The 288,358-nt window shown below is 38.5% G+C and overlaps 2 protein-coding genes across 8 annotated transcripts in view; one reads left to right on the top strand and one right to left on the bottom strand.

The window, feature by feature from the left end:
• SORCS2 (sortilin related VPS10 domain containing receptor 2) overlaps nucleotides 1–151,026 on the top strand; it is a 571,991-nt gene extending 420,965 nt beyond the window's left edge. The window contains exons 4-28 of one of the 5 annotated variants that reach the window (XM_074904464.1): nucleotides 40,935–41,099; nucleotides 46,274–46,347; nucleotides 57,812–57,876; nucleotides 60,039–60,157; nucleotides 64,314–64,403; nucleotides 75,914–76,093; nucleotides 79,409–79,555; nucleotides 80,944–81,046; nucleotides 91,822–91,898; nucleotides 98,033–98,124; nucleotides 99,602–99,709; nucleotides 112,862–112,982; nucleotides 114,335–114,468; nucleotides 115,051–115,179; nucleotides 116,570–116,741; nucleotides 120,149–120,335; nucleotides 124,195–124,328; nucleotides 125,666–125,789; nucleotides 127,598–127,710; nucleotides 129,340–129,465; nucleotides 134,187–134,286; nucleotides 135,759–135,861; nucleotides 145,045–145,202; nucleotides 147,379–147,458; nucleotides 147,798–151,026. In XM_074904464.1, the coding sequence (XP_074760565.1) occupies nucleotides 40,935–41,099; nucleotides 46,274–46,347; nucleotides 57,812–57,876; nucleotides 60,039–60,157; nucleotides 64,314–64,403; nucleotides 75,914–76,093; nucleotides 79,409–79,555; nucleotides 80,944–81,046; nucleotides 91,822–91,898; nucleotides 98,033–98,124; nucleotides 99,602–99,709; nucleotides 112,862–112,982; nucleotides 114,335–114,468; nucleotides 115,051–115,179; nucleotides 116,570–116,741; nucleotides 120,149–120,335; nucleotides 124,195–124,328; nucleotides 125,666–125,789; nucleotides 127,598–127,710; nucleotides 129,340–129,465; nucleotides 134,187–134,286; nucleotides 135,759–135,861; nucleotides 145,045–145,202; nucleotides 147,379–147,458; nucleotides 147,798–147,821 (2,925 nt within the window). In that variant the 3' untranslated portion in view covers nucleotides 147,822–151,026. The remainder of the gene's footprint in view (nucleotides 1–40,934; nucleotides 41,100–46,273; nucleotides 46,348–57,811; nucleotides 57,877–60,038; nucleotides 60,158–64,313; nucleotides 64,404–75,913; nucleotides 76,094–79,408; nucleotides 79,556–80,943; nucleotides 81,047–91,821; nucleotides 91,899–98,032; nucleotides 98,125–99,601; nucleotides 99,710–112,861; nucleotides 112,983–114,334; nucleotides 114,469–115,050; nucleotides 115,180–116,569; nucleotides 116,742–120,148; nucleotides 120,336–124,194; nucleotides 124,329–125,665; nucleotides 125,790–127,597; nucleotides 127,711–129,339; nucleotides 129,466–134,186; nucleotides 134,287–135,758; nucleotides 135,862–145,044; nucleotides 145,203–147,378; nucleotides 147,459–147,797) is intronic. The other 4 variants (XM_074904468.1, XM_074904465.1, XM_074904467.1 and 1 more) reach the window with 4 other exon arrangements.
• Nucleotides 151,027–163,795: 12,769 nt separating this feature from the next.
• Nucleotides 163,796–287,642, bottom strand: AFAP1 (actin filament associated protein 1). 3 transcript variants are annotated; one of them, XM_074904459.1, is made up of 18 exons: nucleotides 287,534–287,642; nucleotides 233,786–233,914; nucleotides 228,143–228,240; nucleotides 214,800–214,908; nucleotides 210,906–211,117; nucleotides 207,703–207,882; nucleotides 195,295–195,387; nucleotides 193,654–193,738; nucleotides 190,379–190,528; nucleotides 186,878–187,089; nucleotides 185,273–185,418; nucleotides 181,646–181,763; nucleotides 179,881–180,138; nucleotides 177,997–178,111; nucleotides 173,721–173,885; nucleotides 172,945–173,135; nucleotides 172,051–172,212; nucleotides 163,796–167,301 (listed from the first exon to the last, which is right to left on the bottom strand). In XM_074904459.1, the coding sequence occupies exons 2-18, from the start codon at nucleotides 233,910–233,912 to the stop codon at nucleotides 167,275–167,277; spliced, it is 2,448 nt and encodes an 815-aa protein (XP_074760560.1). In that variant the 5' UTR covers nucleotides 233,913–233,914; nucleotides 287,534–287,642; the 3' UTR covers nucleotides 163,796–167,274. The 3 variants fall into 3 exon arrangements, with proteins under 3 accessions (XP_074760560.1, XP_074760561.1, XP_074760562.1); XM_074904460.1 differs by lacking the exon at nucleotides 179,881–180,138; XM_074904461.1 differs by lacking the exons at nucleotides 163,796–167,301; nucleotides 172,051–172,212 and having other exon boundaries at nucleotides 173,003–173,131.
• Between the last annotated feature and the right edge of the window lie 716 nt (nucleotides 287,643–288,358).

Here is a 288,358-nt window from a genome sequence, read left to right as displayed (position 1 = left end):
CAAAAAAGCTCTCTGCAAAGCTTTTGGCCTGAACCAGGCAGCCATTGAGCAGACTTCAAAAAGCCTAGAGAGGAATTGATTGTTGCTGATTTGCTTCTCATGAGTCCATAAACCAGATTATCAGACAGTAAATTCTGCAGATGAACAATGTTGTTATCAATTTCTTCATTTGAAGAGTAATACCATGGTTTGGGGTGTATGTAATATTTGTGAAGTAATGAAGGCAATAGCATATATTTCCTTTCAATTTTATTTTGGCACAGAGAGCAACTTTAACTCTTTGTTGTGGCTGTTTTTTCATTGTACTGGGAGATGGGGTGGGGGAGGCCTGATCCCACCATTGTTGAGGTTAATAGCAAATAGTGTGCTTGAAGAAACTGTTGTCACTATGGGGCTTCCTATTGACCTCTGTGAATTTTGGACCAACCTCTTGAGAATGGGAGCAGGTCCCTAGCAGGAGAAAAAAAAAAAAAAAATAGAGAGCAGGAAACCAATTTTCATCTTGACTGAAACAAGTTTGAATAAAGACCTTAAAGTCTTGAATCCCCTAAAGTACAATGAGGCATCCTCACCTTTATTCCTTCAAAGCATATTGTATCGCCCAGCAGGTCTGCAGATGACCTGGAAGAGGACTTGTAACATGACTGAACATCATCACAGTCATTTTTTGAATAACCAGCTCCAGGAACAGGGCCCACAAGGCCACCTTCCAGCACCTGCTCTTTATAAAGCACATGGAGACTGTCAGGTGTCCAAGCACATGAGCTGTGCAGGACTGTCTAAGTGAGCTCAAAGCTGTGGCCAGTTGCCTGGGGCAGCAGGAGGTGATGCTAATATGTCTCAGCAGCAACTGCAGGCTGTCAGCTGTATCATGAAGTGAGGGAAGAGAGTGAGATCCCAGAAGGGACATGGTTTGGGGGAAGAGAAAGAAAGAGATCTGCACCTATTTGCAGCTTGAATAACTGTGATCCCTGGTCCCTCAAATGCAGTTCCTCCAAACTGGTCAGATCCCAGTACTACTGCCATCAGCCTTTCCCACACAAGCCCCACCAGCCTCTCTAGCCCTTGAAATGCTGCTTCTGCCTTTTCTGTGGTTTGTTTGTGTTGCCACTGCAAAATTGAATTGCTAACAATACTGAAGCCTGGAATCACCTGTGAGTCATTTGACCGAGAAAGGTGAACAAAGATCTGGTATAAAAATGTGTCTGTGGCCTGACTAGACTGTTTCTGGGGTAGGTATTCACTGTTTCAAATTTCAGGAATTTAATAATGTTTATAACTTTTTTCTTAATTTGTTGGGATAGAAAGAAAGAGGATTGTGCCATTTGTGCAATGGCCTCGTGACTGTATGCCCTCCCCGCCAGCAGGCAGCTGGTTCAGTTGGATCCTCTGTCTCGACAGCGCAGCCCTGCCTCCCTGCCAAAGCTAGGCCGGCTGGCAGGAGAGAGGGTAGTGAAGAAATCGGGCTGCAGCTTCTGTCTGACTGTGCTTTATGCATTTTATATTTTTACTCTTTGATGAAAAATGAATAAGTAGTTTTCAGGTGAAGATCTGCCAGGTCTCGTATTTCCTGGGCAGGAGCCTCAGCCACTGCACGCTCTTAGGGAAATGTGAGCACTGCTGCTCTCTCTGCTCCTTGTTTTCCTCCTTTTTGTGCTCGGTGCTGTCCATGCTTAGGTGCACGTGCAAAGTACATCTTCCAGATTAGTAGACAGAAATGTTAGACTCATGGGTGAGTTTATGAGTCTGAATTTATGAATCTGAGCTGGAGTTAGCATGAGTTTATGTACACAGCTGAGGAAAGATGGCAAATGCACAACAGCAAACTCATAGCACCCCGGTATCTTTTCTGGGGAAAACAGAAGTTCTCAGGGATCTTTAGGTGTGGAAGGTGTTACAATGATAACTTTTTTGTAGTTCTCACATATAGACTCTGCTTAAATTTTGCCTGGTTTGAATTTTGGATGTCCATGAGGTTTTTTTTAACTCCTAAATATGGACAGATAAAGTATGCCTTGGGGAAAATTAAGGCACACAAATAGTACATTTATATTGCTATAGAAAGTTTTATGTTAAAAAATAGTTCTCAAATCTACAGATGGAATTTTTTTTACCTTCCTTTTCATTAGAAGTGTATTGGGATCCAATAGGAGCTAATGGTCTAAAGATGTAATAGGCACTGAATTTTGCAAATTAGTGCATATACAAATTCTTTTTTTTTTTTAAAGAAAGAAAAGGTAATGCAACTCAAAATGTATTTTAGTTCTTTATTTGACAAAAGTAGACGAATATGGAATTAAAGGCTTCCTAGAATACTAATAACTATTATTTCATAAATTTCAGTAAATCTTGATATGTAACATACAGTAAATTGCAAATCTCATTGTCAATCTTTAGAAATCCTTTCTGAGAAGAAAGCAGACAGTGATTATAATGAAAATTGTGGAGTGCAAACTAAATATTAGCTAGTAAGGTGCTATTCTGTTTAGATTTTATGATTCTTATTTTCTCAGATAGATAAACCTACTTCATTCATTTTAAAAATAAATAGTGTTATGGAGTCTTTGTGCCTATTGTACATTAGGTTAAAGTGCTAATTCTTTTTTTTTTTTAATTTGTGAGGTTGTTTAGTATGATTCCATTTATATGTAGAGATACAGAAGAGAGCTCTCCTTTGCTCTGCTCTGAAATTTTTATTTTTTGCAGTGATTGCTTACTCTGGAGAAGTGGAAAAAACGATGATTTGAACTGTTGTGACATGGCTTTCTGGGTTCCCTGGCACCTCTTGTGGCCTTAATTTCTCTAGATTGATCGTGACTTTCCTATTGAGCTGTCAACGCATCTCTCCACGAAGTGATGATGCTCACAACTGCTTTGACACCCTTTCGTGATGATACTGTTGTCAGAAGCATAACTTTTCCTCACCGTATGCAGTACATAATGAAACTCTCTTTATGTCCAGGGTGGATTCCCATGGCAACAGCAATGTGTTCGTTGAAAGGTTAATTACAGTCACGTTGGCAAATGAAGAGCTCCAGGAGCTACATGGTGACTAATTGCATCTACCTGTGTCTGCCCCTGAGGTGACTCTTGGTTTATGCGTTATCTCTTCCTCCTGTTTGACCCCATCCCCAAGAGTCTGTTAAGGAACTGCTACACAGAGTGTAAGGTTTCAGACCAAATCCTTCCAGACTTACTAGAATCTTTTTTATTGGTATCTGACAACAGATATGAGAAAGTGTAATCTCTGCATTAGCCCTATAAAGGTATCAATGTGTGATGAATATATTGAGAGAAAACTTCTCTGAAACATCATGAAGGGAAATCTACAGCTGTCATCTTTAAGCTGTAACTAAACTTTTCAAGGAGAAAAGAGATTGACTCGTCAGGTGAAGTTTAATAACTACATCTTATATTTGAGGTAGTTACTTTTTCCATTTTCACATGTTGAGTATCATAATGTACTGGTTTGGGCTGGGATGGAGTTAATTTTCTTCATAGTAGCTAGTATGGAGCTATGGTTTGGATTTGTGCTGGAAACAGTGTTGATAACACAGGGATGATTCAGTTACTGCTGAGCAGTGCTGACACAGTGTCAAGGCCTTTTCTGCTCCTCACCCCACCCCACCAGCAAGTAGCCGGGGGGTGCACAAGAAGCTGGAGGGTGACACAGCCAGGACAGCTGAACCCAGCTGACTGAAGGATTATTCCATACCATATGATGTCATGCTCTGCATATAAACCTGGGGGAGGAAAGAAGAAGGGGGTATATTTGGAGTTATGACATTTGTCTTCCCAAGTAGCTGTTATGTGTGATGGAGCCCTGCTTTTCTGGAGATGGCTGAGCATCTGCCTGCCAGTGGGAAGTGGTGAATGAATTCCTTATTTTGCTTTGCTTGTGTGCGTGACTTTTGCTTAACCTATTAAACTGTATTTATCTCAACCTACGAGTTTCCTTGCTTTTACCCTTCTGTTTCTTTCCCTTCCCACCAGGGGGAGTGAGCAAGTGGTTGTGTGGAACTTAGTTGCTGGCTGGGGTTAAGCCATGACACATATAATCACAAAATATCTTGAGTTGAAAGAGACCCGTAAGGATTATCAAGTCCAACTCCCTGCTCTTCACAGGACTAACTGTATCCTTGATACTAACTGTATCCAAATATACCAGGTATCTTTGTTACACTGGTCGCCATACTGAATTTCTACATTTCCTTTTGAAAGCAAAGACTGATTCAGTGATTTTTTTACTATGATAGTGTAAAATGTAGGTAAAATATTACTAATGTAACTTGAGCAAAACACAGGGTTGGGTTTTTTTTTTGTCATAATAGACAGTCTGGAAATGTACTATTCTACATTCTAACATTTAGTCCCAGCATGGATGATACCAGAGAGGAGTGTATATTGCAGGATTAATACACATTGCTGCTTACTTTTTAACATGCAATGACTTACCTATGAAGAAATGTGTGCAGATGTGGAAGGAAAAGCAAATATAGTTGAGCCAACAAAATATGTATGAGCTTAACCACGCTTTTATCAGTTCTCTTTTTCTTTCTTTACCTAGTTTGATTTTATGCCCTTCAGAATACTGTCTAGCTGTCTGTAGGAAGTACATTACTGTTTCTTTCTGACATTGCGCATGTGATAAATACTAACAAAATTTCACCTGATCTGCTGTAAGAAGTCAGGGACACTTGGTCAGAGAAATTTACTTAGTAGAGTAGGAAAAAAATAATATAAACCAATTGAAATTTTAGACTTTGGAAGACTGTAATTGCAATTTATAAATGCATTTGCAAATTTCCTTGTGGAAATAATTAAGAAGATGCAGAATGTTTAAATTGGATGCACAGAAATGATTGAGGCTTTGTTCTTTGTTTTTTTGTAAGAGGAAATCTGTTTTGTAGAGGTCAGTCTTTTAAATATATCTACTATAAAATGAGATGGCTTGATGCTTATTTCTTAGTGTAAGCTTAGATCATTCCAGAGATGGATGCAGAATAGTTAGATATCCTGTTTCTAGTGGGATTGAAGCCTTATGAGATGTGATAGCTGCTCATCATCAGTGACAACTAGCAGTATGAAGGGCGTGACGGTGGTGACTTTTTAAAAATCTAAGTTGTGTCAATGTTTTTCTATAGACATTTAGTTTACACTGCAGCATTTGAGTCTGTTTAGTCTTGAAAAAAGAAATAAAGGCAGAGAATTAATAAGAGGTAGATGAGGGGATTTTCTGTAAATTCCCCCCACCCCCCCACCTGCCCCCTCCAATACCTTGACCCTTTGCACAGAACAGAGTAAGCCAAGTACAAGACCACAGAAATATGCAGGAGCTGGATGGACAGATGCTATTACAAATAATTGTTACTGAAATAATCAACAATAACCATATTGCAGGTAACCATCCTGTCAGGGTGCTCTCACCCCTTGAGAATGGAGTCAGTCTGAGCTTTGTGGGGACAAGGAGGTGAATAGTAATAAATATGGCATCTGCACATGAAAAAATGTGTGAACGAAATAATGCCATTCCCCGGTTTTAGTGTGGTATCTGGAAAACAAATGTGTAAGCTATGTTGAAACAACGTGTGGAAGGCATGCCATGGGTTACTGCTTTGTGTGGATAATGTAGATGCAGTGTTGAAGTAATGCTTTTGGACAGCTAAACCAGTATGTAAAAATTGGTGTATGGTCTGTCTAACAGTAATTTTACTTCCAAAAACTTTCAAAGTTTCCTTGGGGGGACAGGATATGTCAAGCAGGAAAAAAAAGCATTATAGCTGTGTGCTGTTATGGTGATAGGGAGTGACTTCAAAGGCAATGGGTTTTGACCCAAAGCTCCACTTGCCCTTAGTAAGGTTTAGTCTCCAAACTTGTATATAAAGGCTAGAAAAGCACATATGCGTACTCAAAACACATGAACATTGGCTGCTGAGTAAGTGGCTGGCCTGCTGCCATCTTTGAGTAATCTACCACAATAGCATATGTTGGCTAGAAAACATGTTTATGTAAATGACCAATTTGTAGGCAAGGAATGCTGAGTGGGATTTGTCTCGTCTGAGCATGCCTGATGTTAGAAGACTGGAAGATTAGCCTCATCAACAGTAAATACTCCTTCTTCTAGCAGCCCTTGCAGGGGAAGAATGACACCCCAAGCACTTCATTGCTCACTACCTGCTGCCGTGTGATAATTGCTTTGGCTCAATCAAACCTTAATTAAAATGTTATTGATAATTTGTCTGCAAAGAAACACTTGTTCACATTTCTTAATGGGAGGTCAAATCATGTCATCACTTACCTTAATCAGCTAAAACTTTAACAGAAAATAGCTAAAATTTACCTTGGTCTTTTTGCTTTACTGTGGAAGTGTTGGTCAGTAAGTTTTCACCCTGATGATTTTTCTATGCAGAACTAACTGGTGAAAGCAAAGAGTATAGGGTAATATGCAGGGACATCCAGGGGTGGCATGCAAAAAAGATGTACATTTAGAGATAACACTTTACAAGTAAGATAAGATATCAATTGCTTAGCAGCTATAGCTGAGTAAATCTCAGTGATTTTATTTCTTCTGCATCTGAGACTTTATCCTGATTTTTGGATCTGAAGTGTAATAATAAACAATTTTCTCTTAACGTTCCAGTAAGGAAAAAAAACATAGATCCTTATAGTAAAATTCAAAACTGCTCAACTTACCTCAGTTAGCATCAAAATAAATAGCTAAAGTGATTTTAAATAAAAATCACTCAGGTTGTTTCCACGCAGGTTACTTCAGGAACAAAGATCTTCTAATTCTTAGCATGTTTGTAGCACATTTGGAATTTATAATGTGTAGGGGTAATTGAATAATGTGTTTCAGGTTCATTTGATTTGCTCAAAGTAATAGATAAATTCTGTGTTTACAAATCAGGTAAATTTTATATGATTTCAAATTTGGTTGCCATGTTAGACACTGACACAATCATTTGCATGTTTTTAAATCAGTAGTAGATGTATGTAGATGTCATAGATGCAAGTAGTAGTAGCAGATAAATTAGTAGATGCAAGCAAGTGCCTTAAAATCATCTAGGTGTATGTAATGCATCAACTTTTATGCACCAGACATGAATTTACAATGCTGCTGTTTTCATTAAGTTGCCTAGCTAGCACTGATGTTGGCAGCATCAATATCAGTAAATACTATTGACCTATTGTGTGTGTGTCTATGTATATGGGTAGGTATATATCCACACATATAAATATATATATGATCCCAATACAATTTTGAGATTCATATATAAGAGAAGAAATCCGTTAATCTCTGAAAGTGATCAGATGTTTGGCCAAGAAATCCTGTAGCTTTGGTCTCTGACAACTCTTGCGTTCCCCTTCAGGAACATTGCCATTAGGTAAGTACCTGAAGGCAATATACCTTGGCAAAAAGATTAGTGCGTGGAATGGTGCCAGAACAGAACAAGGTTTATAAATAAGCTATTATTATTGTATAAACTTGTTTTGATTTCTGATTGGAAAAATTTTTCTGAGAAAACCTGTCATATAGCCAGTCTGCCTTTGGCTTAATCTCTCAACAAATGTGTGATAAACCATCTTTGCTGGATATACCGTCCTCCAAGTGTATAGGAAGTTTTCTCCACTTTCTTTTTCAGTGTTTTTTAGTGTTGCATTGTAGTTACTTTGTGAATTTCTGTAGTTTGGTATTTTTGTTCTGAGGCTAAGAAGCAATGTATGCTTTTAAACAACCAGATAAGAGCAGTACCTTGTTTATGAGCTTGATAGAACTAGTGAGCTTGATTCTGTAGAAAATGGTTAAGTAAAATCTGACTAGGAAAGGTATTGATGCTGCAAGAGAGTATTTTATCACACACTCTTAAATTTGTTCCAATACATGCACATGAAAGAGTGATTCACTTAATCAGTTGTCAACACACAACCTTATGTGTGTAAGTTTTTTTGGAGGAAAAAAGGACAAACTATTGTATTAACTTCAAACAAAATTTATTCAGAGCATATAAGCACTTTCAAAAACAAAGCAGTTGTGCTCGAGAAAAGTGTTGGCTGGCTTGTGGTCTGGGACATCAACACTGACCATTCACACTGTGTGGATTATAGAAATTTTTCTAACTGCTATTTTAGAAGGCACAGTTTTTAATTTGTAGAGTGATTTTCCTCATTGGCCGCCTTCTTCACATCAAAGTCTAAACATTCTGATTGCTTTCATGATTGAGGCAAATCTCTGTGGGAGGAGATTTATTCCAGTATACATCTAGCAGATAGGGTGGGGATTTTCTTTGCTCTCCTAAGTAGATTATGTAAAAGCAGGCATAAATTGAGTCTCATTAGTGCTGGATATAGGAAGGCCAGTTTCTTCATTCTCTCTCCACGAATAATTAGCATAAAATGTTACTCCATGCTCCAATATGCCTTTGTGATTTCTTTTTCATAGCTGACATAACTCAAATACGCTTTCTGCTCCACGTTATCAGTGATGTACAAATCATTAACAGTTTCCCTTTGCCATTTCCCTTTCAGTTTTGTGATGAGAAAGGTATTATCATCATCATCATCTTTACAGAAAAGTCTAACAGACGGGAAAGTGAAGAGGCTTCTTCCTCATGATTCACTGGCAGAGAGTCAGCCCCAGATAATGACAATGCCCAGAGTAGAGCAGGTGGTCACTAGTGTGCAGTTCTGACTACTGAACTGTGCTTCCTTGCTGGGAGGAGAGTTAAGAAAGGATTTAATAAGAACTGCTAGCTAGCCAGAGGCAGCTACATTAGGAAATGAGGCAGTATTTATTGCAAGATGCATATAGCTGCTGTATTTCTTTGCCAGGGAAGTGAAAGCATAATTATTCAGCCAGATTTCTAATTATTTCTAGACAGTTAAGGGTGCAGTGCAATCTGTTTGGAGCTAAATCCCTGTGAATATAATGGCCATTTTTAGTTCCAAGAAACTATTGTTTTCTTCTGCGAGGCATGCGTCAAGCATAGCCATCACATCTCTGTAATTCCTCTTGCACTAGTCCTGTTTCTCTGCGTTGAATCCATCCAGTAGGTGACGAGTTTCGAGTTAGATTTTTCAGAAGTGGTTTTGTTTCAGCTTTAGTGAGACTCACTTTTTAAGTAAGAAATCTGACTGGACTTCAAACGTATTTTGTGACTCCAACGAAATCCTGCTTAAGGAGATTTCTTCCAATTCACACTAGCCTTCAGTCTGTTGTTGTGTTACAGTGAATATTTTTGTCACTGACATGTGAAGAAATAAGTAACTAAAGACTACTGATACATGGAAATCAAACACTTGAACTTGGGTTGAAAAGTAAACATTTGTTTGGTCTCTTCTTGTCTTCTGCATTTTGGGTATGGCACATTTTGGTTTTCTTCTGTTTATGTAAGAGAAGAAGTGAAAACAAGTGTGACTTTGGGATTCTACAGTTGTGAATTTTGGACTACAGAAGTATGAAATTCCTTTACTGAAGACATGGGTCATGAAACCTACTTATTTCCCTTTACTGTCTACAGATATCCTTCTATTTAAATCTTTGCTAAGTTTTCTCTGAAGAATTTGGTTTACCTCATACCAACTATAGAAATTAGTATTTTTTATTGTCTCACTAATTTAAAACAATTACTTTTCTCTGAAAGTAGCAATATTCCATCTTCTCCTTCATTCTTCTGAAGACTGTAGCCTTAGTATTATAGCTCATGTTCATTTACTGTCTTGTTTGCTTACAGACTCAAGCCCACCTAAGCCCCCCTATCCAGTTTGACCAACATGACTTAAAAGTACTAGCAAATTAGCTGCATAATATACCTTTCTCTAAAAGATAAGTCTGTCAAGCATGTACCATATTAAAAGAGAAAAGCTGAAGGTGAATATAAAGTTGTGTGTGGTGTTTTGGATTCCTGTAGATGAGAAGTCCTAAGGACTTTGTATAGTGAAATTTTATCATCAGAAAAATTACCCAGCTGCAATTCTTCCCCAAGCCCCATTGTAGCTGTAGTTGTCAGATAATAGAGCATCCAACTACTTAAGTCTTTGACAAGCTTGGGTGTGAGTGTAAAAGTCGAGTGATGAAATAAAGTAGAACCTCCTACCCTAGGATGCTAGTTTGAACTTCATAGTTCTGCAGTTTGAGGTCAAAACAGAGTTGCCTAAAATCGTGACCCTGGGTTTGTGCCAGGATAGCATCTCATACTGTGGGTCAAGTTCATCCAATCTGCCAAATTTCTGATATACTCTAATGAATAATTTGTTTTATCACGATTGTGAGAAAATCTTAAACCAGGAGCTTCAGGAGGGCATCAGTATACTTGTTGAAGTACTGATCACACTTGTTTTTACCAGCTGCTCAGGGTTGGAACTTGATTTTACCTATGTTTGTCATTCAGTGTTTAACTTGCAGATGATATATAGAAGTTTTTCAATAACTCCTCTTATATTATACTTTACATTGAGCCTCGTGTTCTTGTTCTAATAGGCACATTCTTTGCCAATGAATCAGAAATACAGATCTTCCAGCAGAAGGAATTTTACAGCAGTGTTTTCCTGACTGAGCCACTTATCTACTGTACAACTGTCTACTGAAGAAATTTCAGATTTTCCCAAAATAATCATCACTGAAAGAGAAGGGAATGAATAATTATTGCAGTAGTATAGAGTAGTGGTAAGAGCATGGAGAAGCAGATGAGATTTCCTTTTGCTCTTCTTGCAAACGTGTTTTATTTTTCTCTAAGTGTTTGTTTCCTTTTCAAATCTGACCTCTAGTTGAAAGTTTGCTTTACATAATTGATTTTTTGGCAGGGAAACCTTAGATGACATGTCTAATGTATACTGCAGGCATCTGTTCTCCTCTGATAGTAAGTCCTGCTAGAACATTTTAAAGCCTTTCAACTACCAGATGGCTGTTTGAGTTTTCAAGAGAACTTTTTCATTCTGAACCTGGGTTCAGGTTATCTCAGTCCTGTCATTTTGGTCTGTGAGTTCTGAACAAAGCATTGGGGAAATACATGAGTACAATGCCACTTAGTTTAATGGTATATAATCATTATGTAGTTTTCCTTGTTCTATGTACTAACATTTAAAGGGAAGAGTCACAGTGGCCCATTTCATGATGGGCTGTTTCCTTAGTATTACCTAATTTGGGGAGTTTGTGACAGTTGTTTGGTCATTTGGGAAAGAAATGCTGGATTTTCTTATTGAACCTGAAGAATTTAACTGTTTGGCACAAAGTGATATGCCTTACCAAGCAGAATCATTGTGTCTCTTTGTGCCTTTTAAGGTAATATCGTGGTTTAACATTTTTATTTAGTGACATGATTCAGTTTAAGAATTCCTACCATCGATTGCAAAAAAACCCCAAATCCTAAACAAAGGAAAAAATGAGAAAAGGCCTTTACATTAGGACTTAATTACTTTAAATATTAGGTTCATTTTAAGTTTTAAAAATGTCATTAAATAATCACAGTAGATTTACTCACCCTGTTTGATTTTTCTATTGCTCATCTTAATTAACCATAACAAGAAGAATTTTTTAAAGTGACTAAACTACTTTATAAATGCATAGGACAATATGTGCTACAGTCAAATCAAGCACACTGATGCCTTCAGTAATGATTTTGATAAAATCTGCATTTTCAGAGCATAAGCACTGCTTTAAATATATTAAAAATGGTTAATGAAACCACAAGCCTTGAACATTTTGTCATCTCTGTGAGATTTCTTGTAGCACTCTGTGTCAGTTGAAGTAACAGGAATGTTTTGAACAGCCAGAGGAGTTGGAACATCCATAAATAATTGAGACAATGGAAGTGACCTTGAATGAAGTTTGGGTTGCTATATGGTCTTAAGCTAAACAGAATCTTATGTTTTGCTTTACTTATCTGTTATATGAGAGCCTCATTTGAAGCTGAATCTTCCTATATCCTCCACTGGGTTTTGCATAGGTTTCAGATGAATCTCCCATGACTAATATGAAGGTTAATAAGCTAATGTTTGTGCCGCCCACAGAAAATGTAAAATAATCCCTACCCAGTGAATATGCTGAATTTAGAAGCGCCTGTAGTCCATAGATGGACTACAGGGAGGGTAAAGGGTTGAGGTAAGCTACATATCTACACAGCTGTGACCATGTCACACGATTCAGGAATATATATGCCACTGTGTTTAGTTATAATTGAGGAGCTATAGCCTCTTTAATCTTCCTTATCCAATAAATCTATCCTATCTGAAATAAGCCTTCCAGAAAATTTAATGAGTGGCAGCCTCTGAGAAGACAGAGCTCCTTGTACCCTATGACTTTGGTTTTACTGGTCTTTAATAAGAATGAACTGCTGCTTTGGGGAAAAAATTATGCTCATTGAGCTAATGTATAGATAAAATATTGTTGGACTATGCTAAATACTAGGGATTCAAGGTGAGTGCTTCTCTTTTGGGGCTTTGTTATCTGGATTTAGGCTAACTAGTGATGCTAGTATATGAATTTTTGTCTTACCTAAGCTATTCTAGATAGACAAAAGATTTATTTGCAAGCATGTCTAAAGACCAGCTGTAAGAGTAAGGTGACACCATGGAGTGAGATACTTTCAGGTTAGCTCTTGTAAAAGACAGTTTATTCCATAAATAAAATAAATACAGCCCCCTTGCATTTGGGTTTCCACTCATTATATGCCATCTTTGAACCTGAAGGATTCCCTTTGTGGGAGAAAGCCAGAAAGAGAGGATGATGAAGACAGGATAGGACTGGACTTGGAGACTATTCAGAGTAAACCTGTGCTTTTACATGGTGATGATGTGTTTGGAATAGTGAAACCAGTTAGCAGTATTCTGGCTTGTACAGCAGTCCCTATGGGCATGTTAAGAAAGGAAAAAAGTGATGCATTAATTTTCACTTACTTGTGAGTACCTTCAAAGATGCCTGGCTTCCTGCTCTCTCTGCCCCTTCCATGTAGAGAATACCTTAAGAGCCTGTAACATCAGAAAAATTGTTTAAACAAAATTTAATATGCTTTTGCTTGGAAGCAGAGATACTCTTAAACTCTGCACTAAGCCATGAAATCCTTCCTTTTTGTTGTAGTTTTATTTAAACAGAAAATTGTTGCCAAAAGGTTGTTCCCTTTTTTTATTACCTGATGTTTCTTTGCCTCACTTTTTCAGTAAAGTACAATTGAGATCAAGGAGGATAGTGAACTTCTGAGGTAAAAATCAGGGACAGCTGCAAGGTATGTTTTAAAGCCAAAGAGGATCACTTATCATCTGTGCTACTAAGAGTCATGGGGTAGCTTCTGTCTCTGTACACGTCTTTGCAGAAAAATTTAAAGATAACCAAAGATGCTGAGAAGCATTCTTTTAATCCTGCCTCTTACACCAGCAATGCCTGAGAATTGAACAGAAGAGCTTAGAGAACATACTGAAGTACTGCAATAAATAAACATATTTGGCTGTGGATTAAGTCAGTTGGACACATCTCCCTCCAGAGATGAATAATACAGTCCTGTGTGGCAGCCAGAGGGGCCAGTTAAGAGTGATCTGAGCTGCTTGCAGCCCCCAGAAGATATTAACAACTGCATTTAATGCTTATGTATTGCATTTAATGCTTATGTAGCACTTTCCCAATGTTTAACTGGATTACTGGAGGCTGGTAACTTAAAGGCTTCTGATGACTTAAAACAGAAGAATAGCTGGAATCCATTAAAATGAAAAAGCCCCCAAAAAGCATGGTGTTCCCTGCCTAAACCTCCAGCTCTACAAGAATACGATAAAGAACAAACACAGCTAGAGGGCAGATACATCCTTCTCCCTATGGACATGCTCTAGGACAGGAGCACTCAAATGGAAGAACAAAAGAAGACATGAGTCTTCTCAAACCTGAGCTTCGCCAAATGTAGCTTGTTATATACAGAGTATGCACCAGGTTATATACTCAGCAATAAAACAGAAACTGGAAATGGTGTCATATTGTCAGCAATAGTAGATAAAGGGTTTTTTTCAGCATGATAGCCATAAATTAGACTCAAATTCTTGCTGGCCAAAATGTGGTCTGGCCCTAACATGTCCATAAAAGGGCCAGTAAGGAAGACCTAAAATAATCCTGAAACAAAGCCAGTCCGTGTGAAAGGCGAAACATATCACAGGCTATAAAGTTGCAAAAAGCAGCAAAACATTTATTTTTACCTTAAGTGGAAGTGAAGAAGCTGGTAAAGGATTTTGGTGGTGCAAAGTAAGAGTCCTTTCCCTGGGTTCCCTGCAAGGTGATGGAGCTGAGAACTGGCTCATGTACAAAACACCAAGCAGCAGCATCCTAAACAAACCTCCTGCTAATATCATGTACAGACTAGATAGCAAGAGTTTGAAGTAAATCATACCAGACATCTTTCCTAACCCATTAATGGCAATGCATTATTGCCAGCAGATACCATGCAATTAGAAAATAAAATGTATGGATACCAAAACCATGGGATCATGCTGTGTGTGTTGTCAAAGGGATGATCAAAGTATTTGTGGCTGTCATTAAAGTTGCCTAGTAATTCCTACTATAGGACTTACTTTTCAGTTACTTATAATTTTGCCTGGCTTTAGCTGGGTAAAATTTAGACTGAGTTTTTTTGTTATGTATCTGTTTTGTCATTGTTTTAATTAACTGTGAAAGTTCTAACATTTTTTTGTAATAATAGGCAGTAAATGGCCTTTGAAGATTATGTATACATCTTTTGCCAGTGAATGAAGGAGATATGTGGAACTATGTGCAAAAAGGAAAGGAACGTATGCTCAGGCTCATTTATAATACATACTTAAGAAGATGAGCCAAAGTTGCACAAGCAATGTCAGTATAAGTTTTGGCAATTACAGTTCCAGAATTTCTGGTCAGTATCTCAGGGACAGGAGTGCTGGAATATTAAGGGCTGAGTAAACACATCTGTGGGGGGCCATGTGAATTCAACTCTGAATCAGTTATTTGTGTGCTTGTTCACCAAGCAAGTAAATCCTGGAGGCCTCAATCAGCTCAAGTGTCACACTGTGCCTGAGATAACCAAGAGGCATTCCCTGTTCCTTGGCGTGCCAGGGAAGGTAGTGAGAAATTCTGTGTATCAATCTTTATGTGCTGTATGTGCTTCACCCTCCTGTGCATGTGTGGCGATAGAAGTATTACTTGGTTTTCCTCCTCCTTCTTCCCACTTCCAAAATCAGAGACTTTTCTCTAAGTCTGTTTTCTGAAGAATATGTCCCTTGTTTGCGGGAGAGCTGAGCACACACACAACCAACGTGATCAAGCAATGCCCGTTTATTACAACTAAGTAAGCCCTTTTATAATGTTCTCCCGCACACGTGAGTAACATGCAGTACAAGTCCTCAAGATTGGACAGTTAACTTAGCCCGCGCTTTAAACCTTCTTATAATTGGATAAAAAGTGCCACATCAGCCTTGCCAGGCTTCCTGCCTTGGGTAACTTCCTCTTCTGTCCCAACCCCTTCCGGGGGTTGTTTGTCTCATCGAGTTTCTCCCCCCTCATTCAGGGTCACATCCTTATCGCATTCTTGCTCAGGCTGAGGCTCTTATCAGTCTTGTTCTCATGCAGGATTGCTCACGTGTCCGTTCTCTCGCACAAAGTCCTCTAGAATCCCAACACTTGTTGATCGATTTACCCTTTTGACACATGAGGACAGTTATGTGGTAGACATGTTACCTCTTTAATCTTTCCCATGAAGTAGAAGTGAAAACAAGTGTGGTTTTATTGTCAACAAATAACATGTTGGAGCCCAATTTCAGTGACTTTACTTATCATGTACATTAGCATGTAGCTGCAGAAGTGGCCCTACTGGATTCATTGGATCTGTTCATAGACCAAGAGGTCTCTCACCATAAGTAAATGCAGAGAAGTGGTTATCTAACATTGGACCGGAGAGAAGATCTGGCAAGAAAAAAAAAAAAGACCTTCATTATTTCTTTGTAATTTTGACATCTAACAGGTTCTGATAAAGCTAGCAAGAATTCGTAGGAACATGGAAGGAATGAATACAGAGATAGCATATCAAGATCTGGCTTCTCTTGGTTAAGGTAAAAAAGAGATATTCTGATACTAATAGCTCAGCACACTGCAAATATAGCAAAGCACAAGCCACATAAAAAGTTATGGGCATGGGTGACCAAACAAATATAATGGTGCTCAGTCAATCTGATGCAGTGGTGACACGTAAGGTGTTCCTTTCCAGCAAAACATGATGTGTGGTTTCATCATGCCATATTGCATGGGCCAGTAATCAACCTAGAAATGCTTTTGGTAGAGGAAATTGAGTGGTTCTGTGGTAAAATACTAAAGAAAATATACTGTAGCTATATTTCTGCTTGATGTTTGTGCATCCATTTTTCTGTCAAGTCAAACATGTTTCATTTTATAAACCTCAAAACACTATCCAATCGATTATGCATTGTCATTTAATCTTAGCGTATGAAACCGGAAGACTATATTTTGTTTTCAGTAGCAGTCTTCAGTGAGTTTATTCGTATTTTTGGAACATGAATTTATAATATAGATGTCTGTGAGCACAAAGCTCTAACCCATGTTCACAGTGATGATGAAAATTCAGTAGTCGCTCCCATAAACATCCAGTTACATATCTGTATCTACTTGCATGCATAATTATGCATGCAACTTTTTAAAAATTAAGTCATTCATATTTATGGTTACTGTGCCACTCACAAAATGATCATTTATCTTAATATTTCAAGAGCATGCTTGACAATATGTCCATTTATGTAATATAGTTAGCAAGTTTTTGATTAGAAAAGCACTTCAGTCCCCAGATAACCGGGAAAGCTGATATATGTAGATAGTGCCGGCAGCACTTTGGAAGCATGAGAATCTAAGTCCTTCTGTACTGAACTCAGCTGTTGGAATCATATGTGTTCTTTGGGGACCAGTTCTTTGAAGAACCACCATTTACTTGTTTTTGATTTTGGCTGGTGTTTTGTTTTGGGTTTTTTTTTATGAAAAAGGTGCAGAAAAGTAACATTTCCATGCCATAGTCCATAGCCAAGCTGAAAAAAAAGAAGGCTAGAATCTGCTCATGTTTTCTTTATAACTAGAGGAATTTTGTTAACAGGCTTAAAATAACCAGTTTTTCCAAGGATCTTTCTTACTGAAAAACTTTAGTCTGCAGCAAATCAACAAGCTCCAAGACTTGCATTTTGTTTAATTTTCTAAACTAAGTAATTTGGCTCAAACATCACACAAAGATATTTTCAAAATGCTAAGAGAAGCTCATAACATAGTTTTGAAGATTTGAGTCATACTCTACCTTCAAGACACTAACATTCTTATACTCGGACTGTTTCTCTTGTATATAGGGTACAGAGTTCAGTTCCTCATATTGAAAACGTTCTTAACTGTTACTGCGATTGAGTTGCATCCCATCAGATATCTTAGTTGACTCTCCATACTGCTGCTGTAGATCAGGATAATAGATTGCAGATTTATTTTTCCTTCAGTAATTTTCCAGTCTGTTTATGAATATGCTGAAGCATTTTACACAGTCTGATTCCTTACTTCTGAGCTAATTATTATACGTATCAAACATGAAGTTTACTATCTGCAAGGTTTTTGAATTGGTGTTATTTCTCAACTTATTTGATGCCATATATTTTACCCAGTTATTAATGAGTGTGGTCTTTGCAGGAAATTCTTTTTACAACAGAATTATAAATTAAAGTGCAACAAAAATGATACTAAGGCCCAATAACTTGGTGGAGTGTGTGCCAAAGTTTTACTTTTTGTGTTTTCTAGAAAGTGTTTCTACTCAAGGGTGAATTCTTATAGCAGAGCTGACTGTGAAGATCTTGGTGTCTTAATTTTTATTATTTGTTCAAGTCCTTCATATCCTGCTGTGAGTCTGAGGGGACATTGTGCCCACTGCCAAATTTTTTTCCCTTTCTATTCTAAAATGATGTTAAAGTTAAGGATGTACTCAGTGGATTGCTGGTTGATTTCAGGCCCTGTGTGTAACTTCTATATATCAAATGAATCTTTCTCTGGACTTTTTTTTTTGGAAAATTAGATTAGATTCCAAAAGCATACTTCAGCCAAAATTTACACTTCTCTTCCATCCTCCTTTTATGAGTACCTGCTGAGATGGAATTTTATTTTTATTCCTTCAATGCTTTTCCTGACACCCTGATTAAAAATGTGAAATGGCAATGAATTCTTCTCTCAGAATGTATCTGCACAATATTTGGTAGTAATCATGTAATCTGTCTGATTACATAGGCTGATTACAAAAACAGGTGTTCAGATTGATTACATAAAACAGCTTCCCTTTTGCAAATAACTGTCATTAAGGGGTGAATTGTGCTCTTATGCTAGTTTAATTCCAAAGTCACTACATTAAAATTAATGGAAAGTCTTTGGATTTCAACCAAGATAAGGTGTTTAGTGAACAGTTCAGATGGCAAACAATCATATGTGTCTGGCATCTCACTGTATACATTTTTTTTTTTTCCCCCCCCTCAGATGTTCTAAAGCCAGAGAGAATGTTTTTGGGTGATTGTGTAGAGGTCCTTGTCTGAGATACAGATTAAAAAAAGGAGCTATGATGTAAAGTGAAATTTTTGTTTGTTTTAAAGTGTGAATTTCAGGTCTGATATAAACAAAGTATTTCATTTTTTTGGTGTCATTAATGGCACTGAAAAATTGCTTGAAAATAGACCACAGGCAAAAAAACCAGCATACTTCAGGAGCACCATTTATTTGCCACAGCTACCTTTGCAATTCCTAACGTGGGTAATGCTCTTCCTTGACAGCTGCAGACCTTTCCTCAGCTGAAATATGATTCCATTAATATCGAGATGCATTGGGGTTACTGGGATACTAATATTGTCCTGATACCTCCTGATAAGACCTGATATATTCCTACATCCCCCCACAGGGGATTAATTTGCTATGATGTTGAGTAGGATGGTGTTAGTATCACTCCCACCAGCCCCTCTTGATCTTTGGATGGTTCTGCTTCATGAGATAAACTTCATTTTACAGCAAAGCAGAACTCATGCAGTGAACCCTAATCTAGGAAATAGAGTTGCACCATTTTGTAGTTTTACTCTACAGTGCAGTGTTTTTATGTAATAGGTATAAGCAGCATAATATTAAAGAGATATTTAGTAGTGATCTGGGGAAAATCCAGCAAGCCAGCAAAACTATGCCAGTGTAAAAGTCATGTTAGAAATCTACAATACTACTATGCACAGTTTCAGCAGTGTTGCACTCCTAAGAAACTGTTGTAGTGGCCTCTTTTAGCCTTAGAAGGTATGAATCTGTGAGATTTTTTTAAAGTTAGGGAAAACATAGCAATTGCTCTGTATTTTATGGTGAATAAGTACTTCTAAAAATTGTTTGGTGTCAGTAATTTAATGCATAACTGACTCAGCTGTTTACATACGGGTTGCAGTCTGCCTTTTAGATCAATTCCTCCAACAAATAGAAGACTAGTAATAGGTATATTTGCACACTGGTGCTCAGAGTTTGTGCACAACACACAGCAAAACATTTTATTATTTTTGTACAGGGCTTCATTGTCTTTTTTTTATATCACAGAAGGAGAGATGAAGGGTTCTGTCTTTCATGTTTTTCTTTCTCAAACATGGCCTGCATTTGAAGAGGAACACTGCTTAATGCTATCATACTGCAATCCAGGCTCATTGCACGAAAACCAACACTGTCATGATTTGAGCACAGCTGAGCTGATTCTGTTGTCTAATCTGTAAATTCACAACCTGCTGTACAAGCGATAGCTTATCAAAACTTGATTAAGAGGTAGAAACTGGGGAGACAGGATAGAAATCTCAAATGTTACACCTTTTGAACTCTCACATGAAAAATGCTAGTGGCAAATAGCTGATGGCAGTAGGTTGCTATTGCAAAGGCTTGAATGGTTCCAGTAAAGGGCAGTGGTGCACATCTGTGTCAGCTGTGTATCAGTGATACCTGCCTCTCAATTACGCTTATCCCTAAAGTTTCATGGGTACATACCACCTGCATAAAACATGCTAAACAAGGATAAGGATATTCCATGTACAGAGCTCAGTAAAAAGTTGACTGTCTTGTATGATACTGAGTTGGAAAGTTACTGATGGAGGATCTGTAAAGGGGGGTAAAATTCAGAAGAGAAAAACACTTTCATTAGATTCAAGAGTTAGGATTTATTAATGTTGATTGACTGTGTAACTTTTAGGTTGGTTTGAGTTGGAATAAATGTCAAATATAATTCAGTTCACACAGCAGTGTGAAAATAACTGTTACTTCCCTTGGAGAAAACCTGACAGCCCAACTTTCTTAAAGGGCTTTTCTGTCTTGCTCGTTCATTCTCCCTTTTTAATGAAGCCTTTCACAATTGACACTTACCTAACGAAAGGTAACACAGGTCATTCTATTAAACAGAGTATTCTTCCACCAGCGACATCACAGCTGTAATCTGAGATCAGAAACTATTATTTCTCTTTCATCTGATGGGAAGGATGAGTTCTTACTCATAAGAACAGTGTGGTGTTCTGAAGTGATGTCTCCAGACTGCAGGTGCTTGGTATTAGTAGTAAATGTTGAGAACAGATATTTAACTGCCATAAATATTGAAATATATATATATATGAAACTAAGAAATATGTCATACAAAATTCATGACTGAAACAGAAAATGTACTGCATTAATACCCAGCTCTGCAACTGAATTCACATTTACAGAATCCTTTTGGGAGCAGATTTGGGAGATGGTGGGAGAGGAGAGAAAGGATCAGAATTGTTTATGATGAAGATCAGATTTTCAAGAGCTCAGAGTACTGAGTTTTGACATAATTGGAAAATGTACTCATGGGGTCACAGCAGGAGCTGTTGTATGCTCAGCATTTTTGAAAACCATGTCTTTATTTATATGCTTCAATAGAAGGTAAGGTTTTTTGAAAGCTGGTCTTTGTTTTTCTCCATCAGTTCACAACATGGAGAGTGATGGTAATATTCTTCCCTTGGACTTCAGTCTGTTTTTCTTTTTTACATTGCAAATGATGGTCTGAATCTATTTCCTCTCCTCGGTCACATTTCTGATCTGCTGTGGTCGGTACAGTCATAGAAGTATTCAGAGGTCCTTCAGATCAGTCTGTTGTATTTTAGCCTTCTGGGACAGGATTACACTGCTTTTAATTGTTGGGGATTTCTGAGAAGATGGCCAGTATGTGTGATAGTCAAAGTCAGGAGGAGTGGGAGTCTTAGATTTGCTTCTAACAGGGTCATGACCAAGCCAGGGTGGGTTTAAAAAGGAAGATTTTCCCTCCAAGGGCGATCAAGAAAGGTGCAAGAGCAGGGAGAGAAAGGAGGAGAAGGAGCAGGAAGTTGTAGGAGCTGGAGATTGCTTTTGACAAGTCATTTAGGAAGCAACTGTCATGTCAATAATTCAGCCATGTTGAACCAAGCCACCTACAGTGCTGTTCCTTGTTGAATGTTGGCATGTGTGTTCATTCAGCATTGTAAAGAAAATAAAGAAATAAATGTGTGTGAATAGCAGGGAGCTGGGTTGAACTACTAAAAGCCTCTATTGAAATATAAAAAAAGTTTGACCCTCTAAAATATAGGAAGTTCTGTTCTGGATGTAATTAAATAAGCAAGACTGGCAGATAGTAAAGAGCAAATGAAGGAGGAAAAAAAGCACCTGTATTATTTTCAGGTAAGACTGAGATTCAGTTTGTATCTGTATTTGTTACAGAAAACAAGGCAAATAAACATCCATTTTGGTGCAAATTGAATTATTTATGTATAGAGTAGGAAATGAGAAAAATATTTTTTTTTCTATTACTGGCAATGGGGATTTTTTATACTTCTCTTGAGGTGGTTAAGAAAATCATTTTGGTAGTCCAGTCTGAAGATAAATTTTGACACTTTCCAATCATTCCTTAATTACAGTTGTTTATGACTTGGGAGAAGCTGGCTGTGTGATGTGACTAATCATCATATCCCCTGTGATTACTCAGAAGGCAGCAGGACTTGTAAGGTTTCCTGCAATTTTTGTCTGCACAAATTATACAAAAGCCACTCTGGGATATAATATTTCTCAAGAAGCCAAACACTGTTCTTCAAAGGTTCTTAAAATTACTCTAGTAAATACATTTTCTATGTAGATAAAAACAAAATAACTTAAATCTTAGAATGCTTTGTACTGCTGTATTTCTCTGCCATATTTTGCTGCCATGGTATATATTCCCACTTGCATTCCAATGCAAATACAACTACTACTGCTTTGAAGTAAGAATCATATGTGATTTTCCTTCATTTTAGCCTTTTTTTTTTTTTTTTTTTTTAATAACATGACCATTTCTAGGTGGAAGGCACATGTTAAGTACACAGTTAATGCTTTCCAAACTGCTATTCAGAATCGAATAGTTTGAATTCAGGAGAAATGTTGGAGTGAGGGAGACAAATATTCTGATAATTCAGCAGTATCTGCAAATCGTGTATTTATTTATTTTCAGTGTGTCTCCATGGGTATTGAAGTACTGCTTTATCATATTACTCCCTAGCCCAGTGGGGAAGCTTGTCTTTGCAGAAGACAAAGCTTTCTTGGGATTTGGTCTGAGGGAATCCTAAGAACCACCAGTAACTTCTGTGTCTTCTCTCTGTCTGCAAAGGGAACTCTTGATTTGGTATTCTCCAGAGTACAGAAGTGCGTATATTCTAATAAACCTTCAGATCAAGTCTGTGCACAAATGCATCCTTGAAAAATATTTTTAAGGATCTCTCTATGATCAGACTGTATCATTCCATTTGTTCAAATAGACTGATACAAAACTCAACATCCAGAAACAGCAGTAACTCGCAATGCTGATGGGGTCTTCTGAGGCAAAGACTGGTTTATACTGACTTGTGGTCAGCATGATTTGGCATGACTTTTGATACTTTCACTGAGTAAGTCAAGTACGTTCATTCAGAATTTGTGATATGGTGAATGCTGTGATTCTACTTTTTCTTTAGAGTGGTAAGACTGCTAGTGGTAATTACTAAATCTAAAATTAGATATATTAGCTAACCTTCTGATCAGATATAAGGGGGGGAAAATGGAGTGCTAATACAAGTGTTAACTTTTCATGCCGAATTGAGGACCTCTTGATGATATGAAAATCGTGGAATACTGGTATGCTATAGAGGATAAAACAGTTCCAAGGCCTGAACTCTTAAACCTCTGAAAACCAAGGCAGACATCACAAAGTTGAAGTTTACTTCAACAGATGGTCACAGCAAACCTGATTCTGCAGCCTCCTCTTACATGAGAAAGGATTACTTATTTCACTAAAACACCTCATATATTAAAGTGAAGAAGGACTGTACAGACTCCTACCTCCAGCTCTCTATTGTTTGGAAAGGTCAAAATAGATATGGACTTCATAGGTTTAGCCACAATTTTTACACTGACAGATGTGATTGAACCAGTTTTTACAGCAAAGGATTTTATTTCTCAGGGTAAAGATTCATATCTCCTAGATTGATCTTCAGCAGATTTAATGGTCTTTGGCTTTGTCATTTCTAGAGGGACCTGTGAAGTTGAATGGGTGGAGGTTACACTTACTTTATGGAATATCTGCTTTTGAGACTTCTTTTGACAGCACAGATGAGGTTTATTTTTCTTCACCATAGTGTTTGTTTCCTTGTTCAGTGGCTACTGTTTTGATCTACATTATGCCCATTACCACATTAAATGGTTTTACATTATATGGTCAAAATGCCAGCATGTAAAATAAACATGAAACCTGTGTACTTTTTTGAGAAGTGTAAATAGGTATATTCTGAAATACTTAGAGCAGAGGACAGTTTAATGTTAAACCATACTTTAATTCGATCATCTTAGAACTTCAATGCAAATAAGTATTATCTCCATTGTGTTGATGGGTACTGTAAAGCACAGAGAGGTGAGGTAAACAGTCCCCCAAGTGTTATAGTGAATTGCTGAGAAAATCTCAAATACACCTTGGGATCCTGACTCTCTAATGCCTGGTTTTGCTGCCTGCCTATCACAGCCACATCCTTGTTGAGATCTAAGAGTCATCTTCTGGTGCATCTTATTTAACTATCAATGTCATGGTTTCTTGTAGTATACTCGTCTATGATCAGAGCAGGCATTTTTATCATTCCTTTTCTAGAACATAACCTCTGGCAGAGAGGTTGCAGACATCCATCTCAAAATACAGCAGAGTTGGAATAGCTTTAGGGTCTTGAGTTGAGGGAAGGTCTTTGTGAGCATGTAGTTTTATTACAAATTTTCTATTAAGAAAAGGCTGTGTGGTTTTTGCAGCTCTGATCTATGTTTGCAGAGTGTGATATGCTTTTGGAAACATTTACTGTAACTTGTCAGCTTGCATTATGTTCCAGCATTCACAGCAAATTGTTTTGTTACCATCACTCTATTGCAAGAAGTACTCTTCCGCAAATTAAACTTTTGAAGGTGTTTTTTCCCCCTTATATTTAACAAAGGGCTTATGTATTAATAAAGCCACAGCTGATTATTTTGCCTAAAAATACAACAGCCGAATTTGGGAATAGATACAAAAAAATACAATGTTCCTAAGTTCTGAAGACAAGTGTAGACAGAATGCTGATATAAAATAATTTTTAATTATATGAGAATTTGGAGTATCACAGGATCAGCCATTGCTATTGTGCTGCGTAAAGGGAACTACAGACCATCAAATGCTTTCCTGGGGGCGCCCAGAGCTGATAAAGATACAGAGCAGCACAAATCACTTTAACTGCAACTTTTCATGGAGATGCTTATATGAATGTTTGCATTACCTATAACCTACCCTGCTTGTTCTCCTTCTTCAGTGATAGTTCATCAACTTGCAGTTTCATTTAAACATGAATAATGGAGAGAAGTCAAGAGATATACCTGGGGCTTGGGGAAACAAAATACATAAATTCCCAGCCTGACCATGGTAAATCTTGGATGCTTATGACAATACAAACTCAAAATGCATATTATAACATGATCTGCATGCCATTAATATTTCCAAAGCCTTGCAGACATATGAAGACTTTGTCCATTTTCATTTTACTGGTGAAAACTAGAGATAACCTCTGGTAATAGATCATGATGTGAACATGTGGGTAGGCTGCAAAATATAGCTGTTTCATGTCTTTCTGAGAAATGTCCCAATAAGAGACATATTTTTCAGTGGGATTGTTTGATTATAGAACTGGTTTTAGTTAGAACCAAGTTATGGTTGAGCCATATGTCCCCAATTCACTGAATTGCTCTGTAGAGGATGTATGTTCCATACTCCATAAGCATCTGTGGCCTAAATCTGAATTCACAAATTCTGTCATCAAACCAGAGGCTAAACATGCTAACTGTAAATTTGAATGTGGATGTCAGCAATTGTTTTGTATTGGAAAAATATTGACATTATGCTGTAGCTGCCCTACCTGGTTGGATTTCTGTGAAAACTTGTAGTGATGATATGCCTCTTCAACAGAGGGACCTGAGAGTCCCCCAGTGTCACCAAGAAACAGATGGGAATCAGATGAGCAGGTCTTACCTGAGACTCGACAGGTTGGGTATGTTGTTGTTGAGGATTTGCAGGGATTTACCAATCCCCAGAACTGATTTTGTCCATTCCAAAAATATAGCTTGTTTCATCCTGTTTCAACTAGTTGTTGGCAATATGACATTCTGTAGTTAGAGCTTGTTTTCCAGGTGAACAGTTCAGTTTCTGAATGGCTTACAGTGATTCCTGTCAGCATGGTACAACAACAGGTTGTTCGGTCATGAACCTGCATTGTCCCCTTTTCCTCTTTGGCTGCAGTGATTATAAAAGCCTGAATCACATGTAACCTTTCATTAATAACCCACTGTCATGACTGGTTGCAAAATGACATTCATAGCTCCAGGATACTGAAAAATAAAAGTGATAAACCTTGGAATGGATGCTTGGAAGAGGAGGCTAAGCAGACTCTGGCTTCTCTGTAGGCATAGATGTAAAATCTTTGAAAACTGTTGAAAGCTTGAAAGAAGACAATGCAAATGGGAATTTCTGATGCTGAGCAGTTTGAAAATCACACCACCAGTGTATCAGCAGCAGTATGGTGAATGAAATTAATGGAGCTGCTTTCTGTATACGATGGTGGAAATGAGGGCAGTGTTGTAGCTCATTTGAATTAATTTGCCATAAAGATTTGATATCTCTAAAAATCATCAAGTTCTCATTTAGGGGTTAAAAAAATAGAACTTAGTTCAAAAAAACACTCAACAGCTCTCAGCACTCTGTGTGAGCAGTCCGATTTTTGCAGCTGTGTTTACTTTTGCCGTGGTTGCACCTACAGGCAAAGGTATGATTGAGCTTGGCACTGTCCAGATGTAAAGCAGAGACACAGTCCTCCCCTGGGCAAATTGTGATCAGGCTGACAGATAAATGAATGTGCTGAAGCCCTTTGAAAACATAGATAGGACTATAGGCACGCTGGCTGCCTTTTAGATGGTGGGATCTTCTTGCTGCTTTGTTTATGAATTCTAACCAGTATTATTTCTGCATCCCAAATCACCACTTTGATTTATACAGATAAACTCACAGAAATTTTAGTTTTTACTTTCTGAAGTAATTTCAGATTGATTTAGTAACCTTTGGTTTGATTTAAACATGCGATGTTGTTTAGTTATCAAAGACAAATTATTTCACAGACCACAGGCATCTGTTTGGAGGCAATTTGGGAAGACTAGCCATCCACCTGGGCAATCTTCTTAAATGAGGCTTATTTTTTTTTCTCTTGTTTTTTTTTGGGGGGGGTTGGGTTGGTGGTTTGTTTGTTTTGTTTTGTTTTGTTTTCTAAATGTGGCATCTTTTATGTCTTTTTAAGTCCCATAGACTGTTTTGTTTTCAGTAACAATAAATGAGTTATAGCCTATTTCATGACAAACTTTTTCTTGTCTGCTTATTAATTGTCTCAAAGAAGTTCCTAGGAGCAAGCTGATGAAGCGAGGTAGATTTGACTGTGAGACACTGTCAGGCAAGAGAGTAAATAAACCTCTTTTTTTTTTTTTTTTTTTTTTTTACCCCTGCCTGTCACTGACTCTTTAAATTGCAATAAATTATCAAGAACTGTTAGTAAATTAGTATGCCACTTGGGTTGGGCTGTTGATTATTGTGTGATTCCTATTTACTGTTCTGGAATGGGCTGCAGTTTCTGATGAGTGCTTCTTTCGTGAAACTCACTTGTAAAAATTACAAAAGGCCATTTTTTCTGGATATAGATTATACTGAGATTTTAATTAACTTTTAATTGTGTGAAAGAGGCTCTTCATATCTCCTAGTGTTTCTTTTTTTATGTCTCATCCTTTATGGCTAACTCACACCATCCAGCTTCCACCCTATAAGTTGTGTGGTATTACAGTGAATTTGCTGGTGCTTCCAACTTTTTAGGAGCATTACCTCAAATATAATTTATATAAAAGACTATAAATCTTACACTTGTTATCAGTGGCTAACTATGGTCCAGGGCTGCAATGGATTAAAACATAAGAGGTGAAGGACAAGGCATCCTGGAAAGTTATACTGGAAAGTATTTTATAAATTTAAAAAAGTACACTATGTTGTTTGCAGGGATAATACCAACAGGGAAAAGAAAAAAAAAAATTAAAACAAATCTGAGGACCAGAAAAGGTCATTTGAATATATTGTAGAACCGAGATGAGCAAGTCAACGTTCCTCATTATAACTGAGGCTAGAAAATCAAGGGTGGAATCCCATCCTTCTAATTTAGGAATCTGAGATCCTACCTTATCAGAGTGTTAGGGGCTTGGACTACTTGGGGCAATTGACCCATCTTTACCTAAGAATCTGGCTTTCTCCAACAAGATAGTTAGAAACCTCTGAAAAATCCACAGAGCTATCTAGTCTTCCCAGCTTCAGTGCTTACCTTTTGCTATGGGTTGTACAGGGAGCAGCATTTGTGGGGGACAAGGTGGTCAATGTTGAGGCAACAGCAATTATCAGGTGCCTCCATGTACACGCTTTTTTTTTCTGGGTGGTACTTTCAGAGTCATGTTCACTATGCAGGTTGGAGAAATCTGCTGGGAGGAAACATGTGAAGTTCAACAAAGGCAAATACCAAAAAAAAATCCTTTATCTGGGATGGAGTAACTCCAACAACTGTACGAATGGGACTGACTGGCTAGAAAGCAGCTTTGCAGGAGAGATCTGGGGTTCCTCACTGAACTCCCAAGTGCAGAGCAGTGTGCCTTGCATCAAAGAAACCCAACTGCATACCCTGGAAAGAGTGTAGCCAGCAGACCCGGGGAGATGATCCATCCCCTCTATTTGGGAGTTTTGAGACTGCATCTGGAATAGACACTTCAGTTTTTGGCTCCTTGGGACAAGAAAGGCATTGACATACCATAGGGAGCCCAGTGGAGGGGCAGCTAGATACTGAGCTGTGGCACAAGAGACACAAAGAGAGGCTGAGAGAGCTGGGCTGGTTCAGCCTTAACAAGGCTCAGGGGAGATCGCATTGCTGCCTAAAACTGGCATGAAGCTGGAGACAGACTCTCCTCAGCAGTATGGTCTGGACCAACATCACCAGCTGGAATACAGAAAACTCCAGTGACTTACAAGGAAACAAATTTTTATGATGAGGGTAATTGAACACTGAAACAGGCCATCCAGATTGGGATCTCTATCCTTAGAGATATTTGGGACTGGAAGGGGCATGATTCTGAACTACATATGCTGCCTGTCCTTGCTTGAAGGAGGAGGTTGGATTAGATCACTCCCGTTAAGTCCCTGCCTACCTATATGTTTGTACTATTTCTTTCTCTTCAGCTTTCTCGGAGTTACACTGGACAAATAACTCCCAGTAGCCACATTAGCCTGTCTCTTAGCACAACAGATGATCTGAGGAGCAAAGTTAGAGGGGAAAAACGGTGAGATGAGCCAAAGTTCTTACCTAGGAATAAGAACATGTTCATTTGAAGAAAAGGCTGTAAAAAGATGCAACTTCCAACCCAGTTGCATTCTAATGCAACACCTGGGCAGTATCCAGTTGGGTCTATTGAACACTAGAACTGTGTCTCACAATGATACCTAATTACTGACTGAGATGAATTGCTTTTATTCTTTCTGTCTAACCCAGTTTATTTATGACTGCCTGTTCAAATCCAAAGACATACAGGTCCGTGTTCTGTTTGTTGTGTATGTGCATGCCAAGTGACCAGTAGATTTAATCAAAAACATACACATCTGCACAGTTGAGATTAGAAATTGGCTCTGGAGCAGTAAGGCATTCTTCCCTCATGAAAGTTAACTCTAAGATACTGATACACACCTGTATAGTGTGGTCATAACATGCAGTAAAGGGATGAAATTTATTATTCAGTCGTTGGAAGTGGATGGTACCTTAAACTGAAAGTCTGAAGTTACACTGCAATCAGTTTGGGACTTTTTTCTTTTTTTTTTTTTCATAAGAACAACTCCTGGTATTAATATGAACAGTTTTTCATTATTAATATTTATTTAATTGACAGCATTGGGGCAGGGGATGGTGTATAAGAGGGAGAACTGGCTTTTTTATTTAGTCCTAAAATTCATTTTGTAATATGGGGCTGCTTCCAATAGCCCCATATTTACTTCCAATATCCTTGAGACAATTCAGTGACTTGTAAGGTATCTGGTAAATTCTGATAATGAAATCAAAATATGAACAATACAGAGATTTGGGGAATAGCGGAGAGGTTTTTTTCATCCTTTCTTTGTTGAAATGCAATTGTTCTTGCCAATATATCTTCTTCGGTATTTTGTTCCCATTCCTGTATTTCTCTGGTTTTGTACTTCCTCCATTTCCATTTTAACACCACCTGTAAGCACATACATATTTTTATTCCTGTCTTGTAGGTACTGATGTGAAATGTAGAGAACTGTGATATATGTAAAGTCTCATAAGACATTTGTCTACAGCCTCAAGAACTACTGTAAAATCTAAGTGCCAACATAGTAGTAAGACTAATGTTTTGTTTGGATTCTGCTTCAGATGGTGACAGTCCCAGGGTCGGCAAAATGGTCAGTTTGCAAAGTTCCTGCTGACTGAAAACAGAATTGGTACCCCAAGACTAACTTCAGTCTCATAGTTTTGGAACTCTGTGTAGCTGTCTGTATTAGAAGGAAAAAATAACAAAATCACTTGGATTTTGTTTTTTAGTATCAGTCATAATTCATAGCTGAATCTCTAGCAATATTCTTGCCAAGAGAGAAAGCTCCTGAATCTTCCTAGATGCCTTCTGTGTCTGTAAATACACTGCCAGGATCTGAGCTATCCAACTTCTCATTTTCAGTAAAATATTATGCTTGGAAAAAAAAAAAAAAAAAATCCCTCCAAACTTTTCATGAGGATTAAATGTTAGTAGAAGTGAGAGAAAGAGGATTATTAGAAATGTTTGTGCACTTATTTAATTTTCTTTCCTATTCATTTTTAAGCTTTGTCATTAAAATGTACTGAAAACGAGCCAAAGTAACATACTTGGGAACACACAGTAACCGTTGTCCCTCTAAATATTATCCGTCAAACAAAGGAGCAAAAGAACATTATTTCTATTTCTGTCTTGGTTTTGATGACACATAGCCTTTTGTGTGTCATATATATGAAAATATGTATAGGATTGCCTGAAGTTTAGTAATCACAGCATTCAACTGGAAAGATACCAAGACTTGTTCCTGCAACAACACATGAGAGTGCTCTAAGAGCTGATCCACAAAGTCAGTGTCTCTGTCCCAACAAATATTTTCTACCTATGTGCATAAGATGGAACAGCCCCAGAAGGAATACTCTCCCCCTAATTCCCCCATGAACCTTAGGAATCATGCTGGTATATCTTCTGATGTAAGTTTTTCAGCAATACATTTCAGTTATGGCAAAACAATGTTTTTTAATAGAAAAAATGTTTTATACATCATCTTTCAAAAGCTCCAATCAACATCCATCCCAAGTACACCTGGAGAAAACTAGTGCAATGAGTGCCAGGCATGTGCATTTACTAAAACCCTACCTCAATATAAAATGGGTACTTTGCAACTGCAAAAATCTAAGCCCTGATGGAGAAAGGTTTATTATCTACAGTGCTGCTAGAATCAGGCACAGCAGTATGGTATGCTTCTGAATATAAAAGCTCTATTCTTCAGTGAAGTCCTTTTTCTATTAATGAGATTCACCCTAATGGGACCAAAAATTACTTTAAAAGACATTTCCTTTCTGCTTTTCAAGGGCTTTTTTCCAGTCCATTTGGACTGGATATCAAAGATAAGGGGAAATATTTCAATAGCAAGAGCTTTTATAATTAAGCTTTGTAGCCTACATAATGGAGATATGGCCAAATTCAAGTGAAAAATAATTACTGTTTTTCCAGCGCTTGCTACTGCTGCTCTGCCTCCCTTTCTTCGCACCCTTCCATTTTCCCCTTCAAAACCACATAATCGGTTGTGCCTTATGTATGAAAGACTTGCTCAACGCCGCTCTTTCCACCAGGTTTGGGTTTTCCCCTGAGGTCTAGGAGAGAACAGCTGTTCAATCTTTAGCTATACCCAGACCTCTATTAAGGAGAGTGCCCACAGGTCTCAAAAGGAAGCAGGTGCTTCCTGAAGGGTAAGGACATTAACAACTCGCTTCATAGTGCCAGCTACCCCTTTAGATATGGGAATAGACAAATTCAAAATACAGTGTGAGACACATCTCAGAGACTTTGTAGATGATGCTAAGATAGGCATGCTCTTTTTTGTTTTCCAGTCTTCAGGAACACTCTCCCATTCACTGAAGCCGTTCAAAGCTCTCTGTGGTTTAAGCCAGTTGCTCCAGCAACTCTGGGGACGTAGCCCATCTGGTTTCATGAACCTGTGTGTATTTGCAGATGTGTATGCACACACACACATATATATATGCGCACACACGTCTTCAAGTTTTGAAAATGCTACTTATTCTCCATGATTAACAGAGTCGATAAGTACAATGATCTCCATAAAAACTGCTCTATGGAATTAGGAGAGAGAGGAGCAGTGGTGCTTGAAGTTGATACCTCAACTGATGGTAGGGGTGTATTGGGAATGTTATGAGAACAACTTTGGCTGTGAGAACACCAGGAACCTGTTGAGTATTTGCAACTGGAGGGGACAATTTGTGCAAAGTGAGATTCCCCAAAGTAATGCTTTGAGAGCTTCCTTTTCCAGTTTTCTCGGAAAATTATTATGCAGACTTATAATAGAACTGAGTTTCATAAAAAAGACCAAAAGGCATGCCCATAATATTTTTAAGGCAGACAAGTGTTTACCTATTACACAAGACAGTGAGGTCCTGATAAATCCCATATGACTGGTATTTTTAATCACCACAACTGCATTTATTTCCTTCGTATTTTTTTCCCCATCCACTAATTACCACTCATCTGATTTTTTCTTTGAGCTTAGTGCAGTTTTTGCTGCTGACAAATTAATGGCTGGCAACTAGGAACTGTTTGACCTGTTTCTTCATTAAATTAGATCAACACACATATGCAGTCATTTATTGTGCATTATCCTGTTTGGGAAACATTGTTTAATATTTTTGCTCTGTGATGTGTTCAAGCAGAAAAAATTTGCAGGTTTATTGGAGGTCTGCAAAATAACTTCTTGAATTAGATTAGTCTGTAAATGCCCAAGCTAAAAAGATCACTGTGTAAATGTTCTGTCTGGGAAGTAGTAATGTTTGTGGAGATGTTGGTGAGAAAGAGTGAAACTTGTCCATTTCTGCTGTACAATCCAACTTCCTTATTTCTTCCTCCAAGACACACAGTATGTCCTTATTTTATGGGCAATATAAAACCTGGTTAGGGAACATTCCCCTGCTGTGACAAGAATTGGTGCAATGCCTCCCCTAGAGCTGTTCACCATTCAAACTGCTGATTGAGACCATACTGGGAAAGACTGTCTGATTTATTTCCTGGTATACTGGTGTGCATAGTTTTAAATTAAACCGTTTGAATATGTAAAGATATAAATATGATGATCATCCCACAAATCTCGGCATTAAGTTTTGATCTTTTTAGATGTAGGAACAAAGAGTATATTAAATAATCACTTTTGCTGAAGAATTAGCAACAGCCAGGCTAACATTGGACCTTGCAAGAAGACCAAAGAACTCTTCCATTTTCACTTTAAGCAGAGACAAAAAAGTAGTATCTGTAGCTCATAGTATTAGGTTCCTTTATGTCAACTTTAGGTACCTAGTAAAGCTTCTGTTCTTGTCAGTGCGAGTTCAACCTGCACCAAGAGATCCATTGGATATATTAAAGTTATTCCTTATTAATTAACTACTTGCTCATAACAGTACCACTGTATTTTGCAGAAAATGAATAATGTATGTGTATCTTAGCTCTGCAAGATTGGTGAAAATAACACTAGAAAAAGTAGCTATTAAAAAAAGGACTGTCTATGAAGATGTTGAAGTACTGTTTCTCCTCTCCCTCTGCTGTGACCTTTGACATATTCACACCTCTCTCAGTATACTGCAGGAATACCAAATCTGCTTAACATGTGTCAAGTTTTTTAGAATTCTTGGGCTGGTGGCATGAGTTACTGCTCTGAAATGGTTTCGAACAGAGCATTCCTGTGTTGAGTTTGTGTATGTAGTGGGGTTTTGGTAGCAGGGAAGGGGGCTATGGTGGTGGCCCTGTGAGAAGCTTCAAGAATCTCCCACAGCTCCAAGTTGGACCCACCAAGGCTGAGCCAATTTGTGGTCGTGGCTCCATCTCTGTGGTAACATATTTAAAAAGGGGAACTTGGGAAGAGGAGTTAGAGTTGTGAGGAGGACACCTATGCAAATACTGAGGAGAGTGGAAGAAAGGAGGAGGAGGGTGGGGCAGAGACCCCCTGCAGACCGTGGTGAGAGGACGGGCTGTGCCCCTGCAGCCCATGGAGATCCACATGGAGCAGATACCCACCTGCAGCCCGTGGAGGACTCTATGCCAGAGCAGGTGGCTGCACCGAAAGAAGGCCAAGACTCTGTAGAAAGCCCATGCTGAAGCAGTTTATCACTGAGAGGATTGCACTGTGTGGAAGGGACCCACACTGGAGCAGTTTGTGAAGAGCTACAGCCTGTGGGAAGGTCTCATGTCGGAGAGAGTTCATGGAGTACTGTCCCCCGTGAGAGGGACCCCACGCTGGAGCAGGGGAAGAGTGCAAGGAGTCCTCCCCCTGAGGAGGAAGGAGTGGCAGGAACAATGACCACAGACCCCATCCCCTGCCTCCTGTGTTGCTGGGTGGGAGGAGGAAGAGAAACTGGGAGAAAAGCTGAGCTGGAGAAGAAGGGAGGGGTTGGGGGGAAGGTGTTTTTAAGATGTAGTTGTATTTCTCACTCTCCTACTCTGTTAAGTGGTGGTTAAATTTATGTTCTTTTTTTTCCCCCTAACAAGTCTGGTTTTTGCCTGTGACCATAATGGCTGAGTCATCTCTGTCCTTAACTTGATTCTCAAGCCTTTTGTTGTATTTTCTCCTTCCCCTTCCTAGGAGGGAAGGATTGAGCGAGCGAGCGGCTGCGTGCTACTCAGTTGCCCTCTGAGCTCAAACCATGACAATTCCTCATGAAAATTTGGCCCACCGTTCTAGTCAAGTGGCAATAATTTTTTGGTTCCAGCAGATTATAGATGGATAAGATTTGTTCCTGTTCAAGAAGAGCTAATGATCAGCTTGCTTATCCTACCTGACACTTCTCTAAATAAGACTAAAGAACTGAGCTGTAATTGGTATCCCCTAGGGAGCTGACGTACACAGAACCTTTGAGGTGTTCACTTAAACAGATCTGGCAGATTTAGATATATACAGGTTGCCAACAAGTGCAATAGGGCAGGATTTTCAGGATGGTCATCAAAATCAGTCAGAACTTTTGTAGCTGTTTCTCTGTGGGCATCATTATTATGATATGTAACCACCCTTAAACTTGCTTCCCCTTATATTGAATGCCCTAGAGAAAGCCAACTATTTCAAAACTATTTCCTTTTACTATCAGATTATATCATTTCAGACTTGCCTAGGTGCAGTGTGAGCCAGTTGTTCTCCATCCAGTTCCTCTGAACACATTTTTCTGTTAAAGTATTAACTCTGATGTTCATTGCCTCTTCAGCATGTCTTACGTTATCAGGTGCCCCAGTTGGTAACTGGCTCATTTTAAGATCCTAACCTCTTAATATTCACTCCACATCCTAGAGTGCCTAATATTGCTGGTACTAGATAAATACAGCTTCATTTGTGATATTCCACATGATTGATGAGCTGACCACAACACAGGGGAGATGAAACTGTAATGCATGCTTTCTGTTAGCCCTACCAGGATAGCTTCAGATGGCCTTTGCTTGTCTCCCGAGATAATGTGATCAGCGTAGCAGATATTTCTTGGGAACCATCCTTACCATTCCCACCTTCACTTCCCTTATGGCAGTACTCATAGAGCTGCTGTTTTGAAATGCATCTATGTGACAGCTTGAAAGGGGCTCTTCAAGAGAAAGTAAATACAAATTCTAGAGGAAGTGAATGCTTACTGTGAAAAGTAATACACTGTCTGGGATGTGTGTACATTCATGTACATATGTGTTCCATCGATGTTTATTTACACAAATCAGTTGTACACAGAAGCTGATTTTCTAACTCTCGTTAATTTTCAGTGATTCTTTAGAGATTAGATTCACTAATAACTAATATTTGTGAGGACCGATTTTTGGGTGCAACTTCCAGGAAAAATCTACAAGATTCAACTGCTATCTGGAAGGCATTTTATTTTACAGTCTGCTTGCAATTACCCTGGGTTGATTCTTTAGGTATTGTTTTTACCACTATGAGAGTAAAGGGACTATATTTCACTCTGTAGCTTTGCCGCTCTTGAGTTATCAGGTCTTTCATACCATCCAAGATAAAAATCATAACCCTTGGCAACCCACTTTGTGTATTTTATGAATGCTGCCTGAGAAGCAACATTGCATTTACAATTGGGATGAGGAGATAGAGTAATTTCTGCATCAGCCAAGCATATCTAATAACACATAAATAATGTAAATTGTGAAACCAAGAAAAATAGTTGAGTTAGTTACTTAATCTGAAAAATGTTGAGGGTCTGAGTGCAATGCTGTGAAGCTCTATGAATACTGCCCTGAGACTGGCAGTACTGCCACAAAGAATATTTATCTTCAAAACACATGTAGGCATGCAGGTTTATGTGATGGTATCACTAGGAGTTTGGTGCTCCCCTGTGCCCAGCATCCTTGTCTTCAGTTTAGCTAAGAACCTTCATCTAAGCATTAACATTACATGTTCTTAATGGAAATTACTTGACTTTAATGGGAATGGCTCATAAGTTTGCATCTTTAAAGTTTTTGCTAGATTGAGTCCAGCACTCTTTAGTTTTGAATCCCCATAGCAAAATCCTCTATGTCCAGTGGGAGTTCAGTCTACTGGAGGTGACTGAAGAGGTGTAGGTGCTTTCTGGGCATGCTTGGCTTCTCAGTGCATGACTCCTGTCTGCTAAAATGAAGAGTTTTGATTTATTTCTCAGCCCAAACAAGGTTTCTTTCTTTAAGGTCAGTTTAGAGTGCTGAGGAATATGAGGTGTCTTGATTTCTGACTGTATGCAGGATTATAGAATTAAAAAAATGTGTCTCCTCTCTCACCACTTAATGCAGAAATTTCCTGTGGCAGGTCAGATGCTGTGAGTCTAGAAATTTCTTTGTGATGGACTTTTTGATTTTTTTATTTTCCTTTTTTAATAATAGAGAAACAGAAAGGAAAATAAAAGCTAGAATTAAGATCAGTTGCTGTAGCTGAAAGAGATGGCACAATTGTAATGTGTTAGAAGATTGCCTTGTTTTAAAGAAAGTGCTGATTAAGATCAAATTTATCTTGAGTTTACATTTTGATTGGACCTAAACTGAGGGGAGGGTGGTTATATTTCAGACACAGTGCAAATGATGCATGTTAATATCCTGTGTTTATTGCCACTTGAAATTACAGCATTGCTTTGAATTGCTGCCAAATCTACAGTTAAGACTCCCTAGTAATCACTATGATTATTCCAAGTCTTCATGGTAATAGCAGAAGAAGTATGATATGCAAGCTACTGTAGCCCAAGCTGTCAGAGTCTTTTTATCCTTTGGGGCTCATATTGTCATTCTACCTAGTAGAGGGAGTGGTTAGACATGCCCATTGGTCAATCAGTCCTGAAAGAGAGATTAAATAAATGGGCTTAATTATGTTTTTCATTTGTTGTTTTCAGACTTATTTGGCTTTAATATTACCTCCTGCCTCACTAACTTTTCCTGAAATGAGCAAAAACATAGCTTTTTTTTTTTATTATTATTATTATTTTTTGGAACGCTTTAATTCATATGTTGACATGGTGTAGTATTTTTCATTTTTATGAGAAATCTTTTTTGCTTTCCTCCCTGTTGATCTATAACATACTCTATTTTCACTCATTTTCTTTACAATCCATGGGATAGATTATCTCCTTGAAATAATTTTTTTACCTCTGCTTAAATATTGGTATTTGCAGATTTACATCTGATCTGAATGTACACATGTGTGTCATTGTGGTGGATTTAGCTGATGGGAGATTAAGTAGTGAGGTCAGGGTTAAACAGCATAATATAAAGTTGCAATTTACTAAAAAAATATTAGAAGAGTCTCACAGGAGGGAGAAATGCTCTGTAAAAAAGTTGTTTAAAAAAAGCTTAAGTGAAATTTAGATGTGATTAGAATCTGTTCTGGTTTCTGGATACAAAATTATTCAAGCAAGTAGTTGTTTATTTTGAGTTAAAACCCTCAGCCATCACTGTTAGTCGTCTCTCCAGATAGTATGTCCCAGTTGCACCCCTTCATCAGTTGCTAGCAGGAAGATTTTGCTATTTGTTCCACTTACAAAGTAAATAAAACTTGCTATGGAAAGCATTTAACGTGGGTATAATATTTACTCTGGAATATTTTCCTCAATAATAATTGTTAGCCAGCAGGCAAGTCTGAGCACCCAGTGTGTTAGCTGTGGGAAGCAAATCTGTATGCCTGGCACATAGTGATCAGTTTAAACTATTAAAATATAAATCAGGACACTGATTGAAATTCAGAATAGTTCATTAAATGAATTATGATGTTTGTGTGAATAAAAGTATAGTTAGGGTCTCTGCCATATATGCTTAGATGTCTACAGTCTTTAGGCTATTTTTTTTTTTTATCTGAGGGATTTAACTCCAAACGATACATAATATTTTTGAAGGACAGCATTAGCAAATATCACCCTGTGTTTGCATTTCATTATAGCTAGCATTTTTTTTTTTTATGACTTCTATTTCTAGAATTATATTCTCTGAAAGTTGTTCTTGGGTCTTCATTATGAAACTTAGACGTGCCTATACTCAAGGCTCATTAACAGTGAAAATTACTCCCAAATTTGCAAACCTCATTCCTTTATTATTTTGAAGCCAATATTTTAGTATTTTTGGAAGTGTAAGATTTACTGGGAAAAAAAAAAGAAAGCAATACAATAGTGCTGTAGTCCAGAGATTACCGTGCTGTACACTGCAGTTCATGCCTTTTCTGGAGTATATGCTATACTGATTTGTTGTCTCAGTTGTATACATTTTTAAAAACATTAACAGGAAATAATTAAGGTATGATACTTACAGAAAGTTTTATTTGGACTAGAAGACTGTATCCAAAGATATTAAGCTTTCTGTATGGAATTACTACTGTACTGCTTCTAGCGATACATCATGGAAGGATTCATACACACAGCAAGCTAAGCATGGGTCTTGGAACCAGCCTTGTGCATGTGTTGAAATGTGAGGACATGCCTGGACCTAAGCTTCATCGGGATTTGTGGAGCCTACATGGCAAGCCTCGCTTGTGGAGTTTACTTCAGCAGAGGAGTGGGTCCTTCTTTCTGTGATCTGATCACAAATCAACAGGAAGGAGCACTGTATAGTTCACTCAGCATGCAGACAGTTTGAATTCATTTATTTCCAAGAAAAACTAGGTATTGAGCCTGAGTTGCAGATGATAATGTGTCAAGAATGTACAAGTCTCTGTGCTGGGCATAAACACTTCTTCACTCCTTTTTGTAGTGTAAGCAAGCGGATAGGGCAGCACACGACAGCCATACCCTCTGCAGAAAACCTGCCAAATAAGTGTGTTACGAGAATATTTGAATGTTCTATCTAGGCCACCAGCAGCATACTTGGAGTGTATATAGTAATAAATTAAACAGACACTGTTTGAAAGAGTTTACCAAGAGTCAGGAAGCTATTGGATGCAGTAGGAATAAGAGATGGATGGCATTTGTGAAGGTGTCATTTATAGAGGCTTTCTGATAAAATGACACAGTTTCCTATTCTTGGGTAAAGCATATCATTAAAAGAATACAAGATTGTAGCAAGGTTATGGGCTATTATCTTTCTGCTCTTACTTAGTCACACAGCTAATAGAAGTAGATTTGGCCTAATATATGCTTTAGTGTGGGGTTTCAGCAGTGGACCATGGGCCCTGAAGTATGTGTAATTCTCTCTCTTGTTCAGCAATATACTTCAATATGTGCCCCATTTTAGGTATATGAAAACCATGCAGAAATTAGTGCAACTGTGTATGAGCTTCAGGTACAAGTGCACATGCTTGAGTAACCTGTCAAATCAGAGCATCGACAAATGTATTTATAGCTTTTTCCCCCAGACCAGTTGCAGTTAAAGATCAGTCTAGCCATCATATCTGTGTAACTCATTAGAAATTTAACATTTTTAACTTCAGATTTACTCTAAAAAAGTGAATACCTAAAAATTGTACTGTTTTATCTAATATATTTCCTTCTCTATTTTCATATCATAGTAATTGTTTGCATAACTTGTTGACATTTATCTCTGTAAGAAATTTGCAGTCACTGTATCACAGTGATCAGCATTTAGTGTTGTCTTCTGCATCATTTACTGAATATTCTAAATATATTTTGAATTCAGGATTATTTTTTTAGGTTTTTTTGAAGTGTAAGCCAAAAAGACCCCAGCTGGGTTTTGAAAATCCATGTTTTCTTTATAGGCTATCAGTTGATAAAGGCACCTTTTTGAATGCAAACTGGGCCTGTTTGATCTGGAAAGACAATAAAAATGCATGCTCATATTGGGGTTTTTAGAACCATGCTATAACACTAGCTAACGGCAAAAGGTGAAGAGGTTGAAAAAAGTGAAATTCTGATTAAATATGTGGGGAGAATTTTTTTGTTGCTGAAAGCCTGACATGAAGCTCACACAAGGAGATAGCTCAAGCTATTACTATATTTGAGTCAAGGTATTCTTTGGACCTGAGAATGAAATGCAAATAATTGATTGGCATATTTTTCTGCATCAAAGTGAATGACTTTGTATCCAAAAATGTGTCAGGAGATGAATGGTGAAGCAATAGAGAGATGTTATAAACTAGTTCTGTCTCCTCGGTCATTCTTCTGATACAGCTATAGCAGTGATTATTTTAACATTTAGTATTTATAAAGGCAGCCCCACTAGATAAAGTGATGTATTTATATGGACATGTTAGAATGAGTCATTACTAGTATTAATACTTTTTTGGCTAGTCTGGAGATTTTCTCATGTGGCCTCATGAACCTTGCACAAGGACCAAAATCTAAGGAATTTTGAGTAGAGATGAGGAGCATGATCAATTTGGTGTGATTTGCAAAAGAAGTTACAGAATTTAACATTCACAGATTTGTTCAGGAAAGATTGACAGGATCCTGCAGTCTTTATCTCTTGGATGCTTTTGAGTTTCTTGTCCACAGAATTTTAATAGATAAGGTATGTACTAAATCGGACACACAAGAAAAATAAGCCTGTATTATCTGTTATAGGGAAAATAGTCTACTGAATATATGTTGTCACTTTTGTCTTTTAGATAATTCTTGTAAGTTCTTCCCATAATGACCGTGACCAAAGCCTTTTCATAAGCATGGATGAAGGAGCCACTTTCCAGAAACAACCCATTACTTTCTGTGTGGAAACTCTCCTCTTTCACCCAAAAGAAGAAGATAAAGTACTTGCTTACACCAAGGAAGGAAAGGTAAAGTTTTAATCTACTGCATTTATTTGAAATTTAGGAATGACTTTGCTAGGGAGATACAAACCAGTTCTGATATGTGCTGATTAGTGTTGGGTTTTATGAAATATCAGTTGCCCAGAAGAGAATCATATTATGATTTTGAGGTTTATTTAAATATTTATTGTCTTTGTGTCCAAATCTTTGTTTTTACAGTAAATTCAATCCTGGCATTTTCAGTTGATATGGATATTGGTAATATTTATCCTCCTGCATAATATAGTTAAATAGTACCTCTGAATTGCGCTTCTCCCTAGAAACCGACCATAAGCAACTGCTCTGTAATTTATAGTGTAGTAGAAAGTTAATGAAGCTGAAATAGTGCCTCCAAAGGCCATTCATTGGATGTAAAATAAAGTAATATAAAATAAATTACATAGTTGTAGAGCAGAAGAGGATTGGGAGAATCAGTGAATATACAGTGAATCTGTAGAAATGTAGAATAATTCTCTCTTACAATGTATTTATACCACTTTCAGATTCAGTTATATCATTTTTGTAAATACTGACTGTCTTTCAGATTTCTTCTGGTTAAATTAGAAAGTCATTTTTCTGGATGGGTTAGGCCAAGGACTGATGAGTGTGCACACAGTCTGTAAGTGTGTAGTTCATCTCTTTTTCATGGTGACAAAACTGCAGCTGTAAAGTCACTGTGATTCTGGTCTTGGTAGTGGTCTTGGCTCCCATCGTTTCTCCTGTTTTAAACTGAAATTAGTAAACTCTAATCCATTTTAATCCTTGTCAGACTTTGCATAAAGTGTATATTTAGGTGGTGAGATTAGTCAGAGAAAGTTGCTCATGCTGAAGCCAAATACTGCACTGATTTAAGTGATGTTATATCAAGTCTCATTGGGATATTTTGTGGGATATATAAGTTAATAGCTGATCCCAATACAATTGATGTTTACAGGCATTTGCAAATAAGGATAGAACTAGAACAAAAAAACATAGCAAACCAGACTCGGTCACAAATTACATTAAATATTTTATTTAGCAGCTTCAATTTGAAATTCTAACACAATTACAAACATGTTGAATGCATGTAATGTAAACAAAATACTTCAGGGAAGCCTGAAGTTATGAAAAGCCTGTTATGAAAACTTCTTTTTTCAGTTTGACTTTTATTTATGATGATAGATATAATTCCTGAATTCTGTATAATTACGGAATGGCAGAACCTTTAAGAGTCTAAAGAAATGTATTGAAGAAGTTGACCAGCCCATAACAAGTAGGTAGAAATATTTGCTAGGGGAGGTAAGGAGGTAGAAGCACAAAGTGAAGCATTTGCTTTGTGTTTTGATGAAATATGCATGATAGGGAGGTTTAGGGCATTTTATACTTGGATAATCTTCCAAAAAGGAGTGATACTATTATTTGCTGCGCTTCAAATGTGACTGGACAAAAAAAAAAACCAACACCAAAATATCCAGTAAAGAATAACTGCAGGAGTAGCAGGAAGGGTTAGGTAATCTGATGGATTTTTCTCAGGCTTTTAATATGACAGTAAAAGGAATCAACCATAAAGACTAAGAGGACAAGTCCTACATCTTTACCTGAGATGTGTAGGAACGAAGGCTGCTTTTGACTATAACTGGGTCAGTAACATGCTTACATTTTATATAAGATCTGATATATTTGGCATAGGGCGGAGAGGAAGATGAAGTAATGTTGACAAAGGAGGAGTTGAAAACCAAAATTGCAACCTGACATAAGAAAAGGTTGCTGGACTAAAATCACCAGTCTTGAGAGATAGTGTTGATCTGAATTTGGCCTGGGGAGATGATATACTCTAGATTTTTGAGTTAATTAACTTTACCTTCACTGAAATAAAGTAGTATCAGGATGTAACATAATCTGAAACTCAGGAGAAGCCATTACCTTCTGTTACTCAAATGATTTCTTACAAAGGCACTTTTGAGAATACAAGGAATATGGGACCATGTCTATCATAAATAGCTAGCAACAAGACTTCACTGTCTACTGGAGCTTCACAGCCTTTCTCACTTCTAATTTGATTTAGGGCTTATTTTATATTGCAAAATATGCATTGTTCTTTCATTCAGAAGCCAATAATTTGTTTAAATAAAACTCCAGCCTCTAGTTGACACTATAAATGAATGCAAAGACAGTCGTCTGGCTTAATCCATTTACTGCATCAAATCTACACTCTCTTTTTCTGACTACCTCAATTATAAGGAATACAATCAGCTGTTCACTGAGTACATAAATGCTTCTAGATTTTTTAAAAACTCAACAGCGATGCAGTAGATTTTAATTGTTCATTGGAATCTGAAAGGATGAAAAAATGGCAAAACTGAGAAAAGCATTTTTAATTTTTTAGAGAAGTGATTCCACACGTTTATAAAATGAGTGGTAATAAACAGAATTGTAAATTCTATTAGATGTGTTTGCTGAAGCCAGAGATTTTAGCCATCCACTAATGTAACTGTTTTCACCTCATACCTAATCTCATTTAGTAGTTTTATCATATGTACCCGTTAACCAAAACACACATGGATCATATTTTAATTAAAGGAAATTGAATGTGTAGGTTAGTTACACATTTTTTATTTCACAGAATTACAGAATCATCTAGGTTGGAAAAGACCTTGAAGATCATCCAGTCCTACCATTAACCTAACACTCTCCATTCTCAATTACACCATATCCCTCAGCACTATGTTGACCCAACTCTTAAACCCCTCCGGGGATGGGGACTCCACCACCTCCCTGGGCAGCCCATTCCAACACCCAACAACCCCTTCTGGAAAGAAATGCTTCCTAATATCCAGTCTAAACCTTCCCTGTTGCAGCTTGAGGCCATTCACTCTTGTCCTGTTGCTTGTTACTTGGTTAAAGAGACTCATCCCCAGCTCTCTGCACCCTCCTTTCAGGTAGCTATAGAGGGCGATGAGGTGTCCCCTCAGCCTCCTCTTCTCCAGACTAAACACCCCCAGTTCCCTCAGCCGCTCCTTGTACAACCTGTGCTCCAGAGCCTTCACCAGCTCCGTTGCCCTTCTCTGGACATGATCGAGTCATTCAATGTCCTTTTTGTAGTGAAGAGTGATTTGAAACTATTTGTTTCAAATACTTCAGCAGTTAAAAATTCCTATTAGTTTGAATATGTCTTATTAATCCTTCCTCACTCTGCCTTACAGTAAGATTGCAAGGGCTTCCCCAAGCCAAACTGTTCATTCATAAGCTCCCAGACTTAAGTCTTAAATCTGTGTGAGGGGAGGTAGTTTGGGTTTGGTTTGGTCTGTTTTGGCCCCTACTGCCCAGGCATCACTGTTCTAATGACTGGATCTTCTCTGATTTTCTTCTGAAATTCCTCCATGACAAAACTATATACCTTTGCTCATGTGCCTTACTCTAAATAGCTCTTTCCCCTCTTGCCAGGAACCTCTGAATTCTTGGCTTTCTTTGCAGCTTGGACACCAGGGTTAGGGCAGCACATTAAACAATCATCTCTTTCACATTTATAGCAGTCTGCTGAGGCAGGTATCTAGCTGAGCAGGGTCCACCCTTTTAGAAAGATGGTCAAACCAATGGTTATTTTTTATGCAATGCCTGTGGTGACAAATGTTTGAAGTAAGAAGCTCAGGTTCTCTGTCCTGCATTGAAAGCCCATTCATAGCCCAATCAAAGGCACATCCCTCCCTCCCAGGAGGTTGCTCTAAGCTGTATGCTTATAAAATACACTGGTTGCAGAAAACCCTAACCCACTTAATAAAACTAAGATCAGAAAGTTAGCAGGCAAATCAGGAGCTTGACTCTGCAGCCCTGTCATCAACACATTTAGATCTGAGGGCAAAGAATTTCTGCTCCCTGATAATTTCTGTCTCTGCATTGACTGGGTGAATGCTAAAGTACACAAACCAAGTCCTGATTGTAGTTTCTTACCCAAACTGTGGTCTACCTGTGTTAACTGTGTGCACAGTGGAACAAAGCCCAGTCATTGTGAAGTGCAGAATGAGAAATACTGTTTTATCTTTAATTCAAATTTTAGCAAACTTTTCCATAGAGTTTATGCTGATATGTTACCTCAGCCTTTATCTTTACATATTAATATTTCCTGTTTTCTGTAGTAAAACATAATACATAATCAGGTTTGGGTTGGGTTTTTTTCGTTTGTTATTGAACTTATTTTTAAAAAAATATTCCTTACTAGTCCTCATAAGACACTTTCTTCCAGAGCTATCAGTGACTGATGACTTATTCCCACATCAGAGAACAATTTTGCTTCCTTTTTTTTTTTTTTTTCTTTGCTATTGGAGGTATTAAGAGAAAACTCATCATATGTAAATTGGAACAAATAAGAAATGGATGCAAACAGCAGGGGGCTTTACATTTGTCTTTTCAGAAGTCTGATAGGTATTTCCTATTTTAACTAGAGGAAACACATAATGAAGGCAAATGCTGAAGGGGGGAGATTTTTGAATAAGTATTTTATATCCCACTTTATTCCGGGGGAAAACAGTTTTCATCTGCACTCTTGATATCCATCCATATCATTAACATTTGGCTTCTTTACTACAGTAAACTGTTCGGAGGGCAGCTGGATCTGGAGTCCTCCTCCTCCAGGCCATCTTCTGATTCTGTGCTGAGTGACCATTTCTCATGGGTGACAGATTGGTATTCATGCCCTTAAGGGCACCTCTCCTCATCAAATCTCTTAAACATTTCTCTACTATGAGTCCTATTTTAGCAGATTTTTAAATCCACTGACTTAAGTATTTTGGTGGAATTAAGGCTTGAAGCATAAAGGGTACGTTTGTGTGTGTTTGGTCAATGAATGCGAAGAAGGAGAAGTAAAGTGTCCTTTTACCATCCCTCTTGTGTAACGCTGCTGCAAAAAAGTAAATAAGAATCTGACCCAAAATGAAGTGTGAATTGTTTTCATGTTAAACAAGAAGACATTGTCACTGAGTTTTGTTCATTTTATATTATATTTTAAAATATTTTCTCTGGGACGGGTTATTACTCTGAAAAACATTGTAGAGAGTTCCTGGTAATTATTTTAATTTTTTTAAATTGGTGTGCAATCTGTCATTTTAATAGTGACATAGGATCTGTCTTTGAAGGTGTACAACATTAACAGTTTCCTATCATCTAATTTTTCCTTTTTTCCTTTGTAGGTTTATGTATCCATTGACTTGGGTAAAAAATGGATCCTTCTGCAGGAAAGAGTTTCAAAAGATCATATTTTTTGGTAAGAAGTCTGCTATTTTCCAAATAAAAAATGAACAGCAGAAGTATTCCATTCTGATCAAGAAAGATGTTTCCAGAGGTATTGATGGGGGCAGTATGAACCTTGGCATCTTTTACAGATTGAGTCTGTCAGCGTTGCTGCATCCACTATTACAAATTCATACTCATGCTGGTGATCATATTGATTGTCAGCACGTATGAAGGTTATAGGTCTGAATCTATGGAGCCCAAGATTTAAAGAGAGCTGTAATGTCCAATGAAATTGCTCTTCGTTTTACTGGTGAAATTGATCTTTAGAAAGGAGAGCAGTTTCAGAGAAAAATCTATAACATTTTTTTAAGAGAGGTTGAATCAGACCTATTAACTGGAGTCATATATAAACTTACACTATTAAAGAAACTGGTGAAAAATATGGCTTTATCGAATACACATACATCAAATGATTTCATTTTCAGCTCAAATATTTTGCACTCAAAATGTTGAAGTGATTTAAGCAGGTTGACAGAGTGTCTGAAGAATAAGTCAGTGCCTGCTTTTTATACAAATTAAATTAATTTGAAAAGTGTGTAACTACTTCTACACCAAAATTAACCATTTGATAATGTTTTAATGAATTTTATATTTTAAAATTATTGGGGTTTTTTATATATTATTTTGAAATATTTTTCTGATTTCCATTGAAAAAGCCAGAGAATTCCCTCTTTCACATTTTACTTCTATGTGTAAGTATGGACTGTGCATATCTGTATCATTTCCAATAATCGGTATTTTTTATTACAGGATTAGTCATAATATGCTAGACACTTCCGTTCCCTAAGTGACTTTTGATTTTAGTTCTAGAAGAACTGTGATCAATGTCATTTGTGTAAAGTGTAATTATCCGTATGTCTATGGAACAATATCTAGCTTCCAGCAATATTTTATGGTTTGCTAGTGGTGTTGCCAGTACTGAAATGAATATACCTGATCTTGGTTGCAAGACTTGCCAATGTGTTTGGCCTTCATGCTGTGATTCTCCTTCTTCATGTAGTTGCTTTTCTCTTAAGCTGAAATAGATACTCATCCAGGCCCTACTCTGGCAAAAACAAACCCAACAAAATCCCAACCTGCTTAAACTGCTGGTGTAGAGGTTAAAGCATGCAGAGCTGTTAGACTACCTACAGATACATTGGCCTCTGGCTGAAAATGTAACTCGGCGAGTCCAAAGGTGTGCTGGCAAGTGTGCTGCTGCTGAAGCTGGGCAGGGGGGAGGTTGTGACCCAGGTTAGGGATATGTGGACAGGTTAAATCCTTCTTAAAAGAGCTGGGTGCACAAGATCTAACTTGTCCTCCTGCTTTGTTGGTGTAATTATCCCTGGACATATCAAGGGAGGTTTTTCACACTTCCAAGTCAACCTCTTTTTCAATCTGCAACCTACTTTTAGAAAACCAGCCTGCGGTTTGTTTGTAGTAACACCCATCTGATTTACTCCAGTTTGTCTCAATCTTTTCTGCTTAAATACTCGAGTCAGCCTGACATTTTCTGCTTACTTGCTCCTGCAAGATATAGCCTTATTGATGAACTTATTTCTACACAGCAGCTGGAGTTTCACAGGCAGTACACTTTACAGGTGTCTTAACTACTACCATGTGAAAGGATATAATCATGTAGAAATAACACAGTGAGTCAGAAATGTCCGCCTTATAACTGATTTTTCCTTGCAAGATTATGTAGGGTGTAAATCAGGAGGGCATGTGGTGCTCTGTCTTTAACCAAAAAAATTTTTTTAATGTATTAGTTCTGAAAAACATCAAAGTCACTGACATGCAAGAAAGAACAGTGGAAGCCTCTCTTGCAGACTTCTTTAATGATGGTTTTCTTATCTGAGCCTACGTATATTTAGCACACAAATTATGAAAAACATAGCATACCACTGAAATAATGTCAGTTTTACTCTGACTCGATCAATCTGCCAGTGTTTGTTGTATGTAAGAATTAAAGCCAGCAAGTGCATGTTTAATATTAAGTCTGTATTTTGCTGTGTTTCAAGATCCTTATGTTGCCTTATATCATTCAGACACAATCAGGGAAGTGTCCTGGATCTTTGATAGAAGTAACTCCCATGTAGTACTTCAAAGTAATGGTTGTTCATAAATGTCACATTCCTCTCAGATAAAAATAATAAATTCTAAGAGTCTGTACATTTACAACTGGTAGAAATATTTTCTAGGTTTTTGTTTTCTCCTTTTCTATGTATAGACCATTCTGATTTCTCTCAAGGAGTATTTCAGCCAGCAACAGCAAGGATTTAGGAACACAGGTTTAGTGCCTAATCAGTACCAAGTGACCTTTCTCTTAAACTTCCATAGAAATAAAAAAATATAAATATATTTTACTTCCAATATCATATGGGACACTGCAATATATAAAGAATCTGCTGCAGGTGGGGAGTTGTATGTGATGGCCTTCCAGTGGGAGTTTGTCATCATATGCAACTTTCCACTACTTCATGGCCTTCATCACCGAAGTTATCTGAGTGATAGATAGAAATAGTAGATAGAAACGTAGTTTTCAACAGATGTGAGAATGTGGACTTTGTCATACCTTGGCTATTAGCACACTAAGTCCAGTATTGATTTCTTGGCAATATATAAAATCTGATAGGTGAAATTAATTCAAATTAATTATACATCTAACCATAAGTGAAGGCATAGGTCTTGCTGGTACTGACTGCTTGTGCCAAGAACATTTCACTGAGCAGATCTTTAGCAGATGTTTCTTCTTTGATTCCAGTCAAGCTTTGTCACTGAGGCTTATAAAACAGTCCAGGATTTTTATTTCAGCCTGGTAACTACAAATATCAGTCATAATATTTTCCTATTCTTTGTAAAAAACCAATTTTTTCCTGTGCCTTCACCATCAGCCAGATCTTCATACATTTCCTGCAGAAGCATTTTTTTTTTTACTCCAGGAAAATCTGACTGGAATGCCTTATGTATTTATATTAAGGAAAGGTCAGTAGTGACTGAGTATTTTAAACTATTTATATTCAGATCTTACAGTGTAGGTTTATGAGCAATACATTAAAATAATCTTCTAGGATTTATTTGCTTTTCAAGTGTACTGGACCATCCCTTAAGTATCTTTGCAGATTTAATGTATGGAATTTGGTCCTTCATGATAGTGGAACTAATGCAGAGATTATTGGTATCAGTGGATAGTGTATACTACCATCTCTATTTTAGGAGCACGGAATATTTTCTTCCCATCTGTGATATAGTGTGGCATTTTCTTATCCCCTCCCACCTGTTTTCCCAAGTTGTTTTATTTATTCATTCAGAAAGGGAGGTTTACTGATCCTTCATAGCAGTTTCTCTTCTGTTAGCATCTTAGGAGGTAAAACAGGCTTCCTAGAGAGGTGGTCAATGCCCCAACCCTGTCAGTGCTTGAAGCGTTTGGACAATGCCCTTAATACCATGCTTTAAATTTTGCTTAGCCCTGAAGTGGTCAGTCAGTTGGACTACATGATCATTGTAGGTTTCTTCCAACTGAAAATATTCTATTCTGTTCTAAAAGCAAAAGAGCTGTAAGGCTGCAAATAGAGGTAAAGGTGGTAGCGAAACAGATGCATTCTAGAAATTTATTTTTCTTTGTTTGTTTTCACATTCAAGTTGAAATCATAAAATCAAACTATAGAAAAAACACCTGTTCAGAAAATATGGAAATACTGAAAATAAATGCTCTAACATTGTTCATTGACAAACTTTTCTTAGTTTTTCAAAGCAGAATCATGAAATATGGATTTGCAATTAATTTAGTAAAATGAAATATTGTCACACTGTAATTCCATAGAAAAAATTTCATTTTTTATCAACATTTAGAAAAATGAATGTTTTATTTGTGTATAAATACTAGCTAGGGATTCAAATCCCCCCACCTTTTTTTTTTTTAATGTGAAAGGTTTTAATCTTCAGCAAATTCTTGTGCTTTAAAATTAAGAAACTGATTACTGTGACAAGATTTGCTGCTGCATGTAAACTGCAACTGGACATGCAGTATTGCCCCAATATGATGGTTTCTGTTTAAGAGATGTTATAGTACCCATCTTTTATAAGTACTTTTTCTAGTTCCTGGTGTATTTGTAGGAGGGAATGCAAAGAGATATGACCTATCCCAGCCAAACATTAAACACCCACACATCACATGGTATATAACTGGTTTTATACATCAAGCCCGTTTAAAAAAAAAAAATAAATGGTGTATTATGTAATAATCCTTGAGAAGAAGAAAGAGCAGTGCAGTTTGGGATTCCTCTGGCTCTGCTGCTATTCTTCTTAGTCCCCAAGGCTTATGCGCCAGTTAAGTTCCTTTTGATTTCTCAAAATAGAGCTTAGTAATACATAAGCAAAGAACAGATTGTGAATCAGCTGTCTACACCAGCAAAAATGTACCCCAGGACAGTAAGTCATGAATTGGTAATTATCAGAGAATTAGGCCCAGCACATTTCCTATGTGAATCTGTCTAGAGCCTTAGAAATGCTTTATGCTCTACTCAGTAGGAAATGTGGATCCTATGCTATGGGTATCTGTTAGTCTTATTTTTAGCTACAGGTTCTCCATTTTCATGAGAGATGAGAACATAAAAATAAAAAATGACGAGTTTATTTGGGTAGAGCAGTTGTTCTCAGGGGACCAAAGTGCAGTTCTCATTGTGAAATCCCATACGGGTAATCAATCACTACTGTACCCATTAACGTCAAGTGTAGTGGGTTCTGGCTATTCAAGTGTCAGGTGAAAGGGGGAATTTCAGCAATGTTATGCCCTGAAGGAGAAAGAAATGCAAAGAGGATTTCATTGAGCCTTCAACATTGAATTTTGTGTGAAAGGCACTTGTGTGCAAAGCCAAGAATCTGTGTGGGTAGTCATTCTTATGTTTGACTTAATCACTTGGGGTGGTATTTGTTTCTGTTTCTATCTGTGTGGTGAAGTGTATGACTGTACTGGGTTTATATGGCAAGGTTTGGTAGCAGAGGCAGTCGGGGCTTCTGTGAGGAAGCTGCCCCCTCTCAGACAGAGCCAGTTCCAGCGGGCTCCAAGGCAGACCCACTGCTGACCAAAGCTGAGCCCAGCACTGACACCGGTGGCACATCAGTGATGATGTATTTAAGAAACGATAAAAAAAGAGCACAGCAGCATCAGGGAGGGAGGAGTGAGAAAAATGTGAGAAACAGCCCTGCAGACCCCAAGGTCAGTGAAGGAGGAGGGGGGAGGAGGTGGTTCAGGTGTCAGAGCAGAAATTCCCCGGCAGCCCATGGTGAGGCAGCTGTGCCCTGCACCCAGGGAGGGTAATGGGGGAGCAGAGACCCACCTGCAGCCTTGGGAGGACCCCGAGCCAGGGAAGGTGGGTGCCCAAAGAAGGCTGTGAGCCTGGGAAGAGCACAGGCAGGAGCAGGCTCCTGGCAGGATCTGTGACCGCATGGAGAGGAGCCCATTCTGGAGCAGGTTCTCTGACAGGACCTGTGGCCCCATGGGGGATCCACACTGGAGCTATCTGATCCTTGAAGGATTACACCCCATAGAAAGGACCCATGCTGGAGCAGTTTGTGAAGAACTGCAGCCCATGGGAAGGACTCATGTCAGAGATGTTCATGGACTGTCTCCCATGGGAGGCAGCCCACACTGGAGCAGGGGAAGAGTGTGAGGAGGAAGGAGCGGCAGAGACAATGGGTGATGAACTGACTGCAGCCACCATTCCCTGCCCCCCTGAATGGCTGTGGGGGTGGAGGTAGAGCAATGGGGAACAAAGCTGAGCCTGGGAAGAAGGGAGGAGTGGGGGGAAGGTGGGTTTTTAGTTTGTTTTTTTGTTTCTCACATCCTACTCTGTTATTAATTGTCAATAATTAAATTAATCTTTCCCAAGTCAAATCTGTTTCACCAGTGACAGTAACTGGTGAGCAATCTCCCTGTCCTTATCTTGCCCATGAGCATTTCATCTTTTTTTTCTTCCCCTGTCCTCTCCTGTTAAAAGGGCGATTGACAGAGTGTCTTGCTGGGTACCTAGTAGCCAGCCAGGGTCAAGCCATGGCAATGATAAACCACTCCAGCTCTGCTGGGTGGATAAAGGTGGCAGGAAAAATGATTTTATTTAAAAGCATTTAAGCGTAGGAAGTAAATAAGTAGCAGCACACATTGGCTGTGTAGGGCATCAACTGAATCACTGAAGGTCTGTCTTTCAAAGCAGATACAAAGGCAGCAAGGCCCGAAAGACAAATCAGTCATAATCAAATGTATTTTTAGCCTGTATTAATCAAATCATAGTTTTGTGTCCCTGAGTAAACAGGTTGCCAAGAGTCAATACCATTTTAAGCTACTCAGTGAAAACACTTGCATGCTTTTGACTTGCTTTCTAAGGAAGGCAGTGCTCTTAAAGCCAATCGCTAGAAATCAGTCAGTATAAACTGGGAACTTGTTTCTTTTTGGATAAACTTCATATTCAGAGACTATGACAGGAGCAGATTGAGGAGACTGGCAACTTTTCAGGTGACCTTTGATGGAGGCTCCTGCACATCAGCAAGCAGGTTTGTTTTGATTTGGTTTTGGTTTCAGATGTCCAGTTTGAAGATGTGTCGTCTTTAATATGCACCCAAGTTAACTGCATCAAATATTTAACAATGAAGGGATCCATTGGAGGTAGAGAAGTTAGATGTCCATAGCAGATTCTACTTAATTAGTGTTTGCAGGCAACTACTCCCCTACAAAACAAGCCTGGACTACTGTAAACAATTAAGTGTTTCCTGCTTGAAGTAAAATATGAATCATAATTATCATGTCAGGGACTGATGCTTACAATTCACATTTTGAGATACATAGTGTTACATGTCAGTTGTAATTTTTGGTCATGTATATTACATAAATATCAAATTTCAGGTGAGTATTCGTGTTTTTATAACACTGCATGCAACTACAGTAAGAAAATACTTGGGCATTTTGTGAAGAAGAGAGATAGCTAAATAAAAGAAAAATAATTATTAAAATAATGGCAAAGGTCTCATAACTGGAATTCTTAACAGAAAATTTGAAACTCTTAGAATTTTAGCATAGTTATTTAAAAATATAAAATACCTAATGGTTGTATCATGGAGTATACATTTATACACAGAACAAGGCAGATGCAGATGTCTATTTAGTCCCTTCCGTTGCACTATTTTCATGCCAATATAATGCTGTTAAGATCAGTGGAATTATATGGTGGAGCACTAATGCAGATATTTGAAGAATTAGGTCATAAAATGCTACACTTTCAGGAGAACTTTCTTAAAGTCTAAAAAAACATATGCATAAGAAAGGGATCTACTGTCCCTCGGGAGACCAAATTCAGGCCTGAATGGAAACAAAGGTGCCCTGATTTCCCTCTGCTTCTCATCATGTTTTATTAGATGCAGCTTTACATTAGCAATGTTAGACATGCACAAAGGCTGAACCCAGGCTGAGGCAGTTTTACCTCTGCACCATCGAAAGGGGCTATGTTTCTCCTTTTCTTCTGCAGGATTGGTGCTTAACTTCTGGCATGATCAGGTAATTTAGGAAACAGAAAACTAATCCCTGCAGGACTAGTTTTCCAAAGAGGCTCAACATGGTGTCAGACAAGCACAAAGGAGATAATGGGAACTTATGTTCACAGGAAAGGGAAGGCTGCATATATTTACACCACCCTACAGTCAAGTTAGGCTATTTTAGTTCTGAAGTGTCGTAACCATGCTGTTACACGATCTGAAGTGCTGGTGTGTTGCACTTGTTTTATCCAGCATGGTATGCTTGGTCAAGAGATAGTTCTTTTCTTAGAGGAAGACTTGTCTGATCAAAAATTAAAGTTGCCTGAATTTCACTGGAGATTTCAATGGTTGCGTATAAAATGCTATAACAACCCAAACCAGAAAACTCTAGATTTAGTGGCAAGCTCTCCTTTAACCAAGTAAAACAAATAAACTAAGAAATGGTCCTAGACTGATTCAGATATGAACATTTTCATTGCAAACTACTGTGAGAAGAAAAGTGGGGGAATTCAAACCAAACCAAAAACCCTGCTAAAATTGAGAAAAACAGATAGTTTCTGAGAAAGCTCTTGTGCTGTTGGAGGAAAAAAGTTTAAAATTGTTCTGAAATGTCAACTAAAAAGGAAGCTGTTGATTACCAGGGTCCATTGTGTCTCTGCTTTATAAGACAGGAGAGTTCCTATCCTAAAGCCAGCTAAGGAACAGCAAATTGTCCTTGTGAGATGCATGCACACAATCCTCACACTGGTACAATTCATTTATGTTATGGCAGCAGTAAGTTTGTAAATGAAAATGCAAAACCAAATTTTCTTTCATTTCTCCCTCAATATGAAAAAACATATAACTGAACCTTTCTTTTAAGTGGATCATTTACTGTATGTGTTCCTGTATGGACATTGTTTGCCCATCATTTCAAGAAAGCTGTGTTGCATGGGCAGAGGGACCTAGAATGTGTTTAGCCTACATAGTGTCATACAACTTTTCCTTTTCTTCATGATGTAAGCACAAGTGAAATAACAGTATTGCTTTTTAAAGTACTATTGGCAGAAGAGTCAACTGAAACGAGTAGATTAGTTTACTCTTCGGGGATACAGCTTCATGTTCCCTGCATTACTTATACTCTGTTCTGAAGATTTTCTTAACAACCATGATAGACGGCATCTTTTTTTCAATAAAAGAAGAATGAACTGTTCCTAGGTGTTTGCAAGGCTGGATGAAGGGACTTCAGAGTTCAGAAATTCTGCTCTATAACTGACACTCAAAAGTAGACTTTGAGGGCGTAACATCTCGGTGAGTAAACTGAGTTTCTGCTGTTAACAGCTCATCTGTACAATTTAAGTACTGAAAAATTCAAAACAATTCTGAAATATTCTGCTTACTTAATTTATGCCTATCAGAAGGGATAAACTCTGCACTTAAGGGCTGCATCTCACCTGTTAGACTTGTCTAAAGTTAGAGATCTACAGGTATAGTTTAATGACAATTTCTTTTGGCAGCCTTGGGACTTACATCTTTTAAGTATCACCTTTAAATTAGACAAGTTCCAGTGCTGGGACCTGGCAAGTCCAATGGGACACCTGAGGTAGTGAAGGAGAGGCAAGATTAGGGACACAGAATGGTGTGGCTTAATCTGTTAAAGGAATGAGAAGAAATGCTTGTCAAACTGCAGCATGGAGCTGTCATCCTAAACCTTCTTTATAGTGAATGGACACCATGGGAGGTGTTCCAGATGGTTTAGGAGTAGAGGACTTACATTTTGGAAGTAACTGTTTTCCCGGTTAATGACGGGTAGTTTTAAAAGGAGGGTTAAGGGGAAATGTCTGAACTTTAGGGGGAAAGAGGTATTACTTTCTCCTGGCTGCATTTAAAAAAACCACTTCTCTGTGACTTATTAACATGTACTCAAATAAAGGTCTAAAGGAGAAAAGTAGTCTGGGTTGGAAACTTTCATTTTCTGTGTCCATGCAGTGCTCATGAAAACAGATCAGTTACAACCTCTTGCACTAAAAGATTACACTGGAAACAAGATTAGAGGCTACTTGTGCCAGCTGCCACTGTTAGAAGGAACATGGTAGATGTGAGATCATTGTCACTTCTGAGCTGTCGAAACAAGTATGAGAAGGTAACGATATTGACAAATATATCAAACTGTGCTTACAAAATCATGTGTGATAAATTATAGATGCAAGATGTTGTTTCAAAAGTACCCCAAAACTATCTTTGCATTATTGATGTTGTCAGGCTGAGCCTCAGAAAATTTCAGCCCTAAAGTTTCTGTTAGCTTGTGGTTCAGCTGCATGAGGTCCAGTGCAAGAAGTAAAATATTCAACAAACATGATTTTCTTCTCTCAAAATGCTGACTGCAGAGTTGATAGTGGGTTTGATTTGGTGTTGTGAATATCTAGAAAAATAGATACAGCTCACACAGCAAAAAAGTTCAGAGATCCCTTCCCTCTGCTCATATATATTCTTATCAGACTGCAGTAAATATAACATCTTCTCTGACTAAATGCGTTGCCTCTGAAATGCTAGAATAGCTTGTGTTTCAAGACCTATTTCTTAGTAAATACAAGATTTTTCCATGCATTTACTAAAAAAATTCCCACTAGAAGTTTCCTTAGCATCTAATGGCTTGGATTCAAGCCTCATCCCTCCCCCTCCTCTTCCTCCTTTAGACTGATCATTTATCTTATTAGGGAAAAACAGCATATGTGATTATTTCTGGTTGTTATGCAGTTGTGGAAATCATCCAGTCTCTTCCCCCTGGCCCTGTGTTCCCAAGGAGCCACCAATTAGCAAGTCTGAGTTTTAACCGCTCCTCATAAATCAATGCTATTATAATCATTAAACAATGATGTAATTTCAATCCAAAGTATAGCTTTATTGTGTTTGATTATTAATAATTGTATCAAAATGATAATTTTCTCTTAAGTATTTTAATGGGTTTTTTTAATACATGCATGCAGCTGCACTTTATCACTCAATGTATCTCCTCTGCGTGTCTTCAACTCACAACTGCTGACTTGATGGACTCTTACCGTGCCAGTGAAGAGCTTTGTGAAGAGCTCTGGGAGTGGGACCGGATTCTGCTTTGCTTAGTGACAGCACAACTGTCAGCTCAAAACTTTCTCTGCAGAATCTGCCTGACTAATGACAATGGAAGGGCCAGAAAAAAAGTGCAGCTGGGGTTGCTGTTCCCAGGTTGGGATGGAAGCCCTGGGGGTAAAAAACTCATCTAAAAAGATGAGTAAAAACTTAGTGTATTTGACATGGGAGATATAAAGTGAAAATCAGCCTGTATTCCCATTACACCTTTTCAAAGTTAAACTGCACCCTGATCAATTCTGACTGAATTACCTTCTCAGGATGTTCTTCTCAAAATTATTCTTCACTTTTCCTTTGTTAGAGTGGAATATACTCTTCTCTTGAATATACTAACCAAAGATATATCAATTTGCTATGGAAGCCATGTGTCAAGTTCAAGATATTTCTAATAAGGATGGAATCTAAGTATTTTTTAGCACTAAATCTGCCTTGTAGTCTCAAATGTCAAATGTAATTGCAAAAAGATGCTGTAGTGCTTGCCAGTGCATTTGTGTGTGTGCATATCTCTGTGTGTGTATATCTATCAATATATGATTATGAAGTTTTGTTTCCAATTTCATACCTATTTTTTTTTCTCTAGTTGGTCCTATTTGTATGCATATTTTAGTAAAAGAGATTCTAAAGAAATTTAAGGAAAAGCATAATGTCTAGTACAGAAAAAATAGTTTCCATCTAGACATTAGTAACAGGACATAATAAATGGGGTTATTTTAATTTCCCAGCTAGAATGTTAAAGCTGGTTAGTATGAAATCCTCTCTTTTCTTCCATCCACATAATTACTATTCTGTAGCTGGCTCTGCATAACTTGATTATATTATGTTCTCAGGGCCGTTGCTGGAGTTGACGGAGACTCTGATTTAGTTCATATGGAAATCCAGGACCCCAGTGGAGGTATGCAAATGAAAATGTTATCAGTTGATACCCTCGTGTATACTAATTTCTCTTTGTTTTAGAGAGTACTTTTTGGATTGTTTTTAAAAATAGGCAGAAGAGAAAATATGCAAGTCATATTTTTTCTCTGTTTATCTGTAGTCAGCAAAGCTGTCCTTTTGTATAAAAATATAGTGTATTTTTAAATTTACTTGTTTTCCACTCCAAGATGGATTGACGTCAAGATACTATGCTCCATTGAAAATGTCCATTAATAGTGCAATTTATTCTGGCAGTTAAACATTGAACATTTTTTCCTGATTTGCAAATAAAACTGGCAATACTGTGTTAGTGCTGGGTAAGTGTCTGTTGAAGTGAATCGTTGCATATGTCAGCCTTACTGCACTAACCACCATCTACCAGAATTTCCTCATGTTATAGTACCCACTCTACTTTGAGACTTCAAAAGGAAAAGAAATGAAAACGCAGATTAGCAGTCAGAATGTGCTGTACTAAACAGTCTCCATGATGCCAAAGGCTTGAATAGTTTCTTGTTACCAACTGTACTCTTGAAAGACAATTTAATTCCTTGAATCAGATCATCTAAGCTCCTGTGCTGTCTTAAAAATGAGTTGTAAAGACTATACAGTCTGATTCCCCTGATCCAGTAGCTTTTCCTCATTTCAACCCTATTAAAGAATCAGTCACCATGTTAAAATCTGGATGATGAAGTTTCTAAATCTTAGTGGTGAGATTTCTGAGATGTGGTGACCCCTATGCAGCCCCACCAGCTGCTCTGTTTAGAGACGGCATAAGAAGATTCTTCAGGAGCTGGATGGAGATTTTTTTTTTAATTATTTAACAGAAACAGCAGAAAAAAAGAAAAACTCTCATGAATTATCTCCTGGCTGGGTTCTCAACAAACTGACTTATAGTCAATACAAGCATTGTCATTGGTTTTAGTGGAAACAGCATCTTTGTACTACCTATCTGATGAAGAGCTATAATGCTTGTCATGTGAATTATGAGTAACTGCAAGACTTTGATGCCCCATGGCTGTGCTTGCTAAAATATCCTTGTGGTGATGATTTGGACATAAGCAGGAAAATTTTAATTGACTCTAGCTACCTCTTAAACAGATCTAGATTTTAAAACAAATATTTGTATCTAGTATACTGGTTTGGACCTTTCTAATTTAAAGTCATAAAGGTTGGAATACATTTACTATCACACTGCAAAAGTGATGAAGACCATGGGGGTGCATTATTTGCTCTTTTACACTGTATCTGGAGTGTGGGGAGAATTAGTGATCTGTACATAGGATTGTGTATATAACATTTTTCTCGCTACGCTTGGGAAAATCACCCAAGTACTTTGTGCTCAGAAGCTTGTGACAAAGGGTGAGCTGCACAGGGTTTGAATCTAGGAGAAGGTCTTTGGGCCATACCTGGTGTAAGATACGATTATTGGCTCTGCTCTCTCTGATAAGAGCAGATTGCATCAAAGATGAGGTGATCCTGTTCTAACAGCCCAGGCAGAGTGGGTATTCCTTGTCCATTGATAACTGGAGAGAAAGGGAGAGGCCATAGTCTCCACTGATGTAAATTAGTACAGGCGTTTTCAGCAAGGTTTTAGCTCTGAATATAGAAGTCCTGACCCAACAGAGCAGTTCCAATAGCATGTTAATAATGTGTCTTAACTCACCTACAGAGCTTTGAAAATAGCCTTTAAAATTCTGCACTGTCTGTTAAATGGAGTCTGATTCTCTTCTCACTTATCACAATTTTATACTGGGGTCGATCTATTGATTTTGGTTATGTTGTGTCAGGCTGCCATTTCTCCAAGTGAATAATTTGTCTCTGTGCATAGGTTAAGTGAGAAAAGAGGCTCCTTCTATTATCCCCACCCATGAATGTCTCATTCATCTAACCCCTAATCTCTCTGGACCAGCAGAATTTGGATAATAACAGGCTGCCTCCTGGGAATGATCTGAACTCTAAGCAGTTAATATATTCTCAGTACATTGGAGATTGAAAAACTCTTGTATGAGGGTTTAATATAATAATTTTACAACTAACTCACCTGGCAAAGGCAGCACTTTCCCTACATGAATAACATTTTATACTGCTTGCTGCTTCTTCCCTTGATAGCCCTGTCATATGTTCCTGTCTCTCTTCCCTCAGGTTATCGCTACATCACTTGCCAGATTCAAAATTGCTCTGATAAGACAATGACAGTCCAGTTTGCTGGTGGCACTGATCGGGATTCCCTGACTGTGCAGGATGACTACATATTTCTTCAGGTACTGCCACTTTCTGGATAGACGGCCCATTTTCAAATTCAAAACCAAAATTTTAAACAGTGCGGCAACACTGTAATATAGGAGCATGGAGAAACCTGTTCCAGAGTATGAATGCTGATTTATGAATTTTTACATGGAAAAAGCATTCCTTTATCAGTCAAAAAAACCAATGCATCTTTAATTTGTGTGACCAGTTCCCTATTCATACGGTTGATTTTAATTTCTCACTGACCCAGCTTTAACTATATTCATTTTTCCAGTGGATTGTGTAGTTCAAAGTTACTTTTTATAAATACTGTTTTGTGTTAGGCAAAATGCGACCCTTTTGTTTTTATGCTTACAACCTCTTCTGGGTCCTTTCCAGTACCACCATAACCCAAAAAGGCTCCCTAAGAAGAGTATCCAAGGGAAGCCACTGACAGAGTAGTGGCTCAGCTTCTTCATGTGGATTCTTCTCTGAAGAGGTTTTGCTGGGGAAGAACTAACCTGGCTGTGTGTAGGAAACAAAAGGGTAAAATGACCATAGCTGGGGATCTTGAAGCAACTTAGAATAGAATCATAAAATCATTTAGGTTGGAAAAGACTCTTAAGGTCATTGAGTCCAGCCATAAACCAAACACTGCCAAGTCCACCACTAAACCATGTCCCTAAATGCAAAGTCTACAACTTGTGATGGTCTGAATTACGTTGGGGTTATTTCATTCCCAAACTACAAGACCTGCGTTCAGAAACCTGGGCTCAAATTCTGTCAGCCTTATGGCACCAGTACAACTCAGGCACACTTGAAATTTTCATTTTATGTGCTTGGGAGTGCTTGTGATCTGAATCTGTCGGAGCTGCAAATTTTTCAAAGAATGATTAGGTCTTCCCTGTTTTTTAAGATTTTACTTGGGCAGTTGCTTGTACTTTCCTCAATGGTTGGTACAATTTTTCCATACTTTGATATGATTTTCTTGTTTCAAGGCTTGTCTATTTATTGACTTTTTTCAGGAAAGCAATATCATGGCAATGGATAGGTCTTCCCACCATTGCCTTGTTGCACATCAGATTGTTTTCTTTGCAGCTTTCCCCCACTTGTAGCTGTTTCTTCCAAAAGTATCTCTAAATTAATGGAGACACCAAAGATCTGTCCTCCTCTTGTTTGTCACAGCAGTTTCAAGGGTCCATATGGCTTAGAATATTTAGCACCACAAAGGAACAGCAAAATGGATTTGGGAAAGAGCTTTTGAATTAAAGTAGGCATTTTCCTGCTCAGGTCTAGCACTCATGGCACTCTTTTTGCTCAAAGGTATCATTATCTGTGCCTTCTCCCAGGCACACTCTAAAATCCATTTCACGGTGTGTAGAGAGTGAGAAGTGCTTCTCACCATGTGAACTTCCAGACTGCTGTGCTCAGCAAAACACCGGCTGCTTCCTCTTCAAGCATTTTGTTTTGCCAGACGTCTTGTATAATTGCAACTCGAGCTGTTGTTATTCAGTCTCATGCCAGGCATGGGCAGACCTAAAATGGAAGTGCAATCTGGAAACATGCTCATAAAGTAATAGACAGTTGTTACTAGGAAAATTATGCCATTGGTAATGTAGTCTCTGTAGATTTGAGACCTGTCAATGCCAGTAGATGAGATGTGCATTTATACCATGTAAAGGGGAAACATTGCTAGTCTTCTCCTTTCCATCTTATCAGCAGTAAATCACAGTATGTAACATAAATCTATCTTATTACTAAATTGGTTTACAGTTAGCCATTTCTGTATTACTGGAGGATAGAAGATAACTGGGATCCTGGAGTCACATCGGAAGCGCAGCTGCCCCTGAGGTTTGATGCAGGTCACTACTTACCTGCTCCAGTGAAAGCACACAGAGCTGCGCATCTGAGAAACAGCATGCTTTCAAAACCATGTGAAAATTCTTTTATCACTACACTAAGATATTGCCATATGAGTTAGAATCAGACCAGGGACTTCTCTTAAAATCACAGCAATATCTGTCAGAAAGAAGATGTGCAAAAAGAGAGGAGAGTTTGAGACTGTGTTATTGCCTCTAGCATGTCTCACATCCCCTGAGCTGTGCAGCTGTGAATCAAATGCAGGTCTGTGCTGCTAATCCTGGCCCAGCTCTCAAACTTTTAACATCTTAGAGGAAGATTTCAACCCCATTTCTTTAGTATGTCTCTAACCCGAAGAACAGGAACTTTCTAATACTCATTTCTTTTCCAGTTTGTACTGACAGTCAGTTTCAGAGGTGATTTTAGTAGGAGGATTAAAGTTTCAATACTGTTTTTAAGCACAGCCCAGCCTTTAATGTCACTGAGGCTTGACGCTAGTTACTTCGATTCTTTGCTGCCTTTCATCATCTTCAGTCATTTAAAATGAGTGACATAAAAAAAAAAAAAAAGCATAATGAACAAGATGTCTATGAAAAGATGGAAAATACTGCTATTTAACACTAATTAAATAGATGGTGAAGGTTTTGGTTTAATCCATTTTAACAAATCAGATTCCTAAAGGGCATCACCTTCTTTCTACCACAAAAAAAAAGGATATTAGTTTAAAGAAGGAGTGCAAATGATTACAATATTCAATAGTTTGATATCTTTAAAATATTCAGGCAGTTGGACTTGCTGTAATGCAATAACTTTATTTTTACCAAGCCAAGTTGAGTTTGCATGCTGCAGGGTAGCCTTTCTTTCAAATCAGCTTCCCTTTTTAAACACAAAAGTTGAGGAGAAAAGCAGTGAGATTGGGGTAGGATTTTAAATGGATTTCCTAAATCAACAAAAGAAGATGAGTCTGTTTGTGCTTCTGTTCAACCATCTGATTTGTCATGGACAACCAGAGAAAAATATTGGAAATGTCATTTCACTTCTTACTTTTTTTTTTTTTTTTTGACCAGTCCATTCCTGCAAAGAAGCCACCCTTTATAAACTTAGGGAAAATGACTGGCTAGCCATTACCTAGCTGTTCAACTGGGGAAAAATAATGTGAAAAAAATATGAAATATTATTTATCAAAGGCTAAAACCTTTGCTAATTTAATCTGATGGTTCTCAGGAGGCTTAGTTGGAAATGTGTCTATTTATATACCAGCAAAGATTTTGGCATTACATTTCTGACTATAAAAAACGAGGGAGGCTGTTAGTTGAGTATTTTCGTTGACATCTATTTAGAATTTTCCTTTTGGTACTTTGCAATAATATTTGTGAGGGTTTTTGTTTGGGATTTTTTGTTGTTGGGGGTTTTTTTGTTGGGTTGTTTTTTGGGTTTTTTTGGTGAATCAGGGAAAAGTCTTAAAATGACCACTGTAGCTGCCATTACAGAGGAGAAAGAGGCTAACGGGTAATAGTCATACAACAGTGTTTCTTTCAATGTACATTTCTGTTGGCTTTCTTTAGTGAAAATCTCCACAAATCCCCAAGTATTTTAACTAAAACCTAATCTGTCTTCAGTTCCACACATGCAAGCAATTGAAATTTGTGTTTTACCTCTCTATTTAAGCATACACCTGTGTCTTCAGGACATATCACTGACTTTTAAACTGGCTAACCAATGGATTCAAAATTGCAGCATTATCTTCCATGTGGCATGTCAGCATCTTGCACTGGGAAGTTTTATCCTCTGTAGAAAATATTAGTCAAATATAGTGAATGCTTTACATGCATGAGCATGATTTATTCAGGTTTTTGAGCTCTGCTTTGAGTTGTGCTGTTGGTACCACTTGCCTTTAATGTACCTGGTGTTCATAGGCAGTGTACCTCTTCCCTACCTCTTACCTGGAGGGTTCTGCTGCCTGGACTTCTATGAAAAGGCAAAAATGTGGGAGGCCAGTGTATATCAGAGATATTCGTAAGGATTGGGGACAAATAGATGCTGAAATCTCAGTTACCACCCAAGACAGCTGAAATGGCAAAAGAGGGAAGTAAATCACTTTTTTCTTCCTAAAGAGGAGGAGAGAAGAAGAGCTTGAGTCTACTTGAAGACTATTTTGTCACAATTTTTTGATTTATTCTTTTGGGAGTACACTGTGCAAATTAATTACATGCAGTAAAAGTATTAGCTAGGTATTTCAGTTGCAGGTTAAAAAGAAAAAAAAATCTTCCATCTCAGACTCTTTAGATTTAACATAAACTGTTCACAGGGTTCTGTTTTTCCTTTGTACAGACAACATCAGCAAATCGGACCAAATATTATGTGTCTTACCGTCGAAATGGCTTTGTACAGATGAAGTTGCCAAAATATGCACTGCCAAAAGTAAGTATACACGTTTTTCTTTCTATTTATATATTTTAGTCATCTTCTCTTTCTGCCTAAACTAGTTTTGTTCTCTTATTTTTTAAACCTCATTATTCTGAGATGACAATTTCTCCTTGCAAAGATTTCTGAATCCCATTTGTGGTATATTCTTACCTTACTGTTTTTATTCTAGGAATGTAGTATCTCATAAACCATAAAGGGCAAGAATTTATGATAGCTTATTTGTTAGTTTTTGAGCTTTCCTTCCATGAAGCAGTGCATCACACCCAATGGCAACGTAATGATACCGATCAAATGTTCTTTCAAGAATCAATTACAGTTTCATCCCACATGGTGCTTTCTGGTATAAGCATGAATCATAATATATGAGAATTTTACCAGCTGATGGTGCTTTATTTCATTAAAGAATCCCAATATGAACTTTGATTACTTAACAAAATCGCAAGGCTTGTTGAGAGGTTCCTTCAGTCTAGCATATTTTTATATTGACAGGGTTTCTATATTTGCATAATAAATCAGCAATAAAGCACAGACAGATATTTACATGTTGTCTAACTGATGCAATTAAATTTTTGGGCTGCATACAGTGTGTTTCCTAACTTTATAGTTACAAGGCTTCTGCAGTCCTGAAGAAAAATTACTTAGAAGTTTTAAAGACCCAGCTGGATAAAGCTATCAATAACGTGGTCTAGCCTCACAGCTCATCCTGCTCCCAGCAGCAGGTCGGTGTGGAGACCTGTTGAGGTTCCTGCCTTTTCATGTGATTCTGTCACTTAATTAGCAGAGAACTGAGACATGTTACCTTTGCATGTGTTGAATTGCACAGGTTTAATTCGTTGCTCATCTAGTGAAGGTTGGAAAAGACCTTGAAGATCATCCAGTTCAACCATTAACCCAACATTAACAGTTCCAAACTACCCCAGATCCCTCAGCACTATGTCGACCCGACTCTTAAACCCCTCCAGGGATGGGGACTCCACCACCTCCCTGGGCAGCCCATTCCAACATCCAACAACCCCTTCTGGAAAGAAATGCTTCCTAATATCTAGTCTAAACCTTCCCTGGCACAACTTGAGGCTGTTACCTCTTGTTCTACCACTTATTACTTGGTTAAAGAGACTCATCCCCAGTTCTCTGCAACCTCCTTTCAGGTAACTGTAGAGGGCAATTTGCCTTTGATTTTATTTTAATTATTTTCTTTTTAGTCTAAGTGGTGGTATGAAGTCTTCTGTTTTTAAATGTACAACATATTAACAAAATCCTCAAATCAAATCCTCAGATAACAGTTGAACAAGAATCTAAAACTTAGATATGCTCCTACTAGCACTATAGAAATAGCTATGTATTTATCTATCAATCTATTTTGACAAAAAATGTATAGCCAAGGACAGATAAACATATCAACACTTCCACAGAATTATTTCAGGTTTTTTAAGGCCTTCAAAGTAGCCTTTATGATTTCCTGGGGGCATTTGTAATTAGGAAAACAGCAGAAGAATAGTCAGTTTTAAATGTTAAAACATGCCAAATGTGGACATCCCAAGGCACTGCAGGCCATGGATGGCCCACACCAGGCAGAAGAAAACAAGGGGCAAGGGAAGAAACAAAGAATAAGCAGGGATCAAGAAAGAAACACTTCCACAGATGACCCCAACATCCTGCACAGCCGCCTGCCTCACTGAAGGAGTTGAGAGGAAACAGATTAACACAAGCTGGAAACAAGGCAGTTGAGAGTAGGATGGGTGGAGAAGAGGTGTTTGATTAAGCTGAGCCTAGAGAATGGGGAGGAAGGATGTTTCCCTAAGTGTTTGTTTATACAGGGTTTTTTTTCTCAATACTCATATCAGTAATTGGAAGTGTGTGTTAGCTGACAATAAATTAAATCAGGTAACAGTCCCCAAGTTTTGCCCATGACAAATTTCCTGAAGTCAGCACATTAGTGCAAGTGTTGACTATGCTAACTTGTGTGGGAAAATGTTGTGTCTTGGGAAACAGAAGGGCAGAAATCTTGTAAGGGAGACTAGGGCATTTCTTTCTTCAGCTTCTGGATAGCTTGTGCAGGAAGAATCTGTACCTTTCCATTGCAGTTTTCTTCTCACACCCAGTAATCTGCTGCATTTGACCAAGTCAGCGCTGTTTGTCCTTCTTGATACTGCCATAATGTAGAAGATGACATATTAATTCAAGTTTTTAAGAGTTGTACAGAGTGTTATGTTTATAGATGGCAGTTAATATTTGATGTGTGGGTGATTGCTTCAAGCATTCAGGAAAGTTAATTATTTTTAACAAGTTGGATGTGTACTGTACCTCCTTAACACATGCCTCTAATTTAAATATCAATATCACAGTACCCTGATTAATAAAGGGCATATTATCTGGGTTCAGATATAGCTGTCTGACAGATCTGAATAAATCAGTGGAGGCTGTCAGAACTCGAGAACTATATGAGACTGTTGTCTTGTAGGCATCCATGTTTGTAACAGGTGAGCTTGCATCAGTTGTGAAGAAGAGCAGCAAATGTTATGGGAGGGCTAGAGATAACAGCACACACTGGGTAACCTAGATTTCTGTCCCATGGAGCTTTGCTTGGCAGCAAAATCAGTTCAAGAAGTTCTCCACAGTCATGTATTTCTACTGCTCTTCAGCACTCCACGATGATATGATCTCTGCTGTGTTTGAGAAAACATACTGTAAACAATCAGTGTAGTGATTTCAGTGAAAAATAACCCTGAGAAAAGTATAATTTGTTTTTCAAAAAGCAGATCAAGAGGCAACTTGATAGTAGTGAAGAAGCCTCCTTGTGAGGAGAAAATATTGAGTCTTAAAAGTACTTTAGTGGAGAAAGACCCACTATAGATGGGAGCTGATTCCAAATTCAAAACTGAGCTCAACTTCTTAATGATGTCGGTGATTATGTATTTGAAAAAGTGCTGAGGCAAGTGACAGATATTCTAAGTTTTGAAGTTTTCATATAATAACTGAGTGCCTTTCTGGGAGGTTTGCTCTAACCATATAGATGTATCCCAATCCAATGTCGGGGGAGGTTTCGATACGAAGTGAATCTTATGCAGAAATAATTGTTGGAAGTTCTGTGGTTGGAAATATTGGAGAGAGCAATTACAGGATCTAATCGTCACTTCTAGCCTTAAAATGCATTAATCTGCAAAGGGTGCTTAGTTTACTGGGTATATGCTCTTACTGAGTGTGTTTCTGATATATTCAAAAAGTGTCAGGCATAACTCCCTAGTATGTCTATCGTATCTAGTCTGGATTGTTTGAAATGGTGCTGCATGCTGAATTCTTTGTTTTGGAAAATATGTTTTTTGTCTATTTATCCTCCTTTTTTTTTTTTTTTTTTTAATTGCTAAGCAGATTAACTCCAGGCTTGACTGCATAAATAAATTAGAAGTTAATGGTTTCATTTTGGATAGAGTCAATAGCTAGCTAGGAACAGGATGACTGTGTTTTTGTGTTTTTCCGAGTTCAGGCAGTTACCTGATGAGTGGAACGAAATAAAATGTATCTCTTTAACATTTTGATAGTGCCTCCAAGAGAAGTTTCTTTGGTATCTGCACACAACAGAGATGAAAATTTCACTTAGAGGCCTGGAAGCCAGGCATCCATTAGAACACTGGGGAATGTGAGAGATTTTAACTTCTTTAAAAGATACACTTTTTTTAAAAGTGATTTGGTACCTTTACATTACAGCAGAAATTTTAGATACTGAGGTAAATAAGATCACAGCTCTGAAGTTTTTCATTAGTCTGTATTTCAGTAAGAATCATCCGAGTGTAGTAGAAGTGTATCTTCCAGTACAATTTGAACAGAAGGGAAATTATTCGTATGAGCAAATTACTGATGAAATTTTGCAAAGAAGCAGGATATCAGCAAAGACGCTGGCACATTAAGAGTACATCTAGAACATGTGACTGTGGAGTTGGTGCTTTTATGGTGGTAGGAGATAAACAGAATGAAAGCATTTACAAAGATTTTTTTTTTAAAAGATTGATTAAAAACTAGCTTTTGAAAAATTGAGTTTCCGGGGGGTTAGGTATTAGATTTCTCCTAACCAGGAGCTTAAAGTGGGTCTGAAATAGCTATATTTCATTTTTCTCAAAAAAAATGAACGAGGCTTCAAAAAAAATCTCCTTCCAAGTGCTTTATGTCACTGGCCAGAGTTTTTGAGTAGTGATTGTCTACAGGGAAGGAAACCTCTAGCCAAGTCAGAAGATACTACAGGCTGGTCAAGGATGTGTCTAACAATATTAGGGGATCTGTGATGGAACAGGAGGCTCTAGCCCAAGGGAACAGAGCTGACCTCTTCAGATAATATTCTTTTGCTGCACAAATGCATTTCATGATGATTTTATATACAGAGATAGAATGAACATTTTCAGACTGACTAATTAGAAAATGTTATTGATGTCTTGTTTTCCTTTCGATATGAAGAGGTTGAAAATCTGCAAAAGAAGATTATTCAATTATTTTTATATTGTATGTATTTACATTTGTGTTTGTATTTGTCCAAATGTACCACCAAGGAGGAACCTAGAAAAGGATAAATGTTTGTCTTGGACATATCTCAAGTCCTCCTTACCTGTGAATCAAAAGCTGCTAAAAGAAGCTTCCAACTGAGCTTTACACGCTAAGTTTCTAGGCTCCAGCTCCACAGTGCCACTTAGGTCACCTTTAGCACCATAGCTCCACATATGTACAGAGAGAAGAGCTGTTGGGGGATATCTAATAAACAGAATTCAGATTTCTTTTTTCAGCTTTTTCCATGCTGTTGAGGTTTTTTTGGTTTTTTTTTTTTTTTTTTTCTTTTTAATTTAATAGTGTGTTTGATACTGACACTGCATTTGAATTGCATAGCTCTCTCCTGCATTTGACAGTAGTCAAGTACTGGCTGCTGCCAAGCAGGGTGTTAGCAAAGGTTGGTGAGACCATATTAAAGGCTGCTTATAAGCTTCCCAAAACCGAAGAGGAAAGTTTGAGCTGTTGTTTTAAAAATAAGTGGGTTTTAATACTACATTCCATTTTACCAAGATTGCTTGTTCTCTGCTGCTAAAACTAGATCCGAAGTTAATAACCTGTAGAAAGGGAATACCAAAACCAAGCCAAGAGAAGCAGGACTGCATTTGTGCATCAAGATGGCTGGCTAGGCATGCAGGAGTGTTCCAGGGAGATCTAGCAATCCCCCTGGGGCTGTTTTCAGCCTAGAGCAAGGGTTCAGGTGCCATTGCTGGGAGAGCAGGTCTGCCAAGGGGCACAGGCTGCAGCCCCATCTGGAGAGTCATCACACTTGTATTGCACAAAAGTTTTTGCAGTTCCGATTGCCCTTGCCTAGAGAAGTGTGGTGTGGAGAAGGATTACATTGGGTTCTGGTCCTTATTCAGGATTTTGAGTCATTCTTTAATGTGACTAACAAAAAAACTTGGAACTAGTTCAGTCAGAGTTTAAGCAAAGTATTTGTTAACAAAATTGCTGACCAAACCAAGGATCTGCTACAAATCATGGTAGTTTTACTGTTGCAATTTGGGAGAATTTAATTATTCTGAGTCCCCTTCCCACCTCTGGTAAAGTAAACTCCATTGTTAAGGATCTCCTTTTATGAACTGATACAAGACATCCATTGATTCTGGATTTGTTCATGCTGGCTACAAAATCTCAATGCAAGAGATCTGTTGTCTGTTATATCCTACTGCAATTCATAAAGTTTAGTTCTGAAAAGATACGGTGTGGTAAAAGCTCTTTTGTCTTTTTTTATCTCTGCTTTTTTTTTTTTCCCCAGTCTTGTGAAATAGGCAATAACATACAATTTTTCAGGTAACTAAGATAAAAGAGAGTACAGGGGAAAAATAAAAATAAAATAAGAAAAAGATCCTATGGACTTAGAAATAAGTTGGTCTTTAATGTATTAATGGTAATACCAATCTTCTATACATGCCTTTAATAAACTCCATATATTCTTTTTATTTGATTATCACCTAGTGCCTTTCTGAGAGGCTTGAAACAGGCCCACCTCTTCCATGCCTCAGTCTGAGATATACATTGCTGTTTTAACCATAGGTTTTCTCCCAAACTTGTATCACTCAAAAATAGATATAACACTATCAGGAGTAAATTATTTTGAGCAGTTTTACTTTTTCTCCCTAAATAGCCATCAGTCTTTTGAAGCATGTATTTCTTTCTCTGTCGAGCTCCTTCTTACCATAACTTTTTCAAGGGTTTCTTAAATGGGCCCATTCATTAACAGCAGAAATGTTAGGAGAGATTCCTGCAGCCCTTTTGTCCTCAAAATTCTCTTGGGGATCTGGCTGCGTGAAGGTTGGATTATGAAATACTGAGGCTATGAGAGCTCATTTAGCAAGGCTCTTAGTCTCCCAAGAATTGTTTCTCCATTTGGGTAGCTCCTTCACCACCTCTGCTTTGCCTGCGGTTGTTCCTCTGTGCCAGGCAGAAGAGCCATTTGCAGCTGCAGCAGGAGTACTTTCCTATTCTGAAAGTCCATTGGAATGGGTGCTAAACAAAGAATAAAGGGGAACAAAATAGAAATACAGTTACCAGTTGCATTTGATGCAGAAGTTATTCCTTTTCCAGGAGGTGTCACGGCAGTAGCCAGTGAAACCTGAGCTGTAGCAGGTGTCTGGCTCCCTGGTTGTACAAATCCATCTGAGGTGGATTCAAAGGAACTGTTCTTTTCTTCAGAGTGTGATTTTTATTGATTTCTCTCATTGCCCTGTTTTACTTGGCCAGGCAAGGAAGATTAGAAAGATTATCTTTATGTGCCACGTAGTTACCTTGATTGTGTTTAAGAGATTACAGGGGTATAAATGTGGTGCATCTGGAGGTCATGGCTGAGACTACACAGCCTTGAATGCTTCTATCTGTTACGCTTCTGAAACATTTATTTCTCATGATTCTCTGTTTAATTTATCACTTGCTTCAGGTTAACCTGTTGCCCAACCACAGTATTAAAAGATTGCAAAGTTGAAATATTTATTTGTCTGGAAATTGTTTACTTTCTTTAGCATAGTTAAGAAACTTGAATTGAAAAAAAAAAACACCCACAAACAAACAACAACAAAACAACCAAAAAAACCCCAAAACAAACAGAAAAAACCCAAATCCTGTCTTTTTAATAATATTTTTAATTGTATCTGTAACATTTCAAGTAATCTCAGTAATGTGTGTTTTTATTTTCCTCTGTTTTCACAGTATCGTAGACAGTAGACATGGAAAGGATCCTGAGAGGTCCTTTTCCAAAGTATGGTCATCTGCCTTAGACCAGTTCTGACAGATATTTGTCTAATCTACTCTTAACAGAACCCAGGGATGAAGATTACTTTACCTCCCTAAGCATGTATCCTCAGTGTGTATGACCAGGCCCTACTATAGAAGGATATTCTGATGTCTAACCTGAATCTCCTTAGCTGTGATTTATACCCAGTATTTAACTCCGAGTAGACTTAGAAGACAGTTTCTTCCATTTCCCTTGGGGTGACTGTTTACATCATTTGAAGGCTGTTTTCTGTCTACTTTCATCCTCCCATAGGAAAATGACTCTGTGGATGTGATTGCATAGTGGATTTTACAGCACTTTCAGGCTACTTTGGCTATCTATGGCCCTGGGTTTGTCCATTGTCTTGGATCTATGAGTTGTTAGATTAGTTGTCACAGATTTTTAGTGATGAACTTAGACATCCATGCTTAGTGAGGTATAACATTACCCAGTAAAAAGGAGAATGAAGGAAACATTGTGAGAAAGGAATTTGTAGAATATAGTGCACAAGAAGTACCTTATCAAACAGAACACAGAGATCTCATGGAGTTTTGGACAATACAGCTAGTAGCATCACAGAACTGCAGAAGCTTACAACCTAAGATGATGAGATAAAATAAATGGAGAACACTGGTACTTGGGAATCACATTCTATCACTGATATGAATTACCATTGGTGATCTTTGGAAAAAAAAAAAAAAAAAGAAAAGAGAGAGAGAAGTGAGAATAGTGAGCGTGGATGCTTGGATCAGCAAGACATGGAACAAAGCAGATATGTCAGACTGTGCAGAGCAAAAGTAAAGTAGTAGAGAGAACGGATATCCATGGAGGAATGGGCATGCCATAAAGGAAATGACGTGGTTTCTATGGCAAATCTGGGAGAAGATTCTGCCTTAGGACACCTGAAAGTACACAGACTCTATCATTTGAGCATGGAAATGAAGGGAAAGCACAAGAGCTCAAATATGGAACATATACAAAAAAACCAGCCTGGAGATAAACAAAAATCTGAGTAGTGACAATAAGATATGTTCCAAATCTTAAAGATCTCTAACATCAGTAAAGATGATCTTTATAAATTAATTTGAAGAAATCATGTGTAAATAGCATAATTACAGAAAAATTAGATGATCAGCAGGACTTCGAGTAGCCTGCACAATGGGGAGGGAGAAAGCAGGAGGTCCAGCAAGAAGGCAATTGCAGTAGTTCAAGCATGAAATCATCAAAGAATAAATGCTTTCCTTATAGGATCTGCTGAGATTACAGCCTAAACTAGTATCTGTGGCCATGAATTAAATAAAGCAATGAAAACTTGCATTCCCTCCATCAAGATATTTCTTCTTTCTCAGATGTCTTTACTAGTTAATTCTTCAGTGACAGTAAGTTCTGACTGGCAATATTTGCTGACATCCCATCTTTATGTGCTCTCATCTGTTGAACAGTGAGTAGCTGAGGTGAAGGATTGGAATTAGCACACTGAAGACACAGCCTCTGTGTTTGTCAATCAATTTCTTCTTCCTCTGTTTAAATTCACCTTTCCAGAATAGGAATAGTGTAAGAGTGACATGAAAGTTTAGCTTTGTTTTAGCTAGATTTCCAGCAGTCTGTGTCATCCAGGATTTTAAAAGATAAATTTAAGAATAGGGCATGAAATTTGCAGTTTTCCTTACTTTGTCTATTAATTTTTCTGGAGGATTATATAATATCTAGAAAGAAAATGTTGTTCAGGATTAATGCAAGGTAGTAGAACTGAAGGACTGATTTGCTTCTTGAGGGCAAAGAAATCACTGTGAAAAGAAAATAGGAATAACACTGAATTGGAAATCTGAAAGTGTAAATTCTGAAAGGAAGGAACAATGTCCAAGGCATGTAAAACCAGAATCTATTAAGTTCTTGCCTCAGAAAATAATTGGCATCTAGCAGTCTGAGTGTATAAACCTCTTCCTTGGTAACAGTTGCTGCCAAGATAAAAGTAAACTCTCATTTACTTCAGTAAACTTCTGCATTCCAGTCCCTCTCTCTTTCACCTGATCCCTCCAATCTGCCCCAAATTAATTTTTCTGTCTTTCTACACCACACCTTTTGGCTCTTTGTGTATTGCTGCTTCTCACCCAGCAGCTCCTAGCCCACCCTGAGATACAAGAACCACAATTGTGCCCGTCCTCCCAGCTCTCACCCCTGCCACACGGGCCACCCATGCAGCCACTGCCACCCCGCCAGCGCTTGGGGCAAGGACAGCACCTTACCTACACTCACTGGAGATTTGCATTTGTTTATGGCACTGTATAAATGTTTCATTATATTTTTAAATAAATATGTATATGTATTATATATCACCTAGTATATATAATAAATTATTTTATATGTTATATTTGCATAATATATATAATTATATATAAATGTAGGTGAATTTTACTGATAGTTCCTGGCATTGCAGGAGAGTAAGGGTTTTCTAGAGGCTTTCACATAAAATGGAGAACTGTTTCTTTATTCCTTCTTTTGACTTTCTGCTTCACTTCCATCCTTACTTATCAGATAATCAGGGGAGCTTTTCTCACACTGCAAAAGAAGTGAATTCAGTATTAGATGTGGTGTAATGTGGGCTACCCAGCCTCACATGGCCATGGCTGAAGGCAGGAGATGAAGCATTCTGTACACTTCAAAGGCTTTTTAAAGAACCTGTTGGGATCAGTTGCTGTGTTTTGCTGGTATTTCTGCCAGACTCCCTGCTTCTGAGTAATTTGTGAGTATAAGGAAAAAGAGAACTATTCACGGGATGCTAAACAAAAATCTACTTTAGTACATAGTTCAACTTGAAAGTCTTTGAAAACAGCATTGAGCTGTCATTGACAGGAAACTTCACTTAGGCTCTTTTGTATTGAGATGTGTCATATATGTAAAAATAATTTAGCTAAATTATTATTTATTTAATAACCATATTTGTTCGTAATAAAAATCTTTCTCTTGTATTATTTCTATTCTTGTCTTTTTTAATCTAAGTGCCTCAATCACATCATGCATGTTGCCTAAAGCATGACTGACATGCTTTACCAAGTATTCAGTGTTGCTCTGTTACTCACATTTTCTTCAATCTTAACTGGATTCTTACAAAACTTGTTTTATTTCTCTCTTAGAGTTCTACAAAGTTGTTTTCCTGATTTTTTTTTTTTTTAAACTAAATTTTACTCCAATTCACGTTATTTTGACATTTTGGTAGCTTTATTTAATATTCACTCCATTGCCTTAGTTATTTTTACAGTAATCATGTGACCAGAACTAGATACAGTATTCCAGTTAAGTACCAAGGTCATAAAGAGTTTACAAGCTTACAGTCTCCATGACTAGATGTCATTTCATGTGTAGTCCCAACATCTGCCTTTATGCTGCCATATCCTATTGCAAACTCTTGTCCTTTTTTTCTGTTTGCTAAGCTTAGTTCAGTGTTGCTAGTTGCTGATTTATTTCTTCTGTTTAATATTAGTGTTAAATTATTTTCCCCAGCTGTGCTTTGTTTGTCTGAGAAGTTTGGAGTGAAGAAGCTGGAAAAACTGAAAGCAAGCTCTTCCAGTATCCAAGCCTGAAATTCTTGACAAATAAATGCAGAATGTTGACTCTCATGTTGTTACTGTTGAATATTTAAGTGGATCTGTCTACAGAGATAGATAAATTAGCATTATGTACTATAATATACATGAACTGCGTGCATGATACGTACTATTTTTGTGTGTAACTGCTGTAAATTACATCTGATCCTCTTTGTGCTATGTTATGCTTTACCCTGGACAAAATATTTCTTAATTCTCTAGGTACCTGAGGATTATTTTTTAGACTAGCTTTGTTTATATTGTTTCAGTCTTTCATTGACTGTCGTCCAGATTTTGGAATATTTACTGCTTTTTTTCTTTTCCTTTTTTTTTTTTTTTTTTTTCTTCAAGAAGTCTTTTCCCACAAGAGTCAAAAGAGATCACAGCTGTTGCACATTCATGAGTTTGGTCTCCACTAAGCTATTTGCACTCTAATAACCTGTAGCCAAAAGGCAGTGACTGACCACCTCAGAGTGGTGGGATGCAGCATGTTGCATCGGTACGAGATTACTGTTACTGAACTTTCAGATACATTTCTTCCCCCCCTACCCTGCCTGTGGTATTAAACTGTCCAAGCCAACTTGTTTGTAAAATAAAAATGATGGAAAAAATTAGTCAATTTGTACCTTATTTTTCTACAGGATTTACAGATAATCAGTACAGATGAAAACCAGGTGTTTGTGGCTGTTCAGGAATGGTACCAGACAGACACGTACAATCTCTACCAGTCTGACCCACAAGGTGTTTACTACTCTATCCTGCTGGAGAATGTCCGGAGCACAAAGCAGCCAGAAGAGAATGTCCTGATAGATATTCTGGAGGTAGGTTTTTATCTCTTCCAAGGTGTATAGTCTGTGTAGAGTTTTAATTTTGATTATGAGTATAATTAATTTTACAGTTATATATTTTCACAGTTATTTTTACTACTATCTTTACTAGTATCTATTGTTACTACTTACATTTTTCCCTCTTGCCCTGCTAACATGCTGTGTGCTTTAAGAACTAGATTCTTGGTATGGGGTTCCATGGATGTACAAAACCAGAATTGGCTGAGGGTTGTTTTTCAGGTTTTTTTAAAAGATATCGGAAAGTGAAGTTGGCAGCAAAATTTATTATTGAAGTAAGAAGTTAGGCAGCTGCCTACATACAGCTTTTTCTTTTAGGTGACTCTGATACACTTCCTGACTTAGAGCAGAACATCTTTTAGCCAGTAGGGTCTTAAATAGTAATCCTGTGAGCCTTGTGCTAAGTTGTGTCAGCTCTGACAAGCAAAGAATCAACAAAATTAGATATTGGACAGCAAATCCACTTGCTTTCAGTAAGTGTCTGGTGCCAGTAGCATTTGCTATGAGACAAATTCTCCTGTAAACAGATCTATCTTGGATTTTAACATGAATGCACTTGGCAAAATAAAAGACTGAAGAATATAGTGTTTTGGAAGAGTAGCACAAACTGTTATCAATTCTGTTCCTGTGGACAGCAACGTTTAAATGTAATAAGGTGTACATTTGCTCTGATTCTGTTCTTTCGTGTAGAACATAGGACTGGCCATTATCAAGATATTAAACTAATGGACCTTAGGTTTGACCCAGTTTGGCCACTGTTACACTCTAATCTGACTGGTGTTAGTTGTTTTGGTTTTTTTTAAAAATAAATCTTTATACGTGTACCAGACTTCTTTGGAAAAGGTTTGTAGTAATTCTGAAGTCATGCACTTACAGAGATGTTAAATGACTCTTTTTGGTGGGGGAAAACAATAGTAGTTTTTTCCTCCTTATCTCCTCCATCTTTGTTTAGCTTTTTCTTTCCAAATGGCTATAGTACAACAAAAAGGTCTATCATTACCAATGATTAAATGTCTGAACTCTACCTTTTTAGAAATGTAACACATATTGCAGTCCTTGAGAACGGGATTTTTTTGGTCTAGTCTGGGATTTCTCTCTGGGCATTTTAATGCAAGCATCTCATCTTGGGAAGAGGAATTTTCAGTGCAACATAGAGACAGTCCAATCTAATTTCTCGTTCCACCACCAAGTAATTCTCCTTAAAATTTGCACTGTTCATTGTCATTATCATCTGCTAACCTCACTTCATCTTTTACTTGTACATTTGCTATAAAATCTTTTATAGGTTTCTACCTATCTGCATTCATTTTCTTTTATATAATTTTTTTTTTTTGGTACCATATTTCTTTTCACGCTGCATGTGTGAAAGGGGAATAATTCCCAAATAATTGTTCAAAGAAGGAAAGAAAATGAAAGGTAAAGTATTAAGTGACTGTCCAAAAGGAACACGCCCTTGAAATTTGTGACTGTACAAAAGGAATATGTCCTGAAATTGTATTGAGTGCTGCCGGTGTGAAACACTCACAAAGTTGACATAGACATGTTTGAAAAATGAGCATACTATTGTAATACTTCTAGATTGGATCTTGCTGTGACTCCTCATATAGATAAGAGCTACACAAGTTGCAGTACACATTCTTCGTGTTTTGTTTTTTGTTTTTTTTTTTTTCCAAACAACAAATTGTATTTATTTAAATGCTAATCACAGTCTTTTATTATATAGCAATATTTTGGGATTTCAGTAACTGCTTCTAATAAATACTGTAGGACCATCTGAACTGTGCTTCTTGCTACCAACTAGTATAGAATATTGTTTAGCTGTAAGATCAGTAATGTAACAATGCAGCAATTAATGTGTCGCAGAATACATAGTCATAGCAGAAAACCCATTTAGAAAATAGGTTTATAAGGTACAAAGTGTTTTTCTAAGAGTACTGGGGAACAACTAACCCCTGAACTGTTTTGGTAAATAGGTGCTCTGAGAACTAATCCAAAAGTCCAAAGAAAATCAAACTAAAGGTACTTTTGAATTTGTTTGTGTTCATCTGGCTTTGGGTAGCTACTGGACTGTTCATCAGAGTAACTGAACACTCCACAATATGGAAATGTTTTCTTTTCCATAGTACCTTATTATTAATGTGAGGCTTTTCCCTTCTTGGTATAAAGATACTAATCTCCCAATTTTAGATTAGGGAACTGAGTCAAAGAGTAGAAAATAGAGAAGAATTTGGGTGTCTCGCATCACAGTTGAATCTGGAAGGTAGATTAGAGAGCTGTCCTATGGTAGAAATGGTGTATGAGTTGATATACATTGCCAAGAATTTTTCAGAAATTCAAGGAGCCTCATAAATAATCTCAAGGAAAACAATAGCACTCTTAAGGAAACCTTCAAATAGAATACAAGATTTTATCTCATGCCATTGGTGAAATATGAACACGTAACAAATGTTAGGGCTAGAACTAAACATATTAAGGTGCGATTACCATCAGGTTGCTCCTAAAAATTATCCTCATTAACTTTGTCACTCTGAGTTGTAATCATTTTCTAATACAGATTGTTTTGAAATAAAATGTTTGCCCAAGAGAAGGGAGAGCCTGTAAACTTCCCCCCACCTCAAGGTTTAACAGGTGAAGGGAGGCTAAATGTGTGGAGGTGGACTGGGTGTGGAAGCGTTTCAGTGCTTGAGAGGTTGATTCAGCCCTCACTGTTTCTTCCCTGGATGATCTGTCTTCATTTCTTTCTTACAAAAGGCAATTGTGCTTCCTAATTCAGTGTTATTTTAAAGGATATTATATTGTATTTTGTTACTGTAACCTATTTGTGTGCTATTTATATGATGTGGGTCACATGACTTCAGTATAAAAGTCAAGATGCTGTTCTAAATTGCTTACATCATTTGTAGAATAACATTTTAGAGATGTCCATGTTTTAAAAAAAATGCAGAGCTGTAATTTAAACAGTAATATGCAGTAAGACCATGCTATTGTAATTTTTTTATTTTGCTGTATAAACTACATGTAATTTGATTAGCTTTCTGACACTGAGAGAACTGTATATCCTTTTTAAATATGTTTAGAAATATAAATCAGTTAGTAATTATCCTCCCCTTTCTCACTTTCCTCTTATACTTTTGCTTTCCTTATTTTTTTTAAGGTATCATCACTTTCCTAGTGGAAAAAGTACCTGAGGTACACAGTTCTGAGCCACAAAAGAGCAGTTAATCAGGGATAATCCTTATTGAAAAAAATGTGTAAGTGCTGGTCATTAACCCTCTCTCCTGTGTGCTTCAGGTCAGAGGTGTAAAAGGAGTCTTTTTGGCCAACCAGAAAATTGATGGGAAAGTTACAACTCTGATAACCTACAACAAAGGCCGTGACTGGGATTTTCTGAACCCTCCAGACATTGATATGAATGGCAAACCAACAAACTGCAAACCTGTAAGTGGCTTTTTTTAGCATATCTTTTCTCTAAAGTGCACGAGAATTATTTGTATGGTAGGATTTGCAGTAGTTCCAACAGCCCAAGAGCTTTGTACTGAGTTTACCAGCCAAACGAGTAGGCAAATCTATTTGCATCACATGTGTAGTGGTTTCACAAGCTGGTAATCCAGTCATTTTATATAGAGTGACTAGTCTGGACTCTCTGTTGCACTGCGTTTCATATTTTAGATCACTTTGACACAAAGAGGACATTTTTTCTTGTGTGTCACCCACAAAACCCAGTTCAGAATAATCATGACAACAGTAATTTGTGTCTGGATATAACAGGCACATTATCAGTCAAAAAGAGCTGATCAATACCTTTTCTCTTTCCATCCTCTGTACTTTTGTTTCATCTTAAACTAAGGTAACCCTTGGCAGTTGCTTGGAAATAAATGCCACAGTTAACTGCATCCAAAAAATCCTTTCCTTTTCTAAGATGATATTTCAGTTTGTTTAGAAATAAATCAGTTTATCCCAGCTACCCATCATATTTTGTTATTTGTAAACCTGTACTGAAAACCTTGTATTTTTCTCACTGACGCTCTGTTCCTTGGGACTTCAAGCTCTGCATTGCCAGGTGAAGTAAATGCTGTTAGTCCTGCCACTGACAGAGTGGCACTGACAGATTACTGACAGATCCCTCTCCAGAAGTGGAGGGCTGGAGCTGCTGGCTCCCTTTTGAAGAGTTCAGGACTCTGCTACTTCTATGTTCAAGCCTGCAGGGCCTGATCCAGAGCTTTCTGAGGGGAGCAGAGGGATCACTGTGGCAGCAGCTCCCAGATGGTGCTGGCAGCCTGCTCCTGGTAAAGCTCGTGGTCAGGCTGCTGCAAGCAATGTGAACTCTGAGTGACGGTGAGCAAAAAGCAAAAAGCAGTGAGTTGTTTAGTGAGGAGAGATGAGGGGTGTGTCCAAAAGTCATTATGCTATATTTCATAGCACTTTTTTTCTCAAAAAGAAATTTCAGTACAAACAGTTGGTTTTAATCATCATTTTACCAGTTACCTGGGACCTAAAACCATGCAATACTTGTTGCTGTTAGTTATCATTTTTAAGCAACTGTTTTGTCAGAAGGGTTTTTTGTATGATCACTTTATCCTGACTTTTTTGAGTTTGGATATCTTATTGCTGAGACAGTGGCAGACTACACAGACATCACCAGAGATTCTTATTAGTTAGATACCTAATATTAACTGGATATTTCAGACTGGACTTGGGAAACAGCCATTCTCTATGAAGACATACATTGCTGAAGCTGCTCTCTGACTGTGCTTTCAATGTTGTAGGACCATAACTGTTACCTCTTGGGGTTTTTTTTAAACCTGTTGTCTTCTTCCCCCCACAAGCCTGATTGCTACCTTCACCTCCATCTCCGCTGGGCAGACAATCCCTATGTGTCAGGAACAGTCCATACGAAGGACACTGCACCAGGGCTCATCATGGGGGCAGGTAAATGCATAACATAATTTTTTGAGGTCTGAATTGTGGCAGCATTCTTTGTAGATCAAGTATTCTGGTTTATAACAATCCTATGATAGAAATACTGCCAGTATAAGGCTTTCCCTGCAGAATAAGCCTTTATGGGATCTCTTGATCATACAATTTAATAAAAAATTGACATCCCAGAGTTGTGTCTTCTAGGATAGATAGATAACAGGATACATTATGCTTCCTTGTGCTGTGTAGTATCTCCTTCCCCATCAGTGTGGTGTGGAGGAGTGATGGTGGCTGAAGGACTTGTCCTACATTCTTTTCCTCTGGAAGTGAGGTGTAGGGCCTCCAGCACCATGATTAGCCCAGAAAATCCAATAAACTGATATAAACAGTGGCCAGGCCTTTGCTTTTTATGCTCAGATACAGATAATTTGTCTTGAAGTTTTTATTAGTTCCCTTTTTGCCTAAAGAGAACTGAAATGAAAACAGTAAAGGCATCTCTGTGATGGGATCAATGCTGGTGGTGAATTCTCCATTATAGCATACATATGGAGCCATGGTACTGTGAAGTGGCATTTAATAAAAGGAATTCCATTGCAATGTTCACTGCTCATCCAGAAAAATATTCTCATACCTCTGTTTTACTTTGTATTCTTGTGATTCATCTATTAATTTTCAGTTTCTTTGTTTCAAAATTATTGAAATGTTAACTGTTCTGAGGTTTTTTTTAAATTGAATTATTATATTCTTATGGATTATGTTTAGGTGAAATACACACATGTAACTGCTTCTCTTTTCCTAAAAGTATATCTGTTTGTAATCAGCAGTGCTTTCTGCCTTAGCTTATACTAGTCCCTGATAAACAGCTTACGAAACTGAAAATTTTCTGAGAATATCATGATGAGCATATTTGGTGCTGAAAGAGACTGACAGCTGCCATTATGTCGATATAACTGAAGATCTGAAATTTCCCCTAGTGTAAATGAGTTTATTTTACTGGAGGCAGGCCTACCTGGTGAAATGCTGCTCTTTTTATTGATGCTGATGAGACTAAGAATTTATGCAGTGCCCTTGTAGATACATATCTCTTAGGTGTTTAATTCACGTTTTATGAATTCCAATATTTAAAAAAATAACTTCCATCTCGTGGATTTTCTTTCTGCATTTTAATGTAGGTTCTTAATTTTAGCCTCACCGTATTGTACCTGGAATGCCTTCTAGTAGCAAATTAAGCAGTGAGGTTTAATCAATTAGTCCATTACTTCTATTTCATTTTTCTTTGTCCTTGCATTATAATCTGATGTGGGGAACTGATATTCTTTGAGATATTGGGTTGATTTCATTTGTTTGGGGTTTTTTTGGAGTTTAAGTGCACTATTTTCTGAGAGGTTATCAGGGATGGCAGGTTGAAGAAGAGTATTTTGCCCTTAATTCCTTCCCAGAGTCAGGCGAGATTTTGTCACTATTACATTGTTTCACTGAAGCGGTAGGTAAATTCATCAACAGCTTTCCTCAATTTGGATATGAGAGCGATGACATCCGGATATCATTAAGAACTGAACTGATGTTAAATTTGACTTGATTGTGGAGAAACCTATTAATGTAATGGAGGTGGTATAGAGGCACCCTCCCTCATAGCAGCTGGCTAAAAACCTGGGAGGGATGCTGTAGAACTAGGAAAAATTTGCCCGAGAGGAGTGCAGTACATCCTTTCTCAGGCAGAAGGTCATGTAGCTGCAAAGAGAGCCAAAGGACTTATTTTAGAGTCTTAAAAATCTTAAAGAGCAACTGCATCCCCTTGCCAACAGACAACCTGAATCAACTCTGATTTTGACTTGCATTTACATTTCTGGATTCAGTGCACATGTTCAGTCTTATCTGGCAAACCTGATATCCTTGTAAACTTACACTTCCTCTCAGAAATAATTTACATACAATGAGCTTGAATTTCTTCTGGCTTGATTCTTGAAATTGATAATCCTATGCAAATCAACAGAAGTACTAGGTTCTTAGCCCATACAGAAATCCATTTATTTGGGCCACATCACACACTATTGGAGTTCTAGTGTTAGATTTAGGTAGAGCACATCTTCTGGAAATGACTGAAGATGATAAAGATCTGTGGAATGTCAGTTGATCACAATGTGTCTAGGAAACATCATTGCCTTTTGCTATGAAAAAGGGAAATGTATTCTGAGGGTGAAGTGGGTAAATAATTGCCAGTGGAGAGAGTGAAATATTAATACTCTGGCAAAATACTGTACAGTGACCATATTAATAAAAATGTGTACAATTTTGATCATCAATTTTCAGGACCAGTGAGCAGGTGCTGAGGACTACATGGCAGTTGATGGAAATAGAGAGTATTTACAAGAAGAAACTCATTAGCTGAGAAAAATAAAGGACAATAAAGAATGTGATTTTTTTTTCATGAAAGTGTAACCATGGACTAGAAACAAGTGATGTAAACAAGTGGATAAGAACTAGAAATTAGAAAACAGTTTATAACCATAAGCACCATGAATTTCATTCTCTCAATAAGAGCAGTGTGACTATCAATCAAAAAAGAAAAAAAAATTAAAAATCCCTTTAACAAGGAGTTTGTCTACTTTATAGGAAGCTTATACAACACAGCTGCTTGTGGTAATAGAAAACCTAACCTGTGATTTAAGGATAGTTTTGATACTGTGCTTGAATATCAGAGCAAAGAAACTACTGAATATTGTTTTAATTTAACAGATAATTAAATGCTGAACAGCATTAATGCTTAGAGCATTTTGGAAAAATGCAATAATAGGATGTTAAAATTGCATCTTTTTAAACTCATATTTACAAATAAAAATTCTACTCTGTTAAAGATGCATAAATAGTTCTGAGGAATGCATATATTTGGCTTGTGTATATATAAATTGTACAGACAGAATACTACATTTTATAGCTGCATATTAAAGTGTTATTTTAAATAACTGCTTTGCTCCCTTTAAGAAATGTAATAGGATTTTGCATTTACATTTGATTTTCATGCATTTTAATCTTGGCAACAGCTTCTATTTCTCACAGCATCAGCTATGAAATGTGTGTCAATTGATGTGTAAATTTTTACTATAAAATTGCAAAGGAGTTTTCTATGAAAAATGTTTAGAGCAGTGTAGATTTTTCAGGTGCTAGTTTACAGTAATTGTCTGCTTAGCTTCCAATCCAGATGGCAAATCAAGCAAGCAGTAAATTCTGCACATTCACAGGAACTGAGGAAGTGCTGGAAAAGTTCAGTTTACTCTTTGTCATGTCAGGCCCAAATACATTGCATACATTGTGATAAATTTCTGTCATTTTTCGCACAAGCAGCATACCAGGACATCACTATAAAAAGGATGAGGGAACAGGGAGATTATTGAGCATTTCCCAGGGCATTTTGGAGTGAAGATCCTGCAGTTCCCTTGGATTTTTGTCGTGTCAACATGTTCCCCCATTCTGATGGTGTGAATTGCTCCCTCAGCTGAACACTTCTTCAGATTGCCAGGCCAAAAATGTCTATCTGGGACATTTAAACACAAATTGGTAGTATGTTTGTTCTACACTGTGACTACAAGTTTACAAACCATGAAATTTTAGTTTATTGTGTATTGACTGAAGGGATATTACGACTGTATTAATTACCAGTAATCTAGACAAGGCACATCTCTTTTTGGAGTAGGTGTCTGGCTATATGCTAAATTTAAGTAGCTGGAAAAGATTTTCCATATTAGAAAGGCTATCAAAGTGTTGCATATGGGGATTATTTCTTCTCACAGTAAGGATGTCTAAAATCACATATAAAAATATGGGTAAATGCAATGAAAAATGCACTTAAAACATGTGCATTAATAGTAAATTGTAAATTAAAGTAATCTCCCATATTTATGTGACCCAGGAGGAACCTGCCAAAATGCCTGAGCGAAGACATACTTTTAATTACTCTCCTGAGATCTATATGTGTTTTTCACAGCTATAGCACCTTTCCACAGAGCTTGGTTGGCCACCAGTCATCACTAAAATACATTGCTTTCTTTCACATCCCTGTGCTACCAACTGCTAAACTGGCATCTGTGAAGTGACAAATAGCTTGAAGAACAATCCTGAATGGTAGTTAGTACCCCTGTATTCTAGTTTTAGGGACTGCCATCTTCACAGGATGGTGATTTGCGGAAACAGACTCTACAACTCAGAGTTATAAAGCAGGTATGTTTACTCCGGCACTGGGGTTCAAGGGGATTTCTCCATAAAGCTTGCATACCCACAGCACATTTTACCAAAAACTTACAGTGTGGTTATACATATTCATTGGATTACACCATACAAATATCCATATGCGTGAGTGAGGCCGGGTTGGTTCTAGAGGCTGGTGTCAGCAGCTGATGTTCTCTTTGCCCCTGCGTGTTGCCTCCTGGGGGACGTCTCGGGGGCTTTTTGGGAGGAAGGCTCACAGTCTCTCTCACCTGGTACTTTTCCCCAGAGCATGCCCAGATTCTCTTGGCCAATTTCTTGAATAACAAGAGGGTTTTCAGCCCGTTTACTCATTCTATCTTATCTAAAAGTACCAGTGTATTCATTTCTACTGTCCATATATGGCTATTTTATTCATTACCAAGACTAAACAGACTAAACTAGTTAAGCACATCTACTTTCCAAGGTCAAGAAGCATTTTTGCTGAACATAGTAATTCTTGGTAAGTTTCCACAGAAAACTGCTTTGTTTTGGTGAACACAGTAGCAGTAGCCCTTGGTAAGCTTCCACAGAACAGTCAGGGCAAGCAGGATTATTAAGCAATATTCAGAAATCGTTATAAGTTGCTATAAGTAAATAAGTTGCAAAGCAGGTGATCATTTCCTTGTATCAATGGAATGTCTGATTTTACCCAGTTACTTTAAAATTACCCTTTACTCAGGACAAGTAGAAAAGCAAAAGAGCGTTTCCTGTATCCCAAAGCACAGTCCGAAGAAGTTTATAAGAATTCAAGTAAGAGGAATGAAAATTGACTGTGCTGAATCAAAAAATCCAAAATACAGAGTTAAATGTTTCCTTTTGTTTCCTAAATTGAAGAAACAAGGTGCCAGAACATAACAGCAGGGAAGTCATATAGAGTCAGGCCAAGAGTCCCTCTAGCACAGCATGCTGGCTCTGTTGGTGACAAAAGCCTTCGGGGAAGTGCTTAAGAACAATTCACGTATATGTGGTCTCCCAGGCCATGTTCTGGGAGAAGACACACACATGAGACTTGTTTCTTGATAAGTGCAAGACAATAAGGTCAAGACAGACTCAAGGTTTACCTCTCCTAACCTACACAGCTCACGAAAACTATCATACCTTGGCCTTCTACCCTCAGACACATCCCTCATGACAAGGGGCATGCCACACACATCCTTAGTTTCATCACATGAAATTTTTGAAAACAAAATTTCATGGCCTATAACTCCCATGGTATTTCAGGTAATTTGAACTGGGTGGGGCAGGGGAAACCTCACAAAAATACATCTTTTGGCCATGGGAGCACCACCTGGGGAGAGCCAGGGCTGAGCACTATGTGGTGTGAACATGGTCAGGTCATGCCAACTGGCCTTAGCTTCAGGACAGTCTTCCCTTACTTCATGTATACGTGGTGTTTGCAACAATGCCATATCTCTTTATTGGGGACAGAGTATGAACCGCTAACAATGCCTTTAACAACAACATATTTAAATTGGATGAGAAACATAGAAGGCAAAGTTAAAGCAAACAGTAATTGAAGGGTCTTCTTTCCTGTTCCTATCATTTAACTACAAAAAGAACATAAAACAAACTTGAGAAGCTTCTGTATTACAAACAAAAATTCTTGAAATTAGATGGCAAAACAATCTGTGTCATGTCAGAGGAATTTTCAGGCCACTTAGTTCAAAAAGTGATGTTAAAATGATAACATTTTTAGCTCTGGCTAAAAGAGCCTTGTCATGGTTTAACCCCAGCTGGCCACTAAGTGCTACACAGCTGCTCGCTTGCTCCCCCACCCCCCCCCAGCAGGATGGATGGAAGAGAATTGCAAGGGTAGAAGTGAGAAAACTCATGGGTTGAGGTAAGAACAGTTCAATAATTCCATGCACGCACCCACCCCACCTGCCCACCTCCCCACTAGGTTTATTGCTGAGCACAGCATCACGTGGTATGAAATATCCCTTTGGCCAGTTGGGGTCAGCTATCTTGTCTGGGTCCCCTCCCAGCTTCTTGTGCACCCCCTTCCTACTCCATGCCGGGGTGGTGTGAGGAGCAGAAAAGGCCTTGACACTGTGTCAGCACTGCTCAGCAGTAACTGAAACATCCCTGTGTTATCAACACCGTTTCCAGCGCAAATCCAAAACATAGCCCCATTCTAGCTGCTATGAGGAAAATTAACTCAACCCCAGCCAAAACCAGGACAAGCCTGCAGCTGATTACCCATTCCAGCTGAAGTAACTTTTTCAGTATGGACCTGAATTGCCTTCAGTGTATTAGATTACCTTTACTTGTTACCACAGATGGATTTTGAGATCTAACACAGACCCACTAAAATGATAGAAAAGTTTCCATGTTGTAATGGTACACCTGGAGTTACTGCAGATATTTACAGCTGTAGTAAGGAACACAGGTTTTGGCGTGATTTGCCAGACAAACAGCACACTGATGTTTGTGGGTGTGAGGTATAGTCCAAATGCTTCAGGATGTGGTGGGAATGGTACTTACACACTGGAAATGTTGGCTTCCAGTCAGGGCTGAGCATAATTTGCCTGTTTCTCACATTCTGTATCACTTGATTGAGATGTCAGTTGTGCATGTGTGTTATTGGCTGCCGCACTTACCAAAATACAGTTCATAATTCTCAGATACGGCACGGAAAATTTCAGATGTCTCAGTTCTACTTTGAGTGGTCCTGTGACTTCGCAGTTGTTTGTTTGTAATGTTATTAAGGTCAGGATTTTTTTCATTTCATTTGATGTGAATTGGATGTAAAGAGGTTTACAGGGTGCTATTACATGTGCTTTGTTTAGTTAGCTGGCTTAATCCAGTAATGTGACAAACTGATCTAGCTGGAGGCTAAAATCATGTGCTTTATTTTAAATCTCAAGAACAGAATGTCCTAAACCTTTGAAGTTATTTTTTATTAGATCATAAAAAATAAAGATAAAACAATATATATAACTCTTTAAATAGAGAAAACTCGTAACTCTTGTGTGACATGTTAAATAGAAAGGTTTGTACATAAAACTGTAGTGAGTCTGGTAAGTTCTTTGAAGGACTTAGCTTTATTCTGGTTTAATTTTTTTAGGCTAAGAGCTTTCAAAGATATACTTGGTTTAACAAACTCATCATACACCCCTATGTTTTCTTATGGAAATTTACTTCTGCCTGTCACCTCTGAGGTTTGGCTGCAAGGTTGCTTCCCGCTTCAAACAACCCCGTGTGCTTTTCAGGAGCCTCCCTGTCTCCATTGGTCATGCATGTTTCCTACTTGCTGTCTCACCCGCTTTTTCCTTCTGACTCCACTGATGCTGTTTTTCAACAAGACGTTGTCTACAGTAGCCACATAGCAAACTGCAACTAAATTGACAAGTTTTATCTTCCCTTACAGAAAGGATTCTATTACGTTCTTGAAGACTTGACTTTATAAAATTTGCAAAATTATGGAATATAATTGCATCTCCTAATAAATCTGGAACTAGTGGAAATTACGGCATTCAGTAATGTGCAGAACATTATGTCAGCAATCAGAAGTTCCTGCCTGCACCACTTCTAGGTTTTCACCCTTTGCTTGGAGATGGACAACTTTCAAAGGTCAAAGAGCAGTGAAGTCCTTTTTCCCAAAGCAGTACACCAGCCTTTATTCCAAGTCTGTCATCATTTGTGGTTTTTGACAGAATAGCATTTCTCTGTAATTATAACTGAGTCCACAAACTCCTTTTGCTCATTTACCAAGAAAAATCAATAAAGGTAAAACCAAAACTAGGAGATGTCATGCCTGTCTTGTTGCGGAGCTGCAATTACAAAGCTGTTGCTAATATCTTTCAGTCATTACCATATCAGCTGGATATAAAAGGCTTTCTAATGAAGCACAAGTTGATGCTGCTTAGTTCACAGACTAATTCTCCATTAGCTAAGGCAATTTACCACTGCAATTTTTAAAGTGCAGATCCATAGTAATTCTCAAAGTAAAGACCTACTCATGCAAGTAGATTTCAGTAAGTGGTGTAAAGAGGTAGAATAAACAGGAACAAAACTAACAATGCATTCATTAAAGGTATCCGAGCAAAGAAGGGTGCAGACTGACAGCAATGCTTTAGATTCTAGCAAGCAAATAAATACTTCTATCCTTAGCTATCCCGCAAAAAGAGACCTGCGAGTAATTGCAGAAGCACGAGAACATACCTGTTCACAGAAATATATACCAGTGAAAACTATACAGAGAAAAGTAAGAATTGTGAAAGAAATATGTTTTTTATAAACAACAGATCAAACCTCCCTTCCATTCTTTCAATCCTGAGAAGGTAATTTCTCATCCATACCTTCTTCTAGTTAAGATAATTTTTCCTGATCTTTGCTCACATGGGTTTTTAGGATTCAAAGAGAGAGTAAGTTCAAAACGGCCATTAACCAAATGTTTTTAAATAAACCTGTATTTGGGGAGAAAATACAACTGAATTCAAGTGTGACGCTTCCATTTCAAACTGTCTCGTTAGGTAATGTTCACATTTAATTGTTGGGGTTTTTTCTCTTATTATTGGACTATCTGCCTAAATGAATGCAACGTGACTGTAACCAAAATGTGTAATTTTCCAAGGACTACTGGACAGAATAAAACCTAAATTAAATCTGTTCTTAAACATAAATTGAAACTTTTGTTAGGCCTATGGTCCTTTGTCCTTAATTCCAATGGTATAGTTGTGACTTTCTGTCAATTTCTGTCACAGAGGTTTCGTTTTGATTGCTGGTATCACTAGAGCCTTTGTTTCTTAAAGCTAGACAGACGTGTGAAAATGATAACCCTTTTGTGAAGCCATATGATGGCCCTGGCTACCCCAGCTGCAGCACCCGACTGAGCAGGCAGAGCAGTGGGAAAGTGAGACCCCATGTCTGCCAGGCAAGCACCCCACAGCGTGCGTGCTGACTTAGGGGTGGGCTGCTTTTCAAAGATGAAGATGTTTCAAGGAAAGAATAGGGGCTGTTCACTCCACAGTTACCTGTTTCTCTTTCCTTCTCACTTGGCACAACTGCTGTCACATCCAGTAGTAGTCATGAGGGTCATCCCTGCACTTTAAGGCTAAGCTGGTTTTGGCACATTTCTAATCTTGCAGGTCATACATCTACTTCATCCATACAAGCCAGGTTCTTAAGTAGGTGTTAGTCCACATCACCTTTATCCATACTGTACTGACCTTATTAAATCTCCTCATTGCCTACCGGAATAGGGTCTTATTTTCAAAATTACATGACTGTGCTGAATTATTTGATAAATGAGAGCATGTGAAATGAGTTGGAAAGATGAAAACCCAAGAGGGGGCAGTGGCATCTTCTGAAATGTTAGAGGAAGTTGAAAGAAATGAACCAACTCCTATAAATTCCCTGATTCAACATAAATTTCCTAATCCTGTCTAGACTGTGTTTAGGGTTAAGTAATGTAGAGTTATACCATTAAACAGTGGAGAATGTACAATCTTGATGGTCCAGACAGAGCATGTATTTTGAGCAGTGGGTGCTGTCATTCCTCTCAGGATCCTTTCAGCACTAGTGAGCATGTTCTGCATAAACAGATCTGGTTTGATGTTTAAAAACTGCTATTTATATAACACAAGTGAAATTTCATACTGCTATCCTAATCTCAAGTGTTTTCTTTCCTCTTCTCTTCTGCTTGAGAGGATCTGCTAACTTTTATTTCTACTGTAAAAACATGCAAACCATATATTTAAGTCAAAATTCCCTGGAGGACATAATTTAGAAGGAATATTGTGCTATGATTGCTTCTCCCCTAGAACACTGCAAACTGCCTAGTAGTATAATAGTTTGCTGTTTGAAATACTACATTTCAAAAGATGGAGATTACAGTATTTGGGATTGCATCTGCCAAGATCATCTTCCACAAGTTTGTTTTAACACTTCTGTTTGCTTTGCAGCATGCTGAATGCTAGCTACTGCTCCTCAGTGCTTTTTGTCAAAATATTCAGTAGCTTCCTTGTCAATATTTAGGTAAATCAAATAATTCTGCTTTAGATTCTTCTGTATTTACACCCTTTTTCAAACCCCCTGACCCATCTTTTCAGTGTTACATATTTCTCTGGATCCTAGATTTTGCTGCCACTTCATAAACTCTTACAGATAAAACATTTTTTACTTCGACAATTTAAGTTCGAGATGAATAATTTTATAGAATGTGATTAAGGTTAAGGTATGGCTTCTGAGTTTATCAGTGTTTCAGACTTACATCTTAAATATGTGACCTTTTATAATACTTTTTCATCATGCAGCAACAAAACTAAAATGTTGGTTTGGCATCTGCATTTCAGTATTAGAATTAAGAATTATTGCTCCCACCTATGGATAATTAGCAATGTAAAGGAAGCAGTTTAAAGTGTACGTAGATGTTTTTTACAGTTTTTATGTAGTGCTACCAGACATGAAGTAAGCCTTCTGATCATCTGAGTTTAGTTCTTGCTCTGACCTGGAAACTTTCCCACTCTGACTGATGTAAGGACTAGATCCAACCTCTCTTGCTCATGTGGGTGCAACTCTTGTTTCCTCCTGTTTTGTGACAGGTAACCTGGGGTCTCAGCTGGTTGAGTATAAAGAAGAGATGTACATAACATCTGACTGTGGGAACACGTGGCGTCAGGTAGGACACAAAAATCATCAAAGGTATCTGGAAATTTTAAAGTACCCAAAGAGATTAATCTTATAATGCTTAATTTGTCTTTATATACCCACTCTTTTGAGGGAGGTGGCTGTTATTATCCCCATTTCGCTTGGAATCTGGGAGAGATTAAGAAGATGATTTGCAAAGACTCATATTGATTTTGCTATCAGGTTCAGCTAAAACTTGAATATTTTTGTCTCTTTAAAGATATTATAAGTATCTTGCATAAAATAATAGAGTCTGTTTAGGTTTTTACTAATTTAAGTAATCTTCCTATCCTAATGATGAAGTGGACTTGGGCTAGACCTTGCAGTACAAATATTTCAAGTTAAAAGACATGGCTTAGGTACAAAGGCAGAAAGTCTTTTGCTTCATAGTCTAAAAACTGGTACCGAAGCTTAAACTTTGTTCTTCACTGAAACTGAGAAAGTGAAAAGATATTTTTTAAAAAAACAATAAACCTTTGAATGTCTTTTAATATGATTTAATCAATTCTGTGACTACAAGCACCAAAGAATTAAAAAAAGAACAGTTATGTAGTAATGTCATTTGAATTCTGGATGTCTTTTGCTTCCAATGCCTAGTGTAAATTTAAGCATTGCACCTTTATTATGTATTTCTTCCTAAATTGCTCTGTCTCAGCAATGCTTAATCACAGGGATATTTTCTTTCTGTGTGTATATAGCAACAACAGACAGTGTGATCTGGAATCCACTTATAATGTATATCCAGGAGAAAAAAAAAACACCCTCAAAGGGCCAAAGTGTGTCAAAAAGACAATTAATTTCAGTTAAAATATTGTTTTGGTGTTCAGCTGAAATAAAATTAAGCTGTGTTATTTTCTGAGAGCAAGTAAGTGTGAAAATATTCTCACCAGTGCTACCAAGCTTGGAGAGTTTGAGATTAAAAGAGGAAAATACAGTTTATTATATTGCTATTGTAGGGTGCTATTTGTACTCCGCAGAAAGACTTTTTAAAAGAAATACATTATTTTTGTCATGATAATGTCCTTTGAGGTTTAAAAGATAAAATGTTATGCCAAATTCTTTCTTGAAATCTAGCATATGATAAATAGGTTTTTAAATGCAAAAGCCTTCCAGGATTTATAGTGGGTACTGTGTTGTCTGATACTTCACAGAGGACTCATAATTTATTGTCACAATTTGCCAAAGTTCTATAGTTTTTCTGGGGTGAAAAATAAGAAGAAAAGACTTAAGGGAATCAAATTCACATTTTTGCTGCTTTTTGTTTGAGACACACTCAGGCAAATGATATGTGATGAAACTTCACCTTAAGATGACTATTCCTGCTGTAAAACCAACCACAAACTGATCCCTCATTATGACAGTCAAAATGAAAAACACCATTGCTAGCTTTATTTTAATTAAAACTGCTGCGAGGCATTTGAAGGAGCTTACTCAATATGTGTTATCAGAGTGAAAATGTAGATTGTTGTATGTATTTCATGGCCTCACTGTTTATGATCAAACATAATCTTTCAATGGACAGCAGCACTTTTCCTCTCTCTGTCGGAGTTCACGCAACAAAAGACAAGTCTTCAGTCTGAGATGGGAGTTATTTAGACAGTATATTACAGGTCTTGTGAGCTGGTAAAAGCAGAACAAAGCTCATGTTTTGGCACAACCCTTCAGGTGGGTTTAAGTCACTGACTTGGAAACTTTGTGGTTGTCATGAGTGAATGCCTGTAACCTTTCTCACATGCCACACATCATGTTGCTGGGCTGTCTACAGACGAAGAGAAGCAGTCTGTGCTTACATAGAGTGACAGCAACGCAGAAGAGAAATATAAAAGACTTAAAAGGAAAGGTAGTTCAAGGAATTAATTAAAAGCTTTACTGAAATAATAGCAGTATTGATTCATAGGAATGTAGGCCTGGGAGGAAGGTCCAAGATCATGTAATTCAACAATTTGCTCTGAGACAACATCAAACATACTAGAAACATCTCTAACAGAGGTTTGCCAGGCTTATTTGTTAGCCCTTCACTGTAGGAGATTCTTCAGTCTGACTGTGGCGTGTCACCACTCTTCATAGATTTTTTTGAATATTTAACTTAAGCAGACTATGCTTTTTGCTGTTGTTCTTGCAGTTTCACAAGTTCTGCAAGATAAGTTGATTTCTCCTTGTCTCTGGAGAGTAGTAGTTTCCTGTCACCTTTGAATAACTTTTCAGATGTTGAAAGGTGATTACCATTTCTACCCAGAGTATAGGGTTTTCCCACTTGGAAAACAGCTAACTCAAATCCATTTATTTTCCTAATGGATCAGATTTCTAAAGCACTTTTACTTTTTGTTGCTCGTTAATTGGACTGTGTAATATGACATCCTTCTCCTGAAGCATGTAAAACTGAATGCAAAATTACAAATTTTATCAGTACTAAACAGAATGAAATGATTGCCCTTGATGTCTTGACATTACTGGCATCTCATTTTGGTAGATTTCTCTTCTTTGCACCACCATCACATTGTTGACTCAGATTCAGTTTGTGATTCTAACTGGGACCAGTCCTTGAGTTCCTGAATTTGTAATACATTCTCAATTTAACAGTGACCTAGTGATCATTTTCCTTCCATAATTTCTTAACCAGCTGTATACACTTAAAGATTTCAATGGAACCCATATTTTCATAGCTTGCATACAGTAAGGTCATATGAGAGTTCATATCCTACTATGGTAGGATATACAGCCAGTGTTTATAGGTAGAAATAAAAATTACCGAATGAGAATTTTGTGAAATTAAGTAAACACTAGTGATAAATGGAAAAGTAAAAACAAGGATTGTGATTACAAGTAGCCAGAATATCACTTGGGCTGGCACCAGTTGTTGTTCTGGCTTTCTGTTGCACGATGCCTGAGCTGCTTGTTGGTATCTCCTGAAGCCATCACTCCACTGTGTACCATTTTAAGGCAAACTGAAATTTGTGACTGTGTATTGTACAACATTGCACTGTAAATAGCAGTAGTTTAGGAGCTGATTGACAAGTATCTTAAATGTCCATGCAGCAGCCATAATCTGGCCTGTAAGGGAAGTGAATCTCACCTTGATGTTATCATGAACTATGTGGGCTTAGATCATCTTAAGTGACCCACGAAGATGTAGCCTAAGGTGAACTCCTGGGACATATATGTCTATTTGCAAGGTTTCTCTATTACGCCAGGCAAACAATATCATAAAATTCATTAATAAACATGATACTGAGTCAGACAGATAAATAAATCTTGCATCTTGGGAGAAATGGGCTACCTTTGAACACAATTTCAGACCATACAGGTTTTAAACTACTTTTTCCCCTGTGGGGCCTGTTTCTTCAGTCATGGTTTTTAAAATATTAGGATACTCTGTCAAATGCTAAGTATGACCTTGCGTATACATATGAGTTTATTTTATTTATTTATTTTTTAAATTATTTATGTTCACAGTTATGGTTGCCATTGCTATTTCAACAGCATCTGTTAAAGCACTGTACTTGAAATAGGGCAAGCAGACTAAGAGAAAGGTCTGGCTTTCAAAATAAATGGCTTAAATAAACAGAAAAAGTCAGCAACAAAAAGCCTTTCATATTTGCTCTGCTACCAAAGTAACTAGTGTATCAACAAAACGCTCAATTAAGCTAATAAGGTTACACAGAAAGTCTGTTGTATATCTAGGAACTGAATCTAGACCTCTGGAGCTTTAGTCCAGTGCTTTGTTGAAATATTATTTCTCTATGTCAAATCCTTTTGTATCAAAGCAATTTGGGAAACCTTTGTTTAAATGAGAATACTTGTTTTTCTGTAGACATCTTAAGAGGTAACACCTTTTAAGCACAACAGGAAAGGCTGCGATCCCAGCCTCTCACCCCTGGGAAGCTCCAACTGTCATTCTGTGTAGGAAGACTTGTGTTTCTACATTTGAATTTAGAAATGGATGTCACTTGGTGAGAGAAGCAAGTGACTTTGGGTATTTTTGGTTACTTTTGAAACTTCCGTATCTCAGAGTAAAACTGTGTGGAGTAAATTACTCTTAAGATCATTTAAACATGTTTTCTTTGATTTAATGGAGCTCTGCTAATTGCTCCTAACAGATATTCTGTCCTGAAATAGCTGCTGAAGTTGTTAGGACAGACACAAGAAAAACATTTAGAGCAGAGGGAAGAAAGGGACAGAAAAGAAGTGGACATTATGATTATAAAGCTCATAATGTGCTCGAAAAATTACAGAATAAGGAAAAAATAGAAATAGGTTATAAAAATCTAGTTCTGTAATGGCTGGCTACAAGCAAGGATCATAATAAATTTATTACCTGGCTTTAGCTAGTGGAGAGACATACATCAGAATTTGTGGCTGACTGAACACATGTCTCTTGTTCCTGGGTTTGAACTTCAGTTCTGACACTGGGACCACCTTTATCTGGATTTTTTGCGAACTGTCTTGGGTTTGTTTCCAGAAAGTAGAGATGTTTGGTATTGTGCTGCACTCCACAAGCATGAAATCATTAATTCTTTTCGATGTACTATAGATTAAGATATTTCATAAGGAATTTAATAAATTTTGGTTATAAAATGTTTGAAATGTGTGCAAGAAGAGCATGATATAAAGATAGCATTAATATGCCTGTAATGTGTTGGCTGTGCCTTATGGTGTGCTGAAGCTGGGGTACTAAAATGCTGCATGAGGAACTGCCATGGTGCTTTTCTGGGAAAACATAGTTTGGATCAAGTGATGCAGATATCAGCTTCCTTTATCATCAGTATGATGATGAAGCTTTTGGAGACTTCCTGTCCCAACATATACTGTTTCATTTTTATTTGAAAAAAAGTTCAAAGTTTAGAGGAGGATCAAAACTCTGCTTGCTTATCTAACTCCAGCTGATCTCATCCTTTTGAAATGCATCTAAAATTAATATCTGTCCTTTACTGAATTGTCTTCTAAAATATGCAGCTGTGTGGAACAAGTAGATAGGACTGTAAAATGCCTCATATCAGGGGTTTGCCTGTAAATTGGCAACACTGAAAAACTGATCAGACACTTGAAGCCCTAGGATTCCCATAAAATATGTTCTTACTAGATGAGAGGAAGACTGAATTCTCAACCCAAATTACATGCCTACTATTTTTGAAGTAGTTGTGAATGTGCTGTATGATACTTTTTCTCCACTCCAATTCAGTCTTGCTGATAATTACTCTAAATATAGTATTTAGTATTGCCAAAAAAAAAGGCTTTTAGTACTGTCCGTAGGTTTTCATTCACAAGGCAAAGTAAAACTAACCTTTATGTTTTTCACCTTTGCTCTGTAAAGCATGTAGGAGGCTTCATGTTTGTCCATTAACTGCTAAGTGTGTGTAGTAACTCTCACTTTATCACCTGTGCTTATGTTAAATGAACTTTCACAGGTTAATAACATGAGTAAACCCTGTCATAAAACAGATTTCAGATGCAAAAAATGGAAGATTTCTCCTGTTTGTTTATTTTAGTACTGCTGCTGAACTCTATAAAATGAATGAAAATAATTCGGGAAATTTTGAATCCTTTACATCATTAAATCAATATTACATGTATTTTTGGTTCAGAACTCAGAACAGCCTCTGTGGAATCACATGAAGTTTGAATTTAAATAAATCATTGACACTGGAAATGCAGAAGACATGCTTGCACCAATTATTTCCAGTTTTGCAGAATCTGGAGAACATGTGAGAAAGTCACAGACAGCAGTACTTTTCCTATTTTTCTTAGAATTAGTCTACAAAGCATTTTATTCTGCAAGATACACAGAATATGGCAAATACCAAAGTAAGGTGATAGGTCACTTGGTGATATATAATAGGAAGGAATGCAGAATGCATACTGTGAGAAATATAAGGTTGGGCTAAAATCACTTTAGACAGTTTAATCTGACTGTGATTTGAACCTGAACGTTTTCTGATTCACCTGCTTAACTTTCTTTTCTTCTACAGCTGAGAGAAATATAAGAGTTAAACTGACTTTTATGTCCTTTTCAATTTGAAGTGTGGACATTATAAAACATAAAGTCTTTTAATCCTGGTTTGCTTGTACATTTTATTTCAGCTGGTTTTACATTTGCTTAGCTGGTATTTCTTTTTGTCTGCCTTGTAGGTCTTTGAAGAAGAGCACCATATCTTGTACCTGGACCATGGTGGAGTTATTGTGGCCATCAAAGACACATCTATCCCTCTGAAAATACTCAAGTAATCCTACAGTCGATTTGAGTAGAACTATTGTGTATTTGAGAGCTCAGGCAAAGTTCAGAGATTAAGATGAGCATTTCAATGTGATTATGTATGAAATGCAGGTGGAGTCAGCTTAATTTAACATTCATTAAGTCAACAAAGTCGAGGTGGATGTTTTCTTAAAGACTGCTTCATGGTGCTTAAGGTACCATGGCATAATGCATTAATCATAATGAAATTTCCTTGCATCAGTGTGTAGGTGGTTTTGCTTAAAAGTCTGTCCTGAAACTCTACAGTACAAGACATGTTCAGCATGATTGTTATCTGCTACTGGTTTGCACCAGCAGTATATGGCAATGATGATCAACCAATCACGCATATGTGGCTTAGATATCCAGTCATGATACTTCATTCATACTGTAGTAAAACTCTGTCCCTTCCGAGGGGCACAGTGAATGAAGACACTGGAGAATAGCTTTAAGTTGCTCTGGCAAGAGCAATATCATTTGGACTTTGGAGCCAATGGGGAAAGGACTTAAGAGTGCTTATGTACTGTGTAACACAGTATACAAGAAGCCCAGTTCATCTGAGATACTCATGCACGAATTAACTGAAGTATGCGTAGATCCTGTCATATAGCGACAATGTAGTAAATGGTCTTTTCAGCTTGTTTGGCAGGAAAGGTTTGCTGCAAAACATTTTGTTATAAAATACTGCATGGTTATAAAAAACCTGCATGATAGTGAAGCAAAGTTTGGTAACCTTATGTAATGGCATACAAAACTATCATCTTCAGCATGAAAAATGTAAGAGATCTTTAACAGTTGTGACTAGGTTTGTTTTTACATAATACTCTGTGCACTAATAGGAACTAGGCTCTGTACTTGCTTAGCTAGAATGAAAGTCATCATTAACCTACTATCCAAAAGACCTGGAGGAAATGTGCAGAAGGAAAGAGGCTTTGGTTCATAAATTTTGGGTGCACGGAGTATGTGGAGTATGTTTTTCTGATTCATCAGCATCTTTTGCGAATTTTTTAAATGGATGGTATGAGTTGTGAAGGGCCATCATCTTGGTGCCTGCAGTTACTGCACCTCCCACATGTTGTAGCAATTGGGCTGGTTTGCCTCTCATGTTTCAACTCTGCTTAACAGGTCTGTAATTCAGAGACTACTAGAAAGAATAAAGTGTAAATTCACTTACTCTTGAACCTAGAAGGTAGCAAGATAGTTTGTTGACAGACCTTAGTTTTTATCTGCATGAGAATTTCTATTGTTGTGGCAAATTTATTATACACCTTCTAATAAAGACCTGAGCTCCTGGATACATTGCTGAGAAAAAAAAATCACATTAATACGATACATTGTCCTGGCATATTGTATTTTCGTGATCGCAAATCCTGGGCTTTAGTAGTGAGTGGATGTTTTTTTGAATAAATTAATTCTGTTTTGTATAATAATATTTGTAAATGAAAACCATTTCTGCTTTTTTACAGGTTCAGCATAGATGAGGGCCAGACTTGGAGTACACATAATTTTACCAGCACTTCAGTCTTTGTAGATGGATTACTTAGTGAACCTGGAGACGAGACACTGGTCATGACGTAAGTTCCTGGTTTCATCTCTATTTTTCAGGGCTCTCTCTGCACTTGAGCATGTTTTTAGTTGTGGATGTTTGTGAGATCGTCCTCGAGTCAATGTCTTTTGCTTTTTGCAGTCACATAGAATCTTACACTGATTTCCAAACAGCCCTAGTATGCAACCTGTCTTTGAAATTAATTGAGTGCAGTATTTCACATTGTAAAGATGAACTCTTATGTTGATATGAAATTTTTCAAAGTTACCACCAGGAAGAGTGGAATAATAGGACTGCAAATACAAATCCGAGAAACATAGGTTAAAAAATAACTATTTCCTACATTTTTTCTGTTTTCTAGAGATTCTTAGGCAGACTTCAAAAATGTTGAATAGCTATCCTTTCTTCTTGTGAAAATTGTCTTCACAGTGTAAACAACTATATTGTTGTCCTAGTAACTAGCATTACAGTACTTTGTGTAACCAAACATAGCTCCAACAAATGCACGTTTTTATTCTGTGCAGTGATTGAGGCAGATACAGTGAATAGAGTTAAAAATGACCAAATTCTGCAATGCAGTCCCCCGGGTTTTTTTGTTTGTTTGTTTGTGTTTTTTTGTTGTTTTGTTGTTTTGTTGTTTTCCCGAAGGATCAGGGACATCTGGATCTGAGCTGCAGGTTTTGCTCTGTCTCTAGGATAAATGCTATTATTTTAAAACTGACTGTAAAAAACACCTGTCCAATTAGGGAGAAAGACACATGCTGACTTCAGCAGGAAAGGGGAATGCACTCAGAGATGTGCAGGTTGTTACATGTGCTCCTATCAGAACAGCTTGTGTGATCCTTTGTATTGGAGCTCAGTGTGTTCATGACAAGGTTTTTCTCCTAAGAGCCTTTGATGTGTACCGGTAGCATTTTCCCCAGGAAAGAACTAAATAGCCCAGTGTGGAGTTGTGTAAAGGTTCCTCAGCAAAACAGAAATCCCACCCAATGTACTTAAAAGCATTGTGCCAAGTTCATAATGCTATACTGTGTAGGGGTGATTTTGGTCTGTTAGTTCTTTCACTGTCCCATTTATCCTCTCTTATATGTATAAGACCTGAGAAGAACAGTATTACTCCACCATCTTCCCCTTCTGTCATGCATAGGATTTTTTTATGGTATAATATATGCCACACAGAGATACTTATGCCTCTGAATGAAGGATTTCCATTGATTCAGTGGAAGTAGAGGGATCAAAAGCTTATCCTAAACTGTACTTACTGTCAGATAAAAAGGTGTGTGATGACTATATGCTCTGTGGATATTTCTACTATTAAGTATCATTAAAAACAGTGATTTTGTGAAGATGTATTTAAATATCTGGCTGAATAGGCTAAAGAGCTCATGTAAAATTATACCTTTTTGAAGTCATCCATCTGAAATATATAAAACTGTAGCTAGATTTGGTACTTGAGGCCAGATTGACAAAAAGCATCATGTGATTTGCATGTTTCTAAGGGCAGAACAAGAGTCTGACTCCAGCATCTCAATGCCAGGCTTGTAGGACCTTACTTTGCAGCTAGTTCTACTGAACATAGAGGATATCAACCACTTACTGTCACAGACTGGCTCTGAGAAGACTTTCAGCCTTCCTACCAGACTCTAAAGATAATGGGAAGAATTAATTTACAGTATGTGTTTCCTTTTTGCCATTGTATCAGCTTCCTACTGCTTTGGATTGGGTTTTACCTTCAGGGTGACATTGTCTGCCCAGTGGTGCTGTCTGACTTTACATCGAGACCTTTTGTTATTCTGTCTGGCTTAGTTTTTTTTCTCCCAAACCTCCACACTTGTGTTAAGTTTCTGTGCATGACTTAATCTACAGTGATTTGCTTCTTTTGAGAACTGTCATCCACTGATATGCACTCCCCACCCCCCCCCAAAAAAAAAAATCAATTATGCCATTTTTGCATTTTATTAGATAAAAGGTGTTTTTGTTTTCTGGGTAGAACATGGCAAGGTGAACATGTGTATAGTAATGGGAATAAACTAACTGTCTTTCACCCTGAAGAATCCCCAGATCCGTTACTAAAGACCTAGTCTGACATTTTTTACTTCTACAGGAATTTAATTTTCTCCCTTTGGTAGAGAGTTTGTTTGAGTAAGGACTTTGCAGATTTTGACATTGGACTCTTTACCAAAAATTAGTAGAGATAACTTAGTTCTGAGGCAGGAAGGTATTAGCTGAAAAAGCATACAACAAAATTATGGAGCAGAGAGTGTTAGGGATTTCCCTCAAGGTTTTTAATTTTTATTTTAAAAAAATCCACATAAAAGATTATTTGGGAAAGACATGTAAGGGACCTAGTAACACTGTGTGTAAGAGAGACTTCTCATTCTCTAGCATGGTTACTGGGATGTTAACATGACTCATCGGGGACTTCCATTTGAATTCCTGTTCTGTCCTAACATCCAAAATGAAGTGGTCTGGAAAGCTTTGCTGAAAAAATGGGGGAATGTGAAACTGGTAGCCTTCTTCATTTCAGAAAGTTTTGTGTTTTCTCCAAAACAGAGAAAAAACAAATGTTGACGTGTCAAAAGTTTTCATAAAACTGACTTCTTATCTGCCAGTTAACATTAATCTAAATCATTCATCCAAATCCCCTGCAGTATTCAAAATATGTACACTCAAATGCCAAGGAAAATTTATTTTATTCCATTGTTCTCTGCAATAGACCTAGTTAAGATTTTTAGGAGTTTTAAGTGGTAAAGTATTAAAAACTTTAGGAAACTGATTTTATGTAATAATCAGTTTCCGAATAGACCTAGTTAAGAGTTTTAGGGAAGATAAGCAATAAAGTATTCATAAAGTTTAGGAAGCTTGATCTGTGTGAAAATCAATTTCTGACTGACAGCTTAAATCCGCCATTTATTGCTAAATGTATAAGTAAGGTTTGCTAAGAAATTTTCTCAACTAATTGATATATATTCATCAAAATAGTGCATGGTCTAGTAGGCTTTATTTTGTTCTAAATCTTTAAGAATGAAAGCTACTGCAAGCCAGTGTTATACTTAACAATAGATTATATGTAGGAAAAATGACTTAATAACGCTGGATTGAGTAATGGCCTAACTCAGTGGAAAAAGGAAGAATTTTTGTGTGACTGAAATATTGATGTTCCTCTTCAGAGGAAGTAGTTCATATAATGAAAGTTTCAAACCTGTTAAAATTACTTCTCAATCACAGTTCAGCTTCTGAGAGTGTTTCACAAACCAGGTTATTTAGATCGCAGTGTAAACCCAGTAGGCACAATAACCATGGCTATCGTGATACTGCAGACCTTGACGCCTTTTAACAGGCCAATAAGAGGTTACATAAAAGGTCTGCTTTTCTTTATGTCAGGTAGAATCAAAATCCTCCTTTACGGTAATTGTATTTTTTTGAAGAGGTTGTGGTTTTTTTCCCTAAGGTCTCATAGAGTAACAACTTAAGATGTTGCTGGGAACATTATTACGTCTCTGAACTGCAGGACACCTGCATGTGTGTTTTGCTGTCTTGAAAGTCCATTGTTGCATCCCTGTTGAGTTCCTAGGTGATAATGAACGGCAAGAAAATAGTCTAGTTTAAACTTATTCGAAACAAGGTGGATATGGTATTAACAGGTGTTAGATATTACAGAAAACCATCTGGATTTTTGCAACTGTCAATTCTGTTAGGAATGTCAACCTCATCTTTAAAAATATCACTGTCAACACTATGTGTAATTTGTGGGGCATATTGCTGTGCCACACGTGGCAGCATGCTACCTTTCCTCTTGTCTTTGAGTAAGGACTTTGAGTAAAGAGTCCAATGTCAAAATCTGCATCAGTTAGTAAAGATAACATCTTACAAGGTGGAGATACTTCTCTGAGTTGTGAATTCTTCACTACTGACTTTCTCATATTTCAGCCCCTAAAAAAGGTAGATAAAGCTTCATTATGTAAGAGAATAGCTAATTTCCCAAGGCAAATTCTAGGTTTTATTTGCAGCTAGTTAATCTCTTGTTTGAGAAGCATTGCTCAGTTATGAAATGGTTGTTCTGCTCTCTGCATAATGAGGAACATATATGTCTGCCAATTGATGGAGGAAACACACAGGAAGATGGGAAGAGAATGGTGAAAAAAGCATTGAAAAAGCAAACTGGTTACTCTGTTTCAGTTTAATCTAGATTGTCTAATCCAGATGTACAGATGCCTGTTTAATGGCAAGTTAATGCTTTTGCTGGCATCTCTGTGGACACAGATGTTAGCAGAGCAAGTCAGTGTATTGTAGTGTCACTGCCAACCTGTGGTCTTGGAGCCAAAACCATGGGACTGCTCCTGTCTCTTCCTCTGTTCAGAAGTTGTTCAGTGGGTAAAGCTTCACTTTTTGCTGTTCTTTCTGTAAAGTTTTTATAATATATTCAGAAGCATGGGAACATGATATTTTCAGTGACTTGCTAAAGCCCATATTTAGTACATTTTGAGGGCAGACCTGGAAATATATTTGAATAAGAGGAGCTGAAATGTTAGGAATCCATGTTCTGTAAGTATCTTTTATCATCTTGTCCCTATTTAAAGGACAAGAGAGGGCCAGAAAAAGGGTGACACATGACTTGGTCATTCAAATAGAGTCTCTGTGTCATTTTGAGCCTCTGTTACTGACCCAGTGCCTGGTGCTGTGGTGCTCTAGCTTCTTTTTCAGGGAGACAGTTCCATTTTAGTTTCTAGTTCTAATAAATGATGGTGAGGTAAACATTAGAAACAGGCCAGCAATAAAATTGTTCAACATTTTACTTAATTTTGTGGGAGGTCTTGAATTCCATGTTGTTATATTTTGGTCTCAAAATGAAGGAGCCATAGTACAGGTGACCATAGGTTATTCACTCTGGGTCTGTCAGGTCAAGTCTGAATGAAGAATTTCCTACGTGTGACAAAAGAGACCAGATTTTAAAATGTGTGAGTAGAGAAAAGAATTTTTAGCTAAAGAATTAATCATACAATTTTGTAAGTAATGCAAATGAATTTGATTTTTAAGTAAGATGACACAAGAGAGCTGAATGATGCAAAGCTATCCTCTAGAATGTCATGTTTCTCTTTAAATTAATCCATTTTGTTCACTGTCCACCTTGTATATATTTCTGTATAAGGCAACAGGCTAGGCATTAAATCTGCAATTTTTTCCAAACAGCTTACATGTTAAAAGATTGTTCTTGGACAGGAATTTACCAAATAGATGGAAAAAATGTTGGAGGTAATTCACAAACATCATGGAGCCACTGAGCTTCTGGATAAATGGGAACATGCTCATCCTGCTCCTCCCCAGTACTTCTCAGAATCTAAGCATTCATTTCCTTTCTTTTTCCCCAGAAGAGCTGAAATCAAGGTTTTTGGCATAAAAGAATGAATGGCAATTATTATTTTTTGGGAGAAGGAAACAATGAAAAAACATATTTTGGTTCAATTTTAACTAAATTGCTTCCTCCCTTCATTTTTCACTTTGGCAGTTAAACAAAAAAACAAAACAAAACAAAACAAAACAAACCCAAACCAAACCCAAACCACCAACCCAAAACTACTGTTCTCTTTAGTGCATTAAGTATATGCATGTGTTTGTAGTTTAAGGCACTTAAATCATAAGTGTCTCAGTATATTTGCACGTGATCTGTTGTGTACACAAACACTCTTTATGTGCAGTTGCTTTATGTAGACAGGTGTCTACTTTTGCACATGGAAGCATTCATCATTTCTGTAGTTGCAATTTGGGAAGAAAATGTGACCTCTGTTGAATTCTTTTGGAGAATTAGAAAAATATGCTGAATTATAATCTTGATGTGTAACAGATTGCAGCTTGAATCTTACATTACTTTCATCCATTTTACTGTTATGAACCCTTTGACTTACCTAGTTTTTGTTGATTTTACAATGGTGTAAAGGAAGCAAAGACAACTGTTAGGAGGAAGGCATGTCTATAAAGATTCTTCTATCATTTTCTTTTTCAAAATGGTAGGCTTTAAATAGCACTGTAGGACACAGTCATGAGCAACCCACTCTTCCAACCCATGTATCCCCTGGAAAATCTTTCATTAGTAATGAAAGTCGCCGCTCTGTGACTTAAGAACACTACCTGTTGGCAGTGGTTACACTAGAGATGAAGCGCATCTTTCCATGCCACAACCTTATCACTTTACTCCCTCAACTGGGTAATTTCTTTACAGATTTTGGCATGGGGAGGTTGTGTCTTGCTGTATATTCAGAGGCACTGTAATACTATGAACTACATTAGGCCAAACAAAAAGAAGATTGTCATATTTGCTTTTTCATTTATATTGCCATCTTTTGTGGTAAAGGCCTAAGAGAAGCAAAGGTCTCAGGTCTTTGATCTCACTGTAAATTGACGAGAAACTTCTAACATGCTACTCGTTTATGTAAAACTGAGAAAGGTGCTGCTGTTTTAATGTAAATGGCCTCTGATATCTCATGAACTGTAAGGGGGATTAAGTATTCAGTCAGAAATTGACACAGCAATTGTGTTATAAAAATAATCAGGGAGGTGTGACAGTTAAAAAAATATTTTAACAGTACAGTAAGTTCATTGACAATTGTATTTCCTACTAATATGATTTACTACAGGAAAGGAAGGCTTGTATGTGGAACAAGATCTAGGTACCACTTTCTAGCATAGCTCTGTAATAGCTTCCATTTAAATGAATACTTTCCAAGAGACAGACTGAGAGTTGTTAAAATAATTAATTAGCATCTCTGAGAGTCTAGTTTCCTTTAGCAGCTCGGTCACATACTCACTCTTGGATATTGAGGTTTAGATCCATAGAGAATTTCAGTACCTGCCTTTTAGCACATGTTTGGACATCTTTCCTTAGGTGCTACCCAGAGGAATTTAGACATGTTATCCAGGATAGAGCCACTGAGACTGCTCATATCACCCGTATGTGGGATCCTCAGTTGATGCTGATTCAAATCCTAGGTTTTATTGTCAGTAGTTTTATACATTTGAAGACTCTCCCAAAAAAATACAGGTCCTGTTCCATCCCCAAATGGCATGTCATCTTATTAGAATATGTGAACAAGGCAGTACAGCACTGTGCAGACAAATTCTGCTACCTTGGCTGTATGCTGTTTCAAACATTACGGTTGATGACAAAGTCATATAGAAGAGAGCAAAAGCCAACACAGCACTTGGGAGATTAAAGCAGCATGTCTAGAATGAAAGAGGCATCTGATTTCAAACAAAAGTAGCTGTGCATCATGCAGTTATCATCACTGGTCTTCAGTATGACTGTAAAATTTGAAGAATTTAAGTTGCTACGTTAAATATCTGAATAAATTCCATATGTGCTGTCTTTATAACCTTGGTGGGGTAGTACAGCAGGATCACTGCCGCCACTCTGACATCTTTGAGCTTTCTCAGACATCCATCAATAAAGCAAAACTGTTGCACGTTCAGCTGTGCTGCTCTAACGATCCAGACATCAGGCTCCTCAAAGCCATTTTCTTTGGAGACGATATGCAAAACGGTTCAAAGGTAAACTAGCATAATACTACAAAAAGTTGCTCAAGGTGTCTTAATGTATATGGCATGAGATCCATGGTATGGAACACTAGCTAAAAATCTACCTACTCTGGCAAATAATGTTTTGATGCTGTGACAGCCTATGAACAAAATCCTGAAAAACAGCAGAAAAGCTAAAGAGGAAGGCAAGTGTGGTGGTTATAAAAAGCTATGTCTGCGACATCTGAGATGAGCACTGTGTTGTCAAAATCAGCCTCATTCCTCCTAAATTAAGTCATGGAAGCTGAACGTTTACCTGATGAGTCTCTGGGAGTCTCCAGCATCAGCACCATCATAGCTGCAGTCAGGTGGTTTGCATAGCCGACGGCTATGACTGCTCACCTGAAATAGGAACATCTATTGAATAGATGCTCTTTTCTTTTGAATAGAATCATGAATTTCCTGGAAAAGATTATCATTGCATATAATTTCTATTAAATTAACTCCCCCTGATTATGAGCTTTATCAGGAACAGAAATAACCAGCAATCCTCCAGCAAATAGTTTAAATGAGTTAGCTTAGAAACTGCATTAAACTGTCTTATCTATCAAATGATGCAATCAAATTAAAAAATGATGTGCTCATAAATGAACTAGGAACAAATGTACAAAGTTGTTATGGCAACGGAAACACTGAAGTAAAAATTATGGATCCCAAATTCTTACAAATAAAAGTAAATTAATTTCCAAGGTAATTGGAATTTCTTTCAAAAATTATTTATCACAGCATCATCTTTCATAGTTCCAACAGAATTGATTTGATGGCGTTCTAATGAAATTTAATTAATCAAGAGGAAGGTTTTAGTAGCTTATGAATTACTATCATCTTGATATTTAACTTCTAATCATCAGTTACACTTGCTGCAGCATTCCAGTTTTTTCCATTCGTATGCTTTTATTGGGCATACATGTTTTGCACCTGAGCAATTAGATTGTGATTACTCTAATGTATTGCTTTATTGTAGCTCACGCTTTCATCTAATCCATTGAATCCTACTTAATACATGCCTGCCTTTCTTACTTGGGAAAAATATTTCTTTTTTATTCTAGTGATATTTGGCAATACTTTTAAATGGGGTCTTCTGATGTGTCTTGAAAACCGTGTCCTCAATAGGGCAACAAGCATTACTGCAGTAACAGCATTAATAATCATTGTGGTTTTTTCAAACAGTTTGCTAAACTGGGTGCACGTAAAGTACTGGATTACTTAGGAAATTTACCCCAGGAATTACAAAGCTCTATGCCTGCATTTTTCATGGGAATTGTGACTGTGCTGGGACACTTTCTTGAATCTCAGGAATTTTACTGAAGCCAGAGAATGGTGAAATCAGTGGTGCAGTTATTGTGCTCTGTCAGAACATGGGTTTCATTCTGTAGAATCAGAATAGCCATGATGGAAATGAGTATTTTTTTGCAAGAGACTGGACCAACAGGCAGAAAAGTTATTTCTGTCTTTTCCTAAAAATCCACAGAGAGTCTTATAGTTCACCAACTGAAGCAGTGCCTTTGCTGAGTACGTATAGAGTTTGTGCATAGCTCCCATACTACTCTAGTAGAATTTGCATAATTTCTAGAGTAATTTCTATAATTTTTATAACATTATAGGATTTGGGACTGGGCAATATCTCAAGAGTTTATGTAATCTCTAGCTCTAATCCTGATGTTTCACTAATTTCTTGCTCTACTGAGGGAGAGTAAACAACCTCGATATCTTGTAGCATTACCACCACAGAATCACAAAATGGTTGAGGTTGGAAAGGACCTCTAGAGGTCATTTTGTCTGAGCCCCCTACTCAGGCAGAGCCACCAAGAGCTAGTCAACCAGGATCATTTCCAGACAGCTTTTGAATATCTCGAAGGATGGAGTCTCCACAACCTCTCTGGGCAACCTGTGCCAGTGCTTGGTCACTCTCACAGTAAAAAAATGTTTCCTGAAGTTCAGAGGGAACCTCCTCTGTTTCAGTTTATGACCTTTGGCTCTGGTCCTGTCACTGGGCACCACTGAAAACAACCTGGCTTAATCTTTTTTGCACACTCCCTTCAGGTATTTATATGCATTGGTAAGATCCCTCCAAGCCTTCACTTCTCCAGGCTTGAACAGCGCCAGCTCCTTCAGCCTTTCCCCATAGGAGAGATGCTCTCATCCCTTCCTTACCTTCATGGCCCTTTGCTGGATTCTTTCCAGTTTGTCCATGTCTCTCTCATGCTGAGGAGCCCAGAACTGGACACAATACTCCGGGTGTGACCTCACCAGTGCTGAAGAGAAGGAATTAGAGAATTGCGCAGCTGTGTCTTTTAAGTTTATTGATCTCTTTGAAGATAAAAACCTTTTGTTGTACTTTTCAGCTTTATTTTTTTCCAGAGAAAAGCCCAATTCTTTCAGTCTTTCTTTACTGGTTACATTTTCAAAGCAGCTTATGAGTCATCCTTGCCCTTTTTCAAATTCATTTTTAGTGCGTGTGTAAATATGCATATAACATCCAAAATTAGACACCATATTCTACCAGAGGCTCCACCAGTGTCAGGTTCATCAAAATAATTACCTTCATGTCTTCTATTTTCCAGTTCTGAATACAGCCTAGAATTAGTTTTTTTTCTTTCGCAGCAATACTGCATTCTTGTTTTAATTGCCCAGAATTTCCCAAGCCTTTTCTTCAATATTTGAAAGTTATTCTCCATTGTGTTGTTGCACCTTTGTTGGGTTTTTTTGTTTTGCTGTTGTTTGGTGTGGTGTTTTTTTTTTTTCTCTAGGAGTACTTTCTGCGGTTGGTCATGGGTATTTCATCATGTTGATTTCTGAACATTGCTTCCATCAGTCAGTATCCTCACCCTTCCTTCTGTGTTATCTGCAAAATTTTATGTGTTTGTTATTTGACCACATAGGTGTTAATGAAAATATTTAATGGGGACCCATCATATCTTTGTGATACATATTTAAAAATATTTACTTGTTTGATAATTATTTTTGAAAATGGATTCTTCTAATTGGGTATGTGCTCCCATTCCTCACTACAATGATTTTATCTGCAGTTTTCTTTTTTACATTGAGACAATGTCAGCTAGAACTGTGTAACAGTCAACAAAGGTCAAAACATGCTACACTTTCTCCTTTCTTTATCCACTAAACCAGTTACCCTATAAAAGAAGTAAATTACATTAGTTTGACATGATTTGGTTTTGTCAAATCCATAGTGGCTGTTTGCTATCATTTTCATTATCTCCAAGGTGCTTATAACGGGATAGCTTAATTGTTTGTTATCTTTGTGGTTATGAAAATCAATTCTGTAACTCCCTGGGCTCTATTTTGCTGGTTTATATATGTGGTTATATATATACACACATATATATGTGTGTATATAGATATGTGTGTGTATATATATATATATAAAAATATATTCAAAATGTTTCCTTTTCCATAGTCATCTGGAATCACCCTCATCCTCTGTGAGGTCTAAAAGATGATGATTAATAGTTCAGAGATTTCGTTTTATACTTACAAGAGAATTTCATTATTCTGTTCTGCACTGAACTCAAACAACCATCTCCTTTCTTCTCCTTTCCTGTCTCTTCTGCCTGATAGGTAACATGAATGAAGAAAATTTCATTTCTTCTGTAGCAAATACTTCTCTTGAGGCAGGAGTGAATCTTCGACAGGACTTTGCTCCTTAGACTTAAACATATTTGTTGATAAATGAGTTAATAAAAGAAATGTGACCATTTTGTAAAGTTTTGTGGTGTCTAAAGAAGCATTCACAGAGGTAGATAGCTGCATAAGCCCATGGTGAAGTCTGCCTTATGTTAGTACCTTGTATGGAGAAAAAAAGATTTTAAATAAAAAAGTGCAAGTATTTAGCATGCAAAAGACACTTCATGCCTGTCAGCAAAGCCAGTGATATTGAAGCAAGCATTGTGGAAAAAGCATGAGACCACCTAAGTAGTTGCTTTCCTGAGTATGTAACTACAAGTGAATAAGATTACATGGTGACAGCAGCTTTCAGGATCCAGCTGAACCAGAAAAAGGAATCAAACCTGTTGGTCTCAAGGGGAGAAGTGGGACCACACACCTATGTGCACATACAGCCAGTGGACTCAGCCACATTTTTTCGTTTTTGTGTATTGTCTCTACTTCTGAGCTATGGATACATTTAGAAGGAAAGAAAGTAGATGATCCAAGTCCTTTAATCTCAGAGCATTACAAGAAAAGTGTAAAACAACAAACTAAATGTCCATGTTTCTGTTTAATTAAGTGCACTTCTGATGGTGAAGTTTCCTGTGACCACAGATTGCTCAGTTATTATAATACATATTGCATGGTCAATATCTAGAGATGTCTACATCTCTGTGCTATGGCTGAGAAGCAAAGACACAAGAAAGGAAAGAAGGAAATCACTGTACACCTTTAGTCTCTGCAACTGGTTTTCAGCCTCTTTGGTAGACTTTAGAGCTCTACATCCATCTACCAGAGAAGGTGCCTTAGTGTGATGATTTCTCTGTGCTGCAGACAATCCAACATTTCCTCACTTCTGGTCTACCCTAGTTCCACTTTGAACCTGGTATTAAGGACAAGAGAAATGACTGTGCACAGCAGAATGCTTTTAACAAAACTGTACCATTCCTGCTGTGTCTGGATTTGGACAAAACTGAGTGCAAAACAAAAGGAATGAATTAGTTTGGAGAATGCTACTAAATCTTGGAAAATGAACTCTGTGCAGTATAAACTGCACAGAGATTGTTGGCTTCAGAATCAACCTTAAATTCTTTGGCAAGTAAGCCACGCAAGCCTGATACAAACCACAAATATATTTGACTTTTGCCCAAACAGAGTCCTTATCCTTTCTAATTTGTTGCTGGATGTCATACTTACCCATTTTGTTTTGGAAATAAATATTCTGACTGAAAATGTTGGTTGCTTTGAAAGTGTAGCTTGGTTTTTAAAGCAATGAAATTTCCTTTTTTTTTTTTTTTTAAAAAAAAAAGGTAATTTACTTAGTGGCTGGTTTTTGTTATACATTGGACTATCTGAAATGGAGACTCAGAGTTCTTCAGCATAATGTGCAGATGCAGTGTATTCCTTAGAAATGAATACATTTTCATTATACTACTGTGAGTTTAAACAATAGGAAATTGCCATCTGAAATCTGTAGAAGTTAAGAAAACCACAAACAAACAAACAAACAACAAAAACAACTGAAGAAGTTGCACTAGAGTTATAAGAAATGAGTGACAGATTTGGAAACTGAATCTGGTGATCCTGGGTTCTGCTCCTGGATCTGAGCTCCCCATCAAAATCTGAGAGCTCTGTATGTTTTATATAACAAGATAATAGACAAAAATGTTGGGTTTAAAAGCATTTCCCATTAAATTTCTGGATAGTTTGCTGGGGAAAAAAAAAAAAAAGCTCTAATCTATGAACTATATTTTTATTTTGTAAAGTTTCATAGACAATTATGAACTAGACACATTTATATGAAGAAGAATAAAAGAAAAATTAACCAGGAACCTTTTAGTAGGGAGCCATGAATGTGAAAAGGAAAAGATAGAACTTAAAATTTGAATGTAAGTTGTATGATATTTCTTTGCAGTAAGGTTTTCCTTTTGATCCTTTTGTTCAGAGTCTTTGGACATATTAGTTACCGTTCGGACTGGGAACTGGTGAAGGTGGACTTCAGACCATCCTTCCCCAGGGAGTGCACGGATGATGACTATGAGTCTTGGGAGCTCACAAATCTACAGGTATGCGTGGTCTTATGTTAAGTGCCACAACTTTTCTGTAGCTTTCAGATTCATGTAAAACTGTGTGCTAGGAAAATGTTTTCAAACAGAGTTTGGATGCTGCGTCCCCAGTTTTGATCTCCTTAGGTTAGTGTTTGCTGATTTTACAATAGTTTTAAAATGGGAGAGGATTCTGTGTTACTTCTGGTTGTGTGATCTATGTCCTGCGAAAGGCAAAAGTACATCTGGTGGTCTGCTACAATAATAGGTGGTCCTGCTGGATTGTGAAGCATATACCATAAACTAAAATGTGTAATATTGATTGAAGCAATTTCAACATGCACTTTATGTGTTCTGCCAACTTCCTGACCACATACTGTACTCATATATAAATTGTCATAAGTAAAGCCCATTCCAGAAGTAATTTAGGATCTCAGTGGACCAATCACGTAATGGAGTCCAGTTGTTTTGGGCAATACCATTTCTGCAGTAATGCATTAAGGCTGTGCTAATCCTGGTGCTCTGGCCAAATCCAGTTTTGGGAAGCTACATTCTCTATACAATGTATTGATTAAAGAGACCAATGTGAGGGGGTTTTTTTACATTAAAGGAAATATGTCATATTTATTCATAATTATTCTGATTATTAGGTTTTACTTCTTCCAGTTCATTTGTTCCCTCACTCTCTGCAGGGTTGGTGGTTTTTTTTGCATACTACTCTATGTTACTTCAGCTCTCCAGCTCTCATTTGCTAGTTCTCATGCCTAATTTTACATTGCTTGTTTGGGAATGCTGTGTATTTGCAAAGAATGTTATGCAGATCTGAGCCTAAAGAATAACAGTCTCTTTGGATATTGGCATTGAAATGCCTTTCAGAAATTAGAAACTACAAAAATGACTTTGACAGAGTACTTGCAGCTGCCCAATTACCAGTGGAGTGTGTTCAGACAGTCTTTGTTCTACTTGTGTCTGCATGGTTGGTGCTTTGTGTTGACTGCTGACAAGAGACATGGTGATTCAGATAGAACTTCAGCCATCTGCATCCACGCAGAAGTTTTAAATGGCCAGTTGTAGGGTTGTACCTGGATTGTGCACAGATGAAACATGGGTTAAATTGCACTTGAATTTTCATGTACATCTTTGGATTTATGCCCTGAAATACAGCCTATGCTGCAACTGTGTAAGAGTCCATTAATGGACAGCAGTGGATGTGAGAGTTTTCTATGCCTATGCCTTTGGGTATGAGAGAGTTCATACAAGTTTACAGTCTTGTAAGTTTTGGCAGCAAGATCATCCTTTCTCAGTACAACGTAAGGTCACGTCTGTGTGGTGTAGGTTATGGTGAGCATTAAGTCTGGTGCTTTGATGTTCAGGGTGATCGTTGCATCATGGGCCAGCAGAGGAGCTTTCGAAAGAGGAAGATTTCATCATGGTGCATTAAAGGGAGAAGTTTCACATCAGCTCTCACATCCAAAGTTTGTGAATGTGTGAACTCTGATTTCTTATGGTGAGTCTGTCTGTGGACCTTTTGATTTATTGCTAGTAACTGGTTACTTAGAATTTCAGATTGATTTATTCTCCTCCTTTTGCCCATCTCCTCAGGTAGCTGTGTATAAGCAAATAGGCAGGTTGCTTTGCATTTGCCTTTGTGTAAAAACATTGCCATGTTTTAAGTATTTGTTTCCCCGACTGAACAAATCTTGATGTTTTTCTGTGTTGATCAAGACTTAAAAAATGACCATTGGATTGATGCGTAAGGCAAGCAAACCCTTTCTATTTGCAAATGAAGCAAAAAAACCCAGAAGAAATGTGTTGGTCTGAGTAACAAGATAAACGTTTTTAAAATCTAAGCTATCAAGAGAGTTAATTTGCAGAACTGACAAAGTAATTACAACCAGTTTTTCCCAAGAGTACACAACTCCCATTGAAATTAGACTTAGAACAGAACTGGCTTTGTCAACTTGTATGTTCAACTGGTAGAATAATACTAAAAAATCTTTTTACTCTTAAAAACATCATCTCATCCACCCCAAATTAGACTGCTGAATGAAGTGGGGATAGTAACATGCTTGGTGTTGATATTTTTCAGTGATTATGGGTTTGAGCGCTCTGTACCTCTGAAGTCGGAGTCTAGCAAATGCTTTGCTGACTTTTGGTTTAACCCAGAAGCACCTCCTGAGGACTGCGTGCTGGGGCAGGCATACACCAGCAGCACTGGGTAAGCTGATTTTGCTTTCAGCTGGCTTGCAAAGGCTTCCAGAGAGGAGGAGAACATTCTGACCAAGGGCCACAAAAGTGGTTTGAAGGAGCTGTAGGCAAACTGTAAAAACTGGGAAATGTAAAAGTTCTGACTCTGACTTAGAGCACGTGCAGAAGCTTCCTACTGACTAATGACAGAGAAATTGTAACTTTGCGTGTTCACAGGAGGTCAAAAACGAATCCGTTTGAGAAGAGGGGGAGCTGTCTTGTTATTTTTTTTGGTAATGTTTTGTAGCCATTGTTACACTTCTTGTAGGAAATTCCATTCAGAGCTTTTTCTTTTAGCCCATTGCTTGGAGTCAGACCCAATTTTCAGATTGAATCCAATGAATTACTCTGAGGAGCCAGTAACATCCCACGGAACTTCCCAGCCTTTCACTTCCATAGGAGTAAGGAGTTCTGTGGAGAATAGATTCTTTTCCTGACCATATGGGACACTCAGAATCAAAGGAAAGCACTAGTAACTGTAAACAATACCGCATAGAATATACATTACAATATAGTCTGACGTCTGTGCTGAGAATAACTTGCAGCTGGCATCTATTCTGGCTTATCATAACATCATCTCTGTCGGCTGTGGAGATGAGAACCAAATGATGAAATGTCAAATCTGGCACTAGAATCATGGTCTCTGTGTATATTTGCCTTACCGAGGAAAATGATGCCTTTTGGACTGCGGCTGACAGCTGTGATATACAGAATAGGAATTCAAAAGGGTGAAATCTGACTCTGATTTTAAAGAGTGTTTAGACACAACATACCTGAGTGAAACTGATCTGTAAATAAATCTGTACACATCCAAGTATTTCATTATTAGTTCTTTAAAAGTGTTAGGCCTTTCAATCTTTTATACTGTTACGTTAAATAAATACTTTCAGTGTTTTAATAAATACATGGATTTGAGAGCAGCAGTTAAGCAATTGGTTCTGGGTCAATGCAGAAGCTGCTTGATCTAATTTCTTCCTGATCTTTGGGGTTTGAACCAAGACCTCTAGAACACTGAAGACTGTTGAATACTAGGAAGGGGTATGGCAGAGAGGACAGGAGAGTGTCTAGCTCCTGGAGGGCTGGTCAGGAATGTTTCTAAATTTGAAAAGGCAGACTCTTGCAGTGCATGCAAGTGAAATTCTTCTCATGCTTCACATCCTTTCTTCAACAGGTTTTACTCAGTAAAGGCAATGTCCCTCCTTAAAGTTTTTGCATCATGCAAATGGTTTTGAGCATCTGCGATCTTGTCTGTGAACCAAAGGAATGTTTATTAGCTACCATCACACTTGCATTTGGTGCCCCTGATGACATTCTTCTGCTCACCTCCGATTCACTGTGCTCACTGCTTACTGTTTTTGCAGATACAGGAAAGTTGTTTCTAACGTGTGTGAAGGTGGCGTAGACCTGCAGCAGAACTTAGCACAGCATATGTGTCCATTGATTGCTCCCAAGGGACTTCAGATCAGCATCAAAGAGGAAAGCCTGGCTGTTAAGCCTGGGGAAGACATCACCTTCATTGTCAGACAAGAGCAGGTAGTAATGAACATTGGCTTTACGAAGCTTTCCTTTCTATTTTTAGTGTTCATTTCACTCCTACCTGCTTTGCTGCTGACTGAAGATTAATTTGTGCTTGAGACAAAGATGAATTACTCTCTAAATATTGAAAATTCTGGTTTCAAGTGAATTGGACAATCTAGTAAGCTCAGTGAACCACCAAGTTCTGCCCAGAGAATGGAATTTGTCTTCTCAGCAGTTTAGCCAGTCATTATTTCTTAAAGGCAATGGCTTCTTGGAAAATCAAAGGAACTAAATTACGAAGGTCTGCTTGGACTGAAAATTTCAGGTGCTGTATCAGAGAAGAACAGAAATGCAGAGAACATTTAATATTCTGGTTTAAGTGGTTTTGAGAATCTGCCTTTCATACAGGAATGAGGCAAACCTTTATAAAAATCAGCAAATAGCACAGCATAATAACATTTATTATATATTAGTTGTATCACCAAAGGTATATTTTCTTCTGTTTATTGAGAAAGACCATGCCCTAAGGCCCTGACCAACAGCAGGGAGTAACTTTTGGATGAATTGTTTGCCATGCGTATGTTTCCTAATGCTTGTTTTTTAGCATTAGGCTACAACTGCTGTGTTCAGGTTACTGGAGTACTGTACTTCCTGGCTAACCCCACTGATTTGCAAGAACTTGAAGAAAGTTCACACATTTTGGCAAACCTGTGCAATATAAATCAGATGCTTGGGATTTATTTCTGTAATGGAATCAAGAAGGTTATGTGCAGAACACTGGGCTGCTTAACGCTTCACAGACTCTGCACCCCGATGCTTGCAGTGCCCCAGCAGTTTATGTGGCAAGTTACGCTGCCTTCTCTTTTTATAATTTGTTTAGAAATGTTTATTGTAAGACTAGAGCATTTGGTTGCAATTTGAACTCTAATGATTTTCATTGGCAGTTTTACTTTTCTTTCCTACTGAAGCTTTCATGAATATCTGTGGCAATACGTAAAACATTTAAAACGATTCAAAAATCTTCAGAAGTGAAGGGTCTTGAAGGGAATCCCGTGCTGTGTTTTCTGATGAAGTCTTTGCTCGGTACATTGAAGTGGAAGGCAGATTTAGAAGTGTAGCAGTTTGCTGCCCCCTATGGCTAAGAAGAATATTTATACTCAAATGTCCTGAGCGTTGTTTAGGACTTAAGCTATACAACAAGGTCTAATAAGAATTCATAACAATTACTGTGTTTAAGAAACAGCTCTACTAGGATAAACCAAAACATGCCAATTTCTCTGCTGAACAAAATTAATTTACAAGTTTATGTGAACGCATGTTACTAGGTGCAGGAATGCCAGACATGAGGGAGTAAAGAAAGCAGGCTTCGGATATGTTTGGGCAGTTTGTAAGTGACCTTAAAATATATATATATATATATATTGCAAATGTAGTTGTAATTATTTTTTCCCAAATTCTGTTGGCTGAATGTATGAATAAATGATATCATGACAGTCATTTGTTTTTCATGGAAGTGGAAGCCTCAATTCCGTTTAAATTTAGCTGCCTTTTCCCGAATATGACTTTTGTTATATGTCCACTGCTCTCTGTCTTTCCTGGTCAGAGAAACAGAAGTGCCTTAGTGTTTTGAAGACAGCACTCTCATCTTTACACTAGGGAAGCTATTAAAATAAAACATTAAGAGAAGCTTGCATCTACTGGCTTTCAACACTGATTTCTGTCTCACCTAAAAAGAAAAAAAATGCATGTATACTTGTTAACATAAGGAAGAGTGAACAAGAACTGTTTGCAAGCTAATGTCATCTAAAGAGATTCCACTTACTGGCATATTGCTGTCAAGAAGACATCTCTTTTGCTTTAAACTTTAATAACATATTATCTCCTCTGCTAAATTCTACCATCTGTTGTCAAAAGAAATATGTTATTTGGAAAAAAATATTCACAGTGAAGAAGCTTTCAAGGTCCTTTATGTGTGTTGAAATATGGTGTTTATGTATTTGATAACCTGTAGGGTTCCTTATTATGGGTATTCTTTTACATTATAAGCAATGCTCTTTCATCCGATAAAACATTGAAGAAAATCAACCAAACTGCAAAATAATAAAAGGAGGAAATAATAGTATGTTTTCCTTCCCTTTGTAATGCCAGGGTATGTAAGTTCTAGGCTTTGTTGCCTCCTTTGATTTCACATTAGTGCTGCTTTCTGGGTTTAGATTTTGATATAAAACTATTTCAGAGAGTGGCTTATGGGAAGTTAAGTGATTTTTGATGAGTGTCAATCCTTCTCTGATTTGATGGCCATTCAGGTCACCTGTCTAGCATATGGATGTATATGTTCCTTTCTTAGAGGCATATCTGTTTTCATGATATGGAGGATTTTCTACCAAGCCTGGCCCTGCAACCTATTTTAATTGGATGACTGTCATGGCCGTGTGCTGTGGCAAGGGAGCAGGAACGTATTACTGAAGACCAGGGAAGCAGGACAGCTTGCTAAGACAGTGCTCCCAGTACTATTGAGAAAGTGTTGCTGCTCACAACTTTGACTCCATCCCCATCACCAGTCCATGAAGCACAGGCCTGACTTCTCTCCCAAATAGCCACATTGTGACAACATGAGTGATGGGCATATGTTGATCCTCTGACAGTAGAATCACTCTTGCAGTATTTTAGGCCTGAGTTTGGGAAGACAGTGTCATTTAAAGGAGCACTTAGCAGAAGTGCAGTGAATCATAAATTCTATGAGATGCTTGACATAACAGGATTATTTAGCTAGACTTTTAAACCCTTTCCCAAACTCAACTCAGTAATCTACTTCATTAAGCATGCATCTAATTTTGCAGTAGAGCATGTTAGTTCTAGACATGCTGGTAGCTCTGAATAATGCAGTACAATTCTGTGCAAAGATCCCAGCTTGGATCTTGAAGGCGATATGGTGGACACTCAGAGGGTGTGGTTCGAAGGTGCTCTGAAGAAGGTCTAAACCAATTAATTTTACTTTATAATTGCATAGGCCAGATATTCACTGGATTGACTGGTAATTCACTAAAATAACAATATTCAGTTGTTTGCAACTGAATGTGGTGTTGCCCTGCACCGTTCATTATGTTAGTGAATGTCCAGCTGAATTGAGACAAGAGTGACGGCCTCTGTGTCACACAACTGTGTTAGTGGTCTGGGGTATCTTATTTTAAAATAGCACCTTACTGTGGAAATTTGATATTGTATCTACTAATGCTCACAACATCTGTTGCACTAAAATCTTTGCCATGAGTGTAGTGCTTTTATTGCAACTATTGCAATTAAGTCAAAATATCTGGCTGGGGCTGGAGATGCTGTTGTGATTCAGGAAATGGTTGTAATCATGTGTCCTGTCTGTTTCAGTTCTGGCCATTTAAAATATTTTGGATCTGTTTTCCTTTTAGGGTGATACATTGAATACCAAATACCAGGTAGATCTTGGAGATGGCTTTAAGGCAATATATGTGAACCTTACGATGACTGGAGAACCCATCCGTCACCGCTATGAGAATCCTGGGATTTACCGTGTATCAGTGAAGGCTGAGAATGTGGCTGGGCATGATGAGGCTGTGGTGTTCATCCAAGTCAACTGTAAATCAGCTCTTTGTTTTTCTTACTTTTGCTGCTGTGTAAAAGCCTCATGACAACTGTGAAGTAGTAAAGAAAATTACTAATTAAAATTAGGAAAAATGCATATTTTTTCAATAACCTCATGCAATCTTGAAGTGCTGTATGTTAATGCAGAGACTTGTAAACCTAATGTATTAGGAGGTCAGAGTTAGGGTTTTTTTTATTTGGGAGGATGGTGTATTAATCATTATACAGGAAGCATACCTCATTTCAAATCTTAGGTTTGATCCATATTCCTACCTCAATACCTCATTGGCAATCTTAGCAGATAAAATTTAACACTTCAAGCTTGTCTTCTTAGGAGCTTCTAGTTGCTGTATGAAGCAAGTAAACAGGTGTGTTGAGAAATGTATGAGCTCTTGAATGATTATAATCAAAATCTCTGTGTTTCTGTATGTCAGGCTACTGATTAAAGTACTAGAATCAAGATCTGAGGTAGTTAATTCTCACAAAGTTTTAAAGTGGCACTTAGGTGTAACTTTATGTTGGCAGGCAGTATTACTTGACTTCTCTTCCTCTCCTTAATTAAGACCTAAAAAACCCCATCAAATAGATTTAAAAGAAAAGAATAGCATAGCACAAGGAATATCATGCACCATCGCAAACTTAATGTACCTCAGTTCTCTCATAATTGAAATGAAGAAGGATATTCATAAATGGAACTGAATTTTCCTCTTCTTTTGAGATTCCAGACAGCTATTGCTTTGTCTGTTTTCAGCTGTGTCAAAAATTCAGAGACAAGTAACATCAAAAGAAAAGATACTCATCTTGCATTCTCCAAGTGTCTGTTTCCATCTGTTGTGAATGGTGTGCCTTCCATCCTAATCCCAAATTGCAGGAGCCATATTCAAGGCTATGCACAGATCCATGTGCTTTATGTCAGCCTGTCTAGTGACAGCTGATATTTATGTATTTTACTAGTCAGAGTCCTTGAGTCCAGAGTTTCCAGTTCTGCTTTGATTAGCAGATGGAGCCCAACCTATTGATGCTAATGGCCTATCTCCTATTAAAATCAAATGGAAAGGATCAGAATCAAATTCTCCACCTCAGCTTCATTATCTCTGTTGTGTTTGTTTTTTAAATCATTTGACATGTCCAGAGAGCTCAGATAAATTACTTAAGGCTTCACCATTACTTTTGTTTTTAGGAGCTTCTAGGTACTGAGAAGTAGATTAAACACAGGAAGAGTAGATCTGTACAAGCAACAAACAGCAAAAAACTCTGTGTAACAACCTTCTCTCCAGGGAGAACAACTTCTTACTGTTCAGAGAATGACAAGCAGTAGCAAGCCCTGACGAAAGCGGAACAAGCGCTTTCTCAAAATGTGCTTCTGGTGTGGCCTACATCAGGATAAGCAGTAAAAATAAAATATGTTGATTGTGGTTTATACAGTAGATTTACAAATTGCAGAAGCCAGAGATAATTTTCACAAATAAAATGACACCAAAATAAGAGGTTTTTGGCGTCAAAGTGCAGAGGCACAGAGCACTGAAAGCACATGCGGTCCATTTCTGAGCTTGTCCATGGACGCTGCACATGGTCTAAAAGACTCATGGAAGCGTATTACTCAGCCCACTTGAATAAATGCTTTCTATGTGATTTACTCTGTTTAATTATTTAAAGTAAATTACAAGATCTGAGTAAATTAGCTGGCACTAATTAAACTGCTATTTCTACATTCTAGAGAAACACTAATAGCATTCACTTACATTTTTTTACTGTGGAATACCATGAAAGCAGAAACATCTGTACATTCCTGCTTTCACTCTATCTCCAGCTGATGTATTCCCAGGGAATTTTTTCAGGAACAAACGATAAAGGGAATATTTTGTACTCCTGCCAAGTTCTGTTGCTATGGGATGCTCTGCAATGTAGGACAATTATATGAACTTTGGCCTGTCATCCAGATTATGCTTTCTGATCCAGATCACACAATTTACAACTTGTCAATGAACTTACAGCAAATCCGGTAGTATAAATGTAGTAGGTAACGCAAAATAAAAAGAGCTGAAGAAGAACTAGGCATATATATTCTTCACCATGAAACCATAATATACATAGTGTGTGAATAGCCATGGAGCTTTGAAAACTGCTGAAATTGTAGCTTCATTAAACAGAAATCAAGTAAGTCAACTTCATTCCTTAGTGTACACACTTAAGGGTGCTATGTAGCTTGTTCAAATGCATTATGGAATTGTGTGACTGAAACAAGCAGAAGGACTCACAATAATTACTTTTAGCTCTTTAATATATTGGAATGCCAAACTTGAAATAAGAGTCATCATTTTTAGTACCAAATAATTCCCCTAAAAATTTTGGAAAAGAAAGTAACCTTCTTCAGGAGAAAAAACATATCTCAAAATGATCAGTTTCCTCTGGGAAAATGTAAATTTATGGCAAAATAAAAATAGTGATGCCAATCCCTCCAGACTTCTTTGATTTGCCTTGTCAGAAGGAAAATCTGTTTCTAGGAGGAACAAATTTAGCTGAATTCCTATAATTTCTGAATTTTCCTCAAGACACCAGCAACAGGAAGAACATTTTAACTCTGTTTTGGTAAAGAAGGTATTGAAGAAACCATTTGTTTAAAGACCCAACATACCTTGAATTCATCTGGGTGATTAAAGTGTTATTGGAGAAAGCAAAGTGAAAGTGCTTTGGATGAAGCAGCAGGCAGGATGATTGAAGGGAGGTGGAAAGGGAGGGTGTGCACAGCTCAAACGACTTGGTCTCAAGTTCAATCAGTTTAGTCAAAGTGAATTAGCAGTGTTTGAGCAATGATTCAGTTCATGAAAGAGAGTAAGAGAAAGACTTTGGATTGGTGTTAATTACCTTTAAGTCTGCACTGAGATGAAAGACTTTTGAATGAGTTAAAAGATATTTAAAATGAAACCAAAATGGATGGTTAATATTCATTCTGTGTAACGAATGCCTTTTGGACCATACAATGGTTTGGTATCCTGGATAGATGGTGCAGCTGAAGTTAAGAAATTCTAGTTATCATATTATGCTATTATAAAGCTTTTATCTTCAGACATTCTGAAAAAGATATACTGGGAAACCTCCAAGGGAAAGATTTTCTATTAGTAAGGTTATTGTACTATGAAGCAAAATACAACATTAAGAAGCAGATAAAATCGCCAAAATGATGCATTTCTTTTATACAAGTAATAATGTTTACAGCATCCATAGGCAAAAGTTCAGAAAGGAATAAACTTACTCTAAGGCGCATTTTGAGGTACAGAGGTTATCTATTTTTATTTGCAAATAAATGCTCCACTGATATACACGTGTTTTTCAAAGCACACATTAATGAGAGTTTGTGTGGTGTGAGCCTAACAGCTGATATTTTATAATAGAAATTACTAGTCAGCAACGTTATTTTCCAGTTTTCTGCTTCTCCCTAAATGGTTTGAGATTTTTTAGATTTCTATTAGTTTGAAGTTTTTATTACTTTAAAAAAAAAAAAAAAAAAAAAAAGCTGAGATTGTCTTTTCCATATTTTAACCTAGAATATTTACTTACGTTTTCTAGAACTGGACATGCACAAAAAAAAAAAACCAAACCTGCATCAGAGGTGTATTTTGGTCATTGGTCTCATTGTTCTAGGACTTTCTTTGTGGTTTTTTGAAGGGTTTTTTTTGGTTGAAAAGAGGTCCTTTCAATTATGCCCATAGCTTTCAGTGCAGACGTAAAAGCATGAGGGAGGGAAGAATCAATTCAGGACATTATGGAGTGCAGGTGAGAGGCTTTTGGGGAAAGAGGCAATCAATAAATTGATGAATTCTTATCCAATGATGTTTTTGGAACTTTTATTCAGCTCCATTGCAGGCTTTAAATTTAGAAGTGGTTCCAGTTGTTGGGAGAAACCAGGAGGTCAACCTGACAGCCATCATACTGCCTAAGAACCCTAATTTGACTGTATTCTACTGGTGGATAGGAAACAATCTTCAGGTAGATGATAATTTTTTACTAAGATTATTTTCAGTCTCTTTCCAATAAAAGTTGAGTGTTACGTCTTACTTTAATAGAAATGCTCGCATGTTGCATGCCTTCTTTTAGGTCGTCTTTCATTCCAAATAGCCAGTTATGTCTCGTGGAAAGTGTTATCACATACATTTATGTGTTTTATCACATACATTTAAGATGTTAATTTCACTTTATTGCTAATTATGTGGAAATGGAAATTTTTCTCATAGAGTTGCTTTGTATTTCTAAATTATTTTGGGGGGAGGGGCACAAAAATTCATTCTATTTCATTACCTGTGGAAAAAAAAACTTGTGGAGGGAAGGGGAATGCATTTGGGATCATACCATTGGTGAATGATGAAACTTAGATTTATGCACTTCCAAGTTGATAATGTGAGTACTGTAAATTTATGTGCTATACAGAAATATATATATTCATTATACAGATAAATATTTTCTGGGAGTCTAAAATAAACTGATGTGTCAGAAACAACTGGGATATCTAAAACACACCGGGAGCACTCAGACAATCTAACCATATTAATTTGGGGATAGAAAATCTGGATAAACATATCCAGAGCAATAAATATCCAAGTATTTCTATTGGCAATATTTCTTGTCTATCTGGGTTAATTTCTTTTAAGGTAATTCTTTCAATAACAGGTAAGTAAAATATTTTCTTTGAGATAGACCAAGTGTGACAGAGGAATGCTTCAGATAAGCACAACAAAGTTTATTCTTGTAAATGTGCTGTCTACCATAATCCCAGCCTGCATCTGTTCATTATTGTTGACTTTGCCATTGCCAGAACAGGCACTGCAGATTCAGTGTAGTGTTGTGAAGGGTTTTGTAATTCATACAGATCAAGGAACAGAGTATCGCAGTTCCATCTTGGAGGTTATGGTGGTTATGGTGGACTGGTGTACTTCATGGGTCATGCTCTAAATCAGCAGAATTAATCCTTTTGACCCTGACATACCCGACATTTTTTGCGGCAAATGACTTGCTACATAGGATCTTCTTGAGATTGTTGAGCCTGCCTCAAAATCCATTTATTTCAGTGGGATCTGAATGAAAACCTAATATTCTAATGAATATTCTAAAAGAAATGTTTGCCTCATATGTCAGCTATTCTGTTTATAAAGGATCCATTTAGGGAAAGAAACATCCTTTATTGAAACTTATAATTGAACAGTTTGATAAAATGTTGACTGTGTAATTGACGTGAATTTTTTTTCATATTTTTAATGGCAGTCTCTTCAGACACTGTTCTCATGGTTCTGGCTGAAATTCTATTTTCAATTTTTCCTTGTTTTTTGAAGCCACTCCTTACATTGGAGAGTTTCCTGGTGACAAACTTTGCTGAGACAGGTGACATCAGAGTTACTGTCCAAGCTTCCTGTGGGAGCTCCATGCTTCAGGACTCAAAAGTTGTCCACGTTTTTGGTGAGACATTCCTCTTGTTAATTTTTTGTTTTGTTTTGTTTCATGTGTACTTGTTTCTTATACCTCTTAAATCAGCCCTGACACAACTGAACCTGTTGTAAAATTATATCTAATGCCACGTATAATTCTTAAAATTAGAGGGGTGAACTGTCACTATGTAACTCTATGAAGTTGAATAGTGTGATTGTATGGAAGGGTTTTATCCAAAACATTTTGTTTCCTGTGCTTATTTTAAGTGTTACTATGGTTCCTAACTGCTATATGTAGCACTAGTGCTTAAGTAGTACTTTGACCTATGATTAGAAAGTTTCTTAGAATTTTTAAATAAAGTAGTTTAAATATCTCTGAAAAAAAAGAAAATTTAGTTATAGATATGCTCTCAGCATTAAAAACTATGTGAAATAATTGCCTTTTATCTCAATATATCACTGTTCCTTTGATGTTTATCTGAGAGTTTGGATCAAATATAGCTCTGCTGTAACTATTGAATAACCCTTCAGCTCTTGTTTCACATTGTGCCCTGGTGTGTCTTGTTGTGTCTTACAATGTGGTGACAAGGCAGAATATACTGTGAAAAATGTAGTGCCGACAGATTATTTACATTTGTATTTGTGCTGTCACATGTGGGAATTCTGATAAGTGAAAAAGCTTCTTTCTAATGCAGAGCTAAAAGCCTTCAGATATCATGGAATACACAGCATGATACATCTCTATGGTCTGAAGAATATTCTGTTATTTTTGCTATTAGTATACTTATTTACTTAAAATAATGGTAAAAATCACACTCATGCTAAATGGAGCTTTTATGAACCTTCTCCTTTCCCAAGATAAATGGATTTAACGTTTTGGATACCACTTATAAATACATCCACTTTTTTAGAAATCTTTACAAGTGTGACTATAAGTGTGACCCTCCTAAGTGTGACTAGATCAATGACTTCGGCTTTCTAATGCTTCTTCTGCTCTTAGTATTGACCAGTCCTGATACCAAGAGCAAGAAAGTACTGGCCATGAGGGAAATAAAGAAACCTTTGGAATAGAAAACCACATTAAAATACAATTCTGTTGGAAGTGTTGGGGAGGCCAGGTTTGACTCATGAATTCCAGAGGATCTCTTCCTCTGTTTTGTATGAAGTTCCCCAGGTGTTGATCCAAGGAGCCTATAAAGAGAAAGAGAAGATTTTAAAGACTGTTTACTGAGGAACAGCCCATTTCCAGTTTTTCAGATATTTTTGACAATATCCAAAGAAATGTTGTGCGCGTACCTTGTTTTTATTTTTTCAAAGAGGGCAAAACTTAGCCTTTTGTCATCTCATTTATGTTCTTATTTTTGTAGCTAGGTTATGGAGTATGTAAAGTATTCATTTTACATGAAAAACAGGAACATGCAATGGGCAAAAAATATATGTTTATGATTCAGTGAGAATGAAATCAACTGGCACATTCCCATTACACATAAAAGAAACTAACCATGTTTGTGTGGTGTATTGTCCTAAGGAAAAATTATTGGGAAGGTTATGACCCCAGAGCATGTATGTAAATCTGCTTTGTTAATCTTTTTCTTCCTACTTTTTTATCTTTAGGCACAAATTGGATGATGATGAAAATACAGAAAGAAATAGAGTGCCTGACAGGACCGTACTGTCGCTCCATGCAAGAGTAGTGGAGTTCCTAGATACTGCTGTGCTGCACAGCAAATAATGCCAAACACATATTTTCAGCTTTTATTTCTACAAAACTGTTTTTGCAACCTGATTTATTACTTGTTCAAAACTGTTTGGTTGTTTGTTTTGTTGTTTTTTTCCTAGATCATTTTCATGTTCTTCCTCTGAAGTTTACTAAGCACCTGGACATGTACAACCCCGACATACCAGAGTGGAGAGAAGACATAGGGCGGGTAGTAACACGACTTCTTGCAAAGGTGCTCTTTCAGATTGCTCGTAAAATGTTCCCTCACCAGTTGTAAAGCTTGAAGGTTAAGTTAATGCCTTCTCCTTTAGAAAAAAGGAGGCAGAGCAAAATAATAAAGTGAACCTCATGAGCCACATTTCAAACAAGTTTGAGCCTAGCTTTGCTTTTACATGCAGGCTGTAGATGATGATATTGTAGCATAGACAGTTCAGAACTAACACAGCCTAATTGGCAATTAATGCTAAATATTGCTCTCTGGGATTAGGGATAGACATATTGGCAAATACTGCTGACTCCAAAACAGGAAGAGTAGCTTAAATGTGATATATTTAGAAGTTAAGCAAAGGATGCTGTGTAATATAAAAGACATAGTCTTTGTGTAATAGCAAAGCAGAAAGAAAGAATTTACAATGTCAGTTGTGTAACTTTGGAAATTATATATAATATATAGGCACACACTTCATACAGCTGGTTTTTTAGATCACATTCACAAAAGAAATGTGGGTTGGAAGCAGCTGAACCCTGTAGGTTAAATCAAGTACAAAGCCATGCAGCACTACTGTGAGGTAAGTAAAGAGCACCCCATGAAAACGGTGAGCTCTAGAGCTGTGCTTTTCAGGTACACAGGCTGCAAGCAACCGAGTGTGCACACACTAACTTTGGTGAGGGCAATAGCACTGAGGTGCAGGTTGATAATGTTTTTAAAATACTTGCATTTGAAATCACTTGACTTTTCCCGCATTTGCAGTCATGCAAATCAGCTCTGCAATTTTGACTTTATACCGTTTTCTGCCTTTTTTTAGTGGTTCATATCAAATGTCAAATTAAATTTCCCACTTTTATCAACTTAAACCCATTCCGTAACCACTGTCAGTCAAATAAATATTTTACTCCCTTATAAAATAGCCCTTGCATTTTAATAATTGTTAAATGATTTGCAAACACATATGAATGATTTAATGGAATTTCAGAATCTGTTTGGGTAAGGTTACAGGAAGTGTCCAGGGTGCTCTCATTAGAATCGTGTGACTGTATTATACATTCTATGGAGGAATTTGGGACTAAAAGCAAAATTTGCTCAAACTATTTTGAAAAGGGATAAACTTGACTTTCAGTGGGGGATGCATGTATTCATTACAATTTCAGGAACTCAGTTTAGGTGCTCAATCTCACCCTGGAAGACTTCTCTCCATCCATTAAACACAGATGGAAAAGTAGCCTCCTTAAGCTAAAGCTAGCTGTAATGAATATGCCCTTCTAAGTCTACTAAGTGTCTGAATGGCACACAAAGGTTCCTAAATCACATAGGAATTTTTTTTTATGTTACCCTAGAAATTCACAGCCATCGCAGAGTTTTACTAAAACTGCATACCACTTCATTTTGCTTCTTTCCATGATGCCACTAAATTGCTTTAATGTGATAACACTGCTTAGCTCTTCCAGTCTTCAAAGAGCAGCTCACATTTCAGTTAATTTATGTTTGGCTTTGTTCATGTTTTAGCTTCTGTTGGAATCCCCTCTAAATATTAATGATCTGAACACCAAAGACCAAAAGACATGTATGGAGTTTATTTACGTATTTTCTATTACATGTAAAGGATGATGTCCTATAATTTGTCATATGCCTTTGTCGTTGCAGGAAACCAATATACCCAAAGAAACACTCATGACGGTCGTGAAACCTGGTCTACCCACAACTGCTGACTTGCATGTGCTACTACCAGCAAACCAGCCAAAAAGGAAGAGAAGTGTAACTAGTGATAAGGTAACCAGAGCAATGTATTTCTGTTTAGGACAGTTCCATCCTGTTCTGCAATCCGTGGCTGTACTCTCATTTATGTGAAATTAAAAGGTGTTTACTAACTATGTAAAGATCTCACTCCCACCTGATAAGAGACATGTAAAAGCTAGCAACAGCTATGACTGCTGTGTTTGACACAGCATAATCTTGTGCTTACTGGTATTAGTGTGTTACTCAAGAATACTCAACAATAATGATCTGGTTTTTAAACAGAAACAACAGTTGATGGCATGTCAGTCTATGAAGACCTAGTAGAGCAGAGTGTATTTAGAACACTGATATTTCTAAAGAAGGACGAACCATCTCTGCACTGTCTTTAGACTTATATATCATGTCAAACAGAAACAGAACCTTAATAGTTGACCTATAATGTAAAGAGCATCAAGCAGGTAGTTTCTGACTTTATGAGCAAATGTCCTTTTCAATTGGAAGGAAACGAGTCAAGTGAACACAGGAATGAAAAACAGACATTAGTTTCTCCCTACTTATTTCCATACCATATTTCTTCCATAGCAAAAGACCTTATGCCACTTGAAAATCAGAAGACTGACACTTACAGTTTATGATATTTGTCCTTTTGCTGGGATAGAGAAGGAACAGATCCCAACACTGGACCTGTATCTTGAAGTTCAAGTCCTGCCAGTAACAGAGAATCCCAGTGTAAGGTATTGTTAGTTTTGAGACACATTTTACAAGTTTTTGAGATGAGGTCACAGTATCCAAAGAGCTGGATAAAGTAGGTAAAACGAAGCTCTTTCTATGAACAAAAAACCAGTAGATTGTGTTTGGAATTGAGGGCGTACACTTTGGAAGGTCCAATTGAGTATGTTGATGTGGAAGTACTCCAACGGGTGTCTTTAAAATGCACAGAGTACAGTGTAAATGCACCAACATTTCTGCTTTATGGCAACCCCAACCCCTACTACTCTCCCTCTGTTATCACAGTGGGAAGTCCTGGAAGTCTGAAATCCTGATTATGTTACAGGAAATGGTTAATTTTAACGGGTTGTTTCTTTAGTAGAGAGTCATTCATGAACTCTGGCTTTCAGACAGGTGTCTATTACCACTCAAAATTATTTGTGTCCTTCTGCTTCTTGAAGAAGCACGGTGTAGCCTCTGAAGGAATTTATTTCTCTTTATTCTGAGCATATATGGAATGGACGTCTTTAATGATTTGAGGGAACTGATGGTGATAGGTTCATAGGTTGTGCAAACATTTCATTTCAGTTCAAAGTGGTGTTACGCATATTAGTTCCCTTTAAATCTCAACTGTTATATTAGCGCTGTGCTTCAAGGCAGCTTAAAGAATATCATCAATTATAATTAATGCTGTTGCAAGGTTTTTTTCATGTTTATGTCTGAAATATCCTGTGAGTTACTCCAAAGATTAAAGAAGACCAATCACATGTTGCAAATGATTTGCAAAAACTTCTGTTCAGTGAGGCTATGGGGAAATTACAGTAGTTTAGCAGGGCACAGTTTCTGTGACAAGTAGTCCTCTGGTAAGACCTTGCAAAGGCTTTCTGAAACTAGAGGAGCACTGAAAGGTGAAATTAATTATGTAATCTGGAGAATAGATGTACATTTCTGACATTGTTAGGATGGACCAGGACACACCAGTGGTAGTTGGGTGTTACATGTATGGAAATACCAAATACAGTACAACCTACATTTCGTTGGAGCAGGAACAAAGGGAAACAGGAGCAGTTACAGTGACCTGTGCTATTCAGTGGTAAGGTACACTAGTATCACACTTCAGCACCAATTGTTTTATAGAGTACAATGCTGTAGAGCCAGACTTGGAGTGCTAGCTGCCTACGTTTCTATTTTTGTATTATTGTTAAGGGACACTACTTTAGCTGTTGATATGTGCATATAGATTTGTTGATTTAGAATTGAATGGCATAAATTTTGATAAAATGTGTTGTATCAGAATCCATTATGACTCAGGAAATATCCTGAAAATATAGTCTATGTAAATAAGCTTAGAAGCAGTAACTGGTTGAGTCAACAGGAAAATACTCATAGTGTCACCAGAGTAGAATCTTGAAGGTTTTCATCATGTTTCACTGGAAGGATGTGTTTTGTCATCCTGCTAGTGCCAGTTCTCAAAGTCAGTGTTGTGACACTGTTGTGAGGACCCACCAATGCAAAATGTTTTCTGCACATTTGGAGGAGGTGTTCCTAAAATCCTTAACTTAGACATAGTTATGAAATGTCTTCCCTTAAAGAGAACCTATTTGTTCTTGGCTGAAGACCTTTTAGATTTGGGATATTAAGTGATTTCAGAAGGATTGTTAAAGGTGATAATTTGTTTGTCAGGCAGAGAACACCTGCTTGGTGGAGTTCCTATTGGTGTTTTACATGGAGTGTTGTGATGTGATGCTATTTGTTAAGTTAGTGATCTGGAATGGGAGTTATTACTGGTAAAAGTAGCCAGCAATAACAAAGATCATAAGTTGGCAGTGTGGTATTAGGAGCCCTTTGGATGATTCTGAAATTTGGTTCCATTCTGACAAAAGCACTTTTTCATTCAAATCTATACATGTAGAAATAAAAGCTGAGTGTGACTTATTTAATTCTAATCACTGACTCTAGAGGAAGACTTGGTTGCTTAATTTATGCACATCTGTTACATGTCTAATGTCAGGTGGTATGACTCCAGTTGAAAGGGTTAATTAAAGTGCATTTAAACTATAGCCTGGAAAACAGTGGCTCTGTGGAATATTTGGGGCTCTAGCTAGACAAACTACTACATGAAAATTCCCAGTGAGTTACTTTGGCAAAAAGGGCAAGTCAGACCCCTAGATGTATAAGTGGGTAAGAGTTTAAATAGTGTCATTATTTTTGCATTCTTATACCACAGTGCAGGAACCATTGTATTCACATCTTCAAATTTTAGCATTGGAAAGGATGTAGAAAAAGATGATAGAAAATTCAAATGCATTAAAACTTAACTTAGAGAGTCTAGGGAGGAACTCCAAACACTGGATTTGTTTTTTAAAAACTTGAAGAGGTAGCAGCATAGTGTTCAATAAGCACCTTGGGGCAGGAAAAAAAAAAAGCAAAAAAAAAAACACCCCAAACACCACAACAACAAAAAAACCCACAGAAAAATAAAAACAAAAAAAAAACACATGAGTACTGAAACAACCATAAATCTAACAGTGAAATAAATAAGCCAGAACCTTTGTCTGGATTCACATGAGGTTCAAATTTTTGACCTGTGAAAGTATAGTTTGTCTAGGCTTGGGTTGGAGCCCAGGGGTGGAGAGAGAAATAACGAACAAGTGTTAGTCACTTAAGCAAAAACAAGAGCAAATGTTGGATTCTTCAAACTTCTGCCAGGAAAATATGATGTATCCAAATCTGTGGGGCTCAGTCATTTCCATTTACTGGCTGAAAGTCAGATTAGTCTAAAGTACTGGTCCCTCCTGCATTGTATACCACAAACATGTGAATTAGCCTGGACTGAGACAACGTAACTCTATTTCAGTGGTGCCCGCATCATTTTAAAGGCTGCTAATCAGTATAGCTGTTATATCCATTCTCTTTTCAGACTTTGGGCAAAAAGATAAATACTAAGGAGCTATCTGGAGTAGCTGTCTTGCAAAACAACTGAGGCCATGCTCACATCACCCTTATGTTGAGTCATTTCCCCACCAAAAAAAAAAAAAAAAAAAAAGTAATATAGTCAGTGGAATGGCTTCAGAAGTTAGATATTCCTCAATATGAGTAAGAATATTTGAATTTCAACTTCTGTACCATCTCTGTCCATAACATGAGAGAGACTACAGAGATTTCTATCTATTATACTGCAAGGGCTTGTCAAAGATGAGCACCGTAATTGATAATATCATAAAACGAGTTACTCATGAAGGTTTCATGGATATAAAGTGTATTTCTAATTTGGCATCCTGTGGGAAGTCATATGCTAAATTAGAAGGCATAGAGTATAAAACTAGCTTTGATCTTTTAGAAAATTACTCATGTTGAAGACAAAAGCAAGTAGAAGGGAAAATTCAGACAATTTGTCATCTGGGGTTAGGATATGATGGTATATTTAATGGTTCTGCTCCATAAAAATGTGAGAGACCATATTTTACCCTGCTCTATCCACTGGAGAAAAATAGGAGGAATCCTGATTTTTTCCACATGGATGGATGTATATATTTCTACAGAGTATTGTTAAAAATGAGGTATAAATGGAATTCATCCCATTATAGGTAAGGAGATGAGGTAAATTACGATGTGCAGTTCATTATCAAATAGCAGTTACTTTTCATAGCAAGAAATCTAAAGTGACATCACAGGTTTTCTTCTGCTAGGTTAGAAGAATTGAGAGTTTTTAATATAGATTATGCACTGTGTGAGTTATGACCAAGGTAAACCCAATAGCGCGTGCAAATGACATGCTGTCTGTCACATCCTGGGTAAATGTAAAGGCTTTGGTTAGCAGAAAGAAAGATTCGGCTATAAAGATTTGACATTTTCAGCTTTTATGGATTGTGAAGTTTTGCATGATTTTTAAATATGGAATTTCTTTAAGATTTCAGCTCACCGCTGACAAATGTTTTATGAGTTTCTCACCATTTAATGAACCAGAGGTTTTCCTTTTTAGAGCATTGAGGCTCTCAAAGTGGAACAGAGTGCAAGACATCTGAAATTCTCTCTTGTATTTTCAGAGGATAGCGACTATAAAGCAGGCCTTGAATGCACACAACATCAGTTTCTTTCTGAGGGGAGGATACTGGGTCTTAGTGACTTTAGCTGACTCCGGTTCAGGTAAATATATAAACAAAGCTTCCAACAGACCAACCTTTGGATGCCTGTCTGAGTTCTGATAAGTTAAGAAGAATTTCTTCATATCAGCATAGATGTGTACATATACACGCATACATATATATTTACTTGGTATTTGTTATATTATGTATAGATACATAAATATATATGTGTATATATATGTATGTAAATATATATATACATATGCACACATATATATATGGGTATATTTTCATTTGGTACTTGTTAACAATCACCAAATAAATATTTATTACATATTTCCATTTTTGTCATACATCATGATTTGTTTCAGAAGGTTCTTGATTTTTTCTGTGTAACCATGAGATTAACTAAATACCTATATTATAGAAAACAGTGCTCTGAAGGAAATGCCAACCAGGCTTCAAAAAAACCATCTGGTAAAGCACTTTGTCTGCCCTGGCTGCCGAGGAAGCAGAGTTTCTTTACTTCAGCCATTAACTCTGCAGATATAACTCCAGGGATCTGGGACTAGCCTTGCATCTCTGCCTTGCAGTGGAAGCCAGTTTGAGACCTTCAAATCAACTGACATGAAGCTTGCTGTAGGGACTCCACAGTGCTAATGCTGTCCTGAGATAAATTATATATCTATATGTGTTTAAAACAAATGGAAAGAGGAGGTTTGCATGCATTTTCTGCATCTCTGTATTTACTATGTACTTCGAAACTGGTTGAAGAGACTATGTGTGCATGTGTGTATATGTGTGTGTATTTTGAGCGGAGATACATTAAAAAGATGTTTTAACGAGAAGGTTCAGCTTTGACATGAACCCTGTATTAGAATGTCCTGTAGCTTTTGTTTGTGTATCATATCCCATAATATATCCTTCTTTCTTGTTTCTGTGCGTTGTGGGAGAACAGCTTAGCTGACCACAATCAATTTATGTAAATACTGCTGTGATATTTTATCTGTCAGCTCTCTGTAGAAGACAAAGCTCTTTTATCTGGTCTCTAGTGTATAATCATGCTGCAGTTTTGCTGTGTTACCTTTTCTGTTTTAGAGGGCTAACTTTTGTTAGCCAGCAGAAAAGGCTGGCATTGGAAGAAGCCCATGTTCATTCTAGCCTTTACCAGTGTACAATCTTAGTTCATCTGTGAATTAGTACAGCCCTGCTTTTGCCATGCATGTACTTAGGGTATGTGATCATTTCCTATGATAACTAGATTCTCAGAAAAAAAAAAAAACAGTGAGTATGCAGATAATTAAAACTTCAGGGGTTTGGGTTTTTAATTGGTCGCCTGTTCTTCAGGCACAAGTCACCAATTATTTTTGTGTTGTTGCCTTTTTTGAAGAGCCTGCGGATGGACTGAAAAGAAGAGGTTACACAAATGACAAAAAATGGTTTTGACCTGACAATTAGATAGAAAAGAAAGCCTAAGAACATGACTGACCTGAAAGAGGACATGCTAAGCTGTTCTTTTATTTTGTATTTCAGACTCTCAGAGGATTGGAGGAGGCAGTGGCTACTGGGCTATTGTGGTTCTCTTTGTTATCTGTCTAGTTGCAGTTGGAGCTTTCATCCTCTACAAGTTCAAAAGGCAAGTAAACCTTAATCAACAACATATACATTTTAAGAATTAGAAATATCCACAGATCAGCAAAACAGAGTTTATTTGAAAAGGAGTTTTCTTGGAAGAATTGCAAAAAGTCCACTGCTTTGAAAACTGTGTTTTTCTGAACTTTTCAGATATCAAGGTACTTCACTGAGGCTTGCTTTCACTTGATGTGTTCCAAGATAAATAGCAGTGATATGGGAACTATGGAGAGTTTGTTCAGCATGTCTAAATAATACCATGAAGAAAGAGAGCTGAGCTAAAGTATTATTCCTGATTAATTCCTACCTCCTTACTCCTAGCAGTTATGAACAAACTAAATCAAAACTAACTCAGACAATGAGTGCATCTGCAATGCTGATTTGCTTTAAAAATGTTTTATCAAAATGCATAGCTCTGGAGTTTCTCTTTGCACACATTACATTTTAATTGCTGGGGCAATGCCACGTAGAATGATGGAAACAGATTAGTGTTAATTTGACACTAGAGCATGTTGAGGGAAGAAATAATTCTGAAAGTGGCCTTTATGAGATATGCATTCTCAAAATTGACAGGGGATACCATGCTGGTCTTTGATGGTCTGATAGGTCTTTAGTCTGCAATTTATTTTAATTGTAGCTACTAGGGTGCTGTGCAATTCAAAGAATTTTGGATTTGTTGAAGTGTTTGTGTAATCACTGGCTCTGCTCTTGTTAGTTTGTATCTCTGGGGCATTTAGAAGCTATTGGGTTTGATCATACTGGAAACAAACCTTCATCATCGTCAAATCCAGATGTCCTTACTCATTGAGGATTCCTACTGATTTGCCTTATTCTTTAAAGATAGATTTTTATTTGAAATAAACATAAGTTTATAGAAATGGATGCAGCACTGAGTTTGTGATAGCAGTAAGCATACATAGCATTTAAGTAAGAGTTTGTTTAGATAAAGAGGTTTTAAGTCAATAGAGAAAACCTTTTTTTTTCAAGAATCTCTTAATTTTCTTGCTTCAGCACTTGTTTCTCAGAGCTGAGTGGCTGATTGCTCTAAAGGACAAAGCACAGAATGCTGTATCAGATTGTCTACAACTGAATAAAAATTCATTTAGCTATTTTAGGTGCCTGCAGCAAGGAAAAGCATAAAAATGGTTGATGTGATGTAATTATATTATTTCAGAAGCAATACATGGAAGATTTGCTGTTTGTAATGTGGGATCATAAAGCTTGCTTGTGTAATCTTTCGAAAGCTGTATGATTTATATCTTTTATTAGCTCTTAAATGAGAGCAATTAAATAACAGACACGATTACTGCATGGCAAAAGTATAAAATATTCAAGAAAGGGAAAAAAAATTATTTTCTTAGAGTTCTTTCAAAAATGCCCAATGAACCATTGCTTTATAAATAGAGCTTTTATTAACTATAGTACAATTTGCAGATTGTGAACTTTAATGTCTCTCACACTTCGATTTATAATTTGTGAAAATCATTTTCATTTAAATTTTGTGGGGGTTTAATTTAGGTGCAAGTGAGGAGAACTGTGAGATATATTCAAATGTTTCTCAGTAGCCTGAAAACTGCTGTTGGCACTGATGAATGACCATGCAGTAGTATTCAATTTTAGTCCGTATCATATCTGTTTCTGATATATTTGACAGAATTCTTTCTAAATATTCCTGCTAAGCTTTTCCAAGATGACAATTTTTTTTTTGTTGCATCCCTCATTTGCAAATTGATCTTTAAAGAATATTGAATGCCTAATCAGTGCTACGTTTGAAAAATCACTTTTTCTCCATGTGCTCCCTGTGAACTCCTCTCCCACCCAAATCTTTAATCTCTTAAGAAAAGCCTTTCCTGTGTTTATAAAGACGGATGGGGAATCCCCACGGAGTACTTACTTGCAAGTATAGTCCCTTTTAAGTCAGTACAGTGAGTATGTAAGTTTACAACTGGGACTGAGGCTATGAAACTGAGTGTCCTTCATAAATATAAAGGTTACAAGTTGTAATGCACAGGGGCAGGTTGTCAATATTGTATGTCTGTATGTTAAAAATTAATTTGCTGGAAGAATGCCGTAGGCAACAAAAATTGTTCAATTTTAGGAGATAATTTCACTAGAATAACACTAGGCCATATGGTAACTCAGACAACACATGCAAATACAAATATTAATTATTTCCACATAGAAATTAGAGACATGTATAAGGTGTTGAAAAGTTAATACTGTCCATAATTTTTATGTATGAGTCACTAAATTAAGAAGGAGAAGAAAGACATTTAGTGGTGCTTTCCTTTCATTTAAGTAAGTTGATAGTCAGATACTCCCTTCAGAAAAGGTTTAAAACTCATTTTTTCCCCAAATCAGAGAAATGTTTATAAATCTTAGTTTTATCACTATAGTAATTGGGTCTACAGGAATTGCAGTTAGCAGTGGGGCTCAGGCAATACAGATAATCTGCAAAAGACTGCATGGATATGCCTTGGACTATTCTTTTTCTCTTTCTCTCTCTTTGCGAGCCCAAAGGACAATTCTTAAGGTTAAGTTTGATACCTGGAAAGATACAAGATGGAAAGACTTCCTTGCAGATAAGATGGTGACTGGATTGACAGGGAGGTTACGGCTTCAGTGCAGAGGCACTATTCAGGATTTGTGATGAAACGTAAAGAGAAAATAGTGGACTTCTGTGTAGATCATTGTATAATTTCAATAGAAAATGGAGAAACCTGCACAAACTGCCCAATGGTTCCTGAGTGCTGAAGCCCCTTGTACCCATGCATGGTCACCTGCCTTACCTGCCCAGATTATTTCTGAAGTGAATGTCATAAGAACTTGGGTCTTAATTTACACACATTTTTGTCAGACAGAATGACAAAATTAATTACACACATTTTTGTCAGACAGAATTGAGAGATGAAAGATGGTGTTGGCAAGCCATAAGGGACTAATCTAATACCTCTCTTTAATGAATCTTTCAGGGCAATCAGGACAGCTATGATAAAACTTGCTGCTCCTGTTTAATTTCTCATCTTCTGAAAACTGCAATACCCAGCACTAAAAACTGGTATCCCTCACAAGAAGTAAATCTCACAAAACTAGTTTGAGGTAGAACAGTAATCTGAAAATAACACTCCTGCATAAGATTCTGTGTCAGATGCTTCATATGCAGAAAATAAACAGAGTATTTTATCTAGTTAAGTAGTAGGGTAGGGGGAAAACAGAGGCAGATTCATAGAGAGGTACTGGGATTTTGGCTGATTGGTTATATGCATAGTGAAAACCAGTGCCATCTCATCACTCTTGAAGGGATGCTCATTAAAAAGAAAAGATTAAAATTGTATGATTTCCCACTACCCTAATCAAAACTAAAATTGTAGTGTCTGCTGGATAATCAGAGCTGTCATGGTTGTCTGGCTAATGATTAGGTGATGGTAGGTTACATCCATTCTGGTATGCCCTAATCCCAAATACTTAAACACTGACTAAGAAGACTGCTCCCCTCTGTTCTTATACGCAGTAAAATTGCAAGCATTTACCATTTCATCTCCTTGCCACCCTCGACCCCACCCCCATTTTATCTAATGGCCTATTTGTGCATCCAGCCACTTCTCGCCAGGAACAAGTGCTCAGAAATTTGGTGCTGGAGTCCCCAGAGCTCGTGGACCAACTCCTGGCAATCCTGAGAGGGGTTGATTGCTTTAGAAAAAAAAAATAGAAGGCCAGAAAATCTTGAGACATGCAGAGTTCTGATCCTTTGTGATCAAAGTAAGCAAGCAATTCAGATTAGTAAATCAAAAGTAAATTTTAAATTATAAATGCTGATGGTTTCAAAAACTAATTCTAGTTGTATCTCACAAATGAGCAAGGATTGGTTTAGATAGTTTGGAAGGGGTTGAATTCTCAGCATGGCAGCAAGAAGCAAGAGGTAATACCTCAGCTGCTAAATCTGACTGTGGCTGTGGCACAAGAGGCAGTGCAGACCACTAACATGAATGGTGGGCAAACCAAGAATAAATTGCCTTTTCTTTGTTCATACTTTCTGAGTATGGAAATCACCAATCTGATGCCTCAAGCAAACAGCATGTACAATACTCACTAGTATGCTTCAGTCGTTTGAGCATCCAGGTAAAATGGACTACAGGTGATTCTTTTGACCTGAAAAATATGAAGCAGCTGGTAAATATTTTTTAGAAATCAGGTCTATTTTTTAATGCAGATCTGGGACCTGCATATATTTTTTTTCTATATCATGCCATCTTTACTAAATTTGGTTCAGTAGTGATACATTTCTTCCATTCCCTTTCAAATAATGTTTATATTTTTTTGTGGGTTTCAAGTTGCTATCCAGAAAAGAGTTCTTCATCCTTTCGGTGTAAGCTTCTATGGTGTGGGGTCCTAAGCAACAGGATAGAGAAGACAAATAGCTGTCTGCACTAGTCAAAGTGGAGGAAAGGAGAAATATTTTATAGCCACATCAAAGCTGCCATGTAATCATTATGTTACTAGTGGAAGATCTGAAATCATCCTTTTCTTATTTTTCATTTCTGTATAACAACAGGGTATTAAAGTAGCCAAACCAGAGCAAATAGATGGCTTATTTCCTTAGGTATTTTACCTGGTTGATAATAGCAAATTTAATTTTCTAAAAGAGTATGAAAATCTTAATCTTTTAATTTGTATGCAAACTACTGCCAGCATACTTAAAGCTGCTTACATTGTTTTCACAAATTGCCATGATCATCTTCAGCCAGGTTTACACCATTTTGTGTGTATTCATTTTTTTTCCCACTACTATCAAGTGCCACTTTTGGTAAATGAACCCCCTCCTGGGTCATTTCCACAATCTGGAGCAGAACTGTGTTATCTTTCTGCCTCATTGACTTACTATCTCATTTTCAGTCTCTGAAGAAAAGCTATCTTTTCTCCTCACCTTGCTTATACTACTTTTATGTTCCATGAGAGCAAGTTTAGTCCCAATCCATGCCATTTAGTTATAAAAAAACAGGCACTAATTTAATGATCCATAATATTTCATAAAAACTTCCTCAGAAATCAAAGTAATAGCATGTAGAAAAGATTTCTGAAATGAAGGCAGCAAGTAAATCAGGAGTGCCTTAAAGCACAAAGAAGTCAGTCATCTGAACATTAATCCAAACATAATAAAGCCAACACCACAATAAAGTATTCTATTTAATGGATTATTATTGTTGTTAGTTTTATTTAAGTTCCAAGAGAATGCTACATTATTCCATATCCTTTGCCATGTGAATATGTTCCTATTTTTTATAGTAAACAGAATCTTAATGAAGCCTCTGGAAAACAAATGAAGTTGCATAAAGGCCAATGAATATTGTCTCCAAAAGGAAGGAATTGAAAGCCAAATAAACCAGAGAGTTTAAATGAGTGGGAATCAATAGCTCATCTCCCTCCTGCTGTTCCTTACTGCTGAATATTTTTAAGTGCAAACGGTTTTGGGTATGAACTGATTAGAATTTGTGAATATAGGGAAGAAAAATAGTACTTTCTGGAATATATTCTAAGTGTGGGACCTAGAGATCTTGGTGAAAGCCATGTGCTGTGATGTTTCTTAGTAGTTCTGTGCAAAATTAAGTCTCCAGTTCATATGTTTATGGTTGTCAAAGCAGGCATGAATATTTCTTCTTCATGATTGAAATAAAATGCTACAGAGAAAACAAAAAGAACTAAAAATGTAAACTATGGAGTGCTGCTCAGCAGAGGTAATTGTCTCCAGTGATGGATGTGAAGCACATGCATTTTGCAGCTGAAGACTAAACCCTCAAAAGAAACTATTGCATAATCTTTCTCTCTGTTCTTATAAATGTGCTTTCAATTTTCATATTGCTGATATAAATCTCTTGGGTCAAATTTCATGTCTTGTCATGTTTTCACAGTAGTCTTTAATGTAGACCCAAGCATTTCAGCTCTGCCTACTTCAAACAGTTACGCTGGACTAAACATAAATTGCTTCCTTAAGAAGAGCAAAGCAAGAGTTTCTCTCAGTATAATTAGGGGTAGCAGCTTCCTCCCTACATGCTAGAGCAGAGAGGAGCGAATGGAAGATTGTGAGAATCAGGCCCATCTTTAGCAGGGATTCAGTATCCACATCCTGTTTCATCCCCCAGTGCGGTTGTCCCTTATAAACAGAGCATCTGGCACATGTGTTAGAAATGTCACTTGAAAAGGCTTAGACTATCATTTTCTTCAATATGGTTGAGTCTCTTCCTTGTAAAACTGAACCAATATGAAACACATAGAGATCTCTACAATGCATAAAAGGTCAAAAGTCTACAGTGTATGCCTTCACAAGACCTATAATATTCTCATTCCTCCCATCCTTACTCCATGTATGTATATCCATACTCCCATCCATACTCCTTTCCTCTCTAAGTGTGAGGACCAGAGCAAAGTATGGAAGAGTCACTGAGTACCTCAACTTTATACCTTCCAAAAAGGATCTGTACTCAGCAGGACTGGCTTTATGAGATTTAAGTGAGTGAGAAATAACAGCTTACACCTTTTTGCCTTTTATCTGTTAGCCATAAAGCAGTGCTCTTAACAACAATATGTTTAATGGTTATTTCTGTACTTTTGAGGTTTTGTCATTCAGGAACCCCTTAATAGTTTAGTAGTATGTGTTGTGATCTCTAACTAGTAAGTCTGTCCAGAGACATGAGTTGAAGCCTCAGGATTTACACCAAAGGACACACCTTGTTGACCTGGTTTCAGACAGGGCCTTTGACCTGGGCGGACAACAGTTAGACTAGCAGCTCTGCTCCCTTTACTTAGCTGCAGAGGTCTGATGTGCCATATGGATTTGAGAGGGGTAACATTTTTATTATGTTAAAATATTTTGATAATGCCATTGGTACTTCTACAACCTGTCAGAAATACAGTTTTAGGAAGGTCCCCTAATTATTGCAGAAACATATGTGCTGATTCTGCAGGTTTGTGGCAAAGACATCCTTCTGGGTTTTGTTTCCCTTAGGCATTTGGCAGTGGACTGAAAGTGAGCAATTTGACAGGTTTGATGCAGGTCTGATTGAGAGGGATATTGTTTTCCACACGACCAGTTTCATTAGCAGACACATTAAAGCCAGTCTGGAGTTACTGGCCCTAAAGAAAAAAAATCAAAATTAATTACCTAATATATTTATTTTGGTAATGAGGAATGTCCTTCCCCCTTGCAATGTGGCTTTCTTTATCCAGTTAATGGGAGGAGAGTGATGCAGAACTTGTCTATATGTGGATATTTGTGTTGGAGGAGCCCTTCGGACCTGTTGAAGTGGTCATAATCATAGAATCATTGAATGGTTCGGGTTGGAAAGGACCTTAAAGATCATCTAGTTCCAATCCCCCTGTGCTATCAGACCTTCTTTTTGTCCTTTGTATTTGGTTGGTTGAGTGCTTTATTTGTTCCATGCTTACTGAGATATAGAAAAGAACAGGAACAATCACATTTCTTTCTCTGTGCTGCTAATAAATAATGGGATAAAATACCTGATTTCTGTATGTGTGTATATATGTGTATATATATATATATAAAAAATTTTTGTGTGTATACACATACACATACAGATTTGCATGTGTGTGTACATACATAGGTATATAGGATGCAATTCATCTCTTGGATAGTTCAAATTAAAGGGAGGAGATCCTTTTCAGTCATCTTTCATTATTTAAAATTTCTATTTATTCTAATTACTTTGATGCAATGGAAGGTGCTGTTCAAAATAGTTTGCTGCAGTAACTTTTATCTCAGACTAAGATGGTGCCACCTGGTAAAAAATCTTTCTTTTGAAATTAAATTTAAAGACAGGTCATCTTCAAAAGCCTAGAGAAAATAGAGCAACCTGTGTATTTATCCAGCTTTCAAACTGCTGCCAGAATATGGAGCAGAAGGTGGTTCTTTTTAGAGAGATGCCTAAAATTAGTGTCACTTTTTCTATCTTCTCACTGTCTAAACAAGCTCAGCAGAAACTGCAGCTTAACCTTCGAAGTTTAACCTTGTTTTCTCTTTTCTTCTCGTTCTCTGCCTGTTGCAATAATTTGTGCTTAAGCACAGACTTTGACAGCCATGATCTGTCGTCATGCTGATCAAGCTGTCAAGCTGCTTCTTACAGTATAAGAAACGGAGCTCACAACTTGGAACACCCTAATCAGAAGTGTCTGCTTGGTGGCTAGGAAAGGATGTCCATATGTGCCCAGGCAGATTTCAGGTGAATTCAGCTACACCAAAGTGTACGACTCTCAATAAATGTTTAAACCATAAATTCTGCTGCAAAGTTAGAAGTCCCTGATTATTCCCTTTGATTTTACAAACTCTAATTTAAGATAATCCGGTAAAGAACTGTTTGTCAATACTAAGTCTTAAGCCTCCCAGTCTCAGCCACAGTGCTAATTGTTCATTAGAGCCAACAGAACCATTTAATAACTCTCTTTGTGTTTTTCTAGATTCAAATCAGAATGAATGAATTAAACACTGTCTACTATAGAGAATTTTGTCTAATTCAGCAGTTCCCACCAGTTCTCAGCTTGGCCTAGTCCTGGACCAAGCTTTACATTGTGTCCTTCAGTGCTGCCTGCTTGACTTCACCAACCTCCCCTGTCATCTTCTTTGCCCTTACTGATGCCTGTGTACCTCTTTACTATTATACTTACACCCTTGGTCCTGGCCTCCTGATTCTTCACACTCTGCTCCCTTTCCATTCCCTGTCTCCTGGATTTCTCCTGCTTCTTCCTTCTCAACCCTGATGGAGTATGAGAGTGGCATTTGATGCTATCACCCTTCAGTGTCAGCCCACCTTGCCAGTGAGATGTGATGATGACTGGGACCCAGCTTAATGTTTGTGAAGACACCTGCAACCAGGAATGAATTCCTGTTGGGCCTTTTTAGTGCTTAAGTTCTTAAAATAGTTCTGTGGTCTCAGTATTCTTTTTTCTCAGTTATCATTCATTGTCTGTCAGTCTTAGTCAGAAATTGATGCTTAATTATTACATTGGTATGAACATCATGATAAGGCAGTTACATAAAACTGTGACTGAGAATAAGGAGTTGATAAGTTTAGGTTATGAACACAAAATTAAGGAATCTGCTGGAGCTCTGCTCTCATGCCAGCGTGTGTGCAAAATGAAGGAACTCCATCACAGAACTTTTTCTTCTTGTCCACTTTAGGAAACTGCCAGGCAGAAATGTTTACGCCCAGATGCACAATGAAAAAGAGCAGGAGATGACAAGCCCTGTTAATCATAGTGAGGACACCCAGAACATCATTCAGGGTGAGGAGTTTATTGATGATGATCTGGACTCTCAAACGCTAGGTAACGCAAGAGGTAACTTCATTTTTAGTTTATAAATTTTCATAAGTAATTGATTTTTAATTGATGTTTGCTTTCATTTTATCTTTTTTCATTTTCTGCTCAGTCTCAGGAAGAAGTAAATAGTACACCACTAACAAAGAATTATCCCAATTATCTTTGGGCTTGCTTGTAATACAAGCTAATGTATCGATGACATGCTATATAGAGCATGAGTACAGAGGTGGTACAGTTTAATGTCAGGAGACTCACTTCAGGAATTTTAGAGAGAAATTATATTGGTAGAACAGGATATAATAGGTAACAGTTGAATTAACTCAATAATCCTCTGAATTAGTGGAAAATGGAGTTTAGGCTGGAAGGATTTGTGGAATCAATGTTTCCATGATTTCAAATGAATTGTATCTAGACCCATTGCTATATTTGCCATCATATTGCAGTGTCATTTAAAGTTCATGATTAGAAACATTAAATTTATTCCTGTATAAAATGTATGACAAGTCTTCCCTAATTTAGCTGGTAACTTTCTAGTATTCACGGACTGATAAGAAGGAACCCATGAGGGAAATTTTCTGTGAATATCTCTTGGTGCAGATTATTTCGGTGTCAGGTGGAAGTGTGTATCCTGGCACACTACGGTTATTTTTAATGTAACATGGAGTACTGATCTATAAAGTTCATTTCTTGTAAAAATTTAACATTGTGTTCAGACTGCTTTCAGGTCACAGTCTGAAAGGTGTAGGACAATGGAAAAAGCTCCCCAGTTCCATTTCTACACATTTTGTGAAAATAAATCAGATGACCCAAAGCCTTTGAGATTTGTAGCAGTAGATTCATGTGTAACAGGCAACTGTAATGTTTTCATGAACCTACAGAAGATGTATTTTAGCTGCACCAGAGATAGCCTGGGGAAGGACAGAACTTTGGCAGAGGAGAGATTTCTTTATCTTGGGTTTCACCTTTATCGTTTGTTGTTGGTGTCTTTATTTTCATTTGCTAAGCTGTGTGCTGCTTCTAGGTCTTGGAGGTGTTAGCTTTGAGCACAAAGGAAGAATCCAGCCTCCTGCTTTGCTTTGTGTATTTCTATCTTTTCTCTGACAACCTTTGTGTATGAGTATCACTATATTTTCATTCAGATTTTGCAAGATGACCTTGATTGCACTCCTGACTTTACCGGAGTTAGTTGACAACAACCCTGGAAAAACAAAGTTTGTGTTAAAATTGTTTGATCAACTCATCTCCTGGGTCTTTAGAGGAGAAGGCTGAATGCTGACAAAGTCCTTGCAGACATGCCTATTAAAGTGGAGCATTCAAACACCTCTAGTAATGTACAAAAGCATAACTTCTTTTAATGGCAGAAAACCCCTTATGGCCTATTTATATAAAGCAGCTTGGGATTCTGGAATAAAGAAATGGTACCTTGATTTGTAGTGCATTCAGAAATATTCTCTAGTTGCCATGCACTGCTTACTCAAGGAAAAAAAAAAAAAATCTTCTCTGGGCAGAGTGTTACTAGGGTTAGAGTGCAAGATCATGACGTTTTGATGTGAAACTTAAGACAGTCAGCAAATGCAGATCTTGAGATGGTTTGTGCTACTGCCAGGTTGTCAACACTAGCAGCATTTCCATCGGAGCATAAACAGTTCATTTCTGTGAATCATAATAATCCATATTTGTCAGCTACTGTACAGCTTTTAGACACAAGACTTTATTTAAGACATAAAACTATACTTTAAGACATAAAACTATACTTCTGCTCAGTGTACTATTTTGTTATTTTCTTTCCACTAGCTCCGGTATTGCTCAGTACTGCCAAGAAAATATTCCTGTTAATGATAGTCCTCTATTTTATCTGGCTAGAGTATGAAACGTGTTATAATCCCTGCTTTATATTAAATTCTGGTTTATGACGTTATTTGCAGAAGGTTCCTATGCTATGGAGACCCCTTCTAGTTCTGGTGAGCTTTCTCCTTCCCTGTTGGGAGATGCCAGTAGCAGCCTCCGCTCCATGCACAGCAGGGAGTTACAGGCCTGGGTTTCTGTTTGTTCTCTCTCTTCTCATAACTTTTGAATTTCCACAGTACAGTATTTCCAGACTCACCCATCCACTTTTTTTGTTTTCTATATATTTTATGTTGCCTACTTTATCGCAACCCCCACCTTGGGACTCCTCAACACCATTACCTTGCAGTGACTCCTTCTGGGAGAAGTGGCAACTTGAACAGCTACAGAGTTCCCTTATTGCTGATGCCGGTCAGTGTCCAGTCCCAGGTCAGTGGCATGTCGAATGGAGGCCTCAGGTTCCATTCTCCTCCCTCACCTGCACCCCTCGAGACAACTACACCTTTTTAAGCCACAAAGAGAACCAACTTATGCTGTCACTGGGATAGAAACCCTAGGAATTCACCACGAATTCACCACCATGAGCAAAAGCTTTGTGCAAAAGTATACTGTAGGTACATGGAGCTGTTGCACCAACCTTCACCTGACCTGTTGTTTGATAAAGCCACTCTCTTTATGCGATTGACTTGTCCCTGCAATAAAAGAGGGATTTATTGTGAAGTGCCTGAGATACACTAATGCTGGCATTTTGTTTCTGTATTTTCATAGGCAATCACTCAGGCGTGGTTTTGAGCATCAACTCCAGAGAGATGCACAGTTACCTGGTTAGCTGATATTTACAGCTGAACACAAAAACCGAAAGACTCTTCTCTGTATCGTTTTATTTTTCCCTGGTGATGTCACAAAATTGCAAATATGGCTGTAAGTGCTGGTGGAGAGGAGGTTTCTTGTCACTCCCATGGAAAAAAGCGTCCATCATCAGTTACCAAGGGAGAAGGATAATACGTCGTGTGTTCACTCTATGGCCTGGGAACTCGTTACGAATGAAACTCAAACTATGGTAGCAAATTTGTAGCCCTAGGCACCTTCAATGCCACCTTATTTCTTTTCTGTATATGCTCTAGTTCTTTATGTTTATTTTTAGAAGGATTGACTGTAACTTTTTAATTATATTTTTAATTGAGGTATTCAGTGGAAGGCTGGGACTCTTTAGCCCAAAAAGGTGATTTTTACACAAGCAACTGGACCAGAACAGATGGTTGGTTGATCACAACGACTTCTTTTAGGAGGCCAAGTGTTTCTGTTCTGGGAGAGGACTGAGCGAGGAGACAAATGCACTCCTAGTTGAGACAAGCTCTTCACTTAAACATGTGTGAGACAATCTAATTAATTTAGGCTTAGGCCCTTCTGTGGATTAAAGGAAGTAAAGTGTTAATTAAGGTATCTCATAATATAGGATAATGCACTTGTAAGTGTAGCAAGTCCTGACAAACCATCAGTACCAGTATCTCCCCCAATCCCACCCTGTGTGAAAGAGAAACACCAGCTTGATGCTATTTCCAGACCAGGTGCCTTCATTTGCGAACAGTTATTTCAGTTGTTCTCTTGTCTCCTGAGCAAGCACCTCTAGGATGATAGATGAGTTATCCTGCAAAACCCCATGGTGGTGGCCTCTTTTTAAATTTCCAGAGTGTATAAATACCTCTTTTAAGTCGCTTTCTTTATATGGTTATTTTTTAAAAACTTCCTATTAGGGCAGAGGTGCCGGGCAGGTCAGAGCTCTCCTCCAGGCAGGACAGGGTTGTGTACTGCCACCCCTTCCCACCCGCATCCCTCTTAGGGATTTTTCCCTGGATGTTTGTCTTGCAAGGCAGGTGTGGGTAAACTCTGACCTGAGGTTTTCCACTTGGGTAGGTTTGACCATCTGGAGGGCCATGGGGAGGACGGGCTGTGATTTAGGATTTCGTATTTCCTTTCCATCGCTACAGGGTGTCACTCAGTCCCTACCACTGCTGGGCCCTGTTTCTGCAGAGAGAGCAGTGAGGCTTCTGAAGGAGCTGGCTGCAGAAAGGCTTGTGAATCAGGTCAGAATCTTCTAATCCCAATTTTGCTAGTTGGGTCAGAGTTTCCTAGTCCTGATCTCTGCATCCCTAGGGAAGCAGCAGTGCAGTGAATCCACACCCCTCTGGTCTTTTCACTGTGGTTTATGGAGTTGTGTAGGAAACGGACTGTGGTGTGATGAGTTTAAACATCTGGCATCCTATGTGTCCCAGCTGCCTGGGATTAGGATGTTTCTCTCAGAAACCTATATAATCTCTTCACTTTTTGCCTTTGATAGAGAATAAATAGCTCTTTGCTCACTGAATGTCATACTGATGCTAGTGGCAAACTCACACACCACCTTGCTGAATGAGGGTACAGGTAGCTAACGACATCTTTCTGAGTAAATAAACAAAAAATAATGAATGCTGGTAAGACAGAAAAGCACTGTCTTAAAATAACTGTATGCATTGGATTCAGTTTTCCATGTATCTGTGGATATCCTAGAGCATATTGTCATCAAATGCAATGACTGGGATGTAATAATTCAGTGTAGTACTGTAGGCTCTTGAAACACCACAGGATGTATGTGTAAAGCACAAGAAAATCCAGATTATAGATTTACTGTAAGGAACTAGGTGAAAAGTTAAAGTGAAGATTCTGAAAAGTGTTTGTAAACTGCTCAGGAAAATAATTTCAAAAATTGTTCTAAAATTTCTGCCTATTTAGTTACAGAGTGCCATGCAGACAGATTTATGGAGAAGCAGTGCTCTAGCTGACTGTTGTATGCCTGACTGTGTAGAAATCTAAAGTGTGACATGTATCTAAGTCTGGTTTTCTTGAAAGGAAGTGCAAAGACAAAATGGGCTGTGCATTGGAAATTCTCGGGGTTGTTGCACCAGAGGCTTTCTCTCCTCATCAGCTCTTTAGGCTTTTTCTAATGGAAATGAGCTAGAGCAGAGAATAGAACAGTATCACAAACAGCTTGCTTCTTCCTGTGAAATAAATCTGAAGTGGGTTATTAGTATAGGGCAGGTGAGTGGCAGATTAGCCTCATGGACAAGGGATGGGATGGAAGTTCTGGCTTGGGGTTGTTCTCCCACAGTTTGTCTGATTGGCAAAGGACACTGTTGGAACTAGGTCACACATCTAATTTATGCTTTAACAGCTACTTTCCTATATTTAATACAGGGTGATTTGTGTCTCTGATAACAGGAGTCTTTTGGAACACTGTAAAATATTTAACCACTTGGTACTCTAATTAACACTTAGCACAATATAGTGCCTGTAATAATATTTTTCGATGCTTATTAATTTGATTCATGCAGCACTCCTGCGAGGTTGGTTTGTCATGTCTTAAAAACACTTTTTTCTAAAGAGATGTCAGTATTGCCGTAACTGTATTCATAATACCCAGCAGATAATAAAGGAAGCCTTTGATTCCCTGGCAAGAATAACTTTAAAATGAATTATATTAAAACTGAGAAAATATCATTACCATTTTCCCATTCATGGTGTCTTGGTTTATCTTTAAATGAAAAGTCTCACTAGTGCTAGGTTTTGAATCTCCTGAACTACGTCCACGACATCTTAGCATTTTATTCTTTGTATGTATGCAAAATGCTGATACAGGTGTATACAGAAACACAGAATTGTTTCTATGCACAAAAGCCAGTCACACATGCATGCACACACACATGCAGTATTTGTACATATTCCAGTTAAATTTGTTAGTGAGGAAGGGTGATTTGATGGCTAAGAGACAGAAGATGGCTGTCAGGTACCTGGATTCTGTACCCAGACTTTGGGTAAGTTACTTAAACGTGCCTCAGTTTCCCCACCTGTAAAATGGGGCTGATAGTAATTACCTACCTCACAGGGGTATTGTGAGGCTAAATTAATTACTGTTTGTTCAGGATCTTCAGAGTGAAATAATTTTGCGAGCATAAATTATTAATAGTTTCACTTTCATTGTTTTACTTGTAATTATTAGTGGGTTTAAAGGTAGTCTGCTGAAACCAGCTGCAATTATGTATAAATGTAAAAAATGCATAATCCAAAAACGTACATCACTTTTTTTTTTTTAAAAAAAAGGTAATTTTATTTAAAAAATGTTATTGGAACATATTGCTACATGGTGAACATTGCAACACTGGCTGTGATCTTGCTGTTACACACTAGTATCTTAAACTTACTTTTCTGCAGTGTTATTTGGTCAAAAGCCTTATAATAATGGGTACAGTGATACTTACCAACACTGACATTGAACTTTACCGAAACCGACAAAACTGGTGGTTTATTGGCTTCATTTACATCTTTTGACCTTCTTAAACTTTGATTTATTCTCAATTTCAAAACCACCCTGTACTTTTAACAGCGCTCCAAGCAGTACTGATTTGAAATATTCTAACAGAGCCATCAAAATTTACAACCATCTTTGCTTTTCCTTTTGACATTGGATGTTTTATATAGCTTTGGAGTGGCCCATCCATACAAAGTGCTCAGAAATGCTCAGAAGATATTTAGGGAAAATTCACACAGATTATAAATTAACTTCTCAAAAATAAAAGCAATATAAACCAATGTATGTTTTTATACCCTGTAGAAGAGAGTGGTGGAAATGGCTGTGAAGAATTAGAAGGTGCCAGCTGATGATGTTATCTCCAATTCACGTCCAACTTCTCTGAACTCTTTTAGGATATTCTCATTGATTTATATCCCTCTTGATCAGTTTTCTGCTTTCAATGACCAGTGTAAAGAGCGAAGTGTTTATTCATATGAAGTAGATGACTTGTTAATTTACTGTCCTCTGCACAGACATAGACAAATCAGCACTTTGCCATTAGTAGTTCCTAGTGCAAAGCAGATTTCATCTGACATAATTATGATGGTTAGCTGTGTTTTAGGTCCAATGAGACATCCCTTTAGTTGGAATACTCTACTACTGTATGCTGTCTCTTTAATAGAGGTCAGTAAAATGGAACTGCAGTGGTTTCCATCCTCCTTACACAAATACATGCTTAAAGAAATGTGGGGTTTTAAAATTATTTTTAATAAATTAAATACATGCATTTGTTTGCAGTAACTTTTTGATGATGAACCAGTGGTTCTGATACGCTTTGAATTTCTAGTGTTATTTCAAGTCAAATACAGTGTTGCTAAGTTAATAGAATCGGTGGCAATTTCAGTTTTAGATTTTTTCCTATGTTTCCTATAAAACAATGTTTTGTAATTTTTCATTAATGAGACTTTGGGGGAAAAAGAAAGACTGACATTTTTATTTCATTGTGCAATCCCTGACAGTTGGAATTGTTATTGTATATTGATTGATACCGTTGTGTTGTTTCCATCTTCATTTTTATTTGAGTTTTAGATGAAAGTAAGTGCACATTTCTCTCAAAATATTGGCTTTCCACCAGAAAGAACTTTATAAGCATCTACCTTTATAAATATTGATTTTTTTTTTTTAGACACAAAATTTTGTTGTGTTTTCTAGGTCCATCCAAAAAGCTGCTTCCTGGTTCATTTTCTCTATTCTAGTCCCAGTTGCTCATTGCTTCTATGACTTTCTTTATGAGACTGTATATAACCTAATCTTACTAGTCTGAGAGTCGTTCTAAAACTTCCTTCCATTAGAATAGCATCTAATTGCCTAGAAGTAGTTACAGGATCTGCTCAGAGCATTTTCTTAATTTTAAGTCTGTATTTTCATATTCTTTATTTCCTTTCAGTATTAGCCCTTTCAGTGACATTTAAGTGCGTGTTTATTCCTGTCATGGAATCTAATGTTTTTCACTTATTTTCAGACTATAATCATCAACGTGACAAATTTTGAAATAACTTAGACTCCCAGTTAACTTTTGCAATTAAAAGCCTAACCTGCAGTCTTTGGGAAATGCCCATCTGTGCACTCTTAATTTTTTAATCTTCTTTCCGAAGTCAGCCCTTCTACCTGATTGACTACCTCAGCAGCTCTTCCTCCAATTCTTTTTGTAACCTTAAGCTGGAGGGTGCGCAGAAGGGTTTCTCAATGTCGAGATGGACTAAACCAGCTCATTTCCCAAATCTGAACGGGAATGTTGTATGGACAAAGTTTTTATTTTTCCTTTCTTTTCAAGTATGTTGCATAGAGCAGAGAGGATTATACATACCATCAGGGAACTAGGGACCTGTAATGGTACTTCAGGGTGATGTGAAGACTACAGAATGCATTTGTATTAGAAATGTCTTTTTTTTTTTTTTCCCCAAGATTGATACATACAACAAGTTTCATGATTTTTAATATGTGAGATCTCATTTCTTTAAGTCTTCAGTCCCATTCTTTTTCCTCCTGTTGAATGGAGTAGCATATTACTTAAAATACAAATTGTAAATGAATGAGTTTCACTTTTTTCATGTCTTTCTTTTCCTTATGTCAAGCTTGTCAGAATTGTTATTTTCAGATAGTTTATGTACTGATAGCTGAGATGGTCTTCTGGAAGACAGTATCGAAGACAAGAAATACTGGAAGGCTTAGAAATATGTACTCTGAAGTCCAATGATAAAGCTATGTGAACAAAATCCTTATCAAAGAGCTGGTATGGTTTGTATTAAAGTAGATTTTTAATAGTATCTCTAAAAATACATGTTCTTAATTGCATACTCTTTTCTCTCTCTCTCTCCTTCCAGATTGATTTTCTTTTAGCAGCGACATTTACTAGCCCTGAAAAAAGTAGATTCTTTCCCTTACACAAGTAATTCTGTTTCAAATTATTTCCTTGCAACACTTGAAAGCATTACACAAACTCGAGCTTTATTGATCGGACTTGATTTCTGCATTTCTGTAGAATTTGCATTTTTACACTGATTTGTTGCAATACAGTGGACATAAAGCCCTGTTGGGCAGCAATAATACATGCAGCAATACATGGTGCTACTTAAATAATATGCCTTTGTTGCACATATTTTTAATGGTGTAATGAGTATATTAATCACCAGGAAGGCCAGGCGTTCCAAATAACTTTCTTAGTATGTCTTATGTTTCTATGTTATTTGTTGCTAATTTTAGCCAGCTTTTGATACTTATATTTAGTTCTTAGTGACAGCATCTGCTCTTGCAGATCAAAGGACAGGAATTGGCTTATTCTTTTTTTTTTTTTTTTAAAAAAAGTATTAAGTCACACTGTTTGCTTATTAATTAAAGCAGTTTAAAAAGCAAATCTTTCTGAAATGGCAAAGGAGATGATTTTTAATGAGCTCATATAGGAAAACATCTGACTTGTATCCATACAGTTTTTGAGGCATTCTTGTTATGGATTCTGAGTAGGGCAGGACTATGCAGAAGGAGAAGTGTACACCCCAAACATCAGTAACTGCATATAGGCAGTTTGCAAATGATAAAACTAGTCTAAAGGAGAATATTTTAATACACTACTTATATGTCCCTGATTCACAGAAGGGCATTTAAATGGTTAATAAAATGGTTTAAATTATTACAGAATATCATCATAAACATCGTAAGATACCCAGTTCACTGGCGCCATTTGTTTGTAAATACACTCCTCTTGGAGTTTTGATATGCTGAACTCTTCAGAGAAGTCACCTGCATTATTTAATGTTTCCAACTTTTTGCTAAGTAATTAACACTTCAGAGAAAAACATTTCTGAATTTCCATTCCTTTCTGTTTGTCCTTGTTTTTTCCCTCCTCCTTTTTTTGTACTTTTGTTTCTTTTCCTTATTGCTTTTGTTTGTTTCTCTGCCTTGCCTGGCTCCACCTCCTGATGATATTCTCTGTAGTCCACTTTTTTCTTCCTTGCTTTTTGTTTTGCTTTATGTTCTGGTTTTATCTGTGTTTTTATTTAGATATGCACCCTACTATGTCCTGAGTGATAACAAGAATCATGATCTCTTCCCCATCCCCATCTCTCCTCTGAGCTCTGCTGTATTATCTGTGTTGATGTAGATCCCCTGTGCTTTGTCTCACAACCTTCCTCACTCATCCTTCCTGTTTCTTTTCCACTTTTGATTCTTTTAATCCTTTCACTTTTAATTTTGGCTCTCATTTTCTCTAAATCTTTCTGGAACTCTTCCCTCTTGCCTTTCCAGGACTTCTCTCAGCTGCTTGTCCCAGAGAGCAAATACCTCTAGTCTGCAATGTAGATGAGTGTTGTACTCCCTGGAAGAATAAGTAACTTCCTCTCTCATCCACGTGTATATCGACCTTGTTGGTGGTTTGCAGTGGAAAATATATATTTAATTGAGACAGGTATGCCCATTATCTCCCAAATGCCTCCTTCTGCTTCATTTTGGGTTATGGGGATGAGACATGGTGTTTGCATGAGTTTCCTGAAGGACAGCAAGGGCTGGCTTGCTTTGCTAGTCCTTCAATCTAGCACTTACAGAATTGCAGCAAGGTTGGGCAGAGACACCTTGCTAGACCATTGGGCTGCATTTGTATTTCAATATGGGAAATACTGAGGCCCAGTCATAGCCTTTTAGATAAATTGTTACAACCTGGAGCTGAAGAATAGGTGAGGTAAAGAGGGTCCGTTCTTAACAGAGGAGCAGGACCAGGGATCATTCCTCTTGGGAGCCATTTGACTTATCAGGTTTGTGGGAAGGGTCTAAATGCAACCTTTCCTAGAGGCAGAGGCAAATGGCTTGCTTTCAAGTTCCATAAAAATAAAAGTTTAAGTAAAATCACCAGATAGGTTTGGCAGAATCTTCTTGTTGGAGGAGTTTGGAGAAGTTGATGGGAATAAGGTAACTGAAAAGCTCAGCAGTATCTTTGAAGGGTTGAGCATCTGTCAGAGAGGGAGTGTATGTGAGAAAGGGAAGCACGAGACTAAATAGGACAAGGAAGAACAGGGAGAAAGTGTTACCAGTGTCTATGGTTTTGCCACAAGTTGTTGATATTGTTTTGCTTAAGCCCTGGACTTGACTTAATTCATCATGGCAACAATTTTCAGTTTTGTTGGTTGCATACAGAGACTTTAAACCATGAGTCTAAACTGACACTACATCAGGAGCATGCAAAATTATCAGCATTTCTACCTATAATTTAAGAGAGATCTAACTCACAGCAACATCCCACCTGAGGTGCATGGAAAAGAGGTTGCTTCCCAGGAGTCAGCATGCATATATGTGTGCTCCAGAGGCAGCTCCAATGTAGGTTTATTTCTGAGGTGATTGTAGGGCATTTCCTAAGGGTGTTCCTCCTTAGCACAGCACTGAGGATGCAAAGAAGAATTATTTTATAGGGTCTGTGTCTTGGATTTATACTGCTTAAATATAATTTGCTAAAATCCCTCTATGAGCTGTAATTTTATAATGTTTAGAGAGGATGAATGGAGTTGGTATAGTATTCCTGAGGGTAAACACCAGCCACTGGAGTTTACTGAACATGTGACTAGAAATGTTAATTTTAGGAACACAGAGTTCCTTCATTTCATATGCACACTAGGCATTTGAGTACAGGTCCTTTTTTTATTTGTCACTGACAAGCTATGATTTATTTCCTCATGGGTATAAGTCATGGGCTGCACTTGCTGCAGTGCAGAAGCCTCTGGAGGGAAAATGTTATCAAATGGAGAAGTATACTTGAATTCTCCTTTCTTGATCCCAGTCTCTTCCGAGTTGCTTTTCTCTGATTGGAGTTCTGCCAGTAAGGTGGGTTGGTGTCAAAAGATGATTAACACATTTTTATCCTCTTGTGTGTGGCTGAGAGAAAAATAAAAGAAAAATTTTGCAGAGGAATAGCAGATTGGAAGAGGTGGGGTACTTGATCAACTGACAGGCTGCTTTGGGAAGCTTCCACCTGCTTATTTTTACAAATGTGTACAGCTACTCTGATTTACCTTTCCACTAACCATAGATAGGTTTCTTTGCAAAAGGGGAGTTGGTTCTAAAGAATATCACACTAGTGCATTGCAAGTGTGGTTTTAGGAGACATCAACTATCCACCATTCCTCACCTAGGTGAAATTATCATATATCATTGATCTGTATGAAGCTGCACTAGGAATATCAATTCACCCTGGATTAAGTATTGAAGAAAGATTTGGAGAGACAATGAGAATTGGAATGAGAGAATTTTCCATTTTAAGAGTAAAGGATGAATACTGCCATATTTACAATGTATCTGTGGCTGTTTCAGCACAGTTGGGTCCAAAATCTCTCATTCCAGCCAGACAGATAAAGCATATAGATTACGCATGTGAAAAAAAAGGAGAAAAAATTGGTAATTAAACCAAGCCCAAATCATATTTTTTTTTGCTAATTAGAGCTACAGCTCTTGGTAAAGATATAAAAGCCAATAAAATAAAAACAACACTTGACATACTTCTTGTGAAGATTCACAAAGTATTTCTCCTGTTGTTCATGTGGAACATTATTTATTTGCCACTGCAGGGCCAAATTCTACCCTAATTTATGACCATGCAGTTCCACAGACTTTGTCAATTCAGCTTTGTGTTATGGAAGACAGGTGCTCACCCATGAATCTGAAATGCAGCCACAGGCTAAATCGCTGGTCATCTCCCTGCATCTGTACTCACAGAGGTGACCGGCTGATTTTCACCTGTAATTCCCGTGGCTAACACGAGAGTACATCCGCTACTGTAAGCTAATTACCACCAAGGTAGAACTTAGTTTTTGAACTACTTGCAACTGCTTTTCCAGAAAGCATTTAATGATCAGCAAATGTTTAACACTGTGTTTCTAGTTGGATTTCTGAAAAAGGGGCCCTTCCAATCCATGTAGAAGCTCTTAGTGGTCATCAGTATGCTGTAGCCCATACCTTTAACATACCTGGCTATGCAGTCCTCTTCTTCTGCCTTTGCACATTCTAGTATTTGTGAAAACGGTACATGCCTTTTCCTAATTTTGTTTCAGGAGACCTTGACTTTGAGCAGGTTTCTTTGTACACAGTATCAGGGCTCAAGGGAAGAATGAAATCAATCCATAACTGGTGCATTGTCATAAATGGGGAAAAGTGTTATTTGTATATTTTTGTAAATATGTAACATTTAATGGCAGTTTTGTAGTGACGTGCCGTTTTTGAAAAAAAAAAGCAAAAACCACAACACAAATATATGTTTGAATATGCTTAATGTAACAATTAACTGTGATTCAACTGCACAATTAATAGCTTAATCAAAAGTCTTGTGCAATATGTAGTGCACACACATAACCAAGTATCTGTTAGTGATCCACAACCAAGTTTTTGACAACTTTTGATGATGGTGATGAACTGTGCAGCACAGATTATCACGGTCTCTTTCAGCTTCCAAACATGTAGCAGGCAAACTACTGTATACGTACCTGTGTACTCCACTGCATCCAAAGGTATGCATTTGTCCTGAGAACCTGCACTACAGGTTTTTCTTTAATAAAATTTGGCTCTAAACTCTTGGTTGCTTTGTTTTTCTTGTGGAGCGCTTCATGGGATTTATGGAAGGAAAATGGTTTAACCAGTCCCCAGAGTTTGTGTGTATGTTTTGATTTGTCAGTAATTAAACTACTCAACGTCAGCAGCACTGAACTCAAAGGCTGCAGCAAAGCTTCATCCTCCTCCACTTTAGCCACTCCACTTCATCCTCCTATACTGCAGCTCAACTCCACTCCTAGTAGTTGCTGCAGTGTTACTGGCATGAGAGTGACACTCTGTGGTGAGACTGAAGCCGTGCAGCTGCAGTTTGAAAATAAATGTTCTGGAACTCTGCTAGATCAAAGGCTGAATATTTCTGTCTGCCTAAAGAATAAAAGAATTTAGCAGGGTTCAACCTTGATCTCTATAATAGAAAGACATAAATAAAATGAAGCTGTGTGTGCTCTTCTGCCCTTTCTGTGTTTTTATTCCAATCTGTTCTGTTTTCGTTTGCTTCACACACTACCTGCTCTTTATTTATTCTTTTTTCTTTATTAACTGTGTTGTCTTTCCTTTATCCCACTCTCTTTCTGAAGAGTTGCCCGTGCTGTATAGCAGCTGCATCCACCTTGTGAAATTGAGGGGTCTGGAAATAAAAACTTGTCCTTTATGCTATCTGTATGCAAGGATGTGGCCCTGGCTCACAAAACGCTGTTACTGATCCTGGCAAGTGCTCTCTATCTTTGCAAAGGTCACCGAACTGATGAAGTCAGACTATGCCATGCATCCCTGCAATTTGTACATTCTTCCCTGATTCAGAATTTTGAGGCAAGCTGCTACTGGCTTAGCTCAGGTCGAGGGCTAGAATGCAGTTTACGGTTTGCCGGCACAGAGCTGCTGCTGTGCAGTTTGGTACAGCTTGGCCTTCACAGGGAAAATTGGACTCTGGTAAAAGAAAAACTTGATTTTTTTTTTCACTACCTAATACCCACAACAGGGAAGAGCAGAGATGTTGCTAAGCGTTGTGGTTGTGGATGTGCAATGTGAACTCTTATGAAACCTCACACTGGGACAGAGCAGCAACATAAACTATTATCTCCCAATTTTTTAATTTGCCATAGAAATTTTATAGTCTACAATGAAGTTTTAATGGGAGAATGAATGCATTATTTATTCATCAAGTGGGTATATTTTGAGGATCAGAACGTGGGAAATTAGAAGGAAAAATTTCCAAAATGTAAGTTTAAACTTAATTTTCTCAGTCTGTCCTAGTTCAGCACTTTCTTGTAGTCCCTGCTGAAAGACTTAGCAGGCAGAGGGACCCCATGATATGTATTATCCTACCCTGTGGCGCATCATGCTAAATGTGAGACTGGGTTCAGACATGAAGCTTGAGGCTTTCTCTACTTGTGTAATTCAGCTAGAAAACCTTCTGATGATCGTCATTTCAGGTTCTCTAATCCTATATAGCAGCCAGGTGAGACTTTAAACTGCAATTTGTCACTAAAAAAAGCAGCCTACTGAATCTCAAGTGACTAGGTTTCATTTTCCAAATTTCGTGCTCTGATACAAATAAAAAGCAAAACAACTAAAATGACCCTAAAGTCTCTTATTTTTAATGATGTTCCAATAGTTCTTTGTTCCAATAGTTCTGAGGAAAGCTCCTGAGTTGGAAGGGCAGGAGTGAGAACGGACAAGTTGTTCCCATAAATGAGACACTAAATGAAACTTGCTAATATTTAACCTGAAGGGCTACTTTACTTCAAAAACCAATTTCCATGGAAAAAATAAGATAATCACTTCACTTCTGTATCCTTTGCTGTCCTCATCAAAGCCATATTAATTGCTACACTAATTTTAAGCCTGTTTTCAACATCATCATAAATGATCTCTATAATAAAACTTGAGTCATAAACAGCATCCAATATTTTTTCCTGTTTTCTATTAAGACAATGATTTGCATTTTTTTCTTTCAGTGAATTATGCCTTGAAAGATGCTTTGCTTTCATATGAATCCAGCTGCTGTGGTGAAAATGTTACTGTATTCTGATCCTCATGGTTTACAAAAGCTGAAGCAAAATGCTACAAATGCAGCTTAGTGTATTTTTAACATGATCAAGGATCTGCTCTCACTGTTACAGCATCACACCGAAAGCTGATCTCCAAAAAAATTAGAAACAGCAGTACATGCTAAAAAAAAGGTTAAAAAAGTAATAATTCCAAGGAATAATTCAGTGACAGCAATTATCAGTCTATTTTAAAATTCATAATGAAATCAAGAATGAAGCTTTTCACTTATGTTCAACTCAGAACTACGTAGCTTTAATTCTACAGAGCTATAATTCTACAAAACCTAATAGAAAAATTATTTCCTTGTCATCAGGACAGATTATTGAAGAGGAATATCCTTGATGTAATTTAATTATTTCAGTTATCTAATATATTGTGAAGGAATGATACTGCATTGTCTTGATCTTAAGACAGATGCTTGTTTAAAAATAAAACTCAAAAGAATATGATACATGATTTTATATGAGAGAACGCTTTTGTAACTGCTGGTAGGAAAAAATAAATAGTCATCTATGAAAGAAACCAGCTTCATTTATCAATAGCAGTTTGGCAGGGGAAGGGCGGGAGCATGTGAGGACACTTACCCAGCATGTGCTTTCAGCCTCCATCCACCCTGGAGCTGGACCTTTCTGCTTTGGAACTGGTAGCTTTGTGTTTGATAGCCTTAAGCAATTCTTTTCTGCCATGAATTCTGTTTATTGTTTATGGACTCATGTAAGCTTTTAGCATCCATAAAATTCTGTGGCAACAAATTCCATATCTGAATTGGGCAGTGAATGAAAGTACCTCTGTGCAGTTGTTTTGAACCCGATCCATTAGTTTTGATACTCTCATTAGTTTGTACTGTTACAGAATCATCTAGGTTGGCAAAGAACTTCAGAGATCATCTAGTCCAACCACTAAACTAACACTGACCCTGTTAGTGACAGGGACTATTTCAGTCCCCATTCTGCTGCTGATTTTTATAACTGTTTCATATATTCCTTTCCCTCCTCAAGATTTTTTTTCACACTGAAAAGGCCTTATCTTTGCTTTCCCCTTGGATTTCATTGTAATATCAATAATATTTTTCCTTGTACAGAGGGGTTGCTATGTTTCTGGATTTCTTTCTTCCCTTGTACCACTGTCCATATGAGTTGATCTATTTCTGACAGTCAGTGCCCAGAATTTGGATTATGTTTTATATATCCTAAAGTAGAAAACAGAGGTATCAGAAATGATAGATGAGCGGCTTTCTTTTTTTACCACTTGTTTGTGCAAGCTGTGCAGGTCAGATAGGGTCTAGAGCTATTTGCTGCATTTTAGACAACAAGGTATTTTCTAGGCTTTGGGGTTATGGTTTTGGGTTTATGTTGTTTGTTTGTTTGTTTGTTGTTTTTTTTTCCCAATTATTGATACTATGCAGTACAGAGACCTATTAAAACTCCATTATCATCTTGGGTGTAGTGCTATTTTGGCACTCAAAATTGTTTAGATTGGGGTTTCTGGAGGTTTTTTTCTTCTTTCTTAACCACAGGTAGCTCTTTCTATATTCCTCTACATTGAGTTTCTTCTGCCATTTTAATCACTAGTGAAGCTGTGAAAGGTATTTTTGAAAATCCTTGTAGTTGGCTTTTACTGTTACTATCCTGAGTATACTACTAACAGCAAATTTTTCATTGCTTTTTTTCCCCCCAGTATTTCTGAATATTCTGGTCTGCACAAGGTTCAGAGCCCAGCCCCGTTGGAATCCCAAAGCTCATTGGAAAGAGAGAATTTGTGCCCCATTTTTTGTTTGTTTACCAACCAGTTAGTTATCCTATTGGGTCTTTTCTCCAGTAGCTACCTCTTTAGTGACAGCCCTTGTCAAAAGCATGTTGAAGTAATCTAAGCATAGTATGTCTTTTCCTGGATGCTCCCTAGCAGCATCACAGACCTCTTAGCGCTTCATGAGCAATGACACCCCAGTATAAAACCTGTGTTGACTCTATCCAGTACAGTGATTTCTCAGTCTGTTCACTAATTCTTCACTTTATTATACCATCTGTCAATTTGCCCAGTATGGCTGTAAAAATGAATTATTCTTCCCTCTCCGCATTTGCCATCCTTCATTCTCTAGCCAGGAGCCTCAAATACAGTAACGAGGGATCTGATGGTGCTCAATTTCTGCACAAATTTCAATAAAAAATAAAAAAAGACAAGAACTTAACAGTAAAGCACTGTGATGCTTACAACATGGGTGCCCACCTGCAGGAATAAACCACAATGGAGTAAATCGAGTAAATCAGGTGTTGGTGGGGTGTTTCAGATTGAATGCCTTTGGGATGCAACTGGGTAGACCAAATATTAAATGTAGCTTTATAGAAAAACACTGATTCTCTTTAAGGCATTTCTAGGCCATGAGCCTCAGTAACTTAAGGTATTAATTTTCTCATTTTTGCATATAACATATATATATACTTTTATACAACCTGTCCTATATGTATCTTTTCTACAGACCTTTCTTTCTCTAGAGAAATACGAAAAATTTTCTTTGCTTTTGAAGGCTTTTACTTGACAAAAGGCAGAGAAGGGTTATAAGCTTTGATTCATCTGAACAAAAGCTGTGTCTACTTGAGAGACAATCCTTCCTAGTTGTACTACCATGACAATTTACAAATGTTGACCACTTCTCTCTCCTGAGTTCAAGACTACAGGAAGGAAACCAATTGTACTACTTTATAATAGTGCTTCCCTGAGTTTGGTAAAATTAAATGTATTTTCTACTTAAGCATGACATTTAGCAATAATTTAGTGTAATGGGAGCAACAGCTAAATCTAAGAAAAGTCACAAGGAGTAATTATTATCACTTTTCAATCTCATCTGTCAGTCATCTATAAGGAATTGCTAAATTCATCATTAAGTAGCCTGATCATTAGCTCAGTTTGCTTTTGAACCACATTAATTTCTTAGGGATAATTTTTAATATTTGACATTTATATTATTTATGAATGGGGTTGACATGTAAGCAAACTGACACAGTAACACTAGATAAGTGACAACTTCTGCTATGAGCTCTGAATACACTGAACTTCCATTTTCCATGTCGAGGCAAGCCCTTAGATAGACCGCATTCAAATTGCAGAAGGTCATCGCACAGTTAAAAGGGGACAGAACTGTTACCAAAAAACCCCCACTAATTATAACCTGTCCAAGCATTTCTCAACTGACCGGTGTGGGAGATTGGTACTTGGCTGAGGATAACTATTGCAGGTGTCCCGCTAAGGTGCCCACCTACTTATACTGACAAATACCAAGAAACAACAATGCAAATACTTATTTTTTTGACAGGTAACTTTATTAATAATGGTCTTGGGTCTGTCGCACCTACCAGATGCCAGTCTTTTTTCACACTCTGCAAGACTTTCTGAAGAACAAACTAGAAAGGCATAAAGTTAGTTGAAGCTACTACGACACACATTTGAAGGTGGGTCTCTTTTGGACTTTTTTTTTTAACTGACGTTTCCATGAATGTGTGTCAAAAAACTTAAATACTTTGAGAAATACAGTAGAAAGACTATATTTACAGTCAATTATAATGGGCACTGCCAACATATCCAATAACAAAAATAAAACAAAAACTTTTTCATGTTTCTTTCATGCTTTTTTCACAGATTTTTTTTAAATATGATTTTGTTTTTTAAAAAATACAATAAGGAAATAATTACATTCTTAATATGAGAACATTATCTTACAACATACAGCCTGGGCCAATTAATTTGAAAGTGTCTTTAACAAAAATTGATACTAAATTATGTATTCTCCATTTGAAAAATTAAAAAATTGCCACAGTCATCTCATTAAAAAAACCAGCTTTGATCCCCCAAAGTTATGAACTGGTTTTTTTTTTAAGAAAAAGCATCACCCATAAAAAAAAAATTCAAAAAAAGCACCTGGTACAGTAACAGGAGTTTGCTGAGGAAGCACAAGTGTAACATTTTCTTAAAAGACAGAAATGGTTTAAAATACAAGAGTTTTCCTTTAAAACAGAAGTCATGCTGCTCTATTGCTGACTTTGCCTGGTGATTCTGAAATCTAAAAATGGTGAAAATACAAGCTCTGTTGCTTTTTTTAAAAAAACTGCAGCAACAGTAATATTCAAGAACACAGAGTACATTTCACAGCACTGAATGTGGTCTACAGAGAGATTATTTCCAGAGTTTTTTTTCTTTTCCTCCTTTTAAAACCTTGGCCATTATACAGAATAGATGCCACTAATGCAAATTGCAATGGTACCCATGTGCTCAACCATTAGAGACACACAGTTACAGTGCGTGCTGGGTGAGGGAGTGAGAGGGTGGTGATATTTGCTGGAGGAAGGGCGAAAGAGGCTTAATTTTTGTCAGCAGCTCCTGCTGCAGTGGGTGCTATAGGTGCTGAGGGCACGACAGGTGCCGAGGGTCTGTAGCAGAGCAGAGGGCTGCAGCACCGGGGCTGGGGCTGCGTGCGTGGCCCCAGCACCACGCGATTTCGGTTTGCTTGGACAGAAATTTGCACGCTTCTGTATCAGGCATGGATTAAAACCTGTCCTTGCCAAGGAATTATTTGTTCTTCCATGGGATATAGGGGTGGAAGATACAATGCCAATATTGGGTAAACAAGACAAGTGATTTGGCTTTTGAGTACTCTGCCTTACTTAATGTGGGACCACTTCTTAATGGCAACTGTTACATCATTGCAAACGTTGACTAGAAGCCTAATTTGCATCATAAATATGTACAGATATAAATTAAATATTTATTGAAATATACAAATAAATAACTTAATTTGAAATAAAAAGCCTAAATGAACTTACTTTTGCTTCAAATTTGTTTCTGCTAATATTTATGGGAACTTGATACTGTTTAGTCCATAGTCATAGAGCACACGATGTGCCCTCTACTTATAGTTAGTAATTAAGCAGATGACCTTAAATAATATTAAAAAATCCTGCTTTCAGTGAAAACCACACTGACACTTGTTTCCCTACTGTATCTGCATTCCTGTGGCACTTTGTACAAAGCACAGTCCCAAGAAGCAAAGAGCCTTTTCTCATGTTGGGCCCTATTTCTACTCTGCTAAGGTCAATGGGATCTTTGGCACTAATTGCATTTGGGAACAGGACACAGCCCTGTGTCCTAGCAGATATCAGGTCTTTCTGATAGTTCTGTGCCTTCAAATCCCACGAGATCCTGCAGGAAGTCCTCTGACGTCCAGCTCAGCTGGGAATCCCAGTGTTCCCTGCAGGAGTTATGCACACCCATTCATTCCTAAAGGTAGGAGACAAACCGTAGGTTGGGCCACAAGGGGATGTGATCCTTGATAACTGCTGTCTTGCCAACTTCTGTGGTTTTAATTACAAATCTTACCTAATTATCAAGACTCCAGCCCTAACATCTGTGATTATCTCAAAATATGAGAATAAAAACTTTTTTAAAATTAATTTTTTAGTCCTCACAGTTGAGGAGGAAAAAAATCTTGAGAATGTGATTGAAGGCTCTCCAAAGGCTTAATAAAAACACAGAGAAAAAATTAAAAGAACCCAACTAATTAAATGTTTTTTTCCCCTCTCTCTCTTGATTTTTTAAAGCCAATCTTGAGATTTTGAAGAACTTTAGTTGGCAATTTACTGCATGTAAGTTCTCAGGAATGACATGAACGGAGACAAACAACAGATTTCTGTAATTTTACAGACTAAAATGCAAGATGCTGTTTCCTAGTAAACAGAAATGGACTCTGAGAAAAATCCCCAATTCTTTGTAAAATTGCTTATAGAAGAGTCAGGAAATTATCATCTTTTCAGTCCGTCTTCCTCAAAAATAATAGCTGAGGTCTGAAAAGACGAAAGAAACTTAAGTACAGCAGTGTTCTATAACTCAAGTTTAACAATAATACTATATTATAAAAAACAAAACAAGACTGACTGCATAAGCTATTCTGAGTTGCCATTATCTGTTGAGGATAAATTTCAATTATGTTTTCTTTCTTATTTTCAAAAAAGTATAGAAAAGAAGCAGTATCTAAAAATACCTGTTTGCCTTTTAAAAAAATCAGGAACAAGTCATAGTTCAACAACATGACCTTTGAAAATGACTGGTGCTTCAGAATAATAATAATGTAATGTAGTAAAATGCATTTTGTTCGAAGTATGGCAGCTTTTCATCTTCCAATGACAAAAGCATCTGTCTAAGAAGTATCCAAAAATGCTTCACAGGTGAGTTGTGTTATCCCATGGTCTCACACCAGCGTAGAGGACAGTGACACTGAAGAGCTCCTGCCTTCCCGGCCAAACAAGCCATGACATTTCTGGGAATACATTTCTTCAGTTTTCTTTGCCACATGAACAGCTAACAGCAAAGCGACTGCTAACGAGCAAGAAGTCACTCAGCCACCTCTGTGGCAGACCTCAAAAGTCAGTGTTAAGCTGTAAGAGTTATGGTTTCATTAACATTGTTGGTCTATGCTGTTTCAGGAAAGTAAACTTTCATCTCTGACTTTATGCTCCTTTTCAATTACTATGGTTGGTTTGGTTTTTTTTGGTTTTCATTTTCTTTACCAGTGAAGTTGGAAATAAAGAGTTACAGCTAATAAAAAGGGGCACATGTAGTTACACAGCAATACAGTAGAGGGAATACAGGCAAATTAGCGCCAAGCTACCATTAACTTAACAGAATTAGAAAAAACTCTTATGTTGTATCGCTTGATACCACCTTTCAGATGAGTCTTTTGCAGCCTACGTCTTGGTCCATAACAGGTAAGGCCTTTATGGAAAGCAAGTGGTTTTGCTATATTTATGTTCCATTTTTCATCTCCCATTCCTGGAAGGGTATTAAAGAAAAAAAAGATATGGCAAATGTTAGAGAAATCAGGGTATTTCACTGATGTCATCAGATCTCCTAAGCCAAAGCCATCTGAGGTCAGTAACAGTTTTTCCATTGACTTCACTGGATCCAGCCTTCTGCCCACAATTAGTTAGGGAATGCTAACAAGTATGTCCTGGTAGTGTCTGTGTGTAGCTTCCACACCTCCGCAACTACATACGGCAACCTTTTTTCCTAATGCAAAGCAAATAAGCCACATTTGTTTTCTGTAAAGGTTACTTACGGAGCAAATTCTCACCCCGCAGTTGGTGTAAAGCACTCAGCTGGAGCTGAATAAGGGAGAGGCTGATTTAGCATATGGGGATTTCTAACTTACTTGCTGGAGACAGCAAAAAGCACCCAATACCTCTCATAGCTGGCATCAACTGATCGCTTTACTAATCTTCTATTTTTTATTTTGGCAGACACATGTTTCTTTGGCTAAAAAAGGCAACTTACTAAGGCAGAGACACTTACAGGCAGGGTAAAGAAAAACAAGTTAGTTTAGACTGCATTTGTTTCCCATATACATAATCCAAGTTGAGCTATTTCTCAGCAAGTTAAAGAAATCATTGTGCCTTTCTGTGCCTCAGTTTCCACACGTTAGCTGAGGACAATGACCCCTACCATCCACAGCAGAGCACGTAATCTGTAATGCTTTCATCCATGTGTCTCAGAGCAAAGTATTGCCATGTCTTCTGCCACAGAAGTGAAAATGATGAGATTGCTATAGCTAAACACCCAGTTAAATCAAACTTGTGGCTATTGAGAGTACCTACAGTATTTCTTAACAGTACACAGGAGCAGAAGAGCTGAAGAAGGATGAGCTCAGTTTAGGACATCCACACTGTACATACTCCCTGAATCACCCCCTTACAGTGATCCGGAACCAATGATGATATGAAGGAGTTGGCCTCTTGCTGAAGTAATCCCCATGGAACAACCACCCAGCTGTTCCTAGCCAGGCACTGGGATCTACAGATTCTTCTCACACCCATCTACTCTGCAGAAACACTCTCCACTCCAGGCAGCCTGCTGACTTGGCTCCCAACCTGAATTCCTGAATTTAACACTCATTCCACAACATTTAAGAGCTCTGACTGAAAACCGTTACTTAGGGATGTAAATATCTGTGTCTGTGGCTGAAAGCAGTAATAGCATTAGTTTGGCTGAACAGCTGCATGACCGTAACACCTCTTCAACAAAGCAAATGTAAAGGTCACGGAGGCTGCTTTAGCAATGTAAGAAAAAAATATTGGGTTTAAAGCAGGTAGACAAGAATTATTTTTTTTTAATTTTGTGGGGTTTTTTTCCCTTCATTTAAATAGTGCTTTTATTAAAATACAATGTATTTTAAATGTTCAGTTTTACACCTCAAATTATAGTAAACCTAATCTTAAACAGTGTTAGCAAAACCTAAATTACTTTCAGAAGGCTTTTAAATATATATTCCCTACATACATGCTACTAAAACTCTAAAGGAGGTCCTTGGCTAAGCAACTGGGAGGAGAATTTTGTAAAGTGTTAAATAGGCCTTGAAAACAGTAGCTTCTTTTGCAGGTGCAGAAGGATCTTTTTCTCTGTTTCCATTTCATCAGCAGGTTCACACCAATGAAAGAATGTTTAAGTCAACACTGACAGCCTGACTGTGAGCTGGGAAACTAGGAAAGCTCCTTTTCCTCTCCAGTCTCTGAACATAAGCAAAATGTAAGCTGCTGACATTCACCAGTCCACCAGTTTTGAAAACACATCAGAAATAATCATTGTAGTTTCCTTGTTATACATAACAATTTGGTTTTAGAAAGTAATTTGAAATGTGAAATGTTTAAATAATTGTTTTTCTTGTACAGCAAGGATATGTGGACCTTTTTACTTCTCTAGGAATGCTGAATGCAGAATATTGTTTTCCACATTTTAGTACCATCTCCATTTCTAGCCAAGTAGAAATTTAACAAAATCACAATTAAAATGCCTTCTGACTTATTAAAAATATGCATTATTATTTTATGAAAACAATTAAAAGCATATGTTATAAACAAAAAAGTTAAAAAACCCCAAATCTATGTATGCAGATATATATATAGTGTATGTCCTAAACAGTCCCCAAATTGCAGCTACTTCTTAGATTTAGCACTAGATCTGTCCTCTTGCTTCTGCCTATATTTCCTTCTCATGTCAGTGCATCTGAGAGGAGAGAGGTTTTGCTGGAGCACCTTCCAAGCCTGCTGTGACAGGTGCCTTGCCTCTCCCGCGAGGCACTGGTGTGCCACCAGCTCTGACAGAGCGGGCTGTGCCGCGCTCGCCTTTCCCAGCACCAGCTGCCCCAGGGCACCAGCTGCCCCAGCAGAGTGCAGCACAGTCCTGCGGCTCACAAGCACGAGGGGCACACGAGCGTGGCTGCAAGCACAAGGCTGGCTGGTGACAGACTCGGCAACCTTCGTGCAAGGAAAGAGCAAGAAGGGAGGCATTCGGTGCATTCAAATGGGAGGGGAAAAAAAACCTGATATTTTGAATGCTTATACAACTCCCTCATAACATTGGGAGATCTGCCAGTTGCTGAAGATGCAAGCACAAGCACAGACATGAAAACTGTTTCACTCCCACATATTGCACCGACATCCATGCATGGAGAGCCAAGAAAGTTCTGCTCTGGGATACTCATGTGTGATGCCCTTTCCTTAGCCACATCTAAAAGGCCTGGGCTCACTTGCAACTGCAAAAGGCCAAAAGAATTGAGAGCCAAATTCCATCCTCGCACATGTTCAGTTAACCGCCCCGAAAGCAGGGTGTGCAGCAGATGCATACCTGATGGCAGACTTTGGCTGCAGCTCCTTGCAAATGGGCTGAGTACAGCTTGGGTTGCACTATCTAATTCAGCAAAATTTCACTCAGTATTTAGTGCATGAGGTTTTAGGAAAAAGCTGTTAAAGCTGAATTGGATACTTTTGAGTTGTTTTTCCCAGGATGGGAAATATGCTTAGTAGCATATCTTTTTTGATATGCTTATATCCAACATTCCTCTACAAAAGAGCTTGACTAACCTACCATGCCATCCAAAGCACAGTGATACCAAACAACACAGCAGCATTTTTCCTGTATGGTATATGCTGACCATGAAAAATGTACTACAGCTGGAAGGTATTCTTTACACCAAAAATGTTTAGGTTTTTACAGTGCCCTGGTTTCTCCAGCTGTAAAGATTAAATTGCTGGCTTTAATGTGTCTGTCCAGCACGTAGCACAAACCCATTATCCCTTTTGTATGGACTGTGCTCTGCTAGACCACATTCCCTGAGTAACACTGTGCTAACATGCAAATCTAAGACACAGTGTACAGTCAGAGATGATATCTTAATGAGAGAAATTAGGGTATAACTGGAATACACAGATAAGCTTTTAGAGCACATGAATCCTTCTTTAGGTTTGAAACACAAGCAGCAAACTTCAAAGTTAAATAGAACTGAAGCCTATTACACTGAGTCTAATTATTCTTATCTGAACTTAAATGAATCAAGTTAACTGACTGAAAAAGCAGTCGGTGTCCATGGAAAGGATGGGGGAAATGGTAGTAGAAGCGTGAGAAAGCTCTCACATAAGGTATAGCAGGAGAAGTAATTCATGGCCTGGGCAATATAGAGAGGTAAAGGGGCTGGGAGGGCGGAAATGGAGAGATTAGGATGTGCCAGAAAACCAAGTAATTTGTTGAGATTATTACTGTTCAGTATTTACTACATTTAGGTGCCAGGCTCATGTTCAGTCACTGTAAATGTGTATCATCAATGAAGACATGTAACAAAAGTTACTTAAAAACCCCCCTATACTGAATACTTCATTGTTTTGAAAAAAGAAATGGACTGCATGAAAGACAATTGTCTATGATTGTTTATAATTACAATTAGCAGTAAACTACTAAATCAACAAAAGCTTGGGCCAACACTATTACTGTCACCCTTGGTTACATGCCGCCTGCATGTTTATGTTGCTAGCAAATTTAGCCCAGCAGAATGGTCATGCAAATCCCATTTAAACTAAAGCACAAAAATGAGAAAACTGTAACTACAGAACAGGACTGCAAACTTCAGGCTGGTACTTCTGAGATTATATTAAATTAATTAAATTTCTACTTTAGAGAGTATTCAGAGTTTAGAGAGTATTCAGTATCTAATTCAGATATTTATAGAGTATTCAGTATTTAATTCAGAGTAGATACTTGCATAACAAATTGTTGATTATTATAATGTACAACTACTCTGTTCTTGTACCAGCTGGCAAAGAAGAGACCCAATCTTGTGTTGTTTCAGAACACTTACTATAACTGTGCTCTTTTAACCACTGCTCTGCTACACAGATTAGTGTAACTTTATAAATTTTAGATGGACTGTCCACACCACAGACCACTTACCTTGCAAATTAAATCTATAAAAGAACAGAGAAAAATAAGGAATGAGACAGTAGAGTCAAATCTGTCTCCAAAACTACTTACCAATTCTTCTGCAAAAGGTTCCCCAAAATCAGCAGTATTTACGTGGCAATACATAAATTCAGATACAGCACATTCTCTTCTTAAAGCTGAATTTCACCCACAGAAGCCTCAGGAACCAATCTTTCCCTCCCTCCTTTTCTGACTCTTATCTCTCCACGAGCAAAAAAGATTTTTTAATGAAGTAATAACAAGGACAGAAAAAGAAAACGACATAAGTCTTCTCACCTTTGCTTTTCGAAGGACATGGCCTCGACAAGGAGAAGTATTTGATGAAGGAGGTCGCTTCAGAGCCGCTGCGCTGTTCACAGGTATTGAGCATTCCGTATCACTGGTATCACAACTGGAGATTGGAGAGTTTTCCAAAGTTCGGTGCTTGAAAATTGGAGACTAATGAAGAGTGAAAAGCCTACATTGAGTTTCCCCACATGGGCAATGTTTTCTATCTAGACTTAGAACTGCAGATTTTTTTAAAGAAACCATATTTGTAATAATAATGGATAAATGAGTAAGAGGTAAGAACAAAAGAAAACAAAACAAAGTGTGTATCCTGTAATGAAAATTATGAGTTTGTTTTCTTCGATTAAACAATATTGGGTCATCCAGAAGAACTAACACATCCCTCTCTGATCCTTCTGCTGCAGCTACACAGTTGCTTGTGACACAGATCTATAGCATAAACCAGGACTGCCATGCTCCATCATTAACATGTGAGATGCAGCCCTTGCCAAAGGTGACAGTGACTAAAAGGGGATCAGCAGAAGTAGGTCTCCATCACTGCATGATGACTTGGTGCACTTAAATCTCCCTGGGATGGAGCAATGTCTCAGTTCATGCACTTTTACAATCACTGAGGACAATAAGTTGTCCACTTTTGCACATTATCCTAACACATACTGCCTGTGATTCCCATGTCTACCTGCTCCCTTTTGCTGTAGAAAGTACACCAGATGTAGGTGAAGAAGGCAAATAATGCAGAAAGACATTTAGTTATGTTCTTATTTCGTGGTCTTAATAAACCTTTTGAAAACTCTCAGTACCCACTCATTTTACTGGAGCTGAGAAAGCAGAAAACTCCCAGGCCATGGTACTGGGATTTCTGTGTTTAATGGCTTTGCATACCTGTGGGTTTGATGTTCCCGACTTGGGCTCAATAGCCAAGCCTAGTGTGATGCCACCAGCCAAAGCTTTCTTAAGGCTCTCCTTCACCTCGGTCAGTTCTAGCTCCAGGTTTACACGCTCAGCCTCCTTCTGCTTACACTCCTCTTCCAACTTCTTTAACTTGTCTTCAAGAATCACTTGGGTCTTCCTACCTGTCATCCACAGCAATGTTATTATTTCAGTAAGAACCTTAAATTGACACTTGCAGAAATTATTGTCTTTTAAAAAAAGGAACAAGGTCTTTAAAAATCAGTGACACCACAAAAACATTATGTACTTTTCAAAAAACCTTTTTTCATGTAGTAAGCTTAGTAACAGAAATCAAATGTTTTCTTTCAGTGTCTTCCCTAGGTCTCTAGTCTAGTTTCAAATCAGTAGTTCTTTTGATATTTTTCCATGTCATGAAAATATAATTAGCCAGTCACAATAAAATTATTCCCATGTTCTGCCTGTTTGAAGTCCCTACCAGTGTAATTTCATAGGGGAGTGTGTATATACATATACACACACATATATATAAAGTATGTATAGAAGTATATACACCTACACATATATACAATATAAATATTTATATAATATATTTTATATCTATATAGAAAGCAAATACACATTACAGAGTATTGTTTAACACCAAACCAAAACCTCATGTAGTGGCATGTCTTCAGCACAGAATACAAAGCTATTTGGATAATTAAGCCCACCCAGGGCAGAATTCAAGCAAAAAAAGCACCTCATACCAGCATTGACTTCAATGGCAGCGCGTAGATCTTTTCTTTCTTTTCGGAGCTGGGCCAGCCTATTCCGGAGTGCTTCTTTCCTCTTTAGCAGCTCCTCCTCTTTGCTTTGTAACCTCTTTGCATCTGCCTCCACACGATTTTTGCCGTATTTGTACTGCTCTGCATCTGCACGTATTGGTTTGTAGTTATTTATGGTTGAAATTAACACTAAAACTCTAAACTATTCCCTGAGACTGAACATCACATGAAGCATGTCATAGTTTGAGAAACTGGTTTGGCATCCATCTTCCACTGTCTTTTTCTCAAGGTCCATGATTCCTGCTCAGTTCTGCAGCACGGCTATGGAAATAGTATGAGCTAGATAGCTTCTTCTCTACATTTATATGGGGAAGATGAGAAATACCAGTTACCTTATACTACATTGGTTTTGAAAATGGCCTTGCCTTTCTATGTAGAGGAAGGAAAGGAGGCTCCTCTTTAGCTCTGAACCCTTGATTTTTAATTGGAAGGGGGTCAGAGGAAAAACTCATTTGGCCTTTTGCCTGGTTTCCATTCCTACTTCAGGTGCTTAAAGCAAATGTCTTTTCTCACCTGACATGACAGAATACAAAGATGTTCTCATTTTTTTGATACTTGAGAGCTTTCTTTTCTTAGTTTCCCATATAAATGCTTTCATTTCATGGTTCACATGACAGGAGCTCTGCCTGGGGATAGATGAGGAGCTGACTGAGAGCTCATGGGTCAAGATTAAAGGGAGGGCAGGGTCAGGTGACATTTTAGTAAGGGTCTGTTGCAGATCACTCAGTCAGGAAGACCAAGCGGATGAAGGCAACTATAGACAGATAGGAACAGCCTCATCTTCACAAGCCCTGGTCCTCATGGGGACTTCAACTACTCCAGTATCTGTTGGAGGGACAACACAGCGGGTCATAAGTAATCCAGGATGTTCCTAAAATATGTTGATAATTTCCTTTTCTGAGTGTCAGAGGAACCAAGGAGGAGAGCTGCTATGGTGGACCTTGTTCTCTCCAATGACAAGGGGCAGGTGGGGAGCGTGAAGCTCAACGGCAGCCAAGGCTGCCCTTGCTCATGAAATGGGGGAGTTCAAGATCCTTAGGGCAGCAAGGAGGGCACACAGCAGCTCACTACCCTGGACTTCAGGAGAGCAGGCTTCAGCCTCTTCAGGGATCTGCTTGGCACAGTACCATGGGATAAAGCCCTGGAAGGAGGACTGGCCCAAGAAAGCTGGTTAATATTCAAGGATCACCTCCTCCAGGCTCAGGAGAGATGCATCCTGACAAAGAGTAAGTCAGGTAAGAATGCCAGCAAGCCTGCACAGATGAACAAGGAGCTCCTGGACAAACTCAGACACAAAAAGGAAGCCTACAGAGGGTGGAAGCAAGGACAGGCAGCCTGGGAGGAATACAGAGACACTGTTCGAGAGGACAGGGATACATTAAGAAGGCCTAAGTCCTGACAGAATTAACTCTGGCCAGAGACGTCAAGGGCAACAAGAAAAGCTTCTATAGGTACGTTGGTGATAAAAGGAAGTATTAGGGAAAACGTGGGCCCTTTCCAGAAGGAAGCAGGAGACCTGGTTACCCAGGACACAGAGAAGGCAGAGGCATTCAATGGCTTTTTTGCCTCAGTCTTCACTGACAAGGGCTCCAGCCACACTGCCCAAGATGCAGAAGACAAAGGCGGGGACTGGGAGAATGAAGAACTGCCCACTGTAGGATATCAGGTTTGAGACCATCTGAGGAACCTGAAGGTGCACAAGTCCATGGGACCTGATGGGACTAAACCCTGAGGGAGCTGGCAGATGAAGTGGCTAAGATACTATCCATCATATCTGAGAAGCTGTGGCAGTCTGGTGAAGTTCCCACTAACTGGAAAAGGGGAAACAAAACCCCTATTTTTGAAAAGGGAAAAAAGGAAGACACAGGGAACTACAGGTCCCTCTACAGTGTCACCTCTGTGTCTGGCAAGATCATAGACCAGACCCTCCTGGAAATTATGCTCAAGCACATGGAAAATAAGGTCATGGGTGACAGCCAACATGGCTTAAATAAAGGCAACTTGTGCCTACCAAATTTGGTGGACTTCTACGATGGGGTTACATCATTGCTAGATAAGGGAAGAGCAACTGATGCCATCTACGTGGACTTGTGAAAAACATCTGACTGTCCCACATGACATCCTTGTCTCTAAATTGGAGAGACAGGGATTTGATGGATGGATCACTCGGTGGATAAGGAATTGGCTGGATGGTTGCACTCAAAGAGTTGAGGTCAATGGCTTGATGTCCAAGTGGAGACCAGTGACGAGTGGCGTTCCTCAGGGGTCTGTAGAGGAACCAGTGCTGTTTAACATCTTTTTTAGCAGCATGGACAGTGGGATTGAGTGCACCCTCAGCAATTTTGCCCACAACACCAAGCTGTGTGGTGCGGTCAACACACTGGAGGGAAGGGATGTGCCATTCAGAGGGCCCTTGATAGGCTTTGAGAGGTGGGCCTGAGCAAACCTCATGAAGTTCAACAAGGCCAAGTGCAAGGGTTGGGGCAATCCCGAACACAAATACCGGCTGGGAGATGAGTGGACTGAGAGCAGCCCTGTGGAGAATGACCTGGGGGTATGAGTGGATGGAAAACTGACTCTGAGCCAGCAATGTGTGCATGCAGACTAGAAAGCCAACTGTGTCCTGGGGCTGCATCAAGAGAAGTGTGGCCAGCAGGTGGAGGGAGGTGATTCTACCTCTTTACTCCACTCTCCTGAGACCCCAGCTGGAGTACTTTGTTCAGCTCTGAGGTCCCAAACTTTTCCCCAACAAGGACGTGAATCTGTTGAAGTGAGAGCAAAGGGAGGCCATGAAGTCCATCGGGGGCTGGAGCACCTCTCCTATGAAGACAGGCTGAGAAAGTTGAAGTTGTCCAGAAGAGAAGGCTCTGGGGAGACCTTATAGTGGCCTTCCAGTACCTAAAGGGGGCTTACAAGAAAGTCAGAGAGGGACTTTTTACAAGGGCATGTAGTGATAGGAAAAAGAGTAACAGTTTTAAACTGGAAAAGGGTAGATTTAGATTAGATATAAGGAAGAAGTTCTTTACTGTGAGGGTGGTGAGACACTGGCACAGGTTGCCCAGAGAAGCTGTGGCTGCCCCCTCCCTGGCAGTGCTCAAGGCCAGGTTGGACGGGGCTTTGAGCAACTTCGTCTAGTGGAAGGTGTCCCTGCCTGTGGCAGGGGGGTTGGAACTAGATGATCTTTAAGGTCCCTTCCAACCCAAATCATTCTAGGATTCTATGTATCTGTGGTCTAATTTATAATCACAGCCTCCCCTCTACCTCTGCCCCAGTTGCAGACCCAAAGAAAATAGGTCAGCTACCAGATCACTTTATCTGACATTCTGCCTATCTGAAGACAAACTCAAAGAGACAGCCATTCCTGACAAATAGTTGTCAAACCAGTTTTAGCTCCTTTTTAGTAACTGAGATGCCTTTACTCCCACAACCATCTACTCCAGTACCAACTGACTTTCATGGTTAAAAATATACATACTTTTTTTCCTAAACTGTATCCCAAATTTCCCTTGTTGCCATTAAATCTATGATTTCTTAAAAATTTATCATGGACTTAAACAAACACATTCACTCCTCTAGGAGCCACACTTCTGATTACATATTTAAAAGATATGATTATAGCTCTTTTTTGTCATCTTCTTTACACAAAGCAATGCCTGTTAGGGATTTCCTAGAGGCAAACCAGCTGACCAGACGAACCCTCTTTCTGAACCTGCCACTCACCAATTGAAATCTCCTCTCTCTGAGGAAGCTTTTGAGCTGTGTGATTGTCTTCACTATTTTAACTTATTCTTTTTCATTAGTGATAAGAATAAGTCCACTTTTGAGGAAACTAATGTTCTCATGTCTTTCCCAGCTCATTCTCCTCTTCCAACAAGAATACAGAACTACTCTCTGCTCCAAATGAACAATCATTATCCTTTCCTTTTTCTTGCTGCCCTCATGACTTGGCAGCTACAAGTCCACATTTCATATTTATTGTTCCCATATGACAACCTTTTATGTCATGGCATAGCTGGAATACTAATGAGTCACTAATGCACACAGTATCTCCGTATCTCCTGTTTAATGTCTCCTGCTCAGCTTCTCAGTCACAGAAGAGCCACAATGGTTCTTTATCTTGTTTGCTAAGAAGACAGCTATTTTGGGTATCCTCATGACTCCATTCACAAGTGAGGCAGCAGTGAGGAGAGATACTTACTGGATGCGGTGCGCTTCACACATGATACCGATTCAGATTTCTTCGGCTGGCTATTTAAAGTTCTCCCTTTTCCAGTGATCCCGTTAGCAGTCGCAGGAGGCTTTTTACCTTTAAACTGTTTGAAAAGAAAAGTACAAATGGGCTCGAGCTATTCTTGTGCCACTGGTATTAGTCACCCTTCCATCAAGGGCAAAGTTTGACAAAAAGCCACCTTCTTGGAGAGCCTTAATAGAGCACATTGATTGAGCTGGAGATTGTGCCTCCTCCAGAGATGTTGGCTCTGAGAACTGCCTGCTCAGCAGGACCTGCACCAGCAATCACAGGATAACAAGGGGATGAACTCCCCATTTCTGGTGGCATCACGGTCTCCAAGTTATGTAAACCCCTTGCATTTACAGTATTAAAAAAGCCATCATGAGGCAGAAAAGTTGTACCTTTGAATATTTTTATACAGTAAAAAAAAGATTCTTGAAACACAGGTTTGTCAGAGTTAATTTCATACAGAAAACCCCAACAGGGTTTTCCACACAAAAATTCAACACTGTTTCTTATTTACTCTATGACCTTGCCATCCTTATGGTGCATGGATTTTTTTTTAACAATACAATGATTACATATTTTTAAATATCAATTTCCTCTTCTACAACCTCTAACTACAAATTAAAAGCTTTTCTTAGCTAAAAAACCCTCTGATGATGGCCAGACAAGCTCACGAGATTACCAAACCCAGCACATTTCATATCTGAAGGTTTTCCATTTAGAGGTCTCCCCTGCAATGAACTGAACCTTGGGAAGAGCAACACTGTTCTGACTAATCGTCGTGTTTCCATGGGGGATGCCTTCACTGAGCACAGGGGATGCCTGTGCCATGCTCTGTTCACCTGCTTTCAAAAGCTTTTGAGGACTAAACTGGGAGTGCAATGAGAAGCCCACTGCTTCAGTCAAGGATCAGGGCAATTTACTGAGTGGGTCCACTCCAATTCTGAAACTTTACTGAATTTTAACACTCCAATATTCCAATATTAAGTTTTTGTAAGTGTTAAGTGATATGTCATATGCAATATGAAAGGTAGCTTATACAAGGGAATCACTATCTAACTGTTCAATTTCAGATTCCTTTGAAAATCACCCATCTTTTGGTATATTCACAGGCTTATGCCAGTAACCAGCTTTTGGAGATTGGCTACAGGCTCTTAAGAAGGTCTCTGGTGTGGCTGTGAGCAAAGCTCGCTCTACCCCCTTGCTGGGGTCTGCCTATCTGCTCCTGAGACTGAGAACACAGGATTTCATCTGCTCCATAGCTTCACATTTCAGCTGACATCCAGAAGCCTGAGGCCACACTCAGAAAGCAGCACAGACGTAGTCTTAGTTTTTTTTCAGGGGAAGAAAATAACAGGCAGTAATTTAAATATGGTACATACACTATAAATAATTTAGTATATATATAATATATGTTAAGATATATATATATTCACAATATATATAACCATAGTAATTATAATATACAGATTAGTAAAATTCTAGAGGGGCAACTTTGCTGTCACAGACACGTCATACTTAATTTTTTTTTTTTTTTTGTCATCACTAGGCAGCTAGATATGCATTCAGGTTAAGTTTGGAAGGTCACATCTATTTTTTGTTACTATCCGCAATCTGTAAATCATCAAGAACTTGTGGGAAAGCCTTTCCCAGGTGCCAATACTTTCACATCAGAATTTACAACTTAGCAAACCTGTTTCATTTGCAGTGGGCTCATGACTTAAGTCCAAGCACTTCAGTGCTAACACTAAGGGACTGAAATAGCCCAAGGCCCTTAAGATAAAACCAGATAAACCCAACAGCCAAAAAATAAAAAGCTTTGTTAAGTATTAAACAGTACAGTACCTGCGAGCCAGATCCCCTCCCCACAGCAGAGGTATTAGTGACAGACTGAGCAGAAGACAGATTGGATGAGACAGGGTATTTGTAATGGTTAGAGGAGAGTTTGTCAGTAGATAGCCTATTGGGTTTTCTGTCAGCTGGCGGATAGCGCGCAAAGATTTTTGGAGATGGCAAGTTATCGTACAGGCCTGCGTTATCATAAAGCATTTCTTCGCCAATGTTCTTGCTACGAGAAGAAGGAAAGCCATCTTCTGGTTCCCACTGCAACACATACACTTTGGCAGTTAGTAAACAATACACCATGCAGATCCTCCTAAGTGAAATTACAACATTAGTAATTCTTTGGACGGTCACAAGCTCTGGTGTTTAGCAAGCATATGCTTATTGCTTACACTTGAGTCAAACTATTTAGAAAGTGTGGAATGACACAGCATGGAAAGGAAGCATTGCATTACATGGCTTGTAGCCTCAGTCTTGTGCTTCTTCCATAGTATGAGCAAACTGGTACTATCCTATCACCCTTGCCGTTTCACAGACTGCACCTTCAGTTATTAGCTATAGCACTGAGGGGGCACAGGCAGACTGTTAACAGGGGGATACTCATAGGCTACACAGGTGAATCTGTGGGATTACATCTGGTATATGAGTTGCTAAAAGTAATATGGCCTAACAGCAGAAGCCAAGAGGGGCTTTTTTCTTTTTTTTTTCTTTCTTCAGGCTATGTGTTTCCAGTGAATACCAGCTGCTGGTATGCTAGCATTACATTTTATTTGCTGGAGAATTATTAGTCTGGGCTAGCCAGCTAAAATAGCTACAGGGCATTCTTTCTTTTCTTTTTTTTTTTTTTTTTGTCTTTTCAGGAAAATGGAAAGCTCAACAACAACACTCCAGTGATTCATTCGATTCATTTTCAAAGAAACCAACCTGGTTGCCAAATATCCTTCCTTAATCTACTCTGGCTGTGGCAGTACGCTACTCAAAGGCATGAGCACATCCAAGAACTACACATACAGACTACTCACCACACATGTGATCGTGTGCTGTTACCAAGTGGGGCTTTCTACCATCTTTTTGACATTACTAAAATATGATGGAGCACTGAACTTGGAGTCCACTTCACACTTCAAAACTCTGAATTTCTCTTGAGTTTGGCCTTAGCGAAGGCCTTTATGAAGCAGCCCCATTTAAGAGGTGAAACGGGCTGTAGCTCCCCTGTAAATCTTCCTGAGGACCACATATTGCTATGGGTAAACATCCACTATGTGTTAAATCTTATTACACATAGGCCTACGATCAGCTCTGCGATTTATGAAGATGGAAGTGATCACTGTCATTCTCCTTTGGGATGAGCAGTACCTGCTGTCATAAGCAATGCCAACCCAGGGACTGAGAAGTGTTTGGTTTTGGGGGTTTTTTTCAACAGACACCAAAAAGTTCCTGGTGTAAGTCAGTCCTTAATTTTGCCAGGTCCAGTGTGATCTAAAAAATACCCCCTCAAGTGAGTATTATATTCAAGGACTTAGAACAAACTGTCTGTCAACAGGCAACTCCTTTCTAAATGCACGTTGGCTCACAAGCAGGTTAATGTAAACAGTATGTCCTGCACCCCTAATACTCTGTAGGTGTGAGAGAAGTTTGCAGCCTCCAACCAAAAAAATAGGAGTTCATTTGGAAATTGCCCAGTGGGGCTTTTTAGATAATACAGTTTTCAGATGTCCATGAATTCAACACATGCAAACCATTTGTTCTGTGCAAATTCAATTCTTACCGATCCATTTATGCAGGGAACATCATCGTAATGAAGTGCCATTCCACTCGGACAGGCGTAGCCATTGGCAGTGCTTCCCCGATACGGATTTGTAGAAATAACTCGTCTGTTCATGAAACTGAATAAAGCAAAATAAAAATAATAAAAAGCAGTGCTTTAACCTAAGTCTAAATGATGATTCAGTGGTATGTTCCCTGTATCTGATTAGGTCGCCTGGAAGCACATATCTTCTCACTTTCTGCAGGACAGTTTTCCTTCTTTTGCTACTCACATGTTGCTGCTAGCAGCCAATATTACACCATGTGTTCCTGTACTCCATTCTTACAGTGGGGATATGACTGTGTGAAAGCCAGGAGGGCAACAGCTGTAACTGCTCAGTGGCATGTTTACATGGGAACTTGCTGATCTATCTTATAAATCAGCTTGCCAGTGTCTCATAGAAGTTCCCTTGTTGTCTGCCCTGGGGAGAAGCAGGTGTTTCTGGGTGCATGCATCCTCAGGGGGGATGTGAACTTAGGAACTGAGAGAAACAAGAATCAAATCCAACTTAAATTTGAAAAAAAATAAAAGTGGAAATTTGATGAAGTCTAAGTTAACATATCTATCAAAATTTCAAAATTTCCTGAATAATTACTTCCTCAAAATCTGGGATTTTTTTTTTTTTTCATATCAGAAGTTTTGGCTCGGTAGAGTGTGCACAATGGCACTATACTTCCCAACTCTGTCTCAGTAACTGTGTATGCAAATACTCTATCTGCTCATTCTTGCTGTGTTTCACACAGTGGATCTGAGTCTTCTGGAAACTTCAAAAATGATATACATATAGATATACATATATTTATTCTCCCATCTCCTCAACCAACATTGTAGCTTGTTTTACTGGAATTCTGCAGAACATGTGCAAGATATCATGGGCTGCAATGGGTTTGCAAAGCTCTAATAATGCAGAAAATGGCAGAATCATGCCCCGTAGTGATAACAACCCCAAGGGTGAGTTTTCCTTTGTAGCAACTGCTGAAATTGAATGAGGTATAGAGTGAGATCCCTAATAATTCCTACAGCTTCAGGTGTACATGAATGGGAAAACAAAGCTTTCCATCCCAAACAATGGAACCATTCAGACTCTGTGCTGACATTCATAAAATATGATAAAGCCCTATTAAAGCAGAAAGGGTCTTCTGTAGCACTGGCTGGAGCTCAAGAATGCTGTGGTTTCAACAGTTGCTTTCTTTTGGCTTTGGAATAACATGGAGACCACTGAATTTCTCCTTCAGAGGGAGACAGACCTCATCCAACTGTGGTTCACCTGAGCTGCAGGAGACCCGGGCTCACAGGAGGGACAAACCTACCCAGTTGGGTGTGAACCTTTTAGGGCAGTGCAGGGGTGGAATAATCATGAGAGAGAAGCTTTTCTTACTTCAAACAAACAAACAACAAAAAGCCCAAGATAAATTCCATGATAAAAATGTTTTTAACTTTATCATATCTCATACTTTATTAGACATTATTAAAGGGCTGCATTTGTTTACCGTTCTTCTTAATGAAGTCTATTACTCAAGTGTTCCTGGTTAGTCTGAATGACTGCATTGGAGTCATTACTGTATTTCTTTCTATTTAAGTAGCTTCAATGAGAGTGATGCATAATAACCATGTCTGAAAACTGTGATATTCATTAATGATATCTGCTGCACCTGTAGTAACTATTTCCACTACCAAAGGAAGCTAAGATTTATCTAAGTATCTGCAAACATTTCAGAAGCATTATTTCATTAAGCGTCATTAATCCTGTTTACAGACGCATCCACATAAACTAACTGTATTCTGAAACTGCTAAATAGGAAAGGAAATGAAGAAAACCTGCTTGGAAGCATTTTTTCTTCAGCCTTTCCAAAATACCTAGTGATTCAGATGAAGAAAATTGATGGGACTATTAATGAAGAGCTGATCATTTTGCAAAGCATCAGTTAGAGGAAATAAATAACCAATACTCCTGAAGTGACTGTGCTGTAATGATAACTGCAATTAATTTGGAATACTGATACTCATTCTATAAAGCACAACAATAGTATTTTATTAACACTTAAGTATCATTGTAATTTCTCCTCATTTTCTAGGAGCAGTTGAAAATGAGCAGACAGCTACTCTAGTTGTTTATCAACAAGCTCTTCCAGTTTTTTAAAGACACCCAATGAATGTTAACTAATTCTTAACAGGGGAATTCTGCTATTTTGCAAGTTGTTTGACATTCCTTTCTAACATGTGGTCTAGTTGCATATGTTTTTTCACTTGGCTCCAATTAATATCAGATTTGTTCAGAAAAGGAAAGCCACGCACTATTCAGGGGGAAAAGGTTTTCATTCTATTTCTTTCTTAAATGTGGTTATTGCTAGATGCTGACTGAAGCAAAAATACATGTCAACACAGGATAAACCTTTTGAGCCCTATTAACTTCAAAACATGTATTAACATAAGTCCGTAAGCTAAATGCCTTTTGATTCTATCAAAATTATCTGGTTTTCACAAAACTGGGCTTGTGGTAACACTGATTCACTTTGATTTCTATCAGAAGGCATTCAAACCAGATCCTGACTGAAGCTGTGCATTTTCCCTTGTTAGAGCTCTCTTAACTCCTTGCTAATGGCAGGAGAATCTTCTTTTGGAAAACTCTGAAGCTTATGCTTTTTTTTTTTTCCCCCTGCATTTTCAGGCTGTTTAGAGTTATGATGGGCAGATGGGGTGTGATTCTCTAACGTATTAAGTCACACAAATTCCAAATTTGTGTAGGGAGTCTCATTTTGCAGCGAGATGAGGGATGATGCCTTTGCCAGCTGTATTCTCAGGCCATTCACTTTCTGACCATGGGAAACCATGGGGAAGGTGTGCAGCAGAGCATCCCACCTGTCCCAACTGTTCCTTCGCTCCCATTTCTAAACAACCTCATGTAGCAAAGGAGAAATTACTACCCTTTCCCACCGAAGACTTCTTTAATTCCTAAGCTGATTTGAACACGTATAGCACTATATATGCTAAGTATGCATTACTTTTCTTAGCACACAATCAGTAATGGGGAATTCATTGTATATTCATTTAAACAGAGATTCTGTGCTGCGCCCTAGACACCTTCCCAATTTCCACCCCCTAAATTAAATCCCAGAAATTAATCGGACTTGTGTGAGCTTGATTAAGTTTTTAATTAATCATAAAGAACTTGAGAAGGTAACACTGAGAATGTGACTACAGAAGACTTAAATTTGCTATACATTTTTAGTGTAAAACATGAACTACACAGCTGCATATTTCAGCAAATTTGTGCTCTTCCAGAGATAGTTCTAAGTCTTCAGCCAAAATAAAAGATTAAAATATAGCATTTGATAAGGAGATGTACTGAAAAAATGAATAAAGTTTTGAGTAAAGTTGGATAGTGTCTGTATCTTTTACAGAACTTAGCAGGATGCAACACAATAATCATAAACACATCTAACATGCTGTGATGCTGAAACACTTCAGGAGCTCAATATCTGGCAAAGGCAGAGGTGGATTTTGATAAGCTATCTTGGCACTGGAGTTAACACATGAATATAAATTCTCAGAGTACTGGAAACACCCGGGTAGCTGAATGCCTCTCACCAGAAGGTCTGTTTTGCAGCCTGGATGACGCTTGCCGTCATTTCCACATCGATGTAGTCATAGTGCAGAGCTCCGGGGTCTGTCGAAGACCCTGTTTCCGCCAGCAAAATTCCTATCCATCTGCCCATGTCTTCGGAGGAGGACGCCTGCGAGGAGAGGGCAAGAACATAGGTCAGATCTTTACTCTGCCGCTGAGCTGAGCATTATTGAAAAAAGGTGCATTCTTCTTGGCTGACAAATTGTTACCACATTGTATGAGAAGCTCTGGTTTCTCTCTGCTGAGCTCCTAAAAACCCCAGGATTTCTTATTAAATCTGCTTTGGTAGAAGAAGTGCACTTTAAGTAAGCTATGTGCTCATCAGTTATGATGTAATAATACAAAACGAGCAATCTCCGAAAAAGAAGAAAAACCAAACATTTAAGGCTAGTGGATTTAGATTCAAGTCATGCTTATTTTAGACTTCAGAAAATTGAAAGCTATAACAGAATTATTTTCCTATGCTAGACTGGACGATTTTAGTTGGCATGACTCCTGAGAAGAAAACGTTTGTGCTAATTAGAAATGAGGTGGGTGGGAACTAAATAGTAAAGAGATTTTAATGTTTTTTGTAAAATTCCACTAAATTTGTCTAGATGATTGCATTCATTTTCCTAAACGCCCAAGTACAAATATGAATACTATAAAATATTTTTAAATTTTTCATATTTTGCTGCAAGTGACCAATTGTGAACTAGTAAAAAAACAATAGCAAAATAAATAATGGAAAAAGGGGGGGAGTGTAGAAGGCAACTCTGCGGTTTCTGAATTTATTGTTCTTTTTAAATACTTCATTCCCTTTCACAGTCCCTTGAGCTGCTTTGTAGTTTTTCAGCACTGAACTGCTCACATATAACAGGCTTGGTTGTCAGGACAGGAGACTGATGTGACCTGCAGTCGGCAACCCAAAGTGGTCAAAGTGTCCTGTCACCAAAAGCAAAAGGGTGTCTCCTCTTACATCTTCACTATACTTGGCTTTAAGTATTTTCTCATTTCAGCTTTCAAAATATGATGAATAAATCCCCTCAGAAAATCCTGGCCCACCTAACACAGCTGAAGGTATGACCTTTGTAGTGCAAGGAGTGTGCCAGGAGACTCACCAGGTTGCTTGCACACTGTACATTCTTACTGCAGAATTACCTTAATATGGATACAGACTGAGCAAAAGGAGTTCACATAAGTAGCAAACAAATGAGAATTAAGAGCTCTAGAGTTCCCATCAACAGTGATCCATTATTTAATTATTGATAACTTATTTACCCAACCTAATAATATCCCTGATGTGAACGTGTGCCTAGAGAAGGAGCAGAGATATTTTAGTAGCAGGTCAAGGGAAGGTCAGTGTAGAGAAAAGCATCTTACTGAGATTTCTGAACTGAATTTAATCTCAGTTCTCTCTTTCCCTACAACTCTTAGTATTTCTTTTCTCCTTCCAGTATTTACTATCCAGCTCAGCAATATTATTATTCCAAAGTGGGGTTTTTTTAATGGCCAGGTTGTATGAAAGTGCTTCTCTAATTTAGCATGTGGGTGTTCCTACAAGTCATAGCCATTAGCAACCACCACACCTCTAGCACAGCAACCTCCTGCCCATTTCGGAGTAGGCGGAAGGTCAGGGGATGCTTCGAATCCAGTCCTAGGATGACTTCGCAGCCACGGAGAGGGATAGAAACAACGTGTGTCTTCAGATCTGTCCTGTCCTTGTGGAAAATGAGTTTATTATCTTTCACTCTGCACCAGCGCTCACGCCAACGGTTATTTGAGAGCACATTGAGATATCCTGCAATAAAATGAAATGTGAGATATATTACTCTCGACTTTTTTTGAAAAGAAAAAAAAAGAAACTTACTTTTCAATGTAATGCTACACTTAAACAACTTATTCCTCTTATAATAGAAAGTCCAGATGGATTTTAGGAAGACAATAACCCTGCCTCACTTCTTTAATGAAAACTTTCACTGTGCCAATAACCTAGAAAACAGCATATAAAGATGTGATCATGCTCATGTGCTGTTCTGTGTTAGTCACTGCAGCAGCTGGATCAGCAGGAGCAGACTGATTCACAAGACTTTGGTAAGATACAGGAGAGGGACAGTGATAAAAATGTACGTATACAGCTGATGTGCTCATACAGAAGACCCACTTTCTCTTTGTGTAATGGCTTTGGTAACTGTGGCTGATCAAAATTTTCTGGGAAAATCACAGCTCAGATTTTATAATTCAGTGATGAGTTACCTTCTACAACATCCAAAATCAGTGTTTCAAAGACCTACTAAGCGTTGATGTTATGTGTTCTAATTTCATATAGAAAGAAGAATGCATATTTGGTTTGCCACAGTTTTAAATCAGAATTTAAAAAATAGCACTTGATGCCAATAAAAATAAAATTTGCATTGGTTTAAAATTCAAGAACTAACTGTATATGAAATTTAGTTAAATTTTAAGACAAAGGTTTAAACAAATATTATCTTTTTTTCCAGGGACAATACAGTACCCTTACAACAAATCAAAATTTAATGAACAAACTCTCTTTTAAAAAAACCCCACTTCTCTTATCATGTTCTATCTTAGATACAGTGTCTAGGCATATAATAACATTAAATGGGCAGTGTTTTGTGGTTTTCCTTCTCTGTTCCACAGCAACAATCATTCTACACTCAAACCTTAAAATCAAGACAATGCCCAATTTTCCTGCCTTATTTAGTTTGGGAATGAAAAAAAACAAACAACAAAACCTTTTACTTTTGCTTCCACATTATCAATGGTACATGAATTCAGCATGTTGCTGCTTCCAAACAGGATATGAGGAGGGAAACAAATGATACCTTGCACAGGCCAGAATTTATGTAAAAAAATTGTCTTCCATCTCAGGTATGATTTTCATTTAATCTTGTTGAACAGCGATATCTTTGGTTTTCATTAAAACTATGACTTATCATTAATTTTCTGGATTTCCTTTCCAACATTATGGTTTGAATGTCAAAGCTTGATCCAACAGGATATAGCAGATCAGAATTGCACACATCTTGGAAGGTGCCATAAAAAGAGGAGGATGTACACAGTCCTCCAATTTTGGCTCCTTGTGATTAACACACTCTCCAGCTCCTCTCCCTCCTCTCGTAACAAAACCCCGTATAGCTGCACTATACTATAATCCCTAGAAATGGAAAACCCTTCACGTGCAAGCCAGCTGGCTTGTTTTGGAGTGAGAGTCCTTTTTTTCAGACAGTACTTGTTTTTCCCCTCTGCTCCCAAGGCATCTCTCAGAAAAGCTCTTCCAAATCCTCCTACTTCAGTTGAACTAAGCAGGATCCCATGCTTTTCCTCCCACATATCCGTACTTAAACTTTCAACAGTTGACATGACCAAAATGCCTTGACCGTCCCAGTTGGGGGATCAGCACTTCAGCTTAGCCCAGGTGGTCAAAGATCAGTGATGCTCTAAGGAAGAGCTCTGCCATGCCTTCAAGTGCAGGTGGGTTTTAGTTTCCACGCTAGCTGGGTGTCCCCTGTAGCCCCACTGGGCTTCTCCCTTTGTTCATGGGAGGTAGAGCCTTCTAAAGTGTAAAAGCCTTCAACTATGGAGCAGCCTCCCAGAGGGCACTGAACTGAGCCAAATTTCTGGTGGTGAGAAACTCCTTCTGCAAAGACTTCCTGCAGTGACCAAAGCCTAGACACTTAGACATTTTCCTATAAAACCTGCAAGTGGTGTTGAGTAGAATCAAATGCAGGCAATAATAATGGCTATGTTTATGTCCATATCCAAAATAATGATAGAAATACTAGGAATTAGACTGTACAGCTGTGGTTAATGTCTCACATAATACAGACTAACCAATGGAGTATAAGACCCTGAAAGTTTGAACTTTTATGGAAGCCAGATGCTTCGGACAATGCATCTGGCTGGACACAGCTTTTCCCAGCTGCTCTTTTGGTTGATAGATCACATCTGTACTTAGCTGATGTATAGATATAGATATACACACTCACTTTTTAATCAAAGATCATGTGAATGATTCCCATAGTGTGAATTGAGAGCCACTTAAGTTCTTGCTGGTGGTCCATGGATCTGCTTCTTTCACACTAGGCAAGCATATAATCACACTTAATGCATTGATGAGTTCTGCCAACTGCTGCCTAATAACAGATTTCTGCATTTCCCAAAATGTTCTTAGTCAATTAAAGGGGAAAAGGCAAATCCAAATTCAGAATCCAGTGCAAGTGCTTCACAGCTTTCTTTCTATGGAAATATTTTTTGGAATAGACTGGGAGAAGGGTAGGTTAGACCTTATTCATGTATGGAAGTGTTGCTTAATACTGCAGCAACAAAAGGCAAACAGAAGAATGTAAATACATGGCACTGATTGAAAATACCAGAGCTGTGAGGACATCGGCTAAGTGTCTTGCACAAACTCCCAAATTGTGAGCAAACTTTAACAGCTAAGATACAAAATGGAAGCATTTTCTGCATGCCTTTTTATAGACTTCCTTGGTGCTGCCAAGCACTACAGCTGATATATGGAGTGATCAACATCAGGAGTTAAAATAGCTTACTAGAAATTTGTTACTTCATTCAAGTTTTGCCCAATATGTATCACTTCAGGAACTCACAAACTCAAATCACTTCAGCTGAGGCCAGTCTACTGATAAGTTGATTGCTATCACATACAATCTAACCACGAGCCATTATAAAAGATCCCTCCCAAGAACCTTCCTTTAATTCCTAGCCTAGATTTATTTCATATTCCAGCTTATATTCGTTTTATATCCATTTGAAAACAGCTTGTTTCTTTCTGATTTTTGTCTACACTTCTCTTCCCCCTCACCTTTGCAAAGAGCAATGATATTCCTTCTGAGCCTGTGCTACCATTTTATTTAAAAAGTCAAGTTCTTTTAGTCTCTTTTCAAATTAAAGCTCTCGATTACTCCTCTTCCAATCTGAGTGCATTCTTCTGATGTTGGGGGAAGAATTATAGCAGTAAAAGCAATTTTAGACTAATTTCTAGGCAAGAATTGTATAAAGATTTAGTAGCAATGTGCATTTAAGACTCAAGGAGAAAAATCACTTACCACATGTTGGAACATCTTCTTCAGCTGATGAGGTCTGTTCATCTGTTGATGGCTTTTTCTTTCCTAAACTAATGATCTTCGTTATTTTTTTCCCTGTTACTTTAGTCACAGTGCCCTTGGCTTCTGATTTTGAACTTTTTTTCCTCTTGACTATCAAGAAAGCAAAAGTGCATATTTTAGTGTGTTTGAATTAACCAATGAAAAGAGAGAACCTGAATAAAAACAGTAGTTCAGACAAACAACCCTGTGCAAGATGAACATTTGCACAAAAACTGCAGACTGCAATGAGATAAACATTATATGCCGTCTCTAATGCAGATACCTATCAATAACCTCTATGCTACAAAAATCATGGCATTCAGAAGGATAAGAAAAACAAAAATCAAGCTTCCAATTTAATTTGATCTAATCAATCTGAAAGTCCCTTTCCACAGCAGCCATCACCTAATTTATCAGTATGACTGAGGTTCCTGCATATACACAAGATTAAAAATCCAACCAGACAATCCTTCATCGTTACTAAGTATTTACCTCAAAATACTTTGTTAAGTACATAACAAAGACAGAATATGCTTGCCTATCAAAAATACTCCCGCCATGTACAATTAAAGTATCTTATCAAAATGGACCTTTTAGAAAGACAAGAATTATAAATTAACTCCTAACAACTACATCAGTGGGATCAGTATAAGCATTCCGTGGTTTGAAGTTGGCACTTTTTTGTGATCACGAGGGCTTGAAAAGAAAACACTCTGCTGAAAAAAGGTGTTTTGCTAACATCCAGTCTACGCTTCCATTAACTTAATATGATACTATGGCTCTGTGCACTGAGGCGTGTTGAACTGCTGAATGTAACATGGCAAGGGCAATGGATGTCATTTTTGAAAGTGCCTACCTGACTAAAATCCTAACAAATTTTAAAAAAAAAAAAGTCTCTAAGAATAAACAGAATAAAAAAAAAAAAAAAATACTTTCTATTTGCAAAACAGAATGAATGAAATAAACTTTCAGTAATTGCATTTGGTGGCCTAATTTGCATTCCATCAGCAGAGCAAGTCTCCCTGCTAACTGACAGGGCAGCAAAAATATCCATCAACTTGCCCTGATACATGATTTTGATGAAAAATACATTTAGGAGAGTTACTGATTGAGCTGCTGTAACTTCATCCCTGACGCATCAATTCCCTTAGCAACAGGGAACATTTAGTGGTTACGGACTTGCGTAAACTGAGGAAAAAAAGACAAAATGAGAAATGACTGTATGAACTGATGAACTGGGAAGAAGAATGCACGGAAAATAGAGAAACAGTTTGGGACTCACAATGGGATAATTTATCATATTTAGTTTAATTGTTAGGATTCTTGGAACATTATTTAGAAATTGTATCTGTAGCCAACACTGTATAAATCTGTCACCTGCTGCATGCGGCGCTGAGGGGGAAAGGCAGCTTTTCAGGTGTGGATAGCTGTTTACCAGTAAACGCCAAAACAGAGATGCACATGTGCAAGCAACGGTCTAATTCTCTTCCTAAGGGAAGCGTGTTCACAACATATATTGTGCTCTCTAAACAAGCAACAATCTCCCATGTCTGAGGGAGGAAGGCCACCTGTCTCATTTGCTCATGTTTTCAGTGGGTTTTTTCTTTTCTGTCCTGTTTTTCCTTCATACTGTTGTTCTGTCCTCCTGCAGAACTGCGAGGCAACAGAAATAAGGCCTTCATGACTTAATCTTTTTGAGTCTAAAAAATATACTGATCATCTGACTGCTAGTCATTTTTTTCCACAGAAGTATTTTCCTCTCATTTCTTTCCTCACAGCAAAATGAGCAGCTGGTTAAGCACACAACAGAGGCTGGCTGGTGGGTGACAGCTGGCGATGACCATTCTCTGGAATCCCCCTTCCCACATACTCCCTAAACTTTTCCTATCCATTGTTTAAAAGATAGTGTAACTTCATCCAGAACCCCTTAAAATGATGTCATGGTATTTTGATCTTGCAGTCCTTAATGCCTATTATTTTTATTACTACATATTGAAGGTCACAATTTTCAAAAGCAATTGGTATTTTAAATTACTCTCAAGACATCTAAGCTGGGCTGGTTTTCCAGCAGCACATGGGCCATCAGCATGCCTCCTCCTGCAGGGCACCTGAGCCACCAGGCACTTTTGGACACCATGGACAACACAGTTTTTGGGTCACAGGTGGTTTTCAGCAGGTTTCGGAGACTAAACAGGACTGCACTTTTTGAAAGCTTAGTAGATTTTATCGGGTGAAATCTAACCATGTACCACAACTTCTAGAAACCACGAAACCTGATTTTGTTCCATACTGTTGGGTATGTCAGAAATCTGTATAGTCAGGAAGTGCTGGAAAATGATCCAGGGAGAAGATAAAGGAAATGAGTCAAAAGGTGAGACAGTTCTGGCACCAAGGCTAGTATTGACATTGTGCTCACTGCAGCTCACATTACCCTTCATCTTGACAGCTGCAGAAAAATGTCTTATCTAAATGATACCATTGCTATATGGCAAGTTAACGAAGTCACAGAATTTCTTCCACTCTGGAGAGGAGGGAATGGGACAGGGAAGAGCACAGAGGCTGAGAGTTTTAGATATAACTCAGGCAGAATTCCCTCTGGGTTTGGGATTTGCCTTTGTTAGATTTTAAGGACTATAAAACACACATGGCTATGAAGTAGCACATGTAAAATTATATACATATATACTCACAAACCCACTGATATTACATGATTATATACATTTTAGTATGTTAATATAAATAATCATATGTAACAGTTTATATATGTAAGTATACTATATATAAACTGTGTATATATGTGTATGTATACATACATATATATATATAAAATATGCATGGTTCTTTCCTTCTAGTATTCAGTGATAGATTTTTTGCCTAGAAGCTATACAGCCACTGTTTATGTTGCCACTATACAGTTACTAAAAACAACCGTTAGTTGCCTATAGTGGCCGCCCAAGCTCTGAAAAACTGTACTTTTGAACACACAAAAGGCCAAGTCAAAATTTCTATATTCTGTTTCTTTATACTAATTACATGGATCTTTCCTACACAATAACATCAAATGTCTTCTCTCTGCAAAATTTTAAGGATTTACTCTTAACATAATTCAGTTAAATTGAATCCTAATAAAAATATTCAAAAATTTTACTGCCTATTTTGAAGATAATAGCCAGGTATTTCACTACCTATCAGTCCCTATATGCACATATTATTTACACTAAGCATCTAAGGCGTACCTTGTTCTTTCCCATTGCACACGGTGGTGGTGCCATTTTCCACAGCACCCTCCCCATCTGAGCTTGGCCTCTCAAATGACAACTTCTGCAGGGGCAAAGAGATTAGTTGACATACAGTGTTGGCACCTTTGCCAAATGAAGTGTCATGAGTCAATTTAAAAGTTATGGTTATTATTATTTCAAGCTCTCATCCACTTGATAGTAGAACTGATAGTAGAAAAATCAGTTTTAGAGGCTTTAGAAAAGCATGAAAATCACAAAATAGTCTGTATTTGAAAGGGTAGTCAAAATGGTGAAGCAATCACAATTCCTCTTATTACATGATATACTTTTAATTAATTTCTAGACTCTAAATGTTGTTGTTTATTAATCCGCTAAGCAGTGAACAATTACATGGATCAGATAAGAATAATTTTTAAATTATTTCTTTAAATAAGGCTTCATATATGCATTTACAATTACAACGTATCAGAAAATACTGCATTCCCACAAAGTGCTTCAATACTTTCAATACATGCAAAAGAAGAGGCTTTTGAAATAAATTTTTAGCATTGATTATTCTGTTCCGTAAGGGTTGTGTATGAGAAATGGGCTGAAGCAGTACAGAGCTTATGTCAGCACAGTTTTGGTAACATTACTCATGAGCTGTGAAGCCACGAAGAAGATGCACAGATTATCACAAAAACAAATGAGAAGTTTTGCTACACTTTTTTATGGCATGCATTTTAGAAAACAATTGTTTTATGACCCTTTCAATTGCTTTGTTAATACCGTGCAAGTGTGTGCAAGCACGCAAACACAACAGCTTTTCCCTTGTGAAATCAGGAGGTCTGAGCTGTCATGGAACATGCTTTTCTCTTGGTTTCCCAGGTGCAAAGCAACATGACACTATTGACAGCGGTGTCCTTCCACCACAGGGGTAGAACTTGCCATCAGGAATTTGGTGACAAAACCTTTGCAGTGGGACTTTTAAGCAGAGCCCACAGAGGGGTCTGTTCACATGGGTGCCTTAACAGAGCAGGCGTTTAAATTGGTACTGGTAATGTACTGGTCATTTCAGTGCAGAGCTGCTCTCTTTCCTAATTCTTGCTCTCTAATTCTTCCTAATTCTTGACTCTGCTGAGTCAAGGCAAAAGAGACAACCATATGTGATATACAAGTTTCTCTACTGAGGCATGAATGCTTGAAAGGGTCTGCTAAACAGCGACTTCAGCATGCCCTGGGAGCTCTGCAAGAACTAAATTCCCCAAAATAAAAGACTTTCCCTTAAAACTTGTATAATCTTCAGCTATTCTTTCCTGACCGGCACATCCCTGCTTGCTCTTTGCATGTGACAGAGAACAGCTCTGCATCACAGCACACTTATCAGACCCCCTTAGTCTACACCCTCGTAAATGGCTAAAGAGAAGCTGCTAATGAATACGAGCCAGTCTGATGGTTGGTTGTGTCCAAATCAATAGACATAGCAGAAGTCTTAACTCTGTAGGATGTGTGCACATAACCAGCCAAACAAAAACAACACAGGGGCTAAGAGTCTGAAACAGTAGCAAAAGTAAGCAAGTATTTACATCCAGCATCTAGCAGTGCCTCTTTAGTAAGTAATCATAAGGAATTCTACATTCATCATTTTCATAAGTTTACCTTTTCCAGCTCTGTCTTGTGTACTGGAGAATTAGACAATGGCCCATCAGAGTCTACAGCTCCCGTACAGTTGCTGCAAACATCTTTGATAACCTTAGGAGACAATGCGAAACTTGTTAATTATTCATAAAATACAAATCAGAGAAATTATATATGAATAGGAAGGGAGTGGAGAAGGAGAACCACGCAGACATTTTTTAGACTGGCAGGTGTCAGGCAGGCTGTCACTACACCAATCTCTCCACTCTGCCTCCCTGAGTCATTTCACGTACGACCTGGAGGAGACATAATGTCTAGAGGTGGAAGGTTTCAGTTTCCAGACAAGAAAAGCTCCAAGACTCTCTTGAGTAAAGAAACCAACAGCGCTACTGATTTCCATGTGCTAGTTTTGCAATACGAACTCAGCTGACACAACCAAATTAATTTCATTATAATGATGAAAAAGTGGAATCAAATCCAAGGTCCCACAAGTCAAAGGACAAGAGTTTTGCATAATACACTACCCAGCTGCTTTTATACTATTGGAGAACTAATTAAGTGCTGATCAGCTTACAATTAATACTGTGTAAGGGGTTATTTCATGGCATTTTTGTATTATAATTGCACATTTACAAAGTAAATGTAAATGTGTTAGAGGGAAATAGGAATGGCATTGTCTGCTTTTAAAAAGTTGAAGAAAAACCCAGAACCCTGAATTCACTGAGATTTTGATAGAATTTGAAGAACTTGTCTCTAAATTGGAGAAACATGGATTTGATGGATGTACCACTAGGTAGATAATGAGTTGGCTGGATGGTCGCACTCAAGGGGTTGCAGTCAACGGCTCAACGTCCAAGTGGAGAGCTGTAATGAGTGGCGTTCCTCAGGGGTCTGTATAGGAACCAGTGCTGTTTAACATGTTTTTTAGCAGCATGGACAGTGGGATTGAGTGCACCCTCAGCAATTTTGCCCACAACACCAAGCTGTGTGGTGCAGTCCACACGCTGGAGGGATGTGCCATCCAGAGACGCCTTGACAGGCTTGAGAGGTGGGCCCATGCAAACCTCATGAAGTTCAACAAGGCCAAGTGCGAGGTCCTGCACATGGGCCAAGGCAATCCCAAGCACAAATACAGGCTGGGCACTAAGTAGATTGAGAGCAACCCTGCAGAGAAGGAGCTGGGGGGGTGCTGTGTGATGAGAAGCTCAAAATGACCCACCCGTGTGCACCTGCAGCCCAGGAAGCTAACCAGCAGGTCCAGGGAGGCAACTGTCCCCCTCTACTCTGCTGTGACCCCACCTAGAGTGCTGTGCCCATCGTTGGGGTCCCCCACGTAAGACAGACAGGGACCTGCCTAAGTGGGCCATGAAGATGATCAGGGGGCTGGAGCACCTCTCTTATGAGGACAGGCTGAGAGAGTTGGGGTTGTTCAGCCTGGAGAAGAGAAGGCTCTGGGGAGACCTTATAGTGGCCTTCCAGTACCTAAAGGGGGCTTACAAGAAAGCTAGAGAGGGAGTCTTTATCAGGGAGTGTAGTGATACAATGAGAGGTAGCAGTTTTAAACTGGAAAAGGGTAGATTTAGATTAGATCTAAGGAATGAATTCTTTACTGTGAGGGTGGTGAGGCCCTGGCACAGGCTGCCCAGAGAAGCTGTGGCTGCCCCCTCCCTGGCAGTGTTCAAGGCCAGGTTGGACGGGGCTTTGAGCAACCTGGGCTAGTGGAAGGTGCTCCTGCCCATAGCAGGGGGGTTGGAACCAGATGATCTTTAAGGTCCCTTCCAATCTAAACCATTCTGTGGTAATCTATGATAATTTAAAAACCTGAGACTATATAAATGTAAAAATACTTGATGAATAAAGACATTTGAGGATTCCCATGGACATAATTAAGTGTCTTATCTCTTGTGAAGTTACCACCAGCCCTGGTATGACTAGACCATCAGTCTGAAATTGCTTGTGCTGTTAAGAACAGGACCCAACTCTCCATCCAGACTCATGCTGAGGGGTGCTGAACTCTACACCACCGATTACAGCCATGCAGCCAAGCAAGGATGGCAGAGCCAAGCAAGCTAAGAAAGGTATTCTGCTCTGCTTGGAAGCATTACTACTAGACATGCAAACTTTTCTCTTTACATGTACATGTATGTGTTTACATATCCAGCTCCTCCCTTTACACTGTTCATAGCATACCCCGCTGGCAGAGGAGGATCTGGCCTGAGATTTCCTAGTTCCAGGGAAAACAGCAATTAGTTAACTGTCAAAATCCAGATTTCTTTCAAGGAGAGGAAAAGCAAAACAACAAACAACACCTTCTTAGTTTTGAACTGAACAATTTTGTTGTAGAAACTATTAAAGAGCTAAAGGTGTCACCAAACAGTCCTTTCACAGCACTAAATTTCCCTTTAAGGGTGAAACTAAACAAAAGAAATGTTTATGGGCTTACAAAGACCCTACTGCTACAACTCATGAGCACATCATAAATTACAGGCATTATATGCCATAAAGAAAGAGCACCAGCCCCATTTTACAGATGGAGAACTCGAGAACAAAAGAAAGATTAAATCACTCAGTGTCACATAAAAAAACCCAAACGTAAGCAGAGCTAGGAAATGAACCTACACTTTTATTTCCGAGCTAGTATCTTGAAACACTTTAGCATCTTTTCCTGACTGTCTGAACTTCCCTGTATCTTGTCCCAGAAACATAAGAACAGTATTTCATGGCACTTGGCATCCTTTGTAACAGAAAATTTAGATGTATCTGTTGCAGACCATTTGCACCTCAGAGTTAAATGTAGCCCTAAATTCCCCAAAATCATAAGAATTTTTTTTAGGTGTGTTGTTTTATTTTCACTTGCTGATCCTCAGTATGGTGTAAATACACTGCTGTTTTCTTCCTAGAGAAATGTGACTGTACAGTTTCTGGGAACATTCATTTCTGTCTCCTGCATGACCCTGATTCAATAGCTCATGTTTTCAGCATCTGCTCCCACCACACAGTTAGTTAATTTTGGCAAAGGCAGATAGTAATGGGAGTTACAGACAGAACAGAGGGAAATGATTTGGCAGAACTAACTGAATACTATGTGCAAAGTCATGCACTCAAGTAAATCCGGTTCTTATCATACCTCACATATTTAAGGAGAATTTAAAGTGTTTAATTGGGTTATAATTAAATTTTGATTAAAAAAATTACACACTATCAAATGGAAGTTTGTGGCAAGATCTGAAGTAAATGCATATTCAAGGATCCAACACTTCATTTAGGTTCAAGTGGCTCACTGGCAAAGACTTGCTCATCACCTTCTATGTGCAATGTAATTGTGTTTGATGCACAGCATAAAACTCATATTTCTACAGCTCACCAGGATGAAATGCCTTTAATATATAATGGTTGCCTGGATGCACTCTCTATAATTACGTTTGCAGACAGCTGCCATTAGAAATGTGGTTTTCACATGCTTATAGCTTTAACTCAAAATTTTAAGGATAAAACATTCCACCCATGTTGCCAACTTCCATAATTTCAATCACAAGACTCAGAGTTCTTGTCAATTTTTTCTATGTTCCATCTCCTGGAGTCATATGAAAACAAAAGATCACTATTTTTGTTTAAAAATATTTGTCAGAGAGTGGAGAAAGGAGGTCAGCAAACTTTTATCTACTGCAATGAAATGTGTGAAACTGAATAAATGTATCTCAATGGCTCCAAAACTAGAAAGCAAATAAAAGGAATCCCCAAATGTGTTATTTTTAATAAAATGGCATAATCTGGTAGGCTGTACTGAGAATACTTTGTAATGGTGCATACTTCATTAATAGTTTAAATTTTCTCACACATTAGAAAAAGGAAATCATTCTCTTTTTCTCACCACAAATGCCTTTGTGCATTACGTATACACACAGGGTGATCTGCCAGGAAAATCAAACTGAGATCATAAACAGACTATGTATTCAAATATTTAAAATATACGAGTAAATGTAATCAGAAAAATGAAGACCTCTCATTTCTTTGTATAGCCCACAAAACTACATACATTTAAAATAATCTTCTGTTATTCCATTGCAAGAATTTTAAATACCACAATTACCATCACAATGTTACAATTAACAGACTTCAGAACTTCCTCTTTCAAATGCAGACCTGGAAAAAGCTTGTGCAGCCTGAACTATATTACTCTTCCTTATTTATGGTATAGGAAGGTCTTGAATCCCCACCTGGATGAGGATATATACCAGTGTATTGTACTGAGTGTAATGACATGAGGAATAGAGGGGAAATATTTGCAGGTAGAAAGCTGGAAAGGTTCCCTGCCCCAAGCCCTTGATAATGATGGCTGAAGCCAGTGGAATTTCTGCCACGTGGTGTCTCTGGAATATTTCTCTCCTTAAAACTATCTTACTATACAAGCACTAACATTTACTATAAAACCTTCATACCTGCACTCAACCTACAAATTCTTGTATTTTATTTTAAATGACACCCCAGGACTGGAGGCAAAATACTTGCCTGACATTTATTCTTTCTACATTCAAAGTCAGAAGAATCAAATTAGATTTTTCCTGCTACCTTCAAAGATACAGGCTTCAGATAAAAGGCACGGGCTATGAAGTAAAATCAGAAAGTCAGCAGCTTACCAGCAAGACCCTACCACACAGAAACATCACAAATTATGAGTAGAAGTACTAAACTTGTAAATAGCTCCTAGTGGTTGATCTCTTTGGGACCTGATAAGGAAATAAGACTGAAAGTCATTCTGCGTTTGAGGAGCTCTCTCCTGGTGGGTACTGTGGGATGAGTTCAGGCTACAGGCTGTGCTTACCACAGGGGTGTTTTTACAGCATGTGTGTCGAGTTTTCATGGAACTCACAGGAGAAACTCACACTTAATATGATGGATTCCAGAAGTGATTAGGGAGAAAGCGGACAGCCTGACTGCACATTTGCTTCACTTCCGTATGTAACTGGGCTAGAAATCCATCCAGCCACTCCACCCCCTCGTCCCCATCTAACCAAATGTTTTGCAAATACAGGATTTGCTAGAAATGGGATGGGCTGTATCCCCTATCTCTGCTGCTTAACTCTGAACATAGGAATATGGTAAAGCTGAAATCTGCTTATGCACAACACAACACAGCAGAGGGAAAAGGGTTTGGCTCCAGACCTAACAGTATTTCTCATTCCCAAAACAGTCCTTTTTCAGTGCTGGAGGAGTACTGACTTTCTGGGACTCTGTCATTTTGGCATGACTAAATTCTCATTTTCTCTCTCTTTTGGATCCTTACACATTACGTATGTTAGTGTCAAACTCCTCCTCCTGAAGAGAACGCCAGAACTCTCTTAGCATTTTGCACCGAAGAAAAGACCCAAGGAGTTTAATTAGATAAATTAGAGGAAAAGCAGCCATTATTCTCATCATAGCTCGTGCTTTAAGTCTCAAAAAGAAACCCCCTTCACCTTCTCTACTGGAACACAACATTCTCAAGCATCCCCTAGCCTGCAAAGATTAATCTTCCTGCCTTATTGCCATTTGTCTGAGGAAAGGGGGGATGAGATTCTAGCAAGACTAGCAGACAGCAAGCCTATCTTTAATGTCTGTATATCCCCTTAAAAATACTTTGCTGACATATTCAACCAAGACAACCCGTGTATCATTTCTTCTCCTGCATTAATACCATGAAGTCTATTGCCATATGTGGCCACTGGATCGGGCAGAGCCCAGGAAGGAGGCGCTGGGTGGCTGGGGAGGGCGGCTGGGGGCATTGCTGCTGCAAGGGGACAGGCACCCTACGCAAGGCGAGCCCAGGTGGTGCAGAGATGCAGACCACACTTTAGGCCATAAATCTGGGCTAGGTATGATTTAAAAAAATTTCCATCCAAAGCTGCGAGTAGGAGAGAGGAGGAAGACTATCTAGCTGTGAAAGCAGGGGACCAAGTGGTTGGCCCTCCTGGGTTCTGCTGAGATCTGCTACAGCTTGTATTTGTCATTTTAGCTGGGAACCTAAAGAAAACTTAGCTCTGATAAAAAAGTAAATAGGATGTTTGTGGTTCTGTATTCATTGGTGTGTCTTTTTTTTTTTTTTTTACTTTACATATGCATCTGGTTTTTTAAGTAATATATTGTTTTCCATGGTGCCTGTCACACACTGGTTCACAGCCAAGCTGGGGTCCTCTGGCTTTGTCAAAGCACACTGGCAGCAGCCCTGCAGGCTCATGAAAGCTCTGACACACGCTCCGTCCATCGCATCTCCAGGTTAGTCCCTAAATAGCTCTTATGCAAACACAATGATCTTGCTGTGATTTGAACCAAGGTATCTAAAACCATCTCTTTGAGACAACAGAGGTGTAAGTCCTGGGAGGTTTAATTTAGTTTGCGAAGCCTTCACTGTTGGTGATGAAGTGCAGTGGAGAAAGAACCCAGCCCAACTATCTTGGGACACAGTATGTTCCTGAAGTTACTTATAAACTAATACATGCTGTATGGAAATCACTTGTACTGAGTATGTATCCCCAAACACACTTTTTCTACCCAGTTTTAAGGCATGATCATTCAGCCTTAACTGAACTCTAACAGACTCTACTCAGCTACAAAATGGAGATAATAACCTCTTTGGGGAACATTACTTAAGACAAGAAAGTAATGTATGAAGTGTTTTGAGAGCTCTAGCTGGAAATTCCCATAGAAAGTAAAACCAGCCACACAGTGTTTACAGTTATAAGCACAGTTTTGTGCTGATTTAAACTGGTAAAAGAAGAGTTCTGTCAGTAGTTTATTCTTCAGTAGAACTTAGTCCACAGTAAGTCTGGAGCCCCGAAGTTACTTGACTCCCCTCACTAGGCTCAGGGCAGTGAGAAAAACAATGTTTTCAAATACTTTTATGGGAGACAACATGCAGTTATCAGAGATGGAAGCTCATTAAGACAACCGGAATAACAGCCTTATGAGGAATGTTGCAGGGTCTTTGGATGACTGGATACAGTCACAGTCTTGGTTTTCTTCTCTCTTCAGAACAAAAAAAATCCCTCATTGCAACAAGTTCAGAACTGACTGAACATTGTTAAAATGACGGATGCAGAAACATGCCTGAAAGATTCACTGCTCAATTACAGGCCCTCAACTGAAGAGATTGCTGCAAAATGGCTGCACACCATAAAATGAAGAAAAGTTAACAAAGGGTGCCTAACATTAGGGAAAAATAAAAATCAAGGCCAGTACTCCAAAATGACAGATTATCTCTCTGGCATGATAAATCAGAAATACATTTTTGCAGGAAGCAATGCTAAGGGGAAGGCCTTGTGACCAGACACCATGGCCATTTCCTTCTTCTACAGGTCTTCTACAAGAAGCTACTTCAGAACTTAATTTCTTTGGCATCCATGTATTTCTAATATTAAGAGGAGCTTTCTGTGGCCTAGTCTGAAGGTCCTGCACACAGGACACATTCATCTGTATGAATGAAGCCACTAAACAAGCATCTTCTTGTAATACCATGTTCTAAGTAGTCTTTTTGTTTTTAATGTAGCATTACCCAGGGATGCTGACAAGTAAGTATAGTTTCACCAGTCTGTTGGATGTGCTGAAACAAACAGGCAGATTTAAGACCTTACTTGACCACAAATGCACAAAAGCACACACAGATGCACATATACTCAAGCGCGCATGGAAAAAGCTCATTTTGGGGTCAGTGTGTAACTGCACACATTTTTTTCATGTACATTTTTGTGGGAACATTTTAGGACGCAAGTCTGGAAAATTCCACCACTTTACATTGCCCACCATATTACTGGTATGATCTCAACTCTAGCCTGAATTTATACCAGTTACGCTCCTTGCTCTGAAATCATAGAATCACAGAATCATTCAGTTGGAAAAGACCCTTGTGATCATCAAGTCCAACCATCGGCCCTATTCTACAAAGTTCTCCCCTACACCATATCCTCCAAAATCTCATCTAAACAACCCTTAACCACATCCAGGGATGGTGACTCCACCACCTCCCTAGGCAGCCTATTCCACTCTCTGACCATTCTTTCTGTGAAAATTTTTTTCCTTATGTCCAGTCTAAACCTCCCCTATTGGAGTTTAAAGCTGTTCCCCCTTGTTCTGTCACTAATCACCTGTGAGAAGAGACTGGCTCCAACCTCTCCACCTATCCTTTCAGGGAGCTGCAGAGAGTGATGAGGTCTCCCCTCAGCCTTCCTCAAACTGAGCAGTCCCAGCTCCTTCAGTCGCTCCTCACAGGATCTGTTCTCCAGGCCCTTCACCAGCTCCGTTGCCCTCCTCTGCACTCGCTCCAGAACCTTGATATCTCTCTCGTATTGAGAGATACTGGACACAATACTCCAGGTGTGGCCTCACCAGTGCAGAGCACAGGGGGACTGTCACCTCCCTACTCCTGCTGGTATCCTGACAAGCTCTTTGGTGACATCAGCTATCTTTTTTTCATCAAGCATTTGTTAGCTGGTAAAACTGAAACTCCCTTTGTGGTTTCCAGTCTAGACTTCAATATGCACTAGGTTTATCAGCTGGAGTTTTTTGGTGTCATCTTTACAAAAAAGGTCTAAAATATTCAGCATTTATTTTGCACTTGTCTTCCAACAGATATTTTAAAGTGACTTGCTTAAGTAAATGTATTATATACTGATTATATCTCACTTGAAAAAAACATCATCTGGTTTACCTTTCATGGTAAAATCTGGCCTCCAAAGCCATTCTGAGCTTTTCAGGCTCAAGAGTAAAGCTTCAATTTGACAAATATATCAATTAATGAGAACGCATTGTTCCGGAGTGATAACCTGTCTCCACTGGCACATATTGGTACAGTACCTTTGACAAAGAAGGAATCTTATGATTTTAAAATGTGGTTGCAGAGGACTGTCATTGTCGGTCTCTGAATCTGCTCGTTTTATTAACTACAGAAATCACATGTAGGTGACAGAGTGCTGGAGAGGATCCTGGTCCTCTGAGTGACAGGGAGGGACAGCTCAAACCAATTCTCCCAAGCAGTGATCTCTTTCTCAGGATAGGAACTCCCTACACAAAGCATTCCTACACATGATTTTCTGAAGCTCTTTTTAAGTAAGGCTTGAATGAGTAAAAAAATAATTATTTTCGTAATAAGAAAAAATCCCTTACATTTTGCTACATTTAAAAATACAAAACCCAGTGTTTTTTTCCTCAAAAAGCTATGCTCCTTGAAAACACTGGAGCTGTTTTAAGGGCTGCACAGGCCATTTTTGATTACTGTTGGATAGGCAATCTGTATTAAACAGAACAGAGTGCTGCAGCAGTGCTAAGGACTTGGAAGTTGAGCGTACAGTAGCACTGCCATGTACTTGAAAGATCTTTTATTAATAGAGAGCTTTGCAACATGAAGGAACTAAACAAAGTGCTGTCAGACTGACTCCAAGTGCTTTGCAGATAACATACTGTCCCGCCATACACAACTTTGTTAACATGCAACTGTACTAAATAATTTATTTAGTTTTCTGAAGTAGCAGGAATGCATCTGGGATATGGAAAAGTCTAGCACTGCTTTGTCTGCCTGTGTGGCTAATGCTTGATGTACAATTAAAAAAAAAAAAAAAAAAAAATTTTAAAATGCTTTCTTTCATTTTTATGAAAGAAAGTTTGATAAATGCCAATGAATTCAGCATTACCAAACCCAAGTTTAGAACAAAACAGGAAATAATGGTACAGTTACTATGATCTAATTAGAGCGGAATTCCCTTGGGAAAGAATATGACTTCTGAATTTCTTTTCATTCCAACCACTGTTTCCGAAACTCTAGGTGAGTTAGTGGGACACTTAGATGGCGTTAGATTTTAAGACTTAAAACAAGATCCTGATGTTAGAAGAAGCCTAACAAATACATAGCTGTGATTAGTTTTTATAAAAAGACCACAGAGAGTGTATTTTCTAACCAAAGATACAAACTCCCAGTCAAAACCAAACACACACACACACACAAACTGCAAACCCCCAAAAGGTATATTCAAATATTGCAAAATAGGAAATTACAGATTAATTTTCCATTTAGTAAATCAGGCCACAGCAGAACACATATCTCAAGCTGCAATTTATGTCTCCTTCTTCTGCAGAAAAACTATCTGCCATCAGGACATTCCTACATGTTTAATTTGATAGTATTTGGAAAAATACGAAAGAAGTACCATATAAGGTTAGATCACAGCACAGCATGGAGAATGCCTGATGAGTCTTAGGCATTAAGACTTTTACATGCATTTAAAAGGCTGCATTTCAAGGTCTTAAAACAAGCTACTGAAACTGTAGTGATAGTTTCCCACACTACTTCACTGACCTTCACATTTCAAACTAGCAAAGTCCAACATAAATACTAGTAATCTGGCTAGGATCTAAAACTGCAGTCCTTGTATTGGGATTTTCCACATTTGCAAAATGAACACAATGAAGTGGAAGATGATTTTTAAGAAAGGAAAAAAGGAAGACCTGGGGAACTGCAGGCCAGTCAGTGTCACCTCTGTGCCTGACAAGGTCATAGAGCAAGACCCTCCTGGAAACTATGCTAGAGCACGTGGAAAATAAGGAGGTGACGGGTGACAGCCAACACAGCTTCACTAAGGGCAAATCATGTCTGACAGAATTGGTGGCCTTCTATGATGGGGTTACAGTGCTGGTGAATAAGGGAAGAGCAACGGATGTCATCTATCTGGACTTGTGGAAAGCATCTGACACTGTCCCACACGACATCCTTGTCTCTAAATTGGAGAGACATGGATTTGACGGATGGATCACTCGGTGGATATGGAATTGGCTGGATGGTCGCACTCAAAGAGTCAGCAGCTCAATATCCAAGGGGAGAGCAGTGACAAGTGACATTCTTCAGGGGTCTGTATAGGAACCAGTGCTGTTTAACATGGTTTTTAGCAGCATGGACAGTGGGACAGTAGGATTGAGTGCACCCTCAGCAATCACAACACCAAGCTGTGTGGTGTGGTCCACACGCTGGAGGGAAGGGATGTGTCATCCAGAGACACCTTGACAGGCTTGAGAGGTGGGCCCATGCAAACCTCATGAAGTTCAACAAGGCCAAGTGCAAGGTCCTGCACATGGGTTGGGGCAATCCCAAACACACATACAGGCTGGGCAATGAGTGGATTGAGAGCAGCCCTGTGGAGAAGGACTTGGGGGTGTTAGTGGATGGAAAAGTGACTATGACCCAGCAATGTGTGCTCACAGCCCAGAAAGCCAGTGGTATCCTGGGTTGCATCAAGAGATGTGTGGCCAACAGGTCGAGGGAGGGGTTTATCGCCCTCTACTCCACTCTCCTGAGACCCCACCTGCAGTGCTGTGCCCAGCACTGGGGCCCCCAACGTAAGAAAGACACAGGCCTGTTGGAACAGGTCCAGAGGAGGGCCATGAAGTTCATCAGGGGGCTGGAGCACCTCTCCTATAAGGACAGGCTGAGAGAGTTGGGGTTGTTCAGCTTGGAGAAGGCTCTGGGGAGACCTTATAGTGGCCTTCCAGTACCTAAAGGGGGCCTAGAAGAAAGTCAGAGAGGAAGTCTAGATCAGGGAGGGTAGCAATAGGATGAGGGGTAACAGTTTTAAACTGTGAGGGTGGTGAGGCCCTGGCACAGGTTGCCCAGAGAAGCTGTGGCTGCCCCCTCCCTGGCAGTGCTCAAGGCCAGGTTGGACGGGGCTTTGAGCAACCTGGGCTAGTGGAAGGTGTCCCTGCCCAGGGCAGGGGGTTGGAACTAGATGATCTTTAAGGTCCCTTCCAACTGAAAGCATTCCATGATTCATTCTATGACTCTGTGACAAAATCCTATTTCTCAGAAGTCTGCATTCCCAGAACAAGCCATAACAGACGCTCAACCAGGATTAGCAAACTTGAATTGATTTCAGGAAGCTGAAGGATTTTTCTCCATCCAGACAATTCAAACAGGTATCTCCTTGGGGCTCCTTTTTAAAAAAGTGACTGTGGTGTTCGTATGCCCAGTTTTTGAAGGGCAGCCTATGGCAGTAAGCTACAGTGGGAGCCATATGCCTACAGCATAGGCCATTCCAAAAAGCAACGTGGCTGTCAGCCCTTCAGCTCACTACCAGTGTGCCCTAACCACCAACACTTTCTGAGAGTAAGCCGGAGAAGAAGACGGAAGAGAATTTGCCACCTCCTCTTTCAGTGCCAGATTACTGTTTAATTTTCAGTGAAAACCATACCCAGTAGCAGCAAGAGCTGTGTAATACTCAGCTTCTGGTTGCCCAAGAAGTTGCTTTGAGGCCTGAACATTAAGTCTGTATTCCTGCAGTCCCAAATTAGATGCAATTTAAGTGTTCTGGATTTGCCTGAAAGTTTCTGTCTGTATCTCAGTTTTTAACAGCAACTGAGCGGGCAATGGAAGCAGTTAGTGGGTGGAAAAGCTCTTGGTCAGAAATCCCCCCTTACCTTTAGCCACTGTTCTGCCTGCTCTTTGCTCTGCACTGCCAGAACAAGGGCATCTGCTCCTTGGTGAGAGATTTTCAGCTCATGTTTCTTCTTTTTGCTGTCTTTGGGAATGTATGTGATACTGCAGTCATTCAGGAGCAGCTCCATCTGGGGCTGCTGGTCCTTGGAACTTTTGTAACACTAAATAAATGTAAGAAAAGTTCAAAAGTTAGATATCACCTTTCCGAACCTTGGGGGAAAGCTGTTACTATATAGATATGCTACTTTTTAATTTTTAATATTTTTCATGCACCCCTTTACCACATACCACATTGTTCAGGCAACACCAGCTTTGCTTATCTCCTTATTCCCTCTGTAAAGCAAAATTACTTCCAGACTGACATTAATAGACATCTTTTATTGCAGGACAGGTACAACATATGGAAAGCATTAAGCTTCTCTGTGTTATCCTTATGACTCAACCTTGACCTTGATGAGGTAGGAAGAGGGTGATTTAGGATATCTGTTCACATGTAACAGCAGAATAAACTTGTACAGTTAACAACTTTAAAGCCCAGATGTTTACCCTGCCCTCCAGCAACAGCCCAGCATATCAAGGCAAATCTACATCAGTGCCTACATGCTGCTCTTGCAAAGACATTGGCACATGCTTTACTCAGCTGTTCTCCTTCTTGAGATAAGTAAAAAAAAATTGTCAGTGTGGAAAGGGGGTAAAGTCCCACTTTTTCACCTAACACAGTCTAATAGCCACTGCACAAAACTTCATAATCTCCTGTTAGTTTTCATTGTAAGCTCCTGGCTAAAAAGATATGACTTAAGTGATGTTTTTTCCCCTCATTAGTAAATGCTGTCAGAGAACAGACATTTCATGCTGGACCACTGATGACCCGCTCTATGTTTGAATTGGTGATCTAAAGATGAAGGGTTCTACATTACATCACTTGTCCTGTAGACCCCATCCCTACTCTCACCTTCCAACACATCAGTGCAGCTAAGCTGTTGGAGTGCCAGACTACAGAACGTTTAACTGTGTATATGAATGCCCAGTTATTTTATTTACTTATGTAAATTTGGCTTTTGCTCATACAAATAAGAACGAAGGATTAAGAGATATCTGATAATAAAGAATGTATCTGCTAATAAAGAAGACTAATTAGTATATGCATACATAGAATAGCTGAGTATAAATGTGACAGCAACAAGCACATGAACTTTTGCATGTCTGCAGCAGTGTTGATGTCACAATGCAACTGTCAGGAAGACAGTAGCTGTTAAAAGAATGTTATAAACACTATAACTTAGGCTGAGCAAATACAGGCACCCTGAAAAACCGGCCTGTGCAAATGACTCATAATCCTCCTTCCCTTTTCAAAGCCCATTATCTCAAAGTTTCCCTAGCTTGGTCACAGATTTCAAGTTTGTAACATTAAAAAAAAAAAAGTTTTCAAACTATGAAATCGTTAAAACATACAACATTAGTCACTTTAAGAAGCAATAAACAGCATATAATTCCCTTTATATTAATTTAACTATTTTATTTATAATTATACATTAACTAAATCTGAAGTATTTAGATATTAAAGGACGTTAAGTGAAAAACGATCTCCTACTAAAAACTTATTTCTAATGTCTAATTCTAATTAAAATATTTTCATTTTATGATGACAGCTGAATTTATAACACAAGCAATTACTAATCCCTAAGAACATATATTTGTTTTACTTGCATATCTCATAAGTTAAATGTCTAAGTCTTCCTTCAAACAATAAACCAATCTTGTGTAACTTGGTCGTTAGACTCCTATTGTGATTTTTATTTTCTTAATCCCCTCTACTGATTTACTGAAAGACAATCCGTATAAGGAAAAAAAAAAAAAAGCTTTTCAGACCACACATGTGGCTAAAGGAAATGAAAACAGAAAAAACAACATTTTTATACAGAACAACAAACATAAATGTAGAAGAAATATTGTGTGACTTCAGAGAAAAATCTGTTTCTTTCCCTCTTTCTTTCTTTCTTTTGTTCAAGCTATTATCAGACAGTCCTGAAACCTGATATGATCCTGACACGTAGTGATAAAAATGTGAACTAAGGATAATGGCATTATAAAAATATAATAAAAACTGAATCACAATCAACATTCTTTTCAACATTTAAATAGAGGAGGATACAAAAATTAAATCCTCAGTAACCACTGAAAACTAGAAAATTCATTCCAACTATATTTTCAGAAACCTCATCTCTATTTCATATCCTGCCATTTCCTATACCGCCATAAGCACAAATGTACTTGTAAAGTGAACATACCTAAGCTACACTGTACTAGTGTAGAATAACGAGGTTCTACAGAAAATGTTCTATCACCTGTTAATCAGCTTTTAACATTTGGGATATTGCAGTAATTACTAGTTCCACAATTAGTTACAACTGTGGGAGGCACCAGAAAGGAAGGCACAGAGTGCCTAAGACCCCAATGTATTTATTACTGTAAGCATTAGTTTGCTTATAATGACACAGAAATAAGTGTTTCCCTCAATTATGCTCTCTTTTCAGAAAATAAAAAGGCATCTATGAGCAGATAATTTACTAACATATGGAATCTTGTACTGGTGCCTCCAATCAGAAAGAAACAGAACAGATTTACTTAAGGAACAAATATATCCACTTGTTTCTTTCCTTTCTATAATGCAGCTGTGCATCATGTGAATACTGCATCTGTAATTACTGCAGAACAGATGGCAAAGGTTTAGTTTAAAGTGTATACATTACCACGGCATATGCTGCCAAGTGAATTCTCAGTCTAACAAGGGACTGTTCTCTCCAGCGGTCTGATCCAACAGTTCATACACAAAGCTCCCTATGAGATTTTTTATCCACAGGGAATGAAAGATTGGATTTACAGTTTCAGCATTTTTTTTTTTCCCAAATGACATATGTTAGAAGATAATAGGCCAGACTTTCTTTCCAATATTAGGGAACTGCTTGTGTTTAAGTGCAATAAAAATCAAAGTTCTAAGTGCCTAAATGATACACTTTCAGTGCTTCTCTGTTTCTGAGGCAAATTATGACCAAACTTTTTGGTAAGGTTACTGTAGACTTGGCCGCGGTTTGCAGAAAATATTCCAAAAACTAGATTCTTGTAAAAATAAATACATCACCTAAAAGATACAAAGAAAATATAGCTAGATAAAAATAAAAATTACCAGTAGTTTGTTTTCTTTGATAACACACAGTAGTTTGGTCCATTGCCCAAATCGTTTCTTTCTAAGGAGGAAGGCACAGATTTTGGCATCCTTCACCAGATCCATAGAGGCCTCCTCGGAAGGCCACTGATGTCTCATTTTCTTCCCCTTTCCATCCTCCTCCTCTTCATCATAGGATTCATAAGAGCTGCTCATAGCATCTGAGTCATAATCTTTAAGAAAAGCATAAAAGTGTCAAGTTAAAACATTTACCCATGAAGTGTACTCAAGTAACTAAAAATCTCAACGGGGTTCATTTTAAGTTAAGGCTTTTGAAAGTCAGCCTTGAACAAATTACTGTTTCAGTGCTTAGTAGTATCAATACATTAAGTTAATTGAGTAAGAGATGGTGTTTCATTATGAAATTTTATAGAAGACCCATACTGACACCTTGGGAATTTTAATTGAAAGAATAAACTGGTAATACAAAGCTAGAATTTTAGGTAGTGTTCAAAATATTATTTTGCAGATACCTTAATCTTCTGTAATTCTTACAGAGAAACATCTTCATCTTGCTCTATTGCATAATGCAAAATGTAGGCACAGAAATGTCAATATTAATACAGCATATCAAGAAACAAAACACTGAATATGACAAAGAGTACATAATGGGGCGCTATCTACCTATCATAACATTTCATATAATTCTCAAATACAGCACCTGAACTGATATAATTGACGTTGAATAGACAGTGCTTTTCCTTGAACTACAGATTCTGCTGGAGTAAAAGGCATTCCGCAAAAAACGTTTTGTTATGTGCTTAACCTAAACAGCTTAATCCTGCTCCAAGTCTGGTGATGGAATGGCGAGATTCCTTTTTATTAAATAATCTTTGTTCAGGCCTTTCATCTTCAACAATGCAGTGAGGTCTAGCAGTCACATCAACTACAAAACTAATTTGCCATTATCACAGAACCCCCTCATTCACCATTCATACTTACTTATTATGTGGGTATATATATATATATATATATATAAAATATATATAAAGCCCTTCAGATAGTAACACCTGAAGGCATGTCTTATCTATTGGCACATGCTTCCATGGAGGAGAATCAATTGGAATATTTTTAACAGCTGAAATTTCATCTGAATATTTCAAGTAGATTTTGATATATTTTTAGGCCAGAAATGGGAAGAAAATCTCTCATTTGCTTTAATTAGGTATTTAGGACACAGATGTGATGTAGGAAAGAGACCTGGGACTACTGGGAAGAGGACAGGTGAGTGGATTGCTGGAAAGCTCATTCTTTATCAGTTCCTCCCTATGTGCATAGTCAGAATTAGATGTACCCAGACCTCACATCTCTGAATCAAGACTAGATACTCTGATCTGTGTTTTCACAAAAGTGAATGAAACAGCACTTACTAATTCCAAACTGAAATTAAAATAAAATTTGAAGCTTTAGAAATTTTTTTTTTTTTTTTTAATTTAATTGCCCTCTTCTGTTCAATTCTGCTACAGAGTGTTTGGTTTGGGGCAGCTCCATACGGGCAAGTGGTAAAAGCCTCAGACCACTGTGAATGGGAAAACACTACAATTTTTCACTTGCTTTACAAAAATTAAGAGAAAGATGGAAAAATTTAGAGTAGATGTTTAAACTGACAGATTTTGAAACTTTTATTTCACAGTATTTATTTTTGCATATTTGTTTAAAAGAATGTGTAAGATCTGGTAGCATTTGCTGCTTCATCCATCTCTTCCTCCTTCTTCCCCATGAAGGAGGAAAAAAGCCTAACAAAACCCCACCAAAACCAGAACCAAAACAAAACATTCTCTCTCCTCTGACCTCCTCTTGGAGTGGCTATCCACAAACTTTCACAAAGAAACATCAGGAAATGTTTGAGAGATCACTGACCAGTCTCAAACACACAGTAGCATGTCAGCCTGTTTGAAGCAGAGGCAGAATGAGTCATGTGGTGTTACCAAATATGAAGATGTAAGGTCTAGTCATTAAATCAGCATCTTCAAGAAGGTCTTCTCCCAAAGGCTCAGGCTAAGGGGCAAGCGGCCATAATCTGAATTTGCTGTCTCTCTGCAAACTTCATTTTTAACTCCTGCCCTTTTCAAAAAATCAATACTTAGGTGCCCATAACCTCCTCAGTCCTTCTTCGAATTTAGTAGTGATCTTTGTTGCAGCTATGCCATTGTCACAAAGCTCACCTTGAAGTTTGCTCTATTTCTACAATACTCTTTTACCTCATTTGTTATTTTATCCTACTTTTCACAAGAATATTATTCTAAAACGTACATTTTTTTGAAGTAAGAACCAGAAGTAAGAAGTCACTATTCATAGACTGAGATATGGACATACTATTCTGGTAGAATTTTTCTGTTTAATTACTAATGGGATTCTTCCTCCAAAATTTAGAAACCACATTTTCAATGTAAGTGTCTGGGGGCTAATTTTCAGCAGATCAACTTAAAACATGAGTGTTCAGGAGGGACACTCCTCAAATACAGTCTTCCCAAGACAGTAGAGCTGGGTCATTTTTCTACACTCGGAGTATACACTGAAGAAGGGATGTTGGCATGACAGTGTCAAAGACTTTCCTATCAGAGGATAATCTATCAAATATGCCTTCTCCATCAGCATTTTTCAGAGAAGTGATCTTACCCCTGTACTCTGCCCTGTGAGGTCTCACCTCGATTCCTGTGTTCCTTTTTGGGCCCCTTGCTACAAAAAGGACATTGAATGACTCGAGCGTGTCCAGAGAAGGGCAACGAAGATGGTGAAGGCTCTGGAGCACAGGTCGTACGAGGAGCGGCTGAGGGAACTGGGGGGGTTTAGTCTGGAGAAGAGGAGGCTGAGGGGAGACCTCATCCCCCTCTACAGCTCCCTGAAAGGAGGGTGCAGAGAGCTGGGAATAAGTCTCTTTAACCAAGTAATAAGCAATAGGACAAGAGGGAATGGCCTCAAGCTGCACCAGGGAAGGTTTAGAATGGATATTAGGAAGCATTTCTTTCCAGAAGGGGTTGTTGGGCATTGGAATGGGCTGCCCAGGGAGGTGGTGGAGTCCCCATCCCTGGAGGTGTTTAAGAGTAGAGTCAACATAGTGCTGAGGGATATGGTGTAGACCAGAACTGTTAATGTTGGGTTGATGGTTGGACTGGATGATCTTCAAGGTCTTTTCCAACCTAGACTATTCTGTGATTCTGTGGTTTTTAAGTGCATCGATCAAAACGATGCCAAAACTGAATCTGCTTTAACACATTGTTTTTTCTTCCTCATTAGGACATGATTTATCATTTTCATATTGCAGAAAAGAAGGTTTCACCTTGGATAAAATTATAGGTCATCTCTTTGCCATATATGAAAAAGATGTTTTTCATACCATAAACCCCATGCAATAATCCCACCTTCTTTTCAGCAAAGTTACCGGGTTAAATCATTGCTTTTTCCTCATAGCATTCAACCTTTTTTTTTTTCCTTACAGCAAGTTTTACCAGTTTACCTCTACATTTACAGTATCACCAGTTTAGCGGAGTTTACTCCAGATGATATTTAACTCAACTCCTGGCCCAACCATGTTCATGGTTCAAAGCCGTTCAAAAGACCAGTGGCTGATTTGGACTCTCTGTCTCCAATAGCAGCTGAAACATATTTATGTGCTCCTAACTTAAGCTCCAGGTTTAGTTTCCTCTAAAAGCAGCCTGGTTTATGCATACCAAAACAGTTCCGCAAACCAAACCAATGCACAGCCAGTGAGGATAACCAGAACTGGCCCCAAATGGTCAAAGCCACACTTAACAACATGTCACCACAGCACTGACAGAAATGTATCTGTCAAATACTAAAAAAGTTGAAGAATTACCAATTACTCAGAAACTGATATGGAAATATATTACTCACTGGAAGTGATATACTCAGGAGCCTTCCCAGGACTAAGTGGCACTGCCTCTTCATAATAGCCTTCAGGAAGGGAAGATGTTGGTAATGGTGGAGGCCCATTATCTGGTGGCTAAATGAAGAAAAAAAGAAAAAAGTGATTACAGACCAACAAGGTGTTAAACTTAACATGGTCAGAACATCTGCTCATGATCAGTGCTAATGTTACCAGCCTTATAAACCCAATCACAGGTCCTGCGACTATTTCTTATGTCATCTCTAAAGGCAAAGCTCTGGAGGGGTGAATTAAGATAGATGTTGACCTTTGAATAAGGCATGTTCTTCAGGGTCGCATTTTTTAGAAGGGAAACAAGCCTAAATCTCAAGTTCCTCATGTGTTGTTATAATCAAACAATAATATGTATAGGTTGAGATCTGAAGCAATAAAGTGACTTAATTATGCTTCATGACATAATGATACATTTTTTAATGTATCATTATTTTCAAGACTTTTACCTCCACTCATAATAAGGAAGCAAAACCTTCTTGCAGGTCCTCCAACTGAGTCCTTTGGTAATATAAGGACAGCAGGATCCTACTTCCCATTGTTAAAGATGGCAAAATGAAGATAGCTACATTAAAAGAAGTTCTTTGTACCACAGGATTAAGTGGTAAAAATGTTGAAAAGGTACAGTTCTCTGTTTAAGAACTAGAAATCTGAAGGGTCTACATCAGAAAGAGATTTCTGTGCATAGACTGACCTACAGTGTTAAGGCTTATTTGTTAGTGTTTTACACCTAAAATAATTCATACTACAGCAGCAAACAATGTTGGACACTTCAGAAAAGTTAAATAGCCTGGGCTGGCAGAGATCAAGGACATTTAGGCAATTTAGACCCTATTTTCATGATGCATTTTGTTTTTCAATGGTAAATCAAGTCTTAATATAGATGTTAATTTTTAAAATACTATTCCTACATAGTGAAAACAGAGCTACAACCAATGAAAAGACTGGAACATCAAGAAACAATTATATGATAAAATAAATATTTCAAATACCAGGTCAAATTCTAAAATGCTTCTTTTCTAAATATAAACCTGTTTTAAATTTAAAACTGACTGACTGCTGGTATGTTGATAAAGTAACAAAGTAAATTTAGTACTCTGTGACTTCTTCCATATGACTTTACTGTTCTATTTCCTTAACAAGTACCAAACTAACTGTATTTTACAGAACTTGCTCATATATGCCACAGGTTTTGAGTTCCATATTTTCATATTACAGAAAATACTGGTCTTTTTCCAGCACCAGTGGTTTATTGTATGATCACAAAAATATAACGTCTAAGCAGAGTCTCATTTCTGCAGTAACATTTTTTCAATACACGTTTCTCTTTTTTTCATGTAATGAAAGAGATGTAACCGTGTCTGTCTAAACTCAGAGAACAAACAGAGATACTGAAATAAGAAACTAGTTAGGGTGAGCTTTGCTCATGGTCAGATACAGAATGGCTGGTCAGTCAGGTGGGCTGAACAGTCTAGCAGAGGCATAGAGCTTTCTTCCACATAATACAGATGAAGTCACAGTGAATACACTCCTCTTTTCCTACAGACCTAAATTTACCCAGGAGGAACTTGAGCTTTAATAACATGTGGCATTAGCTGTAATGAAATTAGTTCTGTGGGTGCTTTCAGGTCTGGATTCATCTTCACATATTTCAAAGTTACACACCTCCAAATCTCATTACTGATTACAAACCTACGCCAGACACCTAATTCTTAACAATCATCTAGACGAGTCCCACCCTTAGTGTGCTCTGTAGTTAAATTTATATTGAGTAGGTTATTACATCTTGCAGGTAAGTGCTTGTGTATTCCCAATGTGCAGGAAGGCCAGAAGCTAGTGATTAAACTTGCCCTTCAGCTCATCCAGCACTGACTTCCCTTTGTGTACCTAGTAAAATCAGAAACTTCCTCATGAACAATGAACCGATTCATGACTGAACACAGAAATTCTTGGTCAGATTGAGATTTACACTAATATTACCATATCAAATGATATAGCCAACTTCACATGTCACACTCAATTACAGATAAGAGATGGCAATTACTGTTATCTACAATGTCAACCAAATGAGTTTTCCTCATCAGTTTTGCTAGGAAAATTAACTGTCAAGGAATCAAAATAATGAAAAAATGGCTTTTAGCATAGTGTCCCTGTTTTTCTGCTGAAAAACACCCCCCAGCAGCAAATCTGCACATCATCACAAACTAAATGAATCTTTCAAAGTTAGCTGCTGCGCAGCAGCAGACATAAGTGACATTAAAAAATATTACATGTTAATATTGGAAAATTGTCAGCAATTATTAATTTTGCCCTACACACCTGCACACATCAGCTCTGTGTGGCCTGAACTGCTACACACAATAGGTGGAACTGCCTCCAAAGACTTTGTATTTTCTCCCTTCATGCAGGTGGGCAGAGCCTTGCTCAAGTGAGTTGGGGTCAAGGCTTGTTCCTAGGGCACTGGAGATTCATACCACTCCTTTCATTAGATAGATATATTAATATCTTGGTCTAGCCTTAAACTATTTTTCCCGTCAGGTGTATATACAGTATATGAAATTCCTAACAATATTAAATGTAATTCACCCAGGAAATACCCATCTGAGAGTCATTCCAATTTTGACTTGACACAGTACCGAGGTTTCAAAGCTATCTTTTATCCAGAAACAAATAAGAGGTTCCAATAAAGATTGGGGGGGGGGGGGGGGGGGGCTGGAATCCTTGTTTTTAGACAAAATGTTATTCAGAAAGAAAGAAAAAAGGAAATGAAACACAAATGGTGCTTGTCTGAATTCGACCCTGCTGGAGCACCAGTTACTTCATACAGTTGGGGCGGGCTGGGCTGTGCAGCCAACGTCAACACAGATGGAATCCATTGCTGAATTAGCCAGGCCCTCCTCTCTGAAATGCATTTTGCAGTGCTTGCCATAGCAAAGTTGAAAACAATTAAAAATTAAAAAAAAAAATATTAGGAGAAACAGAAACATCCAACATTAAATACTGTCTGATTAAAGCAAGGCTGCTTTAATATTGAAGGCAAATCCATCTGATTAAAACCAAAATAGAAATATCTCACTCAAATCTGTACCATAAACAACTACATCTTCTGGGAGCTATGGAGTATGTAAGAGTTTGAGCATAAAGAAATGTAAGAAGTACATCTGAACATTCTGGTATTACTTACTAATATTTACAGTGCTTTAATTTTTTTACTGTTGCTAGCTGTACGGTTTAAGTCTTTCGACTTGCCAATTTTTACTGGAAGAATTTTGATGAAGTTATGAATTATGAACTGAAATAATCCTTGCTTCAGTAACTGTTTAACTGTTTACCTGAAAAGTAGAAAGGCCATAAAACCCGCAAAACTATTTACGTATTCTATAAAAGGATTAAATCTCAAAAAACCCTAGAACATGTGTAGTTTAAATGGTATCATGAGGAAAGACCTGGCAACCTGCAAAGAAATCATTAGCACAGATTTCTACCTTTACTTTTTTACAACAGCTGACAGGGAAAAAAACTAGAGAATGCTGCCTTTCAAGACAACCTTGTTCAATCACAGGAATTGTAACAGTTAGAAGGAGGAAAAGGGACAAAGATGAGTGAAATCGTTGCCCAGAATAATACCAGTAATACTGAAACAATACTGATGAAGGTGTTTGGTCTCAGACCAAATGAGAGATGCTTTATTTGAAACCAAGAAGTGGATGGGGTGATAATTATACTAGAGTTGAGACCTCTGAAGACATTGAAGACTAGATTGTGCACAGGATGTCCAACTCTAGTTTACAGGAAGGATTGCTGAGAGTAAGAAACAACTATCTCCAAATAATAAGCAGTATTTACCTGGAGAGTAAAATTCATTATTCTATTGGATTCTGTGAAACAAACTTAATGGAAATATTAATTTTATGGCATATCATGATATTCCCCTCCACTTGCCGGTCTGTTTCACAGACCACAAATGATCTCTTTCTTTATGCTAGGAGATAAATTACTTTATTTCCCCCTTCTGTCCAAGGGTACCTCGCAAGATAGTAACTTTTTTTTTAAGAATAGTCTAGCTGAGATCTGCTGACGATATGTAAGTATATTGTGTGGAAAGCAGTATGAAAGACAAAGGAAAATAAACGTCATCATATAGGGGCCTGAGGATATAAAATCACTTGACACTCCAATGAAGACTCAAACTCTGTAGGAAATAGAAAGAAACACTCCCTTTATGCAATGATTTAGGACTTGGAGATTTCCAGTGCAAAGCAGTGACTTTAGCAAAGACTGTCAGCACACTCGTGCTGCAGGCAAAGGCTGCCAGCAATTCAAAGGCCATGCTCGCATGTGTGTTACTAGATCAACCACCAATTCAGATCCAGCCAGACTGTGGAGCCAGCTGCTACGTAACCCCTCAACACTGAAAGCAGCAACATGAGACTGGAAAAGTGGTCACACATTGGTAATGCATAATAAAGCTATTCAGAAGCCAGCAGGCAAATGCAGGCTGTCAAGAAGAAACCTTGACACATGCACATGCCATTTGCTTTGGAGCAAGCTTAGACCTGACCTCTGTACAACCCCACCACATCCTTAGCCTGGAGGGGGAAGAGTGCTCAAACATTTATGATCCCTCTCCCCACATGTAAAAAAAAATCGATGTCCAGAAAGCAAGATGTATCAACAGGGTATCAATACAATTGGCAAAATTACTGACCGCACATTTCAACCAGGCTTCGTTGTTCTACTGTAAAGGATGGAAATTGTGTATAAGTACTTGCCATGCACTTGGTATGAAAGTCTAAGCCTTTAGATAAACTCAAAAACACTAAGACACAAATCTATTGCCAGCATTTGAGGACCTGGATGGACCTTGGATTTATTCAGGACAAAAGCGCTGACTATCTGGGATGTTAAGACCGTATTGAGCTGTGCAGAAAGGAAATATTAGCCTGAGTGTAGAGAAGGAAAAGCTGAGAATACCTCTTCATTTGACCTCAGCTCCATATTCTAAGGTTATTCATTTCTCAGCGTGTCAGCTGGACCATACAAAACTGGGAGCCAAATAATGTGAACGTAATGTCTAACAACTTCTCTTTTCAGCTTCTCAGGACATCTGACAAAAGACAGCAAACCATCTAGTCAGCCACCAAACTCAGCTTTTTGGAACAGAGTAACCCTGTCGGTCCCACCACAAGGTGGATAACACCACTGCATGACAGGCTGCTGGCACAGTCCCACACAAGCACCGCTGAGTGTACCCATGCAATTACAGCACACACCTCTGGGACACTGGTGCTACCAGGAAAAAAAACAAAGGAATTGCCCAAGAAATCAACAGCCAGAGTCAGGCATGATAGGAAGCCCAGCAACACTCAGCAAGTGGTAACCCACCAGGTCCTACTGCAGTGCTGAACAGATGAAGGCAAGGAAGAAATGCTAGTGGAAGTAATTACCAGGTGATGGATGAGTATAAGCATAAGCGAAGCTTTTTCTTAGGGTGATCCTGAAGAATGACTTGAGCAAGTTTAAGACTAAGAACAAAAGAAGGTACACGCTTTGCAAGCTGTTTCCAGGGAGTGGCGGTACATCTCATGCAGCCTAAGAGCGTGTCTGCTGACTCAGGGGTGAATGCCTAATTAAAGGTATCTCTGGAAAAGTGCTTAGTATGTATAGTGACTACAAACAGATCACAGCCTCAGAAGGCACAGCCTGATGATGGGAAAGGGATCTGAACAGACCTGTTTGCATTTAAAGAATGAATCAGGGCATACTATGGCTCCACAGTTTGATCTGAAAGATTGTTTGGAGAGCATTTATACAGGAACATCACCAGGAACTGAGTTACACATCTGATTTCTGCTTAGATAACCCAATAACCCCTTACCTAAGCAACAGGAAGCTAAAGATTGCAATAAAGAGGACCAAATGGAAACAGTAAGAAACCAACACAGTATACTGACTGAGCCGAGAACCCACATGGTTCTTGCATCTCTCTCATGGCAACGTCAGCCTGCAGCACAACCCAGGCATAAGCTTAAGTCTCAGTTCTTGATAATGTATTTAATTAACATTTGAGATATTAAATAACACTGAAGAGACTGTGGCACTCACTGCACCACTGAAAGGACAGTAGCTGGAAGGAGCTACACCCAAACGCTTATGGAAGACAGAAGTGGAAATAAACTCCAGACTCCATGGAATTAACAGAACATCTAACAAAGTAATTCAAAAGTGAAAAAGAATGAGCTAGAAACAAAAACACAGTGTATCTGTATCATTCCGATTTTATTATAAGAGATTATTACACAGACAGTTGGAAGCATCACTCAGACAAAACAATAAGAGTTGACTCATACCAAGCAAAGAGTCTGGGTCTACCAAGAAAAGAAATGGGCTTTAATTAATACTAGGGAACACTTTCATGCATATTGCATGAGAAAGATGAATCTGAATTTTAAGCAGCATGGGGCCCTCAGTCAGAGATGGTTATTGTAAGAGCTCAAAGAAGTGCCTGTATTCCCCAGCAAAGACAAAATCACCTTCCTCTTCCAGGAGTTAATAATAAGCTCAACCAAGTACCTTACATGACAGTGAGAACAAGACAAGGCAGTACAGTGAGAAAAGTGTGAGCAACACCATCTTCAGCAGAACAATATGCTCTAAAAGCCTGAGCCCGGCATCAAACAAAAACAAGGAAAGACTTGGTACTTACTGGCTTAACTCCTTTTGCATGTGTCTGTGCACGGAACATTAATGAGCATGGTTAGGAAAGCAAATAGGCTGGTCCTAACTATCAGGATAGAGAGGGTGTTTTATGGACAGGTATAGCACAGAACCAAGAAATGAAAAACCTGAGGCCAGAAGTGTGAGCATGTTATGAAAAATGGTGGGACAATATCCTATCAAATCTGTGGCATCAGTAATTTAATAGCTTTCTTATATGAAGGTCAAAGATCATCAGTATCTAGTAAGAACAGGAAAGAGGGCATATAGCTTCACAATGATCACAGAAAGAATCTAGTAAAGCAGTTCAGTCCTACTCTGAACCTGATCTGAACTCATTCAGTTTAAATGCAAATTCCAGTTAAAGGCAGTTGGGAACAGCCCATTCTGACAGCTTAGATATGAAGCAAGTTTTGATATATGGTGATATACATGGTTATAAAGGTATACTATAAATGAACTGAGAAGGAAATGACTTTAACTAAAACATTTTGTGATAACATTTGCAAATGTGAAATAAATCACCAATAATAATGCATCAGCCCCACCCAGGGGAAATGGCAGTGGCAACTACAGTATCATGCAAGACACAACCAACATAAAAAAGAGGTTGCAGACATTTCTTTATCCTTATTCCTTATGCAATCACATATGATGACTGAAAGTATTAAACAACTGCAGTGTGCCCAGGTGTCCAAAAAAGCCAATGGCATCCTGGCTTGTGTCAGCAATAGCGTGGCCAGCAGGGACAGGGGAGGGATCTGACCCCTGTACTCGGCACTGGTGAGGCCGCACCTCGATTCCTGTGTTCAGTTTTGGGCCCCTCACTACAAGACAGACATTGAGATGCTGGAGAGAAGAGCAATGAAACTGGTGAGGGATGTAGAGCACAAGGCTTATGAGGAGCAGCTGAGGAAACTAGGGTTGTTTAGCCTGGAGAAAAGGAGGCTCAAGGGACACCTTATCAATCTCTACAAAAACTACCTGAAGGAGGTTGTAGCTAGGTGGGTGTTGGTCTCCTCTCTCAAGTAACAAGTGACAAGACAAGAGGAAACAGACTCAAGTTGCTCCAGGGGAGATTTAGATTGGTTATTAGGAAAATTTCTTCACCAAAAGAGTTGTCAAGCACTGTAACAGACTGTCCAGAGAAACTGTTGAGTCACCGTCCCTGGAGGTATTTAAAAGATATGTAGATGTGGCACGTAGGGACATGGTTTATTGGTGGATTTGGCAGTGTTAACAGTTGCACTTGATGACCTTAAGGATCTTTTCCAAACTAAATGATTCTATGATTCTGTGATTGTATGTGCAGAAGACTCTGCTGTTCTGGTCACTCGTGATCAAACTAGAACATGAACCTTACTGCAGGTTCATGGGAGGAATACTGATATAGTTCACTAGAATTAGACTATAGCTCAAAATGAAACCGACAGAGCCTTTCTTACGTGTTATGTGTAATGAAACCTTAGAGGAATATGATTGTGATCTCAAAGGATATCGGAGGCACAGGTATCAAGGTGAGGAAAAAAAAGCTACTTAAACACAAGGACAAAGGCTGACAATGAACACTGAGATGGTGGAACAGCCTTTCAAATTAAAATAGTGGGTTAAAGAAACCTTTATGCTAGTGAATAGATTTTGGTAGGTTTCTGAAAGGGTTAATAGTTTATAATTGCCTGCAGTAAGAGTGACTGCACTGAATGATCAAAAAGGCCCATTTAGCTGTTTCTTCATTACAGAAGAACTTGTTGAGATCTGTGCAAACTGAAACTATTAGCCAGCTCTGAATGAAACAACTTAATTTTTGTTGAATTTATTTTTATGGCTTTTAAAAATTTTCTGCAAGGAAAAAAGCTCAAGGCTAATACTAATTTAAGATTATCTTTTAAGAACAGAAAATAACCACTGATTTTCAGTGTTAGAAGAAAAAGCAAGATGATATAAGATTCGTAAGTGTCCACCTAGCACATGAGACCCTTGCTTGTGCTGTGGCACTACTCTCACTGCACATTTTTGAAAAAGCTTTAAGACTGGCACTTTTTTTGTTGTTATTCAATGAATGATTAATGTAACTGGTGATGTATCACCTCAAAAATCCCTTTGATTTCAGGATGATTTTTTTTCTTCTCCAAGGACAACGTCTCCTGTCAGCATTTTCTAAGGGTATACCTGACAGGCAGGGAAATAAAGGGAGGCTGTCAAATCACTTCTCCACAATAGGAAATCCATTTATGTGAAACACTCCTACAGAGTGACTTTGTACGTTGCAGCAAAGGGTTCGAGGAAGATGACCTATCCTTTTGATTTATATCTACAGGGGTTCTGGCATCTTGCAGGACACTTGCTGCAGTTAAATAACTATTAAATTGTCAATATTCCAAGAAAAACAAAACATATACTCAATTTTACTGTGAAAATCATGCAAAATGGCTAACTGCGCTGTTTGTATTCTATTCTGTTGGACTGCACAGTGCACTGAAATCACCAACTGTCAGATGTAATATGTCAACCAAATGCTTGGAGGCTAGAAGTGTTCTGTCACTGTCATGCTGTGGATAATTTATGCCAGTAATCCTCAGGCACATCTGAGCAGCAGGACACACCAAATGTTAACCTCCTGCCTCAGTGGAAAATGTACTTCAAGGCAACTTGGTGATAGTGCAGTGATGAGAACACAGTTGTTAAACCATCAGCAGCACTTTGAGGTATGCACAGAGCACTGGCTCTGTTACTCCTCTAAAACCATCATCTAGCACTGCTTCTTGCCTGTCAGGAGCAGGGAAATAACACAAAAGTAGCTGCTGATGTAGAGATGGAGAAAGATGGCTAAAAGACAGAAGCCCTCGCAGTAAGCAGATTCAAGTGGGAAGAACCAATATAACTCTATTTCAGACATGGTGATCCCCTCCTCTGCTTATGACCCAAGCAAAGCTTCCCTAGCTGCTGGCACTGTATTCATGCTAGGAAGCAGGCAAGTGGCATTTCAGTTCTGCAGCAGGACTCCGCGAGTTGCCCTTAAGCTCACATCCTTTATCTGCAGCTTTTACTTTGCCGGCCATCTGAAGGAGCTGTAGGCACAGGCTAAAGCAAGTGAGGATTTGTGCTTTCTAAGCCTGACAGAAAGTCTGCTAGACCAGATGTAGGCAAGCGAATGCATACAGAATTACTAAGTGACCGTGTGCTTAGTGATTCGGTTCATTCAAGTATATTCAAGGTCCAACTTTGTCCCTCAATTTTAAGACCTGGTCCAAAGACCACTAAGTCCAGGAAAACTCTCTGGGCTTTAATGTGTTTCAATAACTGGAGACTTCATTTGAACTATTAACAGCATGTCTCTAAATAATATTAATTTTATACTCTTTGTTCATGGGTGAATGAGTAACAAAACTGATAGAAGATTTGGCCTGAGTAAATATGCAGGTCTGTTTACAGATTTACAAGGAAACCTTGCACAGCACCTGCCCACATATAATTCTGGCTCCTGGCACTACTTTAAGGATTATTGAATTCCTTCCCACCCACACATCGTTACATAAGTAAAAGCTTAAACACAATTCAGACTAAACATTTTTGAATGCAGAATCCCTTGAGTGCCATAAAGAGAAACAGTGGTGTAAATGAAACTTTAATTTCCATCACGCTCAATAACTGATGTGCTAAAAACATAGATTTTAAAAGAGTGCATAGTTTATTTAAAGTTATTGATTCCCACTTCCAGTAAATTCCTGTGTTCCAGCAGCACACTGTGTTTCCACTGGAGGCTGGGACCACCACTAGATGTTATGCAGAAAATGGAAAAAAGTTTCTGTCCTGAATGGCTGGCAAAAAGAGATGCCATACAACACAACTTCCATGTGACATGTGAAGAAGGGCAACCTGGAGCAGAATTTCCTAGCCTCTGGTGGGACCATGGGATTTCTTCCACTTGACTATGAAAACACGGTGTATGAAAAGTGGCTATGAAAGGTAGCTCAGTATTTGTGTCACTGAGCAATGTAATCATGTACAGATTTTACAGACATTGGTATCATCAGCTACAAATTTTTAGGAGTCCATTGATTTTGGGTAGGTTGAAGATCACCATGCAGAAACATTAATGGAAGGGAAAATTAAATCTTGGCCACTGCCACTTATGTACAGCCTCGTATAAAAAGAAAGATAATATGACAGTCTCTGGTCGTATCTAATAATAATGAGGGGCTAACAAAGAGGCATCTAACAGAGAAAGGTTTCCAAAAAAACAGCTAATGATCAATTCTATTAGTTCAACATGATCTCAGGTGAAGTTTTTAGTCAGACTGGGGTTTGAGCTTCCCCAGTGTTCAAAGGTCAAAAAGCTGACAGTTTTGTCCTTTCCTTCTGACTCCACCTGGTCTTCTGCAGGACAGCAACAGTCTGTCATCTTTTTCACAAATTATGATGTGCTACCATCTCAAAATAGCCCTACTTGTAACCTGTATTTGGATAATGCAAGACAATTATAAGAGAGTCCTGGGACATTTCCTGGCTGATCTCAAAGTGGCACTGACACCAGAAAGGAAGATGAAAACCACCACTGCCTGACAGCAGCAACAGAATTGCAAAAAACCTGGCAAAAATCAGCTTCCACTGCTATGGAAAAACTTGCTCAGCTTGGTGACTTCAGAGAAGAAAGCGTCTGCAGCATTATGGGCAGGTCAGAGGGGAGGGCCATGTTCAGACTCCTCTTTGCCAGGCTCAACATGGGAAGATCGTGCTCCAGACCAGCCAGCTCTAACTGTGTCACCTTCCACAGTAATTCCCACTGTATCTCAGAAAAGTATTTTTGTTACTCAACAATCCAAACCGAACTATTGCAAAAACCAGTGCTGACCTCCCGGACCTAATTCATACTTCACACCATTTCACTGCTGCAGCTGTACCAACTTTAAGGTAATTTACACATTAGTGTATGAGAAAGGAAAAGTAGGTCAGTCGTCTTTAGAAAAACAACTTGAATCTTCAGGGCCAATTTATTAACCTGAACCTACATAAATATGAAAGAATGAAGATCTCAACTGGCTTAAATTTACGAAGCTAGCACCTGAAGTCTACATTTCAAAGGCATGTGCATTTTGCATAATTTTTCTGCCTCTCATCAACCCTTTCCCTTGTAATTTATGCTATATGCATCTTGAATTAAAGAAAAATAATCATTTTCAGGCACTGTTAACCATGAAATGGATTTTCCAAGTTTCACTGCATATTAATAACCCCACTTTTGCATTCATTCAAAACTATGCATGATTATTTTACAGCATCCCTTTTTGTTGAATTTTGCTACAGTATATATACCAACTCTGGATATGAATATTTATAGCATAAACATTCCCTTCCTGTAATGATTTCAGCATACCTCATTACATTAGGTAGAATTAAAATTAAAAACAAAAATCATGTTCAGGTCACAAACCAAAAGATGTCAGTGCTTAGGAAGAAACTATGATTAAGGTATTCTACATAATACATGCTTGCTGGGTTTTTTTACTTTGTTCTGCAATACACAGCATTATTCACCTTCAAATAAAGGTTATTATGAAAGGCTGACCTAGGGTTTGATCTGATAAATTAGTTCTTATGTTCATAAAATGCTATTCGTTTATATATCCTCAGAACTGGGCATAAACGTGGTAACAGCAACACATTAAAATGAAGCACACATCAGGCATCCAGTTGTTTTGCCCCCATAAACTGCACCTGTACTTCCTGCTTCAGCCAATCAATGTAGGTTTCCAAGGATTGTCCTTACCACCATGAAAAATTTTCCACAAATGAATACAAAGATGGATAATTTCTCAGTATTAGGGCTAAGACCATGTTCACCTTTCAAGAGGTTAAACCATTATTTGCTCACACTTCCCTAAAAGAAAATGTTGAAAATGTTTTCTTCAAATCTGCTGTAAAGTCAGTAACAGAGGAGCATTAATACTTGTTTATAGTTTATTCTATAATAAGACAGCTGCTCTCAACTGGAGGAACTGAATTACAGATCTCAATCAGTATCTCTGCTATAAACATCTCCAAGAACATGCACTTCCACTTGTTCTGCAGGGAATTTCCTACACAGAGACTGGGCACAGAAGGGCACTAAAGAGTTTATAAAAAAAAGGAAGTATTCTTCTTTCATTTTAAAACTCTGCACCTTCATTTATCAGCTATCAAGAGGGAGTCTTCTCATAAGTCTTTCCCTCCTCGCTCCAGGAAAAGCTGATCATTAAAATCATAAGAACCTGGCTGGGACCTGTGGGATTGGCCAGGCCAACCTCCAACACAAGACACGTCAGCCTTTTAAGCTAAGATTAAGTTGCTCAGTCTTTTGCTGCTTGAATTTTGAAAATCACCAAAGATTGCAATTCCACAGACTTTGTAGATGACCTGTTCCCGGGCTTATTTCACCATATAGATTTTTTTGCATTCTCTTCTGCAAGTTGAACATAATTCCCTCAACCATGGCAGAGGAGAGAGGAGGATTGTTTCCCTGGACCTGCAGGTAACTAATTCTGTTAGTGCTTATCACAAATATATTCTCTCATGTATATATTTATATGTTTAAATTAACACTCACCAGCCACTGCTGAGGTATTTCTGGCAGAGGCATTTGAGGAGGTGCCGGCAAACTGTTGGCAACTTCTTGTTTCTGTACATGTTCTTTTATTTCAAAACCTGTGGAAGAGCAACAGACATCACTTAACATTTTGGTGGATGCAAATGGGACATTTTTTTCCACATGTGGACACCATGTCTGACTGTCACACACCAAGATCTGGCACGCAGCTCTGTTCACAGCCCACCTCCCAGGCGCGGTTACTGAGGCAGGACTAGAAGAATGCTGGGAATTCAGGAATTTAATCAAGCAGAACAAATACATACTTACTCTATATGATAATGACATATATGCTATTTGGATCAACAAACACCAGACAGAAAAAAATTTTCAGGAAATCATTCTGAACTGCCTATCCATCTGGAACTGAAAGACTTAAACAACTAACATTCAAATATGTTGCCAGGCGCCTACCATACAGATAAAACCATTTATGGGGGGGAAAATACCATACTTGTGAACATCCTAAGGGCACCATACAGTGAATAAAACACAGTCAGCCTGTGGGCAGTACGTGGCTGTCTGCCTTTTACAAGTGGAGACGAGCAACAGCTGCTCCCATGGCACATTTTGGATGGGCAAGGCCACCAGGCAGAAATGAGGCCAAAACAACCCTTCATGCCGTAAGAGTGGGGTAGAGGGCAGAAGAAGAGACCCTGCCTGCCTCTCTTCCTTGCAGCAATGATGACAGCTATTTGGCCAAGCCCACAGCACCGATATTCCCTGCAGTCCCTGATGCCACCACCTCTGATCATGGAGCTGTGGTGTGAGTCTACCCAAGTCCTGGGAGATGCAGGATGCTGTGACACCCCAATCTGGAGCACGCTGCTGCTGGGGGGACACTGCCCTAACCAACTCACTATTAACAGAACCACACACAGAGCATGTTTTCTCACCATTTCCTTCTTTCTCTCTTTTTTTTTAAATAATCCCATAGTATTCCAGGTGAATTTGAAAAGGGAAAAGAATCTGAATGTAGAAGCTGCTTTGAGGGTCCTTTGTATCACTATTGCATCTCCCTCCTAGGGGAAAAGAGAAGCGACCCACTCATTCTGAGGTTTTGGCCGAATAATTTAAATCACAGTTGCACTCACTTCATAGGAACATAAAATAGTTTATTTTTCTAAATATCAAAACGGAGATTAGGGTGCATCTCCTCAATGTTCTGGCAAAAATTCAGTCAATGTATGGTACCCTGCTCACCCCTAGACTGAATTTAGCTCCCAGTGTTTAGTTTTTAAAATATATATTTACATAGTCAAACGGATATCTTTTGGTCAAGATCATGTAATTCTCAAAAATGTAATCAATGATGAAATGTTTCTTGTCATAATACCCCAGTCCCACTGGCTTCGTCATGGATTGAAAAACAACACTGATAAAATAAACTGGCTCCAAGGGCCACAGATTCTTCTCTCCTCATACAAATCAAGAGAGTGATTAGTCTTGGGAAACATTCCAACTTTTTTTTCAGTATAACTTTCACTTGTTTCTCCTTATGAAGGATGAATCCATATTATGACTGCTATCCATCTGTCTCCCATGCTTTCCATAACAGAAGTCAGATATGAAGGGGTTTTTACTGCAAAAAAGAAGTATTCCAAGTGAATTCTAATGTTACTGTAAAACTAGTTTTTCCCCAGTTTTAAACTATGTGTGTTTCAACAAGAACCTGCTCTATTTCTCTTTATTTTCTTCTACCAAATCACACAGCAAAGTGAGCACTATAGGTTTACTGCATCAGGTCCCTTTAAGGAAAACAGGCAATGTTGACAGTCATATTATATGACTAAATCCAGCAACAATTCTTACTCCAAAATAAACTGTGTCTTTGTTTTCTAGAAGAAAGTCTGAGTTTCAGAAGGAAATGCCAAGTGTTTTCTTCAGACCTACAATCCACTGGGCATGCCAAGGCTCAGGAAGAAAAATAAAGTTTATAGCTTTGCCAGCTATTCAGAGTAATCACTGGTTTGGATGTGGGTAGGTCAAGACCAGGCAGCTACGACCTGAAGAACACATCTGCCTGGCCCAGTACTCTCTGCTTGATAGTTATTAAATGAAGAAAACAGTGTGTATTTGGGAGATGGAGTAAAAGAAGGCAAAAGTCTTCTAAAGAATTCCCCAAGTAAGAACTTATGGAGTTTAAAGTGTTTTACTAAAAGCTAAGCAGCCCATTATAATTTCCACACCTTACAAAGAAAAAGATAATTGTCCATTTCCAGATGTTATAAAGAACCTGACCAGTTCCCAGTTGCCCAGATCCTTCATTGCCATTCCACATTGATCTTAAATGGTTCGCTCCAGCAACTGAAATATCCTGTCGGATTCACACAGTTGATTTTTGCAAATGCGTATAAAGAGTCTGAACTCAGCACAGTCCTCAAGCCTCTTAAACTGTGCCAGCAACCCAAGAGCTCTTGTGGAGTTATGTGGGTGGAGTAAAACAACATTTTGAAAAACAGACTCCAAATGACAGTTTAGCTTAGTTACAAAGTACTGTGGGTTTATGCATCTTTTATTACTTTTAATTTTAATGAAGAGATGAATAGTTTCAAAGGGATGGGAGTACTGAATGTTATAACTGATAAAAAAACCAGCAGGGTCAGTTCCAGTAAAGAACATGACTCCCCAGGTAGTTTCACACACACTTGAAGCCAGCATGGGATGGCAGTAATCCCAAGGATGCAGCTTCTTTCCTTCCCTGCCTTGTTCCTGTCCCTGCACCAACCTCTCCTTTGTGCCAGCATAAGCATGTGTGTGGCCTCAGGTTGAACCAGACCAAGGAAGTGACACTGGTTAAGACCAAACCAGCAAAACCCCCCAAATAATGCTTGTGCTAGCAGAAAGGAGGATGCAGTACATGATGAGCAAGAATGAGTAGACTGGGGAAAGAAACAGGATGCTTTTTTTAGAGGCCATGCTGTCTTAAACTCTATTTAAACTGCAGTTCCATAAACTAGAGTTTATAGACATATAAAGCATAGTCCTGTGACCTCTTGCTTAACTGAACTATAGGATTTCCTTGAATTAATTCTTGCTAAACTAGAGCATATCTTTTAGCAAAATATTCCATCTTGATAAAATGCCAGCAATGGCATGCAGACCGTATGAAGTTCTTCCATTAGTTCATAGCGTCAATGATCACAACATGTGCTTTATTTCCACTTTGAAACAAACATTCAGCCATTGCACTTACTGTTATAAGTCTAAGAGTTCATTTTTAGCCATTTCTTCTCTACATCAAGATTAATTATGATACCTCATTTTGGATAATTTGAAGGCATATTTCTGTATCCTTTAATCACTTTTATGACTTTCCTTTGAAATGTCTAAATTTTATCTCCTTGAATATAGGTGCTAGAAGTGGGTAAAATGTTCCAGTAACAACTGCACTGAGCTAAGCTCTACCACTTAACATATGGATCTTGTATAGATCTTGCTAATGGATGGATCCTGTAATAGGATGTAATGGATCTTGTTACAGATCCTGTAACAGGCTTTAAAACCTAAATGGTGGGTGCTGAAAGGCAGAAAGCTACGGTTCTTGGTTTTATTTTATCCTTGGCCACATATAGAGTCATAAATTAAACACACCTAGGAAGGTGCTCTGGTACAGAGAAATTGGTATCCATAAGGTTAAAATCTCTCACCTCTCAAAAACAAGGTGAGCTGTCTGTTGGGAACAGATCCTTGCCTGTTCTAACTCCCAAATCATGCTTAGGAACTGATGGAGATGAGTCAGCTCAGTTCAAATCCATGCCAAGGACCACTCCATTAATTTAACAGCATAAATAATTGAGTTCTGGGGTCCAGAAACATACCCAGCACTGATTAATTTACTAGTAGAGCTGTAGCTTTTGTGTCCTGAAACATCATCTACAATCCAAAACGAAAGGATATGACAACCCTTCCCTGTGTTTGCAAAGTTGGCAACAGAATGTCATCTGACTTCTTGAGAAAGTCAAATGTTTTTCTTAATAAATCTAGTTGAAAAGATTACAAGAAGAACATACAGTGTCAGATCAGCATTGCTGAGGTTATTTTGAACTCCTGTAAAATATAGCTGGTTTTGAACATATTAAATTGCATGTTCTCACCTACAGTTTGGTTTTGGGGAGTTCGGGGGATTTTGATCAGCTTTGGAGCATGAAGCCTCCTTCCACAATATGTGAAATATTGGTACCTGACTCCTCCTCTCAGTGGTAAAGTAAAAATAGTGATAGGTCTTTAAAAATGTCAAAATGGAAAGGAGGACAATCATTATTTTCAAGTTGATCCCCCTGGACTTGAATCGTGTGGCAAAAATGATTACTGAAGGGGAGAAGCACTGCATCAAACATGACCATATTTTTTTAGCACTGGAAAAGAAACAAATCATGAGAAATTCATCTGCTCACAATGTGGCATTTTTCTTCAACACACTCTGGTAATTTTTCAAAAATCTAAACCCTGAGGATTTACACTGACAGTATTTCTGTCACATGTAGGAGAGACAGAGGTCTTACAGCCCAGATGCCACTTCATACAGAAAGGTGCTGTAAGGAAATAAGAGTACTGTTAGACAACAATCTGAGGAATATTCTTTGTATAAGCTCTGTGGAAAGGTTGATGTACACGGAGAATCATTTATATTGTATTCAGTGCCATAATCCCGACAGAGACAAAAGCAATTGCGCTATCAAAATGGTTTTAGATAGGAAGAGGGGAAAGTGAATATAACACTAATTGCAAAATGCAAACCAAACATGCTATAAAAAAAGCATCACTTCTTCAAACAGTAAGTTTTACCAGCTGTTCTGCACTTTGAGATGTATGAATTTGCTGTATGTGAATTCTGTCTGGCCAGTTCAAAGTATGCCACTTCACAGACTGAGACCTAGGGTTGTGGATATTTAACTACCCCTCTAGTCTGCAGCTAAGACTAATCACATGAGACCTTATGCCCTACAAGTTTTTTGATACTTGTGGGGTTATCCAGTACTGACTGAGTACTACTTAGGTATTTCTGCCCTGTTGTTGAGCAGCAATCAGATGAAGCTTACTTCAGGGTTGGACTTGATGATCCCAAGGGTCTTTTCCAACCCGAATGATTCTATGATTCTGTGATTCTATGCTGACAGCCATTTCCCAACTCTGGCTTGGCACTCCTGTATCAGCCATGCACCAGAGCCCACCTCAATATCAAGCCTTTTAATTGATTTGGGTCATTTGACTGAGATGCAGCATGCAGCACCCACGCATCTATAAAACGGTGCTGTGGCTAGCACTCCCTGACGCAGTATTACTTCTTCATCAAAACTCATAAACAGCATTGCTGCTACAAATAAAATAAAATAACCACTCTATCAGCAGAAATGAAAACATTCTATCTAGCACACAATTTTGCAGTTGGATTCACCCATGTGCACCCAAGATACTTCCAGTATGCCTTTTGCTCTATTTTACTCTGGAACATGAAGGAAAGCATTCAGGGAAGTTACACTTTGGCTTCACCCTGTCTGTTCTGATTCAATTTAGGGCTTGCCTTTAGCTCTTAAAGCTATTTCACTGAGCACAGACATTCTATGCATTCAGCAAGCAAGAAAACCCACCCCTGACACTGACCTTTTGATGACTGTATCCTCAGGAGAATGTTAGTTATTACTGCCTTCTTCTCCCTGACAGTGGAAGTTAGATATTCATGGTCCAGAAGTTCAAGAAACAGGCGCAGCTCAACTATTAACTCTTCCATGGCTGAAAGACAAAAAAAGAAAATTACTTTTTCTAAAAAGTCCCATTAGAAAAAAGACAAATTCTCGTTTACTCACATTCATAGCTATTTTCTAGCATTCCTTAAATATGTATGGTCCTCCCTGCTGGAAACAGACTACTCAATAGTAAAACTAACAGAATAGTCCATTAGTGAGCACTACTGGCATTTGTAGAGGTTATCTCAAACTTGATGCAGAAAAAACAGTTCTTTTCACATACCACATCATCAAGCCAGCACTAGACAAAATTAAGTGCAGAAGTAGTGGCCATCTGCTTTTCTATCAGTGCCACTCCGGTTCTCTCCCTTTAACGAACAATTTCCAACTGCAGAACAAATTTAAAGTTTGACAAAGGTTCTAGACACATCAATATTTTCCTAAATCTTCAGGGAAAGTCTCTCTTTCCTCATCTTATTTCTGCTGTTTGCTATCGTGAAAAAGAGTGCGTATTCCTTTTTTACAGTGATTTGTCTTAAAATTTCCAAAGACAAGCTCCCAATCCACCACATAATTTCTTATTACTCCTCAGATTCCTGATGATGCACTTCATATTTCATCCTATTTCTACTATTCCAGATCTCATGGCTTTCCAATTTGTTCTAGAAATAATTACATTCTTTCTCCGTATTCCCAATGCTTCTCCATTTTTTTATCAACAAACTTGATAAGCACATGTCTATGCTTTTCTTTTCAAATTACCTCTAAAGTCCTGCATTAATACCTGCAGTAGCTCAAGACCATACATATAAACATACTTGATACAGCCTAATCATCTGGTACCTATTCAGCAGGTCTATGAGAAGCCCATGGTACTGAACCTCATTTTCATGCTTTAATTCTCTCATAATTCTGAGATTCTCTGGTCCCTTTGCTTAAGTGGACTCGCTATTTTATTTTTGGTTTCATCTTGGATGGAATAGTTCACATTTCCATACTTTCTGTATCTGATGTCATTATCCTCATTAAAAGATGAGGAAAAACATCCATTTCATTTCAGTGCCACACCTAGGATTAATTTCAGTCCTATCCTCATTCCAAAATGCCTTTACTTAAATTTTTCTCTACTTAATCACATTTGGTTTTATAATCTTTTCAAGGCCTGAAAGGGTGACCACTGCTAAGCCTCTTCAAACCTCTAAAAAGTACATTTTTTGCTGTTTACTTCCTTACCAGCTCTTCCCTACTGCTAAAACCTTTTCTGATACAGTTGTTTACCCAACTGAACCTGCAATCCTTTTTTCCATTTCTGAGAACATGTCCAGATATTTAAACAATCCTTGGTCAAGATGCACTTGTTTTATCCTACACTTGAAAACAACACTGTGCAGAGAAACCTGCAGATGCCAGCTACAGCCCTACAAGAGGCTGTTAGCCCCCTTCTTGTCTCCAGTGGATGCAGCTTTTCCCACTTACTTGCAGACTGTACCTGCAAGCACACTCAGGCTGCTCTGGCAAACCTGACAAACTCGTAGCAGGCACAGAAGACACGCCAGTTCACAATACCAAGGAATGATAATGTCTTAACAAAGAAATCCCTGAAGAAGTACACTTGGGCAAATATTTTCTGAAAGACAACATTAATTTGCACATATACATCCATCCTGCCCATGTTTTTCCTTGGTGAATATGTTCTTCTATTCAATTGAGCAGTAGCACTGCCATTATAGAAACTGCCCACATTTTCAGGAAAGAACATTTCTCAAAGTTTTTTACAATATATAGGCAGGAAGAGGCTATCCAAACTGACAGCAAAACTGTCTACATCACAATGTAACATCCCTTGGCTACAGACAAATTTTTTTGCCATCGCACTTGTAGCTAAGCTGTCTAGAATTCTGTCAGAAATCCAAAGTATTTCGCAATAATGCTATTACTTCCAGTGGTGTTCAGATTATGGAACAACAACACACATATCTACAGTGTAGAGCTTTCTGACGCAAAAAGGTACAGGTTCAGATTTACAAAGCGGTACGTGATCACAGGACTCAAGGAAGAAAAAAGAAAGAGAACCTATGACCTAAAAAAATAGTAATATCTGAATAATCAGCTCTTAGAGTTTTGTTATGTGATACACTTTAGAAATAAGACGTATATGCCATTAAGTATATAGTGGTCTCTTGTTTCTAAGTATGCTTTGAATGTAAGATGTGTTACTATTGTTAAGATTTATTTTAATTATGGAATATATGAATCTTAATATTTACTTATTATAATACATGGCTTTCAAATGCTATCATTACCACAGAATCTAGGCAGTCATTGTGAAATCTAATCAGTATACAGTACAAGAAATGTATATTTTTCAAGTAATTCTACAGCCATATAAATTATTGTCAGTAATTGTATGTATTATGAGGCAAAGAGACAGGGAAGCAAGAGAAGAGGACATAGGAAACTGCTGCTGGAGAGACTCCTGGGAGCTGGTATCAGCCCAAACCTCTCCTGAGGCCTCATCCCATAAACGTGTGGCCTTCCTGGTGACTGCAGTCCACTGACCTACAATTACCAAGCCACCTAAGTTACTGGAATCGTTTTCACCGACCCAGCAGAGGATTTAAAAAAAAAAGCCTTGGTTAGGACTGATGGAGGATGACAAGATGAAGGTGATACCAGCGAGACGATGCTTAGAAAATCTCAAAACTGCTGCTGTAGTAACACATTCACCATAACTGCATTTACATTTGGCCTGGTGTCCAGCACTGTCCAATATCTAATAGTGCATCATAAAGGAATAAAGAGTGTGAGAAGACTTGCTCTTCCCACCTTTCTAAGCTTACAGATGTATGACACTGACCTCAAGCTAGGCATTCACTAATGACAGTTTAAAATTTTAGTATGACAACAAAATAAAATTATTAGCAGCTGTTGTAAAATGCTAGGCATGAACATTTAAATAACATTTCTCTTATTTTTCTACCAGAATTAAATTGGGAGTGTATTTTCTTTTGTGGGAGTTAATAGTATCACAAACATCGAAGTGTGAAGGAAGGAAATTCTGAACTTCACTTTATATATATGTAATAATGTCAAACATCCCGAAAGAAACACTGTTCCCAGCTAGTAAGAAACACTCATTTCACATATCTTAAAAGTGTACTTTTCTTTTTTAATGCTTTTGCTGCTTAAGCAGAGAACAGAAATGGTGCCATAGAGTGAATTTCAAGTACTTAAAATAAGGATCTGAAAACTCTTTTTCTGAAGATGACAACAAAAAAACTTGTATGTACCCAGGAATAAAACAAGTTTGCCTGGTGTCAATCCTTGGCTTATTCTCTGAATTAAAGAACCTTCTTTTCTCCTTCCTAGAAATGTAATGATGTGCTCACAAAAATTAATGGAACTAAATAATAGAAAATCCACATAATGCATATTTTTGGTAAGCAATCATTACTTCTGAAATGGAGACTGAAAATGAGAGGGTGATGCAAGTCCCAAAGAAAAACATACTCCTTCAGTGAGAGATTACCCTTGGAAATCTGACATCACCACAAAATAAGAATAATAATCAGAAGGCTCACAAAAAGGGGCCAATTTATTTGACAGTTTTGGCTGTATTCTCATTGCCAAAAGAATTACATGTAAGTGGCAGGTGGTGAAAGGCAGGGTGGAGCCCAGGGATGATAATCACAACAGTAAGCAGATTTTAGCTTGACTGAGGAGCAAATTCACATTCCATATTAAATGATGAGAAGTCCATTCTATGCTCAATAGGAATTATAGGCCCCTAATGGGCTGCTGCAATTGCCATGCACAAATAAAAAAACAATGATACATCCAGAAGGGTTTCCAAGACTGACTCTCAAGAGTTTTAAAGTTTTTCAAATGACAGCACATAAAAACTATATACACAAGCCAGCAACGGAATACACCAAGGTAAAAATAATCAGAGGAAGGCAATTACATCACACTGCAGTTTTTGTTCCAAACAAGAACTAAAACCAACTGGGACTGAAAGAGCATCATGATCCAGTTATTCCAAATCTACATTTATGGGCACTAGCCTATAACCATTTTTTAAAGAATATAAAGTTTTCACTTCCAATTGATTAAAAAAAATCATAGGAGCAATGCTATATCACACACATGATTTCAAGGTTGCTTAACCCAGAAGAAAAGACAAGGATGAGCTCGTTAAAAGAATGGTTAGACTGTTTTTCGGTCACTCACAACTGTTACGGTCTATCTTAACTGTACCATGACCCAAATGGCCTGAAAGTGTTTTCCAGCTGACTAATATATGCTGAAGAACTTTTAAAGAAATACAAATCCAGGAAGGAGGACAAGAGGTATTTTTATTAATTATTGTCTTGTTTATACAACACAAACCCCTCACAAAGTAAATGCACTTCCATGCTTGCATGTCTATTATAAATGCATGTATACAAATATGTCAGTACACAAATCTACTACAGAAATATCAATTAAAATTGAGCTTCAAATTTTCAGAAGATCCTCTCAATTGCACATTGCTGAGTCAAATTTCTCTGGGTTTAAATTGTCTGTTTTCTGTTTAGTTTGTCATTTACAGATGTTAAAGTCCAGAACAGACCACATCAATGAGATCCCCTAGAAGAAATCACCTAATCTGACTTTCTGTAAAATACAGGGCAAAGACTTTCATTTATCTGCTTCTCTGTTAGTAGAGAGACTTGTATTTACCTAAAGCACATCTTCCAGGAAAGCTAAAAATTGATGTCCCATTTACCTTCCTGAAGCAAATTTGACTGGATTTATGGATAATATTGCTGCTAATCTTCAAGCTATAGACGAAAATCAGGTGTTGAGAATAGGGGTGCTTCAATCCAAATACAACCCAATGTGCGTGCGCGCGCGCACACACACACACACTATATTTGGTAACCACTGACAGGTTTTCAAAGTGGATGCCTCTGCCTTAACCTTGCTTTTATGGTTGTTTTATGCAAGGCTATATTAAATGAAATACATACCTAATTCTGTAACAGTCTTTATTCTCTGAAAAATATTCATGCTGCAATTTTGTACTGCTTAAAGAAGATGTTCTTTAAGTCATAAACCCCATGGGCCAATTTCAATGCATCCATGTTTTCACTTCTTAAAAATTTAAGCTTTCATGTTCTGTTAACAGTATGAAACTTCGGGACTTCAGAAAAAAGTTAAAGCTGGTAATGGCTGGCTGGCTGAATGATTAAAAATTATTCTGCTTCAAAATCTGATTAAAGCCTACTAAAATCCAATGTGTAAAAACTTCTTGAAACATAGACTCTCCCACCCTGCCAAAAAAGCCTCATTGGCATTTGGGTACACAAGCAACAGTGGAGAAACCAGATAAATGATCTAGTTTTGAATCAAAACCAGAGTGTGAACTGCATGTTTGTACTCATTTCTATTGAAATAGTGTCATCATCCTTAGTTTTCGATGTCGTCATTTGAATATTTCATTAAAAAGCTCATAACTGAATATTGCTGGGGAAACCATGTCTGTATTTTATAAAGATATAAATATCAGAGACACTATGAAGAATACAGAGCCACAAGGAGACAAAAATCTTTATGAAGAAAAACACAAAATCACTTTGACTCAGTTCCACTCAATCCCATAATGCAGTTACAAAAATCCAGTAATTAATGAAAAAGTTCCTTTCATGACTACATTATCATTATTCAGGAAAAGAATTCACACAGAAGTTCACAAAATCTGGAAGGAGGCAGTGATAGCATATTTAGCAGAAGGAAAAAAAAATATTTTTTTCAATATGCTACCAGAAACTAGATGACCTATTTGAAAACTGTATCCAAATGCTATCCACCAAGAAATGAAAAGGCATGCTGTTTGAAGAACATGGAGTGAAAAGACAAGACTTTTCACTAGGAGAGTTTTCTCTTAGTTGCACTGGTCCTTCTTTGTTGCCCTAACAATAATACAAGGTGTATGCTAAAAATCTGCTCCAGAAAGTAGAGATTATAATCTTGGGGGTACATGGCATTACAAGAAGAAATGGTAAAAGTGTATGAAAAAGGACTAAACCTTCAATAGTGGATGAAGTCCTAAAGATGAAGAATTAGCATGGAGCAAGTAAAACACATACAATTATTGTCATCAGTGTTTTAACATAAAAATAATGATATTTAAGCCTCTCTAAAAACTCATAACAACAATCTTTTGTTTAAAATCTGGAACTCCCCAGACTGTCACAAACTCTCTTTCCAGACAGCTTGGGGCAAGAGAGGCAAAACACAGCTACTAAAAACTCCTCCTGTCTCATGCATATTTATGATCAACTTCAATGAGTGTCAAGGGATCATTTCAGCCACAACCCACATGTATTCCTCTTTTTCTTTCTTCCCTCTGCTCCAGTTTTCAAGGAATTGGCTTTTTAAAAAACAGCTTTCCAAAAAAGCTATCAGAGCTCCAAATGCTGCTATTGCAATACTTCGGTGATAAAACAAGAGGTGGGAAAGCATTAAGGAATGTTTGGACAAGAAACAAGCTGCCAAAAATCCTTCTCGATCAGCTAGAGTCATTCAATGAGTGACAGCAAGGCAAGAGTGTAATCCATTAGCATAAGGTAGATGGATAAAGAGTTTATTTTTTAAAGTCCAGACCAGTGTTTGAGCATTGCCACAGACTTTGGAGAGGAATGCCTCCTTTTAAGCAAGGTCACAGACCTACAGAAAAAAAAGAAGAAAGAAAAAATGAAAAATAAAAAAGAAAAAGACTAAAAGATAATTAGATAACAGAAAAAAAGAAGAAAAATAATCATGTAGAAGAAAGAAAGAAAATAGAAAAAGAAAAAAGAAGAAGAAAAGGAAGAAAAAGAACAAAGAAAAAATAGTATTACATTTTTATTTAAGTACTAATTATCTACAGTGAACTCATGTTAGTCAAAAAAAAAAATGCTGATAACCTAACTACAGAAACTTACAGTGGACTTTATCAAGTTCCTGAAGGCTTTCTCTACAAGTATATTTTCCACATGAGGCTTCTTTGTTCCCAAAACAGATGTAACATACCTTGTAAGGCAAATGAACATGGATTTCACTCCAACTGCATGCCCAGTAGGCTGGGCAAGAGTCTCACCCTCCCATCTCTGTGCTCACTGCGGACATTCAGTTTTCTTTTCAGACTCCCATTACCTACTAGGGCAGAAAATGGAAATTTCTTGCATTTAACCATTTCCAAATGTATCAGCTGACATCATCTCTCCAGGACAAGACATTCCAGGTCTTGAACTCTGGCTCCTGCATTAGCTCAACTCCTCCATTACTCCAAACCACAGAAGATAAGCAGCCACTACAGAATTAATAAATGGGCTCTGATTCCACAAAAGAAAAGCAGTTCTCTCACGATGCAAAAAGGTAACAGAAAATCTGTGGTAGGAGGTGAAAGTTTACCCCAGACTCCAAGTCCCCGGAAGGAGATGGGGCTCAGTTGAGGCTGAGACACACAGAAGCAGGGAACCTGTGGCAGTAAAAAGAAAGAGAAGTGTTGCAGTGCACCTTGTGAGTTCTTCACTTGGCTGCACACAGATCCTTTCTTACGTCAGGATTTCTTTCAAAGTTAAGAATAATTACATATCTAGCAGAAACGTGAGACAGTAAATTAAGTTAATTTAAGTTAATAAGTTAAGGAATGGAGAAACAGAATAGCAAGACACTGACAAAGAAATACAAATATGGCAATGGAAGGAACTGCATGTGATAATTTGGTATTTTTTTGTATTCATCAATACAATTTTTATTATACATGTCAAATAACAAACTTAAAAAATTGTTCAAGAAGTCCTGAGTCTGATCATGTCAGCCATACGTACAGTACAATCCAAGAACAGTTTGCACTCTGTGAATCTGGTGCTCTAGTCTTCCAATTTACAGTTAATTAAAAGCCAGAAATGAGATAATACTGTTTTATAAGAACAGATCCAGAAGTCCTCACATTTGTGTGTGAACATAGAAAAAAAAAAAAAAAGGTTTTGTATCCTACAACACTTCTTTATACCACAGTTCTCACTGCTAGGTCCATTATGCAATGAGTAACTACTACCATGCATTGGTTACTGTCTGATGCTCTTCCCAAGGAGAGAAGCATGTTCTGCTTTTTCTGTCAGGCTTTTGAAAATTTCTTTAAATAAATGTACACATTGATACAGATTTATGTTAAGAAGGTAAGACTAAAGATACATACTTTACACTGACAGTAGAATAGCGAGAGCTGAAAACTCTCTTCATGTAGAAAATACCTCACTTCCCACCCTACAACAGTTCCTCGAGAAACTTGTGTCTCCTTTAGTGTCAACCCTTATTTTTATTTTGAAGAATTTCATTATGTGAGAAGTAGATCACAGTCAACAGAAAAAAAAACCCAAAGCCCCATAGGTGAAGATCTATTAACACAGAAATGGAATTAAAAAAAAAAAAAAATATCTGTAGAAAATACTCCACAAGCTTTCAACAAATCCTTCATAGCAAAAAATGCTTGAACCCTGTGAATATCATGGAGATATATACCACTTATTTAGTGTCTTCTGTGCTCTGTTCCTTATCTAGGGGTGGCTCTGGGCCTTTGGGACTTCACAGTCTTTGATGTGTTCCACGAAATGCAGAAATACTAGCATAATAATTTTCGATGTCATTCACCCTTAGATTGTCCAAGTGATTCACCAATTAAGTTTGTTACAAAGCACAATTGCACAGGCAGTATTACCTCATTTTAGATAAGGAACTAAGCTAAAAAAAAGAGGAGAAATGGAAGGAGCTCCTGATTCTGGACACTGATTGAAATAACCAATTTTTTCAAAGTGCTTGAAACCATACAGAACTTGACTCATGCAAGCAGAGCTCTCCTGGACACCACCTTACTGGGAGTGTTCTGCACTTCTATCAGGTAGCTCACAAGACCTTGATTTCCATGTGTAGGGAATGAGGAATACCTGGTCACTACCAGCCTCCTGGGAAGTCAAGTCTAAAATGTTTAGATCATCATGCAACTCTGAATACAGAGGATTCAGTGTTCTAAGGCAATGTTCTAACTGCCAATGTTCTAACTGCCAAACTGCCAGAAATACAAGAGTATCCTTTCTCTGCTGCAGTTCTTTGTCTCATTCAAAACCTGGAGGGCACATAAACAGGTGCCCTAAAACCAACAGATTCTCCCACTGTGCAAGTGGGATATGGACCTCTGTTATGAATAAGGAACATGAATGCAACCAAAATTTCATAAAATCCCACCACTGCAATAAATATAATCATAAAACTTCCCAGTTAAATAGTCTGTACATTTAAACATATGAGAAGCAGTTGAAAATGTATGGGACCTTAAGGGAGAATATCCTGCAGTAAGCATCTTCTTTCCTAACACTGGCCCTCCCTCACAAGCACACATCTAAACGAGCTTTTCACAGTCTGATGCTCAAAAAGGAACAATGTCTTAAGCAAGTTGTCCCAGGACATTCATTGTTTTATGGAGAACTGCAAATCAACATTTTGAAACCAGCTCAGAAACCAAGATGTAGTCAAGATAACAGTAAATTAAATGTTCACGAAGAAGCACATACAATATAGTAATAATAATAATATAATATTTGGTATGCAGCCCCTTGCACTGGAATTGTGTGGTACCAATGGAGAAATTTTTCGGCACCAGATCTGACACCAGTCTGCAGTGGATAATAGAAAGCAGGGTTTGAGGCACCAGGCAGGTAATGAAAGTGAGGACCTACTGCTTGATGACACCCAGGTAGGGCTGCTGGTAGAGCCTATGTGCTAAGCAAATACATCAATGAGTGAAATGGAACAGCTCTCCTCCTAGGCTATGCCTTCAGAGCTTTTTCTCCAGCATGCACACACACCACTTAGATCACTTTGCTGAACTTCTTTGGTTTAGCATTCACTTGGACCTGTCTGACACACATGATCTCTGAATGTAACCATGAAATATATTCTCTATTGAAATATAGAAAAATACTGAAAACAGCAATATATGCATTTCGACAACTGGATTCAGCTAGCTGTGATAAAGTAGGAAAGCTGTAATTCTGAAATGGAGTATTTCAATTCCCTTTATTCCTGGTAGTCCTCAAGTTAATTCTCAAAAATACATCCATGTCTCTCTTATTTCTTCTTTATGGTTCTCCTTCATGATTAATACGTATACAGGAAAATTAAATAAACTTTTAATTTCATGGTTTCTGAAACCTCATCAAAAAACATCAGCCTCAGCCATGCAGAGGCAAATTATTCCTTTGAGTTCCTTCACTCAGCACACCTCCACAGCAGGCAAACCAAGACTGACCAAAGGCTCCCTATGTAACCGTACTGTGCTGGCTGGCACAGTGAGTGCTGGGAGCCTGGGTTCCGCCTGGGTGCCTCTGGACTTGGAGAGTGCTCCAAAGGACAGACACAGCTAACACACTAACTAGAGAGAAGGGATCAGCGAAGAGCGGGATTCACACTTGCTAATGAAGCTCCACAGAACAACCTTCAAGGCCCCTTTTTTGTCTCCATAAATGTGTTGTTAAGTGAAAGTTACACTTTCTTCCTAAATGCAGATAAATTTAACAAGTACCTTTTAGAAACCTATTAAAGTTTAGGTCCCAGAAACTAAATTTTATTTCCTTCAAACAGGAGGATTATAAATCAAAAAGGTGCATTTTTATGTATTTGTTAAAGAGGTGCTAAAGAATACACTAGTAATAAGCTGATTCAGTAAGACAACAGAAATTTTTCCAGTTGAGCTAAGGACTGTGCTAGAACTTGAAATGCTATTTTGTCACAAAATCTTATACTGCTGCCTTTAAAAATGTGCAGAAACTTCCTTATTTAAATATTCTAGTACAATGCTGGAGGTGCCTAAGTGAGCTTTAAAGAAATGAAGCTGTGTGCATGTAAGGTTCACTGCCCTGGCAAAACACGGGCAGTATTATCGTGATGGGGCCTAAAACTGAGCATGATGTAGAGGAAGGAACACAAATGCTCTGGAAAAATTTTCACGAATGGATTTAGACCTCAAAAATCTGGCGTAACAAGTTGTGACTGTGTCACTAACAGCCACCCAGTGAACCATATGGAATACACTAACTGTAAAATTAAATGTTTTCAATAACCAGAGTACTGATACCTGGTGGTTCTTGGCTCTAGCACTGATTGGGCAGAAAACAAGGTATCAGACCATTAAATTTCAGAAGACTTGGCCATTTCATGGCATGAAATACAAACCATGAACACTTCCTTTAAAAATCAGTAAGTGATACATCATTGTAATTACTGACTGTATAGTGTGTCATAAAATGGACAGAACCACTGAAATTAGTGAAGTTATTTCTTCATGGTAGCCTTCAAAATGCACAGTCAGATCCCTGAAACATTAAGTACTGGGCTTTCAAAGAAAACTCCATCCTTCTCATACTACCAACAGTTATTCTGAAGATTTATGATGAGCAAGATCTTCAGAAACATTAAGTGCAAGGCTGGACACTGAAGTAGACTACTGTGCTCTAAGTTCTGTTTGCTGGGATGTTTCTTCAGAGTACAAAGTTCTGCTAGGAACCTTTGCCTGAATAAATCCAGATTATGACAAATTTATTTAACTACTGTTTGTAGTTTGGGTTTTTTATCTATAATCTGCCTGAATACAAACCTTTGACTTAAAATTGAATTTCCCTCATCAAACAAAATAAACATTAATATATATTTATATTCTAAGGATACAGAATAAAATAAGCAAATTCAGCTCAAAACAAAATACAAAAACCCCTTTGGGTCCTTATCTGCTGTAGTTCTCATGGTTTCAGTGATGTTCAAATAATTCACTGCAACCTAGGATATACAGCTAATACTTCTATGTTACAGAGAGTTCATTTTAATTATAGATGTGCTTTGCATTTATCATGAAACCAGAAAACATATGTTTTAACAAAGTGCAATAAACTGCTGCCAACACCTTTCTCTGAGATTGCTCCAGCCACCTTTCCTCGTCTATGCGATCACCCTTGCATCTCTTTGGAATACAGACTGTTCTAGACAGACTTACCTACAAGATCTCAGGGAAAAGTCACCGCCATGGTTTTCACTCCCCTTGACTGCTTTCTGTTTTCTGCACATTATCCAGTTTTTCTACATCTGGTTACACTGCCCCATATGTTTGGAACAACCTCCCTTCTCTCTGCCAAGCAACCTCCCTCTCTCCTATGAAATCCCTCTTTCTTTCAGCAGTCCCTTCAACAATAATCCTCACATTCCCCCTCACCTAACAGTTGCACCGTGTCTCGTCATGCAGATGTTTTTTTTTATCTACCTTTAGGCCAGACCTTGCAAACATTTTCCCATGGCAAAAAAAAAGTCCCAATCCTTCTGATTGGTTTCACTAACCACAACAACAGGATGAGTTCAGAGAAGGAAAAAAAAAAAAAAATCCGTGTTTTAACTATTAACATCTAAAAGGCAGTAATTTCATTCCTGTGCAACAGGAGCAAAGTAGACAAAGTCAGATGTCTGTTCCTCCTGCCAGCAGTGGTAGGATGCAGCACTGAGGATGGGAGAACAGGGCAGCTGCCTGGATGTACCCTGGCACCAGGATGGGCACTGACTGACTGGCCACCCCCGTGCCCCATCCTCCCCCTTCACAGCTGGTCCCTTCCAACAGGGAGGTAATATTAAAAAAAAAAAAAAAAAATTTAAACTATACGAGAGTATTTCAAAATTTCATACATCTGAGGATGTATGTCCAGAATGTTACCGCTACCAGAGGCTCTCACTCATCCTGGGTCTGGGTGCATTTTTTGAGGTCAATGAAGTAATTTGCCGTTTGTAAAATGTGCTGCCACAGAATGTCACAGCACAAACAACATCAGTTTCTCACTGTTACAGCATCTAAAAACTTCATATCTGGCCACAGGAGAGAAAAAAAATGCACTTTACACATATCCTCAGCATATTCTCCCCATGATTGCCCACTTGCATCAGCTGATGGATACCATAAAGATAAAAATGGACCATTGGATCCAGAACAAAACCCTCTATTCAAATTAGGCAGCTACTGAGCATACTTCAGCAATATCACTTGGGCAAGGAAGCCACATTTAGGAGAATCACCGTGACTCCATTTGTCCTCACCAGACCGCTGTCACAGCTGAGGGAATATCCTGATCAAGATGAGCTGCACCAAGGGTTGGGTGTGCCATAGATCTTGAGCCTTGTATCGCTGGATAAGGTCATGGATGGCTTGTTTAACAATATTTGCCAAAAGGTGCTTCCCAGTTCTTCCTGTGTTCCTCAGTAACAAAGAAGATGCACTGCCAAATGTCCTCCCACTGAGATCTCAAAGGCAAAAATCCAGCACCCTCCCCCAAGAAAAAAAAAAAAACAAAAACAAAACCAGCAAGGATTTCAGTTTATAGCAAGTTCGCATATTTTCCTGGGTTTATGTGCTTTGTTTTTCACAGACTCATAACCTAACTAGAAAAACCACAGACTGCTGCATCTGTTGGTCTCAGTCATTATCAAAAATGTGCTGACTCTATATAAAAGTTATCCCATTGCATCATAGCACAAACAACCCGTGTCATGCCTGTAGCCGTGCGCAGATGAGCCCTGTGCAGCATCCCGCTGCAGCCAGGCTGGGGAAGGACCAGCTGGTGTGGCCAGGCAGCGATCAGGCCCTGCCAGCTCAGCCCAGTGTCAGCCACAGCTATTAAAGGTAAAAGCTATCGATGGCAAACATTTGCATCCTTGCCTCATCTCACCATCTGCTTCTGTTGCTGCTCACTTGAAAATTAATACGGTGGTTGCTTGAATCAAAAGCTAATGCTACATCTGTTTTCTTAGCATTAACGATAATTATTAGAGTACACACGCAACCCTTTTTGCAACTCAAATTGGCAAGTGGCCTCTACTGTGACAGGATCTGTCCTTCATGAAAAATGACCAAAATGCTTCATTTGCAATTGTAGACCCTGAAACAAATCAGACTCAATCTTTCTCCTCCTAGTCTGTGTTCCCTATTTTCCCTTCTTCCCCCTGTACGTTTTCATCAGAGCTAAGAAGTAAATGAATAAAAGTGCAAACCTCTTTTAAAGAACATAAAAAGCATTTCACAAGCAAGTGCACGGAAAACTCAGGGCTGGTATTGCTTGTATAAATTACACCTCCTAGCCTAATTTCTAGGGGCTGTTCACAAATCACGGACATGAAGGAAACAATTAAAATTGCATTTTATCATCTTGATCATCTATTCCTAATAGTTTCCTATTTGCATCTGACTTGCACTGCATGAAGAAAAGCAGAAATGTGAAAACCAAGTATATACTGCCATAAAGTCCTTGAGGTTAGCATACTCATACAAATCTTAATTCTGTGGCCCTTAATCCAGAGAAAGTCTCAAAGAGGTACTCCCTATATATAAATTGCAACATACTGGTTTTAGAGTACTAATGTCACAGGCTTTAACAGAAAAACTCTGAGACAGAAATCTGTTCTCTTTCCCATGTAAAACACAGTGTAAACTGCTTATAGGAACATTATCAGACTGAGTATTTTTAAAAGCCTCCTAGTAAAAATGATGTTACCCTACATATACTTTTTATCATTCAAGTTAGAAATCATTTACAATAAGAATACAAGCAGTCAAATCCACTTTGATGGTTTTTAGGGGAATTCTAGGGAAATGTATCTAAAAAAAAAGGCAAACAAAAAACCCTTTCCCTCCTGTTGAAAGCATTTTGAAAATGCAGTCAACAAACTTTTAAGAAGAGTCTGCAACCATTTTTTTTCATAAGCTACAGTTCAAGCACTGTGGTTATAGCAAACAAGCTGTTAAAACTAAAAAGAAAAAAAAAAGTAAGAAAGGATAAAATGCTCCATGATGTCCTAGTTGTTTCCAGTTCTATCCCTCTATTTGCAGAGGCTCACAACATACATACACACTAGCAATGAGACACTACTCAAAGATGACCTCCTGCACCTTCTAACAGCAAGAAAATGACAGACAATTGGCAAAAGGCAGAAAAGGTCAGTGGAAAGATGTAAACTATTTAAATAAGCCTTTGCTTTGGACCATTTGAGAACAGCAGAAAGGTGCTTAAAAAAGGCCAGGCTGTCCGATGAACAGGAAGGACCATGAGAAGAAAAACAAGAAAGAGATGAGTCATTTGGAGTCCCTGAACCTTAACAGTATTCCTTGAAGAAAACCAAAAAGGGTTATCTCAGTTAAATTCTTTATATGAAAGATGCAAACATGCACTTGGGGTAAAGTTTTTTTCTCCTCTATGCTCCTTTAATCTGTTTTTCCATGATTACACCTTTTTGCCCCCAATTTTTCTTAAGAGACATACAGAGAAAGGCCAAATCAGCTTATGCTTTCTTTTCATTCTGGATGGGAAACTGATGAAAACTGACACAGAAATGTGTTTCACTTCACAGAAATGAATTATGATGAAGGCATGGATTCTAAAAAAAAACCTTTGCAATTTTTGAAGTGAGAGTAGCAGCAGAGCAAATACGACGTTAACTGTTAGAAAGTCATTTACATTCTCAAGGCACTGTAGACCCATTAACTATTCAATTTTCCTACCACCCTTCTGGGTTACATAAGTAGCACTCTCTTTGATTTACAGCTGAGAAACTGAGGCAGGCTTAGTACCACAAAGCCCTTCATGGAACACAAATCGGGGCTTCCATCAAAAGGAGCAGCCACACGCACCCTTCCCAAACCCAGGCTGTCATTGCTGCCCCTTCTCTGGGCTGGCACGTGTGCTTGTGCAGCCACAGGATGGACTGGAGCAGAGGACTGATACAGGTTTTAGGTGCAATACCTAGTTACGCTAGAGTAACTTTATGCTGGAACACCACCGTAGGTCTAGTTATACCTAAAATAATGCTCTGTGGAGCTCCATGGAGCTGTAGTCTCAAACTCCAGCTATTTAGAAATCCCTTTTATCCTAGGATCAGGCAATAGTGGAGGATCTTAGTATGAAAGAATCGGGTGGTCCTCTGTGTCCAATTCCCTGACACATCACAAGGACAGATAGGACACACCGAGGGTTGGTATCCCATCCACACTGGGCAGTTCTGTGCACATCCTAAAGCAGGAATACCTGATATTTTCCTCCTGGGGATACCAGCAAAAGATGGGGAAAATTGCAGGTTCTGCAGTTCTCTTAATCTACAAATTTGGCATCAACATAATTTCTGTGCTACAACATCAAAACAGCCCTATGGACCAAATATATACACATTGAATGTCTAATAATGAATGTCTGAGACAAAACCTCAGATCCAAACAGCATTTGTCTAACGATTCCCATTAATGGCAAAGATCTCCCAATGTCAACGGCTGATCAGATCTAACCCTTAGCACATCTGAAAAAACAAGTTAAACTGTGGCCCTCTCAAGATAATCTGAATAATTTTATCCTTTTTTGACAGTGTTGTCTATTTTTGTCTTTGGCTTTTGTAATTAAAATGTGGATCTAAATCATCTGACTTGGATGCAGTGGAAAGTCCTTAAGGACTTTTTGAAGAAGAGATAAATTTTTCTATACCCTAAAAAACCCCAAACCCCTACATAGTAAATGATTAGATAATTCTATTAGAGAATTAGAAAAAAACTGCTCAAAGCATATAGAATTTACTATTATACTATTAAGAACTTTAATAATATTCATTTTATTAATAAATTCTACACCACTTTGCAGGTATCCCTGGCATTGCAGGGCTGTCCCAGGGCCACAGCCCCCGTGAATGGGGGCAGACCCTGCCTCTGCGCATGCTGCAGCATGACTTGAGCAGATGTGCAGATGCTAATAAATAATAATAACGATGATGATGATGATGGCAGAACCATGTAAGCGTTCATGATTTTCTAGTTTCCAGCCTCAGCTCGATCTGTAACGCCAAACTGCCTCAGATGGCTGGCGAGAAGTCAGATGCTGACAGCCATCCTGGCAGCGCTCTCAGCCCCCGGGGCCCCTCACCTAATTAGCCTGACATGGAGCAGAAGGATGCTGTGCTGCTGCCAAACGGGGAGGTGCGGGCTCAGAGGGACAACCAATTTTAGCATATGATGCTCTGCACCGAACTCAAGGAGTCTGGTCTGGGAGGACAATCACAGGCCACGTTGGGCCCCCAGACCTACATTCCTGGCTTACACTAGCCTGCAGGCAAATGGCTTACCTAAATCCAGGAGTAGTGAGGAAGAGGATTGGATTTCAAGCCAAGACAGAGATTATTTGCAGCATGGATTAATTAAAACTACTCGGATTTCACTTTTTACTCTCCCATACTGAGAAAGAATAAATGCTTCACAATAAAAATGCTCAACCAAGCCAATACATCTCCCCCACCAATGCCACCAACTGATTGCTGCACGTGCCAGGGCGCAGCCTGGCCATATGCGGCTAGTGTAATTCTCTGACACAATGACACTGACAAAAATCATTTCACAGACTACGATGAAATTGTACCCCACTGTAGCAACTTAGCCTACAAGTCTGAAACAAGAAGAACATGGAGAAGTAAAACAAGACGTGAAAATTGTCATCATATTCAACCAAACCATTTGCCCAACTCTGAAACGTTCATTATAAAATTCCAAGCAATGGTCTCAGTTCTGCAGCACAGAGACCATATTTTGAAATAATGAAAGAGCAAGGGTGGAAGGGGGTTTGGAATAAAAGTCAGCAGGTGTGATTATTATTTGGAAAATTCTTATGCACTTATTCTTCAGAGCACTGCATGAATATTCATTAAGCCTCCCAGCTTAGGAGGTTTCAGATGGGAGTGTTGATATCCTCCCTTTATGGAAGAAAAAACAAAGCATAAAAGCCCAGCTTCAGACAACTAAGTGGAACTTGAGGACTGTAGTTTCTCCATAGCCTCATCAAGTCTTTCAAGAATTATCTTTCTTTAAGGTAAAAAGAGCAACAACTAAGTGACTGTGGAGAAAAGCAATTGCCTAAAACCACTACAAAAATAAATGGCAAAGCCAGAGATTAATTCAGAGCTGTGAAAACTCAGTCCAGTACCCTGGCCCTTTGGGAACACTACTGAAGTGTAGCAAATCATGAGCTAATATCACTCTTACGAGCTCTGGTAGCAGTTTCCCAAAGAGTGCTCTGTGAGGCCACAGTTCAATGATCCATGCAGCTGATCAATGGAGCAGTGCTGTCAGCAGAGCTTCAAATTAAAAGCGAAAAGAAAAGGGTTCACTGAGCTCTTGACATAAATTTTAGGTTCAGCAGCAGTGCCTCAAAAACACTGCTCTATAGCAATTATCACAGTCAGATGGTGTTTTTCGGAAAATACCTCGTTTGGAAAATAACATTTTGTCCGGAAGTGTCTTGCTATCCCTGTATATTCTGATTTGCAGTTGAGGACTCCTCCTTGCGAACACCTCCCTGAGTGTAAGTTAGAGATGGGCATCTATTTAAGTGTAAGTTAGAGAATCCGCATTGTTCAGCCAAACACTGGGGCAAACAGTTTTGCTTCAAGAAGCTTCAATAACATCTCAAAAACCTATTTAGAGAAGAAACAATCCTGGCTGCAAAGTCTGTGTGGAACATCTAGGAAGCAGTCAAATGATATCCTGTGCCCCAACACCTTTCCTCCTCAAAAAATAGAGGACTAAAAAGGAAGATACTAGAGGACTCAGTAGACCTGCTTCTTCTCATTCTTCATGGACCTGTCAGATGCACTGAAGCAACTGTTGTCTCCTCTCTGTCTTCAAGGTTCTACATTGCTGGACATAAAGATAATAACTTTAATCGCTTTTGTTTTGAGCCTTGATATCCACTAAAGAAAGACACTGCATTAAAGTTAAATATCATTACATCGTGTTTTTTAAAACACACATATAAGCAACATAAGAATTCTTGCGTATGCCATCTAACAGTTTAATGGTTTTGCAACCATACCAATCTGAAAGCATGACAAGAAGAAAAAATGCTACAAAGGTAGCTAACCAGAGTATGATCCCAAAGGTCTACCAGTAAGCAATGAAATATGTCTTATTTCTTCAGTAATTTTTAACTTTCCCTGCATTAGAAAAAAAGTTTCTATTTATCCTCATCTACAGTATATTCCTTTGAGTAAAGGACACAGCAAGGATCATTGGTACTCTGGCAGGGTTTAATCTTCTAGGTGGTCTAAGTAATGGGAAAGTTTTTCCAAATAAACAAATAAATACATATCTTCAAACCTTTCCCACTTAAAAGAAAACAATATGAAGCTAAGTAACACAAGAACTTTAATCAGAGTAAAAACAAATCAAAGAAAAACACTGAGGCAATACAGATGGTAGAAACCTAAAAAATGTTAAGTCTAGGAAAGGGAAAATCGGGGAGAAAGTTTAGCAAGGAGCTCTGAAAAGCTGCTCTCTACACTGCATTTTCATACAGGGTGCCTTAACTGCCCGCTTACCAGATGCTGCTGGGAAATGTTGCTGCTATTTTTCAGCCACAAGCTGACACAGAATCCATGAAATTCCCATTCCCACCAGCTCTGCTAGGCTGTGGGGTCCCCCGTCATTCTCTCCTGTTCTTCACCAGCACGGCCCACATGGAGGAGAAAGCACCATGTCACTTCTCAGTGACACCCCAGCAACTCCCAATGAACCTCCCCAGTCGTCTTCTGTTCCCACCATGTTGACTCCACACTCCATCCCACGTGACAAAAAGAAAAATTGAGAACACATCTACTTCATGTACCATGACCAGCAGCAGAGCAGGGAATGTATAAATGGTGGGAGGAACAACATTAATTTTTATAATGCTACATGCTTCTCACAGAACTCATGTATAGATGATTAAAATAATTAATTAATAATTTATTCATTATTAGTAACACTTAAAAGATCAGGCAGACTTGCTACAGAATAAAAAACCAAAAAAATAATCCATTTGTCTTAGGAAAGGAAAAAGATGTAAAAAAAGGACACTGGGATTCTATTTACTCCTCTTGCTAGTGAAACAGCAAGCAGATAGCAAAACTGAAAGACAATAAACAGATAAAAGCAAATTATACAAAACTGTCATGTGACAAGTATGGATATAATACATAAGCAAGGATGCAAAGAATGTATTTTTACTCTTAATTCTGGATCACTGGGTAGGACAAAGACCTAACAGGGCTATCTATTTCTCAGGGCTTAAGAAGAAACTTCCCGGAAGGGCAGGTTATGCCAAGATCACCAAACAGATCAGGTGAGGCATCCTCTTTTTGTACATTTGTTAGATAAGGTGGATCTCTGGCAATAGTGCACTCAGATAAGGGCAGATAGTAAGAAAGGGTTGCATTTGCTTTGGGAGCATCTTACCAATATTTGATTCCATCATCACTTCATGCATGCCATGGCACCAGTGAATCAGCAGAGAAGACAAGGGGGAAGCCGAGTACAAGGAATAGTCTGGGTCATAGTTTCTTTATTACTTTGTGTTTCACTTAATAATTCTATGAAATGCTTTTCTAATTTTCGTGTTTTCCAAGAGCGTTGCCTCTCTGTGTTTTATTATAGATTCTGCACCTCTTAACGAGCCTCCTCGCTGCCTTTTGGCTTTAGACAGGCTGCAGCCTTATCTCCTTTTGCAGAACTTTATTTATTCTCTTTTCAAAACCTTATTTATTGTTGGACACTGGTAGTGAGATCAGCCTCCTCAGAACACAAGTGTGGATCCAGTCCAAACCCCCGTAGAGTTTACAGTCCAAACATTCACTCAGCAGAAAATCCTCGTTAGCTGTTTTATCCCCGTCTCCTACCCCCTATTTATTTTGGCATTGTAAAAGAATATGCTGTGTTCCTGAAAACAGAAGTCTGCTCTATAGTAGAATTTAAGTACGTTAAAGCAGGTAAAGTGGAATTTTGACAAACATTTATGTAGTAGCTTAGTGGGAATGCACCTGTTTGTCTGTGCTCTTCACAAAAAAGAGATGCTGAACAGTGTGCAACAGTCACCAGCTTTGCCATGGCAGCAAGAGGGATGGAAGAAATGGAGACCCATCCCAGAAATGCAAAGTTTCCCAGTTTGTAACATCACATTCCTGTTAACTGAGCAGTTGTGAGACCCTCCAGCGAAAGACAGGTTTTATATAAACACATACATATTAGATCACTGCCAAGGGTCTTCAGGAGCTTCAGAACCATTCGAATTCCGCCTTATATCCCACTATGATGGAGATATGTCTTGGTGTACTAGAAGGAGGAGGTTGTGAAGGGTTACACAATCATTTTCTCATCAGGAACTGCATGCTGTGACAAGGAGCAGGTGATGTTCTGCACTTCCTCAACCATCCTTCTTTTTTCCTTTCGAGAGCATGAAAAGTTGCCACACCGAGAGATTTGCAACATACCAGGCATAAAAGGCAGGATCACAAAGGGTGGTGAGAAGCCTCCTCTGAGAACTGGACCTGTTCAGAAGTCTTCTGCCAGGACAAAACATAAGGGCCTACCAACCTGAGATTCTGAGACAGAATCAGAGGGTCCCCTCATTTACAGACAGTGCTCCAGGGACATTTCTTCATGCCTTCAAGGCACAAGAACATTTTATTTCACCTCAGAATAATACAGTATTAAATGTTAGAAAAAGATGTTCTGGAAATTTACCATGTAGGTTACCAGCAAATACCCACTTCTTGGCAGCCTTTTGTATTTGGAGAGGTCTTTTATTTCATTTTTTTTTAAAAAAAAGAATCTTTTACTAAATAAACATACACACTTTATTACTCACATCCAGAAGGAAGTGTGACTTTTCAGGAAAAATGAACTTTCTGCTCAGGCAGTTTCCAATAAGAGTCCAGAAAAATGAGTATGCTACGAATCATATTCATTAGAAGTAAATTAAAATCGTCTGTCATAAGAACCTTCTTTTTTTCCTCTAAACTTTTGTTCTGAAGTAGAAATCAATTTCAATTGTACTTCAAAACAAAGTATATAAAAGATTTTGTAATTTGCACTACCTCCCTCACTGTGGTGTTTATAATGAACAGAAGTTATTATTTTTGGAGGGCAACAAATGAACAGTCTGGTTATTTTTGGCTATTTTGTGTCTTTTTAAGAGCAATATATTTCCTTCTTTTCAAATGCCTATTAATTTTTGGCATTACAATATCTTCAGGTAATTTTGTAATTAGAAAGATACTGAAGTCTCTGTCACTATTTCACTGTCACTCTGTCACTGTCTCTTTACGTCACTATTTGAAATTCCCCAAAAGTTCAAAGTTTTCAGCACTTTTAAGAACTGGCCCCAAATATCAGTTAAAATATCATTATATATTAACCTGTTCGGAAACCAGAGCCTTTCCACTTAATCATAAACACTACAGCTAAAGTCTGACCTAAGTAATCTTCCAAATGCTGCGCTGGAGCTGGTGCCAGTTAGGACGATAATCTAATTCCCTCTGTTCCCAGAGCTGGGCTTTATCCAAGGGACAATTTTTTCTTTGGGTTGTATTTTTTTTAAGCTAATTTGGAGCATTTTGCCTTTGGCTTGGAACATTTTCTAAATAAAATAAAAACATTAATTTGGACATAGTATTAGTGCCAATACCATAATGTACTATTTTTATATGGCTTAATGTGAAAAAAAAAAATCCCCACTACATCAAAGAGACAATTATAAGGGAAGATATAGTCCTAAAAAGCCTTCTTTTTCTTTCAGGCCTGTGGGAAATACAGCTCTAAAGAGATCTGCAGAACCCAGAAGTTAACTTGAAAGATAGCAAACCCGAAAGTTAACTTGAACCATCTTCTCATGGCATATCTAGCTGGAAATGCAATACCTTGCTGCTCCTACTCCAGTATGATTGTGGGCTGCTGGGAAATGATGGAGCTGCTCTGCCCTCCACTTTCTGCTGTGGGTTTCTGGCTTTTCCCTGTATAAAGGACTAGACTGAGCAGTTGCAGAGTGCCTCGATTCAGTGCAAAAGGAAGGATTCCTTTTCCTTGAATAAGAGCCATCTCACCCTACAGCTGCACAACTGTTAGACCTGGTGCATCCATCATGAATTCAACCAAGTCACTGGTAAAGCCATCTAGTCAGGTGCTGTAATCTTCAGGGCTGGTGACTTTAAATTTACAATGATTCTGCAGCTACTCAATTTACAACCACTTTTTATTCTGCTTGCTAATGTCTTACTCTGAAGTCAAGAATGAAAACTTTCAATAGTTGGGTTTAATCACAAAACCCATTTATATTTAAAAAGTGCATTTCTCCGATATTTGCTCAATTGTACTGCCCCGCATTTTGTTAGATAATTTACAACAGAGGGTAGTTAAACTTTGTGCTAGAAGCAGTTCAGCAGGTCACTCATGTTCTGCTAACACAGAGATACAGAAAATTAGGAGCTGTCTTCATGGAACTGATTTCTAATTCTTTATTAAATATTCCTGCTAGCAGTTCTATATTAGGTCACTGCTTGTTGGAAACTACAGGCCTGATCCTAGTACAGGTTGCATCTCTCGAGGCACAAAACAACTCTGCCAGGGTCTGAGCCTCTCTTACAGACCTCTCCAAGTGCTCTGTGCACACATGTCTGTAGACAACGCCATGCCTTGAAACCACCCCTTGTGCTGCAGGGCCAGCGCTTGCTTTTCTTTCTGGTGCTTAAGTAGTTAAGAAAAAAAAAAAAAAAAAAGGTTTTCTAAAAGCCAAAACCAGTTTCAAATTAGAAATAGAATTAGACCTGAGATGTTTTGGAGAACTGCTGGAGGGTGGATGGCAGCTAGGGAACCTTCATCTTTACTCTTTTAAGGTTTGGTCCTACAAGATACTAAGCAAAATACACCACACACATGCATCATTATCCAAATTTATGGGGTTAGTCACTCGTTTCAGCACATGCTCCTTCTGGACTCAAGTTACTCAGAGATTAAACCCTTCTCTTGGGTCCTCAGAGGACTAGTACATACTCTGGCAGGAAGGCATCCAAGTGTAGCAGGACAGATATTGACAGAGATTCATTCTCATTCTTTTCTGGAGTCACCCTGTCATCCCCTCAAGGACAGGTAATGCACAAAATACATCAGCATAGTACTCACATTTTAAGCAAATCCATCACATCTGCACTTCTCCCCCCAGGAGCAGAAAGTAAGTGCTGGCCTGGAGAGCCTGAGGCCATCAGAGGCTGCCTGGAGTTGAAGCAGGGCGCAAAACTCCCCATCCTCCCCTCCCCAGGCCAGGAGTAAACTGCTTTGGACTATATGGACTCCCCCTCACTCACACTCCAGGAAAAGGGTGAAGCCAGGGAGCTGAAACCTTTCTCTGCTGTGCTAGCAGAGGCAGTGCTTGATGCTACAGATTTTCCCCATATCCTCTAGTCTTGGTAGTTGAAAACTACTCCAAGACTCTTTGACGTGGTTCAATCCTCCCATCCCATGCCACAGACTGTCCTCAAGCTAAATACACTCTCTCTGCATCGCTGCTATTTGACTATATCTGTATGTAAAATTTTCTCTGTAAATTGAATGAAAGCCACATTAATGAAGAGCCAGAGGCCTCAGTAACATTTACTGACAAGTTATAGCATATTGACAATACTCATTATTTTAATTATGCTAATACCCAAGATTGCAAAATGGGGTGAAATTAACTGAGGTCTTTTTTTAAAGCTAAGAAGACAGTACCACTACTTGCAGGATTGGATGCCCAGTTTGGCTTTCCCACATATAATCTCATCTGTCTCTATTATTTATTTTAGTGTTAGGAGAGTCAGTTCTTACATCCTTTCCATTCTGGATGAAAGTTACATTCATCTCAAGGTTTCATTCAGACACAGACACAGTAATTATAGTGATGGTTATTCTACTGTGTCTGAAATACACCTCAGCCATGAAAAGAAGTCTTCTTTCTAAAAGCCCAGCAGGTATAGCATGGTAATGCAATAAAAAACTCCAGAGGATGCTCCACTAACAGACCTCAAACATGATACGGAGAAAAAATTTTCTAGGTAAAAAACTTTTCACATCCTAGGAAGTTGTATTATTTTGTTATTTATGTATTTAATTATACCCACTAGAAATACATTTTCTGCACCAGTTGCAGCAAAAGCATTTTACTATAGATGCCTATCAATTAACTGGATAAGACTTCCAGCTCATTTCACACTAGCTAGAAACAGCCTCAGCCATGTTAATGACTTTGAGGTTGGCTGGATTTCAGCTAATAACCTAAAGATGAACAATCCTAAGTATCCATTTACTAACTTGAGTCCCTTCAAATGGACACTAACTGGATACTCATCTTTGTATTCAGAGAGCAAAAAGGAAAAAATTCTTAGCCAGGCTAGCAGAAATCCTTTATTTGGCAACTGTATGAACTAAATAGTAGATTTACTGGTTTAAAGAATAGTCTGAAAATTAGAATTGCCATAAAGTCAACACACAGAAAATTGTAATCTTATTCCAAATTTTGACTGTAATCTTTCAAATTACATCCCTGACTCAATTTTAAAATCTTAAAAGTCCAGGAAAGGCTTGGTGGCCAATCAAAAAGATATTCAGTAAAAGCAAGTTGTAATACTGGATAATAGTTGTAACAGTTCCCAGTGCTGGGTGTGTGGTCCAACTTTCCTTTCTCGTTCTTGAGCATCTACTGAAGAAGTACACAGACTATTTCACATTCTGTTTTGATACAAGTAAATAATTTAGGAGTAAACTGCTTTAACAGAAAAAGCAGTATTTGGTAAATATGAATCCCAAGAATGAAAAACCTGTAGAGATTGTTTATGATGTCAGTGATAGTTAAAATAACTGCAGATTATATGGCACCAAAAAGAGTAATCAAAACTAAAAATACAACAAAAACAAAGAGATTATGTTAAATTATAGGTTTTGAAGGAAATACAGCTTTCTTTAAACACTAAAGGTTAGTCTAAGACTGTTTGCTCTTCTGTTTTCCTTAAAATCTTTGTTTCAAATTCATGCAAATGTATTGCTATTACCAGATCTATTCCCTTCTCAATGCTCAAATGGGAATGTGCTTCCTATCCTACAAATAAACACACTGTGAAGACACAGAAGAGTACAAAAAAGTGATAAATTAATCACTTATCATCATAACTAGAATAAAGGAGTTAATACTTTATGACAAAATATGAATATGCTGAACATACATTGGTTTCCCCTGAAGTTCTGTTAATTCTAACAAACACAAAGGAGAAGCCACTCCTACTTATTGCATAGTTGTGTTCATGCACATTTGTTGCTTATGAAACACAAGTCCCTGTCACCTGCCTTTGCTGTCCCCAGCAGATGGGAAACCTGCTCTGCACACCGGAATGCCACAAGTGTACTTTAATCACAGTATATGGGAAGATATATTAAACCCCAAAAACATCTTGTACATGCCCCGGTAGCATACATATCAGACAGACAGCAGATAACAAGGAAATCACAATCTCAAGGGTTTTGTTGAGTCCCAAGGTCTAACAGAGCCAAGAAAGGATCTTTTCTCTACTAGTAGCTAAGGAGTGACCCTCAGGGTGGGTACAAGACAAGAATTCTGTGTAACTCCCACTTCACTTAAACTGATCTAAAGAAGGAATAACACTGCTGCATTCCTAGTGGTTTTCAAGATTCATTCCTCTATAAATCAGGAACCAGTGGTTTCAATTATCAGATAGGGGAGGCTGGAAATTTAGACTGCAACATTTTAGTCTCAGGTTCTTCACGGTCTTCCAGTACAGCCTATACTGACATTATTTAAGGTCTCTGAAAACACTAACACATTGCCACCTGCATTTCACAAGTATTGCAATACGTGGAAGTCCCCTGATCAAAGTGATGGAAGTGGTCAGACTGCCAACATGCCCCTTCCAACCATCACATCAAACATTTAACACAGTCTGCTTCTCAGAAAGGACACCAGAACCAACCTACTGATAATATAACTTCTACAGATACGAAATTATCCAGCAGCTCCTGTACAACTAGGACCTCATATGCCACATCAGCTGGTATCAATGGAGTAAATAAACCAACACTTTTAACAAACTGATTTTAAACGCATAATATTCTGTTAACATTGATGCATTTATTCCTTGCTTTAGTCCCGTCTACCAGAAGATCCAGCTATATTCCTAAAATCCTTAGCACAGTACAGTGGCAGCACAAAACCAGTTCTTTGTCTCTTCGTTCATCTCAGCACTTCCAGAAAAGTGCAGCATCAGTGACAGATTCTGCTTGTCGGGAATTGTTAATACTTACTGCCAAAAAACACACATACCAAAAAAAGCTGGGGAGCAAATTTAATAGAAAAACCATCATGTTATTTATGCCAATATCATGTAGGCCACATTAAACGTTTGGACATGGTGCTTCACATTGACATTTAAATATTTAAGGAAGAGTGGTGAGATTTTTTTAATGTTACTACACTCTCACAAATTCTAGGAAGCACTGTGTACCTTTTTGACCCTTATATTGAACATATAAACTCTATCCTCCACTGTTTCTCAGTTACTTCCCTGAAAAACTAAGTTTGGGATTAGAAAACCAGTAAATACTTATAATTATTTTTTCTCATTTTATAAGTGCAGAGACCACAAATTTTTGCAATCATTTCTAAACAAACTATTCTAAACAAAGACATTAACAAAACAGTGCAGTCCATCTCTGCCAAATCAAATCAAACCATCCATCCCCATGTAAATACAATAAAAAGAAGGCTCCCCATGGACTCCTCCAGCATTACTCTTCCAGAGAATCTATCCTTTGAAAGGGAAAAACTACAGGAATCTCCCAGAGAGTGAACAGCCTCTAAATATTCAAATATAAATTAGAAATAATCCTACTTTTTGCAACACAGAAAAATTTATTACTCTTACCTCCTTATTACTAAGACATTAGCATGGCTTTGCAAAACATTCCAGTGGCCTTCCAAACTGCAGAACCTGCCAAATTCTTTGACTCAGTTGCCATAAAATGTTTCTAAATAGCTGGAACCAGATCCAAATTTTGTTTTATAAAAGTATAAAAAGGATATGAGAAAAACCATGGGTTGATTCACTGTGAATGTAACATATGTTAAAGGGTTTCCGGGTCCTGTTACTCATTATGAGAAAATAGCGATCCATATACGCAGATATATTATGGTGGCTCCACAGATTTAGTCTCATCCTATTGTTTTTGGTAGTCTTCCCTTTCATCTAATCATCTGCATCTGGATTTTCCCTAAGTGAATCCATGTCTTACAAAACCAAGTAAACTAAAGCAGTGCCATCGATAAAAGTGTGTACTTTCTCTAGTAATAGTAACCACACGCTTTCCTCTTCATCAACAGAGCAAATTAGATGACAGAGAAAACGACCCTTTGGACTTCTCAAAAATTCATCTATATTACTATGAAATTTTAAATATTTTTATCCTTTTGAGATGAAAATAATGTAACTTACAGTTGAATTTACAACCATGTACAAACAGCTAGAAAGAATCCTCAAATATTTTTTTTTTATTCTTACTCATAGAATCACAGAATTGTCTAGGTTGGAAAAGACCTTGAAGATCATGCATGGCCTCACCAGTGCTGAGTACAGGGGCAAGATCCCTTCCCTGTCCCTGCTGGCCACGCTATTGCTGACACAAGCCAGGATGCCATTGGCCTTCTTGGCCACCTGGGCACACTGCTGGCTCCTGTTCAGCCAGCTGTCAATCAACCACCCCAGTCCCTCTCTGACTGGCAGCTCTCCAGCCACTCCTCCCCAAGCCTGTAGCGCTGCTGGGGGTTGTTGTGGCCCAAGGGCAGCCCCCGGCATTTGCCCTTATTGAAACTCCTCCAGTTGGCCTCAGCCCATGGCTCCAGCCTGTCCAGGTCTCTCTGCAGAGCCTCCCTGCCCTCGAGCAGATCAACACTCCCACCCAACTGGGTGTCATCTGCAAACTGACTGAGGGTGCACTCAATCCCCTTGTCTAGGTTTACTCAGAATGTTTCAGCGAAGTTCTCTGTGAGTTTTGCGTTTAAACAAATCTTTAGAGGCTGTTCAGCAGTTAATACCTTCCATATAATCGACCAACCAATCATGAAACTCATATTTAAATATCTGCTAAAACGTGTATTTTGCTGAAAGAACATCTGCTTTATTGCTCAACAGACTTACCCGGTTCAGGTGTGGGAGGTCTACCAAGTATACATAAGATACCCCTTGCTTTTTCCAGATGAGTTTTGCAAGAGCTTCTGGGAGCCTATCTCCACAGGTTCACCACATCCTTTCAGGCACATAGAGGAAATTCTGGGAACGCACAGGAAGAGCAACAGCTTGTCTGTAGCTTGGCCCAATCCTCACTGGGAAGCAGCAATAGCAGCCCGCATCAACGACCCACTCAGCTGTTAGCTTATCTGCTCATGTCAACCTGCCTGCCTATACTGAAAGCAGCACCAAGCTCCGTTCAGAGGTTTTAAAGTGTGTTTGGGAAGTGAACTAGAGAACTTCACACCTGGGCAAGTGTAGGAGTGAAGGCTGAAGAAGCAGCAGCAGCTAATTCATGGCCATCAGTCCTTCCTGGAGCACGAGCAGTCCCAGAGCTGCAGCTTAATGGGAGGTAACGCAAGGCTTAATATTACCGTTTGGCACAGTTATTTTTTTCTCTAAACTAAAGGCTGGAATTACAAAGACAGATATAAAGCAAGTTAAATTCTTATTACAGCTTGTGATGTTTGTGTAATGTGCAACTGGGTTTTATGAATTTCAGGAAGCGTCTTTTAGAGACTTCAAGCTTGGGCAGTGCTGGGGGAGTGATGAGGCTGTTTTGACCTCATTCGTAAGGAAAAACATTTCCATGCTTTTAGTGTCAGCTTTCAAAAAAGCAGAGGATATTTTTTTCTTTTGGGTAATTTTTAAACTTTCAAACAAAGACTAAAGCGATCCATTGCTTTGGCGGACTGTATAGAAAGGAGGCATTTTTAACAAACACCCCAAGATCCTCTTTAGAAATAAAACCTGCAGTCTCTTCTATCCCATCCTGATGGGGTTTTTGCCTGCACACTGATATTTTAAAAATTGTTTCGTTTCTTCTTATTTGGCTGTACAGTAGAACATACATTTACTCTCAAACATCAACATAAAGCAAATGTATTCTTTGAATTCTTTTACTGATTGTGTCCCTTCCACAATATATTTTGTTTTTTAACGCTTACCGCCCGTATCAAGCTGGTTTTAGGCAGCAGCACAAGGAACTTCAGGATTTCACTTAAATATTCAGTATTCCTCTCCCGAAGGAATGGTGGTGTCATATTTCAGCTTTTGCTTTATATTTCCCATTGTCATATGTCTCCGTGTGTTTTTTAAGACACAATTTAGGCAGAATCTATTTCTGTGGGGTTCAGAGTAGGAAAAATGCACTTTTAGCAAAGACAAAGAGGATGTCAATAGGGAAAGATGCAAGAGCTAAAGAAGCAAAAGGGAAAAGTACTATCAAGCATGGTGGGATGGCAACTCCAAATCATCATTTTCAGCCCAAAAATGTTTATAAAAAGTGGAATCTTAATCATTATCTCTGTTTTTTTGTTTTTGTAGCTAAGTGATTATATGTAACACAGCTTGAAGCCAGTTATGTTTATACAAGTGCGTGGGTCTAACATGGGGAACCAAAGTCTGCCAAAAGTAATTGAACCGTAAAAGTCACTGAAAGTTTTCATGTTACACCAGAGGGGGAAAAACACAAATACTGGTGCTGTATTCTAACAAGACAGCTGAAAGTTGAACATTTGCTGGTCATGTTTTCTTATAAATGGTATTTCCACAATACTTCAAAGAAAACCTTTTTTGTACTAAAGCCACTTTTAAAGCCACAGCAATCAGAAGCAGCAGGATGAGACAACAGAGGCAGAGGGGAGGAAGGACAGACCACAACACCAGAATGAGATGTCTCCTTAGTCAAGAGGCTCTCCAACATTCGTTCCTTTAAATGCTCAGTTGGGCATTTTCCTCCTAAAAAGTCAGGCTTTAATAATCACAGACTTCTACCTTACTTTGAGCGGACTGTCTGTTGCAAGTCATGTCCCTCAGAGGCTGGATCTCATGAGCGGTGGGCTGACTCAGTACAATGGTGTACTCGCATCAGGAAGTGAGAAGTACCAGCCACTAAAAACCAAAATAAGGGGACAGTAAACGTGTCCCAGCCTGGCAACAGCTTCATCAGATGGTTTTCTTCAATTTATGCCCATTTGAGATGAAAATCGGAGGGAGAGAAAGGGAAGGCATTGCTGTCAAGAAGAGGTGACAAAGCAACTAATCCTGCAGCTGCTACCAAATGTGAAGAGTCCATGTCAGTTTTGCTAAGAATTGCAGAATTCATTTTCAATACAATAAAAGAAGAAAAGAAAAAAAGGACAGAATAATTCCAATTCTAAAATTATATGGAAAACTTTGGGTGGATATGAAACTGTGATCTGAAAAGACAGAATTAAGGATATGAAAGTGAAGCAATGGTTTTTCACAACTAAAGCCTCCTCCAAGATGTCAAAACCATTTTGCATTAGTTACTGTATGACCATCATACTCTGTTTAAGATGGAGAAACAGAAGCTGTCAGGTCACTGTTTGAAGAGAGCAGCCAGGAAATCCAAGCTACCATCGTGCAAAATGTTCTTTACTGTGTTTAAGTTCACTTTGTTAAGACATCATTAAGCATTAGCCTGAGGAAAGCCATTACTAAAAGACAGAGGAAAATCGATCTTTTGGGTGTAAGAAGGTTAGAAAAATATGAGAATGCACACAAAATAAATAGTTCTTATTCAATCAAAGAATATGGCTGAAAGAAACATTGAGGAGGTGATATTGTTCATCATTCTCATCCAAGGTGAGATCAACTATACCCATCTCATTCCTCATGGAAGTCAGTCCAACCTTTGACATCTGCTGGCAATCAAGTCCAACCTTCGATCATTGTTATAATAACACAAGAAAGAGTGTTTCTAATACCAATTTCCTGTGCTGAGTTTGAAGCCCATTTTTTCTGGCTGTGTTCACAGAAGACAAGGGGAACACATTCCCTTTTTCTTTGTAGCAGCTTTAACATAATTTGACTGTTATCATGTCTCTCCTCAGTTTTCTCTCTGCTGAACAACTGAAATCCCATCACTAATCTCTCACAGGTTGCATCTTCTACCCTTCTGGTTATGCCTGTTGTCTTCTTTGAAACCTCTCCAACAGTCCATATTATCCCTCACGTACAGCACCCCACATGACACACTGCTCCAGCTGAGGCCTTCTTAAGGTTATTTGGGCCCAGGGGATTATTTCACACCTCGTCCAAACATTCCCAGTAAAATGTCTGCCTGTTTTTCTGGCAAAGGTATGACATCAATCCTTCAGGCTTGGCCAAGATGCGGCTGTCACATCTACATATCTTGCAGTGCATATAGTTGTTTTATTCTTGCTATAGGTAACGCAACAAAAGAAAAGATACCACTTACTTTCACCTTAAATTGTCTCTTATTACTTAAATACAGAGAGGGGAGGGGCAGGGATGACATTTTATAGTGATGCTGGCTTTCAGTCTCTGCATAAGCAATGCAAAAAGAAGTCTTCAGGGTTTCATCACCACATTTATCACACCAAAGATATAAAAGGAGTGGAGAAAACTCACCCTAATTGCCTAGAATAATAGATCTTTTTGTCATCTGGGCATGAGACAAGATGACAAAAGAGCTGCAAATGTCCCAGCTGGTAGCTATCTGAAAAAAACACTTTGCTCCAGGTTGACAGACCCCTTCCCACATGTTAAGATTTTGAAGACCAGCTAACTCCTCTTCCATGTTATAAAAGTCAGTTTTATGAGAAGAGAAAGATGGAAAAAGGAAGGATTGTAAATGGATGATACAAATGAGGTGCTTAGGAGTCCACAAACAGCTTTTAGCCTGGACTTGGTACTTTTTTGCTGAAGCAGTGTTTGAATAACAGTGTCAGCACTGGGGGAAAGAACATGACATAATCTATCACCTCCTGATACTACTACACATCATTTTAATCAGAGAAACAGCCTATGTATGTCTGAAGTATTAACAGTGACAATAAATACATAGCCCAGCTGACCTTATCTTTTCATAATAAAAAAGCTTGTAATGAGGAAACATTCCTTTGCCAATATGACAAATTAGTAGGTTCTAAAGAAGTGGACACATGACAAAGCCTAATTACGGAGTGGAGATAATAGGTTGTAGGCTCCTTTCTGTCTGTCCTGAATTATTACAAAAGTTCAGGCAGAAGGAAGAAGGAGGCAGGATATTTACAGGATGAGACACTATACAGGCCCCTCACAGTCAGCTCATCTCAAAAGAATGACACAGTTCTCTTATGACTTGAACATACCTTCGCACAGTTGCCAAGGATATCACTTTCCCTCTTCCCCACGCATGGAAGCTGAGTCGGTCTTATTTCAGCTGATGGGCCACTGTGGCTGAAACGTCCTATTAATACAGAAGATCCCTACTTCTGGCTAGTATTTAAATGCCACTGCAGTTCAGCAGCTGAGTCACAAGTAGTTCAGCCATGTACAGGTAGTACTAACTTCAGTTGACTGTGAAGGGTACGCCAGAGCTCTTAACCAAGTAGGGTTTACCACTAAAAAAGCCTCAGAAGAGCTTCAAGTAACTGATCTTTTCCTAGGACACTCCTTTCTCGCTAGTTTATCACATGATATAATTTTCACAGGAAATAAGTGCTTCTCATTAATGATTTAGAACTAATCATGATGAGTGCTATTTAAGTAGGAAGAAATCAAGTTCTTAAGGAATTTGTCAAATGCTTGTCAAGGAGTAGCAGTTATTTAGACATTAGCTGTAACATATCATCCAAATAATATACTGGAAACATCAGAAAAAGCTAATTTTGATGTTGCTATGAGTTTAAATTCAAAAGGCACTCACAATTCTCTTTAGATTGGTATCAGATAAATAATACGCTCTGTGAGATAATGACATGTACAATTAAACATAAATAAAAAACTCTTGTTGATGCTCTCTCCACTTCCCTCCTTCCCTTCCAAGATGCTCACAGTGTGCTTTCAGCTTAACTGTTTCCTGGAGAAACTGATCCTCAGACCACGCTGGATGTTCTCCTTAACAAGAGTTACCAGTGCTCTGAGAAAACAGTAACTGGGGAGTCACCTTCTGAGATACTGAGTTGACTTTCAGCACACTCTGTACAAGTGAAAGAACCACGTACAAGTGTGCAGATATGTCTCTATTTCAAATTAAATGGTTATTCTGCTTTTTTCCTCCCTGCCTTTCCTGTAAACTGTGGTTTTACAAAAAATTTAAGTTAACTTATGTCTGGGCTGCTGCTGAGAGGTGCTGACACCATCTCTGATCACACATTTTCATGCCTTCCTTTGGGCCAACATTAGCATTTCTGGGCCATGGGGTGAGCCAGAGGAGGGCATAGAGCCAGCTAACCACGTGCCTGCAGGAGTTTCTGCTGGTGCCAAGGCAAGGCAAGAGCAAGGAAGGGAGGAGGAGTTGGATTATCTCTTTTAGTTGTAGTTTACATTTAGAATTAAAGCTATTGTGAAACAACAGTCTCTGGTGTAGATGTCACACAATGGTTAACACTGGAAGGTACCTCTGCACCTATATATGTGTGTGTATATATACACACACAAAAAAATACACACGTAGATACGTGTCTGTCCTTATGTTGCTGTTGGTGAAACGTGACAGCTATCTGTGGTGGGAGAAAACATCTCTGTCTCCTGGGTCAGGCACTCGGTGTATGGCAGGAAGGCTGCAGCTCACCCCAAGCTCCTCAGAGAAGAGTCCCTAGTCCTGTAGGGTTTCATTTGTTTATGTGTAGGACTCAGTAGCTATGTGGAAGCAAAAATAAGGATGTGTTTATTATGCAGTATACTCAGCTTCTTGGAGCACACATGACTTGGCCATAGAAATTTTGAGCTGCATAGCCATATTGTAACAAAAGACCTGAAGGTAAAAAATAGTATTTATTCAACACATATGCAAAATACTTCTGTATATTATATGTGAAATACACTCAGGCACTCCAAACTGCTGAAATTACTGGAGGCAATGTCACCAATAGCCTAAATGTTATAATTATTTTCAAAGGAAAGCAATAGCTCCAAGTAGGCTCACATTTAGCTTTCTCCTCCCTGGGGCAGTACATTCCTAGCAGGGGTGTTATCCTGCATCTCTGTGGAAAGCATTAACTGCTCTGATAACAATGCAGCTCTGTGCTTTTCAAGACTACAAAGCAACCATGCAAAGAGTATTAAAGTTCATTCTGAATATTTCTGTGAGAATTAAACAGTCCAGTAGTACTTCATGTTTTACATTAGGGACATTGTTTATTTTCCCTCCTGAAATTTGGCTTAAGGTCAATAAATACAACATCAGTAGAGATTTTTTTTTTTTTGACAAAAATAATGAACCAGTGGGCTACCACACCTACCCTTTACTTTTTATTCTTCTGACTTTGTGCTCCTACCTGATAATTAAACAGAACAGACTGAAACTGGATAAGCAAATGTTATGATGGAGGAACTCTCACAGTTATTCACACCTTAAATTTCAAGGGACTTAGTTAAAATACATCAAAAAATTAAATATCAGAACATTGTTCTCCAGGTGAAATTGAGTTCAATACAGTTCCTTCTACACTCTTTTTATCTATAAGTTTGGTTCCACCATATTATTAAACCCTTACAGAAGCAGTAATAATAGAAAATACATACATAATCTTACACTGTAAGATGAATTTAATAAAACTATTTACTGGAAGAATAGTTGACAAGTATTTTGATTTGTGCTAACATGTAACAACGAAGAGTAGTCAGCAATTTTTGAAACAGCTCCTAGCAAGGTTTTGGAATCCACAAACAGGACAGCAAATGAATGCAGTGCAAAAGAAAAAAAAAACAACCCACCAAAAAAAAACCCTGAAAAGAACCCCAACCAACACTCAAACAAACAAAAGAACCCATACCCTTTAAGGACAGAGTATGGAAAGCTTTGGTGCTTCCAATATACAAGAAAATTGAAATGTATCTGAACTGATAGGAAGAAATGTCTCTGCAGTGAGTTACACATGACATTGTATTTCTAGTTCCTTATCTATGGATGTCTGTTATAGAGTATAAATGCATGCAGTGTTAATGCAAGACCCTACAAACACATCCCTGCATACATAAAACCAGCTGTTCATAACACAGTTTAAGTAACTGTGTCTTTCCTATCCCACAGTTAAACCTATTCATCAACTGGAAGCACTATACAGCTCTACTTACTGCTCCTGCTTCTGCAGCAAAATCCCACAGCTCCATCATGGACTCACAGAAAGTGGGCAAGCTTCACTAAATTAAGAAGACAAGAATCAGGTCCACTGCAAAGACTCAAAGATGTTACTCAGGAATATCAGCGCCAAGGATGAGGCAGTGCAGGGCAAGGGTAGACATAGAGTGTCATTTTAGTGTGGTTTCTTCCAACCAACCTCCATTGATCCAATATATATAAGTATATACCTGGAGTATATATTTTGTTTTAGATATATATATATATATATACACACACACACACACATATATATATACACACACATATTCTGTAGGACACTGGTAGCATAGCAAAAGAAAGGGCAAGAGTAATGTCTACCAGCTAGTCATCTATTTAAGAAGCTAGGACCAATTCCCCCCAAATATATTTATGGTCACCAAAGGAGACTGCTTGAAGAAAAAAAATGTAGATGTTTCCACCCTTTTGAAACTGAGAGCCTGTGTTCTCCTGATGTAGGTTTGCTGAACAGTCTATGATTTTATGCCAGAACTACACCTGTAATACACTACTAGATTACTAGGTCAGACCTCACTACTTCCCAGGCCAGAAAACCAGCTGCAAATTAGTTTTAAGTCAAGTAATCCTATCCAAAGCAGGATTTATTAATACCCTCATGAAGTGAAGCGATATAAGCACCTATGTACTATATGATTGCAGGTACCTACCAGTTTCTTCCAAATCAACATCAATAGTGAAAGCGAGGCATCTCCAGAAGGTTGTTCCTTGCACTTGAATTCTTAATGACTGCCCAATCCTTTAAATTTTGTTGCATCTGAAGTCTTTATCTGTGTCCTGGTTTCAGCTGAGACAGAGTTAATTTTCTTCCTACTAGGTGGTATAGTGTTATGTTTTGGATTGAGTATGACAATAATGTTGATAACACATTGATGTTTTCAGTTGTTGCTAAGTAGTGTTTATACTAAGTCAAGGATTTTTCAGCTTCTTATGCCCTGCCAGCAAGAAGGCTGGAGGGGCAGCACAAGAAGTTGGAAGGGGACAGAGCCAGGACAACTGACCCAAACTGGGCAAAGGAATATTCCATACCATGTGATGTCAAGCTCTGTACATAAACTGGGGAGAATTGGCCGGGAGGGGCAGATCACTGCTCAGGAACTGACTGGTCATCGATCAGCGGGTGGTAAGAAATTGCATTGTGCATCACTGGTCTTTCTTGGGTTTTATTTCACTCTCTTTTTGTTATGTTCCTTTTCATTATTATTATTATTATTATTACTATAATTATTAAATTTTATTTCAATTATTAAACAGTTCTTATCTCATTCCATGAGTTTTACTCGTTTTCGATTCTCCTCTGCATCCCTACAGGCTGGGGTGGGGAGGAGTAAGTGAGCAGCTCTGTTGTGTTTAAGTTGCCAGCTGAGGTTAAACCACAACAATCCACAACAACCTGTAATAGGTATCAGCAGTGCTATGGATAGTAAGGTAAGGTCGGTTCTATGAATATCTGCAACAGTTCTCTTCCTACCAACATCTGTAGCAACTTGTGATGCTTTGCTAGAGATCTGGATACAGTTTTGGGAAAGCACAGAAATATCTACCAGGGCTTGATGCCCTCATTTAGCTCTGTCTTGCCTTTCTGGTTAACACAGAATATTAACATAAACTCCAGCTGCTCAGAATGTCATAAGACCCTGTAAAGAACATATAAATGCACGCTGCCTAAACTAAACAGCAACCACGTGGTGGTCTACACTTGAGTGAATGTGATGTGCTTATGAATAGCACTTTATAATAAATGCTCTACCTCACCAGTTCTTAATAATATTTAACATATCTCTTTCTTTCAATAAAAAATATTTAGGTAAAACAATACAGCAATAATCATCATGTTTCAAATAATAATGAACCCTTCTGGGAAGTCACCTACAATAGGTAATACGAGCAAGATGTAGCCAGGCAGCAATTATTCAGCCTGAAGCAGTGTTGAAGACCTACATTCTTTATTAAAATAGCTTAAACTATTTTTACGTCTTCAAACTATTTTTAAGGCTTAAACAGCAACAAAAACTCCGACGAAGGCTGATACCAGTAAACAGATGTCAACAGGAAAAGAAATACAGAACATGGGTAACGTACACTATTTGCCTTAGGGGTGAAGTTAACCCCAGGACGGAGGACCTTCACAAGGCACTGTGCATCTTCTGTGTCTGCTGTTTTACTTGAACTTCTGGTGCGTTAATAGACATATTTAAGTCTCTAAATTTTCCCATTGACTTCAATGCAAACACACACCTGTAAAGAACCCTTGCTTGATTGAGTCTCATGGGCAAAAACCTATTTTTATAGGTGTTCATTTCCTACTGGTGTCATTTGAGTGCTGTTGCAGGTTCACAGTTTCCAGCCATCTCTGTGTAAATCTCCTCACTAAATTCTATGGAAATTATTGTTCTACTAAGTTACCTGAGAAGAGTAAATATATATATATATTATTTAATATGCAATATAATACAGAATAAAAAACAAAAGTTTGGTTAAAAAACAGCCTTTAAGCAGATCAGTTTGCAATACAATACTTTATATATGGATTTCTGCTAAAGAAAGCCACATTTCTCAATTATTTATATCTGTACTTCCTGTCCAAATTTTAAATATAAAAAATTCAACCCACTGGTTCTCACTGGACATCCTTTCAAAATCCAAAATCCCTGACATTACCCAGAAATTATGGCCTCTAATGTGCACCTTTTCAAGAACACAAGCAACAAAATTTTCCTAAACTCTATCTGTAGTTTCTCTTGTGATGGCTCCTAAGCCACTACAGCCAGTTTCTCTTTGATTTTTTCTGTCTTCAGAACATGTTTTTCTGTGATTTGACAGCACATTTTTTTCTTTTTTGATTTTAAATAGTGGTAATAAATCTAACAAATATTGGTTTATTTAAGAACCTCAGTGACCCAAACACAAGACATCTTAATTAGTAAGGCGCTGAGCACAGAATCTAAATAAAAATCTCACAACTGAATGAACTGACATTTGGTATACAAATAATCTTACATGAGATCAATATGGCAAATTACTCATAAAGCAGAGAACTAAAATTATACAGCAATGCTCAGAAATACACTGCTAAGAATTCTGTATCATAAAACTCATTTTCCAAGAATCTATCTCAGTTATCGTTCCTGCATTTCCAGCCTCTTTTCAAGGATGTTTTCAGTGAGTCCCATGAGCCTTCAAAGCACTGAAGTAGCCATGCAAAGACATCGTGACAAGCTTTATTGTAAACACTGAGTAAACCCAAATTAAGAGTACAAATAATCCACCTATCTCTGCAAATCCAAACAACAATAATCTTCTTTTAAGTCTCCTGAATATATTCTTTTTCCTTTAGGGTTTATTTTATAGGGTTGAAAATAGGGAGGCAGATCGCTTGAGTTTTAGAGGTGACTGACATACCTCTGACTAAATGCCAATGCTTACAATGTAGTCATCTGTAGCTCAGCTATTTGCCCTAGGCTCAATGGAGAAATGTAGCATTCCTAAAATAGACATCTAGAACAGATCAGATTAATCACATCCTAGAGAAGCAGATTTCTATCCCCTGATGGTAAAGGGAGTCTATGGGGAATAAGCTCGGCTGTAGACCAGCTCTCCTGTGTGTGGCTGAAGTCTGGCAAGGTGTACACCATTCTAAGAACCTATCTGCTTTCACATGCCCTTAGTTTGAAAATTTGATCTCATATTTACTAAAACAAAAGTGAAAAAGAGCTTTTGCATTACAGTAAATCTATTTAAATACAGTTAAGGAGTGGTTTAAATAGTCATATGTTATATTCACACACATATTTAATAGCATCATTCTTACTTGCCATTTTTATCTTTTTACCTGTGTTTAACCAGTTTTACTGAGAATGGAAGCAAAAGAAGTATCTAGACTTACATTTTCTCAAATACCTATTCACTGGCACTCCTGGGAGCCACAGCAGAGCTCACATAGAGTCTCCTTGGTTTCTGACCATGAGGATGCACATTTCTGGCATGCACATGAGGCTACTGTTACAAGCACCAGGGACCAGCAGGACTTGTGAACATATGATGACACTTAGCTTCATATTCTCATTTTTTCAGTACAGATGGTCCGGCTGAGTGCTTTTCTCAGTGCTTTGCAAGTACCAATAGTAGAGTCCTAATTTAGAAGCAAACAGATTAAACCAAACTGTTTCTCCTCAGTTAGAAAGCACATTTCCAAATGCTAATCTTCTAGATTAGTAAATGTAACATTACTTCATAAAAATATGTTCTCATTTCACTCTAATTTTAGCTTCTCCCTGTCACAGCCACATCACGGTTCTTTTTCTCCCAGCATCAGAACTCTGGTGTGAAAAACATAACAGATCTGACATACCAATGAAAGATTTCATCCCACTACCCCAAGAGAAGGAAGGACGGAAAGAAACCACTTCTTGCTCACAGCTGTCATCTGTGTATCAAGAACAGCCAATGCGACAAGTCACCACACACATAATGAAAATCATTTTAACAAACAGCATGCCTGTGCCTTCAAGTCCCACAGCTAAGCACAGGCATGTCCCTTTGCTTTTCCTAACCTATCAACACCAGTTCAGCTTGTCGATTTAGCTCCAGTGCCTGCAGTACACTGAATAATGCAGCTATATATCCCATCGCTACTCTTCTATATCCCGTTACAACTTTTATACACCCAATGTAGATAAACATCAATGTATTTATTTCACAAATCTTGTTACTATTTGAAATCATTCTCCTCTTCAATCAATGTCCAAGTTGGTTGTCCTCTGCTTCACTTTGCCTTTCGTTGCACATGTCAAGTCACATTCTGTCCTTGAAGGAGAGTGACTGAAAATAATCTGAAATTAAATCCCCTACATAATTTCTACCCATGGCCTTTTGATAAGAAAGCAGACCCAAAAAAATTCCCATTGGCAGAACTGTACTGTGGGACTGAAAATCACCATGCCGGAGCACCTCAGTCTCATTTCTTACAAGGAGTGACTTTTGCACCATTTGTCCATTTGTCTTCTAAAGCAATTTGTTAGGATTCAAACATAATCTCCTCTCACATGAAAATTCACAACAGATGCATGTACTCAATCAAATAGAGCATAAGGTTAAGGCCAAACAAAAGCATGACAGACAATTTTATAGAGAATAGTGTACCATCCACCCATGAATACATGCCAAGTCCAAAAAACCTCCAGTATGGGGCAGGCTTTTGTTTAAGAACAAGCATAACCATAAATAATAATTAATATAATTCTTCTGGGGCAGGATATTTAGAAGTGAAGTGATTTCACTGTGGAGACACACCAGTTTAATGTTTTCCAAGTCCAGCAGAAATATTGTCATCTTTGGGAGATGGATTGAGCTCCTCCTACATTGGAAAGTGCCCTGTATGAGTAGATGCTGATAGATGATAATTTGGAAATGTGTTTGGGAAAGAAGCTATCAGTCACAATCAATAAGACACTTTAAATTTTCCCTTCATAAATTAATTTTTAATCTGGAAACTGATAGCAATCTGACCTAACAAGTATTTTAGCAAAAATCTTACAGTATCCATACAGCAAATGAATTGCAACACATTATTTATTACTTACTTTACAGAATACACTATTTTTGCCTTGAAAGATTCTGAAAATGGGTGCACATATGAAGAAGGCACAAAAAAACCTCTGGGAAGATAAAGAACCTATGACAATACGAAACTACCCAAATCAATCCCTCTGCTACTCTTAATACGCATTTTACAGTTGTTTAGCTAGCTTAATAATGCCATTTCTTAGCCCTCACACTTGGATCAGATGAGATGCAGCCCTCTGATCCTTAAATGAAAGAACACACAACTTCATGCTGACTGAACTTTTAATCATCCAGGTCACACAGTCTACCACCATCACAATTTTAATTCAGTGACATAATTCCATGGTGCAATCAGATAAAGAAAAGAAAATAATGGTATTTTCAAAAGCACAGATTCTACTAATCTTTGCTACTAGTCACAAGCCGTCAGACAAGCTGAATGTAAAACAAGATAAAGGTAGCAGACAATGACAACTCTCACTCAAAGGGCTCCCTGCTGGCGTTCAGTGATTTCCCAGCAGTCCTATTATTAGGGTCCCAAGTCCCTGATCTTTCTCTTATTAATCAGTGACAAAAATTCACTTGCCTACAGGCAGAGGAATAGTCATTGTAGGCATGGATGCTATTTATTAGGCACAGGAAGAAAAAAGCATCACTCTGATTGTAACACCAAATATAAAAATGAATAAAATTATTAAATGCTGTATTAGGTTTACTACTGTATAAATAATAATTCCATAGGACAGTGCACTTTACATGTGAAATCAGCAATGACTGAACATTTATTTTTCCAGGTGGCTTTTATCATTCTGTTCTTAACAGTTTGAAATGGCATTTTCACCTGCTTTGGACAACTTCCACTGGTAAATGTGGAGTATCTGTTTCCTCCTTACAAAAATCTCATTGGAAAGAAATCCTCAGTTTCATAAAGAACAAATGACAAAAGGAATTTAACATTTTCCTGGGTATACTTATCTCAGAAAATGTCCAATAATTACAATTTTCGAGAATTATGCCACTAATAACGACTTCTCCAATCCAAGGAAAAAACTTGTCACACCCTTTTGCCTGCTTTCATGTAGTTATATCCTGACAGACTCTATTATCACAAGGTACAGTTGCTCAATATTATTTCGTGCCTTTCTGAACTACTGAAAAATGTTCTCTATTACCGACTGTAGCAAAACCACCCTGTCAAGTGCCATGGTACACACAGAGCCATGCTTTGTTCCACCCCTCCCAGAGCTGGCAAGAGTCTTCTAGAATTATACACACGCTTTTAGCTGAATAGGGGAAGGATTATTTTGGCAGACTATTATAATGAAGTGAAATGATCTGGGATGGTCATGACCCCCTATAGCTGACCTTAGTGAATGCAGTCAAAGAGAAGTGCACACGTGTGGAGCGTCCCAGCATGTCTCATGTCAATGACCTAACTTGCCCAGCTCTTCTCCACTGGCTCACTGGGAGAAGATCCCAGTCTGTAATTTTAATAGCAAATAGTATAGCATTATGTGACACTGCTCACGTAAGGAGTACAAGGCTGTAAAACAGATGAGATGTTTGCTCCATAAACAGCTTGGCAGAAGGAGCAGGTGAGCTAACCCCTGTAAGCTGCAGTTCAGAAGTGGTATGACAAATGGTCTTACGGATATAACACCCAGCATTACTCCAAAAAAATAAGTTTCCCAGGTAAAGTAGATAAATGCTTGTTTATCCCAGAGTTTAGAAGTGTTCCTAAACTCACTTGAGTTGCAGGAGTTAAGATGAAAGCTTATAAATGAGGAGTAACTATAGCAAAAAAGGGAAAAGATGCTATAGGATTCTTACGCGCTTCTCTCCCTCCTATGCACTTCATTAAAGTGAAGACTATGGTTTTGTACTGAAATCTCAGGAGTGCTGAGGCACTAGCAGGACTCATGAGGGAGATGACCAGTGTACCAAAATCCTTACAACTTTATTATGCGTTTCCCTCAAGCACTGAGTCAGACTAAGTCCGTTCTCTCCTTCCCTCTGCACTCTGAGCATCTGTCATTTCCATTTACTATTCCCTGTCCCATCTCATGAAGTCATTAATTTTTTATGAGTTATTAACGTGTCAGGAGCTGCTCTAGGGTACCAAGTGCTCCATAAGTCACTCATGACAACTTGCTAGAAGGGCACACACTTCCTTGGCTATATACACAGCACAAGCTATAGTTTGAGCAAGGGCACATTCCTGCTATGTTGTCTCCGGGCAACTTTGGTCCTGGCTCAGTTAGGTGACTGGACCATCCAGGTGATGCCTTCTGGCCAAGAACAACTCCGCAGTCACACCTAGGAAAGCTACGTACCTTCATTTCATGCACCTTTACTTTCACATATTTACATTTAGATCTTGCTCTGGGTTGTCCAGATCCTGACTCACAGAGGAAAGCACTTAGACCTCAGTAGGAAGCAGCCCTTCCCTACAGTGATGTACAGGGAAAGGGCTGCCCTCTTTCATAAATACTGCTTCCAAGTCACCTCCCTGAAGGGAAAGAAGAACTTAACTAGTGCAAATGCAAAGACTGAGACTACTTAAAGCACACTCAAACCAAGCTAAGGTTTGATCCCTATTTGGCAGAGTATTTTTTCTTTATTTGGTTGTTTCTCTTTAAAGCTGGCAGAGTAACAGCTCCAGAACAGCTGGGTTTTTGTAAGGGCTGATATGTCAGGAAACCTAGCCCAAATGACCCCAAGTCTCAAAAAGAGATTTCACCCTTTGCTCCCATAAAGTAGAATAAACTTTAGGGCAATCTGAGTTTGCACTTAGATCTTTGAGCCTGCAGATGTGCTGACCATAAACAGAAAGGAATCCCCAAGTGCAAGTACAGCAGAGCTAGTCCCATAATTCTTAAAAAAAGATATTACTGTGGTAGGAAAAAGAAGCTGAAGGAGTTGAAAAGGGTTGAAGAAGTGTAAAAACCCCCAAACATCACACCTCTTCAAGACAGATTTTGCTCTTCTTGCAATTTAATCAGTATTTCTGTTGTTTCTTAGGGGGAGACTGTCACACAGGCCTTCCCTGTAATTGCCCTTCGGTTGTAGAGAGAGCTACTGTTTACAGGGAAGCCTTCAGTATAGCTTATTTTTTACACTCAAATTACTTTTAAAAGTTACATAGTTGGACTACAAGTAAGAGGACAGAAAAATGAGAGAAGATGAGGTCAAAGGGGCGACAGCTCTCAGCAAGATTTTCCTCATATGCAAAATCCAGACTCGGTGTTTTATATACAGTAATAAAGGAGAAGATCCAAAGGCATGCGAAGGAAATTGCAGCATTGAGAGGCTGAGCAGCTCCTGCACTACAGACAGACAGATGGGAACAGCAGTCACCAAGAGACTAATTGGGACTTGAGTCAGGTTGAAATTAACTGTTGGGTCCTTTTGGCTTGTTAGATTCAGTTTGATCCAGATCAGCTCCGGGATCAGGCTCAGGATGTGGCTGTCACAAGGGGGAAGGTGTCTTGTGGCTCCAAGGTGCAGCAGTGGAGGTTGGTGGGAGGGCTCCTTTCGGGGGCAGAAAGGTTGATGTGGGGTCAGCACACTTACACACCTCCTGAGCTGACTCCTGTTGGCAGGGGTTCCCATTCAGCAGACCAGCGTAAACATGCACCCAACCCAAAGCACTTATCTTACTAACATCAAATAAGATGATTCATTTATTTAAAGCTGAGCACTTGCATAAACACTTCTCTGAGCCCCAGGGAAAGGAGTGCAGGAGAACAAGAAGCTGCAAAAAGTGAACCAAGGACAGCAGAAAGTCCCAGAGAAGATGAAAAGTTCACAAGCCACAGGAACAGACAAACTTTCCCAGAGAGGGAATAGCTCTTCCTTTCCCCAGAGGACACTTGTTTTGTTTATCTGAGGTTTTTGGTGTGTGCTTTCAGCTGTCCACATGTTTGGGGGCTTGTTTCCATTAATTTCTGAAGTGACAGACCTTTAGGTTTTTGTTTTTTTTTGTTTTTGTTTTTTTTTTTAAGGTCTCCAACTGTCTTTTTTCCTCTTAAATGAGACCTTACTTGTTAAAGCTTCTTTTTTTTCAGAAGAACTAACCAACCTTGGAAATAGCATTGTTTTTGTAACCAGGTGGGGTCCCACCCATCTGCAGTCAGCATTATTCACACTGGCCTGCATCCAGAATTTTCCCCAAGACTCTTCAGGGTGGATCTCATTCCTGTTAAGCTCAAAACAAAATGCCGTGGCCTGACCTAGCCTCTATCTCCTTTCAGCTCTCCTGGTTCTTCCTGAAGGACCCACCATGCACCCATCATCCCCTGCCCAAGGAGACTCACAGCTTTTCATGGTCCTAATGGCAAACACATGGTGCAGACAGAGGGATCAGGTGAGGAGAAGAGGTCAGTATATTCACAGAAGGTCCTCAGCCTGACTAGTTTTCCTCCCTCCAAGAAGTAAATCTTTTCATTTTCCAACGGGTATTCTTTGATAATGTTGTGTGTTAACAGAGCTGAAAATCAGTTAGCTCCTAACATTTTCAGGTATTTATTTTCTTCTGTCTGTATCTCCTACAGTCAGCAACAACTCCAGTAAGTACTTCACTCTATTCTCTGGCACGGACTTGGTTTACAAGAATAAATCTCACTCTTCACAAGGGCAATTTCTTTCAGTTTGATCTATGCTAAACCCAAGTGGCAGAAAAGCATCCAAAAGTGGCCCCTCTGCAGCTCAGCTCCTGGCCACCACTGCCCCAGTGACACTCGGCAGCCCTGCTTCTTACCTAATGACTTTGCCTTTTATGTTACCTATCTTTTTTTCAACTCCTGCCATTTTATCATTTTCACATTGCAGCCCACCCTACTTGCAGGGCTGAAATGCTGTCTTTTTGTTCAGTCTATGCCAGCAGCAGGCAGCCAGCTGGTTTGCTGTGTGCTTATGAAGCAGGAGCCCCCAAACGATGACACAGGACTCAGCTCCTCAGGCTGATTCCTGCAGGCAGCTTCTCCTCTCCTCCTCATCCTCCTGCTGGAACGGGACTGCTTATGGCTTTGGCTTCTTAAAACCCCTCCACCAAGTGCAGCTGTGGTGCCTGGCTGCTGGAGCTCATGGTCCAGAGTTTCAGCCCCTCCTGGTCCCATCCCCTGCTCAGGCAGAGATGCTGGGCTGGGACCCAGGGACTGTTGCCAGCTAAACAGTGAGGATGGGCACCACTGGCACGCAGGGGCTGACAGCACCGTCTGAAACACCCAAGGATGTCTGTCTGTCAAACTCTTCCCTTCAGCTGGCAAAATCCTCTGGGACAGCCCCAGTGTTTGAGGACTAATGACATGCAGCATCATTTTGGGCAGGCTCCTTTTTGCTCGGGTTTGCTGGTCTCTGGGGCAGGGACTGGGAGCTGTAGTTGCTGCCCTGCCTAGTGCCAGTTCAGCAGCTGGGGCCATAAAACCTGTCAAACTGACAAGGCACACACAGAGGAAAACCACAACAGTCATTCTTTCCATAGCCAGCTAGCCAATTCACGTGATTTTTTTCCTGACAGAGTAGATAACCATTTTGCTAAACGTATTTCTCATTTTATGAGCATTTTCCTTGCACTTGCTATTGCACATTTCTTATGGCATTTCAAGCTTCCTTGCCCAAATCTGGTACCAAGGTAACTTATATCAAGCACTGGCTGGTTAAAAACCACAGAAATTATAGATCATACCCTGCTTTTCTCCATCAACATTACCTGTTAGAAACTCAGGGCCTTAACCTTTTATTTGATAGTAGAATAGATACATATTTATTAGCAACTGGTCATTTTTCTCAGAAAATGTGTGTGACTAAGACAGCTCCAATATCTATCAACTATACATACACACACTCTCTATATCTATCTATCTACATATTTATCATTTATACACACAAACATATGCCCATAAGTGAAGTCAGAATTACACACTAGCAGTTCTGCCTGTCACCATTGCTTTTTGCTCTTCCATCTACCTGTTAGGACTTTGCCTGCAAGAAAGCCAGGCACAAAGTGACAACCTGTCCTGAGCCCTGGAAAGGAAGACAATAAAGTTGTACACTGCAGCTGGCAAGAAAAGGAGACCAAAGGAATCTGAAAGCGGCAGGGAACTTGGTGTAACAATGAAAAAAATCTAAGAATACAAAATGTTTTAAAATTCAGTAAAACTCCAAAACCAGACCAAGGTCAGTTCAGAAAACCAAACAAACACAAAACAAACAAAGGAAACACTTACAGGGTGTTATTAACGTTTTGCATGCTTAGAAGTGGGATGTTGGAGCTAATCTGCTGACCTTGGCCACTACATTATAAACTTCCCTCCAAAAAAGCCCTAGAATAGCCTGCGAAGGCACACATGTTCCCACAAAAAATAGCAAACTGGTTAATCTGAGAAAACTCTGTAATTTCATACAAGAACCAGAGAAGCCTGAAAAAGCTTTTTTATTCCCTAATATTTATGTGTGCAGAAAACACCTAAAGTAATATAACTGCATCAACTTCTTAGTAAAAATAATGCTGAGGATTAGAATGAGACTGGAGAGCATCAACTGCAAAAGGCTGAAGCTGCAATAACTTGTGAATGATTTGCCAGTGCCGTTGAGGCGTAGTGGAAGTCTCTTCCACTGCTTTACAATCATCATACTTTATTAATCAGCCCAACAGCACACGGTAAAAATTGGAATCTGCCTACAAAGCTGGCACATATGGGAAAAGCTCACTCCTGGTTGTTTTATTTTAAACAAAACCTACAGTAGCTCCCATTGTTTGTTTGCTTTTCCCCCCAGACTAGACAGCATGTGGCTTATGAGCCACACTGATAGATGCGATAAAGCTCCTGCCAGATCTGATTGATGACAGCACTAGGAAATGCTATGAAGGTCACACTCTGTAATTCTCTCTTTGCAGCTGCTCCTGGTAAGAAACGGTACAGCAAAATAAAATCTGGATCCACTAATTGCTAATAACAGGGAAAGTCCATCCTTACCTTGCCTTCTCTTCCAGTTTTGAACAACAGGAATACCATAAGCATTTTTAACTGATGAGAGATACGATAAGTTTCAAAGAGAGATACTTAAACATACTTTAATGGACAAAAGAAAAAATCCACCCATAGCAACTGGCCAAATATTGAGTCTTTATACATTTGAAGACAGCCCATAGTAGCTGTCATAGCCCCCCCCCCCCCCCTCCCCTGCACAAAAGGGGCACATTAAAGAGCTTTTTTTACTATTTGCTTCTCTGCAAAACTGAGATAACATACCACTACATATTCTCTGTGAAGGAGTGCTATCTCTCATAATGTGAATACATGAATTAAGCTCCTCTCCCAAACTCCATTCATTTTAAATCAACCAAGCAAGCATGCTCATTAAAAGTGGCTGCCAGCTCAGGATAAATTCAATGAGCCTGAACATCAGTCAAGTAGGACACCAAAATCTTGTTTTCCATAAATGTTTAGATGTGATTAGGACAGGGGTAAGAGACTTTGGGGAATTCACAAACATCATATAATGACAGTCCTCTAATGAATAATATATATTTAGTGCAACTCATAGCAATTACCTCACATACACAAAGTGCTGCATTTCTTGGGGGTCAAATGCTGTTTGTTATCTTTGAGACATGAGCTGTATTACAGATTAAATTTGAAACCACTTGTGTACTCTTTTCTGGCACTTATTATTAATGGAAGGAAATATTTTTATTCAGCATTTTATACTCAAAGATTTTGTCACAATAAGGCCATTACCAACATCTGTCCTAGAGAAAGCCAGCCTTTATCACTCAGCTCAGAAATATGATGGCAGAGATGCTGGCAGCAAAAAAACCCCCACATAGTCAAAAAACCTTACCACTATGTCACCATGAAAGGAATAATGCACTGATTTTTTAAAAAAGTTTTATTTCTTTTTCAGTTTAGGAAAGAGATTTAAAGAAGACAGTTCTATGCAGTTTTGCTTATTTTACTGCCAGACATACACAATCAACTTTTAACACACCACTACATGGTAAATAGCAGAACCAAACCTATAAAGTTCTCTTTGGAGTTTCTTTCCTACATTTCTTGATGGACACTGGTAAAATATACAACAGATACTGATTCGTTGTTCACACAGCCTAGTGTATTCTCCCAGGCTACTCTTAAGAGAGGTGATCATCATCATCTCATTTGGATGCTGCTGTGTGTTAAGGGTGCTCAGCACCTTGAGCAGTCAAACCTTACTACACACCACATGTCATGACTGACTCTCTGTTAAGGTGGCAGAGAAGTAATGGATGGCAGACAGTGATTTTTTTTTTTTTTTCCCATTCAGGACTGCATCTTTCACCATATCTCTAGAAAACACGGCTTCATTTATTATCTGCTATATCTCCCTTTCCACAAACTCCAATTATGTTCCCACAATACTATTTATCAGCATTACTAGCATTCGCACGTGTTTCATGACCTGGAGAATCAAGAGTTAACTTTTAATCAGAGAGTAAGAGCAATTTAATCTATACATAGTATTTTACAGTGCTGTTGCATATGCAATACAAATACAAGACCTTCCCATGTAGACGGAAAGGTGCAGTCCAACAGTCATGCTGGTGTAACACCTGCACACCGCACTCACAATCACCCCCATGCGATGGCAGCTACATGTTTCCTACTGCTAATAGTGCTGACAAACTGAGTATTGCTTTATACAGACACTCCCCAAAAAGACACCTAGTATGATATAAAAAATTTAACTTTGGTCTAAATCCAGCTTAGGCTGCTTTATAGTAGAAAAGCTAACTCTTCTTAAATTTCAAAAGATAACCTTAATAGACGTAGAACAGGAGTATATTCAAGACTTCGCTTTTTCAGTCTTGGCTCAGAGTTCACAGACACTCTGCAGTCCTTTGGTTGACTTCCACTATTCTATTATTTTTGTTGGGTTTGACTATTAAGTGTTCAACTGGGAGCCTAAGAACATTTTATATTAGAGTATATTAACCTGGAATAGTATCTACCGAGTTTGTAACACACTCACCTGCCCAGCCCAGACAGACAGTTCCTGTGCCATATGAAACACTGTATTTGTTATTAAACTGATGAATCAGAGGAAATTCAGGGTCATACCAGTAGCCAGGTGTCATTCACAACTAAACCAAGTTGAATTACGTATCTGGAAGGGATGCATACACTTTTTGAAAAGTTGACACAGCAGGCTTTAGTGTGACTAAAACCATAGTAGCATAGAGTGAACTAAACTGTACGGGAGTTTGGAAGCATAAGCCCTTGCATCCCACCCTCCCACTTCAGCAAGAGATCTCTTGCAAATGAATATAAAGCAAATCCACTCCTCCTGCTCACCCCCTCCCTGCCAAACAAAGAGTGCAGCTTTGAACAATGCAGTTAACCAGGCAGGCTACTGGATACCATACTCCCACTGACTGATGTATCAGATATGAAATTTTTGAAAATGGACGGAAATTAAATCGGTTGACTCCAGATTGCATAAACCAGCCCTGAACCGCTGGCTTTTTGTCCTGGGGCAATGTCTCAAGGAAGTCTACAGCAAGCAGCAGGGCAAGACAATTCCTGATCTGACCTTACAGCAGGTTCTGTTTGCAACACAGAAAGCAACAGCACAATTAGTCATATGTGTACCAAATACAGCCTGCCCCCGTGGAGATTTCTTTTTTGTCTCTCACAGCACCCCTTCAATTTTGAGAGGTTCAGGAAATGAAAATTAAAAACTCTCCACTAAGCCTGGAAGATTTTAAAATAGTGTGACTGGCTGCCCTACTGAAGTGTCACTGCATTTTATCCCTCGTTACCACTCCTTCAACAAACACTGCAATTTCAACCTCACAGATCTTCCAAATCCCTTCATCTAAAAATCTACCTGAGACCCAGGAACACCACTTAACACTTTGAATTCTGCTGACATATTTCCTGGGAAACACCAAAAAGTGCCACATATCACCAAAGGCAGTGAGTATCTGCTTATTGTTCTGTGCACAGGCTTGTCACCGCAATCACTGGGTATCCAGACACACAAAGAAAACTGTAGATGCTTCTTTTCAGAATTCGTTTCTATTTCTTCTTAAAGCCATCTGGTGCCCTATAGCTGCAGAAAGACAGGACTGTTCTCTCTCTGGCTCTAATGCAGAATTTGCTCCTCTTCCACCCCAGTTCCAAAAGAAAAAATGGATTTTTCAAAAGGAGAAAGTAATTGTTCAGTTCTTCCCACGGAAACCACCAGGAGGCATACGGGATGACTGAAGGGCACCAAGTGCCCATATAGAGCGCGCTGATGGATGGATCCATCTGGCTGCCAAGCTGTTCCCTTGTCCCCCTGCACCGACCCTTCCCAGAAAAACTGAGAAAAAGAACCTCCTAATACTGCTGTTTTCATGAAAGAAAAACATGTCCCTGTAACACTCAGAGCAAACAGTGACAGAGCACCTGCAAAGGCAAGATACTAGTTATGGAAAATACCTCCGAGAGCTGAACCAAGCCGTGCTGTGACATTTTTTTTTCCATGGAACGAAACAAAGAACTGCACAAAGAACAGCAGAATCCGTCGGCTTAGGAAACCCTGCAGTGCAGTACAATGTTTAATTGGATCTTTCTATCTTTGGGATGTGTTATTTTATAGTCAGATCTCAGCTGAAAAGATCAGTCATTGCAAAGGTATGATAAATAAAACAGGCAAGGGCACACCAAGTGTTTGCATCAGACTGATCATCTATGATCTAGAGGGGGATTCAGCCAAATAGTCTCTGTTCCTGACATCTGTCTTGTCTTGCCTTTCAGAAGTGTGTGTTCACTCACCTACACAGCCTTTCTGGGCAGGTGAACGCCTCGGATTCTGAGGGATGCCCGCCTGAATCCACTCACCCCCTCTGTAGTTTATAAAGCGGCGCCTGCCTTTGGCTGTTTATCTGGCTCTTTCGCTGCCTATTCTTTTTCTACCGGCTGAATCTTTGGCGAGTTTCCTCTATCGCCCCACACAAGACACATAACGCGCACAGAACCAACAAAGTTAAAACTGTGTTTCCAAAAAAATCCTCACTGGAAGAAATCAAAATACGTCGCTGTGAACTGAACCGCCGCCTACCAATCGCAGGCTGCTTTTAGCCTCAACCTCTGTTAAACAGGAAATAAAAAGGAGGGGGTCGGATGGGGAAGGCAGGGGGACAGCTCTGGAGGGATGGCTCTCTTCGCCTTTGCCCTTACTGAGTCCCGGGCTGTAACATGATGCAATCTCTCGGCTGTGATGAAACGGGTTCAAATGGCGAAGTCTGGAGAGAGACCACCTCCTCCCACCCTAAAAGGCAGACAATAATGAAACTCTCAGCTGTACAAAGCAGCGGCGCGGCTGCCAGGCTGGTGCCCTTCCCCGGGAAGGGATGCGAGTCTCGGCATGGCAGAGGGGGTCATTCCGGAGGATCTCTGCCAGATTTTTTGCTGTTTCGAAGCCCGGGCACGGGCCGCACCGTGCCGCGATGCCGGGGCCCGGCGGGGAGGCGAGGGGGGCGGCAGCCCCCGGAGCTGCCGCCGCCTGATGCTCGGGCTCCCTCGCAGCTTTTTCCATGTGCTTCTCCCAGCCAAGAAAACGAGCGAGACTTCTTTCGGGTTTAGGCTTTTTTCCAGTAAGCCCGCGCCTTGCCTAGCACGGGGCTGCCTGGAGCGGCAGCGGAGCCTCGGCAGAAAAAGCCCCTTTCTGATTCCAGCCCTTCCCCTCCCTCCCTCCTCCTCTTCTCCCTGCCCGCCCGCGGAACTCGGGACAGAGACGCGGGAGCCCTCTTACCTTCCCGGCCGTCTGCCGCGGCTGCCGGCACAAAGCGGGCTCCGCGCAACACCGGGGGCGGGCGCAGCTCCGGCCGCGCAGCGCAGCGCCGCGCAGCGCACCCAGCACCGCGCCGGGGCGGGGAGAGGCGGGACGGGGAGGGAGGGGAGGAGGCGCCGGCTCCCCCGGTCCCACCGCCCCTAGTCCCGCAGCCCCCGCCCCGCGGGGAGGGGACAGGGCCCAGGCGGAGCGAGCGGAACAAAGGCGGGGGGGGGGGGGCGGAGAGCGTTGTGTCCCCGCAGCATCCCCCGCGGGGGGCAGTGGATCCCGGGTGCAGGGCGATGGAGGGGGGGCGGGCAGGGGGCTCCGGGGGGCAGGGGGCTCCGGGGGGCGCGGCGACCCGCCGGGCAGGGGCAGGGGCAGGGGCAGGCGAGCCGAAGTGCTCCCCCGGCGAGGCGGATGCTGGCAGTTCAAAGTCGGGGTCCCTGCCCCCGAGTAAAGCATCCTCCATCCAAAGCGGTGGGTGGAGGCTCTTCCCCCCGAGTAAATGCTGAAATACTGCGGTATCACCCCTGGAGCTTCAGTACAACCAGATACTATTATTATCAGGTGTCACACCTGCAGCTTCCGTCCATCCCATTCGTGCGCAGGAGATGCTGTCACCCCAGCATTCAGCTGTGGGGGAACAACCCAAAGCGTGGAACTGGAGCAGACTGAGCATGCTGCCATTTATCTAACGTTACAATATAAGCCCTTTTGTTAAAATCGTGTAAAACCATACACAGACCCGACATGGATTTAAAACTGGTTTCCATCAATTTACCTTGATGCAAACCAAATTTAAAT

This window comes from Athene noctua, chromosome 4, assembly GCF_965140245.1.
Source record: "Athene noctua chromosome 4, bAthNoc1.hap1.1, whole genome shotgun sequence".
NCBI classification, from domain to species: Eukaryota; Metazoa; Chordata; class Aves; order Strigiformes; family Strigidae; genus Athene; species Athene noctua.
Note: the sequence above shows the minus strand (reverse complement) of the source record. Positions and strands in the feature narration are given on the sequence as shown.

What these genes read in the sequence shown, in the direction of transcription:
- AFAP1 (XM_074904459.1), bottom strand. Translation starts at nt 233,912, where the DNA reads ATGGAAGAGTTAATAGTTGAGCTGCGCCTGTTTCTTGAACTTCTGGAC. An exon ending in ACAAGACAGAGCTGGAAAAG is followed by an intron (nt 193,739 to 195,294) that starts GTAAACTTATGA and finishes TTGCCCCTGCAG; the next exon opens with AAGTTGTCATTTGAGAGGCC. An exon ending in TGCCATTGAAGTCAATGCTG is followed by an intron (nt 173,136 to 173,720) that starts GTATGAGGTGCT and finishes TGTGGATGACAG; the next exon opens with GTAGGAAGACCCAAGTGATT.